The sequence below is a fragment of the Anolis sagrei genome, chromosome 5 (assembly GCF_037176765.1).
Source record: "Anolis sagrei isolate rAnoSag1 chromosome 5, rAnoSag1.mat, whole genome shotgun sequence".
NCBI lineage: Eukaryota > Metazoa > Chordata > Lepidosauria > Squamata > Dactyloidae > Anolis > Anolis sagrei.
In genome coordinates this window covers 57,641,083-57,873,475 of record NC_090025.1, presented here as the reverse complement: position 1 = coordinate 57,873,475, position 232,393 = coordinate 57,641,083, and the positions used below count along the sequence as shown (strand labels likewise).

At 38.8% G+C, this 232,393-nt stretch overlaps 1 protein-coding gene across 1 annotated transcript; it reads left to right on the top strand.

Moving 5' to 3' along the window:
• The first annotated feature begins 16,716 nt into the window (after positions 1-16,716).
• Positions 16,717-167,504, top strand: SPOCK3 (SPARC (osteonectin), cwcv and kazal like domains proteoglycan 3). The gene is made up of 11 exons (XM_060778741.2): positions 16,717-16,890; positions 17,052-17,303; positions 79,185-79,230; positions 105,166-105,280; positions 122,462-122,588; positions 130,205-130,319; positions 150,705-150,821; positions 158,393-158,614; positions 161,537-161,599; positions 163,566-163,703; positions 165,797-167,504. The coding sequence occupies exons 2-11, from the start codon at positions 17,052-17,054 to the stop codon at positions 165,955-165,957; spliced, it is 1,356 nt and encodes a 451-aa protein (XP_060634724.1). The 5' UTR covers positions 16,717-16,890; the 3' UTR covers positions 165,958-167,504.
• Positions 167,505-232,393: the final 64,889 nt, after the last annotated feature.

The window sequence follows — 232,393 nt, the reverse complement described above, 5'->3', positions numbered from 1 at the left end:
GTTCTGAAGGCCAAAAGGTGCGGCAAGCTGTTTGAGGGAATCTTTCTGCAAGACAATACCTCCACTCACACTGCACAAGCGACCATGGCAAAACTGGTGGAGCTAGGTTTCTGGTTGGTTGACCACACACTTTATTCACTGGATCTAGTTCCCTTCGACTATCATCTGTTTTCAAACCTGAAGAAACACCTCAAGGGTACCAAATTTCACACCATTTCCGATGCCATGGCTGCTACGGATGACTGGTTTGAGGCGCAACCGACATCCTTCTTTTTCCAAGGCTTACAGAACTTGGAATACTAATGTAAGAAGTGTGTTGATATGAGTGGAGAGCATGTGGAATAAATGTAAAGTTTCATGTTCCTATCTCGTTTCTTTCTGGGTAAAGCCAAAGACTTATCAGCACCCCCTTATAGCAACACCAGAGGCATTCCAAGTGCAAAAGACATTTAGTATAATGCCAAGTTTTGTGTTTTAAAATACATTACAATTGTACCTTCAATTTGCTTCTGACGTGATAAATAAAAGAGTATTTTGGCATTAGTGAATTGCTTTTAAATTACTTTTTAAAGGGAAATTATGCTTTAAAATAAAGAACCAGGGTAAAATAACCAAAACAAATGTAAAAGTCAACACTTCAAAATACTGAGCAAACAGGCATAATGGTGTGTGTTAGGATTAACACAGAAAATGAAAAATGTTAATGTATATATTCCTGTGTTAAACCCAAAAGTAACATTTTAGATTATATTTTTATATTATATGTTACAGATTACATTTCATTTATGGCCCATTACCTCTATGTTTTGGCTCTCAGATTCCAGAAATCTGGTTTATAAGTGACAAATCAGATCCTTTCTGAAAGAGGTGGAAATGGAGGAGCAACGTTGAAACTCTTTGTTGGGTTGGGGGAAGTGCCTTTTCTGTTGTGCGGGGCAACATTACTTCAGAAGGGAATTCTTCAAATTATATAAGCCCCATTTCCTTCTTTGAAACTGAAGGCCAAGTAGACAATGACCTGTAGGCAGGGACAGTAAACTTTCTGAAGGAGATTAATTAGCATCCAAAAGGTCTTCCAGCAACAATTCCCTTGCGAGTTGAGAGGCTGCAGTATGGATTGGAAGGTTCCCAGCTGGCTCTCTCAAGAAGAACTAAAAGTAACTGAGGAGGAAAATCTTATTGCTTCTCCTACCCATTTAACATCAATCACTAGAAGTAATTTACTAGAAGATTTCTTATGAATGGACATTTAACAAGATAATCTAAATGATACTGTCCAGGAAGGGAGGGTATAGTATACAGTTTAACAACATTCTATATTTAACTTATATTTCCCTGTCTGTTCTAGTTAGCTTACTGCATAAATAAGAAAATAATGTTATTGTCAAAAATTAAAATTTGTGTCCCTAATAGTCCAACTGAGGGAAAATACTCCTGCTGCTTTTTTAAAGGTAGTGGACCTCATGGAGGGTTAATTTAAAGCACGTCCCATTGTTTCCTTCACAATATTATGGAGAGTTTCCTCTGTTGAACACAATGAGGCTTACTTCTTGGCACTTTATTTGTGTACCATGTTTTCCAGCTCCTATGCCCTGTTTTTCAAGTCAAAAAGTATAGCAACATACAAAATGCCTAAACTAGTATAGTATTCGTTACAATTATAAAACAATAACAATAGCAACATACAAAATGCCTAAACTAGTATAGTATTCGTTACAATTATAAAACAATAACAATTACAGTATAGCTAGTCCAGTGCATATAGTTTAGAAACTATATAAGTATATTATGTATGAATTATTAAGGTATAAGTATATTAAGGGATAAGTTAGGGGAGTTTGGGAAATGGGGGAATCACCATCACAGCACCCAGTGGCGCATTGTGTTAAACCCCTATGCTGGCAGGACTGAAGACTGACAGGTCGCAGGTTCGAATCCAGGGAGAGGCGGATGAGCTCCCTCTTTCAGCTCCAGCTCCTCATGCGGGGACATGAGAGAAGCCTTCCACAAGGATGATAAAAACATCAAATCATCTGGGAGTTCCCTGGGCAATGTCCTTGCAGACGGCCAATTCTCTCACACCAGAAGTGACTTGCAGTTTCTCAAGTCGCTCCTGACACGACAAAAAAAACAACAACTCATCAGAGTTAAAATTTTACTTGGCTCATCTCTGAAAATGCCTGCAAGAGATGGCTATTATCACAAAGCTATAGCCTCATAAAGCTATGAGCCCCCTGTGGCACAGCAGATTAAACTGCTGAGCTGCTGAGCTGCCGAATTTGATAATCGAAAGGTTGGTCATTCGGATCTGGGAGCGGGGTGCTGTTGGGCCCAGCTACTGCCAACCTAGCAGTTCAAAAATATGCAAATGTGATTGATCAATAGATATTGCTTTGGTGGGCATATAATGGCAGTCCATGAAGTCATGACCTTGGAGGCATCTACAGACAACACCGGCTCTTCGGCTTAGAAATAAAGCTGAACACCACCACCAGAGTTGGACATGACAAGACTTAATGTCAGGGAAAACTTTTACCTGTGACTTTGTATAGGCTCTGAAGGGATCCCAATAATTATGTAGTCCAACCTCCAAGGAAATCCAAGCTAAAGCATCCCTGATTGGTGGCATCTAACTTCTTTTTTTTTTTTTTAACTTATATGAAAGAGGAACCACAACCTTTTCATAGCATCATGTGATGCAATCATGACATTATTTTGGCAATTATTCAATACCTATTCTCAGTTATGTTCTCACGCAATAACATCCTGCAGAAACTTACTGGCAGCACATGGGGTGCAGACCCAAAATTAATAAGAACATCAACCCTAGCCTTGTCTTACTCAACTGCCGAGTGTGCGTGTCCTGTTTGGCATAAGTCTGCCCACGCAAAGCAGGTGAACATAGCATTGAATGAAACATGCAGAATAATCACAGGGTGTCTTAAACCTACATCTGTTGATAAACTCTACAAGCTAGCTGGTATTTCCCCCCCCCCCCCCGATGTGTGATGTGAAGTTGCTGCTAAATATGAGAGAAATAAGATTGAACACTGTGAAAGCCATCCACTACATGGCTATCAGCCTCCTCTCGGTAGACACAAATCAAAGAAAAGCTTTATGAGAACTACCACTCCTCTTGGTGTCCCGCCAGCAACAGCAAGGGTATTCCTCTGGGCAGCTCAACCAGGAAACCCCAACTGGATGGCCCCGCACGAGGGTCTTCCTCCAGGGACAAACCAAGAATGGGCAACTTGGAAGTCCCTGAACAGACTCAGAAGTGGAGTGGGTAGATCAAAAGACAACCTGGCAAAATGGCACTATCTAGAAGAATCCCCCGCCTTGTGTGACTGTGGAGCAGAACAGACAACTCCGCATCTGTATGCTTGTCCACTACGCCCTGCCTCATGTACAGAGGAAGAATTGTTGGAGGCCTCAGACAATGCTGTTACTGTTGCCCATTTTTGGTCAAAAGATATTTAGCCACCTGAGCTCCTTCTAATTTTATCAGTTTTATACTAATTTATGCAATGCTTTTGATACGAAATAATAATAGTTATGTTCTTTCATGAACATCTCATCTCCTCTCCCTCAAGTATGTGGAGCAGTAAAACACTCCTTGCAGTAATCCACAGCCAAGACTAATCTTATACCTATTGTTCCTGCACTGGAAATAATATTATAAACTATTGAACTGAAGATTTCTGAAGGAAGTACTGACAGATACAGTTTCTAGTCTTCATTGCTGTAAGGTTTCCAAAGATGAAAGTGATATGTCCTGAAAGTTTACCTACAAGTCCACTTTGGTGTTACAACTAATAGTCATTTGGGACTTTGTGGGGAAATGGCATCATATTTCAGGGCTCCTGGTGTTCAGGAGGAAAATCCAAACCTGGCTGCAAAACCAGGCGTTTGGGGAGTAGCATAACCACAGTGCAATATACGTCCACGGAATTGATAGCAGGATTAGGTGCTATGTTTTTAACAGTTTTTAATTGTATATGTTTTATGTGATTTTAAAGTTTAATGTGTTGTGTATTGTATGATTTTATGTTTCAATATAGCATTGAATAATTGGCAAAATGGGAACCTGCCTTGAATCCCCTCCAGGGTAAGAAAGAGCAGAATAGAAATACAGCAAATAAATAAATAACATAAATTCAAATGCCTGGCATTTTTATCCAGAATCAGGGGCATAGTCCTCAAAGCCAGAAGGAAAACTTGTGATGTTGACTTAATCTCATTACTTGCATACCTTGTACACTTATGATGCAATAAGGGTCTTTGGAATATAATAAAATGTTGTTGTTGACTGAGTTTTATGGATTAGGCTACAATCCTATAAATGCTAATCTGGCAGGATGTTTAATTGAAAAATCAGAGGGTTTAACTCAGTTGCCTTCAGAGTATAGACTTCAACCCCAAGTAATTTTAAACAATTATTTCTGTTTAGCAAATTATGAATGTTGTCTATGAGATCTACATTTTATATCAAAGAACAATTACTGCCACCACCTTTACTCAGCATTTATTATAGGTCTTCACTGCCAAATAAGTCCCAGACTTAGTTGCCTTCTGCAAACAGCTGATTTTGCTGATTCATTGAGGCCCAGGATTGTTGAACTTTTTTTCAGTTACACAAACCCTTAATATTTAATAGAGCAATTGGATATTCCATCTAATCCTCTCACCATTGCCCCATTGGATTAAATGAGATTTAGATCTTGGTAAATTTGCATAGTATCATCCTGCACATATGTATTTGTTTGCAGAAAGTCATTATGAATAGAGCTAGATTGGATGCACTCATGCAGGGCATGCAATGCTGATGAGGCATCTATGCTCAGCGGCATTGATGCCTTTGCTTCCTGCTTAGTTTGCTTTGTAAATAGGGCAGGGTTGAATATCATGAGGCAGTTTGCAATGATGGCAGCACAGAAAGCACATAAAATAAAAAGAGAGCAACCAGATATATTTATTATGCCATGGCTGGAGGTTGGCAGAATGGCCACTGAATTCAATGCATGCTCAGACTTGGAACAAACAAAACACTGTTAGGAAAAAAACAACCCAGAAAAAGCTGCAGCACTCCAGAAACTCCACCAACTAGAAAACTTGCCAGTGCATCCTCGTGGTTCCTACATCTGACCTGTTGGGCCCTTGACTGGGGAAAGGCGGGGTATAAATTTCATAAATAAATAAATAACATTTGGAGCAGTCAACAGGGCTAGCCATAGTATCAGGCATAGTAAAGCATCCATCTCAGATGTTAAGTATCATGAAAAGGTCAGCAAGGCCCTGTGACTGTATCTTTTAATGCCAAGAAGACAGAAAGGTGTTTATGGGATTACTTGCCATAGCAGTCAACATAACCTAGGATACTATGCACATTGGAAGATGCAAAGACCACCAGCATTGAAGCGATGGTCCTTCACTATCAACTCTGCTGGACTGACCACATTGTCTGAATGCCTGATCACCATCTCCCAAAGCAGTTGCTCTACTCTGAACTCAAGAACAGAAATCGAATGTTGGAGGACAGGAAAAGAGATTTAAAGATGGTCTCAAAGCCAATCTTAAAAACTGTGGCATAGATACCAAGAACTGGGGAGCCCTGGCCCTTGAGCACTCCAGCTAGAGGTCAGCTGTGACCAGCAGTGCTGTAGAGAAAGAAATGTGCCAAAAGGAAGGAGCGCCAAGCCAACCCTGACCAGGACTGCCTTCCTTCTGGAAACCGATGTCCTTACTGTGGGAAAACATGTGGGTCAAGAATAGGGTTCCACAGTCACTTAAGTACCCATTGCCAGGACACCAAACTTGGAGGACAATTATACTCGGACAACGAGGGATCACCTAAGTAAGCAAGTACTATACACCTTAGGGGGAAGAGCACATTTGTTGTTCTGTATCAGGCAACAAAATGTTGTAACTCACAGTGAGGACATTCCTGTATCACCCCATATAAACATGCAAAAGAATGTAGAACATCACAAACACAAAAAGAAATGACACTGTTTCAACCAGTTCCAAGATATCCCTTTAAGGAGGGATATGTCCTCTAATGTCATATAGCCATGTTAACTATATTTATGTATGTATATGCACACATATACATGCACACAATTTCTGGACCTGATATTGGAGGTGAAAACCGGGCCTTTAGTCCTTCCAAAATTGCCCACTGCTAGGGTTTGGCATGGGGTAGGGAAGCAGGTAATCAACCTTTTCTGAGGTAAAATACAAACATACTGCCACTCACTCTTTGTAAAGAAAAACACGTGAGAGGGATATGTATGTGACAGGACAAAGAAAGAGCATTTCCAAGTCTGAGATCCATTCTGCAGTCTCCAGAGGTTAATTCCCTAAATACTTTGCCTCAGCAATAGGCATGAATCATGCACCCCATGGGCAATCGGCTTTTCCCAATAAAGTTGCTGCTGTGCACAGCCCTACACTGAAGATAATATTTTCCCCTTTCTGTTTAGGTCACTGGAAGGGGAACTACCTATCCCAGTTCTAGGGCTGATATAAATCCGGCTGCTGATGAGAGCATGGTTATTATGGACTGAAGAAACGTATACTGTAATATAGTATGGCTGGTGTGTTACTTCTTTAATGTATACTAAGAACACACTTTTGCATCCTGTTTTAATTGGAATAATAACACAAGATATTGCTCCTATGATAACATCTTTGGTTTCTGTTTTATTGGCTTCTCCACACTTCTAATCACATGTAATTGCTTCAGTATTGCAACAATATAGCTCTACATACACCTCATGGATTGTTATTCTCTGTAATGGTTTTTGAAACAACATTCCTCTCTTGTGGGTATTTCCCATGCTGTTCCCCACAGTATATTCTTTATTGTTTTCTCTTTATGTATTCTTCTTTACGTGCTGAACATATCTGATTTACACTTGCAAAATCAATCTAAATCAACTAGAATGGACATGAGAGAAGCCTCCCACAGGATGGTAACACAACCGGGCAGGCCCGTAGCCAGGATTTGATGGGGGGGGGGGCTGAGTTTGATTGGGGGGGGGCTGAGTCTGAGTGAAAGAGGGTCTACTCTAGCAAACTTTTTGTATCGTTACCCCAATACCCCCATGCATATGGGATATATTGAGCATGGTGATCAGATCATGATATCAATAAACATAACAGTTTAAATAATGTACCAGTAAGGCCTTCTCACGGACCACCCTGAGAATTTGGGAGGGGGGCTGAAGCCCCTCAAGCCCCCCCCCCCAGCGACATGCCTGCAACCGGGCATCCCCTGGGCAATGTCATTGCAGACGGCCAATTCTCTCACACCAGAAGAGACTTGCAGTTTCTCAAGTCACTTCTAACACTATAAAAAAATAGAATGAAAACCATCAGGATGATAACTGTGGATGAAGAGTAGGGATGATAAACTAATCAAGATAAACTAATAAGGATAAGAAATATGATTTTATAGATTATTTCAAATGGAATGAAACTCTGGAGTGTGGCACTTTCTTATGGCATTGAAGACCCTTATAATATTAATAAATAAACAAGAAAGGTCATTACCACCACTCTTTGTCTACCATATTTTTCTGAATGGGGTAGGACTCCTGTTGATCTCTATAATTTAGCCAAGACTTTAACTCACAAAGGAAAGATTTTCAAATTCTTTAATAGTGGCAAATTGAGTTTGAATCAAGTATCTTCAATAATTTACATAGATTAAGAGGAGGCATAAATGTTCACTTGTAGTCGAACTATTATGTATCTAACAACTGTATATTGAAGAGAAATTAATATAGGACCTCATCAGGCAGCTAGGGGGAAAGCAGGGGACAGCGGAGGGAACTGTCAGGCGCTGTTCCCTCCTGTCGGGTTCTGTTATCTGTCTTCCCACATCGTTTCCCCCTTCAGATTCATCTTTCCCTGTTACCTTCTCATGTTGTTCAATAAGGAGTTGAGTAAATGCTCAACTCCTTTAGGGGCACTCTGGGCTTCACTTTTCTCCATTGCTGAAATGGAGCTCCACGGATTGCCACTGGAAGTTGCCCAGCATCATGTTATGGTCTCCATTCCAGAAGCGGGGGGGAAGACACTCCTCTCTCTGCATCTGATATAGTCGATAGTGATGTTTTAAATGCCACTTTATGCATTTCAATGCTAAGAAATATATTGGTACCAAAATGCTTCTTTTTCATGTATCTGCTAAGGACTTTAAAGAGGCACAAGTTGGGAAGTCTAGTGGAGTTTCCCAGAATGTAATGCTTTGCAAGAACTGGATTTACTGTGCAGTGTCCTCCACAGAAAATGCTTTCAGAAATACCCCATCCATGTGTGAATTCTAACAAGACTATGGCCTGGCCTTGCATGCATCACAAGAGTGGGGTTCATTGCTTAGCAGACGGTCCAATTAGCCAAGCAATGTGAGCAAGGAAAACGTTTATTTCTGTAATAGCAATGTGGTACAATCTCTGGAATTCCAAAGCGAGACTACCCAATAATTTTCAGAGCTTTCCAAATTCTCTTTATTATTTGTTTATCTCATGTAAGCATGCAGAAGTATTTAGCCACAGATCAAACCACGTCCTCTTAGTTCAATACACATACCCTTCCATCTGTCATACATTGATAATACCAAATTATCCCAGGAATTGTCTCTCTTTGTTTTGACTTGCCTATCACAACAGATAGTATGATGAAATCCAATCAACAGAAATCATGTTTACATTCAGAGGATCCGTTACTGTAAACAGGGAGTTTTAATTAACACCTGTAGAGAAGAAAGGAAACTAACCCTTTCTCACCTATGTTACAATGCAGGAGGTGTTTGCGTTGGCCTACATGACTCACTTCAAGGAAATGGAGATTTCAATGGGAGTTTATTCTATCATGGCATAAACCAGTTATCAGTTAATTTGAGAGGCTGGAGAATGGTTAACCATCCAATTTAGCAGCTAAGACTCAACTTAAAAAATAGAGTTTTGATATGTATAAATCCTCAGATAAAATAAGATAAAAAGGCAAATTTTTCCCCCCGTCAAAATAAGATTCTTAACACAGTTATATAGAGGCAGACATATTGGCAGTTATAATGTTATGAATATAACATTTGAGAGTTATATTAAATATTCAGAAAGCTGATTGGCCATTCTGTTTCTGTTATCAAAAGAACAAGCACAGATAGGCAGGACAGCTTTTTCTATAAATCAAGGCCAAATTGTGGTAAATCCCACATTATTCTCCTCACACATATATTTTAAACCAACTCTTGTTATTCTCTTATGGAAAATCTTCCATTTAAGCTCTCCCTCTCACACATTCAAGTGAGCAAATGTGCTATGAACATCTGGAAAAGAAAAACTGGGACAATGCTCTTTGTTCCTACGCTCTACCCACATAATCACCTGAAGTTGTAAATAAGACAAGAGATTGGGATCTAAAAGCTTACAAATGTATTGTTTAGTTGGGATGAAGCTTAGTGCTTCAAAATAACTATCCAATTTTTTTCACTACAGGGGTCTCTAGTTATTTGTTTTCATGTTGGAGGAAATTAGCCAAAAGTTGTCTTGTTGGAGCAAGGCTTTGCAGTACCAGGAAAGATTGTTAGTCACACAGGAATATTCCTTAGAGGGTAAAAATTTACAAGAAAGCTAGTGCTTTTCAGCCATTCATATCACTTCTGAGAAAGATAACATCGGCTGCTGAAGAAGCCCTAAGGAATGCAATAGAAATGATCATATTTATAATACATAAATGGAAAGCAAACTAATATGACAATAATATGTTTAATCTCTGGCATGGGTTATATTTATTTTACCAAAGTATGATAGTAATCAATTCTAGAGCATGCTGTTTCTTATACCCCAATGTTTGAGGGATTGACTTGCAGGAAATGGGGCTTAGTCCAAACCAGAGTTCCTTATACTAAAAGGACAGGGCACGTGATCATAAAAAATGCCGCATTTCTCTTGATTATAGGCTTATTATCAGATACTATTCATGTAGGTCATGGATCCATCAAAATAGCTGAGAGAATGGGCTAAGTTGTGTGTGTGTGTGTGTGTGTGTGTATGTATGTGTGTGTGTGTATGTATATATCTATAACTATATATCTATATCTATATATACCTATCTATCTCACCGTTTTTGCCTTTTCCGCAAAGGCTACCTTGCAAAATTGCAAAATTACAAGATAAGAAAATAAGTGTTAACCTGAAAACTGAAAACAAAAATTCGAAACAAACAAAATAACTAGCTAAAACTGTTGAAATTTTGACACCTGTAATTTGAAAAAAGGCTTTGCCTGATACCAAAATGTTATCCTTTGGTTCATTTGCACTCAAATTCTGCAGATTAATTCCTGATCTGTTAATGACATGATACTCCAGCTTTATTTACACTTGTAAAGTACTGTATGATAAATTCATTTACTGTTTTGTAAACTTCACAAATCCTAATTAAAACATATAACTGAGATTTCTTCTCATTATTATTATATACAGCTCCTCCCCTACCCCCTCCCCACAACTTCCTTTTTTGGTGAGCTATCCTTAAACCCAAAACGTATGCATGCTTGTGAAGTCAGCATGCTGAGCCTAACTTTAAATATTATTTTATAGAGCATTTCAAAAAACAACAACACAAATAACTCTAGTTCAGTGGGATAAGCGAACAATTGGCACTTTCCTTCAGCAGAAGGTGGCAGAGAACAAGCAGGAAGAGATACCTCCATCTGGGAATCTTGTCCTTTAGAACTTCCATCCCACACTGTTATTCCTTTCTTGTGTCCTGCCAGCTCCTATGTCGAGCTTGCTTTTTCTGGACGCTTTATCAAGGAATGTTGAGCTGCCTAGAACAAGATTGTTCATCATTCCTCTCTAGGTAGTAGCAGCAGCTGGTGTCATTGGAGAGGTGACTCTTTGCCAGGTTCCTAGTAGCTTTAAATGAGCTATCTAGTGTGCTGAATCTGGTCAGGAAGAGATTTAGTACCTTGGAGAGTACCTTTTAACCTTTTATTACTATCTGGAGTGAATGTGCCTCCTTACTCACATAGGTGGTAACATAACTATTAGTGCTATATGGTACTTCGTAAAGGTTTAGCCAGTCATAGGGTTAGGCATGTTGTCCATTTCCCACTGTTTTCCCTCTAGCCAGTGTGGTGGTGATATTTAAGTCCAGCTAGTAGTTCATTTGTCAACATAACTCAGTGAGAAAGTATGAGAGTATACAGACATGTAATTGCTTCCGGAAGGAACAACTACTACAGTCAGGCCTCCACGTGCACAGGACCCCATGAATGTGAAAAACTGCAAATAAAGAAACTGCTATTTTTAAAATCTGAGATAACACCTCTCTAGAAATTTCTAGATATTCTATCATGACAACATGGTTGATATCTGCTGGAAGCTGACATAGACTCACACCTAGAGGTTCCGAGATAAATGGTCTCTTTATAAATCTCAAGGTCTTCCAGGTCGACCAGAGGAAGTTGAGCATAGAAGCACACTGGAGGGCTTAACGTTTCCTAGAGAAAATGTTTTAATTAAATCTGTGAATTATCAAGACAGCAAGTCAAAACCACAAAGGTGGAGGGATGACTGCACTCTGTCTCTTGATGGCTCCACCGAATTCTTTCCATTGTGTCATCCAAAAAGAAAGGCTGTCTGGGCAGACAGAGCATTCTAGAGGGAGAAGGGAACAATTACGGGAAGCAGCAGCCATTACTTGCCCAATCTCCCTGCTGGGAAAAAGAAATCACTGAGTGATTCTGTGGATGCCACGACGTCTCCTCTCACTCATCATCTTTCTGTTTGAATGACATATTTTCATAAGTGGGTGGTAAAATGTGTAAGGAAGAGAAAGGCAGCAGTGTCTCTTGCCTCCTCCTCCTCCTCCTCCTCGCTCAGCAACTCTGCACTTTGGCAGGGCAGATGGGGCAATGCAGCATACAGTGTTGCTCACAGAAAAACCAGCCAGACTCTCCTTTCACACAGAGATTATCTGGGGGCATTTCAGGTTGCTGCACCATTCCAAAGCTCCAGTGCTTTTTCTGCTTAACAGGGGGGATGAAGTTAGAGAACCATGTGCTTTGGCAACATGCGCGTGTCCCTTTGTACAAACATACTCAAGGTGGGAGTAAAACACATGGCAAAAATTCTTAGAAGCCTGGGCTGAACTGCTATAGGAAACTGACTGTCAGAAACTCATGAACACCTAGCTGTGTGAGCATTGCTGCCATATACCAATCTTCCTACATGTATGTAGGAATAGTGGGGTAGCATGCCTTCCCTAGTATCCAGGGAAGTGATGCTACCCCTCTAGTCTGCCTTGGTCAGACCACACCTGGAGTACTGTGTCCAATTCTGGGCCCCACAATTGAAGGGAAGATGCTGACAAGCTGGAATGTGTCCAGAGGAGGGACACTAAAATGATCAAGGGTCTGGAGAAGAAGCCCCACGAGGAGCAGTTTAAAGAGTTGGGCATGTATAGCCTTCAGAAGAGAAGGCTGAGAGAAGAAATGATGGCCATATATAAATATGTGAGGGGGAGTCATGGGGAGGAGGGAGTAAACTTGTTTTCTGCTGCCCTGGAGGCTAGGATGTGGAACAATAGCTTCAAACTACAGGAAAGGAGATTCCACCTGAACATTAGGATGAATTTCTTGACTAAAAGATGTTCATCAGTGGAACTCTCTGTTTTCGAGTGTGGTGGAGGCTCCTTCTTTGGAGGCTTTCAAGCAGAGGATGTATGGCCATCTGTTGGGGGTGCTTTGAATGCATTTTTCCTGCATCTTGGCAGGGGGTTTGACTGGAAGGACCACAAGGTCTCTTCCAACTCCATGATTCTATGAAATGAAGGTTCCTGCCATCTCTAACTGAAATCATCATAGTTTACTCATGGAAATAGTGATGGTGGTGTTAAAATAATGTTTTTCTCTATCTCTAAGCTTTCTTTTTTATCTCTAACTTTTCTCATTTGCCTGTGTTTTTTTTTCCTTAGCACAAAAGTGCAGGAAGGAAAAAGAAGCACAGTAACTGCATAATGGTTTTGCTTGGTAGCACTGGGAATTGTCCATTAAGAAGTATCCCTGCTCACTTGCTCCACTTCTCTGGTGACACAGGAGGAAGGAACAGGCTTTTCAAGAGCATCCAGAGGTAGTGAGTGAGCAGAGCCAGCTCCTTGCCTACCTTTTCCCACTGCCTGCTTACCAAAGTAACTGAGAACCTTGGATGAGACATACAATGAGGCTCACCTAAATTTAGTAACAGACACTGTTCAAACTGATTGGTTTTCCAATCTACCAAAAATTATTTTCTAATGTTTTTGTTTGTTTTTCACTCTTCAGGCAGCTAGAAGCTCAGACCCTTTGGGGAAAGGGGGTAGGATATAAATAAAGCTCATTATTATAATTATTATAATTATTATTACATGTACATACACACACAAATCCCTGCTTTCTCACTTTTTAGTCTTGCTGCTCACATGTCCCAAAGCATGAAGGTTTGGGAAGATTGAGCTTAACCTTCACACCATGCCCATGTGTTGCAGACATTGATGTGCCTACTTGTTCAATGGACAACTTTATACGTTGCACTGCTCTGAAAGTGCAGTAACTAGACATAGTTGGTAGTCACCCTAAGGAGCATTGTGGGCTTACCAATGGTTCCTCCACTTGTTTTAAACTTCAACTCTCAGAAGTTTCACCCAGGTTGACCAAAGTCAGAAATTCTGGGAGCTGAAGTCCATAATACCAGGAACCACAGGTAGAGCTTGCAATTGTGGTGTGGGGGAGAATTAAAGAGAGGCAAGAAAGGCAAGAGGGCAATGTGACCCTCCAGATGTTACTGGGTTAAAATTGTGGGTATCTCTCACTATTGATGATGTGGCCCTCCAGCTATTATTGTATTGCAACTTCCATAATCTCTCACCTATGGCTATGCTAGTTTAGGCTGATGTTGGATTGCATTTTGGAGAAGGGATTGCCTTCCCTTCCAAATTAATCTGCAGGAGTGACAAAAGTGCAGAAGAGGGTAGGGCCTGGAGGGACTTCCTTTGAATAAATGGAGCAGGGGAAAGGAGGTGAATTTGCATGTTAGGGTTGGCTTCTGTGCACCTGATTGCACCCTTCACCTAAAGACATGCCCAGAATCAAGTGTGAGGAGACCCATAATGTGTGCCTAGTAAATAGGATGTGTGTGTATGTGTTCAGAACAGCCCCATTGCTTCCCTGGTCTCTCTTTCTATCAGGGCACACTTTTTGGTGGGTGAGAGGAAGAAAGAGAGGGAGTGGAAGGGGGGGGGGGAGAAGGAGGAACAGGAAAAGGGGAAGAAAGAGGGCGGAGAGAGCAAGGGAGGGAGGGAGAAAGAAAGAAGTAAACGTGGAGAAAGGGGAAGAAAGGGAGAAAGGGAAAGAGGAAAAGGAGAGGGAAAAGGAGGAAGAAGGGAGAAAGAGACGAAAAAGGGAGAACAAGAGAAAAAGGAGTGTGGGAGAGAGAAGGAAGAAGAGAGTGAAGCAGAGGGAGAGGAATTGAGGTAAGGGGGGGGAGAAAGTGAGGGGAAAGCAAGTGGTGAGATGAAGGGAGAGGAAGAGAAGAAGGAGATAGAGGAAAAGAAAGGAAGAAAAGGAGGGAGGGAGAAGAAAAGAAAGAATAGAAAAGTGAAGGAGGGGAGGGGAATAGAGGTAAAAGAGGGAGAAAAAGAGAGACAAAAGGGAGAGCGAGAGGAAGCAAGAGGGGGAGAAGAAGAGGGAAAGCAGGAAAAGGGGAGAAAGAGGGAAAGAAAGGGAGAAAGAACAATGGCTTGAAGAAGAGGGAGGGGAATGGAGGTAAAAGAGGGATAAAAAGAGGGGGAAGTGAGAGGGGGAGAAGAGGGAAAGCAGGAAAAGGGGAGAGAGAGGAAAAGAAAGGGAGAAAGAAGAAAGGAGTGAAGGAGAGGGAGGGAAATAGAGGTAAAAGAGGGAGACAAGAGAGGGAAAGGGAAGAGTGAGAGGAAGGGAGAGGAGGAGGAGGAGAAGGGAAGAGGGAAAAGAAAGAAGGGAAAAAGAAGAACAGAGGGAGGGGAATAGAGGTAAAAGGGGGAGAAAGGGGGAGGGAAAAGCGAGAGTGGGAGAGAGATGGAGGAAAAGGGAAGCAGGGGAAAGAGGGAAAAGGGGAGAAGGAGGAAAGGAAAGGGAGGGAGGGAGGGAAGAAAGAAAGAAAGAAGGGAGTAAAGGAGATGGAGGAGAATAAGGGGAAGAAAGGAAAGGAAGAGGGAGAGAGAGGGAGGGAAAGAGAAGAAAGGAAGGGGGGAAAGAGGGAAAAGGAGAGAGAGGGGAAAAGAAAGGGAAGGAGAAAGAATAATGGAGTGAAGGAGAGGGAGGGGAAAAGAGGTAAAAGGGGGAGACAGGTTAAGGGGGAGAAAGAGGAAGGAAAAGAGAAGCAGGGGAAAGAGAGAAAAGGGAAGAAGGTGGAAAAGAAAGGGAGGGAGGGAGGGAAGAAAGAAAGAAAGAAAGAAAGAAGAGAGTAAAGGTGAGGAAGGGGAATTGAGGTAAAGAGGGGGGAGAGAGAGGGAGGGAAGAAGGATAGGAAGGGGGAAAGAGGGAAAATGGGAGAGGAAGGGAGGGACAGAAAGGAGAGGGAGGGATGGAGTGAGGCCTTTGGGTACCCCTTTCTGACTAAGAAAGAAGAATGGAGTGAAGGAGAGGGAGGGAAATAGAGATAAAAGGAGGGAGAAAGGGAGAGGGAAAAGATAGAGGTGAAGAGAGAGGGAGGAAAAGAGAAACAGGGGAAAGAGAGAAAAGGGGAGAGAGGGAAAAAAGAAAGAGAGGGAGGGAGAAAGAAAGAAAGAAAGAAAGAAGAAGGGAGTAAAGGGGAAGGAGGAGAATAGAGGTATAAGGGGAAGAAAGGAAGAGGGAGAGAGAAGGAGGGAAAGAGAGGAAGGAAGGGGAAAGAGGGAAAAGGGGAGAGAGGGGAAAAGAAAGGGAGGGAGAAAGAAGAAGGGAGTAAAGGAGAAGGAGGAGAATAGAGGTATAAGGGGGAAGAAAGGGAGAGAGAGGGAGGGAAGGAGAGGAAAGAAGGGGGAAAGAGGGAACAGGGGAGAGAGGGGAAAACAAAAGGAGGGAGGGAGAAAGAAAGAAAGAAAGAAGAAGTGAGTAAAGAAGGAGGAGAATAGAGGTATAAGGGGGAAGAAAGACGGAGGGAGGGAAGGAGAAGAAAGAAGGGGTAAAGAGGGAAAGGGGGAGAGAGGGGAAAAGAAAGGGAGGGGGAAAGAAAGAAGAAGGGAGTAAAGGAGAAGGAGGAGAATAGAGGTATAAGGGGGAAGAAAGAGGGAGAGAGAGGGAGGGAAGAAGAAGAAGGAAGGGGCAAAGAGGGAAAAGGGGAGAGAGGGGAAAAAGAAAGGGAGGGATAAAGAAAGAAAGAAGGGAGTAAAGGAGAAGGAGGAGAATAGAGGTATAAGGGGGAAGAAAGAGGGAGAGAGAGGGAGGGAAGGAGAAGAAGGAAGGGGGAAAGAGGGAAAAGGGGAGAGGAAGGGAGGGAGGGACAGAAAGAAGGAGAGGGAACGATGGAGTGAGGGAGCCGCGAGCTCCTGCCTGCCTTTGACGCTGCTTTCCAGGAGCTGCGCGCGCGGAGCGGACCCGAGTAGCAGAACGGGGAGGGGGCAGCGAGGAGGGAGGGAGAGGAGGAGGAGGAGGAGGGAAGGGAGGAGGGAAGAGCGGAGCGCGCGCTGGGCGCCAGGAGCTGAGTGGACGGCTCGAGGCGGAGGCGGCGGCGGCGGCGGCGGCGCGTGCGGGAGCGATAGCAGGCAGCAGCGGCATCTCCTCCTCTCCTCTTGCAGCGAAACGCTCTCCTTCAGTCAGTCGCTTGGCTGCCTGTGCCCGCCTGCCTGCCTTTCCCTCAGTCGCTGGATCCCGGAGAAAGCGGCAAGGTAAGGGCAGCCTTGGGCGAGGGCTCGTCTCCTCCTCTTTCCAAACTCCGAAGGGGAGAAGACTTCTTGTGCCCGGGGGCTGGGGTGGGCTTCTCTCTCTCTCTCTCTCCTTCAGCCCGCCGTGCCTTTCTGAGGGTTCTGCCTCGCTTCTTCTCCCTCAGATGCTCCTCCGGGTCCCAGCCTTCGCTTGCTGCGTCTGGGCAGCCGCTTGGTGCAGTCAAGGGATGATGGTCGCAGCAGCCTCGGCGGCAGCCTCTTCTTCCTCTTCTTCCTCTTCCTCCTCCTCTTCCTCCTCGGCTGGAGCCACTACCGGGAGCAAATCGGAAAGCGGCAATTTCCTGGACGATAAACAATGGCTCACCACCATCTCCCAGTACGACAAGGAGGTCGGGCAGTGGAACAAATTCCGAGACGTAAGTGGGTGCCTGCTTCCTCTTCCCTTCCTTCCTTCCTTCCTTCCTTCCTTCCTTCCTTCCTTCCTTCCTTCCTTCCTTCCTTCCCATGGCTTCCCTCTCCTTCCCTGCAGGAAGAAGTGCTCCCTTTCTCTTTCCTCTCTCTGTTATGTATGTCTTGTGGCCAGCTTGCCTGCCTCCCCGTTGGTTTGAATCTGGCATGGCTCCTTTCTGCATCTCTTTCGAGCAGAGTTGGTTTCAGGGAAGCCTCCTTTTCTAATGCATGTTCAGTCACAACTTTTTGGGGGTGGGTTGGTTGGTTGGGTCGCAAGGAAAAGGCGAGGAGGTGTTTCTGCACTCCTCTGGAGTTGGGAAAAGTGATTTGACACCCATCAGGATCAGGATTCATGGGATGGCTTAATGGAGAACCTCCAAAACAATGTTTCTCAACCTGGGGGTTGAGATGCCAAAGAGGAGTCACCAAAGACCATCAAAAAACACAGCCATGGGGGCTCTATGTGAGAAGTTTGGCCCAATTCTATCGTGGGATTCAAAATGCTCCTTGATTGTAGGTGAACTATAAATCCAAGCAACTATGGCTCCCAAATGTCAAAATCTGTTTTCCCCAAACTCCACCAGTGTTCACATTTGGGCATATTGAGTACTCGTGCCAAGTGGGCTCCAGATCCATCTTTGTTTGAGTCCACAGTAATTCTGGATGTAGATGAACTACAACTACAAAACTGAAAGTCAATGCCCACCAAACCCTTCCAGTATTTTTTGTTGGCCATGGGAGTTCTGTGTGTCACATTTGGTTCAATTCCACAGTTGGTGGAGTTCAGAATGATTGTAGGTAAACTTATAAAGCCCAGCAACTACAAATCCCAAATGTCAAGATCTATTTTCCCCAAACTCCACCAGTGTTCACATTTCGGCATACTGAGTATCCGTGCCAAGTTTGATCCAGATCCATCATTGTTTGAGTCCACAGTGCTCTCTGGATGTAGGTGAGCTACAACTCCAAAACTCAAGGTCAATGCCCACCAAATCCTTCCAGTATTTTCTGTTAGTCAAGGGAGTTCTGTGTGTCAAGTTTGGTTCAGTTCCACAGTTGGTGGAGTTAAGAATGCTCTTTGATTGTAGGTGAACTATAAATCCCAACAACTACAACTCCCAAATGACAAAATCAACCCCCCCCCCCATCCCACCAGTATTCAAATTTGGGCGTATCGGGTATTTGTGCCAAATTTGGTCCAGTGAATGAAAATACATCCGGCATATGAGATATTTACATTACAATTCACAACAGTAGCAAAATTACAGTTGCAAAGTCACAATGACAATAATTTTATGGTTGGGGGGTCACCACAGCATGAGGAACTGCATTAAGGGGTCTCAGCATTAGGAAGGTTGAGAAACACTGCTCTAAAAGGAGGGAGGAGATTGAGAGAAAGAGAGAGAGAGAGGGAGAGAAGGCTACTTTGGAAGACTTGGATGCCTCCAAAGGAATCAAAGCCCTCTGATTGATGGTGATGCTCTGCTGGAGAAAAGAAAGGAGAGCGGGGAGGGTGCCCTTTCCCACCCCATTCCTTTTTGTGCGGAGATGAATGTAGATTGGCCTAGTCAAAGGTCCAGGGAAGAGACTTGGTGCTGAAAGGATGCTCTTCTGTTGTGTGCCCCTCAGTAAAAAGAAGCACGGGTTTCCTTAGTGCAAATTCAGCCCGCCAAACAACTCCAGAAGGAATTTGGAAGCCCTCTACACTGACCACTTAAGTCAGTTTCAAACCTGTATTGGCGAAAGTGGTTGCACTGCACAGATGATTACACAGGAAATCCTGGAATCAGTTTGAGGCCTGGATGGTGGTTGGTTAATAATAATAATAATAAACTTTATTTATATCCTGCCACCATCTCCCAAAAAGGGACTCGGGTCAACTTACAAGGCACTACAAGTGTAGTATATAACATAAACAGTGCACGAATATAAAAACAATATCACATAAAAGTTTTTAAAATAACCACTACTAACACATCAAGTAAAATAAAAACACAGTTTAAAATGCAGACCATCTGTAGTTAAAACTAACTGCCTTCAAATCGGAACTAAAGTGCCAACGTGTCAACCTCAAATGGGCCGATTTCAGCTTAAAAATCCACATTTTTAGGTTGGATTGGAAGGATTCAAGGATAGGGGCAAACCTAATCTCTTCCAGAGCTGTGGCGCCACCACAGAGAAGGCCCTCTCTCTTGTTCCCACCAACTTCGCTTGAAAAGATGGTGGGACCAAGAGAAGGGCCTACCCTGCTGATCTCAAAGCACACACAGGTTCATAGAAAAAGATGCAGTCTCAAATGTAGTTTGGACCCGAAGCATATAGGGCTTTGTTGGTAATAACTTGCACCTTGAATTGTGCCTGGAAAATTATTGGAAGCCATTGGAGCTACTTGAGTAGGGGCATAGTATTTTCCCTATAGCTAGCTCCAGTTAGTAATCTGGCAGCCAACCTTTGTACTCATTGCAGTTTCCTAGCTGTCTTCAAAGGCAGCCCCATGTAGAGTGCATTTCAGTAGTCCATTCTGGATGTAACTAAGGCATGGATCACCATGGCCAAGTCAGGTTACACAAACTATAGAGCACCGTTGCACCTTAAGGGCTTTCTTTCATTCATGCACTTTTGTGGGTGTTTGTTGTCTAGCTGCAGTTAGAACAGACATGGACAAACTTCAGCCATCCACAATGTGTGAGTTGGAGTCCAAAACACCCGGAGGACCGAAGTTTTCCCATGCCTGAGTTGGAAGCTTGCTTTGGACTGCATTAAATGATCAGTGTAAAACAAAATTGTTGCCTCTCTAAAGCCTAATCCCACAGGAAAGATGTCTTGGTTGAGTTGGATATGAGTTGTGTCCTCCATACCTTGGCTGCTGCTAGATTGTCATCTCTCATCACACTGTTCTGCTTAGGGATTTCTACTCTGCAACTGCAAGAGTGAGCATTAGGCACAGAGTGACCATAACACCCTTAACTGCAGTTCCTCCTCCAACTGCTGTTGTTCTGATCAGATGGGATCAACCCAAAAATAGAGCCAGGTGACCGAGAGTCTTGAGCATGCAAGCCAGTTCAGTCTGCAAGGAGGGGGGGGGGGAGGCAGTCTGCAGAGAGGGGGGGATCTTCTGAATGAATGATGGAAGGAGTGGGGGAAGAGTATAGATTTGGAAGCACTTTCATTCATTTCCTTCAGCCTTTTTAGTCCGGTATCAAGAGACTCCATCTGGAACTTTCAAACTCTTCAGAAAGAGTCCAGACATTGCATTGAAACCATATGAATGATTTTCCATATTACTTTTGCATGCTTGAGTAAAAGAGGAGATTTTCTTGGCTTTTGAACAGTTCAAGTATGTTTTTAATGGAGAAAACATTGTCCTTTACAACCTGTCCTGTGTATTGTTCATTGAAAATAAGTCCTACACCATTCAGTGAAGTGAGCTTTCAAGTAAATGTCTAATGGATTATTGCAGTCTACTAAGGAATGAAGACAGTGCAGTTTCTTTCTGAACATCCGTACAGAAAATAGTCCATGTTCAGAACAGAGTTTTGGAAAGAGAACCACAACAGTAACAAGAAATATTTTATGTATTGTTGAAGGCTTTCATGGCCAGAATCACTGGGTTGCTGTGAGTTTTCTGGGCTGTATGGCTGTGTTCCAGAAACCTTCTCTCCTGACGTTTCACCTGCATCTATGGGAGGCATCCTGAGAGGTTGTGAGGTCTGTTGGAAACTAGGCAAGTGAGGTTTATATTTCTGTGGGAGGGTGGGAGAAAGAACTTTTGTCTGTTTGAATTAGGTGTGAATGTTACAATTGACCACCTTGATTAGCATTGAATAGCCTAGCAGCCTCAAAGCCTGGCAGGTTGCTGCCTGGGGGATCCTTTGTTGGGAGGGGTTAGCTGGCTCTGATTGATTCTTGTATGGAATTTCAGCCTTGAAAATTCACAGCAACCCAACAAATATTTTGTTTGTATTGTCCCTTGAAACACTTAAAAAAATTAATGTCTAAACAAGCAGCCTAGGAAGTATAGTTTAAATTATGTTATCATTAAGAAAAACAGAAGTGGAAGCCTTAATGGATTGTTTTTCCATAAAAGTGCATAAAACCTTTTACTGAACTGCTGAAAAATGTACAGATTGCATATTACCTCTTTTTTCTTGAGACATTTTAGGACAAGGTCTCCATCTTTTATGAACATTTTATTTTCTAAAGTTGATCTCCCTTATTGTTGGCTAATATTTCAGAAGCCTGGAGTAAATGGTTCTCTTTTGCCTCTCTTGCATGCAATATGATTCAAAGCTCCTTTTTTTTTTAATTGAGAGAATGGCTCATTTTTTTCTCTTGAGAGGAATCATTTTTGGAGGCTTTGGTTTTTACTAGAGTTTCTTGAAAGCTGAGGAATTAATATTGCAGTAGAAAGTAAGGTGACAAAAGAGTTTTACTGCAGAATTTCTTATGGCCCTTTCACACTTCCCCTTTATCCCAGGCTCTAATCCCAGATTATCCGTTTATCCCAGGTTATCTGGCAGTGGAGACTCATATAGTCCTGTTTAAAGCAGATAATCTGGGATCAGATCCTGGGATAAAGGATAGTATGGAAGGGCCCTTACAGAAAGGAGTCAAGAACATAATAGCTGTTTTGGGGAAATAAACTCAGTGCAGTATTTAAGAACTAGTTATGTTCATACTTCAGATTATAGTTATCTCAAATGAATGAATAATTTATTATGATCAGAAGATTAGACAAATTATAGTTATCTTATGAATACACAATAACTTAATTTGCACTTAAGAATATACTCTGCTTTGTCATACACAATAATATGGTCTTCTGCTTATTCATACAGTTTAGGAAAGCAAAGTGTATCAATCTATATCTTATTCTTGCTTACATGGGAATTACAGAGATCCTTCTACTGGAAAAAGGATTGGATTCTAAATCAATATTCAAATGTTTTTCCTCAATGTTTTTTTTTAAATGAAAGATGTCTGAAATGGATTTTACTATATAGTCTGTCAAGTGAGTATATATTTCTTATTTGTTGCAGTTGAGTGGTAATTAATTGAGCACATTGATTGGGACTCTAATGCAGTGTTGCGAAACTTATTGTAATATTGGAGGTAGATTTACGTGCACAAAGTGTTTAGTATCTACTAACAACTGAATTTTCAGTGAAGCTCTTTCCCAGAAGGAGGGAAGGAATTAGAAATTCTCTTTCATGGTTTCCTACATTTGTGAGAAATCTCACCTATTTTTAAAACTCTATAATTTGCTTCGTAATGTTATTTGTAATCCTATAAAACATGTTTTGTGTGAGACTTTGAGTCTCTTCAGTAGTTTCTCAATGTCTTTTTTCTTTTAAGTGCTCTCTAAGTAATGTATTCCTGTGCTGTTTCTTCTGAACTGCCAGTGACTATTTAAATCAGAGAGTTGGAAGAGGCCTTGACTTTATAATGCAAAATTGGATGAATGAGACATTCCAGATAAAAGTTATATGTAATTATTGTAGGATGCAGGACTCCTGTCAAATAATTGTAGTGATAGGTCTGTTCAACATTCTTCTAAGTATACACATGATCATGTTACTTCACCATTGTATGCTGATGTCATTCGTGCCTCATCTTGTAAAACTGGAAAAGTAAATGCAATGTAGTTTCATTTAACAAGTTGCCTTGAGTCCCAGCTTTTGGAGAAATAAATCTTTATGAATAAAGAAATAGGATAGAACAGAATGATCTAATGTTATATTCTATTTTTTGATGCAAGACAGGTATCTTATTTTGGCAAAAAGGAAAGAAAAAAGTGTTTCTCTAATTTTTAAAGTTGGCGTAAATACCCTAAGCGTGATTCCAGGCAGCACCAAATAGCGGGCTTTAGTCAAGGGCAAAAAAACCAAAAAACAAAAAACAACGCTGGACCTGAGATCAAGTGTACATGTAGACCTATTGATCCTGGGATTCCTGCTTCCATTGTCCACACTTGCTGCTTTGTTGTGGGATTTAGAGGCTCCCAAGATGGCCGCTGCAGGACATCCGTTGAAAACTTTGGCGTTTTTAGAAAAGAATATGTGAATCATTGTGTAAGTTCCGTTCCTGGGTTATAGAGGCTGTGAGGCCATCTGTGCAGACAAGTTTGGCCATTTACTTGTGTCTGGGAACGACAGGGTGATGTTCCTGGGTTATACATATCTGCTCCTCATTGTTTTTATTATAAAAACATGGGGAAAGTTGATTCCCCATGGGCAAAACCTTTGTTTGTGTGCCACAAACTTCATTAAACGTGTGGAGGATGAAGTTTCTCTTGCCAGGATAAAGTTTTCACCTTTTAGTCAACTGTTGCCATGTTTTTAGGATACAACCAATCAAGAACCAACATATATAAACCAACATTAAAAAATCTCATATTTTCCGAATGTAGGGACATACAGAGATTCAAATATCTGCATTTTCTGGCCAGAACTAGGATATTCCTTCACCTGAAAATTGTGCATTTTTTGCTATTTGTAGTGATTGCTCCTTACAGGCTTGACCTTGAAGGAGCTAGGGGTGGTGATGACCGACAGGGAGCTCTGGTGTGGGTGGGTTCATGAGGTCACAAAGAGTCGGAAGCGACTGAACGAATGAACAACAACAAGTGATTGCTTCCGCGTTTTCAGGGAATGGCATTTGGCCACTCTCTGTTTTGATGTGGGAACTTCTAGGATAAAGGTACTATCTGGACAGGCCCGAAATCACCAGATCCTACCTTATCTTTGGTACTCAGCAGGATCAAATCTGATTAGTATTTATATAGAAGATATCCAATGAAAACCAGGTGCTGTAGGCTGACAGATGACTTGATGGCATATAGATATCACACTCTTTAAAGTATTTAGAGGCAGTCCTTCCTATATATTTATCTAAGAATTGTGTTACAATTTCACACTTATTTCCCTAGGAACACAATGGTGTGTATGTATGATTAGTGAAAACCAGGATTCAATTGTTAGATGCCATCATAATCGTTAGATGTCTATCCAATATAATCAATACTCTTCAGGGGACCATGTCAGCTGGGTGATGGAGGATTAGAGAAAAATCAGTTAATAGATAAAACCTAATACATGGATTACTGAGTCGTTTTTTTTTTTTTTTACAAAATCTCTTACATATCATTGATGTGAAAATTTTCAGTTGGTTCTTTTTGCTGTAGTAACACTCAAATCAGGTAGGTTCCGCCTGTTCAATCTTTCACTAAGGTCCCATCCACAGCTGAATAAAATCCCACATTATCAGCTTTGAACTGGAATATATGGCACTGTGGACTGAGGGCCCTTCCAGCCAGGTCCCATATCTCAGGATCTGATCCCAGGTTTTCTGTTTATCCCAGATTATCTGACAGTGTGGACTCCTATTATCCAATTTAAAACAGAAAACCTAGGATCAGACCCTGGGACATAGGGCCTGTCTGGAAGGGCCCTACGATAAGCTAGTTCAAAGCAGATATTGTGGGATTTTTTAAAAAAATAATTTTTATTGGAGGTTTTTAAAGGTAAACAATAAAATGATACTGTGGGATTTTCTGCCTTGATATTCTGAGTTATATGGCTGTGTGGAAGGGGCCTGAGATGCAGTTGTTAGTGAAATAGCCCTCTGTCACAAAATAATGCATCAGGATGATCATTGTCCCTGCCACTAAAGAATATAGTAGTCAGATCCATACTTACTACCTTCTGGATTCATTGTAATCATATTGCACTTATGTTGGTTTTACAAAGAGAACATGAATGAGCAAAATTTGAATGGAAAAAAGACATTATGATTCCACCCTCCAGAAACAACTAACTTTGAAGTGGTAGCTGAGAAGTCAAGGTGACTTAAATCCTTCGGGCTATTCTGAAATAAATGATTAAGTCTGTGCTTTTAGTTTGGAGAGGCCATACAGCTAGTGCAGATCTGAAAGATATATTTTGAAAACTCAGTACAAAAGTCTTCATTTGTGCTTCTCTGACCTGATTACAACTTCATTCTTTTCAAGTGCAGAGAGGATTTAGAGTGTTTAAACAGCAGTGAATTGCATGACAAGCATGCTTTCAGTAAAATAGAGGGAAAATCCTGTCTATCTAAGAGGTAATTCTGGTGTGAAAAGAAGTATTTAACGGCTTAACTCAGGAGTTAACTGACAGGATTGATTAATGTGTAAGATAATGACCCTGACTTCTGGCTCATTGGCTCAGCTTTCCAGAGGTGATTTAGAACACAATGAAAGGGAATAGAGAGCAGTTCCGAAATAATTGTTCATAATCAGGAATGTTTTAAAATAATGTTGGTTTCACATTGTTTCTACTTTGCCTGAAATCTCATAATGTTGGCACAAGATTAAATAGGCTTAATCACTGAAATTAGATCCATCAACTGGCAGAAGTATAAAAGAATCTGTATTGCTTTATCTATAATCTGATTTATTATTTATTTTTTTACTTTTCAAAAATGATACAATGCAAAGTAACCATTATGAAAAGGGCAACTATGAGACAGCTGAAAATATATATTTTGAGGTTCTTACTGACTTTGTTCATAATTACAGCTGATATTAGTGAGATTAGCCGGCACACAGAGAGAAAAAACAGGCTAATGCTTAAAAACAACAACATTGAAACCAGACAAAATGTCTTCAGATTAAGCAAAGTTATGCTATAGAGCAAGATCTGTTTAACTCAGCTGTGGAGAACCTTTAGCTCAAAGGGCCCTTCCACACGGCCCTATATCTCAGAATATCAAGGCAGAAAATCCCACAATATCTGCTTTGAACTGGGTTATCTAAATCCACACTCAGATAATGTGGGATTTTCTGCCTTGATATTCTGGAATATAAGGCTATGTGGAAGGGCCCTTAGAGTGTTCATGAATGATCACATTTCATCTGTAATCAGACTGGTTTGTGCCAATGGGAACTGGAGCTCAGCAATTTGTGGAGGTTCAGTTGGTTTACTTTGGCAGGCATTGTGTCTTCCTATTATATTATTTCAGAGGCCAATCAGGCTCAGGGTTGTTTTGTACTTGGTTGAGAAGGCTCCTAGCCAAAAACTTGTAGAGTCACTCTGAATCAGAGTCAGTGATACTGAGTTAAATAGACCAATGTTCTAATTCAATGTAAGACGGCTTCTTATTGTTATATCTTCCCTTTTATTCTTTCAAGAATAAAAGCAGGTGGGGAGGTTCTGAGTGGGCAGATACTCTGTTGAAGCCATTGGCCTTTCCTCTATTCCAGTGATTATTAGCCTGTGGGTCTCCAGATGCTTTGGCCTTCAACTCCCAGAAATCCTAACAGTTGGGAAACTGGCTGGAATTTTTTGGGAGTTGTAGGCCGAAACACTTGAGGACCCATAGGTTGAGAACAACTGCTCTAGTTTGTGACTGTTCTGTTTTTACCTCCCCTACATGACTCAAAATGGAGCTGCATATATTATCTAACATGTCCCTTAATATTGGAAATTCTTGTTCTTGGTAATATGGAATCTTGAATAAACTGTGTGCTACAATGGTACATCTTATTCATTAAAATGTGCTATCTGAGTCTGACAAATTCAGTCTTGCATTATGTCTTGTTCATATTTCTTACTGTTCTTTATCTTATATATATTTCAACCCATCATATGTATTTCAGTAAATCTTGGTACAAGTTTAATGTTCTTATATTAGGAGAAGCACAGCTCTTGAGAAACGTTGCCAAGAGACATGAAAAACCCTGCCAACTTCCATAATATTTCTTTCCACTGTGTGTCATCATATCATCAAAATGCCATGTTTATTGAGTAACAATGAAAACGATGAAAACATTAAGTTTTGCATTAAGTTTGATGCATTGAAACCTTGAAAGAGAGTTGCACACCTGTGGGAATTGGACTCAACTGAATGGGTTATGCTTGAAGATGCCAGTAATGATGGTATTAGAAATCATATTTGCCATGGTATGGCTGCAGAGAAAATTTCTCCCCTGTTTTTCAAACAACATCCTTTGGGAATTTTTCTCATACTAAAGAACATCTAGTGATAAAGGAAAAGCTACAGTTCCTCAGGATGTATCAATTCAGTAAGAACCCGTTTTTAAGATTGGATTCCCTGGTGAATCCTTGAAAACATTTCTCCTTGTGTGGACCCAAATAACCAAAAAATACATAGCTCAATGCAGTTAATAAATAAACTTATGCATAGATCTCATTATTGGATATTGGCATTGAAATCAACTGTGAAGAACAGGCTAGTGCAATCCAAAGCTCTTTATATCAAAGTGATCAGAAAAAGTCAATGAAGATATATTTTTCTTTGCAGTAATTCCAACTGTTACTATACTTTGCTCTAGAATATTTTAGATAGGATCATTAGGTTGTGTTGCTAAATGTATCTGTTCATTAGATTTACAGGGGTTACTTTGTTTTTTTCTTTTATTAGACAATGTGTTGATTGGTGATGTGGCTATTTAATACACTCATAATTAGCACAAGAACTGAAAAAACAAACAGTAATAATAAAGTATTATGTTTAAAATGCTGATGGCAGTATGATCTCTGCTACATGGTACACCAAGTACACTCTTTTTGACTTTGGTGACAGTTCTGCTGGATTCCTGATGAAATCCTTTGGTTCATTCTCTATGCAACCATTTGTATTCCTACAGTAGTTAGAACCCCCCACCCCCCCAGATAGTAATTCTCTAGACTTTACTACAGTCGTCTGTAGATTGAAGAACAAATCTAGTCTCCAGCATGAAAACAGAGGCTCAAAGGCCCTTCTTAGTAAATGAAGTATTCATTGCTGAAATTGTTGACTCCATATTGAAAGAGTCAAAGGGAAGACTGGCATCAAGCTTAGTTTAGTTCTGGCAGTCATTATAAAAAAAACAATAGTTTTTACTTCAACCAGCCGGAACCCAACTGGCAACTGTCACCTAGAGGACTTTTTTGTCAGCCGCCCCATGACTGTGGAATGACCTGCCAGAAGAGCTCCAATGGCTAAATGAACAGTCAGAATTTGAAACAGAATTAAAGACCTATCTTTTTCTGACAGTTCTACCCAGTCAACTCTGAATCATGAGTTTTGAATTTACATTAAATTACCGGTATATGTTGAGTTTGTACCCTGTGTTTGGTGCATGTTTTATAATGATGTGTTTTTAATCTATGTATTTTATTGTATCCATTTTGTTTGTGTTCATATGTTTTGACTCTGTTGTATCCCACCTTGAGGCATTAGAAGACGTGGGTAACAAATACAACTAATTTAGGTTGTTGTTGTTGTTAGCACATCTAATAGTGTCAGTGGCTGAATAGGTGAGCATTAGGCTCCCTCCCAGTTTCTTTTCTCCTTTAAAAACATATTGTATGAAAATGTGTTTTCAACTCTTGCTTACATAGCAGAAATAGACTTGCAGTGTTTGAATGCTCAACTTTTTATTGCAAATTTGCTTGTTTATGCTGTAAGCTTTGACACGTGAGATAAAATTTCTGCTTTATTCAGCAATAATAAAGATACAGAAAGTATATGGAGAAGAAATTTTGAGTCAAATAAAAAACACATGACCTTTAGAAGTTATCAAGAAATCTAGAAACTAAATGACACTGAGATATTTTAAATTCCTTTATTTTAACTGATTCTTTGGTTGAGCCAGTAAATAAGGTTTGCAGGAAAGGAAATAAACAATGGTTAGATTCATGTAGTTTTAAAATAGATTATTCTACTTATAAATGAAAAGTAGAAAAAAGATTTATATCACCATAGATAGCATTAGTAAGAGAAGCTGATTATGCTGTGGGATATTTCAGAGTTAGAAGAATTAGAAGAACATTAATATGCTCTTCTTTAAATTGGCCTTCTAATCTCAGGTAAAGGAGATTACGTCTTGTCTTTATCTTCTTTTTCTGAACAAATAATCGTTCTTTTACTTGCAGAAGGTTGCTCTGTGGAGACGGCTATCCACCATTAGCTTAGTCTTATGCCTTTAATCTTATTGGAATTGACTTTTGCCATCTGTGCCTATTATACTGTTGCTATTATAAATAGCTTTGTGTTGTATGAATAGGTAGTGGCAGGAGACTTTCTTCTTGTTTTATATATAAATGAGTTGGAAACAGCTTCTTTGTTTCTTTCAAATGTCCATCATTTTAAAATTCTAGTGGCTTAGCTGGATAGAATTATATTAATGTTGGGCATTTAATAGTAAATGTAGGTTCTTTGAACTTTAGTATTTCAGTATTTTAATAAGCATGTTTTATTTTGTTGTATCATCCCTCAAAACAGTGACTTGCCGTTCAACATAAATACTCTGAACTCTAATCATACCTCAATTCAGCAAGTTTCTGAGAAAAAACTTCTTTTTATGAAATACTAGCCATCCCCTGCCATGCGTTGCTGTGGCCCACATGGGGGTTCTGGTGGGTTTGGCCCAATTCTATCATTGGTGGGATTCAGAATGCTCTGTGATTGTAGGTGAACTATAAATCCCAGCAACTACAACTCCCAAATGTCAAGATTCTGTTTTTCCCAAACTCCACCAGTGTTTACATTTGAGCATACTGAGTATTCGTGTAGAGTTTGGTCCAGATCCATCATTGTTTTAGTCCACAGTGATCTGTGGATGTAGGTGAACTACAACTCCAAAACCAAGGGACACTGCCCACCAAACCCTTCCAGTATTTTCTGTTGGTCATGGGAGAACTGTGTGGGAAGTTTGGCCCAATTTTCTCATTGGTGGAGTTCAGAATGCTCTTTGATTGTAGGTGAACTATAAATCCCAGCAACTACAACTCCCAAACGACAACATCAATTTTTTTGAGTGAAGGACATGCACTGGGTTGTTAGATATCTTGTGTCCAAATTTGGTGTCAATTCGTCCAGTGTTTTTTGAGTTCTCTTAATCCCACAAACTAACATTACATTTTTATTTATATAGGTTGTTATTTCTCTGTGTCTAGCTGGATTTTGTAAGCATATCAGCACTAGGAAGATAGGAAAAGAGGGCTGGACCAGCACATAGTAAACAATGCAATCATCTTTGAGCTGGGGAAGAATGGTATTCTACTCGAAGGACCTTTTCACATTATAATCATTCCAGATTTTCATGGCGCACTGGTGGTCTGTGCCCACAGGTTAATAACCACTGTTCTAGGTCCTCTGGAATGACCAAAATAAGTTCACTATAGAGTCACACTGGAAAACCCAGAGATTCCTGAGGGGAATAAATCTATAAATAATTAAATCCCCAAAAGTCAAAAGCACAAATGTGGAGGGATGACTATCCAGGAATAGATCTACTTTGTTAACTGTGATATACCTGTACATCCTTCAAATACTGCATAGTGGAATCTACACTGCATTTTGCTTACCTTTTCTAAACTTTCAGTTCTAAATCACTTACCTGTTCTAGCCATGTTGGTTGAAAATCTAGTTGGCAACTTGTTTTTTAATCCTCCATCTTTTCTTCTGCATCATAGCACTAGTTTTTATACAACTACGTTTGATAGATTGCAAATACATCAGTATAGTAAAAGTTTGTATCCCTGCAATGCTGTTTACTTGTATGAAGTGGCTATTATATGGATTACGAATATTGTGTGAAGTGGCTCAATTTATATGGATTACAAATATTGCATCAATGTAGTACCTGTCAGTTGAGGTAAGCTTACTGAATTGTAAGCCTGTTACTTAACTGCCACTCAAGTAATCATGTAAATTGGTCCTTTGTTAGCATGGATATGTTCTCAGCAACTAAAGAGCTTTATTTCAAGGGTTTTCTTGTCAGTATAGTTTGCTAAGTCATGCTGACACCAGGTGATGGGGAAGGAATGGACAACTGTGATTGTCAGAATTTTCTTTCAGAACGAATAAGGGCAGTTTGCCTGGAAATGAGCTTTTGTGCATAAAGAAACTCTCCAAATAGGGTTCCGCGATAAACAAAACATTGCAGCAGAGAGGAATATCCTTGCACGCAAAAGAGAACTTTATTGTTCTTTTCTTTCAAGTTGTTTACAAATTCTGGAGACCCTAAGATGAACATATCACAAGGTCTGCTGAAGCTAAGAGCATGTTACTTTCCAAAGATCACCCAATGGGTTTTCATAGCCAAGCAAGAATTTACATCCTTTTCTCCAGAGTTGTAGTCCAACGATCAAAATCACTATGCAATGCTGCATGTGCTATATTTCTGTACAACACTTCATTTTAAAAGTATATCATTTAAGTCAGGAGTCCTCAATTTTTTTAAAAGCTGAGGGCCATTTCATGATTCCTCAGACTGTTGGAGCAGTGGGGGAGAGGGCAGACTATAGTTTGAAAAAAAAATGAACAAATTCCTATGCACAATGGACATATCTTATTTGTAGTGCAAAAACATAAAAGACCAATACAGTATTTAAAATGATGAACAATTTTAACCAACATAAACTTACCAGTAATTCAGTAGGCCTGCTTTTGGCTGATGAAATAATCAAGTTAGTTAGGATTGTTGTGGTTGTGTGCCTTCAAGTCATTTCAGACTTAGAACAACCCTAAGTCTAAGGTTGAAGGCAGGGGGTAGGCAAATGACTATGGAGAGCCGCATCTGGCCCATGGTCATTAGTTTGGGGACCCCTACTTAAGGATTTGAATGGATTGATTCTTGGAGTGTCTCCATCTCACATATGACTTAGCACCTTCAAAACTAACTGCCTCTTTGAGTCTCATCTATGGCACTGTGTGTAAGACGTGATCTGAGTGTAAGGCTTGCTCCTGAGTGTAAAGATCATCAGGTTTTATTCTGTGTTTCACATGCAGTTGTTCAATAGCTGACAAATGCCTTTAGTAACTGAATTTGCTGTTAATAAACACAAGTTTTTTTAAATTCTAGTGAATTTTTGGGTGATGTTGAGAAAACAATGTGTACTAGTATGTTTCAGTATGAATATTGTTCTAATGAGTAAAGGTAAAGGTTTCCCCATACATTAATTCAGTATTATTAATTACTTAATTGATTAAGTATTATTCTAATACTATTCTATTAAGCATTGCAAATGAGGTTTATGGGTGGACCTTAAACTTCAGATCATCTTTACATGTCTTGTGACCAGATCAGACATGATACCAGTCTCATGATTAGTCTGCTGTATTAGAGATTAGAAACATCACTAGACAGTAAGTGGGGCCAGGCTGAGGGATTTGGACATTGACCATGTGTGACCCTTAACCTTTTACCTGTGTCATTCATGGTAAGAATCCCCAGTGGGAGATTTCATGATACTGATTGGAGACTTCCTGTTGTTCTGGATTGTAGAGACTCATGCATGCATGCATCACAATGTCGATTGGCCATTGTCCTCATTTCAGTCTGGATCATGGTAAGGAGTATAATATCACAATTATGACTGAGGTCCCTGCTCCCTGATTATTTGGATTTTTTTTAAAAAAATACAGGAGTCCTGAGCTAATTGTGTAATTAATTTCAGTTCTAATGTTCCTCTCAAGGAATCTGATGGTGTTTACACGAAGTGCACAAAAGATAACATGTTGGCCTCATTGACACACTAGTTGGGATTTCAAAATTCTGTTTAGATTTGGATAATCAATGATTTCAGGATATCACCATTATGGATTTCTCTTTCAGCATTTGCTTTAAAATCTGTTAACTCCAAGGAATGCTAACACTGCGCTTAGGTTTACACATTCATTGAAAATGGATCTGTGAAATTTGAGGTTATGTGGTTTTTCTTCTCCTAATAAAGGGTTTGTAGTTTTCTGAAATGTTGCATATTGCCTTCCGAGCAGGCATAATTCATTATAACATTTTCAGTGAATACACATAATATCAGTTATTCATAGCATCAAATTCTGGGCATCATTAGTAAGATGCTGCAAAACAACAAAAATAGCATTGGCTTGCCTACCTTCAAATGACTCCTCAGTGTTTTTCCCTATGGTAAATGTGCTTAGAAATTTTAAATGATGCTCTGTGTTATTGTTCCACATGATGGGTTGCTAGTTTTAACAGGGCCCTTGCTAGGATTGCCTGATGGTTTAAAATATAACCCTGTACACAGTTTTTCCCTTTATTTTCAGTTCATTGATTAATGCTCTTGTGTGCCACTCACTGAAATAAACCAGCACTGAACTGCTCCATCTATTACACCACAGGGCAACAAGTAAAACAAATACAGGCCTATTTGACATTGTGTTACTAGATACCGGTCATTCACCTATGAAACTACTATATACAGTGTGTCTCCAAAAAATCGTGTAATGGAAAATCGTATAATGGATTAATCAATTTTTTTTCAGGTTAACCCCATTGGAATTAATAATAGAAATCAGATTAAGCTCGAACAAAGGAAATTCATTTTAAATGCTCCTGGAAGTATAGAAATATAGTTGAAGTGCAAAGACAGTTTAGGAGGGAGTATCAAAGAGATCCATCAATTCGAGTTACCATTAGTCAAATTAAAGATAAGTTTGAATTCAATGGAACTGTTCAAGATGTCCATCAGAAATGTTCTGGAAGACGATGGATACCAACTAACCCCACAAAGGAAGAAAGAGTACTGGAAACATATCACTGAAGCCCAAGAAAATCTGTGAGACAAGCGAGTCATGAGCATATCTCTAAAACGTCTGTCCAACACATTTCAAAGTGCTGTCAAGAGTTGAGTTGAACCATTGAACCATTTAATTTGAATGTAGCCTCATCACTCCACACAATCTTTGTTGAAACATATTCCTCTACACATCATGCGAAGTACCACTCGCAGTACTCAACTCTTCGATCTGGATCCTCTTCATTAATAGCATGGACTAATATTGGAATGTAACTTTTTCCATTGACAGTGTTTCAAAATGCATTTTGCTTTGGTGGATCTCTTTGAAACTCCCTCCTAAACTATCTTCGCACTATGTTTCCACACTTCTGGTAGTATTCCATTATTAATTCCAATGGGTTTAACTTGAAAAAAAAAACATCAATTGAGCTATCAGCCTTTAAGATGTGCATACGTTTTTGGGACATCCTGTATATTTGTGTATAAGTTGACTTTGTGTATAACTCAAGGGGAGATCTGGGAACCAAAATCATGAGTTTTGGCACAACCCATAAATAAATTGAAGGAACAATTTTGGAGCCCATCAGAAGGCAGGTAAAAGATGAGCAACCAAGAGCATATTGAGTGATGATGGTGTCAAGCCAAATAGTAAGAAAAGAAACACAAAATGGTTCTGAGAAATATGTGGCTCAAGAAAGTGCTGAGAACTCACTTTTGCCTACCTGTTTTAGCTCAACTTTGCACCCTAACCAGCTGTGTGTCTGCCTTTCCTTCTCCTTCCCAGCTTCTTTGACAAAGCAGAAACAATATGGTATTCAGTTTTCTTTTTCTCATCTCCATTATTTTGGAGCATCATTGTTGTCTTTAGTTTACTAGCCTGTTTGGCAGGTGACGTGAGGCACTTTCTTTGGCACAGTTCGTACTTTTTTGTGGTCAGTTACTGTCTTAGGTATAAAACAAAAGGCCAAGTGTCAGTTTGAAAGCAGCTGTTATCTTAAGATGATCAAAAGAGCAAAGGAATCTTTTTCAAATAGTCCTCGACACCAGTTTGGCAGATTGATTCTAGTGATGGATGAGCTCTTTGCTCAGCTATTGAAACACCGAATAGATGAGATTCATAGGATACAAGAGGCACAGTAGGATTGGCCTTTGTGTTTTCAGAACAATGGGCTGCTTACCTTTATTTCTGTGTGAGAACATCTACAATTTTAGGCCAAGCTATCAGTAAACCTTATATGATGTGATGAACAAGAACTATATTGGCAGGAATAATATTATGACTTTGAAGTAGTTCTGGAAAAAAGTGACTCGTCTAACGTATGTTGAGCAGTCACAGCCTTTACTGACAGTTGCAGTTTTAGTTGTACTAATAAGCTTTTAGGATGAAGAGTTATTCAGTGACTGGATATATTTTGCAGAGTGAATTTAATCATCTTCGTTTTTCAGCTGCGAACATAACCCTTTTCTCACTGATTCTTAACTGTGATGTGTGTTATGGAGATTAAAATCTTGAGCTGAATCTTTTCCACATTTCTAACTGAATCTGCTATAAGAAGAACATTTTCACGTAACTGCCACAATAAATAAGGGTAAGGAAGACTACACTTCTTATGTATCTTGATTCTTAGCTCCCAAATCTTTGTCTTAAAATGAAATACCTGTAATAATGAAATAGATAGACTTTTTAATACCACAATATCTGATGCTCCACTGGTTCTTAAAATATGACACGTGCTTTCATTGGGGGATATACACCTTTGCTGAGGAGCATTCAGTATTTCACTATTTCATTAATGCTCTGTGACTGATTGAACTAAAATAACTTCAGAATGGTAATTCAGTGTGTGTGTGTGTGTGTGTGTGTGTGTGTGTGTATATATATATATATATATATATATATATATATATTTATGGTGCTGGCTTTATTATGTAGCCATAGTTTTTGGTTGAAATTCCTTTCCTTGCAAGGGAATTTCAACCATTGCAATTGCATTGAAAATTTTAAATGCAATTTACAGATTTCTCTCTCTCTTATATTGGCTGTCTTGAGGCATTATGGAAATTTTAATTTATCTTTGTAAAATAACTCCATTTAGTATGTATTTTAATGGTTAGAGATTGCAGTATACCCACATGTGTGGAATTTCGCTGCCTTGTAATGTTTGTGGTTGGAGGTAATAGTTATAGCTTTTTCCGTTTCCCAAAGCTACTTTACCTGTATCTTTGCTTGTTGCTGTTTTTATTCCCCAGGCCCCTTCCATACAGCTGAATAAAATCTCACATTATCTCCTTTGAACTGGACTATATGATAGTGTGGACTCAGATATTCCAGTTCAAAGCAGATATTGTGGGATTTTCTGCCTTGATATTCTGGGTTATATGGCTGTGTGGAAGGGCCCTCAGTTACTTGCCCAGCTTCTTTTACTTTGCATACTTTTCCCCTTTCCCTGCTTCCCTTTGTGCCTCATTGCATTGAAAATTTGCCACAGGTATGGCTTGTTTGTGGTGTCAGAACAGAACATTGGAGATGTAGCAGCATAGCTACAAATATCACTTTGCTAGGCAGCATGGGAGGGCAAAGTTGCTGGATTGAATTGGGAGGGGGTGCACTTTTCACACTAAGTGCTGTGCACTAATGTCAATATGGCCAATCACTATGCACAAAACGGAACATGGTCCAAACTCCATGAAGAAACCTACAATATAATTTTCTGTTTCTAAAATTATGAAAAATATCAAAGTTGTTGATAAAGCTGAAACCTAACTCTGCCACTGCAGCAAATGAAATGTTCTGCTACTTTAGGAAGATTAATTGAAGCACCAGCATTCTTGACAGGCCAGTTTATGTCTTTGTACAACACAAAGAGAAAACGCTGTAAATTGTCAGACTGCAGGAACGGAATTACTATACTGGCTTGAGTGCATCCTTCAAGAAGTACACAGCCATTGGGCTTCTGTATCCTATCATGAAGCATTTCATTCAACTTGTAGTCTTGCTGGCAGTTATGGGGACAGACCACTTATTGGTCTCAGTGGGAGTTACAATTAAGTACAGAACTGATGCCTAAGACTTTATATGCTTTCTTCTGACAAGAACCTGCACAAAAAGGTGCCTCTATAAAGTTGGAAACAAATGGAGTATGCCCTTTCTTTAATTTCATCTATAGTTTGACAAAGTTGTTCCATATTTTTTTTCAACCGTTGCTTAAGTATTTTAACATATTATCCTGAAAACTTGCAAAATAAATCATATTCTTACATAAGACCCCAAAGTTAGTTGCTAACATGATTAACTTGGTACACATATCTTGAATCAATATCTGAATCTGATTGAGTGTCCTGAGACCCCTTCTATACTGTCATATAATCCAGATTATCAAAGCAGATAATCCATATTATTTGCTTTGAACTGGATTATCTGAGTCCACACTGCCAGATAATTCGTTAGCTGGGCCAGGCCCAGCTGCTGCTACAGCCTTTGGCGCCTAGAAATGACCGGGGGGGGGGGGGGGGAGGAAAATCACTGAGATGGCTGTGTGGATTGGGCCTGGGGATCACGTGACGTGTTCCTGGGTCCAATCCTCACAGGTTGCACACATCTCAGATCTTACCTAAGATCTCGGTCTTGCCAGGTATCTAATTAATTTGTAACAAAGGCATCATTTGGACACCTCTGGTAAAACCGAGACAGGTCTCACGTTAAAGTCCTGCCTGGATGGGCCCTTTGGATTTCTTGTTATTGGAAGTAGATTACTGTAAGGCTTTCAGTAAGAAAAGATAGAGCCAGGTTAAAAAAAGGAGTTTATTAAAAAGGTAATGAATAATGAATGAAGTAGCAAAAATGTTGTATAAATTAAGGTTTTAATTATTGACGTTGTTAAACCAACATGTCAGGAAGCTTTGTTTAAATTTTAGATTTTAAAGGCTGCTCCAACAGATTATGAGGAACCAAGAATGAGAATGTAGAAGCAATACAGTGTGGGTAGCAGTAATGGATAACAGATAGGCAGCCTTGGTTAGGAAAAAGATAGGGGAGGACAGCTGCATTTTTATAAAACAACAGCTTCTTTTACTTTCCCCCAAATCTACACTGATAATTCAATGGAGTTCAAAGGCATCTAGAAAGCATGTACAATGCATGCTTCAAAATCCGGGGCCTATCCAGAGCAGAAATGAACAGCCTTGGGCACACGTTCTCACTTTATGGAATCATGAGGAGTAGGACACTTTCATTTTTTAGATTCCCTGCAGCTTCTTTCTGTGTTCTCTAGACTGACAGATGGTAATTAATCTCTTCTATGCTTAATTGTCAACTTCAACTCTGCTTCAAACATAGTTCATGAAGCCGCTTTGTTTTAGCTGAAAGTAGGTAGTGTTATCCACAGTTTGGAATTCAAGACAATATATTATACTTCAACTAATCTCAAATAAGTTTGAGTTGCATCCCTGCAATATAAAAGCTAATTCTTCCCATCTCTTTGTGGCCATGCTGAAGCAAGTAAGGGTAGATGTAAGAAATAAATGAGTCTTCAGATTTGCCGAGGTTTGCATTCATATCTCTAAAGGCTAGCCTTTCACTAAACATTTTCCTGTATGTTTACAAGAGAATTTGATCCAGAAGAGATGGAGGGGGTGGAGGGAGGAATAGACGACTATCATATTATTAGGACTTTTGGCATTGGGGAAGTTTTCAAACATTTTTAAAAATATCCCATGAAGCATATTTGAACCACCTTAAAGAGAGGGAAAGAATCTGAAGGGCATAACTGAAGGGCATTGATGGTGAGATATAAATTGTTGTCATACAAGGTTCTGCTCCCCAGATAGAACAGTTTGGGTGAAGAGGGTGATCTCTCTCATTTTTTCAAGGAGCTTAGACATGTTTGGTGACATCAGCAAAGATGCACAACAGTGGCCAGGAATTTTCTAGATCCCTGTAGCTGCTGCTGCAGTGAAAACTAATGCAAAAAGTAAGTGCTGCTATCCCTCTTTCCCTGCACTGAGGAGTGCAAGGAAAAAGGAATGGTGTCAGGGGCACATGTGAACAGTAGGGCCGGTTCCAAATTAGAACCGGCCAGCTGTTCACATCAACCCCAACTTCTGTTAACACACCCCAAAACTGGCTTAGCTGGTTTTATCCTATGTTAGGGGACAGATATCCCTGGGTGTAGTTTGGATTACCAAGAGTGAATTATGGCCCAATTCAGGGTTTGTGGCCCATGTAGATGGCCCTTGAGATGATTATATCATAGCTTCATAAACTGAGATGTGCACAAGATTTTTACTCCTGTACACAATTCTTAATCATTCCTTCACATCAGTATTAATCAGCTCCAGGAGTTACTAACCATAGTTCATTGTTCCCTCCAAACCTCATGAAACTGTAGTTACCATCCTATAAACAAGCCTGTTTGTTAACCCATGGGTTGAATATGGGTTAGTACTCTGGTGTGTTTACAATAATTCCAGTTTAAGTGCAATGGGAAAGTAATTAATTACAGACTTCCCATTCCTTTGTAAATAGGAATGCAAAGTGACTGTTGACACACACAAAAGCTGATATCTGAAATGGGCAACATTGTGTTTTTCCACATAAAGAGTTCTCTCTACACTATGTACCAGTAGTGTAATCTTTGAAATATTTGCCTTTTTATAAAAAATTCAGGAGTTTACAGCTGCATCTAAATTCTCATGTGGAAGATAAACCGTCATATATTGGCTATTATATTATGACATAGAGTGGAGCTTAGTGCTGCAAAAAAAAGAGAGAAGTAATTCTGTTCCTACTAATACTGCATTTGTATGAAAAAAAAAGAGTGAAGCCATTTTTCTAGTCTGGAAAACAGAATTTCCCCCAGTAGTCAAAACCCCGAATGCAGAGGAAATTACTTCAGTGATGCATCAGGGTAACTAATTTTTCTTCTTTCCACAGGAGTATATAGTCTTTATAGGACACTGAACTTATTCAGGCAGAAGGATACAAACAATTGTATGCTTGTAGTCTTGTAGTATGTATGTATTACACATCACCTTGTGGGAAGAAAATCACTAGAGAGATTGTTTGTACATGAAAAGCTCTCAAAGGTCATTTACTAGGTTCAAGATGGAGCTGTGACCTGCAAGCAAGAAGGCTCTCTCTAGCATACAGCAACTTGCCTTTTTGGAAACAAATCATGACAAAAATCTAGTATATCAGTTGGTCTTGTTGCAGCACATTGGTCTTGTTGTAACACTGGTGATATCTCAGTGTTTTTTATTTTTATTTTTTATTGCTGTATACAGCATGAATGTGATGTATTTTTTTATTTCTTGAATATAAGGAGTTCAATTGTTTCACTAAGTAGTGAAACTAATGAAAATGCTTGTTATAGCATACTTAAGTTAGTAATTGCTTATGGCATTTTATGAGTAGCAGAAAGAAAATAAAGGACTCCTTGCCCTAGAATGTCAGATTGTGCACAGAACTCTACATCCTAGTGTGAGACAATTTTTTTTGTAGAACAGGCTCCAAAAGGAGTCTGTTTTGTCGGCTTGATTCATTGTTCTGTAAGTTTAAACAACATGTAATTGTTGAGTCATAGCTTTCATCCAATTTATTACCAAACCCAACCTAGCTCCGTTCTGAGGATCACATGCTACTTAGGATCCTTCTACACTGCTATATAATCAAGATTATCAAAGCAGATAATCTACATAATCTGCTTTGAACTGAATTGTATGAGTCTACACTTCAATATATTCCAGTTCAAAGCAGATAATCTGGATTTTATGTGGCAGTGTAGAAGAGACCTTAGGCTCTCTTCTCCCCTCCTCTTTCCTCCCTGCCAGCACTGAGCCAAAGTGTGACTGTATCTCTCCAAGCCCCCTTTCCCTTTTCTTTCTATGGCTCTCTTTCTCAGTTTCTTTCTATCCATCTCTCCAAACCCCCTTTCCTGTTTTCATATTAAGCTCTCCAAACGCCTTTTTGCTGGATTTGTTCCAATATACAAACACATTCAATTTAAGAATGAATTTACAGACTCTATCTTGTTTGTAACTTGGAGACTGTCCATATTGTCTAATGTGGCTCAGGCCCTGTCTACACAGCTGTATAAAATCCAAATTGTACTAAATTACATGGTAGTGTGGACTCAGATAACCCAGTTCAAAGCAGTTATTGTGGATTATCTGCCTTGATATTCTGGTTTATATGGCTGTGTGGAAGGAACCTCAGTCTGCCTATAAACAAAGCTATTCTATATGACAAAACCAGTTATTTAATCACCAATTCTAACTGGGTTACATGATTTTTGTTGTTGTGGACAGGAGGGAATCTTGTCAAAAAATGGTTGGCAAGCTAACAAAGCAAACACTTGTGGTGATTTTCCAGGACTACCCAGCAGCTTTCAATACAATTTACTGTAGCTTTCTTCAGGAAATATTGTCCAGATTGCTCTGGTTCCTTTTCTACAATGACAGTTGGTTCCAAGAGTTGGCTCTTTGATCCCATGGTATTTCTTCTGTCTGCTATGGTTTTAAATGTTATTACAAAATGCTGAATTGAGTAGAAATATCTTTAGTAGTCTAGTGACATCCAGCACACTGCCCCACATTTAATTCCTTGTTGTATAAGTTAAAAATACCTTCAAATGGTGAATTCACAGCCCTTTCCCAATCTATTAACAAATCCATACATTTACTTCAGGGTTGAATCATAGTTGGAACTAGTAATGGACAGGATGAGGTGGGGGTGATATATTGGTAGTCGTGATGGAATAGATAATTCATCAGCCTGGTAATAGATCTCTTCTGTTCATGACTGAACTTCCTAAAAAGATGAGGTAAGCACCTTAGGGATGTTCACTTAATACTTCAACTAGAAATCCAAGTTGTCTTTATTGGTTCTTGCACACACAGAACATGGTCTTGGACTCCTATGTTCTAGTATGGGTTGTGTCAGATCATCAACGTCACTTATTTATTTATTTCGTACCATCAAATGTACCAAATCAGTGGATCCTGCCAAAGGCATACAATCTCCGTGTGCATGTGTATATACACACACATCCATACACTCACATAGGGAAGGAGGAATACTAATTACAAACTGTACAATACAATTGCAAAATGTACAGTGCAGTAGATGATATCAATGTAGTATAGCCTTCTTCAATGGTAATCATCCATTATTAGCATATGGGACTGGCTTTGGAATACTATCTGGAAACATAAGTTAATGCAAAACACTAAGGCTGAATCTACATTGCCATATAATCCAGCTCAAAGCAATCATCTAGGTTTTATATGGCAGTGTATATTGGGCTTCATTTGATAGGTGTGTCAAGTCCCCATCTTGATGGTGTTTAAAGAACTATGCTAATATACTTCTGAGGCATTAAGAGCCCATCCATACAATCCTATATCCCAGAATATCAAGGCAGAAAATCCCACAATATTTGCTTTGAACTGGGTTATCGGAGTCCACACTCAGATAATGTGGGATTTTCTGCCTTGATATTCTGGGATGTAGGATTGTGTGGAAGGGCCCTCAGTTAGCAAATATTTTCCTTTAGCAAAGGAAAAGAAATCTGGATATACATCTTCTCTCCCCATGGGCAAGGTTGTGGAGGATTAACAATATCTGGATGGTATTCTAGAAAATGTGGGGACCCTTCTACTCTAGCTTAGTTTAAAATTAGAATACTTTGGTAGTCTTCTATATCATCAATTACATATTAGAAACTAGTGTGTACTGCTTGTTGCCACAATCCTTTTCCGATTTGAAGAGAGTTGTTGCTGGTTTCCCCATTTGTTTACAGAGACAGTGTAGCTTTAATGCAGGTGTCTTCAAACTTTTTAAACAAAAGGCCAAGTCACAGTCCTGCAAACTGTTGGAGGGCCAGAGGATAATTTGAAAAAAAAATGAATGAATTCCTATGCACACTGCACATATCTTATTTGTAGTGCAAAAACACTTAAAAATACAATAATTAAAACGAAGAACAATTTTAACAAATATAAACTTATTAGTATTTAATGGGAAGTGTGGATCTGCTTTTGGCTGATAAAATAGGGTTGTTATTGTTGTTGTTGTTGTGTGCTTTAAAGTCATTTCAGACTTAGGTTGACCCTGAGTGAGGGCCAGGTAAATGACCTTGGAGGGCTGCATTCGGCCCACGGGCCTTAGTTTGAGGATCCCTGCTTTAATGGTTACTACTCTGAATTGTTTGGGAAGTAATAATATCATTTTAATAATTTGAGATGCATAGTGCTACCATTTTGGGGAATAAATTCCATTGAGTTTTGCTTGAATGAATATTTGTAAAAAAATAATCAATTAAATTCTTGACATTTTACATTTTGTACCAATATATGTCAAATGTCATCTATTTCTGTTTTATTGACTATTCTAAAGCCTTTGACTGTGTGGATCATAATAAATTGTGGGCATACCTGATTATGGCAACAAGAATTATTGACAACTGGGAAATAGAGGGAGAAAACGTGGAGGCAGTGACAGACTTTGTATTTCTAGGTGCAAAGATTACTGCAGCCAGGAAATCAGGAGACACTTACTTCTTGGGAGGAGAGCAATGTCCAATCTTGATAAAATAGTGAAGACTAGAGACATCACACTGGCAATGAAGATCCACATAGTTAAAGCAATGGTATTCCCCATAGTCACCTACAGATGTTAGAGCTGGATCATAGGGAAGGCTAAGAGTGCCTTGGACTGCGAGAAGATCCAACCAGTCTATACTTCAGGAAATAAAGCCTGACTGCTCATTGGAGGGAAGGATATTCGAGACAAAGTTGAAGTACTTTGGCCACATAATGAGGAGACAGGAAAGCTTAGAGAAGACAATTGTGCTGGGGGAAATGGAAGGAAAAAGGAAGAGGGGCCGACCAAGGGCAAGATGGATAGATGCAATCTTGAAGTAACTGGCTTGACTCTGAAGGATCTGGGGGAGGTGACAGCTGACAGGGAGCTCTGGCGTGGGCTGGTCCATGAGGTCACGAAGAGTCAGAAACGACTGAACGAATGAACAACAACAACAATATGCCAGATTTAAAGTGTAAAAATGTCTTATAGTTTTATTATGTTACTGGCACTTATTATGGTGTGTATTTAAGAAATAAGCATATTTTAACAGAAGGAATGCTGTTAAACCATTTAAAGATTCAGGGATTGGTTTTGGAGAGCTGGACAAATCTATGTTGAACCATGTTTGCCCCTTGACTACAGTGTTATATACTTTGCAATACTGTGAAATAAGGAAGAGAAGTGCTGCAATGCTTCTCCACTCTGCTTTGAAAAGTGGAAAAGAAATTACTAATGTTTTTAAAAAATCAAAATATAGATGTGAACAATACATATCCATTTAAATGGCTCAATTTACAAGTGCTAGTTTATACAGGCACTATAACCTAGAGATGTAAAAATCAAAAGGAATTATATTTTACAAAGGAGAACTATATAAGATCTTTAACTAGTGCATGTTGGTCTGTTTTCATCTGCTTTTTCTAACCCATTATCATTCTTGTATTACTACAACAAACCATAAACAAACTTGAAATATTTTTCATAACACATAATTAGAAGTTTCAAACAAACAGTTTTGTTCACTTGTCTGATGCTGTCACTCTGAGTTTTTATTTAATTGCTGTATCACTTCACTATTAGTGAAGTATATTTCAGAGCACACACTATAAATGCAAAGTTTTGTATAAAATGCCTGTATGCACAAAATCCTAATAGTACATTAGGAATTTCAAATATACATAATTTTATGTAAATGTGATTGTTTCCAATTGGAAGAAAGAGAGAGAAGCAGAGGGGGAGGATGAATATGGGAAATACCTTGTGAATGAAAAAGACTTTCCCCCCCCCCCATACACAGTGTGTCCTCCCTCTCTAAAAATAGGGGGAAAGGGTAGAGACTACTTGTGTTTAATAAGTATGAAAATAGTGATGTTGGACATCTACTTCAGTTCATGTTTGATGCAGGAACAAATCCAGCTATGTTCTCTCCTCTGAATAGGGACCTCTTGTTTGAAGTCTACCTATCCACTTACTATTATTTCATGTGGCAAGTTGTGGCTGATTTAGGCTCCTTCCACACTGCTATATAGTCCAGATGATCAGTCAGATAACGCACAGTAGCTCTTACCTTTCCAAAGATCCTGTCTATATCCTCTATTGGACCTTGTATCTTCTCTGCCTGTCTACCAGTTTACTATAGTGAGTGATCATGGGATCTATGATTGCCAGACAGGGACAACGGCTCCTCATTAACTTTCTCCAAGCAATGCATGACCTCCAACATTTCAGTCATTTCAATATATTAATCATACATTGATGTGGCACACATGAATTCATGGAAATGTTTGTCTATAGTAGTATTATTTTGTTTATAAATATTAAAACCATACTGAACTGAAAAATATTCACACCAAGAAGCGAAGACAAATTAGAAAAGAGTAACCCAACCAAAATTATGAGATGCATTCAAATATTTAATTATGTACCTTCAACTTTTATCTGCTTTTCTCCAGTGGCTGAAATGCTTCATTGGGTAAATGAAGCAGTTGGTTTATTTGATATTGTAAGTGCACTGGAGGATTTAAGAACTTGAGAAAAATGTCTTGGTAGACAAAATAACCTTGTTGCTATTCACATTATGTCTTTCCTTTTTTTGCCTTTACTGTATTTATTTTAATTCTCTTTCATTTGACATTAATACCAAGACTTGGAATCATAACTTGAAAAGGCTTTAGTGTGTAATTTAGAATGAGCTGCACTTGGTTTTTTTCCCCCTCAAAGATAAAGTCAATAGTCTGCCGCTGTTGTAAACTAGGAAAGGGACATAGAACGTTATATTGTACTGTCTTAAAATGCAGTTGGTTTTTAAAAGGCAAGCTTTGTGCAGAACAATGTAGAGCTTAACTGTTCTTTTGAAAATAAAGTTTGGGTATCCTGGTTTGAGCAAGCAGTGTTCTTCCACAAATTGTTTTTTTATTGGTAGAAAATATGTCATCCGCCGTTCTTTAAGTTTATTTTATGTCCTGATTAATACTCTGTTAACCCATATTTTCAGCTGGTTTTAAAATGTCCCAGTTTCTCTCTCCTTTAACTTTCTTCCTTTGTCCACAGCTTACTTCAGTTATTACAAACTGCATTCAAAGTGCAAAAGTACAGCACTCAGTTTACTCAATGAGAGGAAGGGCATAATCTTGTCATTTCCAATAGGCTCAGGCAAAAGCAGATTGTTACAGCTTCTTCGAACTTGTGTGTTCTTCTTTATTACAGAATTATCCACATTCCGAAGTCCAAAATGGTCCACATGGGTAGCTGAGATAGTGGCACCTTTGCTTTCCAATGGTTCAATGCAAACATTAAAAAGAAGATTATTAATAATATTGTGTATAAAAGTACATTCAAGTTATAAGATGTATGTGAACATAAATGCATTTTGTGTTTAGATTTGGGTGCCACGCATAAGGGATTGCATTAAATATGTGCAATGATATTCTAACTTGTACTGAATATTATGTCTAGATTGAGGGAAGTAAAAGCAGCATACTATTCTGCTTTGATTAGACCTCATCTGGAATACTGTATTCATTTCTGGCACCATAGTTCAGGAAAGATATTGATAAGCTGGAATGTATTCAGAGGAGGGACCAGTAAACAGAAACATCTTACACGGAAGAAAAGTGAAAGATATTGGCAGACTGTGCATATTGACAGTGTAGTGCAGTGATGGGCAACCTTTGGAGCTTGGTGTGTCAAAATCCACAAAAAAAAAACCCCAACATAATTCAGATGGAGTGTCACTTCAAGAAAAAAACCCCACAAGAGCTTCCACTATTTCCAATGGTGGGAAACGGAACCCATAGCATATGCCCTTGCCTCTTCAAGACTCCCCCTCACTTATCTCAATAAGGATGGTCAATTAGAAATCCAAGACACCCCAGAACAGTAGATTGGATGATATAATAATAATAATAATAATAATAATAATAATAATAATAATAATTTTATTTTTATACTCTGCCAACCATCTCCCCAAGGGGACTCGAGGCGGCTTACAAGGGACAAGCCCAAAAATTACAATACATTCTGAAGGGAATGCAAGAGAAGTGCAACAATCAAGTAGGCAGGGCTGGAAATATTGTCATCGAAAGTATTGAGGTAGATAATAAGAGGGCCGATGTAAAGTGCTGAACTTAAAGTAAGGACAGGAAAATTACTGGTGGACTGCTTAATCAAAAGCACACTGGAACATCCAGGTTTTTAGTTGTCTCCGGAAAGAGGACAAAGTGGGAGCCTGACTGATCTCCCTAGGGAGGGAGTTCCAGAGCCAGGGTGCCACCACCAAGAAGGCCTTTTCCCTCGTCCCCATCAACCATGTTTGAGATGGTGTGTTGAGGGGGAGAGAGCAGTGCCTCCCTAGATGATCTCAAGGTACGCACAGATTCATAGGGGAAGATGCGATCGCGCAGATAGCAGGTCCCAATTGTTGCTGTGGTTATGTGGTTGCTGTTAATGGTGATCACAGGGCCCCCAGAGATTCAGCCCCTGTGACATTCCGCTGCTTCCTGCTCCACTGGCCAGAAGTGAGGTCAAAGATCCCCTAACAGTCTAACTGCTGGTCCCGGAACTAGATGCTCTGTGCTGGAGTTCTGTTGTTTGACCTACAGACCTCCGACACAGAGTGTCTATTCTACTCTACAGCAAATGTTTCATCCTTGGCTCCTGCACCTGGCCGTGTAGGAGTCGAGGATGAAATGTCTTTGGCATGTGACCCCATACTTCTCTGTATGCAGCCGCATGTGGCCGCATGTCATCAAAAATGGCGAAGTGTGTCAGTGCTGACATGCGTGTCATAGGTTCACCATCACGGGTGTAGTGTATATGTATGCCTTTATGTCTTAATTTTCTTATTCAGTTTTCTACTGATTTTTGTATTTAACATCTAATGAAATGGAATATGTATTTCTTCCTTACCAACTGACTAGCCAAAACTAAAGACACTTTTGTCTATATTTTTAAAAATGAATAATGCAGGTTGCAATAAAAAAATTGGACCGTGTGACAGCACCTGATTACAAACTGATCCCAGGCACCTGCTATTCTCCCACTGAGGTTGGAAGAAACATATAGCTGAGTGGGAGTTTAGTTGTCTGTCCATCCCCATTAAAGAAGTAAGAAGAAGAGCACAGGGAGTGCTCTGTATGACTTAATTTCCAGAAGAAATATTAAAAGAAGTCCTGGTTTGCACAATAACTAGAAAGCGTGCCCACTATAGCCCTGAATGCCGTTCCACAGATGTATTATATCTTTTGAAACAAATGGAGGAACAACCAATCTGAACATCTGAACTATCTGAACAGATATAGTTGTTGGTGGACTATAATTTTTAGGAGTGCTAGCCAACAAAGAAATCCAGAGGGTGTACTACAAACATATGTAGACTAAAGTTTAGGAACCACTGCTCTAGAAACCTATACATTGATGGTAATAGTATAGGAGTGGTTTCAACCACTAGATGCCTATATCTCCCTGTGTCTCAGGAAAATCATGAGGTGGAAGAAGGGCAGAGATGTGGATGAACTTGCCTCTAGGATTGGAAAGCAAAGAGGAGATTCTCCTCCTTATGAGATATCTGGAATGTTCCACTTAAAATTATGGATACATGTCTAATCCATTGAAGAAACTAGGATTGAAAGAACAGTCTACCATTGCTAAAGACTCATAATGAACTGTCCCAGTTCATTAAGTGCAGCAAATGTATACCTTCCTGCAGAGGAGTATCTGGGTGGAAATTATACATAAAGCACTGTTAAATCTTACTAAAGGATCTATGTTTTATGGACTGCATAGATAAAAAATGCTTCAATATTCCTGTGGAAAAGTGCACAATGCCCTAAACTAGGATTAGCACCAGAAGAGGTTTCCCGTGGTACTAGAAAGCTTGGTAAATATGCTAAATACACTTTGGTTGTTTGCCTTTTAATCTTCTAATTAAATGGGATTTCTATTAGAACAATGAACCCATTCTGTTTACCAGCTGTTATAGGAGACCATCTTGCATGATGAAGTCTCTTATCTTCATTTAATTTTTATGAACATTTAGAGATTTACTATAGCTAGCTAAAATAGGCTGAACAACTTACTGCATGAAGAATTTACTTTGTCAGATGAAACTGTTGTAAACTGATAAAAATATGAATTTTCCTAAAGGTAAACAAATATTTTTTTGTGAGTTGTGACTTGTAATGAACAGTATGGAGTGAATGTGTGGGCATACTTAAGGCAGTGCGATTGAAGATAATTAAAAAATGTAAGGGCACAGCTAGATTATTAACTGGCACCAACTATCAACAATATTTGTCTCCAGTGCTGAAAACCACATACTGGTGGTGCTCTATCCACTTCTCTTCATATGTATGTGTCCAAGGAGAGATTTGGATCTGTAGCTGTGCTCTGTATGGTTTTGATTTCAAGGACAGGATGTGCATCACATGAAAGCAGAGTAATTTAATTTCATCCTATTTATGGAATATTCTATTCAGGGATTAGGATATTCCATAAATAGTACATTCACTATTTTTGTTCATGGCTAGTGACTTGAATAAGCTATGGCTGTGAGTGTCCTGAAGCAAGCTATTATTGCTGCATCTTGAAAATATTATAGAAGAGGGTAAAACATTTGTAGAACCAGTCTGTCTTATTGGCTTTCTAGAGCTATTATGTTTGGTGACATATGCTATAACTGCTTTCCAAAAGCACCCCCCCCCCCCACCCACTGTGATCCAGAAATCATTGTCTGCATGATACATTTAATCTGGATTCCCTATAATTTGAAAGAAACATACAAATCCAGACTTTGGGAAGGCAAAGCTTCCCAAGATCTCTTTTTTAAAAGGATGAAATATAAGTCTGCAATGTGTTAGTGTTGTGTTCAAAGCTTGATTCAGCAATTTGGGTCTGACTCAGATTAAGAGATCAGTGTATCTCAACTAGATCTCAACCGGATCCTGGTTGAGATTTGGAAATCGGATTGTAGATTGATTAACCCATTTTTTTTTTAAAAAAAATCCCAATATATTTGCATGTAATCTAGATATACATTTGAAGCTGTAGTGGGGAGGACGTAACCCACATTTCTGTTTGTGTATTGTTATTGTTGTTTTTGATAGGCAGCAAAAACACATTTTAAAGGATGTTTGATGTTCGGACTCATCAGTTTGTTTCACACTGTTTTGCCTTGGAACATTCTCCCAAACACATTAATTAACTATGTTTGTTACAGTTTATTTAAAATTCATAATGGAAATAAAATATCAATATATTTGAAAATAAGATGCCCTTTTGCCTCATTATGCCAACAAAGCAGCTGGTGAGATTCAGGAATGTAGCCCTAGCATCTATTGGTAGATACACTATCGTGCCTTGCAGTATTCCTCCTGTTGTGTGCTTTTGCATTCACACACTGAAGATTATAAATAGGCAAGGCAGTAGGTAATTGAGAGATGAAACAGTGTATTGATTATAGCAGCTGTGCTATCACAATAGCAGGAGATTTACAACACTTAAGAGATTTATGTTACTCTCAGAGTGACAATGTTACATTTTTCATCTGAGTAGATCACTCAAGCGAAGAGTTAAATGCATTTATCACCTTGCTCATACCAAGCATGAACCAGCTCCATGATGATTATAGTCCTGTTCTGTTCTGTTCCTAGACAGAAATGTTCCTGGAGTGGAACCCTTAAATCATATTCAATGTAGAAAAACTCAGAACACCAGTTTTTAACCCATCACTTTCTTATCAATTTCTAAAATTAATATCTCAGGCCCCATCTACAATGCTGTATAACCCAGTTTAACTTGCATTATAATGGGTAGTGTACATTCACATAATGCAGACTGAACCACATTGGATTGTGAGTCTATGGACCCCATCACATTAGAGAATGAATGCACTTTAAATCCATTTGCTGCCTCCTGCACAATTCTGGGGTTTGTAGTTTAGGGAGGAGCCTTTCACAGCCTCACTAAACTACAAACCCCAGAATTCTGCAGGAGGCAGAAACCGGATTTAAAGTGCATTCATTCTCTAGTGCAATGAAGTAGTAGTATATTGTCATATAATCAAGTTTAATGCAGTTAATCTGCGTTCTGAAACTGGATTATATGGCAGTGTAGGTGGGGCCTCTTTGTGTATTATGAATGACTACGAAGGAGTTTTATTTTATATTCCAGTCTTCCCAATAGTTTGCCCTTCAAATGTGACTTCAACTTCCAGGTTCTCTTAGCTACTATTATTCTTTGACACATCTACTGGTTGGTGAGGGTATCCTATACCTTGAAAATAGATCCTGGAAAAGGACCTTGGCTTAATATTTCTCTTTTATTTTTTCCCCTGTTTTTTTAAAAAGGCAGTGCTGTTAAACCTAAATGCACAGTAGCCAAAATATAGAATGCTACACTAAGGAATGTTTGATGTTCAATGGCATGTATAGTTGAATTATCTGACATTAATTAAAACCTTCCTGACTGTGAGTAGTTGTCACACATTCTTGTTATAGTGTTGTTACATATGTTAGCCTGTTAACAAGAAGTGTCAGAGAATTTCTGAGTTAATAGATGCTGTGCCACATTTCCTCAAGCTAACTGTGATTCTGCTGCTACAGGGACTGAACTGTGTTAATTGCTGCTTTTAGCTCCTAATTGCCAGTGGACAGACAAGTCTTTGAAAGAGCACATTGATACTAGAGGCACATACTTAGTCTAGACCAGTTACAAAACACTATGAGTATTTATAAGACCATGTAAAAATAAAATGTGAGCTGGGTAGGTTTTGGCAAGATTATGGCAAAAATCCTCTTTCTTGGTAATTCCAGCTAGAGTAGATGCATTAAAGCACATGTTGAGTGGTGAGTCAGCCAATATTTAGAAAAATGCCATTGCTTCAATGGGTTTATTTCTAGTTGGAAATTCATATTGGAAATAACATTTCTGCCAGGGATGCATGACCACTGTGTCATCTTCTTTATGGTCAGTACTCCCTCGCTATTGTATTTTAATTCACCACTCTCATTCCTTTTTTGTAAAGTGATGCAAGATTGTTAAGACGTAGCTGCACTTAAGCTGGTGCCAAATCGCTTCTTGATTTTATAGTTGCCTCACTCACAACTGCACCAAGTTGAATGTCAATTTTGATGGTGTTGGGTAAAGGTTTGCTTTTTGTGTTGCTACTACTTAGAGCAGCTGTAAGGTGGGGGCCAATCAAAAGTGAAATTCTCCAAAATGTTCTCCTTATAGGCAAATAGCAAGTGAATTCCCTTGACTGATGATGGCCTATTGAGGATGCATTGTTTGCTTGTTTCAGCACTAGTGCAAATAAAATTGATTCATTTAGCCCTTGAAGGTCATGTGAAAATGAGTTTGACTAATAGGTGGCTGAGACAAAATTTTGATGACTGAGAATAGACAAACTGAAAAAAGTCATTAAGCATTGCATGGCTTGTGCTCCAAGTGATAAACCCCCAAAGGTCTTTCCTACACCATTAACTTGGGTGAAAAATCCAAATAGTCCATGGGGAGAAACTGACATTAGAGATTATGATAATCAACCCGCCATGCTAAGATTTGTTATACTAATGATAGATGGCCATTTGAAGTGGCTAGAGTTTTTGTTTTCTGATGTAGAGACCAAAGGAAAAATGATCCAATTTATCACATTTATTTTTGTGATGCTTGGGTGTCTTAAACAATGGTAGGTAATGGACAGCAACTGAGATCTGTTGCAATTTAAAAGTATTTCTAAGGGCAATTCCAGACACCATCATTGTGCCACCAGGGGCTCCTCATTCTCCTGTAAATTCAAGCTTTGTCTAATGTCATAGAACTCAGGACAAAGGGATGGTCGCAGAAAGTTCTCATTTTAATTGCTTTCCATTTGTGCAACCATTTAGCCACCTGTCCAGGGCTCCATTTATTTACAGCCCAGATGAGCGATTTCAGAATTTTTAAATGTACACATGCACTGGAACAATCCACACCATGGTATACGAATGAAGTCACACATTTTCCTTGACTGCAGGGATATACAGTCATATGAATATGTGCATTTTCTGGCCGAAATTGGGTTTAAAGTGCACTTTTTAAATATGTGTTTTCAGCTGTTAGTCCAAATCAGCGTGCATTTTCGTGAAACATTGTTTAGAAACCCCCCTTTTATCCCAGTTTCTTCTGCATTTTAGGGCATGTGTATAAGAGCCCTGAGTTAATTAGAAACTAAACATAAAAACTGTTTACCTGGCTTATCTATGAAGACATGAGCTCATTGAGAGAATTAATAGTCAATAATTGCAGTTGTTCAACTAAAATGACACCTTTTGTTGCTCTGTGCCTTCAAGTTATTTCCAACTTAAGGTGACCTACAGTAAGATGAACCTGTCATGTTTTTTTCTAAGCAAGATTTATTCAGGGAGGAGGAAAGTTTTTGAATCGGAGAGAATGTGACTGCTCAAGGTCACCCATCGGGTTTCTATGACAGAACCCCTGCTCTGTAGATAAAGAAAAATTCTTGTCTCCAGAGTTGTAATCTAATGCTCAAACCACTACATCACACTGGCTTTCAATAACATTAGAAGAAATATTTTTAAAATAATAAATCATCTCTTATGCCATTGCTGGATGATTATTGTCACAAGAGTGAGGTTTGTTGTCTAGCGGTTGGTAATTAGTAAAAACAAATGTGGACAAGGAAAAAAGGTTTATTCCTGTAATAGAAATATATAACCCCTGTAAATCAAAGTCTGAGTTTCTCAATGATTTTATGAGCTCTCTATATATACTCTTTACAACCTGTTTATCATCACATAGCATGCAGAGGAATTTAACACCAGATCAAAGCACATCTTCATTCAATATACATCCCTTTCTGTCTGTCATACATTAATCCTGAACTATCCCAGAAATTGGCTCTCTTTATTCTGATCACAACAGACAGCATGCTTAATGTCAGTGAAATGCAGTCAATAGGAATCATGCTTCTATTCAGATGATCTGCTATAGGGATTTTTAATTAACACTTGTAGATCAGGGAAACTGAAACTTAAAGGAGTTCCTTTTATCATCCATTTTACAACACAGTAGTGGTCTCAGTTTGCCTATTGCCACATCTGCATAACTTGATACTGCATTATATGGTCAATGTAGGCACATATATTGAAATAGCATTATAAGACTGTCTAGATGATAATAATAAATTTGTTCTTATACCCCATCACCATCTTCCTGAAAGGAACTTGGGGCAGCTTACATATGGGAGAAAAGGCCCAAAGACACAAATACAAAACAATCTAACAAATTTATTTATTTATTTATTTATTTACTACACTTTTATCCTGCCCTTTTCAGCCCAAAGGCAACAAAGCAAAAACACAATTAAAATAAAGACATAATTAAATATAACAATCTAGATAAAAGCACATTTCAATGAAACATAAGAGTATAAAACAGCAGCATTAAAACTCAATCAAAACAAAAGCAATTGCCAGTAGTATAATGGGCGTGACCAGGCTATAAAAGGGTCAGACATGGGTTAGTGCAAGCTGTGTGGATGGGGTGTATCATACTCTCTTACTTCAAGAGATGGAGATTTTAGTGAGGGATTATTCTTTTGAAAAAATAATAATTTATATACCACTGTTTCTCTCTTAAAAGGATCTCAAAATGGCTCAAAATGCTAAAAAAATACAATATATAATTTAAGATGTAAGACATTTAAATACTAAAATAGAATTAAACACAGGAGTATTACAAATAAATAATTAAATAAATAATTAAAGCCAATAAAACTATTTAAAACCTATTAAAATATATAAAAGTACACAGCAGACCCTAGATTGGTCTTAAACTGTTCTTCTTTAAAAGCCAGGTTTTAATCTGCTACCAGAAGAACAGCAAGAAGGATACCATTCTGGCTTCCACAGAAAGGAGTTCCAGAGTTGAGGGGCAGCCACAAAAAAGGCCCTCTCTTGCATTCTAAACAATCAATCTCGTGATGGTGGTGGGAATGTGAAAAGACCCCCCCCCCCCCCCCGAAAGATTCATACTGGGAGATGCATTTAACACAGTCTTCATCTTTTGAACTCTTAAGAGAACACAGAGATCACACAAAATGTAGGGGACTTCATTTTCAACACTTTGTAGTTATGTGAAGGGAAAACAATAAAAAGATAATTTGATTTCTGGTAAGAACAGACTGTTAAATGTCATGTATTCAAATAATGGAATGTGTTTGAGTACAAGGTCAGAAACAACCATTCAAGATTGTAGAAAAACAAAAATATCAAGTGTACATGAAAGAAATAGTAAGAGAGGAGCTACATCCCCAATTCAATAGTAAGTCTGGAACATTCTGATAATAACAACTATTGAACTCAGTAGGTATTGAACTCTAGTAATAGGGGTGCCATTACTAGAGTGGGGGTGTGTGTAACAAAATGAGGACACTGTCCCCTAGGAAGAAAGATGTCCCCACAAATGATTTTTTTCACTTTTGATTTTCTTCCATAGCTCAAACTAAAAACTTAATCTGAGCACTCAGAAATAAAATTTAGGCGTTCAAGTAAAATGCAGAAACTACTCCCAAGGGAATGGTGAAGACAGCGAATGTAGGAGTTCTATCTGTGAACAATTTTCTGTATCAAATTTCCAACAATATCAGAAATTTAGTGGCTGCTAGAAAACTTCCTTAGAGAAGGTCACATTTATCATTTGGAAGGTCAGTGCCCTTATTTTGCTCACCACCTAAGCTGCACCACTGTCGTATAACAAGCAGATAACTTGACAAAAACTCATATTCTTTATATGTACTCAAGGAGAATTTGCTAAGAGAGGAAACTGCCGAAAAGATGTTGTAACATTAGAATGGTTTTGAGCAGCCAGCTAATATATTTGGCAATATAAAGGGAAGATATCCTGAATTTGTGTTTTGAGGAGTCTCTCCTAGGAAAGATGGATGAAGAAAAATAAAAGAAAGATAGAGAGCATTGTGAAAGAGAATAGAAAAAAGAGAGGTGGCTGGGATTTGGGCAAGTGGCAATCAATAGAATAGTTCTTGAGATATACTGTGTTTTTTTCGTTATGAAGAAGAATGTATACCTCCAGTTCAACAGAATTTTATAATTCCTTTTGATATATATATATATATATATATATCAAAAGGAATTATAATGGAAATAAAAGATTAATAAGTACAATTAGGGCAACAACAGAAGAATATGGTAGTTGTCCTTGGTTTGGCTCAGTCTATTATTTTATGATTCTGTTGTTTCAGTAGTAAAGTGCAAGAAAACTGCTCTTTTGCCTCAGGCTGTGACACTTATTATTTTGGAGGGAAAGTAGTAATTAATGGATCTGTCTGCATTGAGTGCTTTCTAAATGAAAACAAGTATTGTTTTAAATAGTGACAGTAGCACAGTCATTTTAAAGGGAATGGGTGGGAAACATTCTGTTCACATTGAAGGAAAGAAAGTAATTGGAGAAGAGGTAATCATGTTCATGCTAAAAGAAATAGTCCATTTACACTTTCATGAAAATGACTTCAAATGGAAAGACTGTTCCTTCATCTTGAAGGATATAATTTGTGCTTTCTTAACTAGAAGAAATATTTTGTATAGTAAGGATTTGGGTTTTTTTTTGTTTTTGTTTTTGGTGTCAGGAGCAATCTGAGAAACTGCAGGTCAGAATTGATGTGACAATTGGCCGTCTGTAAGGACGTTGCCCAGGGTGTGCCCAGAAATTTGATGTTTTAGCATCTTTGTGGGTGGCTTCTCTCGTGTCCCAGCATGGGGAGCTGGAGCTGACAGAGGGAGCTCAATCTACTCTTCTCAGATTTGAACCACTGCTCTGTCGGTCAGCAGACCTGCTGGCACAAGGGTTTAACTCATTGCGCCACTGGGGGTTCCAAGGACTTGGATATAGGAGCTGGATCATTTGTGACTACAGTTCAGAGTACAGGCAGTCCCCAAGTTACACTCATCACCTTTTGATGTTTGGGTGATCACGTGGTTGTTTAGAAGAGTCTTAATGATGTGTGTATGTGTTGTATATGTACATTTATTCTTGTTACATTTTAATGCTTTGATATTTTGACTTTGTGGTGTTTTCTTAACAGGGTAAGCTTTCTTTAAAGTTTTAAAATGTGTTCTCACCATCATTTCTTGCTGTGCTTAGTTTTAACTTATGATGTGAACTTCCCAGAGTCCCACACTGGGAGAAAGGCAAGATATAAAGTAAACAAATAAACAATTCTGCAAGTGCTACGTTGATCTCCTTGTATACTAGCATTCAGTAATTGTGCTGTTCTCTATTACAAAATAAATGTATGATGGTGTGCTGTTTTTGAAAATGTAGCTCTTCTAGAATAACAGATTTGCTTCTGTCCCAGTGGCGTTGATAAAGGGAGACACAGTCCTTGATCTATAAATCCTTGATTCATTAATTACTTGTAGTGTTGGTTTATCTTTCGAGCTTGAGAAAGTTAAAATACTTCAGACATAATTTCTCTCTTGTAAAATGGTAAGAGAAAAGATAATAAAAGCAAGGCTTGTATAAAACAGTTTGCAAATGAATAAATAATGAAACACAGTTTGGTTATTAGCACATCACTAATAAAGTATGGTTTATGTATCTGCCTTCAAGTCACTTTCAACTTGTAGTGATAAGGTTTCTTTAAGAGGATTTTGCCAGTTCCTTTCTCTAAAACATAGTCTACTGGATATATGTGCATTTGCTGTCTACCATCCAAATCCTAACCAGAGCTGATTGTGTTTAGCTTCTGAGATCAGATGGGATCTGGTACCATTAGAACCATTAAATCCAGCAGACTAAAACACTAAAGATCTGCCAGCTGAATTAATAGACATATCAAAAGGGAATATGCAAACCATTGTGTTAGTCATATATTCCAGTGATGTCGAACCTATGGCACACATGCCAGAACTCTCTCTCATCTGGCCCTGCTCACCATCCCACCCCAACTTGCCTCCCCCGATTGTTTTCCCATCCCTTGTTTGCTTGCTCATTTCTTGCTCACTCGCTTGCATGCTCGCCCCCGCTTGCTGGCCCCCTTACCACCCCATTTACCATCCCCTGCTCATCCCCTCATTGCCCCCCCCCCCCAGGCCCACCCACCCTCATTTTAGCACTTTGTTTCTGGAATCCATCACTGATATATTCACTCTTGGTGTATTTACTATTTTGGCTAGTAGATCTTTAGTGCTTTAGTCTGCTGGGTTTACCCCATTTACATGATATACCTAAGGGTAGGGATATACCTAAGGGCCTGTGTGTATAAAAACTGACTCAAGCAATAAAATATTGATCCTAGAATTGATGTGCACCATAGTAGGGTTGCTATATGGGATATTTGCCATTGAACTAAGAAGACTCAAAAAAGAATGACAGATAAGAAAAAAGTTTTATTACAAATATATTATATTGCGAAACATAAAACTTTGATATAAAATAGATAGCTTCATTAAACAAAGGTTGATCCTTCAACTTTTATATTACATTTCCATGAAGAAGACAAGAGAAATTATGTAGGTGTGAGATTTAGATATGAGCAACACACTGGATATGTGCTGTGGATGCAACTATACAACTGACAGTGTTTTGGGCCATGCAAGAGGCATGGAAGAATTGTGAATATTGCCTGTTTAAGAAAAAATAGGAAATTAGGAAATTCTTTCCTGTATAGGCCTTGGAATTTGTCAAGGAGAACAGATGCCATGGATACTGAGGTGGCAGTTGATAAACTAGTAATGGAAGCAAATTACTCTGCTTGTACAAAGGCAGTCAGAAGTACTGTCTTTTCCCCACAAAGAAAATGTTGTAATGAGAATGCTCTTTTATAGATTGAGTATTAATTATGAATACAGGAGTCATGGAAATTTCTTTTTGTGAAATGCATATTATGCTGTAGAAGAAATATGTGAGTTGAAAAGAACTTACTTTGAGTCTCCTTGTGGAGAGAAAAAGTGGGATAATAATAATAATAATAATAATAATAATAATAATAATAATAATAATGCTTTTTGGCATGGACAATACCACCATAGCATTATTGGATAGGCAACAAAGTTGGGTGAGCACCCCACCCATTTGCCATTTTGAAAGGGAACATGGAAATTGCCCATTCATGAAAGACAGACAGCTGCACATTGTGGTAAATGTGCTTCATTGGCATCAGCCATACCATTTATATTGTGAGAAATGGGCTTTAGTCATCAACTGAATTTATAAGTTGCACTTTTAAGTGTTTTCCAAAGAGATATAGATCCTTGTCCTTAGAAAGTCAATATTCTAGCCAACCATGTAATGAGGAATTCAATAATTCCATCTGATTGTGCAGCAGAATGAAATGACAAAAATCTGAGTACTTATTAAAGAATCCATTTAAAAAAAAGTCAAACCTTGTTTTCCCTAATTTTAATGCATGTATACATTGAACAAATTTACAGCACTAAAACTATTAGTATTTCAGTATCTTCATATGTACAGCATTTAGAGTATTCAGATATTATAACGGCTATTAAAATAATAGCTTTGCTTCGATGTGTTAGTTTTCCAAGTTGAAATATATTATTTAGCTGTTTCTGTATACATTTAATTCAAAGTGATTTCAGTGGACCCACCAGATCCATATATTAAAATACACAGAACAGAGATTACAATATAATGAACACAAGGTTCCAAGAGCAGCCTGTGGAAACCAGAAAAAGCAGATGATCACGTCTCATGTTATTAAATGGTATCAGTGTGTGTGTGTGGGTGTTTCAACACATCCACATTCATATAATTGCCATTTGACACATAGGATATAAAGATCTATATTTAGTGGAAATTACAGATCTGGAGCCCATTATTCTTGAGGAGCCATTGTACTTTTTAAGATGAAGATAACAGAATGTTGTTGTTGTTTTTTTTAAAAAATGTGTTTATCCTTTGCTTTTAGTATTATGTTGTGATACTGAACTTATTTTTCATATAGTCCCTTTATAAATAAAGTATTGGATTACAGTGAGCCCTTAGTGTCTATTAGTGTTTGGTTCCAGGGCCCTCTGTGGATACTAGAATCTGTGGCTGCTCAAGTTTATTCTTTATTTGCTTTATTTCTATACCGCGTTTCTCAACCTATAATAGGTGACTCAATGCGGTTTACACAATATTAATTACCACAACAATAACAATTAAAACACAGCATACCCAATAACAAACACACAACCATTCATACAGTGCCTCGATCGCAACCAAGATCCAGTCTCATATCCTTATACCGTTCCTATGTTCAGTTTACCGTCATTCTGTGTACAATTGCGCTGATTAGCCAAACGCTTGCTCAAAAAGCCAGGTTTTGAGCTTCTTCCTAAATGCCAGCAACGAAGGGGCCTGTCTGATGTCGCTTGGTAGGGCATTCCATAACCGAGGGGCCACCACCGAGAAGGCCCTGTCTCTCGTTCCCGCCAACCGTGCCTGTGACGCAGGCGGAACCGAGAGCAGGGCCTCCCCGGACGATCTTAATGTCCGTGTCGGTTCATAGGAGGAGATGCGTTCGGAGAGGTAGGTGGGGCCGGAACCGTTTAGGGCTTTGTAGGCTAATGCCAGCACCTTGAATTGTGCCCGGTAGGGAATTGGCAGCCAGTGGAGCTGGCTCAACAGAGGAGTGGTATGCTCCCTGAGAGCTGCTCCTGTTAGCAACCTGGCTGCCGAGCGCTGGACCATCTGGAGCTTCCGGGCAGTCTTCAAGGGCAGCCCCACGTAGAGCGCGTTGCAGTAATCTATGCGGGATGTGACCAGAGCGTGGACTACCGTGGCCAAGTCCGACTTCCCGAGGTACGGGCGCAGCTGGCGCACGAGCCGAAGCTGTGCAAATGCTCCCCTGGCCACCGCTGAGACCTGAGGCTCCAGGCTCAGCGATGAATCCAGGGTCACACCCAAGCTGCGAACCTGCGTCTTCAGGGGGAGTGTAACCCCGTCCAACACAGGCTGTAACCCTATGCCCCGTTCGGCCTTTCGACTGACCAGGAGTGCCTCTGTCTTGTCTGGATTCAACTTCCGGTTAAGATGGCGACTGCTAACAGCTAACCTCCCGTCCGGGTAAGGCGATTGCTCTAAATCCGAGCTTAATCTGATCCATCCGCCCCTATTCTGAACTCCTGTCATCGGCTCCTGAACCGGCATCTCCTCAGGACCCCGGAGGGGGGCTTGAGGGGAGCAGAGGAGGAAAAACCAAGGAGGGAAGAAGAAGGGAGAGGAAGGAGGTAGAGCGAAGGCCGCTACTATCGATACGGCCTAGCACGCTCCCTCCCAGCCCGTTTGCTCGGTCTAACCTGGCCTGGAACATCTAACCCGCCAGCTGCCAATTACCACCCGCTGTGTTGACTACCGGAGGGAGGTCGGAGCGGCCGCCCTTGGAGCTCGGCAGTGTGCGCCGTGTTGCCTGTGTTGCTGTGCTCGGACTCATCCGCGGCTTGGATTAAACTGCGGACCGGAGCGGAGGCCTGGGCTGGTTGGAGTGGATTGTGGGGCTGCCGAGGGACTGCCGAGCCGGAGAGAGTTGCTGGGGCAGCTGGCTGTCGCTCCGAGCGCTGCGGTGCCAGCGAATTGCCGTTCTGCATTGTCCATCTCCACCCACGGCTCGATCTGGCCCTGACTTTCATCTGAGCCCTCGGCCTGTGTCCCCAGCGTGGCTCTGCTCCCCGCTCCCCGGATTCTGTGCCGATCCTTCCGCGCCAAGCTTGAACTCCTCTGCACTCGGAGGTGTGATTCCTCCGCGACTCCAACTGAGACAGGCCTCGTACTCCAACTTTCTCCGAGGCCTGGAGGCGTCCCGGCTGCTTCTCCCATGCCCCGATACCGCTGGGGCAAGCTCGACAGGGTGAGCCGGCGGTGACTCGGCGCCTCCCTGGGAGAGCCTGACCAACGCCGCGCGGTGACTCAGCGTTTTTTAAGCTCTCTTGCGGCGATCGTGATCTCTAGCCTGCAACGCTCTTAACCAGCAACACTAACCTCACGACTGCTAGGCTGTCTCCTGGGTGGTTGGAACTATATACATTGCTACATAGCTGCTGTTACATGCTTTGTGATCAACCACCATTATTGTAACGCCACCCACCGCGTTACTGCCTCCATTTCCGGAATTATCCAGCTCATCAGCAGTTCCGGTGGCCATCTTAGCGATCCGTCACTCTGCTGCAAGGCCCCAGTCACCCGACCCTGACACTGATGGTGGGAGGGGGAGGAGGGAGACCAACTGGACGTTACATCTACCAATAGGACTGAGGACTATTCGATCAACTTGCACATTCATTGCGCTAGTAAATTGTTGTCTGAGCCAACGCTGATACCTGCCAACTGCCAGCACTTTATATGAGCCAACGCTATTAAGTCTTCCAATTACCAGCACTTTATTTGATCTATTGCTGCCAAATTTTACAACTGTTAGCACTTAGAGGGGCCAATTGCTGCTAAGGTATACAACGGTCAGCACTTCATCCAACAACTTGCACGTTAACCCTGTATAAGTAAGGTTATTAAGTGACCACCATAGCAGTCAGTCTCTGATAACGCGTTATTGTATGCACTTAACAGCTTTCTATGCACTTTAACAGCTTAGACTAAATCTTTAGCACTTTAAGACCTAGCAATTTAAAATCTACTACTACTTGAACCTAATATCCTACCTCAACCCTGTATCAACTCTGTTCCCCAATGTCAGCATTCCTCCCTTGGGGTCTGCTTATTGTGTTACTGGTGGACTGGGAGGACAATAGAGGGTGGAACGGGTGGGGGGATCCTGGAATTAACACACCAGGAATAGGAAAGAATTGGACTGAGACTGAGTGGCAAAAGTATATAATCTGGTACAAGTCATGGGTTGAAACTACGAATTCTAAGTGCAATATGGTAGAAGAAGGGTATTCCACTGGCCGGGGGGCCCCCATAGAGCCCGTGACGGGGAGGGGGAGATACGGGAAAGGGAGACCACCAATTCGGCTAATTCGACCTAGAAATAGTAAAAATTTTACAGCCCAAATTCGGCCTAGGGAAAGAAGGAAAAAAAACTTAATTACTTGTAATCGGTCTCCTGACTTGGTAAGTGGGTGTACCCAGGTTGGCAGTCCCTCTGGGTTGAAGATGGTGCTGCTGAACGCCAGATCTGTCAATGGCAAAACATCTTTCATCCAAGATCTAATCTTGGAGGAACGGGCAGATCTGGCGTGCATTACAGAGACCTGGCTGGATGAAGCTGGAGGAGTTAATTTGACCCAGCTTTGTCCGCCAGGATTCTCTGTACAGCACCAGTCGAGACCTGGAGGGCGGGGAGGCGGAGTTGCGGTGGTCTATAAAAATTCTATCCCTCTGACCAGAGGCCCCATTCCACAGTCAACCAATTTCGAGTGTGTCCACCTGAGGGTGGGCGACCGGGACAGAATAGGGATTCTGTTAGCGTACCGCCCACCTCGCTGCACTACGGTCTCCCTACCTGAGCTAGCGGGGGTGGTCTCGAGCCTGGCATTGGAGTCTCAACGGCTTCTTGTGCTGGGGGACTTCAATGTACATGCCGAGACTTCCCTAGGAGGAGCGGCTCAGGACTTCATGTCATCCATGGCAACCATGGGGCTGTCCCAACAAGTATCTGGCCCCACCCACTGTGCGGGACACACATTAGATTTGGTTTTCTGTCAGGGATGGGAGCAAGGTGGCGGTGTTGAGGAGTTATCCACCTCTCCGTTGCCATGGACCGACCACTATCTGGTCAGATTTAGACTCACCACACCTTCCAACCTCTGCAGAGGTGGGGGACCCATTAAGATGGTCCGCCCCAGGAGGCTTATGGATCCGAACGGATTCCTGACGGCTCTTGGGGATTTTCCTGCCACCTCGGTTGGTGATTCTGTTGAAGCCCTGGTGTCTCTCTGGAATGGGGAGATGACTAGGGCCATAAACACGATTGCTCCGGAACGTCCCCTCTCAAGTAGCCGAGCTAAACCAGCACCTTGGTTCAACGAGGAGCTGGCAGCGATGAAGCGAAGGAAGAGGAGACTAGAGCGCGTGTGGCGTTCGGACCCGAGCGAGTTAAATCGAACACGGTTTGTTGCCCTATTAAGGGCATATGCCGTGGCAATAAAGGCGGCAAAGAAAGCTTTCTTTGCGGCCAATATTGCGTCCGCAAAGAACCGTCCGGCGGAGTTGTTTCGAGTTGTCAGAGGGCTATTGAACCCCACCACTCTGGATGGGAACCCTGACAACTCGACGGCCCGCTGTGAAGCATTTGCTCGGTTCTTTGCGGACAAAGTCGCTTTGATCCGCTCTGGCCTGGATACCACGTTAACGGCAGTCTCTGAGGATGTAACACGAGCATCTGCTTGTCCGATTTTGATGGATTCATTTCAATTGGTGAAACCCGAGGATGTGGACAAGATACTTGGAGGAATGAGAGCTACCACATGCATCCTAGACCCCTGCCCATCCTGGCTTCTAAAGGAGGCCAGAGGGGGATTGGCCGAGTGGGTGGAGGTGGTGGTTAATGCCTCCCTTCGGGAAGGCAATATTCCAGCCAGCTTAAAACAAGCTGTAATAAAACCGCTGTTGAAAAAACCATCACTAGACCCCACTCAATTCGTCAACTATCGGCCTGTTTCCAATCTTCCCTTTTTGAGCAAAGTCCTGGAACGTGTGGTGGCCTCACAACTCCAGGTATTCTTGGTAGACACTGATTATCTGGATCCGGCACAGTCTGGCTTTAGGCCGGGACATGGTACCGAGACAGCCCTGGTCGCCTTAGTGGATGATCTCCGCAGAGAGCTCGACAGGGGGAGTGTGTCCCTGTTGGTCCTGCTGGATCTCTCAGCGGCCTTCGATACCGTCGACCACGGTATCCTTCTGAGACGCCTCGCGGGAATGGGCCTTGGTGGCACTGTTTTACAGTGGCTCGGGTCCTTCCTAGAGGGTCGTACCCAGAAGGTGTTGATGGGGGACAGCTGCTCGTCCTCACAACCTTTGTCTTGTGGGGTCCCGCAGGGTTCAATACTGTCCCCCATGTTGTTTAACATCTACATGAAGCCGTTGGGAGAGATCATCCGGAGTTTCGGGGTGCGGTGTTATCTGTACGCAGATGATGTCCAACTCTATCACTCCTTTCCACCTACTTCTAAGGAGGCTGTTCAGGTCCTGAACCGGTGCTTGGCTGCTGTGTCGGACTGGATGAGGGTGAACAAATTGAAGTTGAATCCAGACAAGACAGAGGCACTCCTGGTCAGTCGAAGTTCTGTTATATAAGTTCTGTTATATAAATTTGCACAGTAAAATGGTGCCCCTTATATAAAATGGCAAGATCAAAGTTGGCTTTTGGGGCTTTTGGAAGATTTTCAAGCCATGGATGACTGACTCTGTGGATGAAGAATTCATGGATACTGAGAGCCAGCTTTGGTTGTTAATTCTAGTACTGTTAAACTAGAGCTTGAAATATTAGATTTGAAAAGCATTTAAAGGATTTAGAGCAGTTGTTCTCAGCCTGCGGGTCCTCAGGTGTTTTGGCCTACAACTCCCAGAAATCCCAGCCAGTTTACCAGCAGTTAGAATTTCTGAGAGTTGAAGGCCAAAACATCTAGTGACCCACAGGTTGAGAACCACTGATTAAGAAAATGGCATGGAAGTTGTCACTGATGATTTGGGGGAATATATTTTGCTTTTGTTTCCTTTTTCAAAGTTGCCTTCTCTCAACCTAGATTTTCCCTACATGCATTGCAAAGTCCATATAGTGGTCTTTCCCAGTATGATAGCTCCCATATGGTTGAACTCCAATCATTCTCAGGCATTATATGTATGAAATATCATTTCCCAACCATTCCCAGGCAAAATAAAGTATGAGATCTCGTTTTCTGGCCTCTTCAATTCGTTACTCATTTGGATCCTTTTTTTTTTTAAAAGTACTGGTTCTACTATCACATACATTTTAGAAGTGACTTGATTGTAAAAAAAATAGTAAAGAGGGGTTTGTTTCAGTTAGAGGCCACTGATCTACCAGAGCCTCCTTAGGCAAGAAGAACTGATGTTTTGCTCTGTCAACAAACCCATCCCTCATGGCCTGATCTGGACTTAGTGCCTCCCCCCCCCCCCCCACTCCCTTAGCTTGCTTTGTACATACCACACACAAACAGTGCAAAAGGAATGTTCCTAGGCATGAAGAACTCACATTTCACTCCTTTGATCTGGGCTTGGCACCTTTTTCCCTGGCAACTTTGTAAGCAGTATGTGTGTGAGTGGTCCAAAGTGAGCAATCACTGGGGCTTTCCTTGTAACAAGCTCAAATGCACCATGTATAGAAATTTCTGAAAGTGCTACATAGTAGTCTTTTCTGCAGATCTCGATTTTATGAGTAGGCCTTCATGTTTTCAAGTCTCAAGGCTTTTGAAGGGATATTTCTTCTGGTTTCAGTCCAACATCTCAATGAGATTTGGATCTACTATTATCACAGTTCTCCAGGAAACCTTTCCATGATGATGTTCTGTGAAATCTGTTTGCTTATCTGGAAGACTGGCCTTATTGTAACAATCTCATCAGCCAGCTGAGAGGAAGAACAGAATTATCTCAGAACAGATCACCTTTACCCACAGTTCCATCATGATAAGGTCATTCTCAGACCAGATATTGCCTTCCTTCCAATCATAGTGTCCTCTTTTCAAATTAATGAAGGCATAATACAGGATCCTATCTTGGATTTAGAATGTCCAATGTTAGATTGTCTTGATGTTAGAGGAACACTTGCCTTCTATGCTGACAGGACTGCAACTTTCTGAAACTCTCAAAGGCACTACAGTTGTTATTTTTCAAAGAGAAAGGGGCTACCATTATCTTCAAAATATTTTGCCAAGTGGGTGGTTTCCACAGTTCATCTTGCCCATGAAGTCATACCCACCAAACTGTGACAGTATCTACTGTTTTTTGAGAGATGTTCCTCTGAACAATGTCTGTAAGGCAGCTACTTGGACACAGCCCACTACTTTTATTTTGTACTGCAGGTTAGATGTGTGACCTGGAACTGATGCTGCTTTCGGAGAGTTGTATTATTTTTCTGGCTGACATGACACTATCACCTCCTGTGGTTAGTTGCACTCTTCCTATTTGTATGAGTCACAGAGATTCTGAAGAAGAAGAAAAGATGTTGCTTACCTCTAACTGAACCCATAAAATTCTACCCTTGGATGCTGCTGCTTTGGCATCTATGGAACTGAGGGCTTAGGTGGGAAACATGTTACTGTGACTCATAGACCATGTGTGGGTTAGTGTTGAAAGGCTTATGTAATAGCTCCAGGAGTTTCCAAATGAAGCACTGCAAAGCACAGATAACCTCATTTCTGTGAATTCACAGATGACCACTTGAAGGCCTACAGTTACAGGTAAGCAATTTTTCCTCCTCTCTAGGGCCTGCTGTGTTCAGTGGAATCATTGGTCACAGTCAGGAGGATGCATTTTTGACAAGCCTTTTAAAATTGGCACAGATAAGCAGCTGTAGCCTGGCCACTCTTTCTTGCTGCATCTCATTATATTCATGAAGGTAAGTAGTCTCATTAGTCTCTTTTTTCACTTATCACTGATGAGATGACACATTCGCACAATGAGTAATTTATTAACCAGAAAGGAAGACACTGGAAAAGAAATTGAATTAGATTCTGTGCTTCAATGTTCATAACAAAAGATACAGGCAGATTCCATAACAGAGGACATTTTCTCTGGGGATGAAAACAACCTGCCCAAGAAAATTAAGGTCATGCCAGAGTAAGTGATCTAGAAATTGGAATGTGCAAAGGCTGTTCTGCTTCTTAGCAGTGCTGGAATTTTCTTCAATGTACAGTCACTTTGTTGTTATAAAGCATTTAAAATCACCTGCACATATTTTTTAAAAATAAGTTATTAGATAAGTTAAGGTTTGGACAAGGAAAAAAAACCCACATGAACTTCGTTTTTTAGGACACGAACTGTTAAAACTTTTTCCTCACATCTTGATAGAATTATTATTATCATCATCATCATCGTTATACGAGAGTTGACCGGAAAGTAAGTTTACAAGACTTTTTTAAAAAATCCAAAAATGAATATAAATAAAACATAGATTATAGGATAGGTATTGCATTATTTTTCCACATAATCGGCATTGAGTTCAATACATGTTGTCATCCGTGAGATGAGTTTTTTATGCCTGTGTCATTGAAGTCTCCTGCTGAAGGAAGCAGCAGCAACAGAGATGGAGCTGGGAGCGGGCGGTAAAGGCAAGGCCGAGGATCCCTCTTGGCTGGAGGGGCTCCCTGAGCTGAGCCCCCCAACAACCAAGTTCACCTGACCCAACATGCTGCTGCTGGAGTGAGGAGGAGGGTGACGGGGAGGAACCACTGCCAAGCAGCTTCTACTGCTGTCTCCTCCTCCGATGAGACCATGCAAGTGGGAAATGGGCGCTGAAAGGCAGGCAGAACATGCTTGAGGATGCCACCAGGGGAGGAGGAGGAAAGAGGAAGAGGAGGCGGTGGCAGAACCTGCTCAGCAGGAGTTCCCTAAAGCACCAGTTCCACCTCCTCCTCCTCACTCTGACAGCAGCATGTTGGTTCGGTCATCGAGGGGCTCAGCTTGAGGAGCCCCTTTAGCCAAGAGGCAGCCTCAGCCACACCTCTGCCTCCGCCGCCCACTCCTTGCTCTGTCTCTGTTGCTACTGCTTCCTCCAGCAGGAGACTTCTATGACACATTCATAAAAAACTTCTCCCACAGATGACAACATATATTGAATTGAATGCTGATTATGTGGAAAGATAATGTAATACCTATCTTATAATCCATGTACGTTTTATTAAAATATATTCATTCTTTGTATTTTTTGAAAAATCTTGTAACCTTACTTTCCAGATATCCCTCATATTTATATCCTGCTTTCTCTCCATTATTGGTACTCAAAGTGATTCACCATTTAAAGGAATAATGCAGTTAACAACATACAACATAACTGTACTGTCAGGGAGCATAAACAGAAGCCAAGACAAAAGGGCTGCTGTGGTATATCCGAAAAAAATGTTACATTGAAATGTGACCTGTGATAGCCTGTCCACATTTTGTTTTTAAAAAAGGACCTAAATTGGCCCAAGGCATGTCCCAATCATGATGAAATGGGTCACCAATCTTTAAAGGGTATTCAGGGCAAATGTTTATGAAAAATTTGGCATTTGTTTTGAAAAAAAATGTTTTAATGCTGGTTGCTGGATTTTCGATTTCATCTACTAGAATGCTTCATCTTCCTTTACTCTTCTTTAGCATCTTCTTTATTACGTTATTTGTAATGTCTTCTATTCGCATCATATTTCCCAGGCTTTTGAATGTGTAGGAGATGAAACTTGTGATGTTGCACAAGGAATACATTTAGGCAAACAGGTGTATTGCCATCCTACCCTCAACAGCTAACAATGTTTTCTTTACTGTTCTCCCACAACTTTGCAGATTTGCCTGCTGTTTCTCCTTTCATGCTTCTTATTTTTAAAATAGTTATTGATTTATTGCCCTTACATAATGGATATTATGCAGCCATTTAAAGAAATCTAAGGTGTTGCTATGGTATTTGTTTTTAGTTGCCAAATACTATTTGGTGCACAATTCCTTTTGTTGATTAAAAGGTTTAATAATCTAGTCAAGTTTTCAAAACACATGGGAATGTTTTGTTTTGTGGCATCTGTTCTCTCTACATGTGGTGTTCTTGTAGTCAGTTACACATCAGTGATGATCTGTTCTAATGCAAAGAGCCAAATTAGTTTTTAAAAGTTGGGTTTTATTTCTGCTCTTACAAATTCTTAAAATAATTTCATATGTGAAAACCTGTGATGGAAACAAAATAAAGTGTTTAAAACACTAAAACCACTTTTAAAACATGAGTACAGTATATAAAGCCATTAAAAGTTTTTTCAGTACTCTGTTTTCAAGTTGGAGATGCAAAATACAGAAAGGTACCTTCTTCCATGCTTGGTGGACTTGTAGGTTGATACAATGTTTTTGGGAAAATTATTTATTTATTTATTTATTTACTTTGCTTGTATACCGCAGTTCTCAGCCCGAAGGCGACTCACAGCGGTTTACACACAATAAAAAAAGGTGATTAAAGAAACAAAATGATTACTAAAAGGTTAAGAAAACACCATAAATATGTATTTTAGGATTATTTTGTGAAAGAACTATTAAAGAAGATGTAGATTTTGTTACTCATTAGAAACTGCTCTTCGGGGAGATAAGGCGGGTTACAAATAAATTGTTGTTGTTGTTATTATTATTATTATTTTAAACACAACAAGATGAGTCCACGGCAGACACTCTGCTGGCTGTTGTGTTGGATCACATGTCAGACACTTCCCAAGTGTTTAGGACTGTGTGATGTATCGGCGAATAATGCATGCATATCCAAGTAATGTGGCCTTTTGCAGCTGGCGGATGGTAATCTTGTCAGCGTTGATTGTGTCAAGTGCAGGCCAAGGTCTTTAGGCACTGCACCCAGTGTGCCGATCATCACTGGGACCACCTTTACTGGTTTGTGCCAGAGTCTTTGCAGTTCGATCTTTAAATCCTCATATCGTGGGATTGCAACATCGACAATCCATACTTTTTTAACATGATTGTGAGGTCAGGAGTATTGTGCTCCAAACCTCTGTCTGTCTGAATCCCAGAGAAGTCCCAGAGTAGTTTGACATGTTCATTCTCTGTAACTTTTTCTGGCTTGTGATCCCACCAGTTCTTTGTCACAGGCAGATGGTATTTGTGTAGTAGTAGTAGTAGTAGTAGTAGTAGTTGTTATTATTATTATTATTATAGAAATTTGTCAATACATTTTTTTCTGTGAGATTAACAATAGCAAAATCATGAAAGGGAAAAAAAGAGTTACTTACAAAGGACTGGAATGGAAAACTATTAGAGTATACCCAGATGGCTAAGTTCTCCAATAGTATTCAGGGAGGAAATAATGAAGATTTTGCTAGAAAATGGAGGCTTGCATTTGGATATTTATAAAGGAAGACAAAAGTAGACTTTAAAGTAACAACAAGGGGAATTTATTAAAGCAAAGATAAGCATAGGTTTTATGAGATGTTGTTTCATAAAAACACTGGTGTCAGAAGTCATGGGTGGTGGTTCATGGGTGGGCAGAATGGGTGGATGGGTTTGGTGGAATAACATATCTGTATTATGTGTGTTTGCTTTTTTTGGGCTTTCTTTTGCATTCTGTATATTACTTATACACAATAAAATTATATTAAAACACTATTTTCATCATTATGAAGCTATGTCAAGGCAATATATTTTACTTTACAATCATTAATTAGGATTGATTATTCCTCACTGAACACATAATAATGAATTTGGAGTTGCCAAAATTATTACTGTTGAGTTACACAACCGAATGGAGCAGTTTCCATTTTGTAATGAGGAATGGTTCTAAATTAGATTTAGTTCTAAAATACATGAATGGACACATCATTTTTTTTAAAAAAAGTAGCATCCAATTAGCATAAATGTAAGTGCAACAGGGAACTGAATTCCTATCTATATTTGTAATTCATGCCTATGAAACAAACTGTTTTTAAAAATTTGCTTAGAATTATATCTAGCTCCAAAGCCAGATTTTTAAGTTTTGATCATTCTGTACAAATGGATGAACGAATCCCTTTTGTAAAATAACACTCAACTCTTCATGTCTGTGTATTGTGTGTGTGTGTGTGCGCGCACATATATAAATTGATTAGTAGAGTTTGGAAACACAGCTACCTTTTCAAGGACTCTTTAGAAGGTTACCTACCTAGATAAAAACAGTTTAGTATGTTATAGCAGAGGAAAAAGAACAAGAGCTCATTGTTACACATTTGTGGGGAGAGTAAATAAGCTCCTAAAAAAACTAAAGAAGGAATTGTGTTTCAAAATTGTGTGGGTTCTATAAATAAATAAAATTGATTTCAGGGTGATGGTGGTAAGGGCCTTCCTATTTTGTTGGTTTTATGATACATACATAAAACAAAGGTCTGCAGGTAGTTTGTTTCCAGGAATGTTGCGCAAAGTAGGAATCTTTTGATATGTTTGTACTTTGTGTTAAAATAAACACCGAACTGCAACTTTTGTTGCTGTAAGGGGTGATGGCCTTTCTCTTCTTCATATTTTTATTGTGTCTATGAGATCAGAGAGATTTTTAAATTATTATTTCTAAGATGCACAGCCTGGACGCAAGCATTTTTAGCAAATGCAGTGCATTACAACAGACTGCATTATGAGTGATATGCATTTTGTGAACCTTGTAGATGCAAATAATTTATTCCATTATAACTTTTGAGTTCCAACTAGGCCAGAAATAAATTATGATAATGCTAAAGATAAAAACAAAGACAAAGTGAAATGCTATTAATCATCTGCTCTGCTTACCTATATAAATGCAATAAAAGCTGCTATTATATCATGAACCATATCCTTGCAATTTTATTGCTTTGCATTATAGTTTTCTCTTTTCAATCTGGCTGTTGTTTTTCTGCTCATTATATATTTATACATGACATGCATACTAGAGATCTGTCCACCGGAGGCAAGGTAATGGATTTGTTGTTAGTGTGTAAGTTCTTTATGCAGCAATTTTTCACTTTTCTTTAACTGTGAAATGGTGTTTAGTAGTTCTCTTTGGAAAATACTAGAGCTCTGTTCATATGAGGCATGGTAATCAATTTATTGTTTGTTCATAACTTCTTTATACAGTGATCTCTCAAATATCGATAACTGAATGATGTTGTTCAGTCCTCTATGGAAAAAAACAAACGAGAAAACAGTGGGGCTAGTGTGGAGTGTAGTACTCTGCACCAGCCTTGGGGATCACTTCTCTGTTTACCTCTGTCCCCTGTGGTGAAGGGACGGAGTCCGGACTGTGCCACACAGCTGGACCTGGTTCAGCTTCACTGCATAGCCACTCATACAATGATCTTGTCCCTATTGTCACAGTAGCATTGCTACTCAGTAGGCCTGGGTAACAACGCAAAAATTTGTTTCTAAAATCGATTTGTATTTGGGGTTTTTTTTTTTGATATTTAAAATAATTACGAAATTTTCCTTTTAAAAAGTTCGATATTTACGAAATTTCGTAAATGGTAAAAAATTAACGAATCGATTTCCGAAACAATAACGAATCGATTCGTTAATGGCGGACGCGACCGCGAAATACGCTAAAAAACCTCCAAAAACTTCTGAAGCTTCCCTCTCCCTCTGTTCTTGACTGTTGGTGTGATATTATATATTTTTTTCACTAATTAAACCATAAAACTGGCCCAGACATGCGGAAATAATAACGAAACGACCTCAGAACAATAACGAAACGAATACAATAACGAAATACGAAGCATTTACAAAACGTGTTTAAAAATTCGTTTTTTTAATGATTGCTCCAGAATGGTTCGTTATCGTTTTGTAATTGGAAAAATTAACGAATTATTAACGAATTACGAATTAACGAAACGAAACCGCCCAGGCCTACTACTCAGAGATATCCAGGGACTCTTTGGAGTTGTGCAGCTGCTGCAACAATAGCAACAGGATCACAAAAAAAGCACTTGAGCATTTCCTGACTTTAATGGAGTAAAACCATGTTAAGCGGCCTTGTCCTGTGTTGGTGGTAAGAAGAGACTATGTCATGGAGTTATGTTAATTCTTTCTTGCCCAATTTTAAAGTGCCTGTGTAATCAATAGAACAATAATAATAATAATAATAATCATCATCATCATCATCATCATCATCATTATTTGTACTCCACCACCAAAGGGACTTGGGGCAGCTCACAGAAGCACTCCAAGTGCCATACGCAGACAGCAATACATAAGCACAAACATAATGACACAAGTACAATCAACAGCATATAAAAATCTCATCGATAAAATCACAAACATTTGAAAACCATAAAATTCCTAAAAAGCAGTGGAACCTGCGGGCCGGCTATCTATCATAACAATCAATCAAAGTGTGGGCCAGTACTCTAGTTGGAAGTAACAATTGAATTTAGGTAATATTAAGACCTTGCTGGACTTTCCGGCACTGGGACACTAAACAAAACCCCCAGAAAAGACATTAAAACATAAAATTACTTACTTGGCCACCATTCCCCCTTCTCTGGAGCTCTCCCGGCAGGTAAAAATGATATGCCAGAAGAAAGGGGGGCAGGAGCAATTTCCCTCCCCCCTTCTCCTGGCGTGTCATTTCTACATGCCACGATAATTCTGGAGAAGAGGGAATGGTGGCCATGTAAGTTATTTTCTTTTGCAAATGCTTTTCTGGGGTTTTTTGGGAGGAGATGGGGCTATCTTGGATTTTTTGGGCTCCAGGAGCCAAAGAAACCTGAGACAACTGTGTAGATGGACACTGGAAGTCATGAAACACAATCCCCAGTCTCCATCTACACAGAGCCCGCAGCTGGAAAGACCTGGGTCTTCTGAAAGACTCAGGTCTTTCCAGCTGACAAATTAATTTGGCACAAAGCAGGAGTTTCCTGCTTTGTGCTAAATGCATTTGCTTTTACAGGGGGCATAGTTTGGATGCCCCACATGAAAACGTGGGAGCTCCTGCTTTTAAGGGGCTGTCTGGATGCATACCTGATCATAAACGCTTATACATTGAAGATGCCAGATAACCTTAACGTTCTGAGATACTGTGTTTAACGGCTATTACAATGTCCATTTATTTATTTATTATTTATTTATTTATTTACCTTACTTATATACCGCTGTTCTCAGCCCGAAGGCGACTCACAGCGGTTCACAACAAATACGAACAGCAAAAATTCAGTGCTACAGAAACAGTTCAGAAACAGTTAACAACCTAACACATTACACAATTAATAAACAGTTACTACAATACCCATTCACTGTCATCTCGTCATCAAAAACATGTTCCAGATTCGTCATCCATTGTTCCATTCCAGTGTTCATTAACCAATCATTGCACTTGACTTGGATCTTCCCTAAATAGGTTTGAAACTACTTAAATATTGTTCCAAGAGAACCCTATGTTTCATTCCTCAGAATTAGACTACATATATCTGCTGCTTTAATTTGCTACAGCAATAGGACTTTGATAATGACCTATTTTTGATTATGTGGGTGAAAAGTGGAGCACTTGATTTCTAGTATTACATGTATAGATTATTTATTTATTTATTTATTTAATGTGTACACTTGTAGTGTGTGTTCTTTTTTTGAATCAATATGTAGAGAACCTTATTAGCTAGAATTAGATTTAAATATAAAGATTTAAATATGATGAGAAACTGGGAAGTTATAAAACAAAATAATGTTTAGTCTGTTAAGGAAAAATGGTCAAGATGGGAATATCTTGAAGAGTTTTAATTTTCCTTCTCATTCTCAAGGGAACAGTTCCTTCATCCACATGAATAGTCATCTGAATATTAGAGTATTAACACCGTTTAGTGCCCTTAAGTCCCAGTAGTCCAACTTTTTGGGAAATGAATTGGAATTTAAAGATTTGGCATGTGACAAGCAAGAATGTGACCCTTGCCTAATCACCTTAAGGAATAGCTGTGCTGTGTTGTGGAAACATCGAGCATTTTACAGCTCAAAGTGCAAAATGAATCCCTGTGAAACATGTTGCCATGCATTAGTATTTGCAATAGTAGATAGGAAATACATGTTAAATATGTTAAAAGGACATATTGGAAAAATACACATCTACTACTTTAGTGATAAACAATAGTGTTTATTATTTTCTTTCAAGAGAATGAAAACCACCACTATGTTTGATTTTTTTACTGTGTATGAAAACATAAATCTCAATAGAAAGAAAAAGGATCTTGAAAATATTGTTATAGTGGAAAAAGGAAAAAGAAAGAAGAGAAATGATGGGAAAGTGCATAGGATCATGGACATGTAATGTGTGTGTGTATCTTAAGTTGAATATATTTTTTAAAAAATACCTCTTTTTAAAGTTTTATAAAATACACATTCATGTGTAGCTACATCAGTAGAATCTTTTGATCACTTAATGATGTTCAAGTCTATGTGTCTTCACATCATCTGTCGATTTATAGTGACCCCATGAATATCATAGAGTTTCTTAGGCAAGGAGGTGGTTTTACCAGTTCTTTCCTCGGAAATACTGCCTTTAACACCTGGTATTCATTGATGGTCTCCTATCCAAGTACTGACTATGGGCGGATCTAGACAGCCCCTTTATTGCGAAAACTTCCACAATAAAAATGTGAGATCTGTTCAAAAACTACATATATATTGAAGATGTCTGATGGCAGGGAGAAAATTGATAACATTGTTTATTCTTTTTTTGGGGGGAATGAATAATTTAACACCACACATCATTACTCTGATATCACAAGATACAGAATTAAAATAATGTTTTATTTATCTATTTACCCTATTTATACCCCGCCTTTCTCTACTCTGAAGAAGACTTAAAGCAGCTTACATATAGGAAATTATTCAGTGCCTTAAAAACACATACAATCCCAGTAACATTAAAATTAAAATTAATACATATTAAGCATATAAAATGTTTCGAAATGTTACATTCAGTATAAATAACACCATCCATAATTGTAGTCCAAAGACGTTCCGTAGTCATTGCACATATTCGAAATCTGTTATTACACTACACCATACTCTGAAAGCCTGAACCCAAAGCTGTTTTTACTTTCCTCCTGAAGGCTAGGAGGGAGGGAGCAGACCTGATTTCATTGGGGAGGGAGTTTTATAGCCGAGAGGCCACCTTTGAGAAGGCCATGTCCATTGTCCCCATGAGTTACACTATCTTCAGTACAAATATTTGTATCTGTCTTCAGTACAAATACTATTATATACAAACTTGCTTTTGAATTTTCTAATACTTGTTTTGCATATTCAATTGAAAAGAAGAATGTGCATTCTATAGTCCTGATCTCTTACAGCTACAATCTCTGATACTTGAAAAAATTCTCTAGCAATCCAACAATTACCAAAGATGCACATATTTAATGTGAAATAATTTTAGAAAATTTTAGACATTACCACCTCCCCTCCACTCAAGTAGTCATAACAATCAATGTTGAAGTTCTGTTATGGGTAAATGTACTGGACAGAATTCACATGGGTCCATGTAGAATGCAAAAGTGTTTCACACAGTAGAGTTCTTTTTCTTGAGTATTTCTTATTTTCAATACTCCTGTGTTTTCCAGAAGTGCAAACGCTTGAAGGATTGATGTTGAGAGGCTCTGTTTGGATATGTGGTACTTTGAGTCCTGATTCCTGAGAAGAGTGTTATGTTTCTGGTGCTGCCTCAGACGAAATATTTCCTACTAGTTTAGCCAGAAAGCATTACACTACGACATTCTAATCTAATGTTTAAGTACTGTAAAGCAATTAAAGAGCAATGATGCGGCTAAAGATTTTTGTTTCATTTTGACACAAGACAACTGCAGTTCCGATATAATATTGCAGCAAATGTCTAATATAGTGTACAACAGTGATTATATTTAACAGTTAAATGCCAAATTTCACAGCTAATCAGAGTCTACTCAAAATTTCCATATACATTTAGTTGAGAGTACAAATTATGGGTTTTATGGATGCATGTTTGAAAGCAGGTCTGTTTCATATCCTTCCTGCAAAAGGAGACTTTGGACCCAACCTTTAGATTTAAAATGGGGGGGGGGGGAGGGAACTGAAGGAAGAAGCATAGCATAGAGGGCTCATGCTAGACATGAATGAGCAACAGTGATGGATATGGGGCAGGTTTTCCTGTCTTGGAATCCTCCATATGCCTTATGAATTGCTAGAAAACTAATCTCCTATCAATCTCTATGTGACTCTGGTTCAGACTATTTCACATGGTTCCACCACTGTGAGATGCATGGTAGTTAGGAATATGAAGTTGGTTCACCTTTGTGACTACCACAAGACTCAGCTGTCTAAGGCAGGCAAAAATGGACCTTCTGTTCACTGTCCTTTTGGCTCAAGGCAAGTTACAGAATAATTAAAACACATACACATTGCAAAAATAGCACAAATACACAGGTTAAAATCAATTTTTATCAAAGATACATATAAAACAGTGGTTCCCAATCTGTGGTTCATGCCCCACTAGTGGTCCACAAGAACTAAAATATGGTCTGCAACCTCACTGTTACTACACCATTGCAACTAGAGCAACTGGTCTTGCAAAACCCTCTTATTGTGCCGAGGCTTATTAAATATGGCTTTTTGTGGGTGAGCAGATGGCAACTACTGGATGGCATATGTTCTGTATCAGAAACTAGTGCAGATGAGGTCTGTCCAATGCAGTTTTCTGAATCAGCACCCCAAATAACCAAATTGAATCTAAAGTTGAGGAAAAACTGATTTGTAACCCTTTTGGTACTGATGTTAGAGATTGGTCCCTGGTCAAAGTGGTCCTCGGTCAGAAAAAGGTTGGGAACTACTGATATAAATGAAACCACACAACACCCCTGTGATTTCGCCTGTGAAAGCCCTTGACAATAAATTGAGAGTTTATTGTGAATATTAACACAGAGCAAATGTTTCAAAATAGGACTGGATCCAAGCTTAATAATATAAAGAGTAAACTCATTGGAATCATTCTTGAGTTAAATTGCATTGATGTTAATACGTCTTCTCTGAGAATAACTATCCAACCTGTTATTTGTAAGAGCCATACTTACTTTGCTTTTCCTGGCAGAATAAAGATAATCTGAAAATCTATTATGTGAATAGAAAATTTAGAATGAATCAGGAAACTACAAGAAAGTCTGTTCCAGTTGATGGTGATATACCTGATACTAAGGATGATATTATGGTCTTTTAATTATACCATTTAGAACATCTTACCACAGGATTTGTACTCAATAGATTCACTAACAGTTGCCTAAAATGTTGGAAATGAGGGAACCTTATTGATATGATGATCATTTATGTGGAGAAAGTTAAGGCTGGATGAAATACTGAAATCAGGTAATACATATGCTTTGTGGGTTGGCTGCTTGTTGCTCTTTTCTTTGTTAGCAAAGATCTTTCTGTTCCCTGCAATTAGTATGTCCATATGATAATTATATCTTTTTCTTGTTTGTGTTTCTTTCTTTTTTTGCTGCGTGCCCTTTGCAGGAAGTTGAGGTTTGTATATTCCTTATGTAATTCTAGGCCTTTTTTCTTCTGCATGTATTTATACTTCTTTCTGCGTATTAAATGCATATTTTCTTTTTCTGCTACAGGATGATTATTTTCGCACATGGAGTCCATCTAGACCTTTTGATCAAGGTAAGAAGTTATGCCAATATCAACAGAAAAAAAGAGCTATCACTTGAATAAGTTGCTTATACATAGTAAAAATGAAATGTTCTTAATTTTATTTGTATTTCATTACTTGGCTGAAAAAAAGAAGTAACTTCTTAGCTATCTCACCCTTTCCCCATGACCCTTGCAAAGGGAATTGGAACACGTTTAAATTTATAAATATAACTTCTAGGAAATGTCAAACAATCAGTGCCCATCCAGACAGTGTCTTAGACACGAGAGTTTCCATTTTTAAAAAGTGTACTAGATAACGTCCGTGCTAAATGCTCATTGAATTACTGCAAAGAAGGGAAAGCGCAGATTAAAAAGGTCCCCTGTTATCCCGTTTCTGGCTAAAATATGCATATCTTCATATGTCTGTGTGACCCTGCATTTCAAAAATTATGTTTTCTTCCTTCCCTCTCCCCTGTGGAGAATTCTCCAGCTGATCAGTTGATTGGGCTGTCAAGCAGACGTACTGCTGATTTAAAGGAAGCACGAATGGAGAGCCATTAGAACTCTCTGAAAATCTTGATTTTACACCATATAATATTAGACAGAGCTTTAATAAATAATTTGGGAAAGGGGAAGTCCGGTGGAAGTATTTTTTATTCTATTCATTATGCGCCGATCAGTATATGCATATATGCGAATATGTTTGTATTAATTCCATTGGGATATGCAAATATGCACATATACGGATCAATGCATAATCATTTAAAAATAAAATATTCCAGCGGATATGCCCTGTCTACCCTCCATTTTATCCTGAGACACAGAGGAGAGGCCAGTCAGGATGGTGGGAGGAAGAAATCTCGGGACCAGCATGTCTGTGTGGAGATCTGCACTGAGGTCCCAGGGGTTCTTTTTTCTCTCTCTTTTAAACCTATATTATGACCCCGTCTGGAAATGCCCTAAGGGCCATGGATTGAAAACTCAATGTTAAAACATAAATTTTTATTTTAGGGCTGTCTAGAAAAGCTGTATGAGCCAAGGGAGTTGTTAATGATTATCACGCAATGTACCTATGTAATGTTAATTTTGTGTTTAAAAAGTTGACAACCAGTACAAATGGGTTTGAACAAGAGCAGGAAAATTACACAGAACAAGCCATTGTTGAGTATTTCCCATTCCAGACTTGGGCCTTAGCTGCACAGCCACCTAATATAGTTTGAAACTACCCTATATGGTATAGACTCGGAGATAAAAAAAAATATTTAATGCGTCGACTTCACTATATAAACCTACAGTTTAGATGGGACCTGGGATTTATCCTTGTTTTCCTCTCACCTGCAGTTACCTACCAGAATGAATCCTTAATTGATTGCAGATGAGAAGATTCTGGTTTAAATGCCTCTTATTTTCATAATTTCAGTCTGGCCCAGGTGTTCATATTGGTTCTTTATTTATTGTAAACCAATTTCACAAGGGGGAAACTGTGGACTTTATGGAGCCACTATTCCTTGGCAGTTGTACAATCATAGTGGATAGATGTCAGGATGAGTACCTTCATTATCAAACTTCTCTTCATGCATGCAAGTGCATCAATTTGCCAGTCTGTGGTCTTGAGATATCCTCTCAACCCTGTTTTCTTTCACTTTGGCTGCTCTGTAATTTTGTAGTAGCATCAATTATTATATAGAGAGTGTGTGTGTGTAATATTAAATAACTACAAAACAAACAGCTCAGGAATATCAGGGTAAGGGGTAGAATGGGAGAGGAGGAGAACCCCATCCCTTGAAGTCACTTTACTGATGGCATTGCACCAAGGCTACAAGGGTTACAAGAAAGTTGCAGGATTGTGAGGTATTTGTGAGTTTTGCCCATCGGTATAAGAAGACTTCTATTCCTGGGAAGGAGACAGACTGGCAGTGGCATGTGCACAGCATTTTGTGATGGTCCAGCTACAGTGCTGTACAGTGCTGGTTTGCTTGCCTTTTGTGTTATACTCCCATGATACAAGCATCATGTGTAGTTTTGCCATTCATGTTGTCTGCAAACTTCATCATGCCTTCTAGATGACACCAAATTGGGAGGGATAGCCAATACTCCAGAAGACAGGAGCAAAATTCAAAATGATCTTAACAGATTAGAGAAATGGGCCAAAACTAACAAAATGAAGTTCAGCAGTGACAAATGCAAGATACTCCACTTAGGCACAAAAAACAAAATTCAAAGATACGTAATGGGGGGCGCCTGGCTCGAGAGCAGGTTGTGTGAAAAAGATCTTGGAGTCCTCATGGACAACAAGTTGAACATGAGCCAACAATGTGATGTGACGGCAAAAAAAGCCAACAGGATTTTGGCCTGGATCAATAGGAGTCTAGTGTCTAGATCCAAGGAAGTCATGCTACCCCTCTGTTCTGCATTGGTTAGACCACACCTGGAATACTGTGTCCAATTCCAGGCAGCACAGTTGATGTTGACAAGCTGGAATGTGTCCAGAGGTGGCTGACTTAAATGATCAGGGGTCTGGAGAACAGGCCCTATGAGGAGCGGCTTGGAGAGCTGTGCATGTTTAGACTGAAGAAGAAAAGGCTGAGAGAACACATGATGATCATGTATAAATATGTGAGAGGAAGTCATAGGGAGGAGGGAGTAAGCTTGTTTTCTGCTGCCCTGGAGACTAGGACATGGAACAATGACTTCAAACTACAAGAAATGAGATTCCCTCTGAACATTAGGAAGAACTTCCTGACTGTGAGAACTGTTCAACAGTGGAACTCTCTGCCCCGGAGTGTGGTGGAGGCTTCTTCTTTGGTGGCTTTTAAGCAGAGACTTAGAATGGCCATCTGTTCGGGGTGCTTTGGAATGCAATTTTCCTGCTTCTTGGCAGGGGGTTGGATTGGATGGCCCAACAGGTCTCTTCCAACTCTATGATTCTATGATTTTATGATTCCATGCCTCATGGGATAGTTATAGAAGACTGCTTTTACTTACAAAAGTTTATTTCCTCCCTAATATGGACATACTGAAAAAACATAAGGACCAAAGTAATATTTCAACAATGTTCATGAATTTCCCTTCACACATACCACATGCATGTAATACACACTTTAAAAAACATGATCTATACATTTTCCCCTTTGTCATGGTAAGGAAAACATGGATAAGAAAGCAAGGGCTGGATCAGAATTTTGTTTTGGCAGATGTAGGTAGAGGAAGGAAAAGAACAATGTCAGCTATTCAGGATTAGAGAATGGAAGATCGTTCGCCATGTTATACTCTTCTTCCATTTCCTAATCATAGTCTTGCTTTTTGGATCAGCTTTTAGAACTTCTTCTAACAACTTTGTTTGTTTTTTGTTCAAGGCACATGTGCTAAAAGCCCACCTCAAAACATTTTAGTCTAAGTATGGATTAAGATATTGTGTGTGTGTTTTTGAGGTGGGCTTTTAGCACATGTGAACCATTTTGTGTTGTTGTGTAATAAAGTACTTCTTATATTAGCTTAAATCTTCTCTAGACCAATTACCTTTTTAAAAATCTAAATAATTACTTGGTGCATTTGCTCTTAAATGACTTGTTATACTTGCTGTGGAGGCCCATCCTTCCTATGAAATCGTTAGCGGAAAATAAATAAATAATTCCTTTTAAAATTTTCATTGTCATAACACTAATCTCTCCCATGTCTAAGTAAGCTTGGATTTGCTGGATTTAAGTATGGTATGACCTATTACTGCTTACAATTTCTGTGAAGGTAGCAGCATCAGTCTAGTGTATTTTAGCTTGATTGGGAAATATATATTTGAGTGGTTGCTAATATTTCAGAGAAATGCTATATTTTCAAAGCATACATTGGGTATATGTCCTTTAAAACATTACTAAGATTTAAAATACGTATATTTTAAATATATGTATTACAGTTATATATCCAATTTAATCAATCAATTTATTTCTTAATTTTGATATACACTTTTAGACCAGGAGTGGGCAAACTAAGGCCTGGGTGGTCCTTCTAATTTTTCCTGTCCTCTTGGCATAAGGACATGGCAGCCTGCCATAGGAGGAAGGCATGCAGTGGTTGAGAGCCCTCTGGAGCCCTCTCATCCACTGCATTTCTCACTCTCCTCTCGACATAAGGACAGTGCAATCAACCCTGTCTTTGTGCCCGGAGGGTGGTTTGAGGAAGGCACCAGGTGGCTGAGAACCCTTTGGAGCACTCTTAGCTGCTGCCTATCTCATCCTCCTCCCAGCATGATACCACGAGGACAGCCCGATGATGGGGAGGAGGATTGGGGCAGTCACCTCATGTCACGCCTTCCTCCCAACATAAGGATGTGGTGAGCAGTCCCGTCGATATGCCAGGAGGACAACCTGAGGATGACCCGGGCCCTGTTCTCCCTCCTCCTGGTCCCACCCTCTCCTGGGTCCTTCCCCTCCCAGGGCTGCTACACCCAGCATGTGCCCTTCCATCCTTCCTCCCAGCATGGCTCTTCTGGTGGGGCCTGCAATGCGGCCCCAAAGCAAAAAAAAGTTGTCCATGTCTGTGTTAGACTGTCTCATGATGTCCATTTGTACAATAGAAGACTGGGGGGAGTACCACATTTGAGGAAGTTGAATCTCTGTTTTTTGAGTGAATAGTTTCTTCACTGAATGTAGATGTACAGAAGATAATATTTAAGATTTTATATTCTCTTTTGCTTGTTCCTGTGTAATGTTAACACAGCACACAACTGATAGACTATTTGGCGTTGCTTTTTAAATATGCAAATAAACATGTCTGTGCTCTATGATCTAATTTGAGGTAGTAATGAAACAGGACAATTATGGTACCACAACAGGCTCTTTGTGAGGCACTTCCCTTGCTAACTTCACTAAGATTTTTGTGTGAAATTATTATCCTGCATGGCAGTCTTCCCACCTATATTCTTACTGTTAACATGTCAGCAAAACTGCCACAATAAGCTATTTAAAGTAAATAAGTTATAAACATTCCTTTATTCAATTTATATTGCAGTGAATTTTTCTTTTTTTCTCACAGAAGACAGAATATAGCATGGGAACATTAGATTGGTCTTGTATTAACAATGGTACAAAAATGTGTTAGATAAATTTAGTAAATCTATGCATTCAAGAGATTGTATGGACTTACTAAAATTGCCTAACATACCATATATACTCGAGTATAAGCCAACCTGAATATAAGCTGAGACACATAATTTTACCACAAAAAACTGGAAAAATGTATTGACTCGACTATCAGCCGAGAGTAAGAAATGCAGCAGCTTCTGGTCAATTCCAAAATAAAAAATAGATACCAATAAAATTACATTAATTGAGGCATCCATATGTTCAATGTTTTTGAATATTTACATAAAACTAAATATTCCAGTGGTCCAACTCTGATTAAACCGTTATTCTTCATTGTAAATGTGCTTTTGTATCCTTCCAATAATAATAAAAAGAGTAAAATAATAAATGTAATAATAACAGTAATAAAGTAAAATAATAAATGTAATAATAATAAAGAGTAAAATAATAAATGTAATAAGAATAGTGTAAAATAACAAATATAATAAAAATAAGAAATAGGATAAAATAATAATAATAATAATAATAATAATAATAACAAAATAATGTAAATATAATAATAATATAGTGTAAAATAATAAATGCAATAAAATAATACTAATAACTAAAATAATAAATAACCTTGACTCAAGTATAAGCCGAAGGGAACTTTTTCAGCCTTAAAAAGGGTTTGAAAAGCTAGGCTTATACTCAAATATATACAGTAAAACTACATTTTTGTTTTTTAACCAATAGAATTTTGACTTTATTATTGTCGACCACAGAACTAATTAGTACAAAGACACAGTAGTCGAAAAACATATTTTGAAACATTGACTTTTAAAACTATTGAATTTATTTCTGAGATACAGATGCATCAATAAACTACAGGGTTTTCTTTTTTAGGAATAACAGCCTTTATTTTTTATGGATCCATTTCTTTGTCTGACACTATTGATAGTATCAGCAATCTGAGGCATCTCCAAAATTTTGATAGCTTGACAACCTGCAAAAAAGTTGTTCTTCTCCAATGGATGAGATTTTGTTTATGTCATGTCTCTGTACTTTGGAGGTCCTTCTAGAACCTCAGAGTGCTAGTATGAGTGTAAGCACTAATGCCAGTCTTCTTTATTCCCTACAATTTGGGTTAGTTACATCTTTGTCTTTGTCTCATTCAACCTTAGAGTAACATTCAAAAAACTTGGCAGCTCTCTCCGCTTTCCTAGGACAGTGTGATGTCTGTAGTTTGAAAAGGGGGAAGAGTTCCTGCCAGACTTTTTAATAAACTGTTTTTCAGTGACAACTTGGTGAGTGCATTTGTCAATTCTTGTGAATTATAAATGATATGGAAGAGTTCTGAGGAAGTAGCATCTTCTTTACTCCTTTATTCTATGCTTAATGCACAGTCAGCCTAAATTTAATCTGTAGCTTCCAACAAACATGGCTTTCTTGATTTACTGAAACATGGAGACAGATTGAGATGGCAGCTGAATTCTGTACTGTCAAAAATGTGGCTCTAACATTGTTTGTGTCTTCATTCCAACAGTTCTAGGTGCTACTTGGAAATTTGCATTTAAAGCACAAAGCAGACAGTTGGATTAAGCTTTACTATATACTTCTCTATTTCATTTTAAAATTCATTGCAGACTATAGGGCTTCAATATACTGAGGTTTTCCCCTTTCCTGCATTTATCATCTACCACAAAGTGATAAATGTATCATCTATCACAAGGTATCTTCCCAGAACCCATGGAAGGCTTTACTATGTTGCCAATCATGGCACTGGAATTTGGTTGCATAGTATTGAAATGTCTAGTAGTTAAACTCTTTAAAAGCACAATTTTTGTGCTTTAAGCAAGGTGCAAACTCACTATCTATTTGTGAACAAGTTACATTAGAGCACTGTTTCTCAACCTGGGAGTCAAGACACCTTGGGGTGTTGTGAGGGGGTGTTAGAGGGGTCGCCAAAGACCATCAGAAAACACAGTATTTTCTGTTATTCATGCTGGTTCTGTGTGGGAAATTTGGCCCAATTCTGTCATTGGTGGGGTTCAGAATGCTCTTTGTAGGTGAATTATAAATCCCAGCAACTGCAACTTCCAAATGTCAAGATCTATTTTTCCCAAAATTCACCAGTGTTTTACATTTGGGCATATAAAGCATCCATGCTAAGTTTGGTCCAGATCCATAATTGTTTGAGTCCACAGTGCCCTCTGGATATAGATAAACTACAACTCCAAAACTCAAGGTCAGTGCCCACCAAACCTTTCCAGTATTTTCTGTTGGTCATGGGAGTTCTGTGTGCTAAGTTTGGTTCAATTCTGTCATTGGTGGAGTTCAGAATGCTCTTTGATTCTGGGTGAACTATAAATCCCAGCAACTACAGCTCCCAAATGACAAAATTAACCCCCCCCCCCCACCCAAACCTCACCAGTATTCAATTTTGGGCATATCGGGTATTTGTGCCAGATTTGGTTCATTGAATGAAAATACACCCTACATATCAGATATTTGCATTACAATTCATAACAGTAGCAAAATTACTGTTATGAAGTAGCAACAGAAATAATTTTATGGTTGGGGGTCACTACAACTTGAGGAACTGTATTAAGGGGTCACGGCATTAGGAAGGTTGAAAAGCACTGCATTAGAGCATATATCTTGCTTAAATGAAATGGGCCTTTGAAGGAAGAGCATTCAGGAGGAAATCAGTGGTACTGGCAACAAAATATCCTTAGGGGCCTCTGTGGGTTCCCTTAACAAAGATTTGTAGCATTAGCTTAAGAAGTGTGTCAGTTTTATTTGAGTGTTCGAGGTTTTTTGTGAATTAGAAATGAGCTAGATGGCATTGATAGAGCTTTGCAACATTTAAAAAGTGTAGACAGAAATTCATATTGTTCCTGTGACCATATGTATGCAATACATTATCCTGTACACTTTATTTCTAGATTATCAATGTTTTCAATGCTTAGGCAGAGCACTTTATTGAATAAAATCATTATACAAAGTCACTGGAGTAATTCCTTTAGCATAGAGGCTGCTTTTTGTTGCTCAGTAGAAATACCCCAGAGGAACAGTAAAGTATTCTCATGTAACTCAGAAGATATGAAATGACATTTCCAGAGAGGACAGATACCTTGCGGATATTGTTTTTTGTGTCACTGGATACATTAAGGAGGCTTTTCTAATCCATAGCATTTGGCTTTTACAATACATTTATTTTTCTGTGGAAGCATTTGCACAGAAGCAGGAATAAAACTGTTTCACCTTAATATCTCCTTGAATTATTCATTCTTTCATCAGCTTTGTTATGCCATAATTGTTCTGTCTGCAGATTTACATTACACATTTAGTACCAAATGGGTTAACTTCACCAGATTCTTCATACCTAATTCTAGTGTACTGGGGGCTGTGGTGGTGCAGCGGGTTAAACTGCTGAGCTGCAGAACTTGCTGACTGAAAGGTTGGCAGTTCAAATCCATGGAATGGGGTGAGCTCCCATCATTAGCCCCAGCTTCTGCCAACCTAACAGTTTGGAAACATGCAAATGTGAGTAGATTAATAGGTATTCTCCAGTGGGAAGGTAACGTAACGCCATACAGTCATGCTGGCCACATGACCTAGGAGGTGTCTATGGACAATGCCGACTCTTCTGCATAGAAATAGAAATGAGTACCATCCTCCAGAGTTGGACTCGACTAGACTTAATTTCAGGGGAAACCTTTACCTTTAATTCTGGTGTTGCCTTTTCTCTTTATACATTTTACACTTAATTGGATAGACACACAGGGTTGTACACAATGGGTCCAGAATACAAGGCACCTTAAATCTCCAAGTGTTGTGGGGGAAATCCTGGAGAACTGCTGTTTATTTCATGGTAAACAATATTGAAATTGATTGACTAGTTATCTGACTGGAGTGATGCGACATTCTCCATTTAGAAAGGGAAGGACTACTTCATGATCTGTTGATATGACTATACATCTGAAACTGCAAACTTCCATCATTTTATTTTTTTAAATGGGGGTAAATGGGTGAAGAATGAAAATATTCTTATTCATCCAGAGTGCATATTCTTTTGTACTCTGAGGTCTTTTGCAATGTTTTTTCTGCTTAGTACATTGACCCAGTCCAAGTATAGCTTTTTAAAAGGAAATTATTTGCTTAAAATTACAATAATGTAAATGGTCTAGGTTGCAGAGCTCACCTAATACTTAGCAGTGGTTCTACAACCTTGATGAGCAGCAATACGTTCTTTTTTGAGAACTTCGGGGATGTGGCAGTGGAAATATTTTGATTATAGGATGATTAGCTTCCATAAAACCATATGCTGGACCAAACTTGGGAGGTTTTCCACTTATAAGGATGTCTGAAACACCTGATTTTACTTATTCCATTAGAGATTCCCATACTTTTGCACTTTCTCTATTCTTGTTTCATTATTATTTGATTAATTCTTATATTTCTTTATTTCTCAAGATGTGAAACTGATTAATATAAGCCACACTGGAAGAGAACTGGTTTTTATTTACCAAAGCATATAATGTTATTTCATGGAACTTCCTTAATTACAATTACAGTTTACAAACTTATTCTCGCTGCTGTGTACCTGTTCAGTTGCAATTAAAGCATTGTGAGTGTCATACTTTATACTAACATATATAAGTTGCAGACATTTTGGATGATGCTGAAATAAAATGAATATAGAACAGATATTTTCACCATTCCTAAACCTTGATTCAACTTTAATTTTATCAATTATTTTTTCAAAAGTCACCAATACTCAATCTTTGAAAGTCTTCCAAAAGAACGTTATGTTTATGGAAATAAATTGGTAAAGCTGCTTTCAGTTATACCTTTTCATATACTGTACTAAATAGATGTTGATTTTATGCAACATCTTACAAAGTTAGGAGCAGTTGGCAGATAAATGTTACTTAGTTACATGTAAATACATGATCTAATCTCTTACATAACAGACAATACGAATTTAATTTTGGCTCAGATAACTGTGGTCCAGATCCCAGTTTCATTGTACAAATGACTACTGCAACATGCTCTACGTGGAGATGCCTTTGAAGCCTGTTTGGAAGCTTCAAGTGATACAATGGGTGACAGCCAGATTCCTCACTGGAATGGCGTACAAGGAGCATACAACTCCCCTGTTGTGTCAGGTCCGCCAGCTGCCACTCTGCTACCAAGCACAATTCATAGTGCTGGCTTTAGCCTATAAAGCCCTAAACAATTCTGGCCTAGCTTCCATGTCCAAATGTATCTGCTTCTAGGAACCATCTTGGAGATTAAGATCCTCTGGGAAGGCGCTTCTCTTGGTCCCATCTCCTTCACAGGCATGGTTGGTGGTGGTGGTGGTGGTGGGGGGGGGGTGAGAGACAGGACCTTCTCAGTGGTGATCCCTCAGCTGTGGAACTCCCTCCCCAGTGATATTCAATCAGTTCCTTCTCCCTTCAGAAACAAAGTAAAACCATGGCTATGGGATCAAGCTTTTGTAGAACAACAGCAGTGCAATAAATGAATGTAGAATCTCTGGAATGAGAACTGGAATGGCTCTGGATTACAGCTTTAAACTGTGTGATTTTGATAATTGATGTCATTGTTTTTAATGTAAATGTTTGTTTAATTGCATGTTGTTTTTGTGGCAATGAATTGTTGCCAATGTGTGAGGCTGCTCTGAGTCGCCCTCAGGGTTGAGAAGGGTGGGGCACAAAACTGGTAAATAAATAAATAAATCTCAAGGATATTTGAAGTGATTATAATATGATTCCCAATGAATTTCCCTCTCCACCAAGTAGCTTCACCACGTCTGTCCTTTTCTCAGAATTGTATTAAGGATATAGATGAATAACTTTAAAAAAGAAACTTCTTTAATCACTGATAACTTTTGTTTTCTAGAGGTAATATCCAAAATGCAGGGCAAGTTTATGAAAAGATATTGGAAGTGTGTTGTGCTTTTTTTTTTGCCTCAATAAAAGTATCACTGTTTTGTAGATTTTTGGATGCTGATGCATTTTGCTATGTGGCCAACAACAGCCACCCTTGAACATAAGACAATGAATTCTTGATCTGTTTACAGAACCTATTATGCTAATTAATTAGTCTTGATGTTGGCTGCCAACCATATAAAGAAGCAAAACTGTTTCTTGTTTGTCCAGGATGAGGGTGCAGAATTTATGATTATAACAGAATGAGTTTCTTGATAGTGTTGTAAAGCTTTCCATTATATTTCTTTTGGTGATTTTTAATTTTCTTAGCACTTAATACTTGGAAATTTTCTGTCTTTGTTTTGTTTTGTTTTACTATTTGCTCAGTGATTTAGTTTGTGACCATTAGTAAGTGTGACGTTAGGCATGTAACACATACATACTGGGGAGAAAAATCAGCCAAGGCATGAACTTCTGGCTGCAAAAGTGAGGCTGATTGAACAATTAAAGCATCCTACCAATTCATAAAAATAAATTTTCACAGCTGGGGAATTTCAGCTACAAAGAAGATTTTCTGTGTGTAAGAAATGGTGCTGCAAATCTAAAACTCATTGCCTCTTTGTGCAATATCAACAAATATAGGATGTGTGTTCATTGTTAGGTTAAGGCCACATAGACCAGCAATAAAAGCTGTGCAACATAAGAAAGTACAGTTTTTCTCTCTTGTCATCTGAGTGTGCCCTTTGCAAAAGCAAGGGTTGCAGTGGTAAAAGTCTACACACACATACCTTTTTAATGAACACTCCATAAAGCCTGAATCTCTTCCAGTAGACCTTTCCCTCACCCAGAATTATACTTTAATATACTATCTGAACGGTTTGCTTGAATGTGAAGTTAAGTCGTGTATGCTTTTACAAAGGAAGAAGCATTTTTGGACTCAGTGGGTTTTATTTCTGAGGAGAAATGTATGTGTTGGAAGCTTTAAAATATGTATTTTACAGTTTATGCTATAGTAAATGCCACATTATATTTTCATTTGATATAGATGCATCTCTGGGCCAAAACAGTTATGGATAACTTGATTACATATAAAACTTTCAATGGATGATTAGTTATTTTTAAATGTGCTTGTATTAAAGACTCTTTTACATACTCTGTTCGTGTATGGATTTCAATGTAGGTTATCTACCCCAGATGGCTAGTGCCATAGGATTCAGCCTTCTGTATTTTACAGAAACAGCTCTTACTAAAATAATAAACAATCTGCTTTAGGTCAAGTGAAAAGACCCATAGTCGGTCCTTATTCTCCTTGATTGCTCTGCAGACATTGGCAAAGTTTATCAGGCTGTCTTATAGGACTTAGTTCAAGATCAAGGGTTTACTAACTCTGTCCTCTGCTGATACACATTCTGTCTCTCAGGTGCATCAATATGGTAGCTGGGGGGGGGGGGTCACATATCTTCTTCCCCTCTCCCTTTCTGTTGTGGTTCTACAAGTTTCAGTTCTGGGCCCTTTGTTGTTTTCTCTTTGTACACTATCATTAGGTCATCTTATTAATTCATATTGTTTTCAATATTATCTTTATGCTGATTATATTCATCTGTATTTCTCCACTTCAGAAAATCAAACATCATATTGCAGCATGCCTTTTAGCTATTCCAGAATGAAGGCTTTGTTATCTCCTAAAACTTGGCATAGCAAAGACAGAGCTACTTATTTTTCCTCCGGGATTATCTTTACAACATACATTCTCCCATGCTGTTAATGATACTCTCATTTTCCTTGTTAAAAAAGCATGTACCCTTGGCTACCCCCCCCCCTCTATTTTGCCTCCCCCCCCCCCCCCAGATTGAAGCTGTAACAAAGATGTCAATATTTTCTTTCTATTATTGCCAAAATTATACCTTTTCTTTCTGCTTCCTTCTGCTCTGGTAATTTTTCACCTTGAATATTGTTAACTTATTTTGCTCCGGTTTCCACTCAACGCTCTGCTGCTAAGGTTATCTTTTTAACCCACTTTTCAATGTGTCTTCTTTGGTTACCCATTCCTTCTGGAGTCAGTATAAATATCTTATGTTAAGATTCAAAGCCCTCTTCAACCTTGTTCCCCATATTTTTCAACCCTTATCTCTTTTCACTAGACTTGTCCAAACCTGTTCTCCAGGAATACTAGGCCTATCATCCAATGAAGGATTTCTGCTTCCTTGGCTTGGTTTTGTTGTTCCTCACTCTATGCCCATAATCTTGGAATTCCCTCACTGGCCATTGACTTTTATAGTACAGAGTTGTGATCTTACTAGGTGAAGAAAATCACATCATTGTACCATGTTCTTTATTACTGTATATGTATATGTATATGTATATATGTATATATAGACACACACACACACACACACGGCATTGAATCATTGCCTTTATATGTAAGCCGCCTTGAGTCTCCTACAGTGTTGAGAAAGGTGAGGTATAAATATGACAAATAAATAAATACATATTTTGTACTACAGGTCAGCAGTATACTGTTTTCAAGTTCTAATGTTGATCATGTATTTCATGTAGCATCCCATTTTAGCTGGTTGAAGAAGGGAGCTGTCCTTGGTCCTTACTTCCATAATATCCTCTGGTAATAAAGCAAATCAACAGAAATCTGAAAGACGTACTAGAAATCCCAAAAGAGAGTGGATAAAATAGAATGGCAACACAAAGTTTGTAGGTAGTTAATTGAAACTATATGTAAGAAGGTAACCCTGCAAGTTTTCGTTTTTTCCTAACATTATGTTATCAAAATAATCAAATTACTTGCATAGATCCTTGCATAGTAATTTATACTTTTGGATTTTGGCTTAAATATAAGTAGCAGATTTGCAGCATGATTGAAACAAGCTGCTAAATATTTTAAAATATAACTTTTCTGTCCTTTTCGGTTTCCTAACTCTTGGCAAGACTGCCTGGGAATGATGAGAGTTGAAATTGTCCATCATTGTGTGTCAGAAATATAATCAAGTTTTGTTGTGCAAAGAAGTTTGTTAGACAACAGAATCTGAGTCATCCTTGAACTTTGTGTGAAAGTTAGTCCTTTCAGTATCTCTTTTTAAAAAACTTTGAACAACTGAAGTAACTATGTCATGGTTAGTCCTGTTTAGAGCAGAGCACTGAATAGAGTGGATCTTCACAGTGAATCTAGTTCATCACCTAAAACCTGCAGGGAAAGGGAAAGAGCTGATTTAGTAATTTGTGTACTACATATATATGCATGCATGCATGTGTGCATGCTTGTGTTTGGGCCCTTATTTATTTATTTATTTATTTATTTATTTATTTATTTATTTACAGTATTTATATATTGCTTTTCTCACCCCTAGGGGAACTCAAAGCGGTTTACACATAGATAATGGCAAAATTCAATGCCGTACAACTACAATAGTAAAACCACACATTAGACACAAATCATATTAACACAGTACATCACCAAATATCAAAACAATTATTAAAACCATAAAACAATATCAGCAGTCAAGTCGCCATTCCAGTCCTTGTCCCATTAAAAGCTGCATAGATCTATTGTCCAAAGGCCTGGTCCCAGAACCAAGATTTTATTTTTTTCCCTAAAAGTCAGGAGCAAGGGAGCAGATCTTACCTCCTTTGGGAGTGTGTTCCATAGGCAAGGGGCCACAGCCGAGAAGGCCCTGCTCCTCATCCCTGCCAGATGCATTTGCACTATTGATGGGAGCGAGAGCAGGGTCTCCCCGGATGATCTTAAATTACGAGATGGGACATAGGTGCATATGCGTTCGGACAAGTAAGCTGGGCCAAAACCATGTAGGTCAAAACCAGCACTAATCCTCTGTACCTGTATTTGCTCATTTAATGCACCATTGAATATAATGTGCACCTCAATTTTCAAAGCCCTGAAACCAAATAAAGCATTTGTCAACAAATGTAATGTGCAGTAGCAAAAGGTGTACTCTTTGTAATATGCCCATAATAGTGGCTGCCTGTTTTGAATTCCTCCTTTAAAAACAATTGTGTTGGAACACCAATGTTTTCAGCAATGGAAATGAAACCTTGAGGTGCATCTATGTTGTAGAATGAATCCACTTTAACTGCCTTGATTCAATGCGGTGGAATAATGCGGACTGTACTTTTACAAGGCCTTGAGCCTTCTCTGCCATAAAGTGTATGAATGCATCATTGAACTACAAATCCCAGGATTACATAGCATTAAGCTATGACAAGTAAATTCCAGATAACATCCCTAAAGAGAAGCTCCAAGTGCTCCCTGAAGCAGCTTCCCCTATTGCTTTGGTTCAGGTGTATTTATTTATTTATTTATCATGTCAGAAGTGAATTTAGGGTACAGTTATAATGTATTTAATGTACAAAGTGTTTGGGAGTAAAAATATCTAGTTACACAAATATAATGTGCATCCCAATTCTGGCAAGGTAATTTAGCCCAAAAAGATGAGTGGTAGATTCAAGTAAATAGAGTAGATATTCTTTTTGAACACCGTGGAGAAAAGCGGAATATAAATTGAAATAATAATATAAGAAATTAATTTCATGTACTGTGACATGTGGACAATTTGTTTGTCTTCTCAAATTAATGTATGTAAAGTGAGTACGAATCTAATCTATACTTCTAACATGTCATGTTTCACCACAGAGTACTTCAAAATATAATATGACAGTTGTAACTTAGGCTGAATCCTCACCAGCTAAATAAGGTGTTCTTACTTTGATGCCTGGTTCCTCCATTTTTAAAGGAATTTGCTTCTTTTTGGTATTGATGTGATTTAAGAAGAAAAAAAAACCTTTCTTTCCGCAATTATGAGAGGAAATTGTTTTTTAAGATGTGTGCTCTAAACTCAAAATCTGAATTGAGATGGGATTTAGAGGATAGGACAGGTTGGGGTGAGAGGTGACCTTGACATCCTTGTCCAACAAGTATGATGGTCCCACCATTTTTTGTTAATGTTCAGCTGTTTCACAAGCTAAGGATGAATGAGTCAAGTGGAAAGTGAGCAGCACTATTTTGTCTACATTTATCCCCCCGTTCTCCTCCAAGTACTGCAATAGCATGGACTCCAGTCACTGGATCATATCATTTATTAGCCCAGTGTATTAAGATGTGGTCATGTAGAGAAACTGGGGTAGGGTGGTCTTCATTTTCCCCCTCCTGTGGCTATTAAAAGCAACAGGTCCACATGGGAATCTCCTTGAGGACCAAGTTCAAGTTCACTTTCTTACGGTCAATGACCAGTTCGAGAAAAGAGGGACATAGTCCCGTAAAACCATATCATGGTTAAGGGTTGAGAGATTTAAAACCTTGAGGACCAAGCACCAGATCCAGTGAAAGATCTTGAGGGGCAGGATGGCAAGGTGAATATCAGGAGTCCAAGAATTTAGAACTGCAGGCCTAATCGGGGGGGGGGGGGGGGGGGGGGAGGGAAGACTCTCTCAGCTTTGGAAAAAAAGGCAAAAGCAAGCCCTCTCTGAACAGACCTTGGTTGGAAAACCAAATATGTTTGTCTTGAAGGCATGCAGCAACAGCAATATACTAATCAATATTAGGATACGTTTTAGTCTATTGTGGATTTAATTACTATTTTACCATATTTAGAGCTTTTGCAGTTTTTATTATTTTTTTATCATAGTGTTAAAACATTTAGCAATAGGAAAGTTGTTCCAGAAATTTGGACTTGCATTTAATCACATTCAGCAATATAGCTATGAAACTTTCAATTAACTTTCTGCTACTGGTTTTTGTCTTCATACTGTTTGCTTACTGCACCTTGTACTAGCAGCACCTGGCAACCAAATCCTGGAAAAGATCTTGTTTGAAGAACTTAATGTTGTAAACTACTATATAGTTTAGCAAACACATTTTACAGTTATTGTATTTTACAGTAATACTATTATGTAATAATAGGACATTTACATGCCATTTCCCCCAGGTTTGGTTTGATTTGGACAGACATTTTAATGGTGGCTTGACATCACATCCCTTATCACATCCCTTACAAAATGGGCCAAAACCAATTAGTGTATTAAAAAGCCAACATTTCCTGTTCATTTTAAAGCTGCAAGAAAGTGTTCAGGATGCCAACATAACCTAGGTGTAAATTTTACATTTGATTAAATCTGCTCATAAATGCACATTCTAGAGCTAAAAGAAAGAAAGAAAGAAAGAAAGAAAGAAAGAAAGAAAGAGAGAGAGAGAAAAGGGAAAAGTACAATATGAACTATTAGTTCTGTAGGTACTTGATATTACCAATTAAGAATATAGATTTCATATATTTGTTTGATTAATTGTAGTGGGTTCACATGGCTATTGATAAATGATTATTGGTTTTTGAAGTCTTCATCAAACATATTGTTAAAATGCAATTTTTAAAATGTAGTGATATGTATTACTAGATAATTCAGAAAAATCAATGGCCCAAGACAAAAATCAAGATTGATTAAAAAAAACCTTTGGAAATGCAGTTCAGAACTTTTTATTGACCCCAAGGGTTTTTTGTGAAAGATATTTACACTTTATCTCCGATAAAGTGATGAAGAACCATAAAATCAGTGCTACTTTAATGGTAATATACCATACTTGGACTTAATGTTCAAGCCTTTATAATGCAAAGATTATGAAAAATTCTGAAAATGCTCACTCCAAGTAGAATAATATTTGATCTGTGAAATTTTAGGCTTCATTGCATTCTTAAACTACTATTTATTTTCCTCTTTCAATTCCTAATTTATAGGATAATCCATGTTTTATGCATATATAATGCTACACCGTAAGCCTAAAGATATGCATGCATATAATGAATTCATGTCCCGGCATTGAATATTCGCCGTTTATATGTTATACTCCGCCTTGAGTCTCTTTTGGGGTGAGAAGGGCAGAATATAAATGTTCTAAATAATAAATAAATAGGATAATACATGTATAATAATTTCTCCATGTATTGCATCATACTGCAACAGGACAAAACTGTATAGCTGTTATGTGTTTGGCTATTTTGACTTATGCCAGTGAGCTTGTAATTCATCATTTAATGGATCATTAGAGCCTTCTACTAAAGGAAAACCATGTTATTTAGTGTATGAAAATCTATCTTCTGAATTTTGGGAAGGAGACAGATGCTCTTCAGTTGGTGGAATGGACAGAGGAATACTTTTTCTTCCAGTTTTAAGTGGGACAACTGAGACTTTTTAGCTACAATTGGTTCCCCTGTTCCAAAACAAACACTTGGAATTAAGGGCCATGACATTAAATGTGATGTATGGGTGGGAGAAATGTTAAATAATGAGCTTACTTCAGTTGCGGGTAGATGCATTCTACACACCTGAGGAGAAGTGAGATAGCAACTCATTTCATTTTGGCAGCTGCACCCTAGCCAGTGATATAGAAGCTAATTTTGAAGTATAAATTCTCATTATAATACTTCTCACAGTTAATCTCAACAAAGAGTAGAAAATTCTGACAGCTGTGTTGAACTGTATTGACAGACCAGTTCTAGAACTTTTCATGTCCTCCAGGGAAAGATGTTACAAGAGCTTTTTAAGACCAAATCACCCCACCATTTTTTGCATAGTTACAGGCATAACTCACAACAACGTATTGTTGCTGGAAAAAATCCTTCTCTCTTAGCTACTGTGAAGATAGAAGCAAAGCTCAGAGGGAACAGGGAAACCTGACACGGTGACAGTTAACATCATTGTCAAAACTCACATCATTGTAATACTGTGAGCCCTGGCTCTTGTTTCACCACTGAACCTGGGTTCTAGTCTTGGATCAGTCAGGTAACTGATCTATGTCTTTCTTCACATGCCAACCGTAGGTGTTCCAAGGAGGCTGCTGACTGCTTAATTCCACCCCAGCTGGACAGCTTTAGATGGGGCGAAGCCATCAGGGCCCAAAGACAGCCTCCTTCCCATGCCCCCTTGAGCCGGTAGGTAATGAGAGGTAGCTTGGATAAGCCACCCTTTACCATTCTGATGACTGAGTGCTCACTAGTTTTAAACTGGGAACCAAAGAGCTGTAGAGGGTTCAGATGGAATAGACTGGAGGAAACTTTGTGACTTGTTGGTCCATGCAATAGCTAGCTAGATTTTGATTCTGCGCCTGTGCTGTATTTGCTTACTCTAACACTTTAGTGTAGATGGATATGCTTCTGTATCTCTAAATAATAACTACATTCACAGTATCCCTCCTATTCAAAGGAATGAAAACCATTTAGTGCTGCCTCGAACTTGCATTTAGAAAAATAGAGAACACATAATATCTTTTAAAAGAGAAATGAATGTGCATGAATGCAGAATAACATAGAAAACTGATCATTCCACACAAAGATAAATATTATCCATATCTTTCAAATCTGCTCTTCTGTTACCCTTTATGCTCAGCCAGCTAAGGTGATCTTCAAAGAAGAAAAAATATGTCACTGGACAAAGAAAGAGAGTGTTGCTGGTTACAATTTTATAGTTTTCTATCAGATCAGAAGTACGCAGATAAACTTAGCTTGACACAGTGGTGAATTCTTTACAGTGTGGAGGAAACAGAAACCAAGCTTTCAATGTCACTTTTAAAAGGTATATTCTCAATTCATCATAACTCCTTACTTTATCTTATCACATTAGGAAATACTCCATTTCTGAGACTGTTTGAGAATAATTTTGAATGGGTCCCATTACATGACACTTGTCCCATCCCATCAGTATTCCATCGGAATCTGTCTACAAAGCATCGTAGAAATGGATTATTTGCAGATATAATTCTAATAGTGTTTTTTTGAAATACTATGGAGTCTTCCAACACTGAGGTGTTGCTTTTGTTTGTGAAAAAATCTGTATGCATCCCACCAGCTATGGTACTTTTTAAAAGGTCATAGAGTGAAGTGGGGGTGTTTTGAATGGATTGGGAAGAGTCAGCCTTCTGTGGTGTGATGAGTCAAAGTGTAGCATTTCAGGTCACAAGAATAATAATAATCAGGTATAATGAGGAGAGTATGTCCGATTTCAATACTTTTATGCATCCAGTCCTAAAATAATATAGGATGCATACTGATATAAACTGATTATATCTCAATGTGATAAGGTCCTCACAATTAACAGTTCATTACATAGCTGTTACTGGTGGTATTGGGATAGGGTGTATCATCAGAAACCACCCATACCTGGGAAAGCATAGAACATTAAAAAAATAGTTTATCCTATATACTCACACATAAGTCTAGAAGTTTTATTCAAAATTTGACTGAAAAAAACCCCCGGTTCAATGTAAGTATTATATCTTTACTCTCTTCACTCTCATAAAAGAAGTATCTCATTCTCTGAGTAGAATGGCAAAATGCAAAGGCTTAATCCATCCTCAGAGAACCTAAAATAAATACTGACTCCTTCTACTCCATTGTGGCACCACTTCTGGCCTTTTCGAATGCCTGGGTAGGAAAATATTGGTGGCAGCCAGGGACAACTGGTCTTCTCAAACAACGCTGGCACTTACCCAGCTTTGTTTGACAGGACGCTCTGGCGTGGGATGGTCCATGAGGTCACGAAGAGTTGGAAGCGACTGAATGAATGAACAACAACATAAATTGTTTACAATGAACTTCAGGAATTAAGAAAACCTTGGATCCCTCAACTTCAAGTAATATGCATATAAATTGATCAAAGTATAGAGTCATAGCATTAGTATTCTCAATAAGCCATATGGAACAGTCTCTAGTTGCTATTCAAAACTGGAACAATAGTCCGTTGGTTTCACATTAATGTTTGTGTTTCGACTGCACAAGTTTTTTTCTTAGTATTTGTTTAAGCCATGGATGGTTGGATCTTGGATAAGGATCCCATAGACATGTGGAGCTTGTCTTACATTCATATGATTTTAGGTTTTAATTATTTCACTTAAGTCATTTTTCCAACTAAATTCCTGGTCGGTTGGTGTGGAATTAAGCAATTTCCTTAGGCTTCTGCTTCACTGGAAACAGAAAATGTATACATGTCTCATTTCTATATCATTATTCAGTGCAGAAGCGTGATGTTTCCACTTCTAATTTTTTTGCCTTTTCTCCATTCTTTCTACTTGTCTTGCTTCTTCACCTGAAGCAGTACCTAGGGATCAGTCAAACTATGTCCGTTGTTCAGCTGGCAAGATAAGCGGTATCGAATGCCCCGAGGCTATTTTTAAGATTCTGAAAAGCCCAGGGGCTGAACATTCTTTTGAAGCTTCCTTCCTTCTCAACATCCCCTGATTATGTTCAGTTGCAGTGTAAACTGTAGTTTAGTGTTACATATATCAGCCTTGTATTTGTTATGTTTCCTCCCCACCAATCTCCTCATTCTTTAGGGCTGTGGCCTAAAGGAGAAATATTGGCTCAGGGCTAACACTAAATTTGAAGATGAATGGGCTCTGTTCCCCTCAGTCTGCAAATATTTTAGAGGTGACATTCTAATGGAAAAGGATGAAGCCTTTTAACAATGCTGATGACATTGCCATTAATGTTATGTCTATTACTCTTTGGGGGAATTTATAGATTAGAATTAAATAGGATTAGTATCCAGTAGATTTGTATTAAAGAAGTCCATAGCTGATGTTCCTACCCAAAAACAATCAGATTCTTCTTATTTTCATTACTTTATGTCTTCAAGTACTTACTGATTTATGGTGAATCTTTTAAAGGGGTTTCTTGCCAATATTTATTCGAAGGGGGGTTGTCTTTGCTTTTATCTGAAGGTGAGAGAGTGTGACTTGCCCAGTAGGTTTTGATGACCAAGCAGGGATTTGAATCTTGCAGCCCTTCCACACAGCCATATAACCCAGAATATCAAGGCGGAATAACCCACAATATCTGCTTTGAACTGGAATATCTTTGTCCACACGGCCACAAATCCCAGTTTAAAGTAGATAATGTGGGATTTTATCCAGCTGTATGGAAGCGGTCTTAGTTGCCCGGAGTTATAGTCCCATGATAAAACCACTCTACCCCAGTGATTTCATTCAAAATACCAATTTTGTTTCTTGGTTAAATTCTTGGTTACATTTTGTTTCTTGGTTAAATCAATCAATATTTCTGTAAATGAAAGTGTTTGACTTGAAGCAGATATTTGTAGTTTTGGAATAGCTGATTCTGTGCCCCTGATATTACCTATAATCTCCATCCTACATCTGAGGCCACTATAAGGAATCTTTGGATCGCCAGATACTGATGAACCACTGTTACCATCATCATGAAATGTATGGAGTGTCATAGATTTCCAAGCCTTATTATAAACCTTTACCAACAGAAATCACTTTTTTTTTCATTGTAACATCTGAATTCATCTAAGAAGGGGCCAACTAAAGCAGAGTTTTTCAAATTGTGCTCCTCCAGATGTTTTGGACTTCAACTCCCACTATTCCTAAAGCTGGTAAACTGGCTGGGATTTCTGGATGTTGAAGTCCAAAAGACCTGGAGGAGCACAGTTTGTGAAACACTGAACTGAAGATATCCTGAAACATTTGGTGCTGTACCAACAATAGTTTGTAGGAAATGTCATTATTTTGATGTTGGTACAGCATTACATTGGTAAGCAAAGTAATTTAGTACAGAAACATTTATAGCACAATACATAGGGCACCTCTACATTAGCAAAAGTTTCCGGAGGAACTGGTTTATTTTAACCCAGTTCCTCCCAAGATTTTGACCTCACACCTCCCCACCAACCCAGGCTTTTGATGGGGGGAGTGGTTGGCTAGCCCCTCCTCTCCCCCCCCCCAAAAAAAAACTTACTCAGCCCCTCTGCTGAGTACTCCTGACATGCAAAAATGATGCATCAGGAGGTTGGAGGGGGAATTATCTATTACTGGCTTTAGGACTCGTTTATTCACTCAGTCACTTCCAACTCTTTGTGACCTCATGAACCAGTCCATCCCAGGGCTTGTGTAGAAGGGCTGATATTGGCAGATAAGGTGGATTAAACATATCATTGGTACCTTTGGGAAAATGACATATGAGATATGAGTGCACTACTCCCCCCCCCCCAGTTGTTTTTGTGCCTTGTGAGTCCATGGCAACCCTAAGGCAACTGATTCACAGGGTTTCCTTGGCAAAGTTTGTTCAGGAAAGGTTTGTCATTGCTGGCTTCTGTGGGTGAGAGAGTATGATGTACTTAGGCTCGCCCAGTAGGGTTCATGGGGATTCTATCCCTGTTACCCGGAGTTGTACTCTAATGCTCAAACCACGGTACCTCATTCTTCCCATTTTATATCAAGCCATAGAGAGATTTATGCAGGCCTCAAAACGTTGCTGGACTGTATTTCCTGGCATCCCTCCACATTGGTTAATGCTTGCTTGCTATAGCTGTTAAAGCTTACAATCCATCAACAGCTGGAAAGATGTATAATTCCCACCTGTGATATAAACATTAGTAAAATTAATCATAATGTTGATCATTGTGGGGTTTGGATTATAAAATGTCTCAGAATTATAGATCATATCTGACAGATTAATTTTAGGTTCATCAAATGAAGGAATAAAAAGTAACAAAAGTCTTCTGAATAGAATACTTACTGAAAAGAGATGAGAGAAATATGTATAATTTCTGAAAAGTAATTATTTCTCATATACATCCAGATCTAAAACATTTTGTAGCTCACATAATTATACTTAAGATCCAACTTCTTAGCTTATTTTTTATTTTAATTTCAAAGATTAAAAAAGATAACACCTCCTTTAATCTGTGATGTGGGCTTCCCAGAAAACAACTGTGGTGTGGGTTTTCCAGAAAAAGTAGAACTAGAAAATATTCTGCTGTTTTAACAAATCTGATTTAGTACAATCTATATACTTTCAAAGCTTTATTTGGAAGTCATTTTCTTGGACTACTGAAACCATTTAAAGACAATACAATTTATTTACCTTATATTTAATGAACATCTGAAAAAATGCTCCTTTTTAAAAGGTCATATAACTAAAGAGAGCTGTACTTGATATATGTTAGACCAGGCTTTTCACCTTCTTTTGTTATAACACCTTCAGTTTCATTCTGCACAACATCACACTTCAATTTCAAGCTGATTCAGTACAAGTAATTGAATGTTTTATTTCACTAAAGGATGTGTGTGAGTCTTTGGGCACAGGAAACACACCACATTTTGTCTTGCCTCCTTGTACTTGTAACTAATTTAAAAGGAAGAGACTTTATGAAATAAAAACAAGCTTAGCACCGTGTTCATTTTTTCATCTGAGCACCAGTGCTTGTAATGCTTGTCTCTCGAGAATAACTAGAACTTCATATCCCATTTTAGCCCATCTAACATGATTGATTGCAGTTAAGCAACCCCGACATTTATGGATAAACACAGATACATCTGTAGAAAAAAATGTAGTTGCAAATGTAGATAAAAATGTAAATGTAAATATATACAGTGGTGTGGAAAATTTTCCATGGGGAAAATATAACTTCAGAAATTTCCCCCCAAGTAATTTTTCACCCACGTTTCTGGATAGCTATAAACTATAATCAAAATTATTAATAGTAATAAAGTATTAAGGTATGGCAAAAAGTCTAATCATGATAACAAATCCCTCCATAAATTAATGTGCATTCAGGGAGGATAGTAAATATTCTTTCCATTAATATGAACATTAACATATACCTGAGGCAGGGATCTGCCCTATCTTTTCTCCGTGGAAGCAACAATGTTATTTTTTAAGAAAGTTTCCTAGGCTTCTCCTCCAGAAAGGGCTCTGCTGGGAACTTGCTGTCCCAGCAACACTTGCATTGGGTGGACACTGAAAAGTCTCCTCAAACAATGATAGGAGTTGAAGTTTTTCTCTCTCTGTTTCTCAGACAATAAAAAACCTGGTTGTGTTCATGGTCTGATAGGCCAGGTATTGACACAACTGGCCACTACAATTCCCAGAACCTTATTTTGCAGTTTGTCTTATTTTTAAAAATGTTATGGTTAAAACTTAAAATAATTCTTTAAAAAGCAGTTGATTGGTTAATTGTTTTGAAATTTGACAGGCCTGCAGTTGTAAATGGGGTCTAAAACTGATGTAGGTTTCATGCAGATAGGCCTTAAAATGCCTGAGGATTGAACCTTTAAAGTTTTTCATTGAAGCCAATGGTCCGAAACTTTGCTGAATGAAAATGGCAACACCCCTCCCCTTTTGAGTAACTTCCCAGTAAACAGAATAAGGTGTCAGTTGACAGCAGACTTTTGGCCAAATTGCACACCTCTAGTCTGCACACAATGTTTCTGTTCCAAAGGCTGACTATAACAAGTGGGTAAAAATACAGTTTTATTAGGGGTTTAGAATTCTTAGAGGTATTGCATCTAAATATTTTATAACATGTGTGTTGCACAGTCTTTTGAAAATTATTGCTTGTCAAAAGAGTTCATGTATTAGTTAAAATTTACTAATTTTTGTACAAATTTGGTAAATGTAGAAACTAACATAATTCAAGTTACAGAGAATGTGATAAAGAAAGATACGCTACTTTTGAAATTTTTAGGATAGAGCGGTTTGAACAACCCTCCTGTTTTGACCTTCTGTTAATATAAGTCAACTAATGAAATCAAGGTTTGATTTTTACATAACAAAAAGTGTGCCAATTGAAGCACAAGATTCTACGTAAGTTAGCTGTATCCATGGATTAAATCATATGAACTGAAATATTACCAAAAGAACCCTAAACCATTACAGGAAAGTCCACGCTGGAAACAGTAATAGCAAGAAATATATTTAGGATGCAGTTAAGTACATTCTTAACCATGCTTAGGTACTATTACTTCAGTGGTTCTAACTCTGCTGGATAACAGCAATCAGCTGAGCACAGATTTTTTTATGGTTTTTCTAATATAAAAAGCACTTAAGACTCCCCAGTGAGGAATTCACAATTTTACTGTGTGCAGAGATTTAGATGCCTTAAGAATTGCTATGCATCTGTAGAAAAGATTTTAAAATATTCTCTACAATTGTTTTTAGCTTTAGACCCAGCTAAAGATCCATGCTTAAAGATGAAATGTAGTCGACATAAGGTGTGCGTTGCTCAAGATCAACAAACTGCTGTATGCATTAGCCATCGGAGACTGACACACAGGTAACTATGCCCATATTATTGGTCAGTTAACAGTAAGTCGGACAATGTATTGTTAACCACTACATGTTTACCGTGTCTGATATCCAAAGATTTAACTCAATAGGCCCTCTGACCTTTAACCTGTATATATTCTAACACATGTTGTCTGTAACCATCCCGCAATTTAATGTGGAAATTGCTCTTGTTTTTGTTGGTAGGGTTAAGATAAGTCCCCAAAGTTGTAAATGGTAAGCAAATACAGACTATATCACTTGTGTGTTCTATCTCGAGTAAAGTAATAATTCTCTTTTCCCACTGGTAATACAATAACCTACTGCACAATGATAATAAATGTTTAAACTGCTTTATGATACTGGAAAAAACAGAAAGCATCTTAGTAATTCTCTTCTCTTTTGTCAACATAATCTGAAGACACACTATACATTTTATTGTGTGTCAGGGAAATCTGTACTGTAGTTTGATTTCTGTAATTGCTAGGAAGAGCAATTCTACCACAACATGTCCTCATTGCCTTGTCTGTGCTACCTTATATCTTCTAATTGACAGTGGAAAATGTTTGGGTGGTGCTAAGTGAAGTGCCTAACCTCACTAACCCCAAACAGTAGGCAGTGGACGATATCTGAAAAGTTCCGTTTTGCAGACTGAAGATAAACTGGATAGTTTTTCCTGCAGCTTATACAATATACGTGTTTAGACTGAATTATCTGTAGTGGCTTCAGCAAAGAACAGTGATTTAGTCTCAATCTATGCTTCCATATAATGCAGTTTCTGAATCCAGATCATCTGCTTTGAACTAGATCATATACATTTACACTAACATATAATCCAGTTCAAAACGCATAATCTGGATCCAGAAAATAGATTATATGGTAGTGTAGATGGGGCCTTAGCGGTCACATCATTGTTGCCTCTTCTCCTGAGAATTACCATGGAAAGTATATTCTTATATATTCCAATATAATTCACTCCCTCAGGTAGGGCACAGGAAAGTGCAACATGCACAGAGCCCCTGAACCTCAATTTTGCACCCTCTCGTGTCTCCATAAGACCTACCCTAAGCTTTTTCCTGATGATTTTCAACTGTTTTTGTTCTTCTTCCAAATGGGCAAAATAACTGAAAACACACCATAATACATATCTGGACCTACATGGTAATTGGTGCTGAAGAGGAAGGCCTCCAGGGATAGAGATCAGAGATTACTGCGTGTGGCTCTACACACCATGATGCTGCATACCCAAAGGTTTAACATATATTGTAAGCATTCTAGAGATGACAAGATGCTGAATTTGAGAGGAGTGGTGGAGCCAGAAGCTTGGCCCACACTCCCTCTCCCAGTGCAGTATGAGGAGTGCCCAAGTTTGTCTTCTAATAAATGACCAACTGGGGGTCAACCCAGTTGTTGGAAATCTCTTAGGACTTGGGTGTTTCAGCCAAGGGAAGGGTTGACATCTGACCTAAGCTGGATCAGCACAATGTTGCCCCCATCTCCCCACTCCCTGCAAAAGAATACATGTAATCAATCACCAAATGCTGACCAGACTCTTCTGATGTCTCAGAAATTAGATGGTGTGGCCTGCAGCAGATGAGGGGAATTGTCCTTCGTCCCTTCATAGTTGCCCAATCCTATCCCCAGGTATACAATAGAAGACTCATTCTTACATAGGAATTTCATAATTACCGGACATATGATTGCAGATACAGTGTAGGGACTAAAAAATCACATACATGGGAAATATATGCATTTTAACAGTGTAATTTGAGTTTGTGGGTGGTGCACATAGTACATTGATAAAATGAACACTGCAATACTCATGGTATGGTAACAACACACTTGTTATGTTTCAAATGCATGCCAAAATCTGGTATTAATTTCATGGTGTGTTTGTTTGCTTATGTCCACCTTAGTTGAAATTATTTTAACATAAAGATGTTTCTAACTGCTCAGAATGGCATATTTCCTGAGTCAATGCATATCATGTAAAAGAGCAATATGTTAATTTTAGTTTGTAAATGTTTTCCCCTTGGGATTTCTAAACCTAGTGAGGCAGTCTAGAAGCCACTCTTCTTGAAAGACAAGGTTATCCTTGAGGCCAAACCGGTGCCTATCAAGTTATGTTAATGTCTTCGTTGTTGTTCATAATAATTTTAAAATATTTAAATATATTCCTTTATTCTGGTGCTTTTCCTTTGACAAATTTCTTTCCAATAATGCAGCTGCTCTAACAAATAACAAAAAAACCCAAACCCCTTTCAATTTAAGGGAACACATTTTCTTGCCAGATCCTGAAGTTTATGCCATCATTGGCGACTGGTACAAACAATTCTCAAAATAGATAGTTTTAATTGAGCACAGCTGCACTGCTTTGGGAAGCATATCAGTTTCCCTCCGTTTTTCTTTTCTTTGCAAAATACCAGCCTGGTTTACATATAAATTACAGGTTTAATAAACTTAAACACAATTTGCTATTAGTAATCTTCTTTCTTATTAGAGGGGAATTATGCATCTGGACCATTTTCATTCATTTTCATTACCTACAGAACCTAAAGATCTCTGTATATAGAGCTGGAAGTCAGTGGAAGTCAAAAACTCTTTTCCTTTTTGGGAATGTAAAGCGCTGCAGTTTCTTGCAGGTTAGGCTCGATGTCCTGTGCATGTTAGGGAATGTTGCAGTAATAATATATCAGAAAGGTTTGGTTGAAGAATTACTGACCTGTTTGTTTTCCCACTCATCTTCTGCTGTTTGTTCAAACTGTTGGTATTATTTTTGTTGAAGCAGAAGTGTATGTACACTAAATTATATGTATAATTGTTTTTAATAATATCAAATCTATTTGTGCTCATACTTAAGAAAAAAATAGGATGGAATATTTTAGGCACTACATTAGAGTCTTGCTTATCCAACCATCACTCATTCAACATTCTATATTATCTAACACAGTCTGCCTCCCACCTGGATGCACAGCTGTTTCAATACATTGCAATGTTTTGGTTCTAAATTTGTAAATACTCTAATTACTATATAATGTTACCATGTATTGAACTGCTCTTTCTGTCAATTTGTTGTAAAACATGTTTTGGTGCTCAATTTGTAATATCATAATGTAATTTGATGTTTAATAGGCTTTTTCTTAATTCCCCCCTTATTAGCCAATATTTTCGCTTATCCAACATTCTGCCGGGCCATTTATGTTGGATAAGCAAGACTCTACTATATATGCATTTTCAGCTTAAGAAGGCATTTTGAATTTTCAACTGCCACATCTGATACGCCATTTCCTTTCACATTAATTTTTCATACTTTCAAAAGAGTACTATATGTAAAAATAAATAAAATATGGGTAGTTTGAGTGAGACACTTTATCATCCTCAATCTTTTGGACATCAGATATGTGGCATGAGATGAAGCCTATTTGTGCCATGTCAGTTCACATTCTTGATAATTTGTGGGCGGTCGAGGTAGATGATGGGATCAGTTTGACTCTCACTGTGATGTACTCTTCCATTTTGACAAATCTATTCAGATATTAATGACAGCCTAACTCTCATAACCAAATGAAAGCTGGTTTGTAGATATGGTCCAAATATTAAGGGTGTTTCTATGAGTTGTTTCCTAATGTCATCCAGATTTGAAGTTGGTTTGAGAGCTCAAGCTAGCAAACTGGAACATTTCTGTAATGATACTCCTTGTGGAAGATCTAGTTTGCTTTTGGGAATTTGAAACCCTTCTGGTAATCTTAAAAGCATTTCATTATTGTCTTCTACTGTGATCCCTTAGCTTGGAAAATATCAATAGAAAAGTATTGCAGAATAGCTTTTGCTGGCTGTATCAGATTGAAACAATTTGTTTGCCAGAAGAACAAGTCCCAGATAAATATTTTCTCATAAACTATTATTCTGCTCAATCTCCCTTGTATGTTTTGGATACTAGTCATAGATTGGAATTGCTCTGACTTGCAAAGTAGGACACTGAAGATTGTTCAAACATTTAACTCTTTACGTTCCTGCGTTTCCATTCTTTTAACTTTGCCCTTCACCCTTCATTTGGGTGGTAAGATCACATTTATAAATGTTTCATAGAAGTTTGTAGTTGCTACAATACTAGAAATTTGGATACTGTCATTTATTTCAGTCTCATAGTGTGATTCCTCCCCCTCATTGACAGGGGCTATTGTAAAGGAAAGGTTATTATATTTATATGATTATATGAACAGAAATATATTTATATTATATTTATATGATTATATGAACAGCATCATTATCTCTATATATAGTCTCATATAAAAACAAATTGACTTTTTATGTGTCTGTGTCTGTTTATATGTTCATGTATAGCTTAGAAATAGAGTGATTTCTCATGTTACATTATTTACAAATATCTTTAAGGTCACACTCACCAATATAGAGAGCAAATTCGAAAAATTAACGAGATCACATAAATCTTGTCCATCTGACTGAGGTCCCTTCTAGACACACCCAAAATGTAGCACCTATCTTGCTTTTGCCTGAGGCATCCCAATGGCACCTCAGGTGAAAGCAAATTAGACTGGGGTTAGCTACCTCTCAAGGGAAAGCCTGGAGTTTGGGTTGAGGGTGGGGCTGAAATCTAGGACATAGTGGGAAATTTCAGTCTACTTCCTCCTGGGGTTTCGGGCAGTGTTGAAGGGCTCCTAGTGACCATCACAACCCTCTTTTCATGTGATTGTGGCAATAAGTGAAAGACAGGAGTATGAATCCCAACTGTATTTTTCTTTCACTGTGAAAAATGATTAGTGACCTGGAGACCAAGGTTTGAATTCCAACTCAGCTACAAAAATGCACTGGGTGACCTTGAGCATGTCACTCTCAGGGCGCTCCTACACAGGCCTTTAGTCCAGAGTATAAAGACCCTCTTCATACTGCTGCAAAGTCTCCACCTGGCATCCGCATTAATCCAGAACTATCTAATCTATGGGATATCCATTGGAGGTTTTTCACTGTTCTTCCCCCCACATAGGTGCAGTGATGTACTGTAGTGCATGTATGGAGTGCAAGAGTGCCCAGGGTTTTGAAATACTGTTATGCACTATTGCTGTCCAAACCAGCATACTGCATGAAAAAACTCAACAAGTCTCAAATTTTCTGCGAGCCTGGAATTATTTATTAATATGTTATGATGTTTATGTTTTAATTATTGTGTGAGTTTATTGTTTGATTTGGTTGTATGTTTATCATTATCTGTATTGTGTTTTTTTTCTGTTGTATGCTTCCCTGAGTCCTTTTGGGCAGAGGGGTGGAACATAAATAAAGCTGTTGTTGTTGTTGTTAACTTGTTATCGCAATAAGTCAGTGCTTAAATTCACACTATAGCAATAAATAGCAAAATGTGCTTTGTTTGTTAATAGTCAATAGAGTTTGTTTAAAAGCCTTCTTTGAATGTGTCGGGGTTGCTTTGAATGCAATTTTCCTTTCTTGGCAGGGAGTTGGACTGGATTGCCCACAAGGTCTCTTCCAACTCTATGATTGTATTCTATGGTCCTAAGTAAAGTATGTGATGTGAACAGGTGGAACTATCTATGTATACCTTCCAACATTTGATGGAAGGTTGCAAAGATAGTGCTTCCATCAGATGACATGTACACATGTAAAAGTAAGTACTGTTTGCAATAAAGTTGACAAAAACCATTAAAGAGGAAGAACACACACCTTGGAAAGTCTGTAACAATTTGCTGTACTATGAGTCTGCAGCAATGGTTCCCAACCTTTGGTTCTTCAGGTATTTTGGATCCCAACTCTCAGAAATTCCAGCCTTATTAGCTTTTCATAGAATCATAGAATCATAGAATCAAAGAGTTGGAAGAGACCTCATGGGCCATCCAGTCCAACCCCCTGCCAAGAAGCAGGAATATTGTATTCAAATCACCCCTGACAAATGGCCATCCAGCCTCTGCTTAAAAGCTTCCAAAGAAGGAGCCTCCACCACACTCCGGGGCAGAGTGTTCCACTGCTGAACGGCTCTCACAGTCAGGAAGTTCTTCCTAATGTTCAGATGGAATTGTGGGAACTGAAATCCAAAACACCTGGAGGACCAAAAGTTGGGAACCACTATCTATAGGGGAGGAGAAAAATCTGCCTCTTCCTCTCCTTCCCCTAAGTTAATTGAGTGCAAAGTGTTTTCTTTAAGAAGCAGCCAAAAAAATGGGATATCGGACAGTGAACCAGGATGGTCCCTTCCAAATCTGGTTAGTTAGAGGATATATTTATCTTTTCCCATAAGAAAAAGGTTTAGTAACTGGCATTTTTCTTTGCTTAAAATATATAAAAGTGCAAACTAATTGTTGAAACCCAAATCAAATTGCTTTTCTGAATGAAAAGCAATTCATTAAATCTATTGAATTTACAAAGTCTTATTTCATCATTCAGCAGTTGAGTCAGTCTGTGTAGTTTGGACCAGCAATTGGATTTAGCCCTAAGAGTATATTTATCTATAATTCATAGTGACTCCACTCAATGACTTTTTGTTAATAATGAGAGATCAATGCAGGGACTGCTAAGCTCTGAACATTGCTTATAGTTATCTTCTAAGCAGACTTTTTCTTCTAAAGGTATGCTTGTATTTTACTGAAAGTGCAATTGCTGACCCACCATGGGAATAATGAGACTAGACACAGATATTTGCATTAAATAGGGCCACTTTATTAACCTATTCAAATGAAAACTGTTTGGCTTTTTCTCCAAAAAGTATAATTAATTATTGTGTGAACTACAAAATTCAGCAAATGTCATAATTAAAGTTTCACTTGTCAACTGGCAGGAAATTATGTAAAATATTACTTTATTGTCATTTTTACCCAATACTATCAGTAAAACCTGAATTTTAATTAAAAAAATCTGATTTCTTTTTAAATGAGTCTTGATCTTTTCTTATTTTTGTGAAAGCTGTAAAACTTAAAAAGCCCTCCAGGAAAACTAGATTTGCTAAAACAAGGTGACTCTTCAGAAAAGCTTGTGCCCTTAATTAAAAATCTTGCCTTGGTAACAGAAGTCCATGTAGCAACACATAAAATTTCAATAGGAACCATACAGGCAAAGAGCCTCAATTGTCTAGAATGTGAACTTTAGACTGAATGTAACTAATTAGTATTATTTTTATTAATTGCTTTAACAGGTTGCACATTAGAGATAGAAAGGGAGAAGCAGAGTAGAAGAAAAACTAGGAATAAAAAGAAAAAAGTACATATGTTGAACAATCGTACTCCTCCAATAATTCAACTTGAATCATACTTCAAAGTGATGTTTATCTTTATTTTGAAGTGTTGATTTAAAATTTCCACAGTGCACATGCAACCCAGAGGCTTGGGGAACTTATAAGGATTATAGTGCATTAGCTAAAGGAGAAATATCTTATTTTACCCTGGGTTCTTGATCCTCTCAGCTGCTCTATATAATGTAGAATATAATAGTATCGTTGTTGCAGACAGAATGTTTTGGAATACTTTGTTGGCTCTGTTCCTGTTTGAATTCATGCCAGTGCATGAGGAAATGAAGGAACAATGCACGACTAATGGCAGACTGAATCTTGAAGGGATCCCCTTCCCCCTTTTATTTCATTCAGGGATCTTGAATCATTCTGCTATTGTGCCACTACATATGGAACTTGGTTGGCTTAAGCACATGGATCTGGCCATGAGTTAACTTGTCACCCTTTGCTTTATGAATGAAGATTTTACCTAAAATGTGTATTCCACCAATGGTCTAGCAGGGTTTACTTTATTTTATACTGTGCTGAACTACAGAATTAAATTTAAATACTTAAAGTTATAAGTATTTAGATATATCACAAAACAGCATCACAACATGATCTAGTTTAAAATATAGAAAGCCAAACCGTTCACAGTTATGTGATAACAATATTCCTTTTCAGTTATGCTCTCCCTCCTTCCCTCTTCCCATAGGCATAGTTTAGACATATTGCATAGATGTTGGAAACAAGGCTATTTAGAGTGTCATCATTTCCTATTCTAACTCCTCTGCTGTCTGAAAAAGCCAGCTGGTGCAGTTGAGTCCCTTCTTGGATTTTTTCAGTCTGATTCATTATTGTGCTGTGTACTTCTGTACCAAAACATTTAATCATTCTTGTGCTCCAAGCTCTATTGAATCCGGTGAAAGCGTTCTGTTTCTCTGCATAATTTGTGTTGCCAGTTTGCCACCTTGGAAAAGTTTCAAGCTTGTTGTATTATCTATGTTTGTTTGCACAGGAAGTGATGCTGCACGTAGGCTGAATTTACAGTAATTCTTTTGTAATGGGCTAATGAGCAGGACTGCTTTAGTCACAATGGCAACATTATATAGCTTTGATTAGTGAAATTACTGTGGAACTGTGGAATTGCAACAGTTTAATGCTACCCCACAAAAAATCCCTTCATCCTTATACACACATATAAAATAATCCTATAGAAAAAAGATTTGGTCAATAGCACTTTACAGTTGCTTGAAAAGAACATGTTGGAGGAACTGAGAAGTAGAGCATATGTGAATGTATTGAGGGAGCGTTGATACTCTGCTTTATTTAACACAACAGTATCTTTGTGATTGCTAGTTTAAGGAACAAAATACAGTTCCTGCATAAATATAAAGTGCTACTCATACTGGTGGTATAAAAAGCACAGTGCAGGGTAGTTGTGCTATTTTATGGTTTTCCTGAGAATGATGGAAGTTAAGCATAAATAAAAGAACTGAGCCACATGGGATTTTTTTTCCTGCTTTCTAGTAATTTGTGCAGATACTAATGGGAAGTAAGGTAATAAAGTATGAGAGAACTATTGTGGTCCTAGATTGTTAAAAGCTGTATTAGCCAGAGGTCCATGAAAATCTTGGACCTTTTGCGACTTTGAATGAGAAGCTCATTCAAAGCACTATTTGGAGACATGGAGGGTTTGTTCAAATGTAGGCTACCTTTTATTGAATTTTTTTCCTTGACATTACAGACCAGGGTTCAAATCCCTACTTGATCAAGGAAACCCACTAAGGCAAATCACACCCTCTCAGCCTTGGAGGAAGACCAAGAAAACCTCATGATCAATTTGTCTTAGGGTCACTATAAGTCAGAAATTATTTGAAAGCACACAGAAAATACAACAACTGAAAATTCCAACTTTTAAGACAGATAATCATTTTCAAGTAATTAGGGTATTCTTAAAAGTGTAGTTTTCTTCTTCTCTCTCTATTTCTCTATTTTTGTAGAACGAATGTAAAACAGTTTGCATACAATGCACCTAAATTGTACAATTAAAATTTACTACATATTTTGACATGTATTTGATTTTTTTAAAAAAAGAATAAACCTGTCCTATGATTTAATAGAGGGATAAATAGACAGCATAAAATTAGTAGAATACCCAAAGATAATAAGTCAGCATTGTTTCAGCCCCCATAGTTATTTTTTCAAAGAGTCTTACTGTTGCTGGAAAATATATATAGAAGTTCAGGGAAACTGTAACTGCAGATGAAGTTGGGCATTAATTCTCATGAGCCCTAGCTAGTGTGGCCTGTGCTGAGGAATGATGAAAGTAGTAGGTCAACAGGTTATGAAATGAAACAGGTTCACAGCCCTTGGTGTATCCATTCACACTATGGAATTATAGTGCTATTATTCTACCACCGTGGTCCTACCCTTTCAAATCCTGGGGTTGGTAGTCTGGCGGGAATGGCTGGGCATTCTAAATACAAATTCCAGGATTTATAGGACAGAATCAGTACAGTTGAAATGGAATGTTCTTGTTATTGTTTTGTGTCGTCACATCGTTTTTGATGTATGCTGACCATGATACAAATCTATTACAAAGTTTTTGTGACAGAATTTGTTCAGAAGGGGTTCGCCCTCCTGAAGAGCTAAGCTCAGTGGGTTTCCATGTTCAAGTGGGGTTTTGATCCATTGTCTCCTAGTATCCTAGTCCAACACTGAAACCATTGCACACATGTAGGCTTATGCACGGATTTGTTTTGGACACTTGCCTTCGGCTTGTTCAGAAGCCTGTAGCAGTATGGGCAACAGAACAGTGGTTATCAAAAACCATCTGCTTTGAGTTTCTTTCAGTTATGTATTGAGTGCTGGAAGGGAGGCAGCTGCTAGGAGAAAAAGGATCCCAGGAAGCGAAGGTTCTTAAGCCCTTTCTTTAAACTCAGGTCTTTAAAGACAGAAGGGAAAGGATACCGAGAAATGAGGTTTCTTTAAGCCCTTTATTAAACTCGAGTCTCCTTTACAGACAGAAGGGAAAGGATCCCAGGAAGCAAGGTTTCTTAAACCATTTATTAAACTCAGGTCTCTTCTACAGATAGAAGGGAAAGGATCGCAGAAAGAGTGGTATCTTAACTCTGATACTTTAAATCCAGGTCTTAATGAAGGAGACAAGGACAAACAATGCCTAAAATGATGGTAAGGGCTGAATAATGGGCCAGATAGAAAACAAATCTTTTGGCTTCCCAGATCAAAAAAGGATTCCAATCCTCCTGAATTTGAGAGGCTCTCAAAAATAGATCGGGACCCCCACCAAAATCTGGGACACCCAAACAGATCACGGTTTACCCGGATTGCACAACCCTACTTCCTAGAATGGAATAATTACACTGTAATTCTGGCATGTGATTCTGCCCCAGATTCCTGGCAGCATATGGAAATTGCTGAACCATCTTCAATTAAAACACACTCCGCTATTAACAAGAGACAATCTGCTACAACCAACCAAACCTCACTGCCTGCATTTATTGCAGGGGAAGAATACTTCACACCGTATTTATCATGAAATTTGCAAAGATAGGAAATTGTTAGATCTGTACATGCATTTATTTATTTGTTTGCAATATTTATATTATTTCTTCTCACCCCGAAGGGGACTCAAAGGCAGATAACTGAACACTTATACGGCAAGCATTCAAAGTCATTATACAATGACAAGACAGGCAAATGTACATAGATAGAGGTATACAGGCTTTCTTATCTTCAGCATCTTGGAGGCTGTGCTCGGTTTCAGCCATAAGGAAATCCCTGCTGAAGAGCTCTGTTTGTAAACTTCCCCCTGACATTTTTCTGGCATTTCTTTGTGGGTGCCTTAATATCTGTTAATTATGCCTCACATTTCTAGACTGGCTGATTGCGACCACAGATTTTCATTGTGAAAATATAGGACCAAACAACAGTTTCAGTTCTTGTGAAACAATTACTAACAGGATAATATAAATTGGAACTGGTATGTGGAGGAAGGTGGAAGAAAAATCATGGAAAGTACGTGTTTCTGTTCACAGAGTTGTGATACAATTAGAAGCATATGTTAAACACATGCTGGCATGCAGGATTAATCTAGGGAGTATCAGAGATCAATCATTTAACAGCTTGTGATTGCACATTGTCAAAAAGATTGCTTAAAACAACCAGTATCCTACATAAATGTATATTAAACATAAAAATTCAAATTGCTTAGTAAGAATAATGAGGAACAGAAACACAAATCTTTTCAAGCACTAATAAATGCATATGATTATACAATTGAGTCTCTGAGATAAATATTACTCATTTTGGAAACATTATTACAAAAAGAAGAGAAAGCGGTCTGGGAAAAGAAAAAGGAGAAATCCGTATAATCCATTTCCTTGATATGGGGCTATCTTTCTCATCTGTTAAAGTTTATCTGGAAGCTTTGAATTTCTCACTTGCACCCATGCTACTATTCTCTTCCCTGTTCTTGATTCCACTAATCTCCTTCCCGATCCATTTACTTGATATGGGGCTATCTTTCTCATCTGCCAAGGTTTATCTGGAAGCTTTGAATGCCTGACTTGCACCTATGCTACTATTCTCTTCCCTGTTCTTGATGCCACTAATCAGATGCTTTTTGACAGGCAGTCTCAAATCATACCCTCCCCCAACTGCTCAAACCTCAAGACTAGAATCTCTCAGTGATGCTAATACAGTGCACTGCACCACTATTTGAACCTCTCACCACCTATGCATTTCACCTCCTTTCATATAAAGTGGCTTCTATCATTTCTTTTGCCACAGGATATAGATCTTCTACATTTCTTTTCATCTCTTTGTGACATCGCCACACTGTAATGTAAGAAGAGCACTGGCATTTTATATCTCATATACTCTAGCATTCTTCCAGACCTCAAAATACTTAATCTATCATTTTGAACCATAAAGGATCAAGGCCCTGTTACCCCCAACTTGGCAAAGTAAGTTGTTGAGATCATTGCCATTGTATATGAGCTCCTGAAGTTGCCTAAACCACCTTTCATTTGGAGCCATTCCATAAGAATGTCGACTGCCTCTATCATTATCCTCCAGGGAATCCAGATCCTGTGCCTTCGTAGAACAACCTTCATTAATAAATAAATAAATAAATTATTATTATTATTATTATTATTATTATTATTAGACATCACATTAGACAGTACCGTGCCAATCCCTCTTTTGGCAAAGCTGTATTCTTGTTCATGTTGTTACAATGTGGCTTCTGCACCCACTCTCCAATAAACTTGCTATTCTTCCCTTTTATGTAATGACCAGAAACCATGATGAAAAATGTAGATTACTTACTTTTAACTGGGTTTTTTCAAGTTGTCATTCTTGCATTCACAAAACCTACCCAATCTAACTTCCTGGCACATTCATGATTTTTATCCCCTGCCGTTGTGTTGGCTGATAGAGTACGAAGATGATGCCAGATACAGGCACTTAAGGGAAGGGTCTGGGATTACCATCCAAATTCTGATATATCTAGAAACTTGAATTCGACTGCTCTACACAGGCCCAGATTTCCCATAAATTTAAATGCACTGGTGACGACCCACACAACATCAATTACAGGTAATGTGCTTCTATATGTAGATGATATTTAATTCTCTGTTTAGATGTGAATTCATAAAATTAACCATTACTTCTGGATCCCTCACATGATTTTGACATATTTACCCAGTGAAGAAGCAAGTGTGCTGTTGCAGTGAATTTTTAAATTTTATTTTGCATCTTTTGGTACCTAGTCAACACTGCTGCCCCATAATTTTTATATATTGATACAGTATTTCAATTTTTAGTGATGATTGTTCCATTTTTCTAATGGATAGTTCTTTCTTTCCTGTTTGTCTCACCTGTAGAAAGTAGTCTGGATCTTCTTTTAGTAAACAAAAACAAATTAGACAATTACAGTGAAGAGAGAAATTCTGCAAAGAGGGAGAGACAGAAATTCCATGAGTGAAGAGCAACAAGTAAAAACTAGCAGGGCTTATATATGCAGAAACCATTGATATTTTTCTTAAGTGTGTAATTCAGAACACAGGCATGGAGAGAGGAAGTCATCTATAAATGCATGAATGAATGTGTTTGAAGACAATTGCAATTGCTTGCATTTTATACACAGGACTGGCTTTTAATTGTGTGATTACACCCTCCGGTTTCATATTTAATTTTTAGCTTTGGATAACATAGGGGAGGGTTAATATGGTATTTGTTTTGCTGTCTGTGCCCCTGTTTAGAGGATTTCACCTCACTTCTTGTCCCTGTGATGATTGGCTTTGAAAAATTTGGCTTGTTGTGGAAACAAGGATTGGCGTAAAAGCTTCAGTGGAGACACCTTTCCCCCATGAAAATACTTTCAGAAGTTATTTTAGTTCTCTTCTGAGGGGTAGATTTCTCTCACTTCCTGTTGTTTCAGCCCCATTTGTAACTATGGGTCATTTTTAATTCAGATGTTTGTAACTCAGAGACTGCCCATATATCTGTGTACCCAGGGTCTCATAAACATTCTTTATGTCTACAATATGTATTTGCAAAGTTTCATAAATTCTTGAAAAATAAACAAAACAAATCTTGAAAAACAAATAAAACAAGTGCAGCCATTCCCTTCACAAATTCTATATCTGACTGTCCTATAAATGTTAAAAAATGAGCAACCTTTTAGAAAGGAAAGGAAAATTGCTGAATACACAGAAATTTAAACCCAGATGTTTGAGAGCTTAGTGCTCAAAGTGCGTAGCCTAAGAAGCTGATTTTGCCTGTTTGGTGTACTCTCACAGATATCCTCTTCTTTCTGTCCTGCAAATGAAGGTATCTGCAAATTTTGGGAAATTCTTCTGAAAAAAATCACTTGTCCTTACTGTGGACACCTTCTTGCTTATGATAAGATTGGATGTCATAATGTTCTCAGCCTTATTTGTTTTTTCTGGTTTGCCAGCTGTCCAGAAAAACAAGCCCACTGTTTTCCCTTCAATCAAGATTTATTGTGCAAAAATCAGCCAATGAAGCTTTTCAACATATGGAGATAAATATAATTTAATTGCTAGTTTTGCCAATTACACTGCTGTGAAAGGGACAGCTACAAACAAGACTATTTCAAAAATTGGCAAGTTCAGCTCTGTAGTACCGTCAAATAAGACTTGTCATTTGCCAGTCTAAGGCTTAAATTCAGGCATGTTCCATGAATTCCAAAGGAACTGTTAATTGAATTGCCCGTTATTTAATCATTTTGTTTTTTTCTCTTAAACGTGTTCAAGAAATCCTGTCAAATGTGCTCAAGCCTACTTATATTTAATCTCCAGAAAGTACATTAGTATTTCTTCACTTGTTCCCCTTGCTTCATCTTATTCGTCTGTATTTTCTACCTACTATGGAATGGAAATCATAGCTTTCCATAATTAACCTTTAAAATTTCATTTTCAGTTTCTGTAGTCCTTAAATTGCCTTTTATGTTATGGAGGTTTTAGCTCCTTAGACGATATTTTACAATTGCATTTCCAACATAATTTGTATATCTCCCTGGTGCACTCTTGACTTTGTGTCTTCTTGACTTTGTCTTCTTTCATGACATGCCATCTGCCAAGAACAACTTTCCCTTTTATGTTTGATATATATTGCATTCTGCTATGGCTGTTTATGTCAATTTAGAAATGACTCCATGGAGCCCACTACCATTTAGTATTATAGAATGGGATACAGAACTTTGACAATTTGGTCAGAGGAATGACAGACATTAGACCTTTTGTGAGAATGTTGGAACATGTAACATCCTATACCTGTGGTGAAAGACAGTGTGGTGTAGTGGTTTGAGCACTGGTCTGTGAATTTGAATCCCTGCTCAACCATGAAAATAAACTGGGTAATGTAAATCAAACACTCTCAACTAGAGGAAGGCAGTGTCATCCTCCCCCCCCCCCCCGCCGTCTCCTGAACAAATCTTGCTAAGAAAATCTCATGCAAGGTTCACCTTTGGTTTGGCATAAGTCAATAACAGCGTGAAGACATAGATTAACAACACTTGTGGTTGTCTCTCTCACAGTTGACTATCAGAAATTCTAGTTCTCTGAAATCGCTAAAAACTGTCCATTTTGTTGGTGTATTTTCTCCCAGAAATATCCACCCTGTGCAACAAATTACTATATCTAAATAGAGCCTGCCATTTGTCAAAATATCCTTTAACCTGCTGCATTATATTTCCAAAATAATAAGCAAAATGATTTATATTCTCAAGTAAACAAGAAAAGCTACAGATAACAGTAGCAGAAAGATTCCTAAGCTTGGTTAAATAAAGTTAAGTTCTTGTAAATACTGATCCTTTCAAAGAATATTTGTATACTTCATTCATACAAATATTAAGCAATTTGAACTTGATTCAGTGTGGTGCACATTTTTTTCACATCTGTGCGCTACATTGCTGAAGCTTATAGCATGTGAATAAATTACTTAGGGTGCATCTTCACTGGCTTGTTTACCATAAAAGGGGGAGGCAAATCCACAGTGGTGGTTGTACGACTCATGGACTGATGTAGATTAATGTGGCCTTGAACAGCATTAACAAAAGCTGTGGAAAACTCTGGAGCTTCCCCAAAACTCTGGAGTAAATCAAGCATGTGTAATCAGCTGTTCCGCTTCCTATTTTGGAAGTGACCGTGGTTGTTGACACCACCACCCCACTTTCCCCATGCTCAAGCACATTGGAGACAGTGATAGCACAAAAATGATTCTGGGCTCCACTCAGCACCTGGAATGATGATATCCAGAGTTATGAGGTGATAAGAGAAGGTACGGGGGAAATGAGTAATTCCTCCTTTTCCCCCTCCGCTCTCTTGCATCACTTCATTGTTCTGGATACTATCCTTTCAGATGCTGAGCAGTGTCTAATGCAAGCACCATTATTTCTAACTAGCCAAGATGCATCAGTTCATTTTCTTAAATGTTTTAATGGTTGATTCATGTCAAGAGGTGAGGTAGAATCATGCTATATAATTAAGACCTTTACATTAAACAACTATCAGAATGTTGCTGTTAATGCCTCAGCATTCCCCTATGCATTTGTTTCTGTTTTGTGAAGATTTTGTTTACTCTAGCTATTGGATGCTACAGAGAGACCTTGGTATCTGTTATGTTGGTTTCCAGGATCACCCTGGATACCAAATCCATTGATGCTGAGGTATCATTATATAAATAACATAGTAAAATGGTGGCCATTATATAAAATTGTGAAATCAGAATTTGCTTTTGGGAATTAAAAAAAATCTTTTGAAGATGATTGAATCTGTGAATACAAAGAGTTGACTATATAGAACTGTAATAAGTAACTAAACATTCTGATGCTCCTTGTCCTGGTTGATAACAAAGTATGAAGGTAGCAAAATGATTTATATTCTCAAGTAAACAAGAAAAGCTACAGATAACAGTAGCAGAAAGATTCCTAAGCTTGGTTAAATAAAGTTAAGTTCTTGTAAATACTGATCCTTTCAAAGAATATTTGTATACTTCATTCATACAAATATTAAGCAATTTGAACTTGATTCAGTGTGGTGCACGTTTTTTTCACATCTGTGTGCTACATTGCTGAAGCTTATAGCATGTGAATAAATTACTTAGGGTGCATCTTCACTGGCTTGTTTACCATAAAAGGGGGAGGCAAATCCACAGTGGTGGTTGTACGACTCATGGACTGATGTAGGTTAATGTGGCCTTGAACATTTAAGGAAAAGTAATAATAGCTGGTAATGATGGAAGCAAATTTAAATATTTGTTTAGATGTAGCCATAAAAAGATAGTGTAATATTTCTTTGGACATTTTGTTAAATCTTGCAATTGCTAATGTAATAAATAAAGTATAAATTATATAGTTCCCAGCTAAATATTATTACTAACCATAAATACTTGTTTTCTTCTCTCTTTCAGTATGAAAGAGGCTGGACTAGGCCATAAACAGTGGAGAGTTGGTCCTCTGTCATCAAAATGCAAGCAGTGTCCAGTGGTTTATACCAATCCCGTCTGCGGATCAGATGGCCACACATATTCTTCGCAGGTAAGAATGATGCGTGTGATTTGTCAAACATTGCTGTATGTATACAATATATCATTCTGTTGCCAAACATTATGTTATTTACTTTGATCAAACAAATATGTAGGCTATAATAATTTCCATAAAATCTGTAAAATTTGGATGATCCTTAAATAAATATTCATATATGAAATCAGAGTGCTAATTAATCCCATTTAAAAATATCAAGTAGCTAGAGTTTAAAAGGAACCTTTCCTTTCTTCATACTTCCAGAAGAAATTAAATCCAACTGTACAATGATAATTCAGAAAATTGTTTTTCACTTATATATCTTTTTAAATACCCAATTTTATCCTATTTTGTAGCAAAGGAGCATCTTTACCAGCTCACTTGCATATATTGTTTGATTTAACAAAACACCTCTATAAATAGATAACTAGCTAGTTTCTAAATAAATAAATCCGTTTCATTTTTATGGGCAATACTAAGATCTCTTTTCAGATTCTTTTACATCAGTGCTTCCAGAGATGAGCGAAGTTACTCTTTATATTGTGGCTTCTTTATATTCAAGAGTCAACAGTAACAAAATCCAAATGAAAATTAACTTAGGTTCTCATGATGAGTGACAGTTATAGCTACTAATAGTTTTTTCCACATGGAAATTATTGTTTTCTGTATCAACCAGGATGCAAAGTGACATATTTTCTTTTCAATTTGAAAGTGCGCCAAGTTACATTAAGACTGCAGAAGTCATTGATACTATGTATGTGTTTAACTGTTAGAGTATATATTTGTGTTTGTAACAGTAGCTAAAACTAGAGTTATCTGGTTTGAATCCACAGTGAGCATTGCCAAGGAGACCAGGCAGGCTAGCTCAGGAGAGTGAGAAGTGGGCGGAGCCAAGCAGAAAAAGTTATGTGCGTCTTTGGAAAAAGGGGCAGTGTGTGAGTGAGTGTGGAGGCTTGAAGAGCCTGGAAGAGAGGTGTGTGTGAGCAGCTGGAGGTTTTTCCAGTCTAGAAGGGCTGAAGAGAGAAACCTGGCCAGTTTCTTTAGTCAAGGAAGACTAACGGAAGCTTGTTAAGATCCCTAGTCAAGGAAGGACTAGAGATCAGAGATTTGATCAAGGAAAGATCAAATTGGAAAGCTATTCATAGTAGGAAACATTGTTCACTAAAGAGCTTCACCTCAGTAAAAGTTAGCCAAGTGTTACAAACCAAGTGATATTCAAAGTTCAATAAGTTATTTAACAGCCTGCAACCATACGCTTTGTACACAATAGTCTTGTTGAAGACCGTCTCATCTCAATTAATCTGCGTCTGTAAAGCCAGATCTCATCAGTGGTACCTCAAATACCTCACATTGGTGGCAGTTACCTTAATTTACAAGTAATAATTGGCCTCCTCTATAATATATTCTTATACACAATTGAGGCCTGAGATTAATTTCCTCCATAATCATCCACACCTGTACAATTGGTTCGCACATAACTGTACAAAGACCCTTTTCTCTAAGGGTGCATCCAGATAGCTCACAAAATGTGCAAGTTTCTGGATGTTTTTCCTGGGATGTTCAAATGACACCTCAGGTAAAAGTGAGTGCATTCAGCACAAAGCAGGAAAAACCTGCTTTATGCCGAATTAATTTGATATCAGAAAGACCTGAGTCTTCCTGAAAGACCTGGGTCAAATCCAATATGGCCGCTGTGCAGTCCGCACAGCCCTCTCATGTTTTCCAGGCTTCATGAACCCAGAATATCTGAGAGGGTTCTAGCAAGCTCTCCAACCCCCCCCCCTCCCCAGAAAAGTCTTAAAAAGTTAAAATAACTTACCAAGCTGCCATTTCCCCTTCTCCAGAGCTCTCCTGGCAGGTAGAAATGATGTGCCAGGAGAAGGGGGGGAGAAGAAAAATTGCTCTTCTCCTGGCGCATCATTTCTACATGTCAGGAGAGCTCCAGAGGAGGGAGAATGGTGGCCGGGTAAGTAATTTTTCAGTTTAAATTCTTTGGGGGGGGGGGCTATTTTGTTTCCAGATGCCCTTCTGGAAAGTTTGGCAGATGTTGGGAGGAGGTGCATTTAAGAAATCCAGTTGTGCCCGGGTTAAAGGGCTGTGTGGCACCGTCCTGAGTTCTGAATATTTTTGTTTCCTAGAGTGCCAGCAACTCTTGGAACCCACACCCAACCAAGTCAGTTTTAGTGCTTTAGAGCATGTGTGTGAACACATCAAAGCTTTAAATGATTTGATTTAAAATTCATTAAAAAGTAATTATAATGTCATAGTGTTGTAGGAATATATTTTAAAGTCTAAAAATATCACAAAATATGATTTGTTTTAAAAAAATACAAGAGGTGTCAGGCTTTAAATATTTCTATCCTGCCCTCTATTGCTTCTTTTCCTAACATAGCAGAAATGTATGCCTTCAGAAGTCATTCAAAATACATAATCTTGTTTTCAAAAAATCAACTTTATTTTAAGGGGTAATCAGTCTTAAAATTGATATAGAAGATAAATATTTTGTTCACTCTAGGCAAAGCTTATTTTAATTGTCCTGCCAAGCTTCAGTAAGACTTTGGCAGTGCTGTAAGATGTAGCTACTTTCTTTGGCATGCAAATTGTATAGTACATGTTTGAACACATGTCAATAAACTGCAACAGTCTTATAGAAAAAGGTGCTAGAGAAATTTAAATGTTCCGGTACAGATTGCTTCGAAATTTCCATGTCATGCTCTCATACACTTTCTAAATCCATAGAGATTTTAATGAAAATATTGTATAATCAGTTAATTGTAAGAACAACGTTTCCAAGAGTATAAGTACTATGTGTAAAACCACTTTGCTTCATCTCATAGCAAATGTTGAAATCCTAGGTTCCTACTCATGTGATCTCATTAGCTAGTAAACATTTCTCACCATCTGATGAAGCTCATAAGCAAACCTTAATTTCATCCACTTATTACTGAAGCAGAATAAAGCACTAGGTAAACATTTTTTTTCTGATCCTATATCACACTTAGAGGTATTGCCTGTTAAGATTTGTTTTTCAAGACAGCTTCTAATTTTTAGGTTTAAGAATTCCAGGCAGCATGTAAAATTATCTTTTCATTCATTTTCACTTAGGCTAGCATCTCTGAGGAATTAAGTGAGAGTCTGTTGGATATTACTTTGTAAATACATATGGCTATATGATTCCAACAGCACATGCTAGTCATATTATTTTTAGTATGAGCAATCCAGTCTATCTTTTTTGGGTATAAAGTGGCATTAAGCATAAGGTTCAGAATGTTAACAAAATTAATATTCTGTATTTCTATTAAGAACATAATTGTACTTCCCCCTTTTTACTTAAAATACCAAATATTTTTTGTAATGTGATGTCATCTGAGAAGATATAAGAACAGATTTCTTTCTTTCAGACACACCACACTGTGCAGTTTTGCTATTTTTAGCTGCCTTTTGATTTATCTGGTTTGTTTTTATGTCAGATAAATTGCTAATGATAATTATTCCATCGGAGCCCCCGGTGGCACAGTGGGTTAAACCCCTGTGCTGGTAGGACTGAAGATCGACAAGTCACAGGTTCAAATCCGGGGAGAGTCGGATGAGCTCCCTCTATCAGCTCCAGCTCCTCATGCGGGGACATGAGAGAAGCCTCCCACAAGGATGATAAAAACATCAAATCATCTGGGCGTCCCCTGGGCAATGTCCTTGCAGAACGGCCAATTCTCTCACACCAGAAGCAACTTACAGTTTCTCAAGTCGCTCCTGACATAACACGACAACAATTGTTCCATCAAACATTTATAGTTGGTTTTGGAATTCTGTTTCACTTTCAGGAAATTTTCAATTGAAATGAAATACATTGTGTGTATATATGTAAACCAGAGCTTAGACACTCATCTACATAGGAGGCAGCCACACATTCCATCTCCAACACATGGTGAGATGGAGTCCAGTTGCATCAGACAGGCTAGGACCACTTCAGCTCTGCTGACTCATCACCTTACTGTCCAGTTGACTATGGAGAAAAATGGAGCAATTCCCCTCCTTCTCCCTGGTGATGCAGGCACCTCTGCTGATGTCAACACAGGGCACCTGAAATGGCTAGGAGCTATGTGGCCTTCTGGCAGCAGCAATATTGGTGACATGAGACCAGTTCTTCCACTTTGGGCAAGCAGCTGTGGCCCGTGAGGGCTGCAGGCTGCTCTGCATTGGACCTAGTCCTGCTGCCCACACTTGTTGAAGCTATGGGATGGCTCTGGAATTTTGGCCTAACTCTGGAGTATTCTCTTTTCTTAATGTGGTACTAAACTGGCTTAACCTTACTCCATGATAAGCACTGGAGGTGACAGAATCTCATGAAGACAGTGAGAATAAACTGCACAGAGAATGTGAGCGAGTAAGCCCATGTTGATGAGTCCTTGGTTGTTTGTCTAGAAAATGATGTGAGTGTTTCTACTAGATACTTTAGCGATCATACTTTATTCTTTGCAACTGTTGTTGCAATACATTAAAGAAACAAAACAGAATGTTGACTCCTCTCCAGGGCCAAAAAAAAAAAAAAAAGTCCAGGGAACCCAAAAGCACAATAAAATTACTCTTCCAGCTATTAGGTGGCATAGAGAGCATTAAAAAATGAATTTAAAATTGGGGCATGATGAAAGTGGATATGACCCTCCAAGATATTACTCAAAGTCATTCTGGCCTCCAAACCTTGGACCTTTCCAGACAGCGCTTTATCCCAGGAGATTCTGTATTTAAAAAACGTGGGTGTTCCTGGGGCCCTGTCCACACTCAACCATGAAAGTGCGTGCTTTCTGTGGTGGGTGTCCAGATGTTGCACTTGGATTTCCCAGTACAACACCAGGACACTTAACCCCCTCCCCAGAAGCCCCCCTAAACACAATAAAAAGGCAAAAGAACTCACCCTGCCTCCATGCTACGGCTGCTGGAGTTCTCCTGGCACGTACAAATGATGTGCAAGAAGAAGGGGTAGGAGCGATTTTCCTCCTCCCCCCTTTCTTCTGGTGCATCATTTGTATGTGCCAGGAGAACTTCAGCAGCTGTTGCATGGAAACAGGGTGAGTTCTTTTGGTTCTTGTGGGTTTTTTCGGGCTATAGGGCCATGTTCTAGAGGCATTTCTCCTGACGTTTCGCCTGCATCTATGGCAAGCATCCCCAGAGGTAGATGCATAGATGCAGGCGAAACGTCAGGAGAAATGCCTCTAGAACATGGCCCTATAGCCCGAAAAAAACCCACAAGAACCTAGTGATTCCAGCCATGAAAGCCTTCGACAATACATTGAGTTCTTTTGCTTTTTTTATTGTGTCTAGGGGAGCTTCTGGGTAAGGGGTTGGTATTCCCACAGTTTTCCAGACCAATTTAGCCCTGAAAACTATGGGAATACTGTTTGGACTGCACCAGAAGTAGTGGGTTTATCCCACACCTTCCAAGAAGGCATGGAATAAACCCACCATCAAATTAACTCGCCACAAACCAGGGTTTTCCTGGTGTGTGGCAAATTAATTCTGGATTGCCCAGAAAATTGTCTAAACAGCCCCCTTTTTATTGAGGAAGTTTTCGCAATAAAGGGGCTGTCTAGATCTGTCCCTCAACACCCCTTCCCACCCACACCCCTGCTGGAAGTATTTCTATTTATTTTACTGGGATTTTAAAGTGTAAATGATGAATGAAACATCTTCAAAAAGTATTCAGGATTGTTTTGGAAGGTACAAGGATTTGTGATATTTACCTGATATAATGGCTAATAGCCAAAGATAGACTTACATGTGCAAGTTCTGAATACATGTTCTAGATGCATATGTTCCTTAGGTGAATCTTTCATTTTATCTGTGGAGAAGGTCATCTTATCAGTATTTGACAAATGATCGAGAGAAGCAGTGCAAAATAAAGGAAAAACGCAAGAAATGCATATATAAATATGCTCTAACTTTTAGTGGAAGTAAAAAAGCTAGTTTTTCAAGCAAGACATAGTAATATGCCTGATTATGTATGTATTTTTTTTCATTTTCCGACAATTAAATACTAATGAGCATGCCCTTTATGTGATATTTTAGTTCACTTACAACTTTATAAATATTTCAGCCTTGGATAATTGAGTAAATTGAACTTGCTGAATTAGCAATGCAATCAGTGAAGTTGCTTAAGAAAAGATATTGCATCAAAAAGAAATTAAATTATAATTCATTCTTTATAGTACCAGAATCCATTTTAAATAAAAGATTCATTAAAATGTATATAGGGAGAAGGAAGAGAATATCACAAATTGTTAGACTATGTCTCACAAAATATATAAATGGATTATACTATATAGAAGCAGCAGTGACCTTTTGGTTGATGACTGGTTTCTATCTCCTCCTTCCCTATGTAAAAATGTTATTTCTGTCTTCCAAGCACCATTTGGGGAAATCTACATTAGTAATTTTGGGATGAAATTTTTGGTTTTATAATGTCTGTGGATTGGCTAGCTTTTGCTAGAATACTACTCCTCCTAGAATGCACCCAAGAGAAAAAGCTTTGACCAGAACACCAACATCTTGTAGAAGCTAGGGTAACTAGAGAGATATATTTTGTATGCCATTGGTAGAAGAGAAAGAACAGAATGAACTGGCAGGGCCCGGCAGGGTGGCAGCGGCTGAAACCCAAGCCCAGCTTTCCCCTTACTTCATCCCACCGGGGGGGGGGGGGGGGGGTCTGCCACCCAGCTTTCCCCTATTATCGCTATTCAACATGGGAACCCTCCTGTGTTGCTGCTGCAGCTGTGTATATTGGTTTCTCTCCATTTACTCCCCGCTGGAAGTAGATCTACTTTATGGTATGGGAGCCTATGGGCTCCGTGGCTGAAGAGGAATGAAAGGATCATAGAACGGGCAATTTTCACAGTGAATTTCCTAGTGTCCTATGTGGGACCAATGGAGAACTATTTAATAGATAAACTGTAGAAAATTGTTATGTTATAAGGAAGGTAAACATTTTGCACATTTCAAAAAACCATGCCTAGTGGTGATTAAGGTCAGAAGTGCATTTTGTCAGTGTCACTAAGGGAAGACACACACAGATGCTATCTACTTTTGTTGTGTGTCTTGCAACATGGAGAGTTCTTCAGTCAAGATGCTGGGTTAATTCTTAGTTGGGAAAACATACTTTGCCTGGCAACCAGTGCTATAAATTTGCAAAGTAGAGGGTCATTATTGCTAGGGATAGTAAAATCTTCTAGTAGGTGGTGTGGAATGCCCCATGCCAAAAACAAGAAAGGAATGCATATAGAATCCAGTGTGATTTAGCAATTCTTTATTTTGTGCAAGGCTTGCTTGCAGGCAACTAACTCCTCAGTAATTAGTTACAATACTAAGATTGTTTTTTGAGTAAGCCACACATATTCTTAGCAGTAGACTGAAAAATCCCTAATTTTCTGATCTCTGTTTTCTAATAAATGAAAGGATTTATCCCCATGATGTGTTAAAAGCATTACTTTGCCACATTTAAACATGTTTTCTCATTTTTGTAAACTTTAGAATTTAAGCCGAGGAATAGCTGACCCCCGTGCTCCTCAAAACACATTAACAGGATGGTTTTTAAAGAATATACGTTGAAATACAAGATTGACATTTTCTCTCTATTGCAGTGCAAACTAGAGTATCAAGCCTGTGTCTCAGGAAAACAGATCTCAGTAAAGTGTGAAGGACGTTGTCCTTGCCCTTCTGATAAATCTACAAGTACAGGCAGAAATGACAAGAGAGGTAAGTACTGATACGTCGTTTAACTTACTCTAAAGCATTTAGTTACTCATTCTTCAATGACTTAAGTTTGTTCCATCTGGAAAATGTTGTAATTAACATTTGTTGTTCTAGCAATAATAACTCTTTGTTTCACAATTGTTTAAAAATTTAGAATCAGTTCAGTGCTTTTGTATAATTTCATTAAAAACCCTGTCCATCATCACCCAACTACCTGGCTTGTTGCAAATATTCAGATATGGATATCCAAGGATTTGGGGTCTAAGGGTGACATTTGAAATGGGATATCTAGTTAGGCTCTCCTGTAGTTTTGGTTTTATTGTTCAGGTCTACTTTCAGACTGGTCCTCACGTGACATAAAAAAGAAAAAAGGGACTATCATATTAGCTAGAGATGGTGTTTTGTTTTCTTAACTAACAGTAAGTTGTTTGCAAGGATACTCCAGTAGTATCCATGCTTCATTGTTCTGTCACTCTAAATCTTAGAGTGATCATAAAGTCTACTTTCCAATTAAAAAAGAATTGTGCAGATGTAGAGCATCATGGGCTGCACCTGCCACATTTACCAAACTGCTTGACCCCCTATGAAACATAATCACATTTCATAGGGAAAAACCAAGTGTAAAGGCTTCCTCTTCATTGTCTGATACTCTATTTCATCTAGTATGCTGCCATCATCTGTGAGGCGCTAGGCTATGCTGCCACCAATTAATAAGGGTTTCCTATTCAGTTTATTAATGGATTCCCCTATTTCCAAATAGATTCACTGCTACCACTCTGTAGTGTTTCTTTTGGTGTGTAGCGAGGGTTTTTTCCTTTTCTTTTGAAGTAGTACACTGAGACTTGAGTTACTAAAACAAGAACAAGTTTATTTGGAGTATGGAAAGGTCTTAATGGTTTCAGAGTTCTCTTCTCCTGAGGTATAAAGCTTCACGAGTTACAGTTTCAACAAATCTTAATATAACTTTAGGATGTCTTGTACTTCACCAACTAGTTCTTTAGTTGTTACACTTCTAAATATGTTTCCTTATTTGACAGATTAACTAAGGTCAGCTAATGCCCTTGTCTCCCTTCAGCTTCCTGCTGAAGTAAAGATTCCCAGTGGGATTTCTTCTCCTATTAGCACACAACTAAACCACATACCTAAATAAGTCCCCTTGACCTATTTAAATCACTCAGGCTAAAAGCTTTCCCTTAGTTTGGTTCACCACACATTTGAGCCACCTTCCTTTTAGCTCAATGACCAAAAGGACTGAAGCCTCAAAATGTCTGCTTCTGGTAAGTACAGTTGGCTCCACCCCTTTCTCCATGGCCACCTAACTCAGAGTACTGAGCTTGGTCCCATCCCCCTAATTCTGCCATTTCTAAATGGATAACCATTTATGTACATCCATAATGGTCTTTTACCTCTTGAAGACACACATATATATATATAATAATATTCAACCGTCTAAGCATATATATATAAATATATATATATATATATATATATATACACACACACACACACACACACACACACACATACATACAATCATATTTAACTGTAGAGACACATATACATAACTATGCTTAACTTACAGTTAAAAATCAATGCTTCATCACACCAAGAGAGTGTGACTTGTTTTGAAATTGAGAACTGAGCCTTCTAGAAATGTGTTTCTCTGTTTTTTTGCCCAGAATTATTGAAGCAGAGGCTTATAGGGATGACTTTGAGCCTGTACTCCCAGATCTCGTTTTAAAAATGGTAATAGGAATGTTTTACCTGACCTAACTAACTGGCCTTGGACCTATCTGCATCTTTTCTCTTAGTATTTGTGTTCATCCCCTGTAAAATATGATGACAGTCAATTATTTGACTTTGATTGTCCAACACTGCTGGCCTTTTTTTTTTTGAAGCATGTGGTTCCAGGATAAAATTCATTATTCTGTAGTAAATCAAAATTTGGAGGTAGAAGGATCATACTGGTGTCTTTTAGCAATGACGTAAAATATTTGGATGGATTGGAGAGAATGTCTGAAGTGATGTTCGTGTCCACCTTTTGTGTCCATACTGGTATTTGCATGCTTTTGCTAAAACTTAGTAATGGTGTAATTGATTAAGGGTGGCATAGTATCAACAAGAAGCATGCTATATTTCCAAAATCAAAGATACAAAAATGTCAAGAGCATAAGGTAAAAAATAGGAATACTATAAATAAAAGTAACAATATTTTCAGCTATTCAGTACATAATTTACTTTGGAAACTTATAGCAAAACTCTTTATCTGTCCAGTTCTCAATGTAGCTTTTGTAGATTTGCTCCATATACCCCCACATCCCCCTAGTGATGCAACTACCTTGCAGTTTTGTCTAAGGAATTTTGTAAAGCACTCATAACTATTAAAGATGCTTAGTAATAGCTTTGCTAAGTTTGTTAAATCTTCTTTTATAATTGCTAACCTTTATAGTGTTTTTCTTTTCAGAATATTTGACACAGAGTAAAGAAACATGCGAAAGATCATATCAACTTGTCTCTGTACTTTTGATGACTGTTCAGCTTTGTTCAATAAACGTGACAGCTTTAATTATGGTAGAATTACTTGTAAAAATGTGCCCAACCTATTCCACAGCCTTATGCTACATTAACCTTTGCAATTAACTGCAGTCTGCTTGTCATTTTAAAAGAAATTGTTATATGTGAATAGCTGATAATTAGCTGAATAGTAGAAGAAAGCTTAACATTAAATAATCCCCCATCCCAATGCATTTTTCTTACAGATAAACAGGTGCCTCATAAGAGGGGCCCATAACCCATGATGTTGGGTATCAGACATTTCTCTCTAGAACTGATCCCCAGTTTTTCTACAACTTTTCCTCCACAAGTAGGATGTTTTCAATACTATGGCCATGTAACATTTATGTTTTTACAGTGTGAGAGAATGTCACATCAAAAGAAGAACTCCTAAGGCCCCTCTAACTGGGTGTATGGTACTAAGGAAGCTCCTGTTATTTTGAGGAACAAAAGTACTCACTATACAAACAGTCTCCAAGTTACAAACATAGTTACTATATTGTAGAATGCTGAGACATATACACAAAACCTAGATGTGTTTACCTACGGAAATAAAAAACTGTTTGCCGTCAAAGGGCCATTTGTAATTGTAAGATTGTATAAATGTAACTACACTGACCTGGCATTGAAAGCCTCGCAGGCCACATAAAATGGCATGGCAGACCAAATTCGGCTCATAGGCCTTGCAATTGATACATGTGGTTTAACAGATTCCTTAAGGTTGATTAAGGGAGCAAGCTTGTTTTCTGCTTCCCTGGAGACTAGGATGTGGAACAATGGCTTCAAACTCCAAGAAAGGCGATTCCATCTGAACTTTAGGAAGAAATTCCTGACTGTGAGAGCCGTTCAGCAGTGGAATTCTCTGCCCCGAGTGTGGTGGAGGCTCCTTCTTTGGAAGCTTTTAAACAGAGGCTGGATGGCCATCTTTCAGGGGTGATTTGAATGCAATAGTTCTGCTTCTTGGCAGGGGGTTGGACTGGATGGCCCATGAGGTCTCTTTCAACTCTTTGATTAAATGATCTATGATTCTATGTTGGGAAGCAAATGTGCTTCTATGGTTTGGGAATGGGGAATACATTGAAGAGCTGTCGCCAACCATGCATGCATGAATCTAAACATCTGTACATGTTTACACAAAGGGGGTGCTTGTAATAATTCGTGTTCATGTAATGAACATGACTTATATAAGGTATACTTGCCTTTTATAAGTTAATTGTGGCATATTGCAATGTAAATTTGAAATTATGATTAGCATAATAGAAAAAGAATAACTTTTTTTCCTATGGCTAACAAGGTAACTTTTGATTATGGCTTATGTATGTAGAATTCATCTCTGTACCACTGCACTCTTTTAGAGCCTTTAATTCGATAAGGACATGTCTTGGAGAGAGTGTAAATTTTCATTCTAGATTTAAAATACAGTACTAGTTTTTGTGTGGTCAGTCTGATTATACCATAAAGTGATTTGCAAGTACATATTGAACTATGTACAATTTATTTGTTTAGTTTCCAAAGCATCAACAATTTCCTTACACAATTTGTATATCAGATCTATTATCATGCCCGAAAAGTCTATTTATTTAGCCAGTTGCACAGGAGATAAAATACTTTTTAATATACTTACTCTATTACTCTGTTTTCTAAATTATAGCAATCCATAGCACCCCACTTCCAGTTTTTATTATTTTGATTATCAAAACCTGGACTATAATAGTAATTAACGATTTCTTATTTCTTCATAGTCTAACTGCCTTATATCTCATTTTCTGCTTGATAATTCTATAATGGAAAATTCCATTGTTTTAATTAGCACTTTTATTGCCTTTGTAATTCTTACATTAAACACATAATTTTATTAAGATAATGGGGCAATTATTCTAGCAATACTTATTTGTAATTTAAAACATTATTGCCAGCAATACAGAAGAAGGGTGATGAGACATATAAAATTAAATTGCTTATACAATAACATTTTATTATTACATTTGTAAAATAGTTATTTTCTTATTTGTGCCTTAGACTGAGATGAATTTTTGTGTTGCTGAAACACTGAAAACTATCATGGCAAGATTTTTGTTTCTTTTTGTTCTAGCGCTCAATTACAAGTGGAAACTATTCCTCAGAATAATCACATGATTTTTGTGTATCATGTTTTAGATTTGGTGAATGAAGACATATAGGTTGTGCCAAATTATGTGAGAAATCTGTGTTTTTAAAGGAGGAACTTTAAGCATGCAGCAACTTTTTTGTCCAAATTACAAAGTTCAATTTGTAGCCTCTGCACATTACATTTGCCAGCAAATACTTTTTTTGGTTTCAGAGGTTTGAAAATTGAGGTGTACATTAGATTCAATATCGCATGAGACTTGAGTAGATATGGGTAAAACACATAGATAAAAATGCACAGACATCAGGTTAAAACACATTAAAACTTTCAAACCAATAAATATACAAAAACTTAGGGTAACCTGAGAACTTGCCCTAGAAGGTCAGACAGTGATCAGGTCGCCTATCTGTTCTGAAACCTTCAGGGTATCATATATTAAATGTGACACACCTCCTTTTAGCAACCAGGCACCATTTGTCTATGAGAGCACAACGATTTCTATTCTACTCTCCTTCCTAGAGTTGGAGCGTATCAGTTTTAATGATTTTATTTTGCTAGTAATGTCAGATCAAACGAAGTCTCAAAAGAAGCATTCCTGAAACCACTTTTTTCCAGAATAATTTGTTCTTCTCTGAGATTGCTTTTCCAGCAGGATGATTTCTTATCTGGATTTAGAAGGAGATGAAAGCTTTTAAGTGGTTTTATAAGTCTGTTACGTTTGTCAGGAAATGGAATTATATTCACCTTTCTAACAGCTGAAGGTGTTGATCGTTTCTACTATTTCCTCTTATAGAATTTTGGAGGATATCCCAGAGGTCACAGTTTGTTCTATCATCACTCAGTCACTTCATTTTTGCTTCAAGTCTTGCTTCAAATACAATTGGAGCAACTGCATACAACTTTAACAAAACCCGGGCTGAATTTGCAAAGCCTGTGTAACACAAAGGAAATAGAATTATTTCCCTGTGTTCTTTTCTTTTGAAGCAGTTAAAACACTGGAAACATACAGTGTGGGACAATTTCAAAGACACAGTGCAATGACCTAATTTTTCAATGACATAATCTGTCTTTGAAAAGTTTTGTATGGAATGGGAGTTGCTGTACTTGTCCATACACTAATTTGTAAATTAGGAGGACCAAACGATTAAGGTCATTCTCTCAACTGAAGTTTGCTTTACTTTAAAGGAGAGAGGAGAATAAAACTTGTTTTATTTCAAATAATCTATATATTGTGATGGTAGAAGTTTTACTAGGGCATCTGTGGAGCTTTTTATAAGGAGGATGTAATGGATTTACAAATATGTGATTTTAATCATGTTTTAACTTTGTATTATATGGTTTTATTCTGTTGTAAGCCACCTTGAGTCTGCTTGCAGAGAAAGGCAGGGTAAACATATCTTAAATAAATACATATTTTCTTTTTAAAAATGTGGAGAGTAAACTGAAACTGCAATTCGCTTCTGGTGTGAGAGAATTGGCTATCTGTAAGGACGTTGCCCAGAGGATTCCTGGATGTTTGATGTTTTACCACCCTTGTGGGATGCTTCTCTCATGTCCCTGCATGGAGAGCTGAAGCTGACAGAGGGAGCTCAACCCACTTTCCCTGGATTTGAACCACTGACCTGTCAGCCAGCAGTCCTGCCAGCACAAGGGTTTAACCCATTGTGCCACTGGGGGCTGAATGAACTGCAGAGAGATCACAATTCCTTACTGGAGTTATTATCTCCCTGTGTAATATATCATACCTATAAACTATGAAACAATGACTATGAAGATGTTGTTTGAATTAGAGTTGTCTGCCAGTGCATGATAACCGAGGCAAAGGGTGCATTGGATGTATGGTTCAATCTAAATGTTTTAAAAATGAAAACACAAGATGTTGAAAGTTATTTATGAGTGTCAGCTGTCAGATCATACTGACATTTTTGCCAGATATAATAAGATCTTGAGGTGCAAAATACAGCTACCCAAAAACATATGTATATTAAGTCAGAAAAAATAACAAAAGTTAAATGAGAAAATAGACACTATTTTTTTTGTTTATCCCAGATTATGTTTTGATTTCTATTCAAAAATAATGCTTCCCAGATCAGGAATAATCTGACTTGTTTTCCTTTTCATCCCTGGATTCAATAGAGGCATTCCAGTTTCCAAATCCATAGTTTCTTGCTATATCCAAATACTAGAATGTAATATTTCTTATTGCAGCTGGAGGACATCTGTAAAGCATAGTTTTCAAGTTTGGACACCATGGGAGATTAAAAAATCAAGATGTTCTTACTGAAACCAGAGCCCCTGGTGGTGCATTGGGTTAAACGGCTGAGCTGCTGAATTTGTTGACTGAAAGGTCACAGGTTTGAATCTGGGGAGTGGTGTGAGCTCCTGCTGTCAGCCCCAGCTTCTGCCAACCTAGCAGTTCGAAAACATGCAAATGTAAGTAGATCAATAGGTAACGCTCTGGCAGGAAGGTAACAGTGCTCCATGTAGTCATGCCAGCCACATGACCTTGGAGGCATCTACGGACAACACTGGCACATCGGCTTAGAAATGGAGATGAACACCAATCCCCAGAATCGAACAGAACTGGACTTAATGTCAGGGGAAAACCTTTACCTTTACCTTACTGAAGTCAGGGGTACAAATGAAAGAAAGGAGAGATTATTCAAAGTTCAACCGGAGGAAATCAATGAACTGCATGTGGTCTATTGTGGCCCTAAAATGGCCCATAGAGGCCCAAACACTTAGCAACTATGTTTCCATAAAGTATTTGAAACAATTTTCCAAAGATGCAATCTTCAATGTCTCCAAGACATTAGAATTCAAATTCTTCAGAGATGGAAAAACTAGATCCATATAATAAATATTCAGAACGGAAGTCCTTACTATAGAGAATAAAATAACCTGGTACATAATGCTTCCAACTTAACAGAATTTGCATAGACTGCATAGCACATTTGTGAAATAAACCTATTGTTTACAAATATTCTTATCTTTCATGAGCTGGCAGTAAATGTGCAGAAAAGTGAACTTGAGCAGACACGTCAATAAAAATATCAATCTAAGGTGTGAAATTGGCAGGGATTGCTCATTACTTCCAGCATCTGGAAGTAATGAGAACAGTGACAGCCATCAGCAATTGAAAAGAGAGAGATCCCTTCCATCTTCTGTCCCTGGGCCACCTGAGCTCGAGGAAAAGGGATGGCCATGTGAATAGCCATAGCCAGTTCTGAATATGAACTGCCCACGACGCCACATAGTGTAGAAGAGCTCCAGAGCATCCTGTGACTTTTGAATGTGAGACAAGCCCACGTTAAGTGGCCTTGAAAGGTGTTAGGGCAAATTGGCTCTGTGTGTCATGTAGGTTCCTTGGAGCCCATTCAATCCTACCTCAACTCATTTGGACCATGTAGATGGGCTGTGGACTTGAGGCAGATGTTTTATATAATAGCATTTGCGATTGGGGGCTGTCATTATGATCAAAGGAAATTTAATGAAGCGGATCTGAAATGTGGTATTTTATTACTATCTTAATTACATCTATATATTGTCATTTTTCCTGTGAGCTGAAGGTGGCATTGATGACATTCTTCTTCCACATTTTATTTTGACAAGTACACTGTGAGCTAGGTCAAGGTGAAACAGAATTACTGTCCCAAAGTCGCCCAGTAAGCTTCATTACTTAGTGCAAACTTAAATCTTGATTTCTTTCTAGGCTTCAGACAAATACTTCAAACACCATATTTAAAACTCACATTTTTTTAAAAAAAAAATCATTATTAGAATGGCTTTTATTATTTACATTCCTTGGTTTGTACTGCATGGCCAACTTCATTAGCCTAATCCAGTTATTAGTTGCACGAGAAGTAGACCCATTATATTAACTGGATGTACAAGTATTATTACCATGGATTTAATCAAACAATTACTTGTGTACTATATCAAGTGTGTGAGCTTGATGTAGTACACATCAAGCTCTCTGGGCTACAATGCAGCTGGACACTGAGTTGGTTACTTTTACTAATGAGAATGGCTGTTAAGAATATGCTCTAAAATAGCTCTAAAATATAAATAGCACAATTTATCTGAATGTGTTTACTTTTTATTCACTGTTGTACTGCTTTAAAATGTATGTGTAAACCTGTTTACATATTATTTAGCAAAAGAGGGAGTTATATAAGTGGTGTTGGGTTTTGTTTTCTTTAACTGCACAATGAGTTGTGGATCTAACCTATGTGCCAAAATGATTACTAAAACGTTTCCTATTAACCAATCAGTAGAAGGAAATGGTGGCTGCGGTGGTGCAACAGATTAATTGTACTGAGCTGCTGAACTTGGTGGCTCAAATTATGAATGGGATGAGCTCCCGCTGTTAGCCCCAGCTTTTGCCAACCTAACAGTTCAAAAACATGCAAGTGTGAGTAGATCAATAGGTACCGCTCTAACAAGAAGGTAATGGCGCTCTGTGCAGTTATGCTGGTCACATGGCCTAGGAGGTGTCTATGGATGCCGCCGGCTCTTTGGCTTAGAAATGGAGATGAGCACCCCAGAGGTGACTAGACTTAATGTCAAGGGGAAACCTTTACCTTTAGTAATAAGTTATATAATGCAATAGATAACAAATATGTGTATTAATATGTTAACATGGGCAACTTGTTATTGGTCATCGTTAAGAGCCTATTTGTATTTGTGTTCATCTATATATTCTGTTCATCACATTATCCTTTTTTTTTTTTTGGTCAGAGCATTGTCACTGGTGATGCAATATTGCTGTTCTAGTAAATGTGGTTTTCAGAAGTGCCAAAAAAGAAAAAAGCATGCATAAATATGGTATTCTACCACATGGAACTATTTGCATGTCAGTTATTGAGTTATTTACAAAATAACCTGGCAGAAAGCAAAAAAAATCCTCTTCATCATAGTAGAATGTAAATTTGAATATTGTGAATATTTCTTGCTGGTCTTTCAAGGATATGTTTATCAGTAATATCAGAGCACATTTAGGACATAATGGGAAAGGCTGAAACATTAATTTCTCAAACATCAGCTCCTGATAGATTATTATCTCACTTTTCCTGACAAAGAGCTGATGTCATCATTGACAGTTTAATCAGTTTTCATGAATCTTGTAAGCAGTATACAGTAGTGATGCAGTTATTAGAAGAAATAGATGTTGCTAGTCTAAGCTGCAGTGGAAAAAGAAGCACATGGCTGATGACATCTGACAGTTCTTTTCAGCTAAAGGCAGTGGCGCTGATAATCAACACATCCAGTTAGTTCAGATACATTTCATATTTCACAAATATCAAGCAAATTTATGGCTGAATAGATTACTGCCTCATACCTCATTGCATTTTTTTTCTAGGAGAAATTTTTCATAAATATGACACTAACACAGCTTGGGATAAAAATGCTTTTAACAGGCAAACCGATAATTTATTTGCAAATATGTAAGCAATATAGTGGTTTTAGTGTAAATCTCAAGTTTATGAATAACTGCACCCATAATCTAGTTATAGATATGGCTATGATTAAAAAAATTGAGGAAATATTAACAGTGTGATTTACAGGAGTGGAGCATTAGTATTAATATGTTTGGAAAATGAGAAGTGCACGCATCTGAAGTGTATGACTCTTTTAGTTGAAAGGCTCAGCTTTGGCTCAACTGTGACTAGGACTGTCAACACTGAAATTGCTGCCATAGATGTGGAATTATACCTATCTCAGCCCTGTATTGTGACCAGTGCTGGAGGAAAATTACATGGATGGGTTTCCCTCTGGAAAGATGTCACCTAACCATCTAGTAGCCAGCTCAGTGGCCCTTCCAGGAGATGCTTTAGCAGATATTGTTGGAGAGAGATGATATTTTAATGTGCTATTTTAGCACTACTGCTACTGAATGAAATGGCAATGCAAAAGCAAGCTTAGTGGGTTAGTCAGATTACAGATTTTTGCCAAAACTACCAGATTACTATCCAGGATCATGAAATATGGGATGTTTAGAAATAACTGCAATTTTTCTACTATTTCTACAACACATTCGCATTTGGTACAATACAAACCCTATATCAGAACTGCGGTGGTGCAGTGGATTAAACCCTTGTGCCAGCTGAACTGATGACCTGAAGGTTGGCAGTTTGACTCACGAGACTGGGTGAGCTCCCGTCTGTCAGCTCCAGCTTCCCATGTGGGAACATGAGAGAAGCTTCCCACAGAATGGTAACAATCTGGGCATCCCTTGGACAATGTCTTTTCAGATGGCCAATTCTCTCACACCAGGAGTGACCTGCAGTTTCTGAAGTTGCTTCTGGCATGATTAACACTCCCCCCTCCAATATTTTCATGGTATTTGAAACCCCTTGTTACTGCTTGTACTAATTCTGGCTATTACTATTCACCCTTACTGCAGACATCTGTGTTTTTTTATAGAATTTAGGAAAATATTATTTTCTGCTTTATCTGAAGATATTGATTAATGGACCTGCAAGCAGGCAGGGTCCTCGACTGTGCTATAGCTTTGCTCCTCTTGTTCATTCTTCTTCAACAAATTTTTGAAATCCAATATTGATTGATTTAGGTTTCATGAAAGGTTTTACAGTACAACTCACTTATTCACAAATCAGTATCCCCAGTTTCACACTCCCAAAAATATGCCCCTCCCCCGAAGTGTTTGTGACTCTATCGAGGTGCAATTCTATTGTATGCTTCTAGCCAAAATAAAGTTAAAATGTAGGATTTGTTACCACCCATGGTTTCTCGTATCCATGAGGAGGAGGGTTGTCTTGGAAGATATTCCATGTGAGTCAGTTCTCTATCAGTTCATTTTGAGGTAAATTATGACAATTATATCTGGTTTTGAATGAGACATGTCTTGAAAATTGTCGATAATAAGATCAGTTATCTCTTATGAATGTATAATTTAATTGAAATCATTTTAGATTTTATGATACATTAATCATGGACAGAATGCTTATATGCAACATTGATTTGAATCAGTAAGAAAAGCATATGTATTTCACTGGTATATCAGCAGTATGTATATTAATTAGTTCATAATATGGAATAACTGGAGTATAAAACTCATTTGCTTAGTTCACTAGCATAAAAATCAAACTGCTTTTATTGTCAGACTTTAACATACATTCTGAAAATCAGGCACTTTTAAAGGTAACAGATAGCCTAGATAGATAGATAGATAGATAGATACCTTATAAGACGACAGTATTAGCCAAGGTCTGATATCATGGGCTGTGAGACGTAACTTACAATAATGAAACAACTTTGCTGAAATATGCAACTATGTTAGACAACTGTGGCAATTTTCAACAGGGCAGCATGCAAGATGTCCCGTTACACAGTGGGTGTTTCCATCATACAACAGAGCACTACAAAATCTGGGTTATTTTTCTGGCAGGGCACCTGTGGCTTGCTACTACCTTCCATTCTGGATTACCTAAACCTATGTCTTTGTTGGGATCTATTGCCTCTCTCCTTGCATTGCCATTTCACAAAGACAGCTTGTACTGAGGAACATCAAAATCCTTTTGCAACAGTCACACAGCTGGTTCCATTTGTAGAATGGTCCCAATGGCATAACGATGACAATACCCGGCTCCTGGAAGTACAACTCTTCTAAAGTACACAGTCATAAATTGGTACATGACATCATAAATTCCCTGAGAAATATTAGCCATTAATGTATTTTATTGGCAGTCAAGGGGTTATGCTACAGCTGGATATAGGAATTTGCTATAATTTCCATGGTGAAATATAACTTTGTTACGTCAAAACCAATAGGCATGTGAGAAGGAAAACACCGTTTTCTTAGAACAGTTCAAAAAGTGGGGTCAAATGCCATCTCACTTCTTTGCAAACACACACAATGGATTCTGGCATGGCCACATCACTTTCTTTCTCTCTGAAGCTGTTGAGTGGGTATATTTATCAGAACCTCAGAGCACCTTTTGTGTGAGTGCTGTCTCAAGGTGGAGTAGGTCTTCTAAAGACCAGGCAATCCTTTGTACTTCTACCAAAAGCCAGAAGATCAAAAGTTGTGCAGTACCGTCATTTTACTCTCATAACAGCTGCTTCCCTTAACCTGAAAAACAAAGGATTTTTCAAACTTGACTGACTGGAAGTTTCACCTTAGCTGTTTCCTCGTGACAACCATTCACTGGGGGTGGAGAAGGTTACTTCGGAAATTGTGATAGCTAGCTACCAGAGAGATAGTTAACATCTATGACCCCCTGTCACATGAAGGATGAAAGCTAACTAGCTGCCTTTAATGAGAATATTTCTGATATTAAAAAGCATCAAGTATTACCTCTAACCAGGGTGAAGGTGGACATTGGACAACAATCCCATTTCTTTCTCTTTTTTACTGACTTCAGACACTGCTTTGGAAGTACTGCAGAGAAATGTGGGGTTGAACCAAAAGCTTAGAATGTGAGGATTGGGTTAAAATACTATTTGATGAAGAGATCCAGATGACTATCATCAGAACAAGAAACAAAGAATGATAGTAAACTCTAAATATACAGTCTATCCTGAGGGCTACAACAGGTAGAAAGTAAAATTGGGAATAACTGAAAGATTGTAATTGAAGGTAGGAGGATCTCTGTTGTATCTTCAGGATTAGAAAACTGTATGCTGAAATTGAGAGAGAGGTAAAACGAGCTGGAGGCTATAGTTCTTTAAAGGCTTTTAAAAAAGTCTTTGTAACTGCAAAATTAGAATTAGTGCAGTGAATGTTAAAATTATTGTAATAGTCTACCTATACATACTTTATACAGTAGAAGGCAAAATAATAGTTTAAGGAGCATTAAATAGTTTAGGTTGTGAAATCATTTGAAAGTGTGAAATTATCTGGAAGTCTGAGTACTTAGTTTGATCTTATTTATTTACTATCTTTGTATACCACTTTCTTACCCTTGACAGGACTCAAAGCAGTTTCCAGCATAGTCATGGCAAAATTTAATGCCAACATACATGTGAAAAACCAAAACATAAAAATAAACAATGCTTAGTTTACTGTAAATTAAACTCATTAAACCATAAGACAAAAGCAACATGTAGAAATTAAGACATAGAATTAAGAACATATTAATGTAAGCATTACAATCACAAAATTCAAAATCGTGATCCGAGACCATTCCAAGTGATCATTGCACATATTCCCTATTCATTTCTTGCACTGCTTACTAACCAAAGACTTAGTCCCACAGCCATGTCTTTGCTTTCTTTCTGAAGGCTAAGAGGGAGGGAGATGATCTAATGTCACTGGTGAGAGAGTTCCAAAGCCAAGGGGCCACACTGAGAAGGCCCTGTCTCTTGTCCCCACCAACTGCACCTGCGGAGGAGGTGGGATCGAGAGCAGGGCCTTTCCAGAAGATCTTAATCCCTGTAATGATTCATAGAGGGAGATGCATTCAGACAGATAAACTGGACCAGAACCATTTATGGCTTTATAGGTTAAAGCCAACACTTTGAATTGTGCTTGGTAGCAAATTGGCAGCCAGTGGAACTGATGTAACAGGGTAGCTGTATGTTCCCTGTGTGCCGATCCAGTAAGAAATCTGGCTGCCACCTGTTTGTCCATTTGAAGCTTCTGAACAGTTTTCAAAAGCAACCCCACACAGAGCACATTGCAGTAGTCTATTTGGGATGTAACAAGAGCATGCACCACCATGGCCAAATCTGACTTCCCAAGGTACAAAGACAGCTGGCATACAAGTTTTAATTGTGCAAAAGCTCTCCTGGCCAAGACCTGGAGTTCCAGGCTCAGCGATGAGCCCAGGATCACTTCCAAGCTGCAAACCTGTGTCTTCGGGGGGTGGGGGGGTGGGGAGGGGGTAACCCCATCCAGCACAGGCTATAACCCTATACCCTGTTTGGCCTTACAACTGAGCAGGAGTACCTCTGTCTTGTCTGGATTCGATTTCAATTTGTTTGTCCTCATCCAGACTGTCACAGCTGTCAAGCACTGGTTCAGGACCTGAACATCCTCCTTAGCAGCAGGTGGAAAAGAGTTATACGAGTTGAACGTCATCTGACTGTGACCTGGCCCTCTGTTTAAAAAGTTTGAGGACCCCTGATCTATGTTATCAAAGGCCACCAAGAGGTTCAGGAGAACCAACAGGGACACACTCTCCTGTCAAGTCCTCTGCAGTCACCAAGAATCCATGTCAGTGTGAAATATCAGTATCTAAAGAGATGTTGTAGCACATTGGAGCGTGTAAGAACAAAGTATGTAGCCTTGACCTTCATAAAACTAAGGGTGTATCTACATTGTAGAATTAAAGTAGTTTAGAACCACTTTAACTGCCATAGTTCTTGGAATTTGTAGCTTGTTGTGACACCAGCATGCTTTGTCAGAGACAGCTAAAGACTTTGTGAAATTGCACTTTTCATGATTTGACAGCACTTGGCCATGGTCGTTAAAGTGATGCCAAATTGTATTAATTCTACAGTGTAGATCAGGCATGGGCAATATACGGCCTGCGGGCCAAATGCAACCTGTTGGGCTCTTTCCTCCTGCCCCCCTTTCTTGAGGGCCTTGGTGCTCCCATCTTCCTCTCCCCCTCTTTTCTCTCACATTGAGCCCGCCTCTCTCCACAGTCAGCAATGTGTCCCCTTTGTCAAAAAAGTTTGCCCATACTTTCTCAGGTCAGATTATCACTTCATCACTGGACCCACAAGTTTTGCATTTGACTATTCACACAGAGAGAGAGCCAAAAGAGGCTGGGCTGGGGGTGAATTAGCACAATGTCAGTTTGCTATTACACCCATCAAGGGTGCTTAATAGAACCCTATCCTGCCTTAACCACAATCTTTCCTCCTTTTTTTCTGGACATGCAGGCACCTTTGATGATGTTTAACTAATGGGGTGGAGTGGGTTCATTTAAACACATTATATTTAGACATTTGGCATGTCTAACATAAATGCTGCATTGTAAAATAATATAGCTACTTGATTTGGAACATCTTTACAAAATTTCTGGCTCAAACAACAAAAATGCTAGTTGCTAATATTTTATATGTTTTTTAAAAACTTATAGCCAATTTTCCAACAATCACAAATTATTTTCTTTCTCCTCTTTTTCTCCTCTTCAGTCCTAAGAAGTGGTACAGCCCCAAGAAAAAGGGCACTGTACAATATTCTGAACAATGTAAAGCTTACTTTACAATGTAAAGCAAATTCTAAATATACAGTCTAGCCTGAGGGATGCAATGGGTAGAAATAAAATTGGGAACAACTGACAGATTATAATTGAAGGTAGGAGGACCTCTGTTGTATTTTCAAGATTAGAAAACTATGTCTGCTGAAACTGAGAGGGAGGTAAAAAGATCTGCAGGCTATGGTTCTTTAAATATTTTTTTTTAGTCTTTGCAACTGCAAAATTAGAATTAGTAGAATTTATGGATTTCTGTAAGGCCTTTGACAAGGTCCCCCATTGTCACAACTGCAAGATACTCCACTTAGGCAGAAAAAATGAAATGCAAAGATACAGAATGGGGGGACGCCTAGCTTAACAGTAGTATGTGTGAAAAAGATCTTGGCGTCCTCATGGACAACAAGTTAAACATGAGCCAACAATGTCATGTGGCAGCAAAAAAAGCCAATGGGATTTTGACCTGCATAAATAGGAGTATAGTGATTAGATCCAGGGTAGTCATGCTTCCCTTGGTCAGACTACACCTGGAATACTGTGTCCAGTTCTCGGCACCACAATTGAAGGGAAATGTTGACAAGCTGGAATGTGTCCAGAGGAGGTTGACTGAAATGATCAAGCCCTATGAGGAGTGGCTTAAAGAGCTGGGCATGTTTAGCCTGCAGAAGAGAAGGCTGAGAGGAGACATGATAGCCATGTATAAATATGTGAGGGGAAGTCATAGGGAGGAGGGAGCAAGCTTGTTTTCTGCTGCCCTGGAGACCAGGACGAGAAACAATGGCTTCAAACTTCAGGAAAGGAAATTCCACCTGAACATTGGGAAGAACATGACTGTGAGAGCTGTCCAGCAGTGGAACTCTCTGCCCCAGACTGTGGTGGAGGCTCCTTCTTTGGAAGCTTTTTAGCAGAAGCTGGGTGGCCATATTTCGGGGGGTGCTTTGAATGCAATTTCCCTGATTTTTGGCAGGGGGTTGGACTGGATGGTCCACGAGATCTCTTCCAGCTCAATGATTCTGATTCTAAGTTTGATTCTGAGTGGAAACCATGATTTCTGGTAGTCTGTTCTCCATTTTAATGGTACACATAATATATGATGGCATATTGCCTAATTGGTGGAGTTGTATGTTGCAATGTTATGTTTGTGAATGTTGACTTATGAATTTGGCTCACAGTACAGTTGACTATGTTTAATGCGGTTGCCACATAAAAAGGATTGCTTCCATTTAAGGGAGACGATACATTCCGAATAAAACCATCTGAAATGCAGTCCCTGCAGCACCTCATTTAATCTGGTTTGTGGGAATTTTGACAGGATGCTGACACAACATAGTCTTTGTTTATACCCTTTACTTGTCATTCAGGATTTTTTTTGTTCTTGTAAACAACTGATCTCGTAAACTATCATGCTGTTTTAGATGCATATTTTAGGGACAAAACGTTAACACATTTTTCTGCTCCTTTTATTCAGTTGTATGAAAGCAAACAATCAGCTTTTGTACTGAAGATTAAAGTAGTAAAGGAAAATACACTGATTAGCGTTTCCAGAAATTCTGTTTGCAATCAGTAAATTATAATCAGATTCCAGCTTCAAATTGTTGCATTACTTTATGTGAAAACAAATTCAGCAGTTGGTTTACATTCCAATCATTCCACTTATACATTATGAAAGTTGTTTTTGTAACATGTATGAAGGAGACTTTTAAGTCACTTCATCTTCCCCATAGTTAAATATGTTGATTTTTGTAAACCGTGTCAGCTTCTAGCACTTCAAGTTGATAGAACCAAAATAACCTTTGAGCTAGAGACTTCATTTATCCATACTAATTCTTTTAATGGCTGCAAGAATTGATTGTAAGAGCAAGAGTGCCTCCAGTCACATTAGACAAAAGGAAAAGCACTTCTTGGCAGGTTCCTGAGTGGATTCATCTGATTTAATATGCATTTTTTGATTACTGTCTAACCTTCCGCAACCTTTACTGTCTGTCTTTTGTCATTAAAGATTCATCTGCCAACCTATTGGGTGAAATAATAGTCTGAATTACCTCATCTTGACCTATTTTAAATCAATGCAGACCAATATGTAGTATATAATTTGAGTAGCATGCCTTCATTCAGGGAAAGATTTTTCATTTTAAAGAGGTAGATAAATGGTGCCATTTATGCCCAAGTATAGCTAGCTAGTTAGATTAAGTTCCTGGTATGCAGCAACCTTGATCTGGCATTCTGGCGGGAGCAGAACCCAAGGGCTTAATTGAACTATCTTCTATCTGGGGATTGAGCAGTCTGCATGGATGTAATTATGCCATGGGGAGCAGAATGAAGTCTATTATGTGCACTTCTGTAGTTCTCTTGAAATTTGGATACTCTGAACTTTTATGTACTGTATTCTCAAATTACCAGGAGTGTCAGTCACAATTGCAAAGGCACCAGCCATAGTCCCGCAAATGAAACATAACATTTAACATAATTCTCCTTCGCTTACTTTAAGTCCAGGGCTTCCAGGCAAATGCACATCCAAGGCAAGCATTGGAGGAAAGACACTTTACTGCAACCTCTCCTCTACTAAAGTGATACTTAGTTCCATTAGGTTTGCTCAGAACCTGTATTAGCTATGCATTCAGTGAATGAAAATGAATTCAGCTCCATATACCTCCAACTCAGCACACATTATTTATTGGGTCCAGCTAAGCCAAACATAGAGGAAAACAACAGCAATATAGGTGAAGATATCTACAAAAAGGGTATATGTGGCAGCTGTGCTCAAAGACTTCTTGCCAGTATAATGAAAATGTAGCAAGTGGGGAAACTGGTGTGATATAGCATTGTGCTTAATAACACCATATGCCCACTATAGAATTAGCTCTCATGCACTAAGTTTGTGGTATCAGATTTATTTTTACCATGTACAGTGTTCCCTCACTTATCGCGGGTGTTAGCTCCAGGACCACCCGCAAAAAGTGAAAATCCATGAAGTAGGGACACACACCCACACACACACACACACATATATATATATAACTTTCCGAGGGTGAGGCCGAAGCAATGAGAGATTTAAAAGCACCATGCACCTTTTTTTTGGCTAGCTGTAAGGAAGGGGCTATAAGGCTGTGATTTACATACTGCTTTCTACCTTCTCTCTCTTTTTTTGAGCCCCAAATTATGACTTTTTCTACGATCCCTGGATAAGTTGGAGTTTATCCAGGGATAAACGGGGCGGGGCAGGGGTGGGAATTCAGGGCAGCTTCACAACAAGCACTTGCTTTAGTGCTAATCACAAACAAAAATACAGTTATAAACAATTCATTTGGAATGCATTATATTAATTACAATATTTGTTTAAAATTACACCGGTTTAAAATCAGTGTCTGGGTCAGTCCATTTTCCTTCATATCACATTAAATCACCCCAATTCCTTCTTCTATTAGTCAAACGCTTTGTCTCATAACCAGGTTTTAAGTTTCGTTTTACAAGTCAGGAGGGAGGGTGCTACTCTGATGTTGCTCGGAAGGGAGTTCTATAGGCCACCACTGAGAAGGCCCTGTCTCTCGTCCCCACTAGTCATGTTTGCAATGGTAGTGGGACCAAGAGCAGGCCCCCTCGAGCTGATCTTAAACTTCATGATGGTTTGTAACAGGAGATACCTTCGGACAGATAATCTGGGCCAGAACCTGTACAGGGTTTTAAAGGTTAAAACCAGTCTGTGGAGAAGGGAAAGCGACACTATCACCTCAGGGACCGGCCGCTCCTTGCTGTTACTGCCATTCTTTGACACAGGCATTCAGAAAGGCCAGAGATGCCATGGTGGACAGAGTAGAGGGAGTCAGTGCATCTTTTTAGGTTCTCCCACGACAGATAAAGCTTTCACCTTTAACAACTGTACTCAAAGAAGGGAGTGTTTCCTTCTTAATTATATTCACCCATAGATAACTCAGCCCAGGTCAATTTTAAAAATAAAATGCCTAGACTTATACATGGATATATAGGGTATTTTTTATTTCATTATCCTTTAGATTTCTGTCTTGGCTGTTTCACTGACAAGGCAGTCAAAGTAGCATGCCTGGGGCTCCCAGGTGGATTCCCCTTAAAGAGATTAACCGGGTCCACTTTGTTTCAGCAAGGTTTCTATATCAAGTGCTTTCAGAATAAGTGCTCTCATTCATCTCAGTTGGGGAAGTTTACTTTAGCAGATCAGAGACAAATAAGAAGTGTGAAAAACCTTTCAAAGAGAATGGGAGTGGGATATCTTACCCAAAAGTCAGTTCTAGTTTTCTCTTAATGGCCTGGCATATAAATAGAATTTTGCCATTTTTCCAGGATTTACTGAAACTATCACAACATTAGACTTGTACAAATTTGACAGTCTTGATTTTGAGTCCAGTCTGCAGTTTTCTTTTTGTTGTATTGGGGAGGGGGGGGGGAGATAAAACTTTGCTTTTTTTCCTGTACTAAAAATTTGAAAATGTATTCTCAGCATTTTTCTTAATGTTTAGATTGATTTGAAAAAGATAGAATTTATTTTCACCCTGAGAAAACTAAAGAGCTTTTCATTTTGCTTTCCAGTGTGCAGTGACATGGAGTTCAGAGAGGTTGCCAACAGATTGCGAGATTGGTTTAAAGCTCTCCATGAAAGTGGAATTCAGAAGAGGGCTAGAATTGTACAAAGACCTGAAAGAAGTAGTAAGTACTTACAACTTTACATATATATATCTATGAGTGATTAATTAATTACTCTGATTTTTCAGTCAGTCTCAAACCAAACTTTTTAACCACTCACCACAGAAATGTTAATATGCCTTCCTACGGTGGAAACAGAATTGTGTTTTTCTAACAAGGACAGTCCCTTTTTTCAAAAGTGTCTTCATTTGGTACCAAAATGTTATGTTGGATCGTCAGTGGCAAGGCTATGGCTAAGTCTGTGTGTAGCTCAAATACGTCAGCACAATCAGATATTTGTTCTATAAAGTTGGATTGAGCAACTTGTGGCCCTCCAGATGTTGTTAGATTGCAGTGTAGGTAGTAGTATGAAATTATGAGAATATCAGTCCAATAATATCTGATGGGCCGTGCATTTCCTACCTCTGCTTTTATGGTAAAAGTTAAAGGGTTAACCCAACATTGCCCAAACAGATTTCCAATTTGGAAACCAAATTTTCATCTTGCTATCCACCGCACCACTTAATGTTAGGAGATGCAAGGCTCTTCAGGGAAGGAGTGAGGAGTCCATTCCACTAACCAATGATCTTCATTGATCAATTGAAAGTACTAGATACAATGGAAATTACTTTAATGGACTCAAATGGCAGGTTTACAATATTTGCTGCATCATGGTCCAAAACCGTGTTAGTGAAAGCTACGTGGTCTAGTAGCAAAGGTATATATATACTCATAGACACACAAATGCCAAAGAAAAACAATAGAGTGAAAATCCTGATCTGTAAACTCTTTAAAGTGTAACTCTTACCCACTTTTAACTATAAAGATTTTGTTGTTCATTCATCTAAATACACAGAATATCAGGTTATGTAATTACTGGCAGGCTTTGTTAAAACAGCAATTATAATGCTCAGTACTACATCGGAGTGCAGTTTCCCACTGAGAAGTCAAGGCAAATTAGGCTTTGTAAGCATTGAACTTGGACCTTTCATTAACACAACAAGCCATCTCTGTGAATTCTTCCTGTGTGTTGTTTAAGAGAGCTTTCCCACTACTAACTGCCTGCCTACCTTGATGGTTTTACTATTAACATTTTTTAGATTTAAATTTTTTGCGTGTTTGTTTGATTATGACTCCTGCTTTCTGCTAATTAACATTATTGAAAAATCCTATTATTTTACTTAATTTGAAAGTGTTATTTCTCTGAATCATCACTTGTGGTGAGGCACACCACAAAGTTGAAACCCCCCTTTGTCCATGGAAACCCACTGGGTGACTTTGGACAAGTCACACACCTTTAGCATGAACAAATCTTACCAAGGAATTCCCACAATGGATTTGCATTACAGTCAGTTGCTATAAGTTGGGAACAACTTGAAGGCACATGGTAACAACAAATCAAATCTTTAGTTTGACATATCACCAACTTTCTTTCTGTTAAAAATACAAGATTTTCTAATAGCCATTTCAGTAAACATTTTTAGCCTTTCTGTACTTTGTGTATGTGTGTTCTGAAAGGACATTATCTGTGTCATTTGTACTGAAACTCTTGATGCCTCCTGTAACCATCGATGTGCTGGAAACTGGAACATAAACATAAGAAAAGTGGCTTGCCTAAAGCTACAGGTGTTTTATAGCTGAACTGAGGATTGAACCCAGACCTTCCATGGCTCATGGTCCTAACTGCTGTAGTGTATGCTGTGTCTCCAACTGTGATCAGCACTCTATTTATCTTGCATTTTATTCCTTTGCCTCTCTTCATCAAGTACCAAATCCTGTGGGAGTTTTTGCCTGTCTCCTTCTTATTCTTCCCCTTCAGCATTTAATCCTCTAATTCTCTCTTTCTCTTGTAAATTTGAATCTGCTGTGTATCAATAATTTTCTATAAATTTGAACAAGATTTCAATTCAAGATGCAAATGCAAAAAATAATCAGCTTTCTTACAAAAGTTGTTTTCAGCTTCATGTTTTTGGTTTTTTGATTCTTAAAATAAGTTAGTTCAATAATTTTAAATATGAGACTGCTACAAGAATGGAACAAAGGGGTCATATTGAGTTTGAAAACCTTTATAAGTCAGCACTGTTACTTTTGCTGTCTCTTGAGTGCCATTCTGGATGATTCTCAAAGAATGCATTTGGAAATCTGTTCTTCTGAGCAAAATCATAGAGGGATGGTCCTAATTTGGCATTAAAGTTATCAATACCCAAAAATAACATATAAAACAGCTCTGTATTTAAGCAAAACAATATGTTGAGAACCACATATGTGGGGCTGATCGGGGTAAATTGTAGGGGTGATAAGAAAATATGAGGTATATACTCAATTTTATCAGTTTTATCTTAGTATTGTCAAAGGCTTTCATGGCTGGAATCACTAAGTTCTTGTGGGTTTTTTCGGGCTATATGGCCATGTTCTAGAGGATGCTTGCCATAGATGCAGGCGAAACGTCAGGAGAAATGCCTCTAGAACATGGCCATATAGCCTGAAAAAACCCACAAGAACTTATTTACTGTATTGTTATAAGTGTCTTATTTTAACTTACTACATGTAGTGTGACCAAGTCTTATCATGCCTTGTTGCTTTGGTTTGATATTGTGATATGGCCTAAAGGCTAATCAATAAAATTACTACTACTACTACTACTACTACTACTATATGTCAACATTTACCCCAGATATAAAATGGAAATATTTGCAGATACAGTATAGATATAGAGAGAGGGTGAAGGAGGGGGTGAAGGAAAGAGATTAAGGTTCACTGGTGAAATCCTAATGTAGGAAATGCCAGGCACAATGAAGTGCAGACGCATTTATGACAATGTGTGGAATTCAGTACTTCCTTTGGAGTTCAGGCCAATGACAGGTTTCCTGGGAGGAAAAAAAAATGACTCTGTACACATGCCAAGTTGGTAAATGGCCAAGTGTCATATACTGACCCAAGTGAAAGAATATTTTTCTTACAAGACAAGGAGCAGTGGGGGAGAGGCTCAAAATTAGCAATCTAATAGATGACACAAATATTACTAGTTTAACTCTGGCTAGTCTAGATTCTTTCCAGGGGATACATTATGAAACATTCATAAATCAACTTTACTTCTGTGTATGCTAGTTGTCAGTTTGTCTTAATATAATATGTGCAAGTCTCTGAACTTTGAATCTTCTACAGGGAGACTTTCTTTTTCGAATAGTCAGCAAGAGTTTTAGGGGAGAAGGAGAAATGTAGAAAAAAGCTGTTAAATACTATAATGCAAAGTCTGACTGAATCATATCAATAAGACTTCAGGGAAAACCCATCAAGCCAATTTTATGCTCCAAATGCAGAGGCCGAATGAGAAGAAATGAAAAGGATCTCTGATGGAGCAAAGGAGGAAATTGATCACACACCAAAACATGTTTTGTCTCTACTCATAGGCACTTGCAGTGCAAAAGTAGGTAACAGCAGAATCAAAACTTGTGGAGAAAAAATGGCCTAGGAACAAGAAATGAGGCAAGAGAGCAACTGACTGGCTTTTACCAGGCCAACTGGTAAAAGCAAAGACACAACTATATACGTGGATATCACCTTTCTGATTGCCATTATAGAAATTAGATAGACTACATATGCAAAAAATGGAAAAACAAGACCTGGACCAGATTGTGGCAAAGATCATGAATCTGCTAATATATATATAAAAAATAGATAAACCCTTTTCCTAGTTCCAACAGACCTCACTACCTCTGAGGATGCTTGTCATAGATGCAGGTGAAACGTCAGGAGAGAATGCCTCTAGACCATGGCCATATAGCCTGAAAAAACCTACAACTACCCACTAAAAAAATAGAGTCAAGCTAAAGAAGAACAATAAACCAACCATCATGAACATTTTCATCAAATTTAAAGATTACATGATTAGATAAAAATTGAAAGATGATGGAAACAAAATATAGAAGTGATAAAAGCACGATACATTCATTCAAGGAAAACACATTTGAAGATGAACCTACAATTTTAGAAAGTGACGTTGCACTCAAAGCACTTGGGAGAAATAAATCACTAGAAAGAGCTGGCATACCAACAGACACAGAATTCAGTCAAATTCTTGCTAATTTATTTCAAAACATATGGAAAACAAAAGAATGATATTATAAATTATAATATTATAATAACACTTTATATTTTGCTTTTCTCCCTGAGGGGACTCAGCGAATAACAGTATATAAACAGACACAGGAAAACATTCAGTGCCTTGATTTCAGTGACATACAATGAGAAAAATATACAGACAAAGGCAAAGGCTTCTCCTTTCATTTCCAGCTCTGAAGGTGGTGCTCATCTCCGGCTCAGGGGAAGGTGCCCTTTCTCCATTTCCAAGCTGATGAGCTCACATCTGTAAACACCTCCTTGTCATGTGGCTAGCATGATTGCTTATAGTGTCTTTTTGCCATTACCTGCTGAAGTGGTACCTATTGATCTATTCACATTTGCATGTTTTTGAACTGCTAAGTTGGCAGGAGCTAGGGCTAACAGCGAGAGCTCACCCCATTCCACGGATTCAAACTGCCAACCTTCAAGTCAGCAGTTCAACAGCACAAGGGTTTAACCCATTGTGTCACCACGGCCCCTGCAGATTGGAAATGTTCAATGTACATTCTAATCCCCCTAAAAGGGAAGACAAAGAAATGCAGTAACTACAAGACTGTTGCATTGAATGCCCATGCAAGCAAAGTAATGCTCAAAATTTTATAACTAAGTTATAAATGCCAAATGTCCAAACTGTTTTCAGGAAAAGAAGCACTGTGGATCATATTGCAAACATATATGAAAGAATCAAATGCAAAGAAATTCAGAAGAAAGTCCATTTGTGCTTAATAGGGTGTAGCAAAGTCTTTTGATTGTGTAAATAATGAAATTACAGTGTTTTACAAGAGTTTTGAGAGTTGTCCAGAACAAAATACTATTTTTAAAAACTGGGCAATGATAGATGTATTACTGTTTACATGGTGGTTGAATAAGGTGCAAGATATTACATATGTAGCAGTAAATATATATATTGGTGGAAATGATTTTGGAAAAATAAGGCAGGGTAGCTGGAAATTATGTTCAGAAATAATTGTGAATGATTATGTGGTTAAAATTAAAAATTTCTTTGTTTTATGCAATGACTATTATAATGGATTACTTTTGGTCTACCTTGTATTTGAATACTCAGCTACTGTGTGTTCAGTGGCACCATTTCATTACAGCTGTGTGCGTATTTGTGTATGTGTGTATTATTTGCTGTGAGTAGACAGCATGGGTATGGAATTGAGAATAAAACTGAAAGTGCCAAATTCCTTTGTTTTAATGGTTTTTGTGTTTTTTCTGGCTTTTCTCCAAGGTTTCTTCAGCTTCTTTGCCAAATTTCCAACAAATGCCATTATTTTATTCATGTTCAGATATTTTGAACAGTTGTTTTAAGGAATATTTTTCTGCAATGTCAATGTTAAAATATTGGGATTATATGCATGGAATAGCATTCTGTCAATACTGCCAGACCTAAATGCCAAACATCTGACATAGGTCAGACCACCTCCCTGCATTAAAGTCCAGTGCCCTCATACTGAACATGAGGCATATTGAATTGTAAGGTCTGCAAAAGTTGTCAGCCCAGGTTTGCTTGAACATGGGTAGAATTCCCAGTAGAGTTGTGAATGGGGATAAAACAGCATTCTTGATCATACTGAGAGTCCTACTGACATTGAGATAAACATAAGTAGAATTGTTGCACATCATGCAATTGAAGGGAGATGTTGACAAGCTGGAATGTGGCCAGAGAAGGACAACTAAAACAATCAAGGGTCTGGAGAACAATCCCTGTGAGTAGCAGTTTAAAGAGCTGGGCATGTTTAACCTGCAAAAGAGAAGGCTGAGAGGAGACATGATAGTCATGTATAAATATGTAAGGAGAAGTCATAAAGAGAAGGGAGCAAGCTTTTTTTCTGCTGCCCTGGAAACTAGGGTGCGGAACAATGACTTCAATTACACCTGAACATTAGGAAGAACTTCCTAACTGAGATCTGTTCAGCAGTGGAACTTTTTGCCCCAGAGTGTGGTGGAGGCTCCTTCCTTGGAGGCTTTTAAACAGAAGCTAGATGGTCATCTGTCAGGGGTGCTTTGAATGCAATTTTTTTGCTTCTTGACAGAGAGTTGGACTGTGGTCCATGGGGATTCTTCCAACTCTATGATTCCATAGAATAAGTGAAAAATCTGAAGAGAGGGGAATCGCCAATATCAGACAGGACCAGTCTACATGATCAATAGGTACCACTCTGGCGGGAAAGTAAGGGCACTCCATGCAGTCATGCCGGCCACATGACTTTGGAGTGTCTGCGGACAACACTGGCTCTTCAACTTAGAAATTGAGATGAGCACCAACCCCCAGAGTCAGACACGACTGAAAAGGTCAGGGGAAAACCTTTACCCATCTTTACATAGAAGAACATTAGTCTGTTGTAACTGCTAAAATAGATGCTCCCCAAATCTACTATAAGACTTATAGGTCAGTGAGCTCTAATTTTCAAGGAGTGCTAAATATAGGGATCCTACAAATAAGCTGTATCCCAAGCAGGCAGAAAAGTTCGGATGAAAAATATAGTGAAACATATTATCAGCCTTCTGGTATATATTCTTTACCTGCATGCAATCTTGATTAGAGGTATTACTTCTGTCTTTTTTTTCTTACTGTGAGCCATCACCTCTCGGTCTTTACAGTAAAGATGTAGGTGGCAAGATGTACCTTTTCTTTTCTGAGCTGCCATTGAGAGAGGCTCATTCCCTGTCCTGCCTCACTAAGAAAGCATTCACTCTTCTTGAAGATCAGCATTTTCTTCGGCCTCTTCTCTGCACCTACTCCCTCCCTCTCCTCCCTCTCAGTCTGTTTTCCTGCTCCTCCTGTCAAGGGCAGCTTTGCCAGTTCAATCCTCTTCGGCTTACCTTGCCTGAGAGAGCTAATTAGCAGGAGGGGAGCCAGGCATACCTTTCTGAGCATAAAGCCAAAGTGACAGCATACTACAATTCCCCAGGCTATACCCCTTACATCTGGTCTTCAACCTTCCTTCCTCGCTGATTTCATGTAATCATATCTTTCACCCTGGATGCTTATCCTCTCTAGTCTCATTCTCTAGTTTCTCATTTCCTGGATGTTAACATTCAAGTCAAGGTGCCAAAATTCTTTCCTACTGACAAATGTATAGTTTGGAAGGAAGCATCCTTAGTTAAGTGCTTTCATATCAATGGTGTATTTAGTAACAGATTCAGTTGCTCTACTTTTTTTTAGTACCATTACAGTGTTACTTTCATGAAATGATCTGTTCACAAATTTGATAAGCATCCTATAAAGCTGTTTCCATTACAAAGGATTCCGTAGCTCGGTGTTTCTGAAACTGTGCCCCTCCTGGTATTTTGGACTTCAGCTCCCAGAAATCCCAGCCAGCTCACAAGATGTTAGGAATTGTGGGAGCTGAAGTCCAAAACATCTGGAGGACGACAGTTTAAGAAACTCTGCCTTAGGTTAACAAAGCTTTATCCCAGATGGATTTTCTTCTTTGATCTGACTACTTTGTATTCCTGTGTCTTAGGATTTGATACCAGCATTTTGCCAATTTGCAAGGACTCCCTTGGCTGGATGTTTAACAGGCTTGATACAAACTACGACCTACTGTTGGACCAATCAGAACTTGGAAGCATTTACCTGGATAAGAACGAGCAGTGCACCAAGGCGTTTTTCAATTCTTGTGACACATACAAGGACAGTTTGATATCTAACAATGAGTGGTGTTATTGCTTCCAGAGACAGCAAGGTAAAAACATGAAGGCTAGCAAATGTTAGTAATAGTTAACATAAATGAAAGTAGAATATTGTGTGAGTATTTCAACTTTTCAAGAACTTTGGATAATACAGCTGAGAGGAACCAGAAAATCTTAAGAGCAATTATGCCTCAGCTGTAGTGCTTTTTCTCTTCCCGCTTCCCATTTCAGCCTTTGAAAAGCTGAGCAGAGGACTCATTCTAAAACAGATTGATATGTGGTATGGGGAGCTGGGGAAGATGCATGAAAATAAGAGGTATAAAACACATGTGCTTGTTTTTATTTATCATGTCAGAAGTGAATTGAGAATACAGTTATAATGTATTTTTTAAAAAACACAAAGTTAAGAAAGTGGCATTATACTAAATGTCATTTGACCAGAAGCTGGCAACTTTGAGTGCCTCTGGTGTTGCTATAAGAAGGTCCTCCACTGTGCATGTGGCAGGGCTCAGACTGCATTGTAGTAAGTGGTCTGTGGTTTGCTCTTCTCCACACTCACATGTTGTGGACTCCACTTTGTAGCCCCATTTCTTAAGATTGACTCTGCATTTTGTAGTGCCACAATGCAGTCTGTTCAGCACCTTCTAAGTTGCCCAGTCTTCTGTGTGCCCAGGAGGGAGTTTCTCATCTGGTATCAGCCACTGATTGAGGTGGTAGGTTTTAGTCTACCACTTTTGGACTCCCGGTTGCTGAGGTGTTCCTGCGAGTATCTCTGTAGATCTTAGAAAACTATTTCTTGATTTAAGACCTCGGCATGCTGGCTGATATCTGAACAGAGGATGGGCCAGAGATGTCACTGCCTTGGTTCTTTCATTACAGGCTGCTAGTTCCCGACTGATATCAGGTGTTGCAGTACCAGCTAAACAGTATAATTCATCCATTGGTGCAGGGCATAGATATCCTGTGATAATACGGCATATCTCATTAAGAGCCACATCCACCGTTTTAACATGGTGCAATGTATTCCACACTGGGCAGGCGTATTCAGCAGCAGAGTAGCAAAGCGCAATGGCAGATGTATCTGGTTGTGATCCCCAGGTTGTGTCAGTCAGCTTTTGTATATTATTTCTAGCTCTTTTACAATAATTTTATTGCTTTTTGTGATTAATCCAAAATGACCTTTCAGCAAGTAAAATTAATTGCAGCTAGTTGGTTTCTCATCAAATGTTTTCCAATACCATATTGACCATTGCTTGATGAAAAAAAACCATTGTTTCCAGTTTGCTATATCTTGAACTATTTTTGTGTGTCATCCATCTCTCTCTCCCCCCCCCCCCCCCAATAGTTTATAGTCCATGAAAACATCTCCGTAGAATTAATTCCGTTTGAGACCATTTTAAGTGGCATGGCTCAATACTATGGAAACGTGATATATTTGGTTTGGTGAGGTGCTAACACTGTCAGAGAAAGCTAAAAACCCTGTAAAACTCAAACTCCCATGATTCCATTGACTCATGACAGTTAAAGTGGTATCAAATTGCTTTAATTCTGCAGTGTAGATGAACCCCATGTCTCTGGTTTATCAGCTGTCTATTGCAACTTAGATGGAATCTCTTATTTTACATGACTTAGATTCTAGTTAGAAGTCTGTTTAAAGGTATAATTTTCATCACTATCTCTCCCCTCCCCTCCCCTCCCTCCGGATCACAACCATAAAGGGTACAAAAAAGATAAAGTTCTTTTTCATTTTGTGCTAGGTTTGCAGTCTGAACTGGATTTTAAGTTTTGAGTAAATAAAAAGGAGAAACAACACTAGCTACAGTCTTAAAGTAATGATTAGTGTAGTCCTATTACAGAAAAAAATACTTAGAGGTTGTAAGTTTTATGCCTGAGATAAAGTCTTGTCAATAGATACAAAAAGCTTATTTCAATTGTAAGCTGGGACTATTTTTAAAGTGATTTTCCATTAAAACTATTCAGAACATCCAAAGAATGAGGAGCATTTTAGCACTGCAGACTAGAACTGTAGAAACATAGTATTAGCACAGCTTCAAATGTGCTATATAGTGAAACTAATCAAAACAAAACTGATGAGATTTTCAACTTAAATCTTACATTTACATAAAAGTCTTCCTATTCAGAATGGAGAAAATGATAAAGTACATGCCACGTAGTGAAGATATGTAGTCACTCACAGAGCAAACAATCCAGGTGAAGTTAAGCACATTTAAATTACTGAATGTAAGAGATTTAACTATGTGCTTAATACTTTCATTTAAATCAGTTGGACTTAGAAGTATTTACCCATAGGATGCAGATTCTGGACTATATCCAATGTCTACTTGCAACTAAAGTAGGCTCACTAAGTCAGTTGCTAAATAGGTGAACACTTAGATAAATCACATTGCTTCAATAGGCTCACTCTAATTGGAGCTAGGCTAATATGGTATGTTTTGCACACCGTATTACCTTGCTGAAATTTAATGAGAAATGGTTTCTTCAATAATTTTTGTCTCAACCTATTAAAAATGAATTTAATATGTACAAGAATCAAATCAATCTGGATAATGAGAGTTATTTCCTAGTGTTAAAAGTGGCATAACTTTCATTTCAGATACAAGGAAATATTATTTTACTCAACAAAATAATTATGTCAAGCTCCAGTGATGCTCAATATTGGTAGCTAAAACATTGGACAAGTTTAACAAGGACTGGCCAGCAAGTTGGCGATTATTGATAATTGCTAAAGCTGGCTCTGAATAGCTGAGAATGAAACTGAATGCTGTCTTGATATATCTTTGATCTGATATAACAAAACTATTTTTACATGATAGCATTCCTGCCTTAGAAGTTGCAGCCTTGAGAAGGCTGAATAAGCCATCTTGAAATATGCTTGAAATTAAATTGTGGACTAAGCAACACATTCCTCAGTTTTCAAATATAAATAAACTTTAACATGTCTAATGTCATTGTAGACCCACCTTGCCAGACGGAGCTCAGTAACATACAGAAACAGCAAGTGGGAAAGAAGCTCCTAGGTAAGTCATAGATCATTCTTCTGAAGCTTTTATTGGCTACATAAATAACCCCAGTGAAACTGGAACATAAAATCAATATGAATCCTAAAATGATGGCACCAAACTAAATTTCAGTAACAGAATTTATAAAGTTTTTGAAAGCGGTTAAATTTAGTTTTATTACCTTATCAGTTCCAAGATGTTACAGCTGTTTTATTACACTACTGGAATGTCCATTTTTAAACTTTAAAGGGCTCTGAGAAGAGAAGGACAAAATGATACAACAGTAAAGTAATATATCACTTTAAATGTTCTCTCTAACATTTCCTGAAAAACCCTTTCAGTAATACTTCTTTTTGATGAATCTGAATAGTTTCTTGTTGTTGATGATAGGCGATGGTGCTCAGTATGATGATGAAACAGTATAATTTTGTCCTCACATAGCCACCATATATTGAATATTGACTCAGTAAGTTCAAAGCTGTTTTATGTATTTTGGTACTTTACAAATGTTTCTATTCTGATATAGAATCAGGCCTACCCACCCCTCACCCCCCACCACATACACACACACATAGAAATACAGGATCCTGGCAAAAGTGGAGAAACTGCAAATATCATAACCACCTCCCCAAAACCTCCTGTTACAGAATTTTTTCACCAACTGCCTGCCCCATCTCTTCAGATTTTAAATCCATTTCCATCCAATCCATCTCCTCATTCTAGTCCAGTGGTTCCCAACCTGTAATCTGTGGACCACCAGTGGTCTGCAAGAACTAAAAGAATTGTCAGCAGCTTCACCATTACTCCACTGTTGCTTTGAAACCACAAGGCAACGAGAGCGATTGGTCTCACAAAACCCTCTTATAGTGCCAAGGCAATGGGGATATCAGGAGTGGAGAGGCTGACTACCCATGAAAGATTACTACTACCACATCAGCTCTAGATCATTAAATATAGTTTTCTGTGGGTGAGTTTATGATAACTGCTGGATGGCATATGTTCTGTATCAGAAACTAGAGCTGATGAAATCAGCTTATGAAACAGGAAAAAATGAATTGGATAGAAGAATTTAGGTACTGGAGCAAAATCCGCTCCCTCGAGGAAGAGACATGAAGAGGCATCAAAGCAAAATCAGAAAACAAGACAAATAGAAATCCACGGAGAAAATTGGAAGTTAACTTCACTTTTTTTTACTTTTTTTTCTCTCCCCCTGGACTATACTCAATCTTTTTTTCTATTTTTCCCCATTCACCATTTTTAATATAGAAAAAGGCACTATTCTAATCTCACAATAAAAATTATTTTGAAAAATGAAAAGAAACTAGAGCTGATGTGGACTATCCCATGCAATTTTCTGAGTCAACACCCCAAATAGCCAAACCAAATGTAAAGTTGACCAAAAACTGATTTGTAACCATTTTGGTACTAATGTTGGAGTATGGTCCCTGGTCAAAAAAAGGTTGGGAACCACTATTCTAGTCCCATCTACTGCTTCATCCTGCTGCTTCACCCTCTCAGTGTCACTATCCTACAACAACCCCAGACTCTTAATTTCCTCCCTTGTCTTCCCACCAAATTTTCAACCCCCTTCCTCCATTGCTTCTGATTCTACCTTCCCACCATGGAACTTCATTCAAATTTTAACCCCTTCCTTTGTCACTCCCTTCACAACCTATCCACCAGAAGAGCTAATCTAGGTTTTTAACTCCTTTTTTGTACTTTTAAAAATTTAAAATCCAAATGAGATAACAACAGAAGGGGTTTAAAATTTTATTAAATCTTTGGAGAGGCTGGAAATGGAGTGATAAAGGAAGGGGTTTAAAATCTTAATGAGACTTAATTGTAGAAAGGTGGGGAAGGAACCTATGGACAGGTATATGTGCAAAGTATTTCTGAGAAATTGTAAATTTATTCACAAGTGATTTCTATTAGAACGTTTGTGCTGTAGGACTGGTGGCTTCATAACCTTTTATGTATTGCACAGGGCAGTATATCCCCTTATGTGATGAAGATGGGTATTATAAACCAACACAGTGCCACGGAAGTGCAGGGCAGTGCTGGTGTGTTGACAGATATGGCAATGAGGTAACAGGATCCAGAACACATGGCGCTGCAGTCTGCGGTAAGCCACCCAAATTTTCATGCCTATTTCATTGGAAATAAGAAAATAATAGTTTTCAGACAGAATATTTCTTGATACTGCCAACATGAAAAAGGAAATTATTTTATTGATCAGCCAATTTGTTTGTTTGTTTATTTATTTATTTAGAGCATTTGTTTCCTGTCCTTCCCAACTCCTGAAGGGAAACTCAGGACAGCTTACAATTGGCAGTCATTAGATGCCGAAAAAGAAACAGTTAAAGCACAACAATTAACATAAACAGGTCAACAGCAATAAAAATACATTAAAAATATTGGTCCTGAAATATTAACACAACCAAGCCTGAGTCCACAAATCCAAATCATAGTCCAGAGTTCCAGTCCAAGGTCTCTTAATTCACAGTTTCACGAGTCATTACCGTTGTTGCTCCGCCAGTGGTTGCTGAGCCAGTTGTTGCTCAGTTGGCCTTCTGAAAACAGACAATATAAATACAACAGACAATATAAACATAAAATACAGGATACATCAAGTCCAAGTAAAATTATAAATATACCAGTACAGATAAATACTGCCAACACAGTTTTCTCAGTAGATTACAGCCAACAGCTCCATAGTTCTATAAACTCATTAAGTAATTCCAAACAGACACAACTTTTTATTGTCTTATTAATTAGAAGCCATTTTCCTATTAGTTTCTTGTAAAAATAAAGTTTGACAAGTCTGTTTTGGATTTATGCTACAAAAAGCAATATGGCTGAGATTTAAGTATAACAATAATAATGACCCCAGCAATGTATTTACTGTATGTGGGATTGCAGGCCAGTTAAGTGCCAGAAAAGGAGCATAGAGACAGTCATCTTGGCAGTGTTGTATCAATTTGGCATCCAGGTAGGAATGACTGAAACCCTCTGCAAAGCCAGTTAGTTCTCCTTTTATTTAGGGAGGTATGCATGAGCTCTATCTGGGAAGCTGTCTGGCATGTAAAATGGCTTTTGACACTGCCAGGACAAACAATGGGAACAGTTGTGAAAGAGCATGTCTCTATCAGGAAGGCTGGAAAAACCTTCACTCAGTTGCACAATCTTGGATCCAGCTCCATGTGTTCCTTATTCATTTTGATAGGCATACTTAATTCATTGTCATTTTAAAAATTCATATACCAAACACCTTGCATAAAGTTCATAATATACCTGTTACAGTCAGGTCATGGCAGTACCTGTCAGCAAGAAAAGAAATATGATGGAACTTTAATGTAATTCTGAAGGAAAATGAATTGTTTGAGAATTATAATTAGTTTCTGAATTCATTGAGCAAGTGATAGACCTGTAGAAATATTCTGGGCATGTTTTATTAACTGGTCCCCTTTGGCAGCAATGAAAGTGAGAGTATGACCCATCCGTTGTTATTACTCTTCCTATTTTTTAAGTACTAAATATTGTCACAAAAATTGACACTAGCTTCTTATAGCCAGTTATGACTGTGTTTGAATGTATATGCCTTCAGGTTGCCTGTTGACCCCATGAATTTCATAGCATTCTCTTAGGCAAGGAATACTCAGATGTTGTTTTACAAGTTCTTTCATCTGAAAAACAGCCTACAGTGTCTAGCATTCATTCAGCAGATCAATTAATTCTTCATCACTTTTGAGAATATATTGATAGCAATTCCTGCATGATTTGTGTTAAGAGAGATTTTGGTATTTCCCTATATTGTGTAGTTTTCAGGACCATTACAATGTTATCAATCTTAACCTTGGGAAACTCAAGATCAACATCACTGTATCTGTGGGTACATCTACACTGTAGAATTCATGCAGTTTGACATCCCATTAACTACCATCGCTAAGTGACTGGGAATTGTAGTTTTACTAGATGTTCAGCCTTCTCTACAAAAGGGTGCTGGTGCCTTGCCAAAAAACAAATCCCAGGATTAAATAGCCTGGAACCATGGAAGTTAACGAGGTGCCACACCGTATGAGTTCTATAATGGAGATGCACCTCTAAAAGAAAGACATAAAATGTTTTAAGTTGCTGATTTAATATATTGTTATATTATACATTATCTTTTACGAATGAGATATACATATTTTGATAAATAACTCTTATTTTTTGTAGCCATTGAGCTAGAAATATCAGGTGATTTTGCTAGTGGTGATTTCCACGAATGGACAGATGACGAGGATGATGATATGATGAATGATGAAGATGAAATTGAAGATGATGATGAGGATGAAGGTGACGATGATGATGACGATGACCACGAAGGATATATTTGATGCTGTAGCTGTGACTAAATTGTCTATTTCTAAAATTTACAAGATGACACCCCAGAAAATCCCTATACCTTTGAAGGTCAAAAGGATTCTAAATAACATGTATATTTTGTATGATTATTTGAAATATTGCAGCTGGAGTCATAGACTTTCTTTGTTTAAATGAAAATCATTATATTATGTGTTGTTTTTATATGCCATGGAGCAGAAGAAAACACACTGGAGGTCTAGCCTGAAGAAAGAAATGTGTATGTGCTACTAAAACAGAAAAACAAAGAAAAAACACACAAAAAACCCTTAAATGTGCAGATAATCATAAAGACAAGCAAAATTAGAACCTTCCATGAAAAAGACATCTTCTTTTTGGGAATGTGTGTGTATGGCTGCTTCCAGCAGGTGCTTTGTTAGAAGTAAAGCAACTTAAAACTAGCTGCGATTTACACCATGTGGATTTTTTCTCAAAAGGTGCATGGGCAGGATAAGGAAGGTATGATTAAGGTCATAATGTGTTGCCAGCTTATTATGTACCAGAGGAATGGAGAGCTTTTGGCTGTTGAAGTTGTCTGGTTCTCCTCTGTGTTTGCAACTGCTATGTTTTGACTTTGAATTATGACTGTTTTAAATGCGGTAAATCCCAGACAAGCTTAGATTCTGAAGATCTAAAGTTTTGTGTTCCCTTTCCCTCCTTCATTTTTTCCCCTTAGTTCATGTCATATCAGCTTGTTGTGCTTGCAGGCGACCTAAATCATTTTACCTTTCTGATCACAAAATTAGTTTTACATATTTTTATGGGAAAACTTTGCATAAAGAGTATATTTATCCATTAATGTACTTGAAAATCATGACATTTGCACCAAGAAAGACTTTTCAACTTAACTATGGAGTTTTAATTTTCCAACTCCAACAAATTCCACCCCTCTCTCCAAAGTCATGCCCATTTTGTTTACTTGCTCAAAACTTTAGAGGAGTTATTGTAAGGTGCCTTGCAAAATAGAAATAGGAAGATGTTTAGCATGCATACCGATATAAGATTATTAGGCAATTGCCAACTATTCCAAATTGAATATCAATATAGGTACTGCTGCTGGAATGGAGAAATAGGTTATTTTCTCTCCCAACTCATTGTTATGTAATTGCCATGTAGAATACATTATAATTCTTAAGTAGTCTTGCATTCAAAATTTGACTGTAGAGAAAATTATTTTAATCACTGTATTTATGTTAGCATGTTGATTAATTGTGTAGACTTTTTGAAACTTCACTACCTTCATTCATATCAAACCTGTGGCTTTGTGCCATAATACAACTGAAAGACCCTGTGTAATAATATGCAAGCAGTTGTTTAATTTCAACTGTGACTTACTGTTTTCCCTAATTTTTATCAGCAGTTAATTGAAAGAATTTTTCTTCTTCTTTGCATTTGATTTCAGTAGGTTTAATACTAAATTTAATGATCATCTTATGTGACATTAAACGGTACTACAATTTTCTTTTCTTTTTCATGTTTATGTATAGTTTGCAAAATAAAGACTCTCATAACCAACTTTTAACCAGAATGTTGTCATGATTCCTGTGGGTATAGTTGATAGAATCCCTTGGCAAACATTTTTCTGTAGTGGAAACAATGTCCACCATACATTTCACTGTGCTTTCAACAAGGAGATCAGTTTAATGAGGTACCGCTCTAGTGGGAAGGTAACGATGCTCAATGTAGTCATGCCAGCCACATGACCTTGGAGAGGTCTACAGACAATGCCGGCTCTTTGGCTGAGAAATTGAGATGAGCACCAACCCCCAGAGTCTGACACGACTGGACTTAATGTCAGGGGAAAAACCTTTACCTTTCCCAGTGCTCAGGCAGTCTTGTAATTCAGCATTGATATTGACTTTTGTGAGAGGTGGTTGCCAAGATAGTGGAACTGGGCAACATTTTCTAGCGCTACACCATTAATCTTTATTTCTGGAATTGTACTAATTTGAAATTATAAATTAATTGTGCAAATCAACAAAATTAAAATATTTTCATTATTTTGATGTGTCATTGTATCACCTTGGAAGTGTGTTGCTTCATATAACAAGGTACACAAGATTTGTAGCAGAAACAAGTTATGGTTGTTTCGTTGACAGGCCTATAACTAACATAGCTGTCATCGGCCACAGCACTGGAAATATAACTGACAAATGTGGAAGAGTGGGAAGCATGTCTCTTTAGTGTTGGATTGTAAATCCCAGCAGTTCTTGCCAGCATAGCCTGTGGTGAAGGCAATTGCATTTAAACTACATCTGGAGCTTCCAGTCCCTGTACTAGGATAACCATTACTTAACAAGCTTATTGGGCCTGGGTTGTATGCTAATGCAAAGTTATTTTTCCCAAAGTGGGAAGAGTTGATAGAGTGTTAAAAATCTGGTTGGCTAGCTCTTTCTTGACTGAGCATTACTCATAGAATACTGTATTGAGCTTGATCTTTATGTTACCAATAAACATGAACATGAGTAAGTTTGAGCTAAGTGTTCTAAACTGAGAACCCATCAAGATCAAGCCAACATTTGTTTCATTTGTTAGATAAACAACGCACTGGGCTTTGTAGTGTTTCTACCTGATACAGAAAATATGGTCTTCCAGTCTAAATGAACTTCCAATCTATATAATTATAATTATTTCATTATTGTTTCCAAAAGTTTTTGTGGGCTTTTCATAGCCCTGTGGAACCAGATATTTGAATTTTCTACCCCATATTCTGTTCTGATCATCGTGTCCCTCTTTTTATCAAAAGAGTACAAGAACTTACTTGATTTGCAGAATATGTTCTGCTTGAAAATATGAGGGGAAAAACACAAGTGAACTGGAAGTCATGAGGGAGAAGATCAAAGTAGCAGGATTCATCTTCTTATAACGGCTATGTAAAGCATAAGATCAGCTTAATTATTAAACATGCTTGATAATATATTCATCTGAACAGTGTATGCCAAATGTTGTCTTTATCATGACACTTAAATATTCATCTTTCCGCCCCCTTTGCAACAGATGTGTACATGATTAACCTATTCACTTTTTCCCACTGGATTTTCCAGTTTCTTCATAGAGAATTTATTCCTGCTATTTACAGTAAATGAAATTAGGTTCTTTCATTCGGATTCCATATTACTAGTTTTGTTACTATTTGAGAGTTAGTTACATTATTTTGTTGGTTGAAATTTTGTTAATAATGGAATACAGTTAGCGGAGTAATGTGATCAAGGGTCTGAAAAAACAAGTCCTATGAGGAGCAGCTTAAAGAGCTGGGCATGTTTAGACTGAAGAAGAGAAGGTTTAGAGAAGACATGATAGCCATGTATAAATATGTGAGAGGCAGTCATAGGGAGGAGGGAGCAAGATTGTTTTCTGCTGCCCTGGAGACTAGGATGCGGAACAATGGCTTCAAACTACAAGAAAGGAGATTCCATCTAAACATTAGGAAGAACTTCCTGACTGTGAGAGTTGTTAGCAGTGGAACTCTCTGCCCTGGAGTGTGATGGAGGCTCCTTCTTTGGAAGCTTTTAAACAGAGGCTGGATGGCCATCTGTCAAGGGGTGCTTTGAATGAAATTTTCCTGCTTCTTGGCAGGGGGTTGGACTGGATGGCCCATGAGGTCTCTTCCAACTCCATGATTCTATGATTGGAATACAGTCTGGATCATTTTAGAACAGGGAATTGACTATGCAAGAGGTCCTCAAACATTTAAAACAGAGGGCCAGTTCATGGTCTTTTCACACTGTTGGGGAGCCAGATTATAGTTTTTTAAAAAAAATGAAAAAAAAAATACTATGCACACTGCACAAAATATATATATTCAAAATGAAGAACTATTTTCACTAACATATACTTAACAGTATTTCATTCGGAAATGTGGGCCTACTTTTGGCTGATGAGATAGTCAAGATAATTAGGATTGTTGTTGTGTGCCTTCCAGTTGTTTCAAGTTAAAGGCCAAGGGCAGGTAAATGACTTTGGAGGGCCACATCTGGCCTGCGGGCCTTTGTTGGGGGAGCCTTGCCCTATACTGTTAGGCAGTATAGCCTGCAGAAAAAATAGTTTAGGAGTTTAGATAAAGTAAGCTTCAATCTATTTTTATACATTCCTTTGAAGAAGACAGTTTTGTAGTAACTAACACTATGATAGCCAGTTTAGAATATGGCAGTATTTTAGCAGAGTCACATTGTTGATGGATACTGTGACTGGAATACTGTGTCCAATTCTGGGCACTGCAATTGAAAGGAGATGTTGGTAAGCTGGAATGTCTCCAGAGGAGGGCAACTAAAATGATCAAGGATCTGGAGAACAAGCCCTATGAGGAGCGGCTTAAAGAGCTGGGTGTGTTTAGCCTGCAGAAGAGAAAGCTGAGAGGAGTCATGATGGCCATGTATAAATATGTGAGGCGAAGTCATAGAGAGGAAGGGAGCAAGCTTAATTTCTGCTGCGCTGGAGACTAGGACATGGAACAATGGCTTCAAACTACAGGAAAGGAACATGAGGAAGAACTTCCTGACTGTGACAGTGGAATTCTCTGGCTGGATGGCCATCTGTCAGGGGTGCTTCTTGGCAGGGGGTTGGACTGGATGGACCAAGAAGTCTCTTCCAAGTCTATGATTCTATGAAGTTCAAGTGATTGGACTATGATGTTGAATATTGGATACTTTTACATGTGGTTGTTGATATGTGGAGAGAATAGAGTGGGTTATGCCATACGAATGTTGTAAATAGAGGTTGAGAGTTGGAATAGGGCTAGGGTTTGGGTTAAAACAGGTAAAGATTGAAGTAGAAATGACTTCGTGAAGATGGATTGTGGACATGTTAAAGGTAGTTTATAGTTATTGAAATAAAAGATCCATAAATATATTAAATTGTATGTTTTATATCTTGATTACTTGTTCACTGCAACCACACCTACTTAAAGAGTATTTTACAAGGATTATTGACTGAAATCTCAAAGATTGGCAATTTTTAAAAATGACAACACTTTATACAGAAGGTGAAGGAAATCTGTGTGTGAGAGGGAGATATCCCTGTGATGTATATTTTGGGGAAAGTGAGGCAATGTTTGAGGTGAGATTGAAAACCAGTGCATTTTAACCGTAGGTCTGGGACAGATGGGGTGCTACCACAGAAATGACCCCTGTTTTCCCTGGTAGCCAAATTTTATTTGATAGTGATACCAATAGTTTGCATAAAGTACAAACAAGCTTGTATGGAAGCCATTTAGAGTTTTATAGATAAGAATCAACAGCTTGATTCTTGCTGTGATAATATTTCCAGTGCAATATGTCCATATAACACATAACAGATAGTCTGAGTGCTACATTTTTCAGCAAGATAAATGAACACTTTTCTAGAATATTTGCATTATTACTGTATTTCCGCGCAATAGTCTCATCAGAACAGCATCAGCCTTCAATCTTCATAGTATATTGATGTTGTTATGAATATGTATAATTATGATCATTTGCATAATATGAAAATTGGGTTCCCAAAATTTGAATGACTAATAGTGCAACTGTATATGACAGACACCCAAGCTCAGTCGCGTTTCCACTTTTCCATCTTTTGATGCAGACATTTCTAACTGTAACAGCCCTCAAATACTACATTCTTCAATGTGAAAGGGTAATTTGAATTTTGTCCAACAATACTCAAGACTTGTAGAAATGAAAGCTTAGCTAAGAGTTGGTAGTGGTTTTTTTATTGTGGGATTTGAGGTCTGTGTATAATAAAAACAATTTAAAAGAATTCCATGATAAAACTAAATAATTTCAATGAGAAAGATATTTAACAAGGCAACAAATGAAAAGGTGTTTACAGTAATAATAGATAGAATTATTTAGCTTTCATCAAGCCATGCGTCAGTTGACAGTAACTTCAGATCAGTGTCCCTTTGTTATCTGATTTCATCTCTGCTAAGACCATGGGTTCAGGGTTCTGGTGTTAAGCATTCCAGAGAATCAAATAAAACACAGATGGATTGAAGGCAAAATCAGAGGTTTTTATTCTCAATGACCAAAGAAGATGTCAGGAGAGACAAACTCCAAAGAACCGACATAACACAATTGTGACTACATAGCATGATTATTACATGGTTTGTTTGGGTTTTATTAGGTGTAAATATATATTTATTATAATATAACCCATAACAGAAAAGGATTATATGCAAAGCCATAACAGCAAGGCACATCTCTAAACGTAGCTAAAAAAAATGAAACACTAAATTTAGTCTACGATCCCCGAGTATATTCAAATGTCCAACTTTCTGGATGAAGCTATTTTTGCTTTTACTTCAGTGAGAATCTGTAAAGCTTTTTAACATAAGTATCTCTCTTCCCACTTTCCACAAGAACGACTTTCAGCAAAACATGAGCAGAAATAGGCTATAAATCCTCCACACATGACAAAATATATGATTACACATTTTGATTTTCCAGGTGCAATGCTACCAAAATTATAATTATACATGAGCTTTTTCATTTTTATATGAGCAATGCATTTTAACAAATTGGCTCCTGAGGATGCATGTGCACTATAAAGTCAATGCAGCCTGACACCACCTCAACTGCCACAGTCCAATGCTATTGAATCCAATGAGTGGCAGACGCACAAGGTCTATAGCAGTGGTTCCCAAACTTATTTGGCCTGTCCCCTGGAAATCAATTTTTCTAAATCTTCCTTTAGAATCATAGAATCATAGAGTTGGAAGTAACCTCATGGGCCATCCAGTCCAACCCCCTGCCAAGAAGCAGGAATATTGCATTCAAATCACCCCTGACAGATGGCCATCCAGCCTCTGTTTAAAAGCTTCCAAAGAAGGAGCCTCCACCACACTACGGGGTAGAGAGTTCCACTGCTGAACAGTTCTCACAGTCAGTTCTTCCTCATGTTCAGATGTCATCTTCTTTCTTTTAGTTTGAAGCCATTGTTCCATGCCCTAGTCTCCGGGGCTGCAGAAAACAAGCTTGCTCCCTCCTCCCTGTTGCTTCCTCTCACATATTTATACATGGCTATCATATCTCCTCTCAGCCTTCTCTTCTTCAGGCTAAACATGCCCAGCTCCTTTAGCCGCTCCTCATAGGGCTTGTTCTCCAGATCCTTGATCATTTTAGTCACCCTCCTCTGGACACATTCTAGCTTGTCAACATCTCTCTTCAATTGTGGTGCCCAGAATTGAACACATTCCAGGTGTGGTTTAACCAAGGGGAATAGAGGGGTAGCATTACTTCCCTAGATCTAGACACTATGCTCCTATTGATGCAGGCTAAAATCCCATTGGCTTTTTTTGCCACCACATCACATTGGTGGCTCATGTTTAACTTTTTGTCCACAAGGACTCCAAGATCTTTTTCACACATACTGCTCTCGAGCCCGGCGTCCCCCATTCTGTATCTTTGCATTTCGTTTTTTCTGCCTTTTTTTCTTGCATTTGTCCCCGTTGAACTTCATTTGGCCCATCTCTCTAATCTGTCAAGATCGTTTTATATCCTGCTCCTGTCCTCTGGAGTATTGGCTATCCCTCCTAATTTGGTGTCGTCTGCAAACTTGTTGATCATGCCTTCTAACCCTTCATCTAAGTCATTAATAAAGATGTTGATATTGAAGACTCCTGCACCAATTCCTGATTGGTTCCAAAAGAGTCTGGCTAGTATCCTCTCCCTGGTGGTTCAGGTCTCCATCTGATGTCATCACTAGTTGGTCTCCATTGTGATGGGAAACTTTAATAAACTATCATTGGAGTATTTGAAGAGTGTCCATTTATTGATACATCCTGCAGAGGGCCACAATCATGGAAGAATGCGGCAGGGCAAGCAATAAAGGACTGAAATGGGTTCTGATATCTCAACTGCGTTCAATACAATGGGTGCCAGTCCAGAGAGACAAAGGGGTGTTTAGGCTGTTGGTCATATCAATGAGAGCCCTAGGAATAGGTTTGGTTTGGTGACAGGGATAAGGAGTGTTCCCAGCAATAAATCAGGTTATATCAGGTTGAAATAAGAACAGACTCCATAGCTCTTATGTAAACCTATTGTGTGTTTCCTGAGTCTTCCAAGAACATTGTGAGGGAGTTATGATAACTGTGCCTAAAGTCCTAGATGTAGTGGGGCAAAACTCCAAGGGAAATTCATGGAGGTTACTACAAGACAAACAGAAAAGGCAACACAGCTTGCTATGTATCCCAAACTTTTTATTTAAAATTACTTTAGCTCTTTCTGGCAAAAATAGTTGTGCAATATTCTGGAAGTAAATGGAATGTTGTGATGACTAAAGAAATGAAACAGAACATTGCTTATCTGTTTAACAAAAGAAGAAGAAGAAGTTGACTTTGTGGTGGTTTATACAGCTGACTTGTGCACTGCAACAGAAGTACCAGCTGCTGAGGTAGCTGTTTTTTGTCTGCTGCTTATTTTTAGACCGTCTACGCGTGAGAGACTTGGGAAGAAGCAATTAATTATCTTTTAACTGAAGTGGGGCTGGATCCAAATCCTTTTCACATTAAAATATATTGTTCAGTATGGTATAGTGGCTTGAGTGTTGGATTGCGACTCTGGAGAGCAAGATTTGAATTCCCACTTGGCCACAGAAATCTACTAAGTGACCGTGTGCAAGTCACACTTTCTAAACCTCAAAGGAAGGCAAAGGCAAACCCTTCTGAACAAATTTTGTCAAGCAAGCTTTTTGATAGCTTCACCTTTGGGTCATGATAAGTCAGAAATGACTTGAAGGCAAACGGTATCCTACTCTTGGTCCCAAAAATGAACTTTTAAGGAATGTCTTGCTAGCCAGCAGCCATTTCCTCTTCTCAACCACTTACTGCCTCTGTACTACTTTAGTGCGGGGTTCTTAATGTGTGGGTCACGGACCACCAGTGGGCCGCAAGGATGAAAATCTAGTCCATGAGCCTCCTTCCTCTTTATTTTATTTCCACTCCTTTCATGCTACTGCCACTACTTCCCTATCACTGACCATGGCATATGTTCTGTATCAGAAACTAGAGCTGATGTGGTCTATCTAATGCAATTTTTTGAATCAGCACCCCAAACTGAATCTAATGTTGACCAAAAACTTATTCATATCCCTTTTGGTATAATAATATAATAATAATTTTTATACCCTGCCTACATCTCCCAGAAGGGACTCGGGGCGGCTTACAAAGGGGCAACCCCCCCCCCCCCCCAAAACAGAGATTAAAACACAGATTTTGGTACTAATGTTGGAGAGTGGTCCCTGATCAAAGTGGTCCCTGATCAAGTAGCTCCTGGTCAAATGGTCCCTGGTCAAAGTGCTCCCTGGTCAAAAAAAGGTTGAGAACCACTGCTTTAGTGGCATATGTATGCTGGGAAATGATAATACTTTTAAAAATTTCAGATTTCTAAAATATTCTGCTAGCAAAACATGGATTGCTGAACATTTGAGACCAGGCTGTTTAGATGATGTACCAATTATTGCTTCCCTGTGTGTGTTTTATAATATCGTTGTGACCCAAGTGGATCTTCATAAAGTCGCCCTTGTTAAGGGTGGCATACGTGTTTTGCATGTAGAATGTAGTAGGTGAGTTAAAAGGTCTCTGTCTGAAACTCTGGAGAATTGCTGCCAAAATATATAATGCTAGGCTTGAATTTTGGCTACTTCAGCTACAGACTACTAACAAACCTCTAGACATTGAACTCTGACTTGAGAGCTAGTGCAATCATAATGTATTCATTTAACCAATGCATTAAAATTGTACACGCATTTTATATGGATGAAAGCTCAGATTAAGATTTTGCTATACAGTATGGTACATGTTTATATAAAAATAAGTTCCACTGGATCTCGTGGGCTTTTCTCACTTGCAAATATTAAGAATTGTAGCCAAAGTCAAATTTTCTTATCTTTGTTCAAAGACGTTATGTTAATCAATGAAGCAAGCTAGCATTTCATCACCATTATAATTATCACTTATAATACCATACTGATTGAATAATGTACCAAGGTTTCAATTCCACTAATACTGTAAATATTTCATTATTTGAATTGTGGTTTACTTATATGTGCCCACTGCAACTTCCCTCCACTAATACAGGTTCCAGTGAGTGAAATATTTATAATGATACTTAACATAGTTTTCAGACTATACATTCCACACTGAATTATGAATTATATCAACAATGCATGTGCAAAAATAGTGTTAAAAGCATGTAAAGATGGAATCATCCACTAAATCAATCAAATTTTAAGAATGAGCTGACATGGAAACATGTTGGGACATATGAAAAATCATAGAATCATTGAGTTGGATGAGACCTCCTGGGCCATCCAGTCCAACCCACTGACAAGATGAAGGAAAATCACATTCAAAGAACCCCTGACAGATGGCCATCCAGCTCCTGTTTAAAAGCCTCCAAAGAAGGAGCCTCCACTACATTCCAGGGCGGAAAGTTCCACTGCTGAACTGCTCTCACAGTTAGGAAGTCCTTCCTAATGTTCAGGTGGAATTTCCTTTCCTGTAGTTTGAAGCCATTGTCCTAATCTCCAGGGCAGCAGAAAACAAGCTTGCTCTCTCTCCTCCCTATGACTTCCCCTCACATAATTATACATGGCCATCATGTTTTCTCTCAGCCTTGTCTTCTGCAGGCTATACATGTCCAGTTCTTTAAGCCACTTTTCATAGTGCTTGTTCTCCAGACCCTTGATCATTTTAGTCACACTCCCCTGGATACATTCCAACATGTCAACATCTCCCTTCAATTGTGGTGCTCAGAATTGGACATAGTATTCCAGGTGTGGTCTGACCAAGGCAGAATAGAAGGGTGGCATGACTTCCCTGGATCTAGACACTATGCTCCTATTTATGTAGGCCAAAACCCTATTGGCTTTTTAAGCTACTGCATGACATTGTTGGCTTATGTTTAAGTTGTTGTTCACAAGGACTCCAAGATCTTTTTCACATGTACTGCTGTTGTGCCAGGCATTGTCCCCCATCCTGTATCTTTGCATTTCATTTTTTCTACCTAAGTGGAGTATCTTGCATTTGTCATTGTTGAACTTAATTTTGTTAGTTTTGGCCCATGTCTCTAATCTCTTAAGATCATTTTGAATTTTCCTCCTGTCTTCTGGGGTATTGGCTATCCTTCCCAATTTGGTGTCATCTGCAAATTTGATGATCATACCTTCTAACCCTTCATCTAAGTCATTAATAACCGCCACTGTGTACACCATCCCCGGATGCCCCCATCCGCTCTCAGACCAACCGTCTAGAGGTACATCTGAATCATAACAACCTTATTCAAGTGGTATCACCATCATCTTCGTAAGAACGTGACTACATATTACTATCTTAGCACACTCTTCTGGTTGTCGCTGCTGCTAAGCTGATATAAGAACACAACAGCACTTTAAGGCGCCTGCCACCTGCTGCTAAATAACACTAGCACTTACGCCCCCTTCCTTATCCCTCTATGCCGCACTTTAGTGAATGCTGAGAACCAGTTTCAGGTTACCTATTGCACTTTAGATCTTGCACTTTATGTATGTGCCCAACGGCACGTAGTGTGTTGTTAACTGAGTGGTATTACTGACTGTGCTGCACTGAAGACTCTTGCACTCTCGCACTTTACGAACTATCCTAACTGGTGTGGCTGGAACGCCCCTTCCTTCTGAAGCTATTGTTATCCATGAGGTCCCCCACCCCCCTGTTGGTACTATCCCTGTTGCTACTGACTAGCGGAAGGGTCAGGGGAGGAGGCGGGCTGGAGCCTGTGGACAAAAATGGGGCGGGGAAGGGGGAGGAAGGGGAGCAAGGGTGTTGGCAGGGACCAACAAATCAAACAACTGATGAAGCAGGAAATAAGACCTTGATATTAGATCGCGGCATGGAGGGGGGGAGGTGTTCCACTAGCCGAGGGGCCCCCATAGAGGTCGTGGTGGGGAGGAGGAGATGCGGAAAAAGGAGACCTCGAATTTGGCCTAATTCGGACCGTTTATCTACATTAACAATTCCCAACCGGTCTCCTAAGGTAAATTGGTGTAACCAGGTGAGCGGGCCCTCGGGATTGAAGGTGGTGCTGCTGAATGCCAGATCTGTCAACGGAAAAACAACCTGGATCCAGGACCTAATCCTGGAGGAGCGGGCAGATCTGGCGTGCATTACGGAGACCTGGTTGGATGAAGCTGGAGGCATAAATCTGACCCAGCTGTGTCCTCCAGGCTTCTCCGTACAGCACCAACCGAGATCCGGAGGACGGGGAGGCGGGGTCGCAGTGGTCTATAGAGATTCCATCCGTCTGACCAGGAGCCCCATCCCGCAGACCACAAATTTTGAATGCGTCCACCTGAGGGTGGGTGACCGGGACAGAATAGGGATTCTGTTAGTGTACCGTCCACCTCACTGCACTACAGTCTCCCTACCTGAGCTAGCGGGGGTGGTCTCGAGCCTGGCGTTGGAGTCTCAACGGCTTCTTGTGCTGGGGGACTTCAACATCCATGCCGAGGCGACCCTCACAGGAGCGGCTCAGGACTTCATGTCCGCCATGGCAACCATGGGGCTGTCCCAACGAATAACTGGCCCCACCCACTGTGCTGGACATATATTGGACTTGGTTTTCTGCCAGGGATGGGAGCAGGGTGGCGGGGTGGAGGAATTGTTCATCTCTCCGTTGCCATGGACCGACCACTTCCTGATCAGATTTAGGCTCACTGCGCCCCCTAACCTCCGCAAAGGTGGAGGACCCATTAAGATGGTCCGCCCCAGGAGGCTTATGGATCCGAATGGATTCCTGATGGCTCTTGGGGACTTTCCCGCTACCTCGGCAGGTGATCATGTCGAGGCCTTGGTCGCTCTCTGGAATGGGGAGATGACCAGGGCAATTGACATGATCGCTCCGGAACGTCCCCTCTCAAGTAACCGAGCTAAACCAGCTCCTTGGTTCACTGAGGAGCTGGCAGCGATGAAGCGAAGGAAGAGGGAACTAGAGAGCGTGTGGCGCTCGGACCCAAGCGAGCCAAACCGAGCACGGTTTGTGTCCTTTCTAAGGGCATATGCCGCGGCAATAAAAGCCGCAAAGAAAACTTTCTTTGCGGCCACTATTGCATCTGCAAAAAACCGTCCGGCGGAGTTGTTTCGGATTGTCAGAGGTCTTTTGACTCCCGCCACCTCAGGCGGGAGCCCTGACAATTCGGCCACGCGCTGTGAAGCATTTGCTCGGTTCTTTGCAGACAAAGTCGCTTTGATCCATTCTGGGCTGGACACCATATTAAATGCAGTCTCTGTGGATGTGACACGAGCACCTGCTTGTCCTGTTTTGATGGATTCTTTTCAGCTTGTGAAGCCCGAGGATGTGGACAAGATACTTGGAGGAATGAGGCCCACCACGTCCATCCTAGACCCCTGCCCATCCTGGCTTCTGAAGGAGGCCAGAGGGGGATTGGCTGAGTGGGTAACGGTGGTGGTTAATGCCTCCCTTCGGGAAGGCAAGATTCCAGCGAGCCTAAAACAGGCTATTATAAAGCCGCTGTTGAAAAAACCATCACTGGACCCCACTAAATTTGACAACTTTCGGCCTGTTTCCAATCTTCCCTTCTTGGGCAAAGTCATGGAAAGCGTGGTGGCCTCACAACTCCAGGTATTCTTGAGAGACACGGATTATCTGGATCCGGCACAGTCTGGTTTCAGACCAGGACATGGTACCGAGACGGTCTTGGTCGCCTTAGTGGATGATCTGCGCCGGGAGCTAGACAGGGGGAGTGTGTCCCTGTTGGTGCTCCTGGACCTCTCAGCGGCCTTCGATACCGTCGACCACGGTATCCTTCTGGGGCGCCTTGCGGAAATGGGTCTTGGGGGCACTGCTTTGCGGTGGCTCCAGTAATTTCTGGAGGGTCGTACCCAGAAGGTGTTATTGGGGGACTCCTGTTCAACCCCACAGCCTTTGACCTGTGGGGTTCCACAGGGCTCTATATTGTCCCCCATGCTGTTTAATATCTACATGAAGCCGCTGGGTGAGATCATCCGGAGTTTCGGGGTGCGGTGTCATCTGTACGCAGATGATGTCCAGCTCTGTCACTCCTTTCCACCTGCTACTAAGGAGGCTGTCGAAGTCCTGAACCGGTGCCTGGCCGCTGTAATGGTCTGGATGAGGGCGAACAAACTGAAATTAAATCCAGACAAGACAGAGGTACTCCTGGTCAGTCGCAAGGCCGAGCAGGGTATAGGGTTACAGCCTGTGCTGGATGGGGTCGCACTCCCCTTGAAGGCGCAGGTTCGCAGCTTGGGTGTGATCCTGGATTCATCGTTGAGCCTGGATCCCCAGGTTTCAGCGGTGACCAGGGGAGCATTTGCACAGCTTCGGCTTGTGCGCCAGCTGCGCCCGTACCTTGGGAAGTCTGACTTGGCCACGGTGGTACACGCTCTGGTCACATCCCGTCTTGACTACTGCAACGCTCTCTACGTGGGGCTGCCCTTAAAGACGCCCGGAAGCTTCAGCTCGTCCAGCGCGCGTCAGCCATGTTGTTAACAGGAGCAGGACGCAGGGAGCACACAACGCCCTTGTTGTTCCAGCTCCACTGGCTGCCGATTTGCTACCGGGCCCAATTTAAGGTGCTGGTGTTATCCTACAAAGCCCTAAACGATTCCGGCCCAAAATACCTTACGGACCGCATCTCGGCCTACGAGCCCACGAGGACCTTGAGATCATCTGGGGAGGCCCTTCTCTCGATCCCGCCTGCCTCACAGGCACGTCTGGCGGGGATGAGAGAGAGGGCCTTCTCGGTGGTGGCCCCCCGGCTGTGGAACTCCCTCCCTGCTGACATCAGACAGGCGCCCTCCCTCATGGCCTTTCGTAAGGGCCTGAAGACGTGGCTCTTCGAGCAGGCTTTCAACTGAGTGCTATGTTACTGGAAATGACAACCGGAATGAATTTACGACTACGAGATTGATTATGATTCCATAATATGACGCAGCGGATTTTTAGTGTAATTTAAATGTTGTGTATTAGTGATGTTAGTTTGTTGTCCTGATTGCTTTGTAAAGTGTCTTTTTTGTATTGTATACCGCCACGAGTCGCCCTAGGGCTGAGAGCGGCGGTTAATAAATGCAAGAAATAAATAAAATAAATAAATAAAGATGCTGAACAGGACTGGGCCCAGAACACAACCCTGCGGCACTCCACTCATCACTTCTCTCCAGGATGAAGAGAAACACTGGTGAATACCCTTTGGATCCATTCACTTAATCAATTACAGATCCACCTAACCATAATTTTGCCACATTTGACTAGTTTGTTTGCCAGAAGGTCATGGAGGACCTTGTCGAAGACCTTACTGAAATCGAGATACACTACATCCACAGCGTTCTCTGCATCTACCCAGCTTGTAACTCTATCAAAAAAATCATTCATATTAGTCTGGCATGACTTGTTTTTGACTATGTTGTTGTTGACTATTAGAGATTACTGCATTTGTTTCTAAGTGTTTGCAGACCACTTTCTGAGAACAAATTTTAAGACTTTAAAAAAGCTGAAGTGGCATTTTAATAATGAAGATTAAATTAGCTATGAGAAGGGAATTACCTTCCAGTGCAGCAAAGCAATAACACTTTTATTATGCATAAAATTGTGGACTAAGGTGGCACAAGAGAACGCATAAGGGAGCAAATGAGGTTAGAGACCAGGGTTCTTGTTTCTAATGAACAAAATCTCGTTGGTTCAGGCTACAATTGGTTTTGCATTCATGAGGTTTTTTTTTTTTTTACTAAATATTTGGATACAGCTTTTCCTTCTTGAGAGTTCTGTTCCACTTCTTAATACTGAGATGTATATGTTATTAGTGTTTATTTATTTATTTAGAGCAACCTGGCTGCCATTTGTTGGATTAGCTGGAGCTTCTGAGCAGTCTTCAAAGGCAACCTCACATAGAGTGTGTTGCAGTAATCTATTTGGAATGTAACAAGAGTGTAGACCACCGTGGCCAAGTCAGACCTCCTAAGATACGGATGCAGTTGGCACACAAGTTTTAACTATGCAAAGAGATGGAGGCAGGGTATAAAAATAAAGTTATTATATAAATAAATACTGGAAGTAAAAGATAGTAATTACAGGACATTATTAAACAGATCAGGGACAGCATTTTGTCCTCTATAAAACTACACAAAATCAATAGTGACATAATGATAGGTGTTGGGAAAAGTTAGGTTTAAGGGGCATACTTACACGTGGATGTTTTGACAGAAAGCAATTCAAGGGTTAAGTAAAGCAAAAAAGAGAAATATTTATTGCAATAGAACTTTTATTGCTTTGGTCATTATTACTGAGGAAAATGAGGTATTGGGATAAATAACTGGGAGCCACATCAGTGTTTCTAGTGCCTCTCCATCAGGCTGAGAAAGGTGGTATATAAATACAGCAGATAAATAAATAAATAAACTTTGCACAGTTGCAAAAGGAAAAACAGAAAACTTTACTCTTTTCGGCAGAGTTAAACATAAACTTGCAGTGTTACATCAAAACAATTCTTATGGTGTGACAAACTTACATATTCCTTGTGAGCATTGCAAGACTCAAAAAACATGGTATCTTCTTCTGCCAAAGGAGAGAGAACTAAAAGCAAAAGGAGGAGCAGAAGCTAATACACAGACACAGCCACACCTCACCAGGTGTGGTCCAAACTTAACTGCTCCTAGATTAGCTCCTCATGTTATGATCAGCGGGATAGGCTTTTCTTTAACACAGATATCCTTGGTGTTGGTCTTCATTATACACTAACAAAAGTGAGATTATTTTTTACAGCTCATATATTCATCTCTCTTATGTTTGTGCCCAAAACTGGCTATTGGCAAATACCCATCCTTCTTTGCCTGTCTAGTGGGTAAAAAAGCACAGCATTTTGGTGGATATTGAACTCCTGCTCTTTTGATACCATTCTAATATCTCATTTTTCTTTGAAGGCAGCTCTCTGCATTGTCATCACATCAGTAGGAGAATTAATTTCTTAATTCTTTAGCATCCTAGGGATGCTTGCATGCCTCGCAGTCACAAAAATGACAAATTAATGACAGCACACACACACAGGAGAATCTTATCAGTAAACTTCCCAGCCTAAGTGAGCTGATTTGCCTGTCAACAAAAAGAATAGAAAGTCTAGCTAATCCTCTTGACACATAATAAATTGCTATTCCCAGTTTCATACTTTTAATGTAATAATAAAAAAAGAAATCCAGAATTTAAAGGCTGTTAATAAAATAAAGTTGAAGAAAAACAAAATATAAGAAATTTGTAGCACGTCATTTTGCAGTTACCATGTGTGTGTGTGTGTGTGTTGCAAGAAAAATCATCCAAGAGAAAATATATATTTATTCTTCTAAAAGACACTGGACATAAAGTTAATACCCCCTTAAGTATTTGAGTCCATGAAAAAAGTGCAGCTTTGGTCAGGCACTGGATAGTTACAGAATATTTCCTCCATACACCTGTTTGGGTTTAACAGCAGATATATGAAATCCACAAGAAAATGTTCTGGATCCTTAGCATATAAATGTTGATGCTGTAGTTTGCCTTCCTGTTTAGGGCTGCAATTGGCTTAGAACACAAATTTTGTAGAGCTTTTCAGGCTCCTACTGTAGAAGAAGGGATTAGGAAAGAGGAAAGGAAAAAGTCTCATTGGATCCCATCTGGGGACAAAGGTGGGATTTAAATTCAACTAGCCAACCAACCAAGATATCCTCCATTTCCTTGTTTTTACTGCCATTTATTTTTTAACTGATATCAAGTCAACTCCAATTTGTCGCAGTCCTAAGAATGCTAGACCTCCAAGTCCCTCTACTCTACACAGCCCTACTCAGTTTTTGCAGGCTCAGATCCATAGCTTTCTTGATGGTGTCTATCCAGCTGGAATGAGGCCTTCTTCTTTTCCTACTGCCTTCTACCTTATCAAGCATTCATGTATTTTCTAGTCAGTAATGTCTTCTAATAAGTATGATAGTCTATGTTTAATAATTTTTACTGCTTGGAGAATTTAGGCTTGATTTGCTCCTGGAACTAATTCATTAGTCTTTTTAGCAGTTCAAGGTAACCATTGAATTCTTCAACTGTGCCACACTACCCAATCCCTTCGGGGAGAGAGGCTGGCTTATTATTATTATTATTATTATTATTATTATTATTATTAACCAACATTGGGGGAAGTCAATAGTAGTGAACTGCTTAAAGTGCAAAAGACAAAGAGGGAATACTGGAAAAACACAACCCAGAGCAGAAGAGAAAACTGGAGAAAGAAGGCTCTCCATGGACATTTCCTGGGAAAAACTGAGAACCAAATTGACAAAGAAAAAACATGGCTGTGGCTCACAAATGGGACTTTGGAAAAGGAGACAGAGGGCCTGATTCTGACAGCCCAAGAACAAGCCATTAGAACAAATGCCATAAAAGCCAGAATTGAAAAGTCGGCGACAGATCCCAACTGTAGACTCTGCAAGGAAGCAGATGAAAGGATAGATCACATCCTCAGCTGCTGCAAAAAGATCGTGCAGACAGACTATAAGCAGAGATATAACACTGTTGTTCAGATGATTCATTGGAACTTGTGCCACAAATACCATCTGCCTGCGACAGAGAACTGGTGGGATCATAAGCCGGAAAAGTTACAGGGAATGAACAAGTCAAGCTACTCTGGGACTTCCAAATTCAGACTGATAGAGTTTTGGAGCACAATACTCCTGACCTCACGATCAAAGTATGGATCGTTGATGCTGCAATCCCAGGTGACAGCAGGATTGAAGAGAAACAACTGGAAAAGCTGTCACGATATGAGGATTTAAAGATCAAACTGCAAAGACTCTGGCACAAGTCAGTCAAGGTGGTCCCAGTGGTGATCAGCACACTGGGTGCAGTGCCTAAAGACCTTGGACTGGACTTAAACACAATCGGCGCTGACAAAATTACCATCTGCCAGCTGCAGAAGGCCACCTTACTAGGATCTGTACACATTATTTGCCGATATATCTCACAGTCCTAGACACTTGGGAAGTGTTCGGTGATCCAATACAACAACCAGCACAGTGATCTTGTCTGCTGTGGACTCATCTTGTTGTGTTTCAAATAATAATAATAATAATAATAATAATAATAATAACAATAATAATAATAATAATAATAATAATAATAGAAATAGGAAATATGATTACATTGAAAAATCTAACTACAGTATTCAAAAATATATTATCCCATTTTTACCTAGCCCATATTCCAGGCCTACTATGTCATATAATGGTAAGAGATTAAAACTTTTAGGCTGCCTGCCAGTCTTGACACCTGGACATTTTAATGTTACTCACAACTATAACTGCAATTGCCTTGAAGACGTTTATTATAAAGTACTAATGGCTTAACCATGTCAATCTCTTCTCTAGCAAAGCGTCCTGTTTTCCTTCCCTTTACACTATTCAGTGAACAAAGTTTTTTACTCCATCAACCAACTTTCTGTTATATACAGTCTCTTTTTAGAGGTAAGGTCAGAAGACTTCATTGTTAGCAGGTCTTAGAGGAGGAATAAAAGTAAATGACTTCAATCTGAGGCAAAAAAAAAAAGGTTAGAAGGCCACCACTGACTTCTCAGAGGTCACTACAAATTGCAGCCTCTCCTTTTATCTATGCCTTTAGTTGTTGCTTTATGTTCCAGGAAGGGCAAATAAATTATGTTGTTAAAGACATCTATGTGTAGTGCTCTTTTCCATTGTGAAAGTCTTCCATTTCCCTCTCAATTATACTTGCGCAGTTTGGTTTTTGTTTCTTTGCCAGAGATTGGAAACATGTCACTAACCACCATATGTATGTGTGACAGATAATCCCTTTGTCACCAGGGCTGTGTTTCATACTGCTTACCTGTTTAAATGTGACTGGAGGCTTATGGTTCTCATGGAAGGCTAAAACAAATATGAATGCATTAACATTCTGAAAGGGCAGTCTAGCCTCTGGTTACCCAGGATTGAAACCTTTTGTTTTCTGCGTTTTGCACCTTTTTTTCAGAACTGGACACTTAAATCTATCAAGGAAACACCTGCATACCCATGTCATCATCCTCTTCAGTTCTGCACTTTCCATGGGAGTGTCTCTGTAATGGACTGGGCCTTTTAAACTTATCAATAATCAGCTGTTTTTCTTCCCACCATGGGGATCCCCTACTCCTGTCTGTGATATCAGGGAAACCCCTGGCCAATCTCTGCATGGATCCTAGCCAAGACATTTCTTAGATAATCAAGAGGAGGCATGGGAATTCTGAATAGCTGTCAAAAGTGTATAAATGTTTTGTATATTACTATAAAGGTATGTTTGTACATTTTGAGTGGTGACTTAATACTTGCATCCCTTTGGCCTAATTGTAAAAAAAAAACCTCTGTAGTTTGCCTTCAACCCAAAGTTCTTTGTTTTTTGCCCTGGCTGATCTACTTTAGCAGCAGCTCACTGGGCAGGGACCTTTTTATCTGCAGTCCTAGCTGAAATTGCTACACTATGGCAAGCAAATGCCCCCTTCTCTCCTTTTACCACCTCACTCCCATCCCAACTCATAACTCCATCCTTCACCAGTAGATGCTCCCACCCACACTTTCTATTCCCTTTATTCATGTCCTAGCTTTAAATCAATTAATCAATAAATGGCTGGATTTTTTTTAAATGTTAAAAAGTTTAAAAGGTGTGCCTCAAGTACTTCCAGGTATTTGAATGCAGACCCAGGCCCCACTTTGTCAATTCGTGCTTTAGACCAACAGTGTGCAACTGCATGGAATTCCTGTGCCAATAGTTATCCCTACACCTCCCAGAGAAAGCCCAAACACTTATTTTCATCAGCAGTCACTCTTAAAATGGTTAGAGAAAGTGACTCGTGTCACTTATGATTACAATTTTGAGATGATGTGCAGTGAAAAACAGACATATTAGGATTAGCATGGGTGCTAATGAGAATTGGGTGAGGGTATTTTTGCATTTCTGCTTTGAGTTTCTTTCGCCACTTTGAGTCGTTTTTGTAGAGAGAGAAAGGGGGCATTATTATTATTATTATTATTATTATTATTATTTAGACTTGAAAAACTCATGACTATTTTGAATAATGGGAGGGATAAGGCTTTGGGGGACAAGTGAGAGGGTCTATAAGAGTGGGGTACAGGAGTTCCATGCAGTTCCTAGGGCACATTTTATCCATCTCTGCTTTAGACTGACATTATTTTATGTTGGGTAGGAAATGAGAATGCCTCATAGACAACTTGGGAAAAATCAGGATTTTTTTACATAGACATGAATGATTAGCAGCAATGGCCCTTCATTCTCATCTCCTTTCTCCTCCACTCCTCTCCAAACAAGGGGTAGGCACTAGGGCTATGCGATCAATTAAAAAATGTTTTAAAACTAATTACAAAATTAGGGGGTGGTGGCGATTTATTTGTAAAGTATTTCTAAAGTATCATTAGTGATCTTTTTTACTATAATGAGAGCAATTTTGTTACTTTTTCATTATTGCAATTGTGCAAGTGGGAAAACTTCAGGGCTCATTTCTCCCTACTTATTACAGCAATTGGGGTGAAACTTGCGACAATGGTAGAAGACATTTACCCTAGTTAGCCCATGAAATTTCAGAATGTTTCACTTATCCACTGAGTTTGACACACAAAACTAACATGGCCAACTGTTAATACTGACGGGGTATGGGGGTGATTGCGCTAGGAGTTGTAGATCACCTGTATCTAGAGAACACTGAATCCAGCCAATGACAGATCTGGACAAAACTTGGCACATAGGCACAACATGGCCAATTGTAAACACAGGTGAGTCTGGGGATGATTGACCCACAATTTTGGGAATTGTAGTTCACCCACATCCTTAAACAATTTCTAATGGAAGCATTCATACAAAACAAAACCAAGACTAGCGTTTTTCTAATAAATAGTGTTACGGATTACCTAAGTGATATTACCTAACATCAAAAACAAACAATGCCTTTTTCAAATGATCTGGGTCCCCAAGCTAGTATATACATAACAACAACAACAACAAGAACAACAACATTTTATTACAGTCCATGACTAACACAAAGTCGGGCACAAATTTCCTGGGAAGGGGAAATACAGTTCCCTAGTGAAGCAGTTATAAAAAAAACAGATTAGAAAACAGTTTGAAATCACAGTTTAAAAATGCAGGTAAATGTAGCAGGCAGGGAAGATCGATAGGAGGGGTCAAAGCACTGTGGGGAGCACTAAAGGGGATATGTCACCTTTGTTATCTTCTAATCTTTCTCATGGGAAAATGTGGTTATGTTATATTCTACTTGTACAATCCACATAAATGATATCTAAAATAATGCATTTTCTACCATGTTTTTCTGAATGATGTAGGTTATCTATATGCATCCAGAGACAGATGGAGATGAGAGCACTACTGTTGAGTATGATAGGACATACAACAAGCAGTAGAATTTAGAGTTTGGTGAAAGAAAAAGAATATATTAGTTCTCTGATTAGTTATTATTGTACTTTCACTCAAAAATGAGGAATATATGCCCAAATAATTTGGCTGACTCTGGGTACTATGGTCATTGACCTCATTGTGTGTATGTGTGTGCATGTGATACCTTAGCTTTGGCAGCAAAATTTCTTAGGCCAGTCAACCACATAAGGGAAGTAAGGATGGACAGGCAAACTTTACTTACAGTTCTTTGCAGCCAAACTTAGACTATTGCCTTTCTAGTACACATCTATGTCAGCAAAAGCTTTCTTACTTTATTTTGTTCTTCACAACTTTTATATACTAAGTGTTGGGCTTCTTTCTGCTATCCATCATAGTTATTTATACATTTGCTTTTCAAATGAGCAATTATGATCTTCAGGCTGAAAGAGTATCAAATTTGATGGAAGAGAAAAAAAACATGATTTCAGATTTTTAAAGAACAGAGAACATCTAGGTAATCTTAGCAACTCCAAAATTAGTTCTTCCAAGAATGACTATCATCAGCAATTTCTGGAATTTCTGGCACTAAACTCAAGTTCACCAATTTTATTTTATTTTATTTTTGCAGACTGCTTGTCTTTGACAACCAGCTCAGTTTAATAGATTTTCAAAAGAGGTGTATTTGAGATATTGCTGAGACAGGGAAATATATTGCAATATTACCAAATATACCTGCTGGAATGCATACTGGCCATTTCACAATTCTTCCTGTATAATTCATTTACCAGCCTGAAACTAGCCTCAAACCCATCCAAAGAAAATCATAGTGTAGCTTCTTAACTAAAATAATATAAGACACACACACACAGCCTTTATTAGCATACAACAACAAAATCACAACACAGGCATATACAACAAGAGGAGGTGGCAGATAAAACATACTTATAAGTTACTAATCTCAATAATAAAATTTAGAACAGTTTAACAAAATAATTCATCATAGTTGTTTAGAAAACAGTTTGAAATCACAATTTAAAACTTTAAATCACAGAATAAATGGAATTCTATAACACCCTTGCCATTGAGAAAACTGTAAAAAAAATGGAATTCCTGTATTTCATCCTATATTATCATATTTGGGACAAAGAAAGAGGTGAGGTGTTTCAACCAAATCTCAAGGCCAAATCCTTTGGAACTTTCCACATTTTTATATCTCTCATCCAAAATAGCTGATGGCAACATATTACATCTTGTAGTATCCAAAGCTCTCATCTGGGAGGATTAATCAAAATGTGAAGATATGCTGCCATGACTCCATGCTTAAGTAGAATTAATGATGTGGTAGGGGAACAAGGTGTATTTTCTGCAAGAGTCAGATTCTGAAATTCAAGATCAAAAATGTCTGCTCTTGACTAACTTGAAGGCTTCCACATTTGTAAGCTTAAGAGTGCTTCCAAAGACAAACCAATTGCTTCGATCTTTCTGAGAATCAAAGAATACCATTCTTCAAAAAAATGATCTGATAACAGAGAGGGAATATAGCTATAGGGGTCTGCTTGAAAATGTATGTGCAGCCAGAATTTTATAGCTCTCATCCATGCCAAGGTTTCAAGATTGGTTTGATCTGTCTCAGTGCATAGCATGGCATAAGGCACACATCTCAGGAACCCCATTAGTTTCCAGGGAAACTTGGAATGTAACATATTAAATGATTTATTAATTGCAGAAATTGATTTATTGATTGCAGAAATCCAAATAGGGGAGCCATACAGTAACAGAGAACCAATTCTAGTCTCAAAACCTTTGAGGGCACCAAGGATATATTGATTACCCTTACTGTAAAAAAGATATATTGCTACAATGTTGGTATGTGCAGAAGCCATTGCTGCTTGTCGCTGTGAGAGCCATGAGAGGTTATATCTGTAGCAAAAAACCAAGATATCAGAAGTATTTGACATGTTAAATTTTGTGGCCCTTGATCTGCCACAATAAGTCATTTAATTCATTTACCAGCCTGAACCTGGCCTCAAACCAGTTTATATACCCATCCAAAACAAACAAACAAACAAACAAACATAGTGTAGATTCTTAAGTAGAATAATATAAGGTATGGTTTCTTAAAGGGTATATTCATTTGGAAATTAGACCAGAATACTGGGATATGTGGATGTTTGTGTGTGCATGCAATTGCGTCTCCAAGCCACCTGTCAAGTTATAGTGATCCCATGCATTTCATGAGGTTTTTAAAGACAAGGAATGTTTAGAGGTGGTTTTGCCAAATATCCATTCAGACATGAATCTTCTGAATGGTCGTGACAAGAAAGCCCAGTGATTCAGTCATAGCAAATTGGAGTTTATTTGAAAGCATATTATAACAAATCTTCTGGGGAAGCACTTCTCTCTGTCATACCATCCTCAGAAGCACATCTGGTGGGAACATAGAAGATGTCTTTCATGTTGGCTGCTCACAGTTTCTGAAACTCCCTTCCATGGAAGCTAAGCTGGCACCTTTGTTGCTATCCTTACATTGTTGTTTATATTAATTATTATTTTTAAGATTATGCTTCTATTTTTTAATTTTTCATAGTTGAATTATACTTTTAAATATTTGTATGATAGGTTGCTGTAAGTTTTTTTGGGCTGTATGGCCATGTCCCAGAAGCATTCTCTCCTGATGTTTCACCTGCATCTATGGCAGCCATCCTCAGAAGTTGTATGATACATTTTTATCTGTGTCCACTTTTATGTTTGTAAGCCAGCTTGACTGGAAAGAAGACTGTATCATCATCATCATCATCATCATCATCATCATCATCTGCCATGCAGCTGAGTCTGTGGGTGCCCATCCTTTAAATGAAGGGCGGGCAGCAAAGTGGCATTCCAAATGTTGCTGGACACCAGCTTCTAGATCCCCAGTCAACATAGTGAATGGTGAACAACAATAAGATTTGTGATCCAACAGCATCTGAAGCTCCACAAGTTGTTTACCCTGATTTCTTGGATAAAACATGATGTACATGAATGAGATTAGCTCATTGTTAGCTCATATTACCTGACACATGATGCTTTTCAGTGGATATGTTCATCTGGCAGTTGCAGTGTAGACAAATCAATTGAAAAGCATGCATGTCTGAATCTGAACAATTTGGTCTCATGAAAAATAAATGCTGTATAAGGGTTTGAAAGGCTGTTCTTTTAATTCACATCTCATTCATGGATGAGCCCCCTGCTTCGCTGTTTAATGAAACTATCAGTAAGCAGGTTCCTGTACAGTTACTGATGACAATGAGAGGTGTGGGGGTTTTAGATAAAGATAACAGACACAGGTACTTTCATGACATGAAGGTATTTGTATGTAAGAAGAGAGAGAAAGGGAAAATCTGTTTGCTCCAAACCATGAGAGGAATAATTTTCTTAAATTATAGATAGGGCAATCTGTTGAATTTTTTCTCTTTTATAAAATATTTAGCATTTCCCGTAAGCCATGCAATTCATATTCAGCTCCTGTTTTCCAAAGAGAACTGATTGCTCTGATAAGGGGAGGGTACCAAAAAAATTAAGAGAATAAGAAGGAAATGAAGAACTGGAGAAGGTGATGAACATGTGGGAAAAGTGATTAGAAAAGGCAATTACAGCTCTCTCACTTGCTCTCTATCTCCAGCCTCCCATTTAAATGAATGCATGAGATGCAATAAAGGTTTTAACAGAGGAATGAAATAACAGAAGTAGTGGTGAAAGTATAAAAGGGCAAGGTTGCAGCTAAACTGGAAAAAAAAAAAACCAAATATATTATGCCAGATGGTCTTTCCCTAATATATTATACAATGTTTTTTTTTCCTCCTAAGATGCCTCCAAGCAGTACATTAACATGTGAAGTGTGGTTGGGAAGGGGATGAAGGAAAGCATTTAACATTTTTCTTGCTTGTTGTAGGTTTTTCGGGCTATATGGCATGTTCTAGATGCATTATCTCCTGACATTTTGCCTGAGATCCTCACAACCTCTGAGGATGCCTGCCATAGATGCAGGCAAAACGTCAGGAGAGAATGCTTCTAGAACATGGCCATACAGCCTGAAAAACCTACAACAACCCAGTGATTCTGGCCATGAAGGCCAACAATACATTTTTTCTTGCCACCAATTTAACACTTGTTTGCCTGTATTGGGATATAACACCCTATTGAAAGGTCTATTGAGGCATCTCTGCTCTTTCTGATTTCTTATATCAAAGCTACTAGAGATATAAAGTTATATGTTGATTTTTAACTAAATTCTTAAGCCTGGAATCTGCCTGAATTGCAAATATATTTAGGCCACAGAGTCTGCAATTTTACTCATAATTGCCTGGGACTAAGCCCCATTGCATTCAGTGAGGTAGACAACTTGAAGGCAAATACACACAGACATAGACACTGAGAATTTGTGATTCTCCAGATCTTCTTGGTCTGCAACTCTTACCATCACTCATCTTTGTCTATCTTTGATGGGAGTTTACATCCCAACAGTATTTGGAGAGGGGTGTAAGGACTTTATTGCACAAGAGAAACAAACCATCATCCTATCTTTGTGACACCATGCTCATCCTTTTGCTAGTCTGTCTCTTCCCTGCAATAGACCAGTCCCTACTACTGATAGGAAACCTGTCAATAGCTGTCAATCCTACAATGTTCTCATCACCTACTTCGTGTGATATGGCTGTTCCAGTTTTGTGCTGTCATGTTGACACTTATCTGACATCAAGGAGCAGAAATATTCTCATTTTCCACTCTTTTCCTTCCCTCTCAATTTTCCTAACCTGGTAATTTTGAAATTTTCAATAGTATTTGGCTTTTTAAAAAAATCCACTCTACCTGCGATTGCCTTAAAATTCATTTTAAAATTATGGAGCAGTGGAAGAGCAGGAGGGCAGCATTACAATGGTAGGCAGAAGCCCATGGATCAGCAAATCAGTGCAGTTATATGAATGGAGATATGTGTGATAACAATGCTAGTATGTAGCTGCTATTGATGATTGTGAGACTGCCATGGAATAGCAGTTTTATGTGATAAAGTAATACATTATTTCAAATTTCCATCTTGAATAAAGCAATAAAAATTTCTGTAACTATCTTTCTAATGTGAAGAAAACAGACAACTGACAGCTTGAGACTTATTCTATACACAATTTGCATGTGTCGTTTTTACACAAAACGAGCATTTTCTTCACACAATATATTAAGTTCTGCATAGCAAATGCTGTTTTTTGCACAGAAATGTCATGTGAAGTGTGTGCAGAATATATCCTAAACTATGAAGATTCTCATAAATCCAATATCCCCCTCATCAGGATTTACCAATAAATGAGAAATTGATATTTCATGAATTCTTTTGGAATATTTTGAAATATTTTGGTATATTTCATTCTTCCCATCCCTAAATGTATGCCCATACCCATTCAAAACAAATATATCTAGGATTACATGATATATGTAAAGGATTTAGATGCTATTTTAAGATCTGTGGTTGAAAGCTCTATGAAGGCTGAGTTTAATGAACTTAGTGGTTACAATGTTTAATAGACAAGATTTTGATAGATAAATGCTACAATTAATTAGTTTAACCCTCAGCAAGGAAAACAGGGCAATTCACCCACATAATCATGTTTAGTTGGACATTTATCTTGTCTGATGGTGTAAACTAAACTAGTTAATATTTGTAAAAGGGAGTGCATTAGGTAATCCCAAGAATAAGAGCTAGAAAAGACTCTAACCTGAAACCCTAGACAGCCAATCAGAATTGAAAACATTGGACCAGTTTGGACAGGCGTAAGACAGCTTCCTATGTTCTTGACACAAAACAAGTAGATACTTCATGACTACCTGAAGAGTTTTAAATGGTGTCCCCAACTTTCATCCATCTGTCATCTATCTATCTATCTAGTTATCTATCCAAAATGTCTGGGGCAAAATTGTCATAACAATATCGTGTAAATATGGTGCCCAGCACCTATGTAGAAAAAAGATCCACCCAATGTGCATCTTGGTATTGGGATATAATGGAATTCAAATGCTCCTGAGTGTTTTATGAATCACAAATATTCCTAATATTCCTAATGAGCGAGGCACATAGGAATTTCCATTGAGATCAAAACTATTCCAGACTGCTTCCCCTGATTAGCACTCTATTTGTAAGTCTCTATTATTTGTCCAATAGATCGGGGGACTGTCTTTTTACTGTAGCATAGGAAAAGAGAATTTTTTAATCACATTGTTGTACTTAAAAAAAATCAGTTGTTTTCACACACATGCGCACACACACACACATATATGTTTTTATTTTTAGTATAAGCCGAGACACGGATTATCTAGATCTGGCACAGTCTGGCTTTAGGCCGGGACATGGTACCGAGACAGCCTTGGTCGCCTTAGTGGATGATCTGCGCCGGGAGCTCGACAGGGGGAGTGTGTCCCTGTTGGTGCTGCTGGACCTCTCAGCGGCCTTCGATACCGTCGACCACGGTATCCTTCTGGGACGCCTCGCAGGGATGGGTCTCGGAGGTACTGTTTTGCAGTGGCTCCGGTCATTCCTAGAGGGTCGATCTCAGAAGGTGTTACTGGGAGACACCTGTTCAACCCCACAACTGTTGTCTTGTGGTGTTCCTCAGGGTTCAATACTGTCTCCCATGTTGTTCAACATCTACATGAAGCCGCTGGGTGAGATCATCCGGAGTTTCGGGGTACGGTGTCATCTGTACGCGGATGATGTCCAACTCTGTCACTCCTTCCCAACTGCTACTAAGGAGGCTGTCGAGGTCCTGAACCGGTGCTTGGCCACTGTGACGGTCTGGATGAGGGCGAACAAATTGAAGTTGAATCCAGACAAGACAGAGGTACTCCTGGTCAGTCGCAAGGCCGAACAGGGTATAGGGTTACAGCCTGTGTTGGATGGGGTCGCACTCCCCTTGAAGACACAGGTTTGCAGCTTGGGTGTGACCTTGGACTCATCGCTGAGCCTGGAACCCCAGGTTTCGGCGGTGACCAGGGGAGCATTTGCACAATTAAAACTCGTGCGCCAGCTGCGACCGTACCTTGGGAAGTCTGACTTGGCCACGGTAGTCCACGCTCTGGTTACATCCTGCTTAGACTACTGCAACGCTCTCTACGTGGGGTTGCCCTTGAAGACTGCTCGGAAGCTTCAAATGGTCCAACGTTCGGCAGCCAGGTTGCTAATAGGAGCGGCACTCAAGGAGCACACCACTCCTCTGTTGCGCCAGCTCCAATGGCTGCCAATCTGCTACCGGGCACAATTCAAGGTGCTGGCTTTAGCCTATAAAGCCCTAAACGGTTCTGGCCCTACTTACCTCTCCGAACGCATCTCCTCCTATGAACCGACTAGGACATTAAGATCATCTGGGGAGGCCCTGCTCTCGGTCCCGCCTGCATCGCAGGCGCGGTTGGCGGGGACGAGAGACAGGGCCTTCTCGGTGGTGGCCCCTCGGCTGTGGAACGCCCTACCTGTGGACATCAGACAGGCCCCTTCACTGCTGGCATTCCGGAGGAAGGTCAAGACTTGGCTTTACGAACAAGCGTTTGGCTAAATAGTGCAATGAATCACAGTAAGATGGTACAACTGAACATAGGAATTGGTATAAAGGATTATGATTACGGATTCTGATTCTGATTTGTTTGCTGAGGCGCACGTATATGATAATGATTGTTTTTGACTTGGTATGTTGTATAGTGTATTTTTAATTGCCTTTTTGATGTTGTTGTGTTGTTCTTTACTATGTAAACCGTCTTGAGTCGCCATCTCGGCTGGGAAAGGCGGTATAGAAGTAAAGCAAATAAATAAATAAATAAATAATATAACCACAAAAACTGGGGAAACATATTGACTTGAGTATAAGCCTAGGATAGGAAATGCAGCAGGTAGTGGTAAATTTCTAAATAAAAATAGATACCAATAAAATTACATTAATCAAGGTATACAGATGGGTTGCTGTGCCAAGAGGAGAGACCACACACCTTCTTCTCCTTTCTCAGCACAGAAATCCAGCTGGGTTGCTGTGCTGAAAGGAGAGGAGGCATACAGCTGGTAGAAGCCCTACAAATGACTTTTTTCAGCCCCACGTCTTCCCGCCAGGACCCTCACTTGAGTATAAGCCAAGGGGTGTGTGTATGTGTGTGTCTTTTTCAGCATTAAAAATGTACTGAAAAGCTAGGCTTATACTCAGGTATACAGTATTCTTTTTCTATAAAACCATCTATTAAATTTCCATTAAAACTTCCAATAAAATAATTTTATTTAATGGATAATTTAAAAATAATTTACAGCTTGAATTGCAACTAAGATTATTAGGTCTTCTTTTAGACACTTCATGGTTTTGAAAATATACCAGTTAAATCAATAGCAATATTTTTTTTCTTGGTCTATTATTAAACTTACAAGGAGAATTAATATTTAAGATCTTTTTCCCAACTCCTTCGCTCTGCTCCAGTGGTTGCTTTCACATGCCATGTCTAAGAAAGTGGCATCTGAAAGGGGTGGGTTTCTCCTACTCAGGTATGCTGACCTTTGAAGCAAAACAGATGGAAAATGTCTAATAGTTGTTTCCTTCATGTATCTCTCTCAAGCTGTTGCATGTTACCTCAAATGTGTGCGGCCCTACATACACGAAACACCCTGCCAAAACTAAAATAACTTAGAAGGTGAGGTAAATTTAAATTTCAGCTGATAGTCGTTTTTCGATGTGATTTTTGTTGCCATATTTTGCTTCCTACCTGTACTGTTTCTGGGTAACTTTTTTTGTCTTTCCCACAGGCCTGGTTTGCATTTGCTTTATGCGTGGATCCAGTACAAGGCTGCCCTAAAATCCTACAATATTTTTTCTAAGAAAACAGAGATCTTGAGACCCAAAGGCATGTGTTCAATAACCTGTATGTGTGAGTGAGGCAACCACACTGCCATCTGTTCTATTTTCTGTGTGATGGCTTTGCCATGAGTCTAGGTTATTCCAGGTCTCAAAAGGTTAGGCTCATTCTGCCTCTGAGCGTTTTCTCAACAACAACAACAACAGCAGCAGCAGCAAGAACACACACACCTCAGTGTTTTTCCTCCTGTTGCTGCCCAAGCTATACAGTGAAGACTGATACAGTAATGAGATAACTTTTACTGTTAAGGAGCATTTATTTTGTTTACATGTCACTGAATGAAAATTGGCTCCGTAAAATGAGGCTTTTAGAATATTCCCTTGTATTTTTTATCACTCCTTTCATCATTTTGATATTGCATAATGATAATGGCATTTATTTACTATTTATTTGTGGAATTTAGACAGAAAAATCTTCTGACATGCCATCTGCCATCTGTGTACTACAAAGGGAATCTATTCCTTTGCATTAAATATTACAAATTTATAAACACTATATAGACACAGTTTCTTCTGTCCCAATTTTGCATTGATTTGTAACAACACAAATTTTCACATGCTTTCTTCTGTGTTGGACTAACAGATAAGAAGAAAACAGGACAGCAGATTTATCACAGCGATGATAAATCTGCCCACCAACAGGTATCATGCATCATAGTTAATAGACCAGACAAATATGGCCATATGAACTACACAATTATTGAAATGGGCATTAAAAATTATAAAAGCCTTTGAGAACGTCCCAATGGTCCACAATCAATGACATAGCACTGTACTCTCATCCCATGCCCTTGTTCCTTAGCTACAATTTGGACTATCCCATTCCCTTGTCATGTCTACTGTTTGGCCATGTCCTACAAAGTGTTGTTCTGAGTTTTTAAATTGTTGTTTTATATGCTATATGTTTTACTTTATTGTATTGTAAGGTAAAAGTAAAGGTTTCCCCTGGTCAAAGTGGTCCCTGGTCAAGTGGGCCCTGGTCAAAAAAAGGTTGGGGACCACAGCTGTAGTAGAAGGGAAGCTTATTTAATGGCAGTTGAAGCTCAGATCTAGACACTATAATGGAATAACTGTATTTTTGGCATATAGCAAAAATACTGACTTACCTAATCCTGAGTTTTGTTGCAGTGTCTGTTAAGAAGATAATAAATAATTCAAATATAGGGTAATAGAGTAGAACTGAGAGCAGAATCTTATATTATTTCTCTAGATGGAAAATAGATTCAGAGGTATTCCCTCCTGACATGAGTGTATATAGGCAATTCCCAAATTAGGAACAAGATAGGTTCTATAGGTCTGTTTCTTAAGATGGATTTGTATGTAAGTCAGAACAGGTACATTTTAAAGACAAAAATATATCTTTTTAAGTTTTGGATACCATAGGGTTGACAGCCCTGTGGTGTTCGTTTTGCTGTCAGTGTCCCTGTTCAGAAGATGTCACCTCACTTTCTGTCCCTCTGATAATTAGATTTTGAAATTGTGGCTTGTTGCAGGAACAAGGGTTGATGAGAAAGCTTCAGTGGAGATGCCTTTTGCCTATGATAACTCTTTCAGGAGTGAATTTTCCCTTCCTATGAGTACATTTCTCTCACTACCTATTGTCTCACCTCCATTCTTAACCATGAGTCATTTGTCAGTCAGATGTTTGTAACTTGGGGACTGCCTATATATGCAAAAGTTGTGGTGCAAATACTCTGCATGATAGAAGTTGTCTTGAATGTAGTTGTATAGTCCTGCCTGATCTCTGGCAGAAATTTGCAGGTGGCAAGTGAAAAGATTGGTCCAAAATGTTTGTCTTCTCCCCGCTTTCTTCCTTTTTCTCAGTTTACTTCCAAGTGCTGCCAATGAAATTCAAAGTGCAAAAATAGTTTGGTTTCAATTAACACAACAGGAACACGGAGAGGAGAGAAAGCAAAAGCACAGTGCTATAAACTTTTCTAGTTTGTGTGTTTTTCATAACTATTTTTTGCAATCTGACCCACAATCTAATGTTGCTTGAGTATATGTCCCAGTTTTTATGTGAAGTGTTGGAGAGTATGTCACATTGCATCTGGCAACTAATATTAATAAAATTATTTATTTTGCTGAACTAGTGGATGTTATCACAATAAACTTGTGCAACCATCTGTTTCTTTTAAAGGTCAGATAAAGTGACTTCTTACAAGAATTTCAAGGAGAGACATTCAAATATGCAAGAAAATGCTCATTTAGCAGGGTAAAAGCCCAAATATTACCCAGCCTTGCTATATACCCCTGGATGTTATATTAAATTCATCCAGCGTTTCTTCTGAACAGGTCTGTATAGAACTTTGCTTTCAGCTAAAGCAAAGTTCTATACAGTTTATCAGGCATCGGCCTGATTTTATCCATGGGAGGCTTCAGATATCTTTTTTTTTTGGTGTTAGTACAGTTCACTCCAAAGGAAAAAAACACATACACTTATATACCAAAGGTACTAAGAGATAATACAACAACAACAACAACAATTTTATTTTTATATCCCACCACTACCTTCCCGAGTGGACTTGGGGTGGCTTACAAGGGGAAAAACACAAAAAATACAGGTTAAAATACTTACAATAAAATAAAATCAATAACACACATCAGAAAAAAACATTTCACAACCACAAACCGCATTTTAAAAACAGGATCATGGCTGAAATTTTAAGTGCTGAGTGCAGAGGGCTCAAGTTCTGTGCAATGGTTCCTAGATAGAGCCAAGGAAAAGTGCAAAATTCAATTCAATTTCAATAAGGGTCAGCTGGGAGGGTAATGTCCTTAGCCATTTAAAGTGACAGGATTACAGGTGGGAGGGCCAACTAAAATGCAAGGAGCCCTGGTGAGATCGAACCAATTCTCCGGTGAAACTGCCTAATCAAATGCACAACAGAACATCCAGGTTTTTAAGTCCTTGTGGAAAATGATAGAGTAGGTGACACTCTGATCTCCTTAGGTAGAGAGTTCCAGAGCCGAGGGGCCACCACCAAGAAGGCCCTCTCCCTCACCCCCACCAAATATGCTGGAGATGGTGATGGAAGCAAGAGTAGGGCCTCCCCAGATGATCTTAACGTACATGTTGGTTCTTAGGGGAACATGTGATCTCGAAGATAGGCAGGTCCTAAACCATTTAGGGCTTTGCAGGTAATCACCTGCACCTTGAATTGGGACTGGAAACTTATTGGCAGCCAATGGAGTTGTTTGAACACGGGGGTTGACCGTTTCCTGTAACCAGTTCCCATTAATAATCTGACAAGTGAAACAAGAGGTTCCTACTTTGAAATATGCTTCTGCTAAAGCCTATTATATAATCTAAAGAAAGCCATTTTCTCTCATGTTGCAGAATGGAGATAATGCTTATGCACCATGTCTGATAACTATAAGGATTATAACATAATTATGTAAACTCCTTTTAATATGCCAAAAGTGTGATCCAAATGCAAATTATTTATTATTATGAACGTTTTCAGGCAGTCATTACTTCATAGCATGTCAAATCAACCAAGCTGCCAAGCTAGCTTGCTTTATGAGACAGAGAGAAACAAGTCCCAAAACCCTGAAGATAAAAAATGCCGTGGAGTTGCATTTACAAGCAAAAGGCTATATGAGAAACTTGTATTTAAAAAAATAAATACATACTGGGATGGCCTAGAAAGACTGATAGGATTAGTATTCTACCAACTCTTAAATTACATTGTCCGGTACAGAAATGTTCTTTACAGGTTGGTATACAGTAAGAGATGGCTATAAATTTTCAGAGAAAACTTGGTATCTTTACAGGTTGTTACTCTGGGAAGATTTCTGAGTGAAGATATAGAGCTTTGAAAGGTCGACACTCATGGCCAATTAAGCTTGAGCTTATCATTGGACAGAATGTAGTACACATTCATCAAACGTGTTCCCGAAAATGGAAGAAGATAAACTTATTCCCTGGAGGCAGATTGTCTCAAGGATATATTCTTGTTTGGTCAGTTGAAAATATAAAAAAATGTGTAGAGAAAAAGAACAGGGGAATGAGCACCTGAAGCCCAGTCCTTTTTCTCCTTCCTTAAGAAATAAACAAAAGATTTTAGTTAGCAATCTGATGTGTTTATTATTTTGATTAGATCTAGATTTCATGTTTTGTACCAATATGTGCGCATATGTGCCTTCAAGTCACCTGATGATATGCCAACCCCATGAATTTTCGGAGGACAAGGAACACTCAAAGATGGTTTTGTCAGTCCCTTCCTCTGGAATATAGCTCACAGCATATTTCAGAGGAAGGTATTTCCCAATGTCAGGCTGCCTCCCAAAAAACTTGCAGCTAGAAGAGTTTTTGTAAAATTGGCTTGTTTAAATGATGTTTGAATATGCACTGCCCCAAGTGCACTTAGCAAAGGACCTTCCACTTGGACAAAGCTCAATTGACTGGATTATGTAGTGGTTGTCTATGTGCAGCTGTTGTGAGATTTGATGTGAACAAGTCTCAGAAACTCTGTTACACTCCTTTGGTGCATCAGGATGATTCGGGCACACAGTACCTAAACTAAATTTCTTACTTAGAATGCTAGAAGGGTTTGTTGGGCATTGAGCTTGAGTTTTAGAGTTGTAGTTCACCTACCTCCAGAGAGCACTGTGGACTCAGACGATGATGGATCTGGACCAAACTTGGCACAAATACTCAATATGCCCAAATGTGAACACTGGTGGAGCTTGGGGAAAATAAACCTTGACATTTGAGAGTTGTAGTTGCTGGGATTTATAGTTCACCTTCAATCAAAGAGCACTCTGAATCCCACCAATGATAGAATTGGGCCAAACCTCCCACACAGAACCCCCATGACCAATGGAAAATATTGTGTTTTCTGATGGTCTTTGGTGATCCCTCTGACACCTCCTTGAGACCCCACCCCCCAGGGGTCCCAATCCCCAGGTTGAGAAGCACTAGTACTAGCCAATGCTTGGATTTCATCATCCTGAAACCGAACCAAGCATCAATCTTGATTTTATACAAGACATTAAATTCATGCCCTAATATTTTGCAATGATTATTTAGTGATAATAAATAAGTTATGACATAATTAAGTTTCTCTTTATCACTTTTTCACACTGAAGGTGAGAAACTGTATGACTGAGAAGGTATGTTTGCAAAAGCCCTGTGTTTTTTGGTCTTTCTAGCTTTTTAGACTTTGGGAATTCATCAGTTAAACCTGTAAAATTATTTTGTCTCAAGTACATTGCTTTGGGGGCAGCTTGATTTTTTCCCCCTGCCAAGTGCCTTGCCTTCTTTCAGCTTGACAGGAGCAAGAGAGCATGTCCAAAGTATATTTTGAAATCCAGACTTTGTTGGCTCCCTGTGGATTAGCTGCATGCATGTCTTCATGGATTTGGGGTCCTAGGTGACTGCCTCTCACCTTCAAAATCATATAAATAATATTGCCAACTCTAGATGCTGAAAATAAAATGCTAAAATGCCATGGCCCAAAGCCCTCGAGCAAATTCAAATGCTGAACTCAGTTTAACATTTGTGGTGCACAATGCCTGAATTACCAGGAAATGTTTACAGCCATTACTTTTGAAAATCAGTTTAAAGAAACACAACTGCTAGTTAGTATAGGCTTGAGAATAATTCTGTGCACTTCTGCTTTAATACGGAAGAATGTGCTTATTTAAAATGAAGGCATAGCATGCTTCTCAAAAATAAAATACAATCAAAATTTAATATAATTCAACTCTATTTTTAATGCATAATGACAGTTGGATGATTTATTTACGTGATTTATCTTCTTCCAGCAACCCACCTGTCCATCAGTATCCCTTGTTAATCTTTTAGCAGCCAGAGAGCCAATTAAATGATAGTAACTGGTGCTACGGAAGAAATACAGTTTGTAGATACACATACTACCTGGCATACTCACTTTATAGCTTTTATTTAGCATGTCAAACGTAACTTCAAAAAAATTTTGGCTGAAAGGTAGCAAGGTAAATGTACATTTCCTTGTACATCAGGAAGGTAAATATGATTACTTGAGCGGAGGTCAAGCTCTTCCCCAATCCATCTTGTCTATATTTTTTCTTTATAATATTTTTATGGAATATTTCCAGATTTTCACACAAGAGCTAAAAATGGAAGAATCCGGTAAAAAGGAAAAAAGAGCCCCGATGGCGCAGTGGGTTAAACCACTGAGCTGCTGAACTTGCTGATTGAAAGGTTGGAGGTGCGAATCCAGAAAGCAGCTTGAGCTCTTACTGTTAGCCCCATCTTCTGCCAACCTAGCAGTTCGAAAACATGCCATGTGAGTAGATCAATGTGAGTTAGCTGCCCTGAGTCTCTCTGCAGAGGTCAAGATAAGACGGGATACAAATGTCTGAAATAAATAAATAAATAAATATGTACTGCTCCGGCAGGAAGGTAATGGCGCTCCATGCAGTCATGGTGGCACCATGACCTTGGAGGGGTCTATGGACAACGCTGGCTCTTCGGCTTAGAAATGGAGATGAGCACCAACCCCTTGAGTCAGACATGACTGGACTTAATGTAAGGGGAAAGCCTTTACCTTTACCGAGGGGTAATGGAGTTATTGTTAATAGGTTAACAAGGAGCCACAATGGCGCAATGAGTTAAAACCTTGTGCCGGCTGAACTGCTGACCTGAAGACCTGTAGGTTGGCAGTTCGAATCCATGAGATGGGGTGACCTCCCGTCTGTCAGCCCCAGCTTTCCAGGTGGGAACATGAGAGAAGCCTCCCACAGGATGGTAACACATTCAGGCATCTACTAGGCAACGTCTCTTTAGACGGCTGATTCTCTCACACCAGAAGCAACTTGCAGTACATTCTCAATTTGATTCTGACATGATTAAAAAAAACCTCTTTACAAATATCTTCTATGTCCCTGGGGAAGACGGAGGGGATTGAGTGGATGAAGGAAAAGACATTGTACAAGGTTACAATTATTACATCTAATACTCAATCTCTGTTACCCTTTAATACTTAAAGTATTTACATGTTACAAATTCAATAAACCCTCTATAACAAAAAGAGAAATAATATTGTCATCTAATTTTAAAACCTAATAGTCTTATCTTCTTATATATTCTGTATTATTCCATTTTCTTCTTATCTTCTCCTCAGCTCTTGATTACAAGTTCACCTTGATTGTTCTTATTTAGACTATTTCTTTTAACTCTTTTATAAAATTTTAATTATTGTCTAAATAATCTAAGGGTTTAGTTTAATCTGTTATTCAATTAATATTGTGCAGACAAAATGTACTATGTATCACTATTATTCTTTGCCCGCCTCTCAGTGTTCCAAATTTAATTAGAGGGTACCAACTGCTGTATCCTTTCAAGGTTCTTAAGTGAGGGGTGAGTAAGTATTACAAAGCATATAGAAAGGGTGATAATAGTATTTTTTAGCCAACAAGTCCTGAAATCTCACTTTTCTAGATTTTTTTGTGTGTGTTTATTATATAACCAAAATTAGTTTGTCCATTTTGTCCATTTCACAAACTCTTTTGCTCTATCCAAAGTCTTTCAGAACCTATATTTTCCTTGACATCCATTTTTAGAGGATCCCCTTGTTGCCATCTGAGGACTGGGTCTCTTAATCTTCTCTTGGCAGATGCTACAGCCATATCGCTAAACATTTTTATTTTATTTTAACATGTTCAGGAATTGCCCCAAAAGTTTTTTTTAATACTGGTAGCCAGATTTTGTTCATTTTCATTGTTTCCTCCTTTTTCTTGAAATTGTCCACATGCTTGTGTGGGTTTTAATGGCTTCTCTGTGTAGTCTGACATGGTGGTTGTTAGAGTGGTCCAGCATTTCTGTATTCTCAAATAACATGCTGTGTCCAGGTTGGTTCATCAGGTGCTCTGCTATGGCTGACTTCTCAGGTTGAATTAGGCTGCAGTGCCTTTCATGTTCCTTGATTCGTGTTTGGGCAATGCTACATTTGGTGGTCCCTATGTAGACTTGTCCACAGCTGCACGGTATACAGTAGACTCCTGCAGAGGTGAAAGGATTCCTCTTGTCCTTTGCTAAATGTAATATTTGTTGAATTTTCTTAGTGGGTCTGTAGATAGTTTGTAAGTTGTGTTGCTTCATCAGCTTCCCTATGTGGTCACTGGTTCCCTTGATGTATGATTACCTTGATGCATGGATACCAGTATTTTAAAAAACTCTAAAATCAGGACAGTATATAAAGAACAACACTAAAAAAACCAGGAGAATTCCAGACAGGAAACAATCAGGGCCAGCTAACACCTCACAACAAAGGATTCCCCAGGCAGGAATCAGCCAGGCATTGAAACTGCAAGGCTAATCAAGGAGGCCTATTGCAATATTCACATTTACCTCAAACAGACAGAGTTCCTTCTCCCACCCTGGACATTCCACAGATATATAAACTTCACTTGCCTAGTTTCCAACAGACCTCACAATCTCTGAGGATGCCTGCCATACATGTGGGTGAAGTGTCAGGAGAGAATGCTTCTGGAACATGGCCATACTGCCCGGAAAGCTCACAGCAACCTAACAAGATAGGTTCTTTCTCATGGCTGACTCTGGCTCTGGAACTCCCTATCTGAGGAGGCTATAACGGCCCCTTGTTGTCCTTCTTTTAGGAGATGACATCTTTTTTTAAAAAAATTCTAAAATCCTTTAAGAACTGAAAAGATTTTTAAGGATGTGATCTATTGCTTCAGCAGTACTATTTTAACTGCTTTTTAAACTTTTCAGTATATGTTTGAATTTTTTTAATATTGTTCTATTTTATAGTGACTCTTTGTATGTTCTACATTGCACTGCAATGATTTAAATGTGTAAGCCACCTTGAGTCCCAGTTATTTTTGAAGATGAAATCCGAGTATAATTAATGTCAGTGATTATGATGAACATTGATGTGACTATGGAAAGGTCAAATAATAAAACTGCTAGAAAGGCATATTATCACAGAATAGTTTGTATCACTCCTTTGCAAAGTGTGGCTTAAAATGACAATATACCATGTGCCTGTGGTCACCAAGAATAGGAGGTTTCCCAGTCATTTTGAGATTTATTCACCAAACATCTGTGCCTGAAAGATAAAGATGAGGATTTATTGCAGCGGAAACATGAAGTCTTCTTAATCAACAACACGGGTCGATTGCTCAAGCTGACATTGTCAACATAAACACTTATCAAGCAAATTATCTGGCATCCCAATATATTTCACAGCAGTATATTTTTTAAAAACGAAAACCCACAACACTATAGAAAATGATAACCTGCAGTAAATCTTGAAGATACAACCCATCTAAAAATAGGGCTTTTAGTGAGCACATGGGGGAACTTCCATGTAATTTATTCTTGATTTAGATTTATCTGAACATAGATGAGATGTTCTTATCATACAAGGAAGTGAAACTGTGTTGGAAGCATAGGAAGCTTTTAAAAATACCTGATAAGATTTGTTGACTAGATCACTGGCAACAGTTACCTAGAGTGATTAACCTTTGGTTAACCCAAAAGGGCATATAGCGTCCCCCCCCCCCCCCACCCCAAAGCCCAGGCTTTGCAGGAGGTGTGGGGCCTCAGTCCTGGGAGGAATTCAGATAAAATATCCCAGTTCCTCCTGGGATTGAGGCCTGATTGGAATAGCCCTTAGAAGCATGAATTCATGTCACTAAGTGGTTTCTGACTGCATCCTACAATTTTTGCAATTTGCTTTTCAAAATTCAAGTTCTATGCATTGATGAAATGCAAAAGGTTTATCAAATTACAGATAGTTCATTGTCTCTTACAATCATCCTAACAGAACACCTAAAGTACTTTCATGCAGAGCTGTTATTGGGTACCTTTTTTGCTTCATCCAGACATCATGTTTCCCCTCTACTTCTTCTGCCCCACCCCCAAAATAAGATCTGATAAAGAGGGAAACATTGATTTATTACAGAACATTTTTTGACTGGAAGCATGAGGAGACCTGCAGACATCCCTGAAATTAAATATCCAGATGTACATAATCGGCATCATCATCATCATCATCATCATCATCATCATCATCATCATCATCACAAACCTGAAAAAGTTATGGAAAATGAACATGTCAAACTACTGTGAGATTTCCAAATTCAGACTGACATAGTTTTGGAGCACAATACTCTGGACCTCACGATCGTGGGGGGAAAAAAGTATGAGTTGTCCATGTTGCAATCCCAGGTGACGGCAGGATTGATGAGAAGCTACTGGAATAGATTATACACAATAGGAGGATTTAAAGATCAAACTGGAAAGACTCTGGCACAACCTTGAAGGAGCTGGGGGTGGTTACTGCTGACAGGGAGCTCTGGCGTGGGCTGGTCCATGAGGTCACGAAGAGTCAGAAACGATGGTCCCAATGGTGATTGGCACTCTGGGTGCAGTGCCTAAAGACCTTGGCCTACAGTCGGCACTGACAAAATTACCATCTGTCAGCTGCAAAAGGCCACCCTACTCGGATCCCCATGTATTATTTGCCAATACATCACATAGTCCTTGAGAAGTGTCTGATGTTTGATCAAATACAAAAGCCAGCATAGTGATCTTGTTTGCTGTGTACTTATCTTGTTATGTATCTTACTACTACTACAAACTTTATTTATATCCTGCCCCCTCTCCAAACAGGGCAGCTTACAGAAAATAGAAACACAGTAAAAAATTACAAAAATAAAACATAATCGATAAACAACAATCTCAAAAACCTAACAGAAAATAAAAACAATATAAAAACCAGGCAAAATTAAAAATATATATATAATACATAAATGGCAATATCAAAACCTAACAGACTTGTTGTTGTTGTTGTTCATTTGTTCAGTCGTTTCCAACTCTTCGTGACTTCATGGACCAGCCTTCAAGGATCCCATCCATCCATCTTACCCTTGGTCGGCCCCTCTTCCTTTTTCCTTCCATTTTCCCCAGCATCATTGTCTTCTTTAAGCTTTCTTTTCTTCTCATGAAGTGACCAAAGTACTTCATCTTGGCCTCTACTATTCTTCCCTCCAATGAGCAGTCAGGCTTTATTTCCTGAAGTATGGACTGGTTGGATCTTCTCGCTGTCCAAGGCACTCTCAGAACTTTCCTCTAGCACCACAGTTCAAAAGGCATCTATCTTCCTTCGCTCAGCCTTCCTTATGGTCCAGTTCTCATATCCATAGGTGACTATGGGGAATACCATTGCTTTGACTATGCGGATCTTTGTTGCCAATGTGATGTCTCTACTCTTCACTATTTTATCGAGATTGGACATTGCTCTCCTCTCAAGAAGTAAGCATCTCCTGATTTCCTGGCTGCAGTCTGTGTCTGAAGTAATCTTTGCACCTAGAAAACTAATCATGACAAAAACACAGTAGAAAGTAACATGAATTAAAAAGTTCTTGCTGGATTTAAACATATTGTCCACAGAGGCAACACCAGTTCAAGCCAGTTGGTATTGGTACAATTATAAAACCACAATCACAGTAAAAAAAATTCCATGTTCAAGTTTTTAATTCTTTCCTAAAGGAAGCTAGGGAGGAAGCCTGTCTAATTTATTTATGGAGGGCATTCCAGAGTTGGGGAGCCACCATCGAGAAGGCCCTTTCCCTCATCCTCACCAACCATGCTTGTGAGGTGGTAGCATCATGAGAAGGGCCTCCCCAGAGGACTTTAAGGCCCAAGTGAGTACATAGGGTGAGACACGGGCACACAAATAGGCTGGACCAGAACTAGAAAGGGATTTATAGGTTATGACCTGCACTTTGAATTGGACACGGAAACTCAGCTGAGCTGCTTTAACAGGGGAGTTACATGCCCTCAATCTTTTCACAAATCAAAATTGGAACATTTGTAGCCAAGCAACAGGATATGCTCAATATGACAAGAATTATTAAAGAAGAAGAATACACAAGCTAGGAGAGGCTACAGCAGTTTGCACTTGCTTGCTCACATTAGGAAGGACAAAATTCAGCCTCCTCCTCTCCAATTCTCCATTCTGAGTTAATTTAATACCAAGTTAATTTAATACCAATGATTTCAATTTACAGCAATTGACATAACCTGGGGATAACAGGGAAAAATGGGAGAAGAACACAGAAACTGAGGCATTTAAGGGCAGCTGAAAAAGTGGGATGGCAGAAGATTAATTGTGTTTGGCTCTGCCAAATGAGGATATGATTTTATTATTTTTATTACTTTGCAATCCATCAGTATATGGGGCATCCTTAAAAGGTACCCATTTCTCATAAAGCTGAGTTCACTGTATATTTGAATGTGGAGACTTGGGGTTTGTTGGGGTGCCCATTTAAGACTGTTTATAATAAACTTGAACTAATGTAATATTTCAACTAAGTTATAAATTATCAACATTCTTTTCAAAATGTCATGCCATTTTACTTTGCATTTGTCTTCACAGCAAGCTGCAAGAAGGTTTAATTGCAATGACATTGGCTTCAGTTCTGAAAACATTTCACATTTTGTCAATGTTTAGCAAGTTTGTTATCAACAAGCCCCAGTCAGTACCTTAAATAAATGAAGAACTCAGATTATATTAAACCAGTCCTTTCAGAAATTCTATTCCCAGGTGCAATGTCTTAAAATTATTAATATGCACATATCTGCTGGGTCTAGATAAGTACTAAATTTTCTCTCTCACCACTTTGGAATCAGGACCTGATTTTGACTTTCGGCTGTAGCCTTGTAATGGAAAAGGTAAATGTGTGTGTTGGTTACTCGATATTTTGCACCTACTCCTCCCATCCCCATTTCTGTACATTTACCCCTTGTATTAATATCCACAAAGCTGATTATATGTATAGGAACTAAAACAAACTATGAATGCTGGCTCTATATGTAGCTCAGTATAAAATTCATTAATTTCAGCAAATCAAGCTTTCCTGGCTGTGTCTACAAATGCCTTTCTTTTTTCTGTTCTTGAATACTCTGTGGAATTTGCAGTGATTGAGGCCTGCTTGATAGTGTTATATTGTGTCCTGCTGCCTTGAGGAAACTATGGTACAAATGACAAATATAAAGCTATAGACCGCAGCATGCCATATGGGTATTGGCATGCAGGAAATGAATTATATCTCTTTTCAGATTTTTTCCTAGTACTTACCAGAGCAACTAAGACAACAGTCTCTCAAACTTTTCCGAAGTGTGGAAACAAGTCAAGAGAGATATCTGGAAGATTTCGATTTCCTGATTATATGCAAGAGTTATGTAGAGATTGGGAAGATTTTGCTTTGGACTTCTCAGTTTAGAAATGGCACAGAAAAAATGTGGATAGAAGTTGTGTACCAAAATATTACATAACTTATTTATTAAGGGAAATTGTTTGTTTGAAAACATTCTTCATTCCTGCAATTTCATTGTAGTTTGTACATCTCATATCCAAACATTATTATCTCAATTAGAAATAATCTTCCCTAAAGTCAATGTTGTACATCTTTTCACAAGAAGAGAAATCAGGAACAGCCATGTATAACCCAGGAATAGCACCCTGTTGTTTGATACCACAAGTACATAACCAAATAGGCCGAACAGGACATAGGGTTACAGCCTGCTTTGGATGGGGTTACACTCCCCCTGAAGACACAGGTTCACAGCTTGGGTGTGATCCTGGACTCATCGCCGAGCCTGGAATCTCAGGTTTCGGTGGTGACCAGAGCAGCATTTGCACAGTTAAAACTTGTGTGCCAGCTGTGCCCGTACCTTGGGAAGTCTGACTTGGCCATGGTAGTCCACACTCTGGTTACATCCCGTATAGACTACTGCAACGTGATCTATGTGGGGTTGCCTTTGAAGACGGTCTGGAAGTTTCAACTAGTACAGCGAACAGCAGCCAGGTTGCTAACTGGAACGTCACTCAGGGAGCATACAATTCCCCTGTTGTGCCAGCTCCACTGGCTGCCGGTTTGCTACCGGGGCCAATTCAAAGTGCTGGCTTTGGCCTATAAAGCCCTAAACGGTTCTGGCCCAATTTACCTGTCTGAATGTATCTCCCATTACAAACCATCAAGAACTTTAAGATCATCTGGGGAGGCCCTGCTCTCGGTCCCGCCTTTGTCACAAGTACGTTTGGCAGGGACAAGAGACAGGGCCTTCTCAGTGGTGGCCCCTCGGCTATGGAACACCCTGCCTAAGGAGATCAGATCTGCTCCCTCACTCTTAATGTTTTGTAGGCAAGTAAAAACATGGCTGTTCGAGCAAGCGTTCACAAATGCAGAGTAGCTAATATAGGAAATTGAATGACTTGACAATGGAACTGGACAAAGCTTGATAATAAGGAGACGCTAATGATGTTGTTTTTATTGCTCTTGTGATGTTTTATACTGTTTAATGTCTTAACTTATATTATGTTTTATGTGTACTGATTTGTTGGAAACTGCCTTGAGTCGCCGATTGGCTGAGAAAGGCGGTATACAAATACAGTAAATAAATAAATAAATAAATAAATAAATAATAAATCTGTCTGGAAAGATGGCCAGGGAGCCAGGCTCTAAAAAGTGTCAGTAATGACAAAGTTTTGTTCCTAGCTTGAAAGTGTGTGTTCCTGTTTGTGCAGTACTGACTTGGGCAGAAGTGGTCCTACCCTGTACACTTTGTTTGTGTGGCAGATACTTCATGAAATGTCTGGAGGGCACAGTTTCTCTGGCCAGGATAAATTACAGAACTTTTGCAGTAAATCCGCATCTTGAGGTTTTGAAAAAAAACGCCAAGTTTCTGGCAGAAGTCCAACAACAGCCATCTTGGGAGCCTCTAAATCTCACAACAAAGCATCAAGTCTGGACAACTGAGGCAGAAATCCCAGGACCAACAGGTCTGTATGTGGACCTATTCTGAAGTCCCGGGATTTTTTTTGCCCCTGCTTAAACCTGTGATTTAGTGCTGTCTGAAGTGCCCCCAAACACCTGCATAACAGATGTGGACAATTTCCAGGGATTAGGGGACAAAACACACACTTACCACTGGAGGACTAGCCAACCCCTTGTGCCCTACTTATTTGGTGAAAAAGTCAAATAGTTGCAACCCCCCCCCCCCCAAACAAGGATTCTGCCCGATAAGATTGATATTGTCACCCCATTTTCTGGATCCTTGGACTTGATTTAGACTCAGTGAAACTATTTTCAAAAACCAGATACAATTTCTGATCATTTCTGATTCTGAAGTAAGTAGCCTGGAAATTTGATTAAAACAGAATGATTTGCCGTGTTCTGGTTTGTTTGGCTCATTTCCAAACTTTCTTTTTTTTTTGGGGGGGGGGTGAGAAATGAAGATGGGGTAGGTACTAAAAATAATCTTGGGAACTGCATACTGTGCATAACACTTTGTCATTCCTCGGTAATCTAGAACAGAATGACAATTGACTGTCCATATTACCAGGGATTAAATAACTGTGTGTCTGCACAGGCTTTATATGTGGGAAGGGGCTCATTTAGAGCACTGCTTCTTAAACTGTGGGTGCTGACCACCAAATGAGGTCCCCTTAGCTTGCCATCAGAGGATGCTTGCCATAGATGCAGGCGAAATGTCAGGAGAAAATGCCTCTAGACCATGGCCATATAGCCCAAAAAAACCTACAACAACCCAGTAATTCCGGCCATGAAAGCCTTCGACATAAACTTATTAGTATTTCAATGGGAAGTGTGGGCCTGCTTTTGGCTGATGAGATAGGATTGTTGTTGTTGTTGTTGTTGTTGTTGTTGTGTGCTTTCAAGTAATTTCAGACTTAGGTTGACCCTGAGCGAGGGCCAGGTAAATGACCTTGGAGGGCCATATTCGGCTCTTGGGGCTTAGTTTGAGGACCCCTGGTTTAATCCATTGCACCACAAGGGGCTCCTAATTTAGTGCTGACATGCATGTGAATTATTGTAACACCCACTATCTTTTCAAAAACTGTTTTTTCCACCTTATGCAACCAGTTGTAAGTCATCAGTTCAGCGATGGGTATAGGGTAGTGATCTGGATGATTGGCATGGCAACTGACTTTGAGGTTCATTTCTGATATATCCAGTATAAAACAATCTATTCTCAAACGATCTTATATCTGTTCAAATTGAATTCATCTCTTGTAACAATGGAATACTTTTGAGATTTTAATTCGCCACCAACCATCATTCTCAAGCTATCCCCATTCGGAGGCATGAAATCTTTCTATTGCTCCATCTCAGGTGAAACAGAGTTCAAGATTTATCCACCTGCTACTTCGTTTGCCCTGCATTCGTTTGGTAATTTAAACTGTTTCAAGGCTTTTCTTTTTATTGGGGTTCTAAAACTATGTGACTGAAAGAAGTTGAAAGGAGTGTGTTTTGACAGTGCCTTTTCAAAGAGATACTCAGTCAAGCTGTACTTCTAAGCTTTATTGTCTGCCAGAACATCCAAAGTTCAACCTTGCTAATGCTAGTCTTCGTCTTTGAAAGAGTTTCTGTCTTTCCCTGGTATAAAAGCAGGCTCAGTCTATATGCTACAGCGAGCTAAGCAGTATATGGAATGGAGGGGAAAGCAGGCTGAATTTTGCACTTTCTTTCACATTGTAAGTTTACAATGACTCGCAGAGGTCCTTGCATTCTTTCCAATTTTTGTACCAATGTGCAATTTTCAAAAGCACTCATTAAAATGTGAATTTTTATGTGTATGCAATGTACTTCATCACATATATTTTATAATCCCTTGCAGACGTATTAGGTACAAGCTTAGAGCTTCTCTGTGCTGATATTGTATTTGTGTGTGTGTGTGTCAGGAGCGACTTGAGAAACCGCAAGTTTCTTCTGGTGTGAGAGAATTGGCCGTCTCCAAGGACATTGCCCAGGAAATGCCTGGATGTTTTGATGTTTCCCCATCCTTGTGGGAGGCTTCTCTCATGTTCCCACATGGGGAGCTGGAGCTAATAGAGGGAGCTCATCCACACTCTCCCCAGATTCGAACATGTGACCTGTCGGTCTTCAGTCCTGCAAGCACAGGGGTTTAACCTACCGCACCACCGGGGGCTCCTTGTACTTATATGAACTGATGGCACCACATTTGTCCAATCCACACTGGTTCTGCAGTGATTACATTAATAACCATTTAACATTTTGTATCAATACTTTTTTTGAAGGAGCCCCCAGGAACTTGCTGATTGAAAGGTTGGCTGTTTGAATCCAGGGAGTGGGTGAGGTCCCTCTGTTAGCCCCAACTTTTGTCAACCTAGCAATTTTGAAACATGTAAGTGTGAGTAGATCAGTAGGTACCAGTCCAGCAGGAAGGTAACAGCACTCCATGAAGTCATGCCAGCCACATGACCTTGGAGGTGTCTATGGACAATGCTGCTCTTTGGCTTAGAAATGGAGATGAGCACCACCACCCAGAATTGGATATGACTAGAGGTCAAGGGGAAACCTTTACCTTTTACTTCTAAAAAAAATCTTTATAAAATCTATTTTGTTTTATAAGCAAGGCAGCTCCTCCATAGTCATGCCATCTACCCCATCCTGGTACCATGTGTGTCTCATTTTAGGATGTACTAGGAGCATCAAAATCATTAGCCAATTAGCCAATCTGTTATGTGCAGTTTTTTTTTTTAAAAAAAAAACAAAAACTGGGTACTGCTCAGCTTGTGGGATGCGAAGAAAGAAGAAAGGTTCCAACCCTTTAAAATAAGGTTAGCCTTGTGTTATAGTGAAAATTTACAAGCCAGGAGTCACACCATATTCACATCCATGTCTAATATACATATATGCTATATATGAAAAATATAGGGGTCCATTTGTGGTAATTAGTAGTAACTGGGAACAGACTCCTTGTTTGTGAAGACACTTGGCCCACTCTGATACTGTCCTTGAGAAACTCAATAGATCTGGAAGTGTAAGTGGTTTCATTCCCACCACATTTTAAGGGGTCACCCTAAAACGTGAACCCTGTCGCATATTTACCTGGGGTGTCTAGATGACTCCTCAGATAGACACAACTGATCTGGTGCAAAGCAGGAAAACCCTGCTTTGTGCTGAGGTAATTTAATACTGGGTTACATCCCGCCTTCTTGAAAGGTGCAGATTGAACCTATTATGGTCACTGTCTGGATTGCCCCCTCGGAAGTCCTGGACTTCTGAGAGAGCAGTTCAAACAGCACTCTCACATTTTTTTGGACTGAATCAGCTTGGAAAACCAAGAGGGCTTACACCCCTCCCCAACAGCCCCCCAACCCTCTCCCCCCAAAAAACCTTTAAAAATTAAATAACTTACCAGGTCTCCATAAGGCCCCTAGCCTCCTTGTGCATACTTGGTACATTCCAAGAAGTGTGCTCCGATGCCTAATGATGGCCTGTAAGTTCTTCTCCATTTTTAAGGTTTTTCTGGTTTTTTTTTTCCCTTGGTGTCTTGGTGCCCTGATGGAAAGCCCAGCAGAGCATGTGGACCCTCCCCTCCCTGAAAACACACACTTTCTGGGGTGTGTGAAGACTTCAATGCTAATCCAATCGTGTTTTAAAAACTCGATTGCACTCACATTAAAGTGCTGTATGGAACCGCCCTAAGTCTCCATGTATACATAAAGTTCACATGCCTATTTAAGATATATATAGCATTTTATTAGTGATTAGACTTCATTTGCTTGTGTTGGTTTACTGGATAGCCCACCATTTTGGAAATCTCTGTTGTAAAACAGGAAGAATCTATTTAAAATAACGTCTGTAAAAATTGAGAGTTTTTATGTTTTAAACCTTAGGGCTATATAAAAAGTGGAATGTATGTGTTCAGAAGGTGGGTAAGCAGAGGAGAACGAACATTAAAGGAAAATAATATTAGATTGACCTTTGATATGCCATTCTTTGCCACCTGTCATGATAGTGATTTGTTTCATTTTTGGGCAACTTGGTGATGACTTTGATGTGAGTTAATCAAGGGAGAGAAGCACTTTCCTTTCTAATCACTGAATGGTTTCCTCCTGTGGGGACAATATTCATCAGCAGGATTTCTCAACAACATGTCACGGGGTTAACCAAACTTATCAAAATCGAAGAAATGGCAGCAGGGAAAATGCTCTCCAATTTTTCTGTGTTGTTCTTTTGAGTATCATAAGAAATCCAAAACTTACTCAAATAACAGACTCTCAGACATTAGTTGCAAATGCAGATTGCTCAGTTACATGAATTTACTTCATCAATCAGAATGAGTGGTTGGTTCAATCCTTAATGGCATTATAATGAGGAAATGCTTACAGTTAAACTGACTCCAGCAAGTGGTAATGCCTTCAGAGGATTTTTTAACGCATTGCAAAATGTTCCATGCTGAAAATGCATATGGCCAAATTACCGGTATTGGCTTGCCTTATGTAACAGATGTTTATTGATGTATTTTTGATTGAGTTAGTGAAGGCCACAAAAAGAATGATTTCAGACAATAGCGTTTTTTATTTTTTAAAAAACCTCTTCTTTCATAAGGACCAATGTTGTTTGGTAACCAATGTAGTCTTGCAGTCGTTAAAACAAAACAATTTTAAAGCAAATCCACCAGATTCCCTTATCTTCTTTCCGGTATTATTGGGAAGGCATTGGCATTGAGTGTCCACTGTTTAGGTCAGGGGTCCTCAAACTTTTTAAACAGAGGGCCAGCTCACAGTCCCTCAAACTGTTGGAGGGCCGGATTATAATTTGAAAAAAAAACATGAATGAATTCCTATGCACACTGCACATATCTTATCTGTAGTGCAAAAAGCAATAATTAAAATGAAGAACAATTTTAGCAAATATAAATTTATTAGTATTTCAGTGGGAAGTGTGGGTCTGCTTATGACTGATGAGATAGGATTGTTGTTGTTGTTGTTGTTGTTGTTGTTGTTGTTGTTGTGTGCTTTCAAGTTGCTTCAGATTTAGGTTGACCCTGAGTGAGGGCCGGGTAAATGACCTTGGAGGGCCGCATCTGGCCCCTGGGCCTTAGTTTGAGGACCCCTGGTTTAGATCATAGAATCATAGAGTTAGAAGAGACCTCGTGGGCCAAGAAGCAGGAAAAATGCATTCAAAGCATCCCTGACAGATGGCCATCCAGCCTCTGCTTAAAAGCCTCCAAAGGAGGAGCTTCCACCACATACCAGGGTTAAATGCTACTCCAGAATAATTATGAGTAAAGCTGTTCTTCAGTTGAAATTCATGAAACAAATGTATGTAAACATTACTTTGCTGAAAGGATCTGCTTGACTACTTTTCTTAGTCCATAACATAGAGCATAGCAATCTGTATTATATGGGGTCAATTGTATTCCAGTCAGCCCATTTCCCTGTCACAGTGGCTCTCCTGGCAATAGTAAGATTACTTGAAAACAACAGAGGTTGATTTTCAACTATTCACACAGTTTAAACCATGGAATCTCAGGGACTTAATTATTTGAATGTTTTTCCACACTCAAAAGACAAATATATATCTTTGGGTTTTATATTTTGTAGTTATACAGAAGTATTCCAACATGTATAGGCCTACATGAATGAAGGCGGGAGGAGTTCAACTCTGACTCTCCCCTAGTGTCATGTGCCTAATATCTGATATCCATGCATTTATTGCAGATCCCTGAAAAAGGATGGCTTAACTGCATGTCCTTGAACTCAATTAGATTTTCTTTTACAAAGATCTACACTCAGTATTTGGACTCCAAGGACACATCTACACTGTACACTTTAAGTCAGCTTCAAACTGGTACTGAAGAACATTGATTTGTTGTGCAGATGATTAAGCAGGAAATGCTAGAACTAGTTTGAGGCCTGGATGGTAATTATACAAACTACAAAACACTGGTGTGAATTAAGGGCATTTTGAACACCTTTGTGGGTATTGGTTGTAGTTTGGTGGGGATGAAAGACAGGGCTTTCTCAGTGATTGCCCCCCCCCCCCCCCCGGTTATGGAACTCCCTTCCTGGCAATATTAGATCAGCCCCCTCCCTCCTGTCCTTCAGAAGGATGGTGAAGACCTGGCTGTGGGACCAAGCCTTTGGGAAAGTGCAATGAGGCAAAATGGTGTCCTGAGATGGTTTTTAAGCAACTTTTAATGTGGATATAAGTGATTTTAATGTTTGCATATATTTATGGTTTATGGCCTGGAACTGAATGTTTGCCGGGCCTTCTCACCTCCCCTGTGAGGTGAGAAGGGCAGAATATAAATATTTTAAACAAATAAATAATTTTGAACGGCATCAAAATATTTCCCCTTCTTTTTATTTTTGTGATCATGGTTGTATGCCTTTGATTATGGTTGTAAGTCTTTGGGTATCTCATTCTCATATGCAAAAAGAAATATTTTCTATACTTTTCCCCCCATTGCAGCTGAAAAATAAATTCATTTCCTCACTATATAGCTTTTACACAGTATTTACATATCCCAAAAATGCACTGTGACCCATGGGAAAAAAGTAGTATTGTTTTGTCCCAAAAAACCCCCCGCTCTTTCCAATAGCATATGTAAGTTTTTAAATGTGTTTTATGTATGCAGCAACATTTTTTTCTACAAAAAATTCAGTATTGGCACATAAACCGTTTTTCATAAGAGTGCTGTGTGCAATTCACCCCCTCCCTTACAAAACTTATCATTTTCGTAGTGTGTAAAGATTGTATGATTGTGTGCAAAACAATATCCTGAGATACTTCAGGATGTGCAAACACAGGGGTGAAAACTATGCAAATTCTTGTCTCTGTATTGTTCTTTCAAACTGTTTTCCCCAAGTTTCAGGAAAAGTATTACTGCAGCATGGAAAGAATAATGGAGTGGTGAATATTCTTTCCACCCTTACTTATGATAGTTAATAGAAAACCTTTAAAAATGAAATATAAAAACTAATATTTTTAAACCCCTTATACATTATATGAGTCATTGGTACAAGAATTTAGTCCCTTCAGATCTGCTGTCTATACCTTCTGTTGTTCATGACATACAGGGAACGTTACGTATTCACTCAGCCAATTTTGTTAAACCCCACTCTACAGATGGGACAAAATATTTCAAATCTTTTTGAAATGACAACAGAGAGCTACCTGCAGCTTGAGATTATTTGAGTTATTTTTCTTTTGTTTGAGCTTTGAATGGCAGGAGAAAGGACCAAAAATGTAATAGCTTGCAGTCTTAAATTGAATTACGACAGCAGCTTTATGGAGAGATGACTTACCTCAGTACATTCTGCTTCCTTATAGATTCCTGGGGCTATAAGTAAGTTTGCATGTTTAATACCTATCGGAGAAGTAAGAAATACTGAATTCAAAGCTGACTTGGCAATAGAATTGTAGTTTAGATGACTTACTGATGGGATAACTGCTCTTTTTGAAATGGACAAATATTTTGTAGGCATAGCACTTTGTCAAATAACATCACTGCACTTTAAATGAAGATTGAAATATGTTAAGGTACATTTCAGAACACCTTCTTTCTAATGACAGGTATTAATTTGTTCTACTGGAAAATTGTATCATAATGAGATAGTACTTTAGTGTAGTTTCTTAGTAAGCATAACAGTGGCTATTAAGTACAGACAGCTTTATTTTCTAATCTCATTTCAGATGACAGTCTTTGTTGCAACAAACCTGTCTTAGGGTGCTTTCAGACAGGACTTAACTCACTCCGAAGTGGGTTAAAAAAACCTCTCCAAAGCGGGTTTACTACTTCATCACACTAGAGAATGAATTCACATTAAATCTGGTTTCTGCCTCCTGCAGAAATCTGGGGTTTGTAGTTTAGTGAGGCTATTAAAGGCTCCTCCCTAAACTACAAACCCCAGATTTCTGCAGGAGGCAGCAACCAGATCTAAAGTGGATTCATTCTATAGCGTGATGAGGCCCTAAGTCCCCATGCCCTGCCAAAAACAACCGGGCTTTCCTGGTTGGTGTTCCCAGAGGTTTCTTAAAATCTGGATTAAAATATGCATTTTACACACAAAGAGAGAATAAGTAACCAGATTCTGTTATTGCTAGGGATGAACCTTTCCTCCTGGATATATGCTGCTTGGTTTTTAAGGTAGCTGTCACTTGTTCACAGTGCATGAAGCATGTCATTCAAAATTCTTGTAATGTTAGTAACTTGGATCTCTGGGGGGAAAGATCTTGTGCATATTACCAGCTTTCTGCCCCAACTTGAAGTTGATTTCTGCAGAGTCTTCTGATTCTCTAGCTAAGTATTACCCAAGGAAAGAGACACCAGTCTGTAATTAGACCATAGTTATATACCTGCTTGCATCCTCCAGTCTTTTGCTTTTTCTTCTTCCAGCAACAGCTGCATTAGTATGAATTAGGGTGCTACCATACAGCCCCAAAACCAAGGATTAAAGAGAGGGGCAAAAAATAAAATAAAATCTGGGACCTCAGAGCAGGTCCCCACACAGACCTGTCAGTTCCGGTATTTCTTCTTCCCGTCATCCTCACTGGCCTCCCTTCTGTGTCTCAGGATAAAATGGAGGGCAGATGGGGGACATCCAACTGAACTCTCTCTCTCTCTCTCTCTCTCTCTCTATATATATATATATATATATATATATATATGGTTTTGTGTTGATCCATATATGTGCACGTGCATAATATAATAAATACAAGTATTATCGCATGTGCACATAAAAAACTTCCACTGGATTTCTTCCTTCCCTAATTCTTTATTAAAGCTCCGTTTAATATTATACAATATAAAATAAAGAGTTTCCGAGAATTATAATGACTCTTTGTTTGTGCTTCCTTTAAATCAGCTGTGCATCCGTTTGACAGTCCAATCAGCTGATCAGCTGTTTCAAGTTTTTTCAAAGGGACATCAGTTGGACCAGTCTCCTCAAAGGGGAGGGAAGGAAAACGTGATTTTTTAAATGCAAGACCACACAGATATACCAAGATGCACTTCTTTTGGCCAGAAACAGGATAAAAGGGGACCTTTTTATCCCACCGTTTCCCTCCTTTGTAACAATTCATTGTGTATTTAGCACTGATATTGTGTAACCATTCCCCTTTTTTGAAAGGGGAACTCCAATGTTTAATGCCATGTTTGAATCTGCCCTTAAAAGTGTTCACTTATATGGTTAATCTCTGGGCCCTTTCATATAACCCAGACAATCCCACAATATCTGCTTTGAACTGGATTATCTGAGTCCACACTGCCATACATCCCAGTTCAAAGCAGAAAATGTGGGATTTTATTCAGCTGTGTGGAAGAGATCTTAGGCAGAAGGGTAGCAAAAGTTGGGTTGTGAAGCAGGAAAATGGACTGGATGCGTACAAATGTGAGCATGAGTTTGCATGAAAGCATGGGTGTGCAATGCAAATATAGCTCCCTAAAATTAGCATTGCATAGTTCACTGTTCAGGAAAAATAAAAAGAAACCATCGGATTTTTGAAAATACATAAGTGATTCTGCTGTTGCTAGGGACGAAGCAGAATTCTTTGGGAATGTTGTATTCAAGATTGTTCTTGGAGAACATTTAGATAAACTTATCCCTTCTCACACAGTGGATAAAACTGATGATTTTTGGCACAATTATGGATCTTGCTTTAATTTTCATTACAGTTATTATAATACTGTCGAAGGAAATAATGTGTTTGGTTCCTGTGATCCTTTTCATTTGTTCTCTTTGCTACTCACTGGTGATAAATGAAATGGGATTTACTTTTAGATAAATGTGCATAAAGTTCATGACAATATGCTTGAAAGTAAATTCCACTGAACTCAATGGGACTAATTTGAATTGAAAGAAATTCTATTCGTATAACCTTGGGTCACCCATATAGCCTCCTTCAGTATTAACTGAGCCAAACTAGGTCAGAAAAGAGGTGGGGTTTTTTTTTTGAGTTTCTCATCTGAACTTTTAAATAATTGGAGAATCTAATCTCTCGCCCTATTTTAAGACTCACAAATAATAAATAAAATGTAACCAGATTGTTAACATTTCTAAGGTGTAATATTGTGCAGAGATTTTTTTTCTTGAGTTCTTTGTTTTCCATTTTTCTTTGTCTTTCGAATAATAAATCATGTTGTTTCTTCTTCAGTATTTTAAAAACTTTATAGGCAGCTTATCATATTACCAACAATATGAACTCTGCAAACTTCATTCATGAACAGACTTCATGCTGGGTTGAAGAATTGCAAAAAAGAAACTAAGGAAATGCCTTAAAAGAAAATTTGGTTTGGAATCCTTGGAGATCAACAAAATCTATTTGACAGCAATAAATATCAGTTCAGAAGAGTCAAACTGTGAAAGGTAATATAATTGCCCTATATTGTTCCCACAATAAAGCTTCACTCTCGTACTCAACCCATTTAGATCTTGACACTGATGCCTGTGACAGCTATACCCAGAAAAATGGCTAGGAGGCAATTCTATGCATGATTTCTCAGAAGTGCCACTGTTCCATTGGCTTCTTTTATAGTTCAATACAACTTACTTCTAGAGGAATAGTAGAAGTAAGTGTGTTGAGGACTTGAACCTGAACTTCCTATATGTGTGTAATATGTCAGTGCCTCAAGTTATCAAGTCATCTGCCAACTTATGGCGACCCTATGAATTTCATATGGTTTTTTTTCAGCAAGGAAAACTCAGAGATAGTTTTGCCAGCTCCTTACGCTCAAATATAGGCTGTACCAACAGGTATTTATTAGCAGTCTACTATTGATGTATTAACCAGGGCTGACGTTGCTTAGCTTTCAAGACATTTAGGATCTGCAGTCTTATGGCCCCATCTTGAACCTCCTAGGAGCTTTAAAACAAATACATGTAACGTACCTAACTACCACCGCTAGAATGGCATATGCAAAGAAATGGAAACAAAAAAGAATTGCTAAATAAAATTAGGGAAATAATAGATATGGATAAATTGACCTTTGCTTTGAAAGAATCATATGGAAGACCGATTAAAAACACCGACTGAAAACTATTTGATGAATACTTGCAACTGCAGAAGATCTGAAATAGTCCGAATTTAGGAATTAGCCCAGATGAGAAACAGGAAAATACAATAGAACTAGAAGAGGGGAGGATAAGATCAGAAAGAGTACCAGAGACAGAAACTTATCTTATTAGAAGCCGCAAAGAAGGAGATTTGGAAGTCAACAATAATCCCAACACTAAACCCTTCCCTCCTTACCCTTCCTCCATCTATATATATAAATTTGTTAGGGGCATCCAACGAGGAAACAAAACTCAAAAAACCCCCCAATGAAACTCAACCAAAATTCCCATGCCCATAACACAACCCACAAGGTACAAACATATCTACTCAAAATGAAAAACAACACAACAACACACTCACAAAACGGCAAAACAACAAAACTCAAAAATCCCCCAATGAAACTTAACCAAAATCCCCGTGCCCATAACACAACCCACAAGGTACAAACATACCTACTCAAAATGAAAAACAACACAACAACACACTCACAAAACGGCAAAACAACAAAACTCAAAAATCCCCCAACAAAACTTAACTAAAATCCCCATGCCCATAACACAACCCACAAGGAACAAACATATCTACTCAAAATGAAAAACAACACAACAACACACTCACAAAACAGCAAAACAACAAAACTCAAAAATCCCCCAACGAAACTTAACCAAAATCCCCGTGCCCATAACACAACCCACAAGGTACAAACATATCTACTCAAAATGAAAAACAACACAACAACACACTCACAAAACGGCAAAAGAACAAAACTCAATAATCCCCCAACGAAACTTAACTAAAATCCCCGTGCCCATAACACAACCCACAAGGTACAAACATATCTACTCAAAATGAAAAACAACAAAGCAACACACTCACAAAACGGCAAAACAACAAAACTCAAAAAAACCCCAATGAAACTTAACCAAAATTCCCATACCCATAACACAACCCACAAGGTACAAACATATCTACTCAAAATGAAAAACAACACAACAACACATTCACAAAACGGCAAAACAACTGAGCATGTGCATTGGCGCCCAGCCGCAAGTTCCCTGGCGCGTGCACATGGCCTTCCGGCCAACGTTCCCTCTGCGGAAACCATGCCCACTCCAAGCCCCCCCACCGCGCCGCTTCCCGCACACACACACACCCTGCCGCACACACACACGCAACCCCACGCTCCATCACTCCCCCCGCCGCCGCATACACACACGCAACCCCACTCCCCCCACCGCCACACACACACACGCAACCCCACGCTCCATCACTCCCCCCACCGCCGCACACACATGCAACCCCACTCCCCCCGCCGCCGCACACACACACGCAACCCCACTCCCCCCGCCGCCACACACACACACGCAACCCCACGCTCCATCACTCCCCCCGCTGCCGCACACACACACGCAACCCCACGCTCCATCACTCCCCTGCCCCAATCTTACCTCCTTTTACTTCACGCCACCTCCAAACCCCACCCCACCCCTTCCCGCCCTGTCAAAATCTAGGAAAGACAGGAAGGAAGGAAAGAAAGAAGAAAGAGAAAGGGAGGTAAAGAAAAAGGGGGAAGGAAGGAAAGTTAGAGGAAGAAGAAAAGGAAAGAAAAGGAAAGATGGAAGTAAAGAAAAGAGAGACAGCAGAAGAGAAAGAAAAAGGGGGAAGGAAGGAAAGAGATAGATAAAGAAGAGGAGAAGGAAAGATGGGAAGGAAGGAAGGAAGGAGGGAGGGAAAGAAGGAGAGAAAGAGGGAAGATTGGCCACAGCAACACGTGGCGGGTAAAGGTTGTTATTTCTATTATTATTATTATGCTATTGTTCCTATGAGACCCTTTTAGGGGGAATGGGAGAGGTGTCAGGTCCCGGAGGCAATGCATTGCATTATTGTTATTGTTATGATGGTGGTGAAATAAAAGGAAATAAAAAGTGAAAGAAAGAAGCAAACAGGGAGGGAAGAAAGGCAAAGGAAGAAAGGGGGAGGGAATGAAGGAAAGAGAGAAGGATGAAACCAAGTAGTGAAAGAAGGAAAGAAAGAAAGAGGTAGAGAAGGAAGAAAGGAGAGAAAGGGGGAGGAAAAGGGGGAAGGAATAGGTAGGAACCTCTCTTTCATAATAGTCCAGATATCTACCTCAACTTTGATAAGTTTTACTATAGGCCACAGCAACGCGTGGCAGGGCACAGCTAGTTCCTTATGACTTTCTCTATTTGTCCATTCTTTTCCCTATAGATATACACAACACCTCCCTACCTAGTCCTTATTCCAACCGTTTTGTCCTTGTTTTACCCTACCTAACCTAAACCCCATTTTTATGTACTTGAAAGATATGCATTCAATACACACACACACACACATGTATACATTGGTATCTCTGAATTTTTTATTTAGTACATATACATTTTATTTAATAGATTGTCATATCTAACATTATCTCATCAGTGTTGACATGTATAGAAGATAAAAGATAGAGCAGACTTTCACTTCTCCTTTTTGAAGTGAGCACCACTGAAATTATGCAAATCTAATTATATACTCATTTATTTATTTGCTTATCATATTTGTAGCCTGTCCTTCTCAACCCCAAGGGGGATTCAGATTGGTTTCACATATTGGCAACAATTCAATGCCTTAAAAACACACAATTGGTAAAAACATCTGCATTCAAAACAGAGAATTAAAACACATAATGCTAGATCATCATAATTTAACATAGTTATCTTGTACTATGTATGCATGCAGACCTTATCTTCCGCATTATATATCTTTGGCATATTATAATTAATTTAACACGACATCTTAACAGCTTAGTAGCAATCAAAATTATACATATTTAAGCTCTTAGATGTAAGCAGTGAGACTGAATAGCAGAACTTTTGCCCATTCCTTTTCACCATCATTCCTACTCATCGCTGTCTATTTTGTATCACAGAAGATTTGCTTCATATGAACAGACTAAATTTCGGCATCATTTAAGAAACAATCAAACAAAAACCCACCCAATATTTCTTCTGATTTTAGTTCAAATGTGTGTTTTATTTCAACTCAAGCTTTTGGTCAGAACCTCGCATGGTAAGACAAATTCTGCAACCCACATACTATAGAAGATCCCAAGGGGTCATACATTAGTGTGTTTGTGCTTTACTTTGTATGTTTATTTTTATGCCTTGTTTCTCATAGAAGCAGCACTGACCTAGACTTGCCACAGGTTTGATTCCTCCCAGTGGTGCTATCTTGGTGCCAAGACACATTGTATGGAAATAGAGATGGCAGTGAGTATAGCCACCTGTCTTGTTGCTTCTCCTATCAGTTCTGAATCACAAAACTATTAAAATTAATCATCAGTTCCTGTCATCCCCAAGACCTTCCAATAAGAATATTCTAAATTTCCACATGTAGGTTCCAATGAAGAATATGAAAATCTCTCAATTTTGATTTTCTGAAATTATCTAGGTTGTAGAATTAATGCACTTTGACACGACTTTAACTGGTAAAGCTCAATGCTATGGAATCATGGGAGGTGTTGTTTGGTAACGCACCAGTACTATTTGTCAGAGAAGGCCAAAGAAGGCCATGGATAAGACTACATGTCTCATGATTCCATAGCATTGAGCTTTGGAAATTAAAGTGGTGTCAAAGAATGTTTTACAATATTTTTAAACAGGTTTTTGGAGTGTCAGGAAACCCTGACAAGATTAATTCTGGACTGATGAAAATTTTCACAATTAGGAATTTATTTCATTGTCAAATTTGGACGTATTTGTTTCAATCTTTATTTACATTATGTTCTATGTGAAAAATGCTGTTTTCTGTACAACACAACTATGTACACATTTCCAAATTATGAATCTCCATTGAAAAAAGCACGGTATTTGAAAATTTTCTCTCATCAAGAAGAAAATTTCTAAAATTGCTTTTTGCTTCCTTTAGGAAGAAAATTAGTGAACATTTACTTCTCTAGAACTACTTTAAAAGAAAAGATGACCTGTTGCTCTTGTTTTGTTTCTGAAAGAGATTAAAGTTCTCCAGATGTTGGATTCAGAAACTAGAAATTCCTCTTGTCATGAAGGCAAACAGAAACTTATGCGCAATTCATTTATTGCGCCATTTACCTCTTTACTAGACTCTTCAGCTCTGCTTATGTGTGAAACAGATTGGAAGAATTGCTTGTTAGCTCTGATAGATAGGAATTCTAACTCAACTTCAAATCACTTGGAACTTTGTATAAGTATAAAGTAAGACTTCAAGGAGCTTTGAAAGATTTTCAATATCTTGATTACTGAATTACCTTTTAATTGGGTCCCTGAAAGAACTGAACTACTGATTAAACTTTGAATGAATTTTCATTACATTACTGCTAAGACTTTTGAATTACTGCGAAGACTTTTGAATTTCTTGCTTTTCTCTAACAAATGGATAATTGGAAGCATTATTTTGAAATTATAAGAAATGAGAAAATGATTCTAGTTTGGTTTATTACATATATTTGTATCACATATGTTTAGTTCTTATCATTTAAGAAAGTCAGAAATTTGTTTTAATTGAGTTACATTTATTAGCCAGGTAACATTAATTTACTTGTATGAATTATTAATGATTCTTGAATTCATTTTATTTGATATATTTGATTACATTGAATATTTCATAAACTAATAATGTAAGCATATCACAAAAACCTAATAAGAAGTATAGGAAGAAGGCTTAGCAATTAAAGTGTATTGGAATAAACTGCATCGAAGCAGGAAAGTTACAGCACATTTAACAGACATTAATCCTCAAGAGTGGAAAAAATTCTCATTGAACCAATTAGAGAAATATTAGAAAAACAATTTAAGAACTCAGAGGACAGCTTAATTTGGAAAATGAATGGTAGAGAGAGGAAAATGCTTGACTGGGGGGATTGTTTGACAGAGCTGTTGGAATGAAGAGATAGTAAATCTGATTAAAATGTTAAAACTGTAACAACATATAGAAAAGGAAGTGGGCAGAAAGATCAGCAGCTGGATCATAGAAAAATAGCCAAAAGTATGATAGCTGGGACCCAATGCTGGTTGCACGAGATGGGTCAGAATTAGATGAGCGAAAATGTTATGTATTTGAACATGTTTTCATGTGATATCCGAATAGCCTTAAGCACTATGCTTGGCTATTTCTTGTCCCTCAAACAGTTGGAGGGCCGGATTATAATTTGGAAAAAACATGAATGAATTCCTATCCATACTGCACATATCTTATTTGTAGTGCAATAAACACTTAAAAACAATATAATAATTAAAATGAAGAACAATTTTAACAAATATAAACGTATTAGTATGTCAATGGGAAGTGTGAGCCTTCTTTTGGCTAATGAGATAAGATTGTTGTTGTTGTTGTGTGCTTTCAAGTCATTTCAGGTTGACCCTGAGTGAGGGCGGGGTAAATGACCTTGGAGGGTCATATCCGGCCCTCGAGCCTTAGTTTGAAGACCCCTGCTCTAGTTCAAGGAAGCTGAGGTAACAGCCAAATCAGATAATAGGTACTTCTAGTCATCACATTTATCTACATTTAGAGCAATTAGTCCAGAAGCACCCCTAGGCTGGGAAACAGTCAGTAGGAGTGGAATTCCATCCAGAGCTGGTTGACACAAATACATTTCTGAATTTGGTTTGATAATGAGAATTCAAAAGTGAGAAAGAATATGTTTAGAAGTTTCTAAAAAAGTTTAGTCTTCAAATTTAGTCCTTTTAACATTTTTTGTATTGTATCAAGCAGTAGTAACATTGTGAGAGTTCGTAAAAGATTGTTACAAGGACAGCTAAGAACATTAAATGAGTCAGAGCTATTCTTGTTATTTTCCATCTATCAGGTGTGCGATATTGAGGGAATACACAACAAACATGAAAAAATAATATTTATTATCATTTTATGTAATTGTGTATTTTGTTGGTGTTTCTATATTGTTGGAAGCCACCCTGAGTCCCTCTTTGGAGGTTGAGCATGGGACACCAATGTTCTAAATAAAGAAATAAATAGGCCCCTCCTCTGTGTTCCACCAACAAGGGCAGTATGAAGTAGAAGTACATGGGAGAGGGTCTTCTCAGTTGTGGTGCCCCAACTGTGAAATGCCTTCTTCCTTGGGATTCTGATTAGCACCAGCATCACTTTCTTTGCTTTTATTAAATGCTGTGGAAACTAATTTACATTTGTTTAACATGTTTTCAGCTTGCTTAAAAATATTTATGTTTTTACTCTAGAAGTGTTTGGAAAAGTTGATATTGTATGCCACCCTGAGATTCTACAACCGAAGGGTAGGATATAAATATTTTAATAAATAAACAGTAATAAAATATTTCATCTTCTGCTTGCCTTTCTTTAGTTGAATTCTGCCTTTCACAGATGAAATGAGTTGTGAATCATGGAGCCGCCATACTAGACAGTCATCCTAACAATGTAGGTCAGAGTAAATCATTCCAACTAGGCTTTTGGAAATCATAATGATAAATGAAAGGAACAGGGGAAGAGAAGCACACAAAAAGCATATACATTTTCTAGCAGAAGTTCATAACAACCCCCTTCCCCATAAAAAAGTAATACTTCATGGCTGAAGAAAATATAGCAATAAAAGAGCATCACATCAATCCATTTTAGTTTAAATTGTATCTGTCAGTAGATTACAAAAATGCTGTTGTTTATGGCAGGAAATGATGCTGAAGAAATCAGGACAAGTTGTGTGCTCTTGGAGCTATCAGAAAAAAAGTGTGTTGACCTCTCTTTTAAGTAAAAAATTCTTTTTCTGATTTTCCTCCTAATCTTGAAATATATGCATCACAATTGGAGTGTCCTCTCTAGGTTAAACTTCTGTATTCGCAAGCTACAAGAAGCTAGGATATTTTTCAAGATTACTGAAACATCCGTTTCGCAAGCAGACTAAATAAAAGAAAAAGGTCTGGATTAAAACTTGTAGTCCCTTGTAATTGGGGTTGCGTCTACATGCAGTTTGCCACCACTTTAACTGCCATAGGTCAATTGGCAGTTCTACTGAAACTGGCACCTGAGACACAAGTTTCATCCTGCATTGTGGCCCAATGCAGTCCCTACTGCCCAGCCACACCAAATATGGTCCAGTGCCACTGGGCAAGGGCCCAATTGCCACCCCTGTGTTGCTGCTGGCTACAAAAGTGACACCATGACTTACCTTACCGTAGGGGCTTCTTCTTCCTTTGGCGTTGCATGCTTGGCAAAGGAGAATGGGATGAATGCGGACAGGAAACCTTGCTTTGCCTTCTCCTATCATACTTTGTGAGTCACATGACATCAACAGTGACATGGAGGCAGGAGAAGACAGCCATCCCACATCTCTGGACTGAGTCTGGAGAGCATGGAATGACTGTCAGGACATTAACAATAAATTCCACCCAGGAACTGGCTGCAGCTATTTGGACTGATAAAATTCAGTGGAGAAAAATCCCGGTGCAGGATTTGAGTTCTCCCCTAACATATATTTATCTGAAGTACAGCCACATTAATTCAGAGCAGTCTGCATGCATTTTGTTGCTGTCTGCAAGTAGATCCAATCTCACACCTATCTAAATTGTCAATGTAGATGTGTCCAATGTCATAGTTTTAGAAGGACTTTAGCTTTTTCTGCCCTAGAGTGATAGTGTCTCACCAAACTATAACTCCCAGAATTCCATAGCATTGATCCAAGAGCTTTGGTCAAGGTGCTGAATAGAATGGGCTGTGTCATGAGGAATGGAGAGTTTCCTGAAAGTAAGGCTGAGGCATTTTATTAGAATTAAGCTGCAATACAAATGAAAGGGGAGGCAATATAAATCAGTAGTTCTCAACTTGTGGGTCCCCAGATGTTTTGGCCTCCCAGAAATCCTAACAGCTGGCTGGGATTTCTGGGAGTTGTAGGCCAAAACACTTGGGGACCCACAGGTTGAGACCACTGATGTAAATGGGAAAAAGCCAGATAGAAAATGGTAGCTCAAATGGTAGTCAGTAATCTCCAGCATTCCAGAAGCCATATATTGAAATGACCTACATAGACAAAAACTAGTTGGGTTATTACCGATGTGAGATTCTAATAGAGATTCTAATAGATATACATCAATAGTTGAACAGAGGAGGAGAAGGAGATTGTTTTGACAAGAGAAAGGCAGCACATAAACAAAACAAAACAAAATTTGCTGCCATCACATTTTATTCCCAACCGATTTTTAAAAAAAATCCTGAAGTAATACCAAACCTTGCAATAAATAATAAAAAATAAGATATTATTCTGTAATATCTCTTAGCAATACAACCCGATCTGTCTTCTGTAGTTCTCTGTCCTATCGCAGAAAGAGATGTTCAGAAAGATACAAGTGTCAATAAATTCATGAGGCAGAGGAGAAGTGAGGGTTTCATTGGGCTTTGATTGGGTTGCAAATCAAAAGATTTCATTCACAAACAGGATATATCTGTTTTCTTAGACATAAGACCCATTGAGTTCAGTGGATGTTACTGCTAGGTTAAGTGAGTATAGGTTTGCAGCTCTATATCGCCTTTAATTGCACATTCATTTTAATTCTTCTAATACTTTCTGGGCTCATAACAAGAAGATAAATGTTCCTGCTTATAACCGTAGTTAGAAAATTTGTAAGCTCTGATATTTAAAAGAAGCTTTGAGCTGTTCCTTTGGGATCCTCAAAAGGTTATCTTCACTGAAGAGTTACAATATGTACATTTATTTAAATTAAATCAATCAGTTAAATGATCAATTGTTTAAGGGTCAGATACAGTTAATTTTTTTTAAAAAAATCTTTAATTGGCTGACAGCCTTTAATATTTACATATTCCTTTCTCTATGGTATTGTAATTCAAATGATATTTAGAACACCAGATCTGTACTCATCCTTCTGCTTCATTAACCAAGTTTTCTTAATAATCTCTGTAAGGATTTATGAGTCACTCTCACTGTATTCAAAATAAAATGATTGCCTTTAGTCTGGGCTAGCTTCACCTTAAAATCCAGACCTCTGGGATTTTTCACCCCATATCACAGCTTGGATAAGCAATACCATTCAATATGCATTCATTGTACTCTAAGAATACAAGAGTCCCTTCAAGTGGCCATGCTGTCTGAGGGATTCTGGGAAGCGTAGTCCGAAAAAGGTAACTTTCCTCAACTCTGTTCATACTGAAGAAGGAGCTTGTGCATGACCCTTTTCCGCTTTTAGCCATAATCTGGATCTACCTCCCATAGGTCAATGTCAACAACATCATCATCTGCAGCCAGCAGGCCT

Excerpts from the sequence above, each read along its gene's own strand:
- SPOCK3 (XM_060778741.2), top strand. The coding sequence starts at position 17,052 with ATGCTCCTCCGGGTCCCAGCCTTCGCTTGCTGCGTCTGGGCAGCCGCT. Across the intron at positions 17,304-79,184 it reads AGTGGAACAAATTCCGAGAC|GATGATTATTTTCGCACATG; the intron begins GTAAGTGGGTGC and ends TTTCTGCTACAG. Across the intron at positions 150,822-158,392 it reads ACAAAGACCTGAAAGAAGTA|GATTTGATACCAGCATTTTG; the intron begins GTAAGTACTTAC and ends CCTGTGTCTTAG.